At 43.0% G+C, this 288,358-nt stretch overlaps 7 protein-coding genes, 3 long non-coding RNA genes and 1 other non-coding gene across 17 annotated transcripts; 6 read left to right on the top strand and 5 right to left on the bottom strand.

The window, feature by feature from the left end:
- Nucleotides 1–42,863: 42,863 nt before the first annotated feature.
- C17H4orf54 (chromosome 17 C4orf54 homolog) lies at nt 42,864–60,434 on the top strand. Its single transcript, XM_048456975.3, has 2 exons — nt 42,864–48,332; nt 56,357–60,434. Exon 1 carries the CDS (start codon nt 42,879–42,881, stop codon nt 48,294–48,296), a length of 5,418 nt encoding a protein of 1,805 aa, XP_048312932.3. The 5' UTR covers nt 42,864–42,878; the 3' UTR covers nt 48,297–48,332; nt 56,357–60,434.
- Nucleotides 60,435–76,851: 16,417 nt separating this feature from the next.
- On the bottom strand, nt 76,852–115,698 carry Mttp (microsomal triglyceride transfer protein). Its single transcript, XM_048456840.3, has 18 exons — nt 115,535–115,698; nt 109,577–109,764; nt 108,262–108,405; nt 103,443–103,550; nt 101,412–101,528; nt 100,987–101,126; nt 100,155–100,305; nt 98,928–99,085; nt 97,670–97,838; nt 96,886–96,993; nt 93,261–93,473; nt 91,399–91,610; nt 89,458–89,555; nt 89,251–89,372; nt 87,770–87,997; nt 81,919–82,043; nt 79,483–79,653; nt 76,852–78,146 (listed from the first exon to the last, which is right to left on the bottom strand). The coding sequence occupies exons 1-18, from the start codon at nt 115,593–115,595 to the stop codon at nt 77,972–77,974; spliced, it is 2,688 nt and encodes an 895-aa protein (XP_048312797.3). The 5' UTR covers nt 115,596–115,698; the 3' UTR covers nt 76,852–77,971.
- A 12,015-nt stretch (nt 115,699–127,713) lies between these two features.
- On the bottom strand, nt 127,714–129,396 carry LOC148119338 (uncharacterized). The gene is made up of 2 exons (XR_015735302.1): nt 129,303–129,396; nt 127,714–128,877 (listed from the first exon to the last, which is right to left on the bottom strand). It is a non-coding gene; the product is annotated as an uncharacterized LOC148119338 (long non-coding RNA).
- Nucleotides 128,140–143,705, top strand: Trmt10a (tRNA methyltransferase 10A). 4 transcript variants are annotated; one of them, XM_087897537.1, is made up of 8 exons: nt 128,140–128,279; nt 131,678–131,874; nt 132,780–132,942; nt 135,818–135,889; nt 136,831–136,905; nt 138,592–138,741; nt 140,344–140,449; nt 142,170–143,705. In XM_087897537.1, the coding sequence occupies exons 2-8, from the start codon at nt 131,696–131,698 to the stop codon at nt 142,433–142,435; spliced, it is 1,011 nt and encodes a 336-aa protein (XP_087753663.1). In that variant the 5' UTR covers nt 128,140–128,279; nt 131,678–131,695; the 3' UTR covers nt 142,436–143,705. The 4 variants fall into 4 exon arrangements, with proteins under 4 accessions (XP_087753663.1, XP_087753662.1, XP_087753664.1 ...); XM_087897536.1 differs by lacking the exon at nt 128,140–128,279 and adding an exon at nt 128,447–128,781; XM_087897538.1 differs by lacking the exon at nt 128,140–128,279 and adding an exon at nt 128,522–128,675.
- Nucleotides 143,706–146,909: 3,204 nt separating this feature from the next.
- Nucleotides 146,910–176,236, bottom strand: C17H4orf17 (chromosome 17 C4orf17 homolog). Its single transcript, XM_048456855.3, has 9 exons — nt 176,105–176,236; nt 165,616–165,831; nt 164,372–164,575; nt 161,409–161,473; nt 157,604–157,747; nt 155,984–156,065; nt 153,610–153,817; nt 152,252–152,295; nt 146,910–147,252 (listed from the first exon to the last, which is right to left on the bottom strand). Exons 2-9 carry the CDS (start codon nt 165,815–165,817, stop codon nt 147,065–147,067), a joined length of 1,137 nt encoding a protein of 378 aa, XP_048312812.3. The 5' UTR covers nt 165,818–165,831; nt 176,105–176,236; the 3' UTR covers nt 146,910–147,064.
- A 21,378-nt stretch (nt 176,237–197,614) lies between these two features.
- On the top strand, nt 197,615–214,562 carry Adh7 (alcohol dehydrogenase 7 (class IV), mu or sigma polypeptide). Its single transcript, XM_048456845.3, has 9 exons — nt 197,615–197,769; nt 203,078–203,179; nt 205,347–205,485; nt 205,753–205,840; nt 205,932–206,148; nt 207,921–208,181; nt 209,660–209,795; nt 211,512–211,650; nt 213,568–214,562. Exons 1-9 carry the CDS (start codon nt 197,752–197,754, stop codon nt 213,590–213,592), a joined length of 1,125 nt encoding a protein of 374 aa, XP_048312802.2. The 5' UTR covers nt 197,615–197,751; the 3' UTR covers nt 213,593–214,562.
- Nucleotides 197,635–203,084, bottom strand: LOC125414713 (uncharacterized). The gene is made up of 3 exons (XR_015735301.1): nt 201,027–203,084; nt 198,721–198,880; nt 197,635–198,194 (listed from the first exon to the last, which is right to left on the bottom strand). It is a non-coding gene; the product is annotated as an uncharacterized LOC125414713 (long non-coding RNA).
- A 2,198-nt stretch (nt 214,563–216,760) lies between the features above and the next one.
- LOC146891183 (alcohol dehydrogenase 1-like) lies at nt 216,761–261,379 on the top strand. Of its 3 annotated transcripts, none has more exons than XM_085677648.2 (9): nt 216,782–217,071; nt 251,320–251,421; nt 252,698–252,836; nt 254,710–254,794; nt 254,925–255,144; nt 256,995–257,255; nt 258,986–259,121; nt 260,358–260,496; nt 261,224–261,379. In XM_085677648.2, exons 1-9 carry the CDS (start codon nt 216,904–216,906, stop codon nt 261,246–261,248), a joined length of 1,275 nt encoding a protein of 424 aa, XP_085533774.2. In that variant the 5' UTR covers nt 216,782–216,903; the 3' UTR covers nt 261,249–261,379. The 3 variants fall into 3 exon arrangements, 2 of the variants coding, with proteins under 2 accessions (XP_085533774.2, XP_087753657.1); XM_087897531.1 differs by lacking the exon at nt 216,782–217,071 and adding an exon at nt 249,090–249,231; XR_014997531.2 differs by lacking the exon at nt 258,986–259,121 and having other exon boundaries at nt 216,761–217,071.
- Nucleotides 216,762–232,024, bottom strand: LOC146891184 (uncharacterized). 2 transcript variants are annotated; one of them, XR_014997533.2, is made up of 4 exons: nt 231,744–232,024; nt 224,127–224,544; nt 223,909–224,044; nt 216,762–217,317 (listed from the first exon to the last, which is right to left on the bottom strand). It is a non-coding gene; the product is annotated as an uncharacterized LOC146891184 (long non-coding RNA). The 2 variants fall into 2 exon arrangements; XR_014997532.2 differs by having other exon boundaries at nt 223,865–224,044; nt 231,744–232,023.
- Nucleotides 239,687–239,799, top strand: LOC148119337 (small nucleolar RNA SNORA42/SNORA80 family). Its single transcript, XR_015735383.1, has one exon. It is a non-coding gene; the product is annotated as a small nucleolar RNA SNORA42/SNORA80 family (small nucleolar RNA).
- Nucleotides 261,380–273,801: 12,422 nt separating the features above from the next.
- On the top strand, nt 273,802–286,427 carry LOC148119336 (alcohol dehydrogenase 1-like). Its single transcript, XM_087897535.1, has 9 exons — nt 273,802–273,882; nt 275,768–275,869; nt 276,413–276,551; nt 278,776–278,856; nt 279,026–279,249; nt 281,880–282,140; nt 284,025–284,160; nt 285,403–285,541; nt 285,892–286,427. The coding sequence occupies exons 1-9, from the start codon at nt 273,865–273,867 to the stop codon at nt 285,914–285,916; spliced, it is 1,125 nt and encodes a 374-aa protein (XP_087753661.1). The 5' UTR covers nt 273,802–273,864; the 3' UTR covers nt 285,917–286,427.
- The last annotated feature ends 1,931 nt before the right edge of the window (nt 286,428–288,358 follow it).

Raw genomic sequence — 288,358 nt, 5'->3', positions numbered from 1 at the left:
AAATAAATTATCTCAAGATTTAGCAGTTTCAAAAAGCATCTGTTTCTGAAGGGCGGGATTTGGGTATGGCTATTGGTGGGACTCAGCTCTTCAAGGACAACCAGATTGGGAACCTCAGGTTCTCATTGACCATTTGTCAGAAGCCTTCCTCGGCTCATTTCCAGGGAGTCTCCCCACAGTGCAATTTCTCATATGGCATCTGGCCTTGAGCAGACAAGTAAGAAAGTCGAACCTTGTCTTACCTTCTCCTAAAAGTGACATCCCAACCTCATTGCACCTTGTCTATTTCAGTCATTGCAAGTGGGTTTCCATGGTGCTCCATGCTCAAGGAGATGGATTTCCACAAGAGTTAAATAATATCAGGTGGGCATCATTGCAGGTCATTTCAGAGATTAGGTCAACCCATCAGGCTGGAAGCAGTGATGCCTTGCAGTGGGTGGTTGCTTTGGGCAGGGATTTAAGGAGATGCCATGGAAATGAAGACAGCATCAGGGTGACCAGGATGAGCAAAAATGGATGGAGAAGATGAACAGAAGAAATGAGACAAGCCTGGTGGATCGAGATGATTGCCTGGGAAATTATAGGGCAGGAATCATGGTGTGTGTGTGTGTGTGTGTGTGTGTGTGTGTGTCCACTAGAAGGAACAAGAGTTCAACATAAGGACAGAAGGGATGGTTTGTGTGTATGTGTGTGTCTAGATTTTGGAGAATCATCAAATAATAAAAAGAGGTTTTTAGTAGTCTTAATAATACAGAATTTGGGAAGAACTAACTCTTTGGGCTATTACCTTGTGGCAGGTGATAGGAGAGCAAGTATATGCAGACTGGGTTCACACAGACCTGAGTTCAAACAACACCTCTATGCCCTGCAAGCCCTGCTCATGGTCAGTCTACCCTGAGTCTCAGTTACTCTTCTGTGAATATGAAAGCTAATTCATATGTCTCCTAGTGTAGTTTTAGGGTCACACCTGATAACCTAGTTACAAATTTCTTGAGTCCATGCTCTTACATTGTTTCAAAAGCATGAAAATATCCTTGGCCAGTCTCACTTTGTAACCATCCAATAGCCCCAGCTGTCACTGTGTTTACTTCAACAACTGCCATAAAGGTTTCATCTGGTGTCTGTATAGTCAAACTCATTTTATATGCATAAGTTATTGTCTTTATTGTGTCACTCAAATATCCCCCCAAATAAGGGCACCTAAACCTTTAGATATGCATGTTACTAATTTCTCCTCTGTTCAAAATTAATACACTGCTTTCTTCTTTCTCCTGTCTTCCACTCTTTTCTGGCTCCAGTCTCTAGCTAGGGTATTATTTTAGTATTTTCTTTTACTGTCTAGAAAGATAAAGTGGTGTTGAAAGAGGGGCGAAGAACCTCCTACACCAGAATGGTAAGAAAAAGACAGGCTAACTTATATTTGGAGATCTGAGCTTGAATGCTAACTTGCTTTCATTATTTTATAGTTATGAATACTATCCTTTGGCTTCCAGCTTTTTCATTCAGAAAAAGGGGGTACTGACTTCTGCTATATATTCCTACAATAATAATGATAGCAATGAAAGTTGCCTTCATTTTCCTGTAGACAAGGAAAATGCATAGGAGGGGACCATACCTTGTCACTGAGTCTACTGACCTGAGAGCACCAGATCAGGACGCGGCTGTGATAACTCAGCACAGCCCACTGACCAGCAATGAAGGACGAGGAAGATGGATGGAGTACAACCAGCCGTCATTTTCAACATCACCCTCCAGGTGTTGACGGCCAATCTTGTAGATCCAAGTAGATGACTACAGACCTCAAAGACTATTTATTACTGCAGCTTCCTTAGCGCTCCTGAGACAAAATACCAGCGTGCTGGCTAGTTTTATGTCAACTTGACGTAGGCTAGAGTCATCTGAAAAGAAGGAGCCTCAATTAAGAAAATGCCTCAATAAGATACAGCTGAAGGGTGTTTTCTTAATCAGTGATTAATGGAGGGAAGTCTCAGCCCACTGTGAGTGGTACCATCTCTGGGCTGGTGTTCTATGAGAAATTAGACTGAGCAAGCTATGAGAAGCAATTTGGTAAACATCACCTCTCCATGGCCTCTGCATTAGCTCCTACCTCCAAGTTCCTGCTCTGCTTTTGTTCCTGTCCTGACTATCTTCAGTGATGGACAACAGTGTGGAAGTGTAATCCATATAAACCCTTTCCTCCCCAGTTTGCTTTTGGTTAGGGTTTTTCATCACAGCATTAGAAACCCCAACGAAAGCAGAAACTAAGTCATTTACTTTGCAAAGTGAGATAAACGTTCACCGTTGTTATACATTGCTACTTTTAGAAATACATTATCTGACTTCATTTCACACTACAACTGGTCAACTGACCATGAAAGTACAGTCTTAACAGGATGACAGATGTGGGCAAAGTCATGTGAAGGCTATCATGCTGAACAGCATGTTAACTAAACATCATGCATGCATATATGCACATCTAAAGTTGTTCCCCCCATCTCTCATGTCTTCTGCCTGGAACAAATGGTGATCCCTTTAAGAATAATGCATATGACAAAACAAAGTAAAAACCGACTCCAAAAGACACAGACTTTGTTTTCATATACGGCTTTCTAGATGCAATACTAATTCTACATCTCAACCTGGAAGAAAAAGAATGACAGGCAGACATAAGTACGATTATCAAGAAATGTCTACGAGAGGAAAGATAGAATTTTTCAACATGTAGGGTAAGGGTTGAAAGGAAACACAACCACAGTCTTTAATATTCTGTCCAATACGGCCAAGTTAAGATGGAATTCAGCTGATGTCACTGTAAGTGCTATTATCTCTAGCAAATGATGCTTGTGGATGTCTGTTTACATAGTGATTATTAAAAAAAAGTATTCACACCAGAAAATGAGCAGCAGCAGGCATGTTCATTGAAAACCATCAAGCCTAATGACCAGGCCTTGGTTTTGAACTTTCAATCAATAACCACTGTCTGCCTTTGCTATAAACGATAGACATCTGATACACCAAACTCTGCAGACCTGGGTCCTGCTACTTCTGCAACTCCCTTCCTCTCCTCTTTTCTCCAGACAGTCTCCCAGCTCCCCATCTCTCTGGCTTTAGTTTGTAGTCTCTCACCTCCTGGAAAGGACCTTACTGAGAATCCCTTCTAAAGCATCTGACACAAACTGAATGTTCTTCTAGCTTTCTTTGCTGTTTGTGCCATAAAACACTCGAATCAAAGCCAACTTTCAGAAGAAAGGATTTATTTGGTTTTCGGGTCAGAATCCATCCCTGAGGGAAGATAGGGCAGGAGCATAAGGCAGGAGCCTGGAAGCCAAGGCGAGTTAAGAAGCCCTGTTTGCTGACTAAGCTCGGACTCTGCTTTTGCATGCAGCCTGTGGCACTGCCCATAGCCGGCTGCCCTCTTCCACCAGGTCATGATCAAGACAATTCCCTCTCAGACCTGCTCACAGGCCAGTCTGATCCAGGCAGTCTCTCAGTCAAGGCTCTCATGTCAAAAGACACTAGGCTATGTCAACGTGACAATTGAAGCTAGCTAGGACAAATACTAATTTATCAGGTAGTTGATTCCTTTTCAGCAATTATACATTTTCTGAAATGAAGTGCCTTTTCCTTACTTGCTCATTATCTGTTTATACCACTAACCTATACATTATCTGCTTATACCCTAATCATATATTCTCTGTTTATACCACGAATCTATACATTAGATGCTTATACCCTAATCTATACATTCTCTGTTTATATCACCAATCTACACATTATCTGTTTACACCACTAATCCATACATTTCAAACGTCTTGTTCCACACTATACTCCCAACACTTATCATACTACTTGATATTTATTATAATAAGTAGTGGTAGCATCGTTTTGAGTATGTCATAAGAGAACAGACAACTGGATGGCTGGATATTTCTCAGGCAATTTCTATAAACAATAACAACACCATCTTGCCAACTCTTCCCCTTCCTTTCTTTCTTCCTTAGTCCCTCACCCAGTCTGTCTCTTGACTTCTCTGTGGCTTCAGCTATCTAAAGTTGAAGTTTCACGCACAGCTTCAGACGCACGGAGTGAGGCAAGCATATCTTGTTCTCAGCTCCTCACCAAAGGACTGTTTGATGCTAGTTGCAAATATCCCTTCACGGCAGTGAGCATGCCTTTTCTGTTAGGCGCATTTAGCTCCGTGCTCTTCTGCGGAGCATGATTAGTAGACAGCAGGAGTGTTGATTGAGTGAAGCAAAGCGCCCTGCTTGACAGCACTATTTATAGCGCTTTTGAGACCTGAGATGCCCAGGAGTCAGACTCTCCCCACCTGAGGACCTGACACATGTTCTAGCCAGGAGCTTCTGCTAGTGCGGTCAGCACTGTCTCGGGAACACTACTCACTGGCTTGTTTTCTCTTTCAGTTCCCCAAGTACATGTTGGTATGACCCTCACAAACCCCAACACTTTCATCATTGGATTCCCCTGAGTTAGATTTAACTTGCTAAATCATCATTTCATTACTACATACAAGGGGGTAACTCATGAAATTTATCACATGCTTTTACATTAAGAAGGACTTTTAAAAAAATGTGTTCATATTTTGCCCATATACAAATTTCTGCCTGATGATGAGATAATAGAATGAGAGCCTGCCATTGGGGCAGCTTGGACATTTCAGAACCAAGAAAATAAATAATAGGAGTAGGTCTTATCTGTGAGTGAAATTCTACCTTCTAGAGAGTTTGAAAAGTACCCTTGGTTTAATGGACTTCAGATTTTAGTAATAGAGTTTGTTAATCAATTATCAGTGCTGAAATGGAGTAGCTATAACAATGCAATGTCCACAGAGCTGAAGTCTAGGGTCTGAAAGCCAAAAAGATTTTCTGTTTGCCCTTGCAACACCTAAATGTTGTCAACAAAACCCAGCCTCATGATGAAAGGGTGCTAGTAATCCTTATTTTTCTGTCGAAGTGTGAGCAGCTTATGGTATTACTAATGTGTCTGATTTGGGGTTGTTCGGAGTTAGATTGAGGAACACGTGGCATTTACGATCAATAGGTATCACATACGCACACATGAGTATCTCGGTTGGAAGGGACCTAAAGGCAATACAGCCCAACCTCTTCATTTTAGGACTGCAGACTCTGTGCCCAGAAAAATACAGTGACCTGCCAAAGGTCTTACTACTCAGTTAGTAGCAAAGACAGAAATAGACTCAGTCCCACGATACACAAGCTCCACCCCCTCCTCTAAGCCTTTCACGATCCCTGCCTCTTTCCATCCTCCACATCAACTACCCCACACCACCATAAGGTCAGTTACCATCGGACTCTCTTCTGGCTTGTTAGGAACCATTACAAATCTAACAAGGCAGTATCCTTGCCTTCACCTTCCATTCGAATTCATTCTTTGGCCAGTTTCCCTAGACAATGCCTAGAATACATATTAGCTTTCCACAGGAATTGACAGGATTTCTTCTGGGACCTTACTGTGGTGAAAAGACCAAATCATCCATTTTCAGCTGGGGAGCATTGTCCTCCAGGGGAGAATTGGCTGGAGATGAATTCCGATGTCATAGCCTGAAGTGTGGTGCTGGCATATAGTGGGCAGAGGTCAGAAACTCCGTCAAAGATCAGCTATGCCAAAACAAGCCCAGGCCCACATGGTCAATAGTGCTGGCCCAGAAACACCAGGACTCAATACAGACCATTGTCCTCTTCTTCAGAGGCCCTGGACTCTAATTCATGACGTCCAGAAGACATCACTCAGCGGTCTGAAAACTTAGAGTCAAAAGACCAAAGCTCAAGTCCACACTAACGACTTCCATGTGATCTTTGGGAACTCACTTAAGTATCTGGCGCCTCAGCTTGTCTCTGAGGCAGGGTGGTTGATAATTAGCCTGATTCTTCCACCGTGCTTCAGTGAGCGTCAAATGAGGTAGCGAAACACTTTGTGACCTGCAAAGCATTAAATAAATGCGCAGCGACAGCACCACCATCCTTTGTAGCACTGCCCTGTACCAAATTTAGACATTTATCAACATCCTCCCTGACCTTACCAAACAATAGGTCATCCATCGCTTAGGAAGGCCATGTGATCTTTGATTTATTATTATTATTATTTCTCTCACTCTCCACTCATTGAGAGTCTACATCCTCTTTTCAAAAGTGGTTTAAATGCAAGGATAGAAACCCAAAGTAGCATGGTCTCATTCAATAATCAAAAGTCAGACCTGGTGCAGAACCCCAAGCTAAAAATACAGTAATCTTTCATTGTTCTCTGTCATAGTCTAACTCTCTTTCCTCCCTTCCCTTGGATCCCCTTATTCTTGGGGAGGAAATCGCTCCCTTGGACTTTGCTAACAGCTACTGGATTCCTCAGAACCTTCGTGCCTGATGTAAACAGACTCAAAGTCAGATGGGTGTGCGGGTATCAACTGAGGGCCAGTGGAGGAGCTCGGGTGACTGTTTCCCCAGAGTTCCTCTAGTGCCTTAAGTCCCAGCCTAGACTGTGGTCCCTTAGAGAGTTTTTAGATGAAAACATGAGCAGATTGGCTGAATTGGAGATGTCTCCCCTAGATGTGGGGAGCACGGCAGTGCTGGACTTTGTGTGGCTCTTCCTGTTTCATTTCACATCCAGCTATTTATAGCAAAAGATGTGTTATGTTCAATTAGAAGATACTCTGCTTCTAAAATTAATATAGACTACCCCAACACACACGTGTGTGTGACTCCACATGTATTTGAACCTCTCTCTCTTTTTTTTAAAGGGACAAGGTCTTACCACAGAGCCCAAAATGACCTTGAATTCCCAATCCTCCTGCCTCAGCTTCCCAAATGCTGGGAGATCACTCACTAGTGTTTTCTCTTGCCCTTGCCTTCCACGGGAGTGGTTCCGTAGGAGAATCCTGTCAAATACATGTCCCTCTACCTTAGCCTCCCAGCCTCCAGAACTCTAAGAAACAAATCCCTGCCCTTTTAAATGTTTCCAGCCTTAGGCATTCTGTCAGAGCAGTACAAAATGAATGAAGAAATACATATTGAAACAGGAAAAGTAAATGGCTCCTTTGAAAAACCAACCAGTACAAACTAGTTCATAAAAATACATGCAGATTTAAAATTCATAATCTCTTCATTGCTTACAACTGCAGCTCTCTATGATTTAATGAAGTATGTAAATAAATGTGGCAATTTATTTTTATTTTCTTCACATCTGTGTTTTGATCTCTATAATAATATAGTCATGGCATACAATTGTTCTTAAGTAACTTATGTCCTTTATAAATTTCCAGTATTAATCAATGTAATATAAGTAGTTATAATAAAACAGAATTATATTACTGGATGGGTACTAACAAAGACACCATTAATTCTTTCTCTTATGGTATTTTGCAGGCATCATTTTCTCCCACAACACATATATTTTTGTGTACTATTTAACTATCATTTCTGTCTGTCTCTCTTCTTCTCTCTTTCTCTGTCTCTCTCTGTCTCTCTCTCTCTGGTGCTGTGGAAGGAACTCAGGTTCTCAAACACACTAAGTGAGTGTTCTCTACCTCTGAGCTAATCCTCTAGCCCCAGTCTGCATATTTCTATTTTATATTAACCAATGAGAAGAGAGAGGAAGGCTGTGTGCCCTTATAAGGCTCATCTACCATATGCACCTTTGGACAAACCCAGGCTATATAGGTCCAACATTAGTTTGGCTTTCTTTTTACCAGCCATGTGTTTCATTGTTGCGAAAGTCTTCAGCATATGAAAGCGTCTCCTTGTGATGGGAATGATGGAGGGGCAGAAACAAGGAAACGAAGGAGACAGATCTCATTTCATAAATTATATAGACATCTGAGTTGCTCGTACATTCTGAGGACTGACACAAAATAAACTAGACCATCCAAATGGATTTTTCTGTCCATTCCTAGGACTTTATAGCTCACACTTCCAAGTTGTACCTCACTTAAGAGTTAGTGTTTACAGCTCTGTCCTAATAACACAGAGTGGCACGTTTTACTCTGAAAGCACACGCAAGAATGAACTGCACCCCTTTAGCTGTTCCAATAGGCTTTATGTTTTCTAGGAAAATCACTTTCGAATGCACAAAAATCCTGCATCTTCTGTTCTTTCTTTCGTTGAGCTCCATCTAATGGCAACCACAAGCTCTTCCACAGCAGGGGAGATTAACTGCTTCAGGTACCTCCCTGAGGGTGTCAAGGGTGCTGAGCTGAGCTCCTTCTGTAGCAGGAGTGAGCTTGGGATTTATCACTTTTGCTGATTTAGGGTTATACCAGACAGACTGACTTCATGTCTGGGAACAGAGAAAACTCAAAGAGAAGCCCTGTGCTTTGACTTAAACACACTGCTAAGCAACACATCCCTGTCTACCTGCTCCAAGCTGCCTTTGTCAGGACTGGGAGCCCACCGGCTCTCCTCTGTGTCAGTCAGACAAGCAAATAGGCTTGAGAATGATGAGGGTGGAAGACCTGAGGCGGCAGCCCCTTGCTGCATTGCTTTATAACACTGAAGTAATGCAGAAGTGTGCAGAGAAGACACACTGCTGTGGACATGCATTTCCAGAGGGGAATAGCAGGACTGAAGTCATAATGGCTCGTTGGTTACTCCGCTTCTCGGTATAGACAAGCCCGGAGTAGCTGCTTGGAGGCCGTCATTCAGTAGCTGCTGGCTGCACGCTCTGCTGAGTCACTGGCCTTGGCAAGACGCCTTGGCTGAGCCCCGGTAGGCAGGTGATGGACAGAGACAACTCTGCTCTCTCCACCACACAGCTGCTCTTTAACCTGCATCCTTTTCATAAGAGTTGGTTTTTATTTTTGGCCCTCCCGTCAAGGGATGAACAGAGCAAAGCCCTCTAAACCAAGCTGGTCCTTATACTGAGTCCACCTCATAAAACCCAGCTTTCATTTCACTCCGTCTTTCTATTGTTTCTTGATGTATATTTATTTTTACGTTTAGTGTCTGTGTATGTATGGGCACGTGCGTGTGGGTGTGTGCACGCTCACACACTCTTGAGGGTGGGAGTACCGCTTGACACAGTGCGGGCATGCCGGTCAAAGAACAACTGTCAGGAATCGATCCTTTCCATCCAGGGGATGAACTCTGGTTGTCAGCCTGGTGCAGCAAGCGTTCCTATCTACTCAGCAATCTCTCACACCCGCAGTATTGTCTCTTACGTCCGAGCCAGTACCGAAAGTACATTTATTCAGAAATGTCATAACCTCAAAATGGATGCCCTGAAGTCTTATCTTCAGATCTTTTAGGAGGTAATTAAATTAAATGAAGTCACTCGGGTAGATCTAATCTAAAGGGACTTGTGGCCATTTAGCACAGGATTAAGACATAGATGAGGATCTGTAGAAGATACTGCAAAAGAAAAAAAAAAAGCAAATGTGCCCACCTAAACCAGGCAATTGCAAGCAGCAGACGCCAGGGAGGAGAGGCTTTGTTTCTTCCATTCTCCCCCTTTGCCCTGCCTTCTAAACACAAAGACAGTGTGGACGGGGGAAGCACATCCTCCCACACCCACCACAACACTGCCCTCCATCAATACTAATGCTGAAACCTTAATCCAGTACCTAAAATGACATCATTCAAAACAAATGAGCAGGACAGAGCATCGCGGTCGGCTCTCCTTGCACTCCAACGACCTCAGCTGCCAGTTGAGGTGGGCTCTTTCAGGAAGCTTTACCAGCTCCCACCACGCATCTGCACACCAACTTGCCCGATTGCAAAGATCTTCTGTTGTGAGCGAGCTGACAAGTATTTCCGCTGAAAGGCTGTGAAAGGTGGGACTAACTTCCGGAAGCAGCTGTTGGAGCTCCAGAACACCCCTCAGAGCAGCCGGAGGTCCCGTTATTGTCTCTTTGTTCTTCAGCTGGAGTCTCTTCCTATAGAGGAGAGTCTAGCTAGACTTACCCGGGACCCATGCTGGTGACGGCTCTTCTGGGCAAAGGTGAATGATTATCACAATACCTTGAATGCAAAGAGATGCTCTAAGGGCAAGAACACCTCGAGAAAGGGAGCAGAAAGCTGCCATTGTAGGGCTGGAGAAGTGAGAGCCTATGGGAAACCGTGGGTTCAGCCCCCAGCCTTGCATAACTCGAGCGTGTAGGGCTGGAGAAGTGAGAGCCTGTGGGAAACCGTGGGTTCAGCCCCCAGCCTTGCATAACTCGAGCGTGGTGGTGTACTTGTAACCCTAGAGTTCAGGATGCGGAGGTAAGATAGTCAGAAGTTCGAGGTCATCCCTGGCTTCACAGCAAGTTTGAGGTCAGCCTTGTCTACAGAACTCTCTCAAATAAGCAATTGTGTATCTCTATTTCAATTCATTTAGCTTCATCTCCTCTCTGCTTTAAACTGCAGAGATGGTTACCATCTCCCCTACCGACTGTTTTGGCTCTTGTCTAAAATGTGATTCTTATCAAGAAAAATCTTACCCTGGACCACCTCCTCCTCCAGCAGCAGCAGGATGGCAATAGATGTGGCATCCAAAGGAACAAAGCCAGGATCTGTGTTCTCAGGATAGAATTGTGTTGTCTAGCATCTAAGTATCAGGGTGGTATTTAAGATGAGCGTGATGACATCAGGGAAGGAATTCTTAAATGGCCCTCCTGAATCTCTTCACAGAACAGGCTCCAGTCGGATTCCTCAGCACCCAAGCTCTCTCACGGCAGACACCCACACTTCACCTCACACCCAATGGCAATAATATGGGCCCATAATCCTCTTCCTTCCCTGAAACAGAGGAAGGTGTATTTCCTCAATTCTTTCTATTCATCCACCCACTGGTCTAGAAATAAAGACTCAGGATACGATATGTAAGCATTTAAGCCCTGGCATTCCTCTGAGAGATAGAAGCCACGCTTCAACCACGAGTGGGCTTGCCTGTGCCATATTACCAGACAATCATTCAGCTGCAAGCAACAGGGACCTAAATCAACATGGACTAAAATTCATGAACTCTACAGCCCAGAAACCTCCAACTTGTGTTGAATTGCTCGCAGTAGTGTTGGTTTGCAGCAGTGTTAACCAGTGTTAACCCAACCTGGATAGAGTGCAGAAAGTGGTGAGTTCTAGATAAGCTTATTATCATGCTGAATGAAACTAATAAACTAGGGAGAAAATAAATTTGGTTAGCGGTCGAGAAATAGTGCTGATTGCTGCAATGCCAGTTGTTACTGTGCTTAGCCAACAGCAAATGGCAGGCGTCGAATGAGACCCTGCAGTGCTAAGACAGCACACGGTCAACATCAGAGCACTGTTCCTAACATGGCGAGACCCTTTTCCATGTAGCTCATGTATGTGACGGGACATGCAAAGTCAAGGAAAGAACCTGGTCGTGGGGATCAGCCAACTAAGCAAATAACTGCTCTAACCTCGTCCCGCCACCACCACCTTTAATCCTTGTTTTGCTCTATGAAACAGAGGAAGGAGATTCAGGAGAAGGTCTATAACTCTAACAATAGCATTGTAGCTTTCAGAGTTAAAAGACTGTGGCACTGCTCTTTCCTCAATAATGTCCATGAATCTCATAGACAACCAGCCTTATGTTCCACATCTTTCACTATTTCTGTTACTGTGGAGGGGATTATCCTGCAAAGGGTGGTTCAGCAAGCCTTGTCGCTGTGTCTAGGTAGCTTTCTTCAGCACCATGATTGCAGGTCAGTCTTCATATAACGGAGATGCTCAAGAATGCTTTGTCTTCAGTGAAGCTTGAACAGTTTGACTTGGTGAGGATTATCAGACATCAGCTGTTTGGAGTGACCATGTAGGACTCAATACAGATGGCTTCAAGGCTCTGCAGGGATTGGTTCCAAGACTCCCTTCCCAAGTCCTTCAAGGTACAAGACTCTTATGTAAAGTGATATAGGGAGCTGGGAAGGTGCTGTAAACAACCCACACACATCCGTATCCTGTAAGTCATCTCTGCAGGTCTTAAACTATCCAATGCACTATGAATACTTGAAATAGATATGAATACTTTGCATTGGTATAGATCTTGATCTATTGTACAAATTTAAGGTCAATTTTGTTATATGTGTATTTTGACTCTTGATTAAGGTATTGTGTGTGCAGCTTGTTGAAAAATGTAATGTATAACTAAGAAATATAGTTTAATAGATAATCACCTGGAATAGTCAAGTGTGTAGTCAAGTGCAGGGAAAACTAAACTGAATGCTGAGAGAATCAAGGCAGAGTGAAGAGAAGCTATGTAGCCCCACTGGAGACAAACACTGGAACCTTACCCAGTAAACCACAGCCTTGTGGTGATATACAGATTAATGGAGACGGGTTAATTTAAGATATGAGTTAGCCAGAAATACACTTAAGCCATTGGCCAAACAGTATTGCAAATAATATGGTTTCTGAGTGATTATTTCGGGGCTGAGCAGCCAGGAACAAACAAGTGGCCTCCTACTACAGATACTATGAAAGGAATCATGACTGAATTGTGTAAGAGTCAGCATGTGTTCAGTACTGATGTAACCTTCCCCCCACCCCCAGCATTTTTGATTTATGGTTGTTTAAATCTTTGGATGCAAAAGCTTTGGACACAAAAGCTTTGAACACAAAAACCTAACTTTCTAGAGTGGATTCAAAATCATACTGTCAGGGACTGTTTCTATAGTTCTTTATAGAAAGGACTCATATGTGGGGATTCCTACCTCCTAAAGTTTATAATCCAGGACCCAGACACAGTTGTGAGAGAGTAAGTGTTCTCACAGGTGTGTGAGCATGGTGCTGTAGGATGCTTGCAGAACGGACCACCCAGAGAAGCTTTCCAGTGCAGCTAGAGGATCTGGGCTGGAAACAAGAGTTCACCAAGGCAACGAAAGTGGTTGAAATAGCGTCCTTTACACTGTACTTGCATTAAAACAATAACATTAGCACCTGGAAGAAAGAGATCCAGCCAACCAGAAAAGTCCCTATTAGAGAACAGACAGTGAGCTTTAATTGAGAATCCCCCTTTGGAGGAAGTTTCTAAAAGTGGTTGAGTTATAGGTCTCAGATACACGATGCCACCGTGTCTCAAGGAATATTAAAAGAACTGGTAGGGTTCAGAAGATGACACAACTTTGGAAAGTCTAGTTATGTAGGGTCATTTCCCCTTCCTCACCCTTTGGTAGAGAAGGCTGAGATTTCCCCTCTCCACAGGGCTTCACAGAGTAGAGCTCCATTAAAATGATTTCAAAATACCTTTTAAATGAATTTTAAAAATTAAATCAGTAATGTAGGTATCCTCTGCAGTAATGCAAAAGTGTCCAGATGTTTGTGAAATTCAAATTTGCAAAGTTGGAAAGTGGGGAAACCAAAAAGAATGAGTTTTTGAAAAAAATCTTCCAATTGAAATTTTTCCCTCTGGAGGCGACAGCTGTTTCATACAGGGCTAAGAAGCAATTTGTGGGCCGGCAAACCTCCACTTGAATGCCCCTTCTTCCAGTCCGAATCAGAAATGGAGATTATCTCTTTCATGGGTCATGTGGAGGGTGATGTTGCTGAATGGAAATGCGTGTATTCTGTCCAAGCACAAGGTACAGTCTTAGACAAGTGAGTGGGGTCTTAAATGATGGCGCCCGAGGAGCTGGACCTCTCACCTGGATGTTCTGTGCTGCTGTTCACAGGCCAAGCTTCTGTTGATTTCGATATGTCAGTGTTGTCTTTTCTCTTTGTCAGGTCTCTGGTGCGCGGTCCATGTGAAAGGCTCCATTGGCCACCTCTGTTTTAAGAGGCGTGTCTGCCAGCTCACGGCACCTCCGCTGCGAGGTTGCTTTGCTTCAGTCGCAGAGGCAGCTGAGTCTATTTTATATTGATTTTTCTCTGGCAGTGCATTTTGCCTTTTCCCCGGAATGTATACACAAGCCAGGTTGATGACCGATACTCTACAAGCAGAAGCCCAACTCTCCTGAGGATACAGGAACCAGGCGACCTTAGGCTCTCTGAATCCGGCAAGCTTGTGCATGTAGCCTGTGTTCAACCCAAGGACTTGACGGGTACCAAGCTGTAATCGCGGCCTTGACCGTTCCATGGAAATGAGAGATCTGCTGCTCAATTAGTAGTGCTTTATCTAAAACTGATCTGGCACAGATGTGACAGATTCAGGACAGCAGCCTCCCCAGCCCTCATCAGCAGATTCTTTGATGAGGATGCCCGCTTCCTGTGTGGCCACTAATGAGATGGGGCTCAGCACCCAAGGTTTCTAACTGTAGACAAGAGCTATAGTGAGGATGACAGATGTGGAAGCAGAAAGGATTGTGGAAGCAGAAAGGATTGCCCAGTAGACTAATTTCTAAGAGGTGTCTTTCCTGTTTGGCTGCCTAAGAGGCTGTTCTACTTTCTTTCATGGAAGATATGGATAACTTTCTGAAATGTCTCCTTTCTCATTAATTGAAATTAAGAGTTGGATACTTATGAAAAATTAAAATCTTCCCAATGAATGATTTTAAGACTTGAATGTATCAAAACAGTGTGATTTGAAGTCACTTTAGAAATCTAGTTCTGAGACATTCACATATTATATTTCCTCGTTACAAAGAAGGTAATCTTAAAAATAAACATTTTATGCGAATTGTCTTGTTTATATATGAGAAGCAGATATAGATCAGATTAACCCAGCAACTGATGTTTTGTCTCGCATCTATCTGAGGTTGTTTGTTTGTGTTGCTTAGGTTGTTTGGGATGTTTGCATTGTTAGGAGGTACAGTTGCCCTGTAGGATCTGTAGGGGATGGATTTTGAGTACTCTGAATACCAAAACTTGTGGATGCCTAAGTTCCTTATATAAAATGGCTACAAAGGATGTGTATCTAAACTATACACACCCTCCTGTGTGCTTTAAATCATTATCTCCATAACTAGCATATTGTAAATGTTATACTACAGTGTTTAGGAAAAATGGCAAGAAAAAAGTCTACACATATTCAGTACAGATATAGTTTTCTAACCTTGATTGATTGAATATAAGAACATGAGGCTCACTAAACACAGGTCCCAGGATATGTGAGATTGCTGAGACTACAATAATAAAACACCACAGGTATCCGAACAACTAAAGTTCATTATCTCATAGTTCTAAAAGCTGAAAGTCTCAAATCAAGGCCTTGGCCGGGTTTGTTGGTTTTTGGTTTTGTTTTTCTCTTTGTTTTTCCTGTCTTTGTCTTTCTTTTTATTTATTAAATTACAGATAGATGCTGGAGTTTTTTTGCTTATTTGTTTCGTTGTTTGTGACTACCACTTCTCAATAAGGCCCTCAAATTATGAGATCATCAATGGATCATCCCTGGATCAAATCATTACGATCCAACCACTTCCCCAAAGCTCCAGTTCTGACTAAGGCTTCAACACACGAGCTTTGAGAGGTTTCATAATAAGACTACAGCAGATACTAAGATTTGTTTTATTCTCAGGAGAAGTGTGGATTCCTCACCTGCTATTTGGAATTAGTATCAGGACTGGCTCTTATCATTTTTTATTTGGCTTTAACCACAGATCCCCAGCTAGTATTGTTTCAAATCTCTATCCATTTCTTTCTGCAGTAATGAAACTCAGGATCCCCATGTTTTTCTTTGAAAAGAGTGAATCTTGATTCCCTATTTTTCTGTTTCACCCCTTAAAGAGGCCCTTAGTTCATCTTCAGAGCAGAAAGATTCCCATAACTTACAAACTTATTGAAATATCTCCATTATAGTCTTAGGTTCCACAAGACGGTTCACCCCCAGACAGAGCCTGAGATGTTAGCATTGACAGCCCTTACCCCTCCCCCACATTATTTAACATGAACAAAATTCTTCTACACCTTCTATAAACACAGCAGACATGGTTCTCCCAAGGGGAGAGTCAGTGACGGGCATAACTAAAATATCAGTTCCTCCTTAAAACCTTGGAATTATCCCACAGTCTCTATTTTAGAAGTGGCATGCTTGCTCCACAAAACACACTAGCATCAGTTTAAAAACTGTTTACTGTGTCTAAAGTGTAGCTCAGAGGATGAAGACTGTCTAAATCATATCAGCATTTGGAGAATAAGAGGCAGTCACAGAGCAGATCTCATCTGGCACCCAGCATCAATGTTTTTAGACTTTAGAAGTCACTGGGTACAACAGAACTTTTACCTACCATAAGTATGCTAGACACTACTAAATTAGAAAACATATCTATAGTTCCTTATATTTGTGCCTTTTTTTTGATCAAAGAAAGCCCTGTACTGTTGCACTATTTATTAAGGAAGAGGAGAGAATGCTCATTATAATGAAGTCAACACAGCAGGCTGGATGCTCAGAAATCATTCCGTGTTCATCAGTGTCAGACGTGACAACTATTCCTGTCTAAGGGCAGTCATGAGCATTTGTGCAAGCTCAATATTAACCATGCAAGTGGCAAGGACGTGCGTGCCTTCCGATGAATGAGGTCCGTTTGTACGTCTCGGATTTCTACTTTAATATCTTGAAGCTGCTTGGTCACACAACCGGGATATTTTGGTCCGACCATAAAAATTGGTTTCTTTTCTGGGCTGAAGTTGTGAACCTGCTTCTTGAGAAACAGTGTGGTGTGAAGCAGATGACTGAAGATGAAGGAACACACCCCCGAGGCTCCGACGTGATGGAGTTTAGCTGTCTGCTGCCTCTCCTTCTTCAAGAATGGTGGGACGTAGAAGATGAGGTTTAATTTTTCGGCACGTTTATTCAGAAAATCTAGCTCTCTGTATTGAAAAGATTACTTTTCGTTGATTGTAGAAAGTCAACAAATTGTGAATGTATGGGTCTAGTTTCTAATACTTTAATCCACCCTATCCAGTTTTCTCTGCAGGAATGACAGGGCCATTTCTTTTAGTCCCTATACGTTCACACCAAGTCTTTAAGTCATAGAATACATCCGAGTCGTTCAACCTGTGAAGCCATGGACCCAATTATACAAAACTGCCCTAGGGTTTGGCTTAGGACTATGTCCCATAATCCTAATTTAGTCAATTTAGGAAGAGCTGAAAACTAGGTGATTGATATTTGCTGATCTGTAAATATCCCACAATTCTCTTTACATCTGTTCAATTTTATTTTAGTCACCTTTACAGTTTTCAGCATAAAGGTATTACTAGACTTTTATTAAATCTACTTAGAACCATTTTATTTAAAATATTTCCCAAATGTTTTCTGCAAGTCCGTAAACATAAAAATAGAGCCGAGGTGGCAGTTTAGTCATTAAAGTGCTTGCCAGACCAGCGTGAAGACCTCATAACCTAGGTTAAAAAATACAGGAATGGTGGCAGGCACTTGTCACCCCAATGCTGGGGATGTAGAAATGGGCAGATCCCTGGGGCTCACTGGCCAACCTATTTAGTGAGCTCCTATTTAGGCCAGTGAGAGATGCTCTCAACAAAATACGATGGGCACCTGAGAAAGGACCCAGGTCTTCGCAGCTACCTGCACATACTTGGACATATTTGTTCATATGCATGAACATAAAATTAGGTATTTAAAAAATTGTTTTATTTTTGTGTATGTGTGTATGGCATGCGTGTGAAGGTGGATGTGGAGGCCAGAAGAAGGCATCAGATCTTTGGGGACTGGAGTCATGGGTGTCTACCAGCCATTTGGGAGGTGCTCAGAACTGAGCTCAGATCTTCCAGAAGAGTAGCAAGCATTCTTTGTTGTTAGGCCTCTTCGTTTAGCCCTAATAATTGATTTTTTATATATACTCGACTTATAGTCTACAAATTTACATTTATGTGCTAATTTCAGTAGTTCAAAAAGTATATTTTGGGGACTGGAGAGATGGCTCAGCAGTCAAGAGTCCTGGTTGCTCTTCCAGAGGACCTGGGTTTGATTCTCAGCACCCACATGATGGCTTACAACTTCCTGTAACTCCAGTACTGGGGATCTGACTCCCTCTTCTTTTTTTTTCTCATCCTCTAGAGTTTTTTGGAATCCAGACAGAAGGAACATGCCCAGATAATGTGGTATCATTGTTTAATTTTATTTTTTAAAGAGATGAGGTCTCACTCTACTGCTCAGGCAGACCTGGAGGCCCTGGTTCAAGGGAATCCTCCTGCCTCAGCCTCCTGCATGGCTAGGACTATAGGCATGGATTCCTGTGCAGGGCAGGTTGATGGATTTTTGAGATAGGAAGGAAGACCTTTCTCCAGCTAAGAGCCCCAATAAGCTATTTAGCCTTTTCCAATTTTTGTAACATGTTGTGTTCTAGAGAGGTAATAATAATTACAAACAAAACACTGGGCACCTCGTGCTTAATCTATTGGTGTTCAAATAAAGGTATTTGCAAAGTTAATGACCATAACTATTGTAATGGAAACAGCAATCATTGCCAGGCACCAAGACACAAATTCCCACTGTCACTGTGAGGTCTATATTTGGGATTGGATCCCTGCCTCCCTGCAGCACAAAGTTCAGGATACTATGCTCAGTTGCCACCCCTTTGACTGCGTGCCTCTGGCTCTCCCCGTGGTTCTGTCAGAGGCTCTCCTGTGTCAGAAGATGAACTGAGGCTGAACTGTTGTCCCTCTGGTTCTCCAGTACAGCTCTCCTGTGCAGAACTACTGTGCTGTTAAATATAATTCATTTAAAGGCAGAAGAAAACCCCCCTTCCACCCCACAATCACCATAGCACAACCCAACAAGCGAGGGATCGATCACCCATTGTGGCGTAACATACCTGGGGATGCTCTTTTCCACAAGACACCTATCGGGCCAATTTTCAGATGAAGTACTTTTGAAGCCTCGGGATGGAGATCAGCTGGCAAAGTGCTTGCCTGGTGTTTATGAGGAACCGAGTTTAATCCCTTGTACCACATAAAACCAGGCACAGTAATCCCTTCACTCAGGAGGTAGAGGCAGGAGGATCAGAAATTCAGGGTCGTCTTTGGGTACAAAAAGAGTTCCAGACCAGCTTGGGCTACATGAGAAACTGTCTTAAAGAAACAAAACAAAAGCAAACAAACAAACAAAAAGTTTACATGGATTGAGTCTTTTCTTTGGCGTATTTTCTGTGAATATTCACCTTTTATGCAAAGGTTAGTTTATTTATCATTTATTTATTTAACCAAGGATGCCACAAAATAGTAGATTGTTCACTGTGTGCCAAGCACTGAGCTAGAGAGCCCTGAAAAGACACTTGACAGACCAGCCTAGAAACTAAACAGTATGGAAGTGTTGGTGATTGACATATATTTGTATGTATATGCGCACACATGTACACGGTGTTCAAAATCAAAGCCGGTGTGTTTCCAGCCCGATTGCATGACTGCCCACACCATCTGCTCTAGGGCAGAAAGACTATCTAATAGGCAAAGACAACTGCCAGCCGAGGCTTTAATGTACTTGTTTAGTTTCATCCAGCATGACCTGGGGTGACCACCCTTTCTAGGTAAAGAGGATTCTGTCTCCATTGGACAATAAATCCTCAGGCCAAATCTGGATGACTTTAAGTCAGAGGAGGGTGCAATTTTTAGGACTTAATACTACCAAGCAAAGACCAGTGCTGACCAGGCAGGGTGAATCCAGGTGAGTTTGGTCTGGGATCCGATTTCAATCAGTCTTTCGGTATCATTGCACGGAAGGAGCATGTATTTCTGAAATACTAACAAACGTTCATTTCCCCTGATATTTCAAATCCCATTAAAAGCCAGGGACTAATCTCTGGGAAAGGCATGCTGGCAGGGGTGAAGCAGATATCAGCTGGGAATAAAGGAGAAAGAAGTTCATTCCAATTAAGGTTTCAACTATTTTAATGAGGACTTAAAATTAATTTGCAATAGAAACAAAAAAAGCAACGTCTCTTTCTTTCACACTTTTCTGCTGTGGGATAATGTTCTTGTACACTGTAAAGATTTGTTACTTATATTAGTTTAATGAAACACTGATTGGCCAGTAGCCAGGCAGGAAGTATAGGCAGGGTGACCAGACTAGGAGAATTCTGGAAAGAGGAAACGCAGAGAGTCAGTCACCAGTAAGATGCAGAGGAAGCAAGATGAGAATGCCTTACTGAGAAAAGATAACCAAATCATGTGATTAACCATAGATAAGAATTATGGGTTACTTTAAGTTGTAAGAGCTGGTTAATAATAAGCCTGAGCTAATAGGCCAAACAGTTTATAATTAATACAAGCCTCTATGTGTTTCTTTGGGGCTGAATGACAATGGAACTGGGCAGGACAGAAACTTCCATCTACACTTTTCCCTTTCTGTAGTAGGAATTTTATCTGGGAGCTCACACATGCAAGGTAAATGCACTACCACTGACCCAAATCCCAGCCCTCTTTTTCTTCTGAGGCAGGATCTTGTTAAGATGCCCAGGATGAACTTGAACTGACTCTGGAGCCCTTGAAACCCTTAGTTTTGCAATCCTCCCACACCAGTCTCTGTTCTAGATAGCTTTCTGCTGTGATAAATACTGACCAAAAGCAATTTGTTTCATCTTATACTTCCAGGTCACAATTTATCACCAAAGGAAGTCAGGCAGGGCAAGAACTCAAGAAGTAACTGAATTAAGAAACCATGAAGGAATGCTCCCTGATAACTCTCTTTCTACCTCATGTTATCCAACCCAGGACCACCTGTCTAGGGATGGGCTGGGCCTTCCTACATCAGTAGTCAATCAAGGCAGTCTCTCACAGGCACGGCCAAATGCCTGTCTGGCCTAGTTAACTTTTCAGCTGAGGCTCCCTCTTCCCAAGAAACCCTGGGTTGTATCAAAATGTCAGCAAAATCTAATCAGTACAACCTCCAGAATAGTTGGTACTGCAGGCCCGTGCCAGTAAACCCATCTGATATTTGATAGAGTAGGAATGAGAGTTCTAATTGTTTTAGAAAGTTGGGGGAAAATTTGGCCTGAAATGTAAGGAGCCCAATAGTAACTGCTCTGCAGCTGGCAATGCTGGCAAATTGTTTGGTAACAACAGGAAACTCGAGGTCCTTGAAGACACCTGGGAAAGGCAAGGGCCTAGAGAGTTGACTTACGACATTGCATCCATTTCCTGTTCTCTCTCTCCACCTAAAAAACAATCAAAAGTGTCCTTGTCTAAAATTCTTCTACTGCATTTTTTCAGTAATGCTACATATAGAAGAATATCTTATTCTAACGCTAAAATTTCTATGTCTTTAAACAGAAGCAAAATTAGTATATTTAACTGTAAAATTAACCCTTCTTGTTTGAATAAATTTTAGAAATTATAGTTAGGAAAAAAAGAAACCTGACAAACTGATGATAATTGCTGTGAACACAGCTATCCGGGTGAAGCTATTTTACCTCTAAAAGCTTCCTTCCCCTTATCTTTATGATAATTAATAAAAACATATTACTTATAAGGCTGTGACCTATTATTTCAAGTAAGTGTAACACATTTCTCATAGGGTTTTATGAGAAATCAACACCTATTTATAATTTTATACTAATTTTAAACAAAGGAACATCAACTTATATCAATTTTTCTATAACCTGAGAAGTATTCTTCAAGATCATTTTCTATGTGGTTAAGCATAAGTATGTAACACAGTTTAAATATGACAATGTCATGTTTATGAGACATTTAGAATGGAAACATGATTTTTAATGGCTTTATAATATTTCATAATATATATGCATTAAAATTTCTTTAACAATTTAATTTTTCTTTTTATTGAAAATAGATTTCTTGTTGGACAATGATGGCACACGTCTTTAACCCCAGCACTCAGGAGGCAGAGACAGGTGGGTCTCTGTGAGTTCAAGGCCAGCCTGATCTACAAAATCTAGTTCAAGGACAGGCTCCATTACAAAGAAACCCTGTCTGAAAAAGCCAAAAGAGAAAAAAAGAAGAAGAAAATAGATTTCTTTTCTCACATAATGTATCCTGGCTACCATTTCCCTTCCTCTGCTTCTCTCTGGTCCTCCCTGCCTTCCCTCCCACCCAGATCCACTCATTTTCTGTCTCTCATTAGAAAACAAACAGGCTTCTAAGGGATAATTATAAAATATAATAAAATAAAATATAGTAAGATAAAAAGCCTAATGCATCAAAATTGGACAAAACAAACATAAAAAGAAACCCACTTATTTGCAAACTCAGAAATCCCATAAAAACATTAAACTAGAAGCCATAAGCCATACTATACACACAAGGAACCTTGAGGGTAAAGAGAGAGAAGAAATAAATGCATATGTCATATATATTTATGAGACATACATAAGAAATATATATGTAAGCTGATATATGTATATATCATATATCCTAGGTTAGAGGCAGTTTTGTTTTATGGATTTCTTAGGCACAGTAATTAAAACTTAAAACATAACTTTGGTTTCACTCCTTGGAGGAAACTAAAATTTCATTTGCAATACTTTACATTGTTAATTTTAGGCTATTTGCTCTGGCCTCCATATCTGGGAAAAGTGAGACCAGTTGACAGAATTCAAGTGTCTCATTCTTTTCCCACTGTCTTTCACTGGACCTCAAGTTCTCCTTTGAGGCTTCTCATCTCTCAACTCTAGAGGTCCCAAGAGATTCATTAATTCAATAAATAAGCAGTAATTGAGCAAATGTCATGAGCTTACTGGAAATAGTGAGAAAAATCCACCTAGTCATGATACTGAATTATATACTTAAAATTTATAAATAGAATAGATCTTAATAACCACTAGCCAAGCAGTATTTGTATGAGACAATGACTATGTTAATTAGCTTTATTGTGCCAATGATGTCATAATGTGTATAAAATATCACATTGTACATCTTAAATATATACCATTTTATTTGCCAATTATACTCCTGTAAATTGGAGGAAATTTGGATCATTCAAAGGCAGGTACATAAAACAAGTTGCTGAGTTAGAAATCCATCTTGCTGGAGTAGGAATGTTTGCATATTTAACAACTATCTTTTGATCTATAGCTGTGACCACACTGCTGCCGAATATTTATTTACACTGTGAAGGTGTATCTTTGCCAAGGCACCCTCTGATTGGTTTAATAAAGAGCTGAATGACCAATAGCTAGGCAGGAAGAGGTTAGGCGGGACTTCAAGAGACATAGAGGACTCTGGGAAGAAGAAAGGCAGAGTTGTCAGCCAGAGATGGAGAGGAGACAGGAGGTACAAGATGGAGGAGAGGTAATGCCATATGGCAGAACAGAGATTAAAAAATATGGGTAAAATTAAACTATAAGAGCTAGTTGAGATGACCCTAAGCTAAAGCCCAAGTTTTTATAATTAATAATAAGTCCCTGGGTCATTATTTGCAGGCTGATGGCCCAAGTCTGACAAGAAAGATATATGCACTTCAGTTGTCAGCTAAAGGTTGTACTTGAACAAGCCACAGATCCTTCTAATAAAATACACTGATTAGTCTCTCATCAAACTGTTTTCCACACCCAAGATCTCTACTCAGGTCTCAGAATCTACACATGATTGAGCACATCCTCCATGCAGCTAATAGACTTCATTTGCTCCACTGAAGTACATTTCTGTCGATCCCCCGGCAAGGCTGATTTTGCTGTAAACAGTCATACTATCTCAGAGCAATGGTTTAGTGTGGTTGCTGACCTGTCGCTGCCTAGCAAAACAATATAAGTCATCCAGTGACTGGTGGCAGTAGAGAACAGAGTCTCTTTGTCATGTCGGGCTTGCCAAGCAGAGCTCTCTGGCACCGACAGCATGCTGCCCAGCTGGAGATGTCCAGAGCACGCCACTCACTCCACAGCCCCAGCAATCTTCCTGCGCCTCTGCCAACTTTTTTTTTTTCCGTGACCATACTGCAGTCTCTGCTGAAATTTAAGAAAGACTTAAAATCAGGGACACCTGTTGTAGCTGGACATGACCCTGTTGTCTGTGCTACAGTGGCCATTGAGCAGGGGACAGCCGCACGAAGCAAGGCCAGGGAGGCTTCGCGCAAGTCATGGTCTCTCCTGGAAGAGCCCCAGCCCCAAGGTGTTGCAGTAGGTTGGTTGATTTTTGCAGAAAGACAGTTTTGCTGAGTAAACACACATAAACACACACATACACACATGGACGGGGGCGGGGGGAGAGAGAGGCAGAGGACTAGCAGTAACTGAAAGAAAACTTAAACTGAAAGATCCTAAAAATAATATGCATATATTGGAAAATTTCTGTTAAAAGGCAGAAGAATATTTATTTTGCAATGTCTGCAGTAGATTAACCCTTGATTGATTGTGGACACACCAGGCTTGATGAGATTTTCATATGTGTCTATCTGATGAAATAGTACTCCGTCATTCAAAATAGAATTCTTGGGGGTGAGAACGTGAGTCAGTTAATACTGTGCTTGCTTAGTATACACAGAACCCTGAATTTGAGCCCCAACCTCGCATAAACAGAGTATGGCAGCCTGTGACTCCAGAACTTGAGAAGTCGTGGCATCAGAATTAGGAGCTCAAGTTCATCCTGACTACATGGTGAGATCAAGGCCAGAGGAAAATAGATGGGACATTGTCTCAAAGTCAAAATACAGAGTTCTTTTTCTCTATGATTATATAATACGAAACTAAATGAAAAGAACCTAGGTGATAAGAACCACTGATACCGAGTTGCCTGGCGTGTGTGAGGGCAGAACCCAAGCAGCCTGCTGGAGGAGCTGAGGCAGGTCTTTCTTCTAGAGGAAGATGACGGACGGGTGGGTGCCTGGGATCTTTGCCATTTATACCTCTGCTTAGAGAAGTCAAGCACAGCTCGGCAGTGTAGCCCATTCTTCTGATGTCCCTCACCCTGAAGAACTAGAGCGCCACAGAAGTGAAGGTGCTTTTCAAGAGCTATCTTCATCCTCCATCCCCCTGCACTGATCTCTGAAAGTTGCTGGGCGCTCTCGTGTTCATGACAAGCACCATGTGAGAATCTAAGTCCTTTCGCATCGAAATAATAAACCAGGCCTGAAGATAACCATGACCTCATGAACTCAGCCTTCCTCATTCCTAAACTTACTTCTCTCTGCCCCGTTTTCCATCTTTTATTCCTCGTGTGACTTGTGGCTGCCTCTTCTGGGGCACCTTGGCCATTTGATCATCTCAGGTCACAGCAGGTCACAGCCCAGAGTTACTCATGGACACCCATTGTTTGGTATCTGGTGTTGATCCATTGGTTAAGAGGAAAAATAGCAGTTCAGTTCAGTGGCCTCTTGGCCCTGTATAGTTCATTGCATTTGGAACTAGCAATCAGTCCACATGCATCTGGTAGTGCCACAGGCACGACTTTGATCTTTCTTAAGACTGCTACTTTTAGATGCTCAGTGGGTCCCACAAGCATTCTCATTGCTAAATTCAGAGTCTATCGTTTTACTTTCAGGTTGCTTCTAAGCGAAAGCAATATCCAAGCTGGGCTTGGTCAACTCAAGTGGATGTGAAATTAGGGGTGTTCTAGGCACAGGCAGCACCAAGCTCAAAGACATTCACTTGAGGAAGCAAGGTTGGTGGCTTGGAGGCAAAGAAAGTGTAGGAGCCGGTCACGAGCAGCCCTAGATTCTCTTCCACCCCAGCGGAGGAGTTTGGACCTCTTTTCTCAGGCAATGGAAAGTTTCTAAAGGACCAAAAGCAGGAGAATGAAAGTATCAGGTTTGATTTACATGAGTCAGCTTGTCAACACCAAAAAAATGGACAGGGCATGGGAGGGGGCTGAAAGCAAGGAGGCAAGCGAGCAGGCTGTTATCATAATTCAGGGAAAGATGAAAGAACTCTGAACAAAGGCAGTGACAGTCCGGATTGAGGCACTAAGCAGGGCTGGACTTGGACAGAGCTTTGCAATGCTCTCAGTCTGCAGAGCTTGACCAAAGTGGCCAGAGGAGAGCAGAGAATGCACAACTGTAAGCAACCCAGCTTCACATTCCATTTCAAGGAATGTTCCAGACCTGGTAATTTTCCTCAAGGTTATCATGGATGGCTGGATAGGCTGTGTACCGTAAGACTCTAGGACAATGCTCTAAAATAGACTAGACTCCGTTTGGAGAATCCTTGAGCTATACAAGTACAAGTGCAACCACTTTCCTTGTGACTAGGCAAAACCTCATGAGACGGTCTCCATAGCTTCTTGAGTTGGGTAGAAGAGGTATGTAAGACTCCAGGACCTAATGGAAAGCCAGGACAGTTCTTGTCATACATGGGTGTTGGAAATGCAGGGATATCCTCCCAGAGCAGTGGACGCAGGGCATCGGAACAGACTACAAAGGAATGCGGAAGAGTCTCCAGAGTGTTGAGCCCCTGGACAGCATCCACACCCACAAGTCACGAGACACGCTGCTTCTGTTTTGCTTAGAAAGCCCGAGAATGCATAACTGTTTCTTTATATTGTCCAGTTGGGATGGCATGTTATTTAAAGTATATGGTCACAATCCTCATATATCTGAAAGACATGAAATAATATGGGTGATTTTGTAAAAACAAAATTAAAAAAAATAAGTATGAGTCTTTTCTTTCAAATACTATAAAACTTGTTTATGACAAGGAATTCAAATCTTTTTATCTCCTCACCTTGTAGGCATTTTATGCAAATGTTTTTAGTCTCTCCCCCTCTCCCCAAGTAAGACTTTTGTTTACCCAAAAGTCCTGCTGCATTCGCAAATTAAAGTAGCTGGTCCCTTCTCACATCTTCTGTGCTCCAATTCTTTTAATGCGAGTCATTTGAACAAGACTATGAGGCTGCACTCCAGGCAACAGGGAACAGACACAGACAACTCCTGAGTTAGAAAAGACACCAAGTACACTTCTTGTCTTCGCTTCTCCAAGCTCACCCTCTTGAAGAATACCAACGATGTACACTTCTCCATCTGTGGACTTGCTTTTCCAAGCTTACCGTCTTGAAGAATAACAACCACGTACACATCTTGTCTGTGAATTCACTTCTCCAGGCTCACCCTCTTGAAAGTGTGCCTTGTCCAGACACTCCACTGTAGTGATGCTTTCTCTCCCCGTGATTCTGAAATTATTTCTAACAATTTGCCCTTCACCTTAGACAGTGGCTGAATTCCTAAGAAGTTGTGAAACCAAATTTTATTTATTTATTTGCATGTGTGTGTGTGTGTGGTTTTTTGAGACAGGTTTTCTCTGTTTTCTCCAAGACCTTGGTTGTCTTGGTATCTGCTCTGTAGACCAGGCTGGCCTTGAACTCACAAGAGATTCACCTGCCCCTGCCTCCTGAGTGCTAGGAATAAAGGTGTGCACCTCCACCACCTGGACACCAAATTTTATTTTAAAGATGTTTTCATCATTATGATATTCTTAAAATGTACAAGGTAGTTTAGCAAATAAATGCATTAAATTACTACAGGCCTGATAGGATCCAGTATCATGCTGCATTTTAACAAAAGGTAGACATCTCAGAAAAAAACTGCAGTGGAAAGTCCCCATGCTTTGGGGATCACAGTGTCAGCACCAAACCCCTCCGAATCCCAGGACATAATGAGCAATCGCTGGACTGAGAACTGAGTAGGCTGGCAGGACGGAAGTGATCTCACTTGATCCTAAGAAGCCTGCGAAGTAGGTGTTGCTAATTTTGTTTTATAAAAAGGAAACAGAAGTACAAGTCCACTCGAGTGGCCAAGGTCAAAGAGCTAATCAATACTGGGACATTAACTGAAATCTTTTGTTCTTCCTGTGGCATGACACCTATTGGTAAAGGCTTTGTTTGGCATATTCTGTCTTGAAAACATCTACTACAGTTTTCTTGTAAAGAAGAAACCCTAATTTACATTTTGTAAATTAAAGAAAATGGCACAGGACATTTTTCCCTACAATAGGATTGTCCATTTATAAAAGCACAAAATCTTATTACTTAACCTATTTTGAAGAAGGACTGATGGAGCTTATCAAGAACACCCAAATACATGGGACGCAGAAAAAGACAAGATCTCTTGAGTAAATTGGGAGCATGGGGACCATGGGAGAGGGTAGAAGAGGAGGACAGAGTAAGGGAGAGGAGGAAGAAAATATATAGCTCAATAAAAACAACAATAAAAAAGAACACACAAATCACTGATGGTCACCAGAAGAAAAAAATCAAAATGGGAAAATATAAACCTCTGACACAATTTCCGGTTATTTTCACTTGCTTTGTCCTGTGTATTAATCTCTCTCACATTTAACTAACATTACATCATAGCCACATTTTCCCTACTTGTTTTCAGACTAGGATTCTTTTTATAAAATTGTTACTATAAACTCTTTAATTGTTATGCTAATCTAATAACAGAAATTGACTGGACGTGGGCAAATAGTCTCCAAAACCCAACAGATTTTGAAAAATGGTAAATGAGAGGGTTTGATAGTTTTGGAGTGTTGTACATCCTTTGGGGCAACAGTAGACCCAAAGGTGGAGAGGCGTTGTTTCACCATGTGTCACAAAGCACGGGCAGCGGAGGTGATGCACACTGGCGGCTGCTCAGCTTGCGTCTCTCCGTCTCTCCGGCTTGTAGGAGGACCTCTCCAGTTCCAGACTCCTCCAGTCACCGCCTCCTCCACAATCCCGTAGCTCTCACAGTTTCCCCATTCTGAACTCAGGGTGCACTTTGCACACAAGATGGGCTGCCAGTTCTAACGTTTGCTTTTTAGGGGAGGGTAAACAGGAATTGGGAGATCAGGTACTTGCTACAAAAAGAAAGATTTCTGTTGGGCCAAAGCCGAACAAGAGATGGAAAAAAAAAAAAAAAGATTACATCTTCACCATCAGATCCTTTCAGACAGTCAAACAGGGTCCACCTCTTTATCACGGCCCCTGCAACACTCTTCAGGTTCATCTGGGCAGAGCAGTGTCATTTGTCTGACAGTTTTATTAGATGGGTCAAAGTGTCCCATCATGAGCATGGGGACAGTGATCTCAACAGCCTGGCTGACATTTCCCAGCACATGTGGAGACCAGAACCCAATCAGCAGTGAAATGTTATTTATTCATCCAGTTCTGAGTCAGTGGGTTTTTTTCTTCAAATTAATTTATTGACGGCACTGAATACAAACTATTGGGAGACTGAATTTTAAGGTAAAAAGGTGAAGCTGGTGGCAGGCCGGTGAGAAGAAGGGCCCAGCAGCTATAAATGTGTGTGAGGTGTTGGTGGAAGAGGTCATGTGCTTCCCAGCCAGAACGCAGCACATTCACGGCGCTGTTTACTGAAGGGCTCTAAATTTAGAAAAGGCAAGTCTAATGGAGCCTGATCTGAGAGCCAGCCAAGGGCCACCTGATCCTCCCTTCCATGGCTCTGCCAAGGAGAGAACTCTGAGGCCCCCATGGGGGGATCACCACCAGGGCTGCCACCTTTACTCCTGTGACCAAACAGAACCTTGCTGATCAAGAAGTTTGCGTGAAACGGGACTCATCTCCAGTAGCTTCCTCTAGCCCAGCAGGCTCATCCCCAGAGCCAGGCGGGAAAAGACAAAGGGGGAATATCTTTGGGGAGTTCTGGCCGGCTGCCCAGTGCTTCAAGCCTACGGCACAACTGGTTTAATCTGCTTCTCCAGACACCCTGAACAAACCTTCAAGGCTAGAAACTCAGGGTAGAAACGAGAGCCTGAAATTTTAAATGTTAATCTGATTTTTAAAGAGCCGCAAAAGCTGTGACGCTTGAATTCTCATGCATTTGGAATCTTTAAAATTGCAGAAACGGTATCCCCTCACCTGTGTATAAAAAACTCACACTTAAAAATTGCATAACTTCTTTAAGGAAGAGTTTTCCAGCATCTGCTGTTACCAGATGATTAAGTTAAAATCATTTAAGACAAAAAGATACCCCACCTTTTTTTTTTCTTCCTTTTTTTGGTGTTTTGAGACAGGGTTTTTCTGTGTAGCCCTGGCTGTGCTGAAACTCAATCTGTAGACCAGGCTGACTTTCAACTCAAAGAGATCTGCCTGCCTCTGCCTCCTGAGTGCTAGGATTAAAGACATGGGCCACTACAGCCTGGCAAATACACCCTACTTTCACACTGAAATGTATCAAATTTGTTCTAAAATAATTCCCAGTGATTTGCTGACCATTGTCCATGAGTAGACCATAATCTCAGTATAGTTACAAAAAGTAAATATCAATAAAATATATGTGCTGGTCTTGAGGGACTTACTGTGTGTAGTATGTGTGCTGGTCTTGATTGTCTCACCGTGTGTAGTATGTGTGCTGGTCTTGAAGGTCTTACTGTGTGTAATATGTGTGCTGATCTTCAGGGACTCACTGTGTGTAATACGTGTGCTGGTCGTGAGGGACTCCCCATGTGTGACTATGCAAAGATGTGAATGCCAATGTTCAGATACAATGGTGGACATTATGTAAAGGATATTGCCAAAACATGATGTGGCAAAGCATTGTTGATCATGGCTCTTTGTGGGTATGAAGATGAAAACTGGACTTTAGTAGGATGCTGTAAGTAAGATTTGAAAGCCAGGCCAGGGGTGAGTGGGGACAAATCATCAAGCGGTTGCTAAGGATGCATAAGGGTGACTGGGACAGACATGGGAACACTCGGGTCCTCCTGCCTGCTCCAGGTCCCACCATCTCTTACCCAACATCGTGTGTGAGGCTCTCAACTGGTCTTCCTGTTTCAGCTCCGAGCCTCCATAGAAGTTTCTTTTCCATATACCATTATCACTCGTGGCTTTGATGTACATATCGTTTATTTCTAAGTACTTCTATAAAGCTATGCCGGGAATTCTAGGAGACGTGGGATAGCAGTCTATTAAGGAAAGACCAACCTCTATCCTTGGTCAGCTGACTCTCTAGGAGAGGACAGGTCCGCAATGCAGAGAATGATAGGTAAGAGCAAACAAATATACAGAGGATTAGAAAGTGACAAATGCTGCCTGAAACAGCTGAGCATTTAGAGAAGATGGAGAAGAGCGGAGATGGAGCAGAGAGTGGCTAGGGTGGGAATCGTGGACAGAGTGACATTGAAGCGTGGATTTGAAAGAGGAGGAAGGCATTAACTACATGAGTGTGACTGAGGGTAGGTATGTGAAGAAGGAATGGCCACTGTGCCTGCTCTTTCGGAGGAGATTTCAGAATACAGCGGCAGTTTTAAATGATGACAATATGAAAAAACAAAGCAGAAAATTAAGACAGAATGAACAATACTTAATACTTTATACTTAACATATTAAAAGGAAAGAGTCTGGAATGTTCTTGTGTTGGTGATATGTAGCAGGCTTTCTTGGACTGCCAGCTAGCTCCCAAATAAAGACAAGGAGACTTTGTTCATCACAAAGTCTTATCTTCTGCTTGCCCCACTAGCTCATAACTTAATTTAACTTGTTTCTCTTTATCTCCATCTTGCCTCGGTGCTTTTTACCTTCTCTCATTCTGTATGTCCTACTCTGTGCCTAGCTGGCTGGTCCTGGCCGTCTCCCTCTTTTTCTCCCTCTTCCTCTGTTCTCCTCTGGATTCTTCCTTCTACTTATTCTCTTTGCCTGCCTACCCCTCTACTGCCTAGCTATTGGCCATTCAGTTTTTTATTAGACCGATCAGGTACCTTAGGCAGCCTAAGTAACACATCCTTACACAATGAAACAAATGCAGCACTAACAAATGCAACCCACCTTTGCATAGTTAAAGTAATAGTCCACAATGGGAACAGGCTGGAGTTAAACAGAAGCTGAGAGTGTTTGCAAGGCTTTAGTAGTCTAGGAGGAAGACCAGTTATAGTGCAGTGTGGTTATAGTAAGGGGCACTCCTGTAGGACTGGAAAGACCCAAAGCTTTCCTTGGTGTGTTTTGTTGAATTTTATTTTAAGACAGTGTCTTGCTAGGTAGCCTTGGATGGCCTGGGACTTGTTATGTAGACTGGATTGGTCTCAAACTCACAGAGCTCCACCTGCGTCTGCTTCCTGGGGGTTGGGATTAAAGAAATATTTATTCATCTGGAGTTAACAATTGACTCTATCCTTCTAAAACCCTGGGTTTCTTTCTGTCTTGAGTTGACCCCATGGCCAGGTTCCTCTTAGTGGTCTTTTGACTTCCGTAGGAGTCTGATCCTTCAGGAGTCTGTCTTCTCTTTATCCCTTTGATATTAGTTGGTGATTTCTATTCAGAAAAATATTCCACATACATAGCAGCTATTGCTTAATTCTGGTTATCAAGAACAACTTGAATATTGCTTATGCCTCTGTATGCCATACTGTGCTCAGAGCTAGAGACACACAGGCAAGCATGTCAGATATGTTTGCATGTGAAAAAAAACCATGGTGTTCTTTATAGGTGGAGTCTGGCCTTTATGTTTGTTATAGGTTCATTAACACCAACCAGTATGGGGTGGTATCAACAGAATTATGGTGGTGGATCTCTATATATAAACTTCTTTGAAACTTAAGTGGATGAGAATGGAAAGTTTTTGAATAATGACTGTCAAATGACATGAGACACAGGAACAAAGTTTAAGCTAATTTCTTTATGGCTTTAGTCTGCTGTGGGACAATGTCTTTTATCCATTCGCTTGTATTATTTTTAATAAAATGCTGATTAGCCAGTAGCCAGGCAGGAAGTAGAGGCTTGGCAATGAGAATTCTGGGAAGAGGAAAAATCAGTTTGCAGTTGTCATCTAGACACAGAGAAAGCAAGATGTGACTGTGTCACCAAAAAGGGTACCAAGCCACGTGACTAACACAGACAAGAATTATGAGCTAATATAAGTTATTAGAGTTAATAAGAAGCCTGAGCTAATGGGCCAATCAGTATATAACTAACGTAGACCTCTGTGTGATTTCTTTAGGACTAAATGACGGCCAGGCGGGACAGAAAGCTCTGTCAACATTAGTCCAAATGATGTGTGGAAGCTTCCCCAAAATAAACACAATAATGTCTTTGAAAAGTAATATAGAAGGTTAATATAGCCTTGTTTTCAACATAGGTTAGGGTCATTAGGTTTCCATCACTTTAAGATACTCAGATTAGAAAAAAGAGCAAGGCTTATTTTGTCTCCTAGTTTTAAAGAGTCTATGACTAGGTGGTTGGGTCTCTTTGCACCTGTGGGGGCACACAGCAATCTTGATACACGGCAGGGTGAAATCTCTCACTTCATGTCTAGAAGTAAAAGAGAGAGGAGGAAGGTTATATCACAGGACTCTTTAAAGGCCAAACCCCCAGGGATCCAAAGAACTTCCACTTGGCCAGTGCTTTTCCACCTTCCTAACACTGCTGCCCTGAAATACAGTTCCTCATGCTGGGGTGACACCAACCATAAAATTATTTTCATTGCTACTTCATAATTGCAGTTATGCTACTGTTATGAATCGGAATGTGGATATCTGTGCTTTCCGATGAATCCAAAGAGATCATAACCCACGGGTTGAGACTGCTTCCCCAAGTCTGTACCACCTCCCCAAGGCAAACCATTTATGTGTGAGGTGGGGTCAACATTCTCCATGCATGTATAATCGAATCTGTAGCAGGGATTATTTAGTTTTGCAGCAGGCCACTTTTCTCGGATTCCTCAGTCTTTTTATACAGCAGGATGTTGTACATATTCTTATGAAAGAAGCAAATGCAATGGAGTCCAGTGAAGTCTAATTTTAGTCATAAATTTAATTTTAGTCATAAATTTAATTTTAGTTATATTTTGTATTCCTCTTGATCGCTCCATCTGCAGCTAAATGACTCGGTACTTAGGAGGTAATTAAAGTACACAAACGATTCAGTTTGAACCCTTTTAATAAAAAACACTCAACCACATCTCTGACCAAGTATCTATACATTTTTCCAGACAAGATAAATCTCAAGAGAAGGGCTAATTTTTGAATCTATACAGAATTCAACTCCCTTAAGGATGATTGGATTACATGATTTTATTGTTCTTTTCTATAGAATTTGACAAAGAAGGAAAGATCGACTTATCACTAATACACACAAGTCCTTCTGACAGCAGTACTCATGGTAGAGGGATTCAGCTAACTGACCCACAGCATCATTCCTCCTGAGTGTTTCTACTAAGTTTTCAACAAAATCCACAAGCCTGCCTCACCCCTCCTTGAAGACCACAGCAAACCTGGAAAGGCTTGGCTGAATCTGTTTCTAAACACAAATCCAGGACTAGAGGTAAACTCTATGCTTTGGAGTGTCTTGGGTGAGGAAATTAAGATGAGGAAATTAAGAAAAGTGCATTCGATCTAAATTCCTCCTAGGTACCCATTGCCACCAAACCAGCAATAGAAGCAATAGCTGTGAACAGCAGCGGAAGGCACATTGCGTGCTCGGCACTGTTCTAAGCAGCTATGTGTTATCTCCTTTACCAGACCTCTATTTACCAGCAGCTATTCTTAAAACCTTGTCTGGGGTCTCACCAGGTAGGCTTTACACTGGGACAAGTTAGAGCAAAGATCATTTCTACTCTGCCTACAGGAAGTGCAATTAAGTCACCAGCACTATCTTCATGCCAGCAGCAGTGGGAGCTGAGAGCAGTGCAGCCCAACAGTCTAAGGACTAAGATGCCACTTGTCACAGCAAAAGGACAAGAGTGCGGTCCAGAAGGTCATCCTAAGAGGGTTAGTGCTTTGCTTGGAAGCTGTAAAACCTAATGTTTCCTGCCCAAATACGTTCATAAGCAAGGTGCTCATTTCGGCCGCTATATGTAATCTAAATCATACACCACAATATAAGGAAGGGAAAAATCCATTTACTGGCCTTTCAAGAGACTTTTAAATATCACCCCCCACCCCCAAAAATCAACCAGATGAGCAAATCATTTCATAAAAGAAGGGTGGCAAATAACAAATAGGAAATCAAAACAATCAGGCCTCAGAGTGGGAAAGAAAGCCCCACCTGCCTTTGTAGATAAGACACCGGACCCGGATTCTGGTTGTCTAATCAAGGCTGAAGCGGCTCCTTGGAGACGCTGCCTAAGGTGCACAGCTGATTCCAAATGGACTCATTTCTAATGCAGAGTGGGAGCAAAGCTTCAGGACTGAAGTCAGGATCTGAAACATAAACCTGTCTCAGAAGCTGAGATCCTCGTTCAACCTCTGGGCTTCGCACAGGTACAAAGCCAAGCACTGGGGTGGGCTGCTGGGAAGGACACGTTGAGCAATGTTATTTGGCAAATGTGTTGTTTCCCCAGCAGCCATGTACTCTCATGCATTGTGCATAATTATGGCCATTCATCCTCCACAGGGTGACATCTTCAAGATCCTGAAATGGGACTTACAGGTGATTCAAATGGTTTTTCAAAGATGATTTTGGCTCTGCTTGATTTTATGTTGAGCTATGTTTCACAGGCCTGACCAGTGTCCAGCCTGTGACCCACTGAATGAGAAAGCCCATTATACAGATGTTTCCCAAGTACTGACCCAGATCTGATTGTTAATCCAGTGGACTTCTCCAGGAATAGAGACGAGAGGGAAGTCTGAGTGGGCCCAGCATGTGTTCTTCTATCTACTAAGTCTTAGGATTGAGCAGAACTTCTTTAATCACCTAAGACATTCAAGGAAATCCAAGGAAGACCACCAACTAGGAGAGCATATTCCCAAGTTGGAAATAACATGGAAAATCGAGATGTATTAGCCTGGATGAAATGACTTTCCCGCCCGTGCTTCTCGACATTAGTGGCCAGAAGAATCTTCTGTACCAATTTCTCTTCCTAGAGGCTGTGTGGATGGTAAACATACAGACACCAGTTTGAGTCTTACAGAAGGGAACACAAGATTTCAGGACATACTAAAATAGTAGCACATTAAATTCAGACAGGTGTTTGAGTTGGGAATGTGAAACCATCTTCTTAAAGGAGACCCTGGAGGGTTTTATTGAAATGTTTTCGGCCCTATAAAGGGTTACTAGGAAAACACGCTGTAAATACATGAAGGGTCTTTTGGCTGAGTTCTCCTTCCTTTGTAATCCCATTGAGCTCAGCAGCAAAAGTCAGACCTCCTGGCAGCCCTCCCCACTCATGGCTGCCTGCAGAAAGCAGTCAGTGTTCCGAGCGCAGAGCAAAGTCTGTATTGGTTAACGACCCCTGACCTTTCATAGGTGATGTCTTCAGGGATAGTGCTTGACTTGGAAGCCACTACATAATAATACACAGGCTGATCAACGATTGGCAAAGAAATTTGTTGGAGGCAGAGGCTGACTTAATGAAAGGGAAGAATAGCCCGAAGATGTCTAGTCTGGATTTGACTCAACTGCTGAGCTTAATTTAGGATTTAGTGGGCTTGTTTGTTTGGTTTGGTTTTGCTTTTCCTAGATAGTTTCTCTGTATAGTCCTGGCTGTCCTGGAACTCATGCTGTAGACCACATTGCCTTGAACTCACAGAGATCCACCTGCCTCTGCCTCTTTGGTGCAGTGAGTAAAGGAATATACCACCACGGCCTTTCATTGTGATATTTATTTATTTACATTTTTAAATTGATTTTATTGAGCTATACATTTTTCTCTGCTCCACTTCCTACCTCTCCCCTCCCCCTCAACCCTTTCCCATGGTCCCCATGCTCCCAATTTACTCAGGAGATCTTGTCTTTTTCTACTTCCCATGTAGATTAGATCCATGTATGTATCTCTTAGGGGCCTCATTGTTGTCTAGGTTCTCTAGGATTATGAATTGTAGGCTGGTTTTCTTTGCTGTATGTCTAAAAGCCACTTTGAGTGAGTACATATATTTGTCTTCTGGATCTGGGTTACTTCACTCAGTATGACACTTAAGGAAATGCTCAACATCCTTAGCCATCAGAGAAATGCAAATCAAAATAACTCTGAGACTCCATCTTACACCTGTAAGAATGGTCTTTGTGATTTTTAATTTGTATTAATTTTTAGAAGGGAGTTTTCATTTGCATTAATAACAATATTCTCAGAATTTTATTTTATTTTATTTTAAACATTTTATTGTCATTAAGGAAATTTAGAAGGCAGGCAAAATAAAAGGGTGACTTTTGCTAATTTTGAGTCTTGTTTCTAAGGATGTTGAATGTGTCTTTTGAAGCTGCATTGATAGTACACACAGGTCAAAGAGCCTTAATGCTTCACTTGGAACCCATGCTTAGCTATTCAGTTAGTAAGGAGCTCCCTAAAGAATTTTGCTAGTTTGTCTCCAGTTATTTCAAATAGACGTTTTAACCATTGACTGAATGATGTAGGATAAACGAGTGCTTGTTCATTCCCTACTGTTTGGTCCTTTGCAGATTAACAAAGACTTATTTTGTTCCCAAAGTGTGCCGGATCCTGCACTGGGAGGGAGGGAGAGAGAAGTGAATGAAGGGGAAGGGTGACAACAGGGATATATGAACGAAAAGCTTAATTTTTATGAGACTTCCATTATCCTAGATGTTAGGATAAAACCAGCTGGGCGGTGGTGCACGCCTTTGATCCCAGAAACCCTGTCTCAAAAAAAAAAAACCAATAAATAAATAATAAATAAATAAATAAAATAACAATAAACAAATCAGACACAATCCTGCCCAAAAAGGGGTTGAATTCTAATGAGAAAGATGACCAGTGCCAATTTATTTGTAAGGTGTGGTATTTTGAATAAGAATGGTCCTTATAGGTTCATATATTTGAGTCTTATTCTCTAGAGAACAGAACTGTTTGGAAGGATTAGGAGGTACAGCCTTTTTGGAGGAAGTGTGTCACTGAAGGCAGACTTTGAAGCTTCAAAAGCCCATGCCAGGTCTACCCAGTATCCTCTCTCTCTCTCTCTCTCTCTCTCTCTCTCTCTCTCTCTCTCTTTCTCTCTCTCTCTCTCTCTCCCCCTCAGGATGTACCTCTCAGCTGCTTCTCCAGAACCACTCCTGCCTGCCCCCATGCTCTCTGCCATGATGCTATTGAACTAAGCCTCTGTAGGTTTAAGCCAGCCCCCAATTAAATGTTTTCTTTTATAAGAGTTGCCTTGGCCATGGTGTCTCTTCAAAGTAGCAGAACAGTGACTAAGACATTAGGTGATTTGCTAATAATGTAATATACAGGTTGGTGAGATACGGCATGATCATTCTAAGTACCGTTACAGTTAACCCACATTTTCCAAATTAGACAGAACCTAAATAGATAGATAGATAGATAGATAGATAGATAGATAGATAGATAGATAGATAGATAAACAAACAAACAAATAAAAAGCTACAAAGAATCACCAAGAGTTAGGGCTCAAAATTTAAAAGGAAAAAAAAAACCCTGCTTCCTACAAATTACAGAAATACATGACGTATGTGATTACTCAAGTGGCTGACTTGGCTAGTTATATCCTGCTTCTAACTGCTTCTACCTTGTGAAAGGCAAGAGAGACATCTTCCCTGCTCTGGCCTCACAGACTGGGGACATCCTGTGCCACCTCCTCCTCTCTGGATACCCAATATGCAAGTCGGGATGACAGGCAGGTCACGGATGAGATGGGCCAAGATTTAGAGTTAGGCTGGTTTAAGGAGTGTTGCAGAGATTCCACCTGAGGGTGGCCTTCAAGGGAGCATCTTCCTTTCAACAGTCCTATTGGGAACCTGACATCTCCACAGCTCCCTGAGGAGAAAGGCCGGGCAGAGGTAATTGTCTAAGGCAGCATGTCAAAGGCTTAGAGGAATAACAGCCGAGAAGGGAAGAGCAGAAAGCCCAGGAGGGATACAAAGGACAAAGAGCAGAGGCGGCAGCCGGAGAAGATGGACCCCCTGATCTGCCTCCTGGCGTGAGGGACAAAGCAAACAGCCACTTCACATCTGAGCTTATGTGCAGCCTCAAGGGCTGCTTAGTAAGGGTTTATTTCTGGTGGTGAACTGTTCCTTCCTGTCCTTCCAAGTTTTAAGGGCATAGCTAAGGAGTTGCATCTAGCCTGTCTGTAGCTCCATGCTACAATGACGTGGTTCTCTTCCTCATCCACAGCCATCTATGCTGTTTTTCCCTCCACAGAGACAGTCCTCTTCTTCTAAGCCTGCCTCTCCACATCTCTGGATCAGCCAGTCCGGTCCCGTGGGCAGGCAGCTGGCGTGAGGCTGTGGAACAGTTTCATTGGCCTGCAATGGGCACGGCCCTGTGACAGCAGCCACCCCCTCCCCCACAACCTCACAGACTCAGGGCTCAGTTACCCACTTAGCGTAGGCTGGGACCACCTCACATCCAGTTCAAACCAGGTCACCACATTTGTTAATTGGGAAAATGTGTGAAAGCCTTATAAGGCACAAGTTTTATTCAGCCTCCCCTTTTTTTAATCCATAAAGTGGAAATAATAATTTCTTTTTAGTCCTATGATTATGAAGCAGTCATTTCAATAAATACCTTTTGATACTTTCAGGGAAACAAAAATGACGGTTGGATGCTTTCTTTCAGGCACCAATTTTCAAGTGTCCCTACAGGGCCTGGGAGGAAGGGGCTGGCCACACCGGGGGTCTTTGGGGGTCTTTGGCAGTAGCCAGAAGAAAAGCTCTCTTCACCTAAATGTGTGCTGAGAGCTATACCCACCTTTATGGAAAGACCTTCAACTGAATATAAGGCACCACCGCCCTCCCTTCCCATGGCACGCCAGAGGAACTAAGAAGGTTTGGCTAAGCATTTGGCATCTAACCCAAGGCTAAGTTTAACGCAATGCATCTCCTCATTTCTGGCCCATGGCCTACCTTCAGTAAATTGATTTGTTTGTTTGTTTGTTTGTTTGTTTTCTCTTGAATGGCATGCTTAGTTACCATATCATACCATGGCTGGACCCTAAATATAAGAATATCTTTTGATCAACTGGCAAGTGGTCTGGCCATCATTCTTAATTTCCAAAATATTGTTAAGGTTTGTCATGCACTGATCTATCTCAGAGAACCTTTCGAGGAAGCTAAGACACTTTCTCTACAGAGGGAAGAATAAGGACGCCGAGTCATTTCCTTTGCTGCTCTCTGAATTCCCATCTAAAGTTATCGGCACGGCACACCTTGCCTGGCTTCCCAAGCATGCCTGCTTAGCATGGGTTAATGCTGGCAGGATTAGTCACTGCCAATTGCTCAGAACTTGAGGTTGGGTAGGCCATCCCTGACTTCATCTGTAAAAAAGTTCATTGCAGTCATACGAAAGAATAAAAGGCACTGTGGCTGCCAATGACTCCAGACTATGCAGCAGATTTGAGATCATCCCCTTCAGGGTACCATACACTGACCCGGAACTCTAAAAAATGCCCGAAGGTAAACAGTTTGGAGTTCTTAATTATTATCTTTACCCTAAAGTTGGTCATTATTTTTCTATTTATACATTTCTTTACTTTGACTAGTCCATTCTACTGCAGATTTTTAGCTTGCTTGATTTTTAAAAGGAACCCTTGTGGTCTGGCTTAAACAAAACTTTTTGGAAATTGACTTTATATGAAGGAATTTTCCCTTCCCCCCACTTACACTGGCATTGTTTCCCTAGAAGGCCGAGAAGGAGCCACACGGATATCCTGAAGGTGAGTACCTACATTAGAACTAGGCTGTGTCTGAGTCTCAGGGAGGGTTGGCCAGGGTTGTGCTCAAAGACGGAGCAGAACTTGGAAGGGAGATTTTAGGAACTTTGGGTACTAAGAGATTATGCTGGGCAGTTGTGGCGCATGCCTTTAATTCCCACACTCAGGAGGCAGAGGCAGGTGGATCTCTGAGTTCGAGGCTAGCGTGGTCTACAAACCCTGTCTCAAAAAAACAAAGGGACAAAAAAATAAAATAAAAGGAAGGAAGGAAGGAAGAGAAATTAGCAATTAACTTACATGCAATGCTCCTGACTTTCCAGTTTTATATTTTGCCACAGGAAAATCTGTTGTGTTGCCGTGATAGACAGGGCCATAAGAAAGTGCTGGAGCTGTCCCTCCTTAGGTATAACTGCCTGACGAGCAGAGACTCTGCTTCTCGTTCAGCTGTGAAGCACGCCTGTCCCGCAGTACCTGGGCTGTCTTCAGGCTTTACTGGCCAAGGCATGGTCAGCCTCAAAGAAAACTTAAAATGCAGAGCTGAAAACGCTGCCTGCCTGAGAGGTGACTGCCTTTAATTCCATTTTATTAATAGGATCATGGTCCTTAATCCTAGGAGTCCATAACATGTTCTCGGGTTGATTATATGAAATAAAAAAAAAAAGCCAAACTCAGAGAGCTACGTGGCTTCTTTGTGGTCATGCAGATTTAATATCTGGTCATTTGAATTCTGTCCCATCTCTGGGTCTCAGTTTCCCCATCTATAAAATCAGTACAGTAATTGTACTTAACTCATCAGGTTCTAAACAGGATTCTATTATTAATATATGCATAAATTGCACCGCGATGATGGCGCACACATTTAATCCCAGCACCTGGGAGGCAGAGGCAGGCGGATCTCTGTGACTTTGAGGCCAGCCTGGTCTACAGAGAGAGACTGAGGACTGCCAGAGCTACACAGAGAAACACTGTCTCAAAAAAACAGAACGATATATCTAGATATAGATATAGATATAGATATGCACAAATTAAAAATGTCCCTAGCTATTGTACTCATTAATTAAGATACTAAGATTTGAAAGGCATTTCTTTTTTTTCTCCTCACTATGAGATATGACTTTAGATCCATAATTTTATTCTTGATGCTCTCAGGCTCTCCTGTTCATGTTTTAGTGGTAGCGAGGAGGGTGGAGGGCTTGTTCAGGGAGACTATGCGCTGGGATGCCTGCATCCCGATAGGGGAGAAGGTAGAAGCTGCAGTTGTTAGGGGTGCCTACCTCCCACCTACCCGCAAGCCTACTCAGAGGAAGGAACAGTCTTCAGTGTGGGGGTGGCATTCACGTCAAAAGGGGATGCTTGACGGTGTTATTTTCGTTTTCCACAAATGTGCATGTTTAAAATAGGACTTTATCCAATCGGCATAAGTGACACACAGACTATGTATAGCTGAGGAACCGGGCCTGGCAGGTGATGAGGGCCAGATCTCGCCAAAACCAAGTTGTGGTTCTCCATGGACTGCGCCCAGGGAATTGCCCCATAGGTTGCTAGCCCGGACCCCTGGATTGGGTTTCCTCGGCAAATCTGCCTGCACAACACTTGACTTGTTTGGAACGGCTGTATCTCAGAGCTGGTGAACTGGGATCTTGGCTGCTTTTCATGGGGCATGCCAGCGGCTCACATTTCCCCTCTGAACCTCCCTCTGAGCCGCACTGTACTCAGGAAGGGTAAGCATATTCGTTGTTCTTCCCTGCGTTTTGACTCTGTGCCCTGCGGGCCTGGCACACAGCCAGGGGAGCCCAATCACTGAGCTGCAGCTCAGGCTATATTTAACGGGGCTTATTGTCCTGTCGTGGGTTTACAAGTTGAGGAACCATTATTTTGAGCTTGAGTAGATACTATAGCGATTTGAAACAGTGTCCATATTGTCCTCCCCTGCTTCTCCAGAGTGCCGGTAGCTCCAAGTGTATTTAGGGAGGTTTTTAGATCTCAGAAAATTTCCCCTTTCAGCTTTGAATCAACACAGTAAGGATCATAGAAGGATTTCTCCTGCTCCCCCATTTTCAAGCAAGCAGGTCATGTTCCACAGAGTTTAAGTTTGGCCAAAGAAAAGGCAGCTGAAAAAAAAAGATCTTGTCCTGTGAAAACTTTCCTTACTATCACTCATGGGATGTTGCTCTCCACAGAGAGAAAGAGCATGCAAATGAGGCAAATATAAAATTACCATATGCACAAGGGGGACTCAGAATATTTTTGGCGTTTCCTTAATTGATTTGAAGTGTAGTGCAAAATTTGAATTTTGAACAAGGAGAGAAAATTCATTTAATCAGAGGCTGGAGAAAGATGGCAGCCAGTGAAGGGTAATTGTGTACTTGCTAGACGGCTCTAAAACAGATCACAATGAACATTTGGCGGATTTGAATCAGAAGCCACATTCTCTCCTGCCCCACCTCCTCTCCCTCGGCTCTTCACAGCCTCTTCCTTTTACCCTCAAGTATAGTTTTGATATGGCGAGGGAATGGACACTAAAAATATTTCTGGAATGACGTGACCCTCTACCTCCCCATCCAGGAAAGCGACAAAGCTGCACCAGACACAGCACATGCTTTCCGTTCATTTCTGGCAGACCCGGCGTCGACCTCCAGATGCTGCTTCTTCACTGGCTGATGGCATTCAGACCCCCAGCCCCGGACGGTGCCAGACAAGCAACTGGACGAGACCGCTCAGCAGCAGGACCCTGGCCACAATCGCGGCCAGAGCCGCAGCCCCCTGGCTACAGACCTCTTCTGCTGCCCGTCTTGGGAGCCCTCCCACCACAGTCTGGCTTGCCGAGGCCCCACCACAGGGGCTGAAGCACTGGGCGGTGGTGGCAGCTGTAGCAGTGGTACCTACAGCTTTGGGGCCAGCCCCAAAGGCACGTGGGAACCTGTTTCAGGCCACTCTGCGGCCCCTCCAGGACCAGAGTGGGACCCAGGACGGCCCCAGAGCTCACCACTGTCTCTTCTTGTCACTGAAACCTGGGCAAGGGCTCAGAATGGAAGGCGGTACTTCCGACATGAACCCTCAGACCAGGCTGACGCCTGCGGAGGACCAGTTGAGCCGAGCTCAAGACAACCCGGAGCCCAGGCAGCAGCTGCAGCTGCTTTCTGAGCCTTCAGACTCTACCCAGCCTGAAGCCAAGTATGTGGAGATGTGTGCTTCAGCTGAAGTCCGAAGGGAGAGCCCCCAGACCACGAAGCTACTACTGGAACACTGCCCTAAGGAGCAGGCCTCCGGGAGCCCAAAGACAAAAGCCCAGGATGAACCCAAAAGCCGTGCCAAGGAGGCTCCAAACCCTAGGAAGAGTCCTGCTTCTTCCCAATGCTCCAGCTCCCGGACTGGTGAGAATGACTTCTCATCTTCCTCCTCCTCCCCGGTACACGGAGCAGAAGACGCTGGCCTTTCCAAAACGGATGATCCCACCAAGTTACTGGGGGTCCTGGCCACCTCCTCTTCATCTTTAGGCTTTGAGAGTGAGCCGGAAACGAGCTGCCAACAACACAATGGAGAAGAAGCAAGGGAAGGGGTGGGAGCGAGGGAGGAGAGAGGAGGAGGGGTCGGTGATGGGACAGAGTGCAAGGACATTATTGCCAAGTCGCAGGGCAAGAGGGACCCCCTGAAAAACGAGGACGCACACTACATCACCACCCATGAGATCCAGCTGAGTGAGGTAGAGCAGGGCATGGATTTCGACGTGGGGCTGGCTTCTCGCTGGGATTTCGAGGACAACAACGTCATCTACTCGTTCGTGGACTATGCGTCCTTTGGTGGCAGCGATGAGACCCCAGGAGACATCACCACCGAAGAAGAGGATGACAACAGCTGTTACGCCAGCACCACGCCGAGCACCACCACCACTCGGACGCCCAGCCCCATCAGCAGTGACCTGGCTCGCCCCAGTGCAGGCAGCAGTGGTCGTGACACCAGCAGCACAGAAGTGGGCAGCGGCCCCTCTGACAGTGACACTGCTCCCCCACCCACTGGACCTGGCACTGCCACTCCACCTGAGCCTTTATTGGAGCTCCGGGAGGCAGCCTCAGGGGCATCGGCCACTGCAGCAAGCAGCTGTAGGAGTGCAGCAAGCCAGATCCTCCTATCAATCAAGCCAACTTCCCAGGCTATAAATGAGCCTAGCAACGTGCGTGCAAAGCAAAACATTATTTACGCTGCCAAGCATGAAGGCGACATGAGCCTCCGCGTCTCTACGACTGCTGAACACAGTTCAAGTTCACAGCAGCAAAATTCGGCTGCAGCCGTGGCTCAGGACCATGCAAAGAAATTCATTGCAGTCCCAGCTCGACTGCAAACCAGGTGCGGGGCCATTCGGGCCAAGGAGCTGGTGGACTACTCCAGCGGAGCCTCCAGTGCAGTGAGCGAGCTGGACGATGCAGACAAAGAGGTGAGAAACCTAACTTCCAGGGCCTTCCGGAGCCTTGCTTACCCCTACTTTGAGGCTCTGAACATCAGCTCCCGGGAATCCTCCGCCACGCTCTCTGAAGTGGGCTTTGGACGGTGGTCAACTTTCCTGGACTTAAAATGTGGAGGTGTTGGAGCCAGGGTGGAACAGAGCCTGCTGAGAAGCAGTGCCGCCTCTGTGGCTGCAGGTCTGAGGAAGGGTGGTGGCCCCCGAGCAGCTGCAGACCAGATCTACCTCCAGGCCAAGAAGTCCCAGACCAAGGCCTTGGAGTTTGTGGTCAGCAAAGTTGAGGGAGAAATCAAGCATGTGGAGACACCCCTGTGCTTCCAGAAACAGGTCCAAACTGGCTCCCGGGTTGTCACACTTCTGGAGCCCCTCAATCTACGAAGTGAGAGCAAAGCTAGCTCAGCCACTGGGCCCTGCCGAACCAGCAAAGGCTCCAACAAAGGTCCAGGGTCGGTGTACACAGATGATGGGTCAGAGACATCTGAGGGGAGCAAGCCTGCCTCTCGCAGTGACGGCCCCCAGAAGAAGTCCAAATTTGCCTCAAGTCTGCTCAAAAATGTCATTTCCAAGAAGATGCAGCGAGAACACGAGTTCAAAATGGAGAGAGGAGAAGTCACCGATACATCGCGCCGGAAAGCCCCCAGCACCTCTAAGGAGACAGAAGTGACTGACACATCGCGCCGCAACGCCCCCAGCACCTCTAAGGAGACAGAAGGACCTCCTGGGGCCGAGAAGTCCTGGGAGAGGGGTCTGCAGAGGCAGAGCTCGCGTCATTCTGAGGCGAGTTCTGAGTACACCGTGGTCAGCGTGTCTGATGTAGGTGGAGACGGGTCTGTCGTAGGTTCTAAGTCCCCTGTTTTCAAAGCCAGTACTCCTCGAGAGAGCAATGCTGGTCCCGACCGGAATGTCTCTGATGGACACACAGAAGTGTGTGAAATTAAAAAGAGTGCTTCAGAGACCGTGAAGGGCATCTTTCTCCGGAGTCAGAACAGTGCCTTCCGGATGTGGAAGGAGAAAGAGGCACAGAAGTTGGAGGAGAAAGCCCCCATTGGGAAGCTGAAGCTCCCCAAAGGCGGGGACTGGAAGGCTGATCTTGGGGAGATCTCTGCCAGCAAGTCTACTATCATGTCTCGCCTCTTCGTGCCCAACATCCAGCAGACGCCCAAGGACAAACAGCCAGAGAAGCAGGCCACCAAGTACCCTGCTGCTGCCCAGGCCACCTCCATGGCAGTGATCAGGCCCAAGGCTCCTGAAATCAAGATCCGGCTGGGGAGTGTACAACAGCCAAGCTCAGACTTCAACATTGCCAAATTGCTCACGCCCAAACTGGCTAGTGGCAGCTACTCGAACCTCTTTAAGACCATTGAGGACAGCAACAGGACCCAGCAGAAACTCCTCCGGGGTGGGGACAATCTGGAAAAAGTGCCCCAGTTCCAGGTAAGAGATGTTAGAGACAAGTCCAAGGCCCAAGGACCTCTCCACCAGGTGAGAGATGTCAGGAAACTGATCAAAGGGTCAGGGGACAGCAGTGACAAGGGCAGCATCACCCCGGAGCAGGGGTTGACGGGGTCCAAGCCTAGGCAGCTGGCTGCAGCCGCTGGAGGATCTAGGTCCCTGTCCCCCATGGTGATTACGTGCCAGGCGGTTGTGAATCCAAGAGAAGACAGTGTGGACCGAGAGGCCAGGGAAAGTGTGGGCAAAACGGGCGGTGGCAGTCGAGTCTTGAACTCCTCCCCAGAAGGGACTGTCTTGGTTCACAGGGCATCTGGCAGGCTGCCTGTGGCCACCATTGCCCCCAATAAATCCGAGCAGGGCTCTTACCTGCCTGTGCTCAAGATTGTCTCCAAGGCTTCTGCTCAGAGGACCCCAGAGAAAACCAAAGAGGAAGACATCAAGGAGGAAGGGAAAGCACCAAAGCCAGCTCGAAATGCCTTGGAGAAGCTCACGGCTGCCGTCAGGTCCATGGAAGAGCTGTATAGCTTCAACAGGAATGAATGGAAGCGCAAAAGTGACCCTTTGCCCATGATGGCCGACAGCCATGTCCTGTCCCTCATTGCCAGCGAGGAGAGGGAAGGGGTCGCCGGACCTGAAGGAGACCCTGACAAGCTGACCAAGCAGTTGGGGCAGATGGAAGAACGAGACACGGGGCACAGAGGTGGCGTGGTCCTGAGAGGGGGGCCCATAGAACGTCTGCAGAGAAGAAACTCTAACCCCAGCACTGAGAGCGTGTCTGCCCGGGCAGCTGCCTTTGAGAACATGGCCAGAGAAAGGCCCAGGTCTCTCTATATTCCCCCAGTCCACAAGGACGTGGAAAGAACCCAACCTTTGCAACCCCTCCCCCCACTCCCCAGCAACCGGAACGTGTTCACTGTGAGCGCTAGCAGCGCTCAAAAGACTGGGGGCGTTGCGGGCAAATTCCCACAGGGGCCTTCTCCAGAGAGCCTTTCAACAGGCAAGGGCATCAAATCCCAGGGACTCAGATCCCTCAAGATCTCCCCAGCCACCCGAGCGCCTCCTGATGACGTCACCAACAGGAAACCTGCCATCAGTTTGGAGAAGAGCAATAGCGCCTGTGAGAATTACCTGACCATCCCCCTTAAAGGAAGCCCTGCTTCAGGAGAGCTGCTTGGCAGGCCTGGGGCTTCCAGAGACGGGCCTCCCAGCTCCTCAACCGCCACTCTTTGCAGCTTACCTCCCCTGAGTGCCCGCAGTCAGGTCCCCATTAACTCCAAAGGCTCACAAGTCAGCGGAGCCAGTAAGCCAGCTTGGCGTACCAAACCTGACAACCACCGACAAACAGTGGCTGCCCCGACAGGGCCACAGAGCCCTGAGCATACGCCCACGGCCACGGCCGTCTACCACCAGCAAGCGTTGCCCTTCACTCTGCAAGGGTCCCAGCCTCAGGTCCTCTGTTTCTCGCCACCTGGGATGGCAGCCCCAGCCCCTGCAGGCCCAGCCACAGTTCCCACAGACCCCTTTCAGCAGCCACAACCTCAGCAGACCCAGCGCAAGATGCTCCTCGATGTAACCACCGGGCAGTATTATCTGGTGGACACGCCCGTTCAACCCATGACCCGGAGGTTGTTTGACCCCGAGACAGGTCAATATGTGGATGTGCCCATGACCTCCCAGCAACAACCTGTGGCACCCATGTCCCTTCCTGTCCCTCCTCTGGCCCTGAGTCCTGGGGCTTACGGACCCACCTATATGATCTATCCTGGATTTCTGCCCACAGTGCTGCCCCCCAATGCCCTGCAGCCCACACCCATCGCTCACACTGCAGGAGGCGGTGAACTCTCCGTGGCAGCAGAGACCCCCAGCAAAGAGACAGCTGCTGCGTTTACTGAAGCCCCCTACTTCATGGCCTCTGGTCAGTCCCCTGCCTCCTCTTCCTCCTCCGCCCCGGCAGCCACACCCCAGCTTGTGGGGGCCAAGGGCTTTGCCCAGCTCCACGGCAAGCCTGTCATCAGCATCGCCTCACAGCCCTTGGGGCCACGGATCATCGCTCCCCCTTCCTTTGACGGCACCACCATGAGCTTCGTGGTGGAACACAGATGACAAGAGACCCAGGATGGCAGAGCGGAAGAGCTCCTGGTGAGTGATAAATCTTACTCTAAGGGTCCTGATGCAAGAGGAAGGACCATTGGTGTCCTTGTGCTGGGACTGGGAGAGTTACAGTGGCTGTCTGTAGACGTGGGAATTCTGGGAAAAGGAGACTAAACTCCATCTGATTTATGAAGGAACGAATTTATTTTCCATATTGCCTCCTCTCCTTACCCCTCAATCTGCCATTGATAGCTTATTCCCTTCGACCTTTGCAAGTTGTCTGATGTTTGTCCCACTAGAGAATGACAGGAAAATGAACTCCCAAATATCTCTTGGCCTTTGCTTTAGTCACAGTTGGAAGGAGAAAGAAATGAAAGCCTATTCTAGATTTGGTGGAGTAAGGCTATCTCTTTGTTCCTGGCCTCCTGGGGAGACAGATAACCCACTTCAGGTCACCAGAAACAAATTTAACCTGTTTGCTTGCTAGTAAGAAAGAAGAATTTAAAGTGGATGTTTTCTAAAGTCATTAAAAAAATCCCTTTCTTCCTTCTTTCACATCTTCCTCTTGAAATGTCTTACACTAAAACTCTACATTTTTTTAAGTTCTTGTTTTTGAGTTTTCAAATGATCAGAATTCTTTTCTTAAGAATTGTTAATGTGTCTCATGTGTGGGTAGATATACAATATGAACATGTACACACACACACACACACACACACACACACACACACACACACACATACAGTTTGACCTTCACAAGAGGGTGAGATTCTGGAGCCAAAGTCATCCGTTGGATAGAACTGTTACATTTCATGCTGTATTGATTGGACTGAACCCACCCTACTCCAATCCCCATAAGCACCACTAGATCTGCATTGCTCCCTTTGAAAAAGAACAACTTCCGTACTGCAAAGGGAAGCAAAGAGAAGCCGTTTCTGACGCCCAGTCTGATCTGTTCTCTCAGGCGGGGATTTCTGCTGGAAATGCAGGCCCTGGAACTTGATAGGCGGCATGAATGTGGGTGGCTGGAACTAGGACACTTCAGGTCAAACACAGAAAACAGTGAAGACACCTCCCAGCAGGGGCTCACGGTGGGTGTCTGAGCTGCAGGCAGGCTTGTCTGGGATAATCTTTGCCTTTCAGAGCAGGCAGGGTTGAGATTTTTGTGTCCCCAGGATTTTCATTCCTTGGGAAAGTCACATTGAATGAAAAGGACAAAGGGTACTGAGATAAGGGGATGACAGGCTCTCTAAGATTCCAATGTTATCTCAAGAGAGGACACAGCCGTCACTCCCCCAAGCCTCTCTGTGTGTGTGCGCGCACACGTGTGTGTGTGTGTGTGTGTGTGTGTGTGTGTAGGTAAACAGACCATATTACCAGCTTGGGGACATAAATATCTGTCATGCTATGTGTATCAGAATGTCAGTTGCTAGGACAGTGCATTGCTGCAAAGTGTCTTCCAAGATAAGAAAGTACTGCACAGAATCACATTATTGGGACTTCTACTAAGAAGTCAAGCGGAAACACAAACTCTGCTCTGGTTGCAACCTAGAGACAAGAGTGTTTGGGTTGTTCCTCTCTGAGAGGCTGTATAAGGACCACCAAGGAAGAGGGGCGGGTTAGGGAACACAGAGGGAACCCTAGTGGGCCTGCAGAGGAGACTCAGCAAGGAGGATTAGCTTTGCAGATAAGCTATCATATAGGGACAACACTTTGATTCCCTGGACAGACGCTATGTTTACCTAGGGCTGTTTTGGATCAGCCAATCACTGAGGAGTCTGCAGAGCTATGGAGGTGCAGGGTGCCAGGAGGTTGCACAGCAGTTCCTTCCTCTCATGGGGTCCTCTTAGGAGCTACCTTTGGCCTTTCTTTGGTTTAGTGTGGTGCTGTTTCCATCAGACACAGGCAGAAATCTGACTTTTGCATCTCAAGAGCCAAACTGTAGCTTTGAATTTATCCCTACCCTCGCTGAAAACAGAGTCCTAAAGGAAGGAAGAAGGATGTTGGTTTTGATCTAAGCAGAGGAGTTGGGAACCAAGGGTGAGCTTTTTGTGTGTACCAGCCAGAATCTAGCAGACCAAACTTAGATATGAATTAAAGGTCTTCAGAACTCCACATTATACTTGCCAATGAAAAATCAGATTTTTAAAAAGCGGGGGCTAATTCTTTGGACAGTTTGGAAAAACAGTGCTTAAACAGTCCAAAGCCCCAATTGGTTTTCCTGAGTCTCGGAAAGGTGATTTCAGCTCCAAACATAAGGGATTTGATCCAATTGTAGTAGCAAACCCACTAACAGGTAAACTAGACTTAGAGATTTTCGCTGAAATGGTCAAAGGGTGAGAGAGAAGAGTGTAGGGGCCCTTACCTCAAAGGGAGGAGGCAGAGGAGAGCTCTGAGCTTTCGGAGAGAACGTTTGTGGCTAACTGCCTGATGACTTCTGACCCTGAACTACTCATGTCTCTGTTTACTTTTGGGGATGTTTACTAAATACAGATTTTCAGGAAGTCCGTTACACTTTTCAGTCAGTGAGTATGAATTCCATGTGTGCACCCTGCAGTCGCTGTGTGCTGTGGGGTGTCCGGTCACCCTGCAAGATGCTGCACTATGGCCCTCTAAGTCAGGAGCAGATACTCCAACACGACAAGACAGCGCTCCCCTTCTACACTGATGTTCAAGCGTTCCTTAAGGTTCCTTTCAGCTCAAAGACAACCTCATTGTCTATTTTTAGCAGCTTCTGTGCAGCCTGAGTGTAAAACCTACAGTCTTGTTCCTGGGTCTTCCATTACGAGTTTTCTTTTTATTCTTCTTCTAATTTCCTGTGTTTTTTGCTGTGGCGGCTTTCATGGGAGCCCACAAAGCACTGTAAATTGTCAGCACTTTGTTTCTTTAGACGCTGTGTGTGCGTGTGTTTTTGTTTTGTTAAGTTACTTTTCCACAGGATCCTTGAACAAAACTTTAATCAATGTTAAACCTGCCACCTGGGGTCCAACCTTCCAGAATGGCAATGATTTTGTTTTAATTGAATGCCCCTTGTTTTTCTGCAAGGCTTATTTCTTCATTTCTGAGCAAGTTTCATGACCTTTCTTTTCTCCTTACTTCTCGGGGTTTATTTCTACCCCACGAATAGCGAGAGCCTCATATGTGAGCAACTAAAGAGGAAAGAGAAAGCTGGGTTCAGGGGGAGCCGTTTTCAACACCCACTTTCATGGTGTGTTCTGAGACCCTCAAACCCGGATTCATTTGTATCAAAACTGAGAAGTCAGACGACTGTTGCTCAGCTACCGTCCCTTCTGTGGAAGGCTTGGTTTGCAACCTGGACATTCAAATTAGCATCTTTCCCATCTCCATCCTTTCTTTCTCTCTAAGGACACTTTGATAGCTTCCTGGGTGTCTGCCCTAGAGTTTGCTTGCTCTCTGAGAAGTTATTCTGAGCCCTTTGTTAATTGTGTCTTTGTTAGCATTACCTTCCCCACATCGACTCAGTTGACTTTAACAGCCTACCACACACATCTATATATATGTGCCCATGTCCTTACTCTTTTCAGGGTTTTGTTCTTATTACAGAATAAATAGCTTGAAGTGCAGGGCTGGGTGGCCTTGCCAGCTCTCTCACCAGAACACACTTCAAAACACTGAGCATCCCTGGTAGGTCAGAAGTCCAGCTAGCCATCATGTCCTGGTGGACAGAGATGTTCAATTGCAAGGCTGCTGTAAACTCCACGCTTTGTTTTCAGTTAGTCCCATAATTACATCCCACAACCAATAGTTTATTTCTGTTCCCCTCCACAACATGGCTGTGGTTCCCTTTTCCAATTATTGTGTATAGCTAGAGTTTCATTCTATCTTTTGGTGGTATTGTTTTGTTTTTCGGGACAGGGTTTCTCTGTGTAGCCCTGGCTGTCCAGGAACTATCTCCGTAGACCAGGCTGGACTTGAACTCATAGAAATCCACCTGCCTCTGCTTTCCAAGTGCTGAGGTTACAGTGCGCACCACCACCGCCCAACTCTACAATATTCTTAATGTCCTTTATTTTAATTGACTGTTCTCCCTTTTCGTTGAATTAATCTTTCCTCTAGCTTATTCTCGTACCTTTCTCCGAAGTTCCATTGTACATACACACACATATTAGCCAAGGCTGGCCTCAAACTCATCTGAAGCTAACCTCAAATCCCTGTTTCTTCTGCCTCTGCCTCCCAAGCACTGTGCTTACAGGTGTGCTTTGTCTACCTTTATATTTTCTTTCTCACCAAAACATGGTCTCATGTCACTGGATTTCTCAAACAAGTATGTAGGTAGACTATTCCATATAGACTGCCGAGCAGCAATGTCCCACCAGTTGCTCCCCAAATAACCGCAGAGACTTAGTATTAATTATAAATGCTCAGCCAATAGCTTAGGCTCATTTTAAGCTAGCTCGTGTAACTTAAATTAATCCACTTCTAATACTCTATGTGCTGCCCCAGGCTCATTTACCTCACCTGCATACTTCCCGTCCTGCTTACTCAGTGACTCCCGAGACTCCACCCCTCTTCTTCCCAGCATTCTCTCTGCCCCCCAAATCCTGCCTATCCATCAGCCAATCAGGTTTTTATTAACAATGAGAGCCGCACGTCTTCCCAGGGTACAAAAGAATTGTTCCATAGCATAAGTAGATACTTTCTTAACCCCTGTTGGGCAAATGAAGACATCAGTTATCCCAATTCATAGTAAATGAAGTCCAGGCCATCTGAAGCCTAAGCCTGTGCATTACAGAAGATCCTCACTCACTGGTTCTCTTACTTTTTAACCTCCATTTTTCTTTGTTATGAAATATTCCCCTTCCCTTATCTGACCTTTTGTGCAAAGCTTAGCCTATCTGAAAATTTTCAGAATTCTTATTTTGTCTCTTGGCCAGTAAGTTTAGTAAAGAATTAATTATGTGACATTTGTATCCTCCAAGAGGACGGCAGAGCATGGCTAGGCTAGCCACCCTGGTGCTAGTTTTCCTAACTTCAGTTCAGTCAGGTGGGAAATGAAAGTTGTATCCTAGAGAAATTTGAGTCTTCTAGTTATTTCATTAGCATGGAGAGAGAGAGAGAGAGAGAGAGAGAGAGAGAGAGAGAGAGAGAGAGAGAGAGAGACCGTGTGTGTTTGTGTGTGCATGCGTGTGTGTATGCTTGGGTGTGTGTGTAGTGTGTGTGTAGTGTGTGTGTATGTGTAGTATGTGTGAGCGTGTGCATGTGTGTGTGTGTGTGTGTGTGTGTGTGTGTGTGCATGCTGAGTTTGAGAAAAGGGCTAAGAAAGGCAGGAAGAAGTGAATAAGTTGAAATCTGAAAATATCCAATACGTATCAAACTTCTATATGAGTTTTTCTCATGTCAAAAAAATCTATCCAGAACATTCTATGTTGCTAAGAGAACCTGAGCCATATCAGCAATACTAGACTGGAGGTTATGTCCTCAGTGACGAGATAGTTTGGGAGAGGAGAGGTGTGGGCTATACATGTGAGGGGTACCCCCTCCCCATGCAAATGGGTTGGAACACTGCGGTTGAAGGGGAACTATGTGACTGTGACCAGAGCAGAGGTACACATGAAGTCAGACAGCTAGGACCCAGACTGTGGGACCCTTACACTGGTCCAGGCCACTGCTATATACACTTTGAGCCTCATTTCTCTCATCTGTAAAATGGAAATAACCTTGGCAACATTGTAAAGATGGAACTGTCAACTCACCTCAAAGAGCATGGAATGTAGTAAGTGTCAACTTGTTTCTTGAAAATAAGAAGTCATAAATACCTTGGATTTTCCCTCAGATCCTTGACAAAGGAGGAAATCAGTCCTATTGTTTCAGTGGCCCAGGGTGCACAGATAGCTGAAATTTCCCAGTCAGGAGAGTACCCACAGCTCTGCAGTCCCCTCAGAGCTGGCTGTTCTCCAGGCAGGTTGGCTGGGTGCCAGGGCATTCTAGTATCCCTCAGAGCCTTCCAGCATGTTATAAAACTCTGGGTCCAGCCTGCCAACAGTGAGTGGTGATTTTCCTCTCTGTCTGGGCACCAGCCTGGGAGGAGCAAGGGGAAATCCACACTGAATCCCTGCTGAATGCTGTCAGTGTTCCAGGCCTAAACTCCTGCGAAGGCACTTGGGGAGAGCCCTGCTAACGCGGTATAACTAACCCTTCATCTCTTCCCCCAGGATCCCCTTGCAAGGCCTCTGATGGGTTTTATTGGCTGATTATTATTATACCACCCTCAATAAAAATTAGGTCAATACTTTCAAATCTTCAAACAAAATTTTTCTAAAATTAATAGAAGCAGAAAAAATGCCTTATGGATATCCACAAAGTATTATCTAGATTAATGATCCTTGAATATGATCCCAGGAGGTTGTCTCAGTTGGCTACCATTTTGAAGGGGAGTTTCCTCTTCTTCCTCCCTCCCTTCCCCTGCTCCTATTGGCGCCCTTCCTCTCTGCTCACGGAGCCCTTATGAACGTTGCCTTAGGATGGCACCAAGCCAGAACTACTGGAGCACAGATAATAAAAACACAGAGACAGACATTGGGGTCCAACCTGAAGACCAGAAAAGCAAAGCAGCCAGTCAGTGGCTCTTACCTCTACCCCAGTCCGAAATAGTGATCCTGACTCCAGGAAACCTCAGAATGAGACCGAGACTGAGAGCTGTCTCCTCCCATTTTATAATCCTCTCTAGGGCTGGGATTAAAGGCGTGCACCACTACCGCCTGGTTTCTATGGCAAATTAGTGATGCTACCAGCCGGGATTAAAGGCGTGTGTCATTGTGGCTACTGGAATTAAGGGTGTGTGTCGTTACTACATGGTCTGTAAGACTGGCCAGTGTGGCTATTTTAATTTTCTGATCTTCAGGCAAGCTTTATTTATTAAAATACAAAGGAAATGCCTCTACAAACTACTGTCCAGTTCTTTTATGCAGCTGAAATCATTCTTAGGGTCACTCCTCCTTTGCATGTGATTACGTTCAGTTCAGCCAGAATTCTCGCTGTTCAGTGTGAGCTAAGGTAGAAAATCAAGCTTAGCAAATTGTGTATCATTGAGCTCCAGGGGACTGCTAAATTGTGGGCACTGCATACGCCAACATTTTCTTTAGCCGCAATGTATTTGTTCAATATAAGTAGGAAACAAAAAGATACAGTTGAAGTATATTCATATGCACTGCAAAAGCATTATTATTCTAGCTCACTGTCTTAATAATCTTGTGCTTAAGCAGACTTTTGCCCTGGGTCACAGGACTAAAGTATCCCTTGCCTTGCTACTTGATCGCAAGCAGAGAGTTATTATTTGATTCTTCTTCCCCAAGGCAATTTTTCACATGATAGAGACTTCTTCCTCCTCAACAAGTATCACTTGCTGTTCATTTTATTTTTGTCTTTATAATCTTACATTTGCATACCAACTTTTAAGCATTATAAAAGGTTCTTAAGCGAAGTTCTAGTAGATTATACTAAAAATTAATAAATGTAGAAGAAAGGGATAATTTCTCGAATGCTTTTGAACAATGTCAGTGCTGTCTTAAAATGGATTTAATTGAGTTACATGTTATAACCATTATATCTAATCTATATAATAGTGCACTGTGAGAAAGACATTCCACATGATTTAGTTAGCGGTCATTTGCTTTCCAAGAATCCCTCGTGTTTCATTCATCTAATTAGATTACTGACATGGTAAATTACAAAGGATGCCATTTAACTTAAAAATCAGCTCTATATGCGAATTTTAGGGATACATACAATATATTGTTTTATTCTTGTAAATGATTTCAGAGAAACTAAGTAGTTAACAATAAAATCATTTTTGAACAGTTGATGGAATGTGATTCAATTTCCAAAGGCAGGTTCCACGTGGTGGCCCTTTCAGCAATGACTAGTAGCTTCAGAGGCATTGTTTCAAAGCACATTTTAAAATATAAGTTCCAAATTATAGGGAAATGAGCCAAATAATTAAATAGCAGATGGAGGGTGTGTGAGATTTTCTCACGCCTTTACAGGGGAATATTCTTTCAGAATCAACCATCTTTCCTTTGACTGTGTTTTCTTTGCATCTGTTTCTTTTGCAGGAGCCAGGCAGAAATACGGACTGTTCTTTAATCCGAAAGTCACATCGTAACACTGCCAGTTCAGCTGAAAACCTACCAGCTGTGTTACGAACTTTTATTTCCTAGGACCCGTGTGCAAGTTTGTATACTTTCCTGCGCAGCTCCCTTTTGAGGTAGCTGTCGTTATTTCGGTTTCACTAAGATGACTGAATGGTTGTGTTTCTCCCCATAAAATACTTCTTTTTATACTTCAATACAGGATGTATGCTTTCTTATCCCTGCCTTCCCTCCTGCATGTGTGACCAGGCAAACAGTACACTGAGTATTTGAATGGTTCATTCAGAGCAGGCCGTAGAATCTGGTTGATTCTATTGCAAACCAAATCAGCAAATTAATAATAGGATCACAAATGACCTTGGAGTTCCTTGAACTATATTAGCGGCTCTCAAGAATCTGACCTTCGTTGTAAATGTGCAGCACACACACCTGCCCCTTTCGCGACTTCCTTCATGGATTCCTTCCTGCCTCTTACCATTGGCCGCCTGAAGTTCTGGAGAAGGACCTTCGCTTCAGTGTCCCTGGTTCCCTCCAGCCCTCGCCATCCCAAAGGAGAAATCTGTAGTCACGGTGCTTGCTTCTTGCTTCAGGTTTTTAACAGATATTAAGATGCCAACCCCCTGGGATGTTTTACTGACCAGTTGTAACCCAATTGTGACTGAGCAGACACATTCAGCTTGTCCTAATTGGTGTCTCAATTAAATGATGCACTTATGAATTTCTTGATTACTTTCTAATCAGTTAGGTTAGAAACCCTTTAAAGAGCACATATTTTCTCAAGACTTCCGTAAGGAATCTCTCAGTTACTCATTTGTCTAAAGATAAAGCATTCTGATAAAGTCTTTAAATTATCATTTTGATTTTGATGACCTATATTTGGCTTCTACTTAAAAGTGTTGCTTGAAGTGAAGGATTTTATGCTGCCTTATAATACTGAATTTTCTAAGGTTTTTCACAATTTTACTACTTTGTAATTACGCTTTTGTTTTTTAATCCAGACTCAAAACCAAACAGATTCAATGTCACTTCGAGGGCCACCCTTAAAGGGGAAAAACAAGTTCTAAAAATTCAGTTCTTTTAGATAAAGAGCAAGATTTGAGGCAAGAGCAGTGGCTTTGACCCCTCAGTCACTGGCCAACAGCTGTGAAATAAAGCTTCGTCTCCGAGGCATGGTATGAAGCATCATCTCTGGAATGAAAGAAGCCTTTGGGCCATGTTTAGGAAAGCATTGTTTCTTCCTCATAGAAGATTCACCCCCAGAACTTTAGCATTTTTTTTCAAGCCAACTGGCTACCTATCAGGTCACTTAAGATTGGAACAAGAAACTAGAACCCATTTCTTTCAAAGATCTCAACCTGCAGGCCCCAAAGCAGCAGTGTGAAATCTCAAGGGTTTGAGTGGAAAAGATGGAATATACAGGCATATTGCATGGATAGAACCCACACCAGGAAGAATTCTTATGTCCCAGGAGACTTTCAGGAAAGCCCCATGGGTTTGCTTGCCAGCTCCCCACAAAGAAACACTCCTTCTCCTTCAGAAAATGTGTCAGTCCAGAGGTTGGAAGCCCATGGGCTACTATCAGTGTTCACTATCACCAGCAGAACTGAGTCTTCCATTCTCACATGGTAGGAGAGAAACTGAGGCAGGGAAAATTTTATTTGTTGCTTTTATGTAAAAGGCTGAGCCCTCCCACAAGGATGTTTCCAAGGATGTGATGTGTCCAAGTGGTTAAAATACAATTATAGCCTCATGTTGATACCTTTTATACCAGCTATCGGCCATTCACAGTTGCAGCATTGTCTGCTGGACCACTTCCTACCTCGACTGATGGAGAAGAAAACATCTCATAGGCATACATCCCAATCTCTGTTCCTTTTGTTCTGTCATTTCTGGAGCTGGCATGGACATTTGAGTGATGTGGCTATTCCTTCTTCTTTCAACCAATGTGGGAGGAACCAAGAATCTAGAAAGCCTTCTACCCCAAGAAGCGGTAACTCTCAACAAGGCCTCTTAACTACTGAACTACCCGTCATGTTTTATATCATAAAACCCCTAATTAAAAATACCCCAAATAGAGCTCAGTGCTTGAATCTAACAGAACATGGCCTGGCCTTTGTAATTTTTTTCTCAGGTCATGTGTGAGGCTCAGTTTCCAGAATGATCATGAGGAACTCTGTGAAGGAATTGCAACCCATGGATCCTCTCCCCTATTGGTAATGCGGTCAAGTTGACACAGGCCTTGTTTGACCTTTTTCCTGAAAACTAAGCGCCAATGTAGCCAGTATGAAAATTCAGTTGACCAGGATGTCTTTCTTTGAACACTTACTGAAATTGCCCCCATGGGTAAATGAAGCCCAGGATAAAGCATCAGTGCAAATAGGACCATCTCTGAGTAATTAAGCTAAAAATTAATTTTACTCGAACAACTTTATGATATGTTTCAAAAGTTAGTGTGCATTTCACATCCATCTTAAATGACCAGAAAATGCCTCGTGACACAAACACCTTATTCTTTACTCAGTTTTGACCTTTTCACTCTTGCTTCTTAAAAAGATTGGATGTGTTCTGATTCTCTTCTTCCACTGTAGAAACAAGAGTCTGTATTTCTACAAAGCAAATGATCTTAGTCCCCGAACTCTACCTACCTTGGCCTGAAGGACAGAATTGATTCCTAAGTGCATGGCTACACTTCCACAATAAGTGTGTGCGGTGTTGGTGTCTAAGTAGATGGCTCTGATCTCATGATACGTGTGTATGTGCACAGAAAACACATTCAATGATACTCTTTATTTAAGACTATCATGGTATACATTTTTCCTATGTGGTGCTTGAGGAGTTTCTTTCTGCAGTTTACAAGGTGTAATATTTGCACCCGAAAATCTCAGGGTATGCTATTTTACCCAGATACTTGAAAGAAAAAGGTGCCCTGTATCTTATCAGTACTGTTGATGGGGGAAAACTGTGTGTGAGTTTGTTTGAGAAAACTGCTCATAAAAATCAAACCAATAAGCTGTTAGGCTTTTACATAATTTCTAAGGAGATGTATACATAAGTAATATATATCGTCAAGAGACTGCTTATATAGTCCTTAGTTTCTGGCTCTGAGGTTGGTCTCACGGGTACATAAAATCACCGAGCAGCATGTAGCCTTTGCTCAGTAGTACCTTGAACCTGAGTCTGATCTGAATCAAACTTCATTTGTGACGTGTGTGAACACAAGACCCAGAAGAAGGGTTCGAAACCCTGGACTCCCTCTGTCTCTGAGGAGAGCTGAGCATTCACTGCGACACTCGTGAGCTAGTAACACACTCAGCATTTCATGTTGCAAGTGTGTTATTGGATTTATTCCTGTTTAATTCAAAATGGTGCAGAATAAAATACACACGACTAATTTAGTGTTTCTTCAAGTTGCTGAATTGCTGTTTTCAAGCTAGTGTGGTGACCTCGAGTCCTTTCCGGGTTCCCTGAGTTACCTACTAGCCTGTATCTGTTTTCTGGCAGATAGCTCTTCCCACCCCAACACCTTATCTGGATATGTGTTTGTGTATTTACATATAAATTATATTCTTGCCTAGCGATGACAGTAGAGTTGGATGAGAAAGTGAGGACCGTGGAAGTCATGTATGATAGAAGAGTGTATATTGTGTAATACGTAAAGAAGGATTGTTGGAGAATGTTGACCTATGCCCCAGACTATGAATGATGGTATGTGGAAAGAATGTAAAAATTGAAAATTCATCAATGGAGTAACCTTGGTGGAGAAGTTCCTAGCTGAGGTTTGATGTGATTCAATGGTACAATGCTGGGAGTATGGCTAAGGGAACTTTGAGTCCAGCCGACAGCTCCAGGATTTGCCTTTCAAGTGCTCTTGCCCATGCAGAAGACCACTGCCGTGGAACCCGGCATTCAGAGCCGACTTACCTGTAACTGCCAGCGTTTGTAAATGATGGTGCAATCTTGTGGATTGGTTTTCTATATTGACAGCTTTGAAAACAATGTTTGTTGTTGTTGTTATTTTCCAGTAAAAGTAACTATAAAGAAAGCATCTGTAGTTGGTCTTTATTTTAACCCACAAAGCAAGCTTTGGATACTTTTATTTGCTTCTAACTTCTAATTTAAGTTCCTCATTTAAGGAACATACCCTGTAATTACTGTACAACCAGGTACATTCATTCCTATTGGTATGGTAACAAACACAGATTCAGTGACTTAGGGCAGTGACATTCATGACCGCAAAGCTCTGGAGTTTAGAAACCTGGTATGGCTTTTTTGTCTGTACCCAGAAAATATCATCAGGGTAACCCAAGTCAGGCCCATGCATACCTACCGCATTAAGTGGCTTTTGAGGAGTTTCCAACAAAGTGGGCACTGCGTCACTCACATCAAATAGTTACCTTAACAGGTGTTTTTGAGAACACACACAGAAGCCCAACATAGCAGGCTTGTTATTATTCTTAACATTTGAAGATTTCTACACATGAAGCTCAGTGGTGTCACGGTCCTTAAACACAGCACTATTGAGATCATGGTGAACGTGAATGTTCAAGACACCTGGATCTACACTCGAGAAAAACTTCCAGTGCCCTTTGCATTTGAGCAGGAAGGGATTGGGCTACTCAGTACAAGGAAGAAAGCGAGTGCTTCCGTAATAGTTCCACGAGTCACCTCTGGCTTCTGGCTCCTGCTCCTTGGGGAGTTTCGGATTTCTCTATGTCATTTCAAGTTACACCATTTTTCTCTGCATTGTGTTCCCTAGTTGTCCTAGTAATGTGGGAAGAAAAGAGTTATTTCATCTTGCTTTGAGCGGTCCTGGCTTCTCTATTGTGATAAAATACTGACCAAAAACAACTGGGGAAGGAAGCGTTGATTTCAGCCCCCACACACCTCCCCCCACCCCGACTCCCAACCCTCCTCACCCCCCCCCCACTTCCACCCCCCCACCTCCCCGCACCAAAGCCCATCATGGAGGGAAGGCAGACAGGAACTCTAAGAGGAACTGAAGCACAGGTTAAGGAGAAATGACCCTGACTGATGTGCTCCCCAGGCTTGCTTGGCTTGCTTTGTTATACAACCCAGGGAACAGCACCATCCAGAGTGAGCCAGGCCCTCCCCCATCAATCATTAATCAAGAAAATGCCCCAAAGACTTGCCAACAGGCCAACATATGGAAGCATTGTCTCAGTTGAGGCTTCCTCTTCTCAGACAACCAAAGCTTGAGTCAAATGGACAAAAACTAACGAGCATGCTAGTTACATTACAGCCTAACCACACGTAACCCTAAAATTCCCAGGCTCGGGGACTTTGTGTGTGTGACCAGAGTTCTCTGGAGGTCTAGGTTAAAGGCCTGCAAATTGGCAGGGTGCTGCGGGAAGATTAGAGCTAATGCCTACCCGCCTACTAGGGCGTGGCCTCATGGACCATTTACCTTGATGCGGAAGTGAGTCCCGCCCCTCCCTTCCTCTCTCTCTCTCTCTCTCTCTCTCTCTCTCTCTCTCTCTCTCTCTCTCTCTCTCTGCTTGCCCCTGGGCCCCATTTTGGCTGTTTCGTTTGCTTTGGATCTGATCTTCGTCCATCGTCCAAGCAGAACATCCTGACTTTGTAAGTCTAACCCTTAATAAACACCGATCTGTTTTCTTAGTTCTGAGCTAGTGTGAGATTCCTTCTTTGTTAAGCGTCCCATCATTTCTGCCTTCACTAGCAGGCCCTTCACAGGCTGACAGCTGCAGTTAGCAAGCACCTTAACCGTGAACTACTGGCATTCTTGCTCTAAAACAGTTCCTCGCCTCTTCTGATAGGAGGTAACTTTCACTGATTTTTTAGTTCATTTGAATCCAGCCATTGTTCTTAATAATGGAGTTCAGTCCCTCCTTTGACCTCTGCACCCCAGCTTGCTGGCTTCCAACCAATTTCCTTTCATTTTGATAGAGAATTTATTTACCTAACAAGACCCCAATTATTGAAGATCTGCTGCATGTAATATTGTAAACGCTATAGCTTTAGAACAAAGTATGCCCATTCTCCTGGTTAGGCTTTGCTGAGCACTGTTCTGCCGCCACCCCTAGCAGATTCCAACAGGAACCATGTGTTTAGCTCACACATCTGCAAGTTAAGCTGGGCTTGGCACGGAAGGCTCACCTCTATCTCACAGGGCTGAAGACAGTGACCAGAGAGCACTCTCTCCTACTGCTCACTTACAGACTTGTAAGTTGCTGCCTTTAGCTGAGAGCTCTGCTGAGCCACAGACTGAATGACTTCGGGTCCTTTTGGGAGCCTCCCTGCTCAGACATCTTCAAAACGTCCTGGCTATGTTCTGTAACCGAGAATTCCGGGAGGCAGGAAGCAGATGTTACCAGCTGCTTAAGGCCTCGCTCAGATACGGATACGACATCATTTTCACCATCTCCAACCAACAAGTAACTCTAAAACCAAAATGTGGTAGCTAGGAATGCAACCATCACTTCTAGGAGAGGTTTGCCAAAGAACTGGCTATTGAGTTTCATACCCTCATTATCATGAAGGACTGTCTTCAAACATGCTTTTAAGCAACAGGCTCCAAAATCAGTCCTTAGGGGAGTTTAGGCTCAGACAAACATTCTAGAAAATCAAATCTAGAATGACGGGAATCGATAATGGGGTAGGTGTTTGCGTTGGGCAATGCTTTGGACTCAGGGAGGGCATCCATTACAGTTGCCCATCAAGCGTGGAGAGAATCACCATCCTTTGGGGGAAAAATGGACGACTATGACAGCTACGCCAGGCACTCTGCTTCCTGAGAGATGATAAGTTTTCGGGAAGCCTCTAACTATGACGAGAATGCCTGATGTGCTTATAAAGCTTTTCAGTCCAAGCCTTGCCAAAGGCATGGAGACTGAAAGGAAACTGGCCAACAGCCACCAAAAGGAGAGCCATGTCAGCCGCCTCGCCCAGGACTAGAGGGGGGTGGGAGCACTAGGCCTGGACAGGACTGGGAAGATAAAGGCATTGCAAAGGACTGGAAGTGAAGGGCTGTTTAGCTGCTCAGAGAACAGGGCAGTGAGGAAGAGTGCAGACAAGGAGCATGCCCAACATTCTGAGACAGAAGCTACCCAACAGAAGTGGGGGGGGGGGAGTAACTTTTTAAAATTTTTTTTTTTTTTAATTTTTAACACTACAGCTTAACCCACAGAGTGTCCCTCACAGACAATGTTTCTGGAAGGCTTCTAGGCTTTCAATACTACTGCACAGAGGGTAAGAGTGGATGTATCCAAGACAGAAACACCTGGGTGTGGAGTTCTTTTCTATCTTTCCTATTAATCACCTTTATTCCCTAAGTCTGCATCTCTGCTGTAAACTTAGCATAGTCATGGACATCAGAGTATGGCATGCATGCATGCTGTAGGACTGAAGTCCACACACACACACACACACACACACACACACTATAGTAAATATAGAGTATGGCATGCATGCATGCTGTCGTACTGAAGGCCACACACACACACACACACACACTCAATATAAACAAATATGATTAAAAAAAGAAAAAGCAACTGCTATGATATGCCTCTATTTTGTTACTTCTGTCTTTGGAAAATTCAAATCCACACTACACAGATTGTTTAGAAATATTCAATCCTTCAAGGAATAGAACTTCTTTTATTTGAGAAAGTAATGCAAATTCAATGAAGGAAACTTAGAAAATTTTAAATATTCCGAGGTGCATTTGATACTTTACAAATGCAAATTTCCAGCCTTCATTTTTGCTTCATAATATTAAAAGCCTACATCTTTATAAATTTCTTGGTGGATAATCATATGTTGCATGTGTGTGGGTGTAAAAGTGCACCCACACTTTTCTGGGAGCTCCAGAAATCTGCCGGCCTCCATCCTTCAATGCCAAGAGCGTAAGTGAGAGTGGGCATGCCTGGGTTTTATGCATGTGCTAGGGATGTGAACTCGGGTCTTGCTTGCATAGCATGTTCTCTCACCCACTGGGACATTTCCTCAGCCCCGGGAATATCTTTTAATGGCTAAGTCTTATTTCTTCACACGACTCCCTTAGGGTGTGTTTAAGCGGTGGCTCACTAACTTGTCTTCAATGTAATGTTGCGGTTCAAGGCTATGCAGGTAAACGCTGCTCTGAGCGCCTTGAAGCATATCTCTTTGCAAGCATTTCTGGTAATGTCCATGGCACAAAATCCTAGAATTGGAATTACTGGCTAAAAGGCATGAACAGCCTGAATTTTTTTTATCACAAGGGATTTCAAGACAGATCTTGGCTATCCTCAACACAAGCAAGGTATCAGTTTTTAGAGAAACCTTGCACTTTAATGGCAAGCCATCCCATAAATCACTCAGTGAGAAACCTCTATCTTAGCACTCACTTCTTCAAAGCACCCTGAGGGTGGGAGGCTGCGGTTCCTGGTTGTTGTGTGATGTTTTACTCTTTTGGCTTTTTTTTGGGGGGGGGCGCACCACCCAGCTCCCAAATAAATCACAATCTGAGGCTTATTCTTAGTTATGAATGCCTGGCCTTGGCTTGGCTTGCTTCTTGCCAGCTTTTCTAATTTAAATTATCCAGACTGCCTTTGCCTCTGGTCTTTTCCTCTTTTTTACTTCTGTAGATCTTACTTTCACTCTGACTCTGTGGCTGGCTGGGTGGCTGGGTGGCTGGGTGGCTGGGTGACTGGGTGACTGGGTGGACTGGATACCTGGCTGGCTGGCTGGCTGGGTGGGTGGCTGGGTGACTGGATACCTGGCTGGCTGGCTGGCTGGGTGGGTGGCTGGGTGGCTGGGAGACTGGGTGCCTGGGTGCCTGGGTGCCTGGGTGGCTGGGTGGCTGGGAGGCTGGGTGGCTGGGTGGCTGGGTGGCTGGGTGGCTGGGTGGGTGGCTCGGTGACTGGATAGCTGGCTGGGAGGCTGGGTGGCTGGCTGGCTGGGTGGCTGGCTGGCTGGCTGGCTGGCTGGCTCCTGTTGTCCTCATCCACTTGTTCTCTCATTGCTCCTCTCTTCCTCGGTTCTCCTTCTAGTTATACCCTCTGCCCGCCAGCCCCGCCTATCCTTGCTCCTGTCTCTCTAGTGGTCATTCAGCTCTTTGTTAGGACCTTCAGGTGTTTTAGACAGGCAAAGGAATCACAGCTTCACAGAGTTAAACAAATGCAGCATAAACAAAAGTCACACACCTTAAAATAATCTTCTACAATAGCTGGTGTTTGGGGGGAAAGGTCCATTTTAGCACAGAAGGCAGAAGCTCTGACTTTCACAACTGTCCACCCCACCACCCTGGGGTCCAAACATCAGATAAGACTGTCCTGTGAGTCGAAGGGTCTTCCATGTTCTCCATGTCACAGCTCCTTCAAGCAGGGGCTCCCCAACTTGATCCCCATACGGATGACGAGAGCATCACTTGGGAAATGTCACCTGTGTGCAGCACAAACACTAACGTTCTGCCTGTTGCTGAGATGGAGTGACAGGCAGGAAGCAGCCTGTGTTAGGGAGCTACATGTGTTAGGACTACTGGGCCCTGGTCACTGTGGGTGGCCACCTTCTGAGAAAGCAACAAGAGAGTTGCTGAGTGCTGTTTGCCACATCATGTCAATGCAGTAGTGACTAGTAAGTTATTTCTCCATAGTGTACTATTGTCCTCCATAGTGTTTTGTAAGTTGGGGACAGTAAATGCTAGGGATTTGTGAAAACATTTTTTTTAAAGGTTAGTGCTTAAGAAATGCTAATTTTTCCTTTATTTTTACAGAAAGTTAACCTAGTTTCTTTTATATATTTTTCTTTTGTTTCCTGAAGGTAGAGTCTTCTATAGCCCAGGTTGGTCTTGATCTTGCTGTGTAACAGGATAACCTGAATCTTTCTGCCTCTAGCTCCTGTGTGTTGGGATTACATATATATGGGCCACCACATCCATTTTATAGTGTGCTGAGGATCAGACCCAGACCTCCGCACATGCAGGCACTCTGCGAACTGGGCTGCATCTCCAGAGCTAACCTTTGCTTTCTGGTTCTTAGTTATTGCTGTTCTTACAAGGGTAGTCTGGGAGCGCTGTGCTGTGAAAGCAAAATCAACAGTTCAGCTATGGAGACTGTGACAGTGCCCTGTCCTCCTGAAAACACCCTCAGCAACCTGGAGAGCAGATCATGTTGGGGATGTCATGGACACCACATAGGCTTGCATAGTAGGTGGTGAGCATAGACCATCTGCTGCATAGAGGATATTGCAGATGATATGTATGACTCTAGCCGGAGAAGCTGACCTTTCACTTGAGAAAATATTTACATAAGAAAAACAAACTTCTAGTGACTAGGGAGCTGGATCTGTGGTTGTGAGTGCATATTAATCCTGCAAAAGACTCAAGCTGAGTTCTCAGCACCTACACTGGGTTGCTCACAGCCTTCTGTAAGGACAGCTCCAGAGGATCTAAAACTAACTTCTGACTCTAAGGGCACCTGCATTTACACATGGACATAACATGTGCTCGCACACACACACACACACACACACACACACACACACACACACGTGTGTATTTAAAAATAAATATTTAGGGACTACATAAAGAAGCTGGAAAAAAAACCCCACACTAGTGAGTTAACAGAACACTTGAAAGCTTTAGAACAAAAAGAAGCAAACTCACTCAAGAGAACAAGACGGCAGGAAATAGTCAAATTGAGAGCTGAAATCAACAAAATAGAAACAAAGAAAACAATACAAAGAATCAATGAGACAAAGAGTTGGTTCTTTGAGAAAATCAACAAAATAGACAAATCTTTATTCAAGTTAACCAAAAGGCAGAGAGAGAATATCCAAATTAACAAAATCAGAAAAGAAAAAAGGGGACATAACAACAAACATGGAGGAAATACAGAGATTCATCAGTTCATATTTAGAAAACCTGTACTCCACAAAATTGGAAAACTTAAAGGAAATGGAAACTTTCTGGATAAATATCACTTACCAAAATTAAATCAAGACCAGATAAGCAAATTAAACAGACCTATAACTACTGAAGAAATAGAAACAGTTATCAAAAGTCTCCCAACCAAAAAAAGTCTAGGACCAGATGGTTTCAGCTCAGAATTCTACAAGACTTTCAAAGAACTAGCACCTATACTCCTCAAATTAATCCACACAATAGAAACAGAGGGAACATTGCCAAACTCTTTTTATGGGGCTACAATTACCCTGATACCCAAACCACAGAAAGACATTACTAAGAAAGAGAATTATAGACCAATCTCACTCATGAATATTGATGCAAAAATACTAAATAAAATACTGGCAAATTGAACACAAGAACACATCAGAACCATCATCCCCATGATCAAGTCAGCTTCATTCCAGAGATGAAGGAATGGTTCAACATACGAAAATCTGTCAACATAATCCACCATATAAACAAACTGAAAAATAAAAACCATATGATCATCTCATTAGATGCTTAAAAAGCTTTCAACAAAACACAACATCCCTTCATGATAAAGGTCTTAGAGAGAGCAGGGATACAAGGAACATACTTAACATAATCAAGGCAAGCCAACAGCCAACATAAAACTAAATGGAGAGAAACTCAAAGTGATCCCACTGAAATCAGGAACAAGACAAGGCTGTCCATTCTCCATAGCTATTCAATATAGTGCTTGAGGTCCTATCTAGAGCAATAAGACAACAAAAGGATATGAAGGGGATAAAAATCAGAAAAGAAGAAGTCAAACTCTCACTATTTGCTGACAATATGATAGTTTACATAAGTGACCTCAAAAATTCTACCAAAGAACTTCTACAACTCATCAACAGTTTCAGTAATGTAGCAGGATACAAGATGAACTAAAAAAAAAAATCAGTAGCACTCCTGTACACAGATGATAAATGGGCTGAGAAAGAAATCAGAGAAACATTACCCTTCACAATAGCCACAAATAGCATAAAATATCTCAAAGTAATTCTAACCAAAAAGGTAGAAGGCTTGTGTGACAAGAACTTTAAATCTTTGAAGAAAAGAAATTGAAGAAGACACCAGAAAATGGTAAGATCTCCCATGCTCTTGGGTAGGTAGAATTAACATAGTAAAAATGGCAATCTTACCAAAAGCAATTTACAGATTTAACGCAATGCCCATCAAAATCTCAGCAAAATTCTTCATAGACCTTGAAAGAATGTTACTCAAGTTCATACGGAAAGCAAAAAACCCAAGATAGCCAAAACAATTCTGTACAATAAAAGAATTTTTGAAGGCATCACAATCCCTGACTTCAAATTCTACTACAGAGGTACAGTACTGAAAACAGCCTGGTATTGGCATAAAAAACAGACAGGAGGACCAATGGAACCAAATCAATGACCAGATATTAATCCACACACTTTTGAACACCTGATCTTTGACAAAGAAACAAAAAATATCAAATGGAAAAAAGAAAGCATATTTAACAAATGGTGCTGGTGTAACTGAATAGCAACATGAAGAAGAATGAAAATACATCCATATTTATCACCATGTACAAAACTCAAGTCCAAATGGATCAAAGACCTCAACATAAAGCCAGCCACACTGAACCTCATAAAAGAGAAAGTGGGAAGTACACTTGAATGCATTGGCTCAGGAGACCACTTCCTAAATATAACCCCAGCAGCACAGACACTGAGAGAAACAATGAATAACTGGGACCTCCTGAAACTGAAAAGCTTCTGTAAAGCAAAGGACACGGTCAACAAGACAAAATGGCAGCCTACAGAATGGGAAAAGATCTTCACTAACCCCACATCAGACAGAGGTCTGATCTCCAAAATATACAAAGAACTCAAGAAATTGGTCATCAAAAGAACAAATGATTCAAATGATCCAATACAAACAAAATAAAACAAAACCAAAAAAAAAAACAATAAAATAAAAAAAAACCAACGGAGTACAGACCTAAATAGAGAACTCACAACAGAGGAATCTAAAATGTCTGAAAGACACTTACGGAAATGTTCAACATCCTTAGTCATCAGAGAAATGCAAATCAAAACAATTCTGAGATTCCATCTTATACTTGTAAGAATGGTCAAGATCAAAAACACTGATGACAACTTATGTTGGAGAGGATATGGGGTAAAGGGAACACTCCTGTATTGCTGGTGGGAATACAAACAGGTATAGCCCTTTGGATGTCAGTGTGACGATTACTCAGAAAATTAGAAAACAACGTTCCTCAAGACCCATACTTTTGGGTATATATCCAAAGGATGCTCAATCGTGCCACAAGGACATGTGCTCAGCTATGTTCATAGCAGCTTTGTTTGTCATCGTCAGAACCTGGAAACAACCTAAATGCCCCTCGAGCAAAGAATGAATAAGGATAATGTGGTACATTTACACAATGGAGTACTACACAGCAGAAAAAAATAACGACATCTTGAAATTTACAGGCAAATGGATGGAGCTAGAAAACATCATTTTGTGTGAGTTGACCCAAACCCAGAAAGACAATTATCATATGTACTCACTCATAAGTGGTTTTTAAACATAAAGCAAAGAAAAGCAGCCTTCTTTTTAAGTCACAATCCCAGAGAACCTAGACAACAATGAGGACCCTAAGAGAGACATACATGGATCTAATCTCCATGGGAAGTAGAAAAGGACAAGATCTCCTGAGTATATTGGGAGGATGGAGAACTTGGGAGAGGGTTGAAGGCAAGGGGAGAGGAAAGGAGGGGAGCAGAGAAAAATGTAGAACTTAATAAAAATCAATAAAAAATATAAAAAATAAATATTTATAAAAAGGAAAACAAACTTAGAAATCCTAAAGCACAATGGCAGGAGACGACGAAGAAGAACGACCAGTTTTGTCGATGCAGGGAATCCCATCTGGGAACAGCAGAAAGCCCTTGGAAAACAGGTGTCTTTGTTCCGACAGTTTCTGTGAGCAGGGAATGAGACAGGTGGGCCTTGGGAAGGTCCTTTGGATAGGGTTAGAGAAAACGTGAGAGACTAGGAAGGAACAAACTGTAGGAATCACCTGGGGAAAGTGGGCCTCGAAGGAGGTGCTGTTCATGAAGTGTCATGTCCATAAGGCTGGAAAGAGATGCATAAACTCGCTAGCCTTTTCCGTGCTTCCGTTCTAGACGGGTAATAACATAAGTGATAACTGCACCCCGGAAAGGCAGCTCGGAGCAGGGAACGATTGGACATCTGCAACATGTCTAGAGCCGTGCACAGCATGGACGTGTGATTATACCACGTGTGCTACGTAGGAAAGGGGAGGGGAGACTTTGGTTAGCATGGAGAATCTCAGCTTCTGGGAACTGTCTCTCATTCAAGTGCTCTGCATGGATCGCGCCCCGCCCCGTCTCCGATGTCATCACTGAACTAAGACCCGCCTTCCTAGTTGAAGACTATCAGACCACTCAGCCTTTAAGCACCTCCTCTCACACTGGCTCTCACACGGGTGGAGACCTCTGGGACTGTATTCACACAGCTGATTATCAAGCAGAGTGCATGGAACAAGTACAGAAGTGTGGGGATGGATCCCCAGAGCAAGACGGAATTGACGCCCCGAGCAATCAGGTCATTCGACCTTAAGCCTAGGATGAAAAAAGAAGGCCCACACTTTACTGTGGGATCCCGGAGGATGATAGCAGGAATCTTTCTAGTAAAAGTAGAGGGGTGGAAATGGTTTATAGGTTTGTGCGATACTCCAAGTCAACTTTGGATACATTAAAGCCCCATCACCGGAGGGGGGCCGCTGATGTTCTAGAGCCCCTGTGATTCCAGTGGGGAAGAGAAATAATTAGGGAAGCTTGTAAGGAGCCACCTGAAGAAATCACCATTATAAGATGGCACAGGTGGTCCTGCAGCTTGGAGGTAAACAAATCCTTTTGAAGTTGCCGAGTGGGCCTTGGCCTGCATTTGCATAACTGAGCCTTGGTTCCCTAGCCTATCCCAAAGCGGAATGGTATTCACCAATCAGGACAGTGTCCGAGCCTCTCCACCCTAGAAAAGTAGCTGCCACTTGGGCCTCTCTCTCTTTTGCGCTCTCTCTCTCTCTCTCTCTCTCTCTCTCTCTCTCTCTCTCTCTCTCGCCTGCTCTCCCTCTCTCTGTCTTTTCTCTCTCTCTCTCCCTTCAACCGAGAGGCTCCAATAAAGTGTGATCAGAGAAGAATCCTCGATTCGTGGTCGTTCTTCCTTGCTGGTCAAGGAGCGCGCCACAGAAGCTCATTCCAATGGTGGAGAGTTCAGGAATCTGAAATTTTGTGCAGTTTCTAACCTTATCCGACAGCCTGCAACGGTACAGCTAGGCTCTGAGCACAAGCTGCTTACACACTCCAGCTGAAAATAGAGACCTGACTGTGCTCTGGGATCTCAGATGACCCAGACAGTAAGGGAAACTGGGGAACAGCCAAAGCCAGAGGCCAATTCTTGGTGAATAGCGATGAGGGCAGCACTGAAGACACCGTGGGGCCCAGCTCAAGTATCACCTCTTGGTTGTGTTTTTTTCCTCCCTTTACTTAGGATTTTACATGTTTGTAATACATGATATTATTGTAAGTTGTATTGTTTCCTTTAAGGTGTCTTGAGGTCACACAACATAACCTGAGAAAATGTAAGCAATAGAACTTGAAAAACTACTTATTTGTTCTTTGAGAATTTCTGTCCTGGAGCTTGCTCTGTAGACCAGGCTGGCCTCGAACTCAGAGAGATCCGCCTGCCTCTGCCTCCCGAGTGCTGGGATTAAAGGCATATGCCACCACTGCCCAGTTCTTTGAGAGTTTTATACATGGTATATACAATGTATTTTCGTCACATTCATCCCCCATCACCCTCACTAATGCCTGTCCCACACACACCGGGTCCCCCTCTTGCTTCCTTGTTGTTTGTTTGATTGGCTTTTTATTTGTTTGTTTTAATTAACCTACTGGATTTGATTAAGGTTGGCTGTATGAGCATGGGTGAGGGTTTATTACTGGTACTGAAAAACGACTCACACCTCCCTGGAAGCCATTAACTGCCAGTATCTCCTCAGTTAGGGGTGGGGCCTCACCCCTACTCCCATCCCCACTGGAAGACTGACAGGCATGATCATGTATGGGTAACCACAGCTGCCATGAGCATACGAATGCAGCAGCCATGCCATGTCCAGGAGAGGGCATTCCCAGCACTCCTTGTCCTTCACCTTTCACGTCCTTTCTGCCTCTGCCCACTATTTTCCCTGAGGCTTGGGGAAGGAGGCCCTGTAGATGTCGTATTCATAGCTGAGTATTCAAAAGTCACTTATTCTCGACAGTCTGACCTGGAACTGGAGTTACAGATGGTTGTGAATCACCATGGAGGTGTTGGGAACTGAACCCAAGTCCTCTGCAGGAGCAACACATGGTCCTAACCACTAAGCCACCATTTCCATGGTTATAAAAGTGTTAGAGATTCAGATAAGTTTTTATTAGCTTTCGATCTTTTCAAAATTGGTATACAAAGTCTTGGACTTCATTGTTACATTTTCATATGTACACACACACACACACACACACACACACGTATTTGTTCTTACTTATCCACTTGCCACAGCCCCACTATCCTACATTCCCCTGCCTTGCTGGTCCCTTTACCACCTTTTCCACCCTTTTTCCTTTTTGCTTTAATGTCACATATATGGTTACCCTCTCTTGTCTTCCTCTCTTTTTACCTATCCGTTTCCTTTCTACTTTAATATCATATGCACACACACACATAGACACACACTTGCACACGCACACACTGGGGCGTTGGAAGTCTAGGCATCATATGAAAATGAAAATGCACTATTTGTCTGTGTGAGTCTGTCTTATATCACTTAACACAATGACCTCCAGTTCTATCCATTTTCCTGCAAACACCAGGACTGTGTTCTTCCCCAAAACTGGACGTAACTTCACTGTGTATATGTACAATACGCACCTGTTCATCAACTAGTTCAGTTGCTGGCGGACAACAAGCCAGTTCCAGACCTTGGTTATTGAGAACATGTAGTTTCTCTATGGTCTCCTGACTTAGCATCCTTTGAAGAAATACCCAAGAGCATCCTATCTGGATCATACGGTAGCCCTAGTCGTTGTTTTTGAGGAATAATCACGATGATTTCCATAGACTCTGCCAGTTTACATCCCCACACGCAATGAACAGTGAGTGTTGTTCTTTCTCCACACCATTGCCAGCAATTGTGGATTGTTTTCTGGACCTTAGCCAATTTGACTGGAATGAGATAGAATCTTGGTGGAGTTTTAATTTGCAATTCCTCTGATGGCTAAAGACTTTTCCGAGTCCTTACCGGCTTTTTTTCATTTCTTTCTTTGAGAGCTGTCAGTTCAATCGTCTGTTTTCTGATCACGTTCTTTGGGGTTTGGGGTGCTTAATTTTTGCAGGTTGTATGGCTCACGATTTTTGTTACTGTGACCAAGTCCCTGGCAAAATTATTTGACTCATGATTTGAGGGGGACCCAGACTGTCATGGTGGAGAAGATGTGGCGGTAGGAATAAGAAGCACACTGGGTCTGCAGTCAGGAAGCAGTGGACAGGAAATGTGTCTGGGCTATGAAACCTCAAGGCCTGCTATCTGTGACCTACTTTCTCCAGTGAGGCTCAACTTCCTAAAACTTCCACAACTCCATCTCCAAATAAGCACCACCAGCCAGGAACCAAGTGCTCAGACATGAGTCATTAGGAGGTACTGTGTCTTCAAACCACAGCAAAAGCCTTTATAGACTGCGGTTATCACTATCTTGTCTGATGTGTAGTTGGCAAAGAGAGTCTCTTATTTTGTGGGATTTTTTTTTTCCTATTTTGCTGGTTGTTTCATTTGGTGTTCAGAACCCTTTTAATTTTATGCAATTCTATCTATCAGTTGTTCTTAGAATTATCTCGGTGCTCTAAGAGTTTCTTTACAGAAAGTTCTGCCTATGCCTGTCTTGAGATATTTTGTCAAATTTTTCTCTAATGGTTTCAGAGTCCCAAGTCTTACACTGAGGTCTTTGACCCATTTTGCAGAAGCAGGGGCACATGGTCAAAGTGAAAAGTAAGGATCCAATTTCATTCTGTGTCAGCACCGTGTGTTCAACATGCTGTCTTTTTTTCTAATCTGTGCACCTAATACCTTTGTCAAAAGTTAGGTGGCTACGGCTGTGTGGGTTTATTTCTGGGCCCTCTATTCCATCCCGCAGTTGTTCTGTGTTAGTACCTAGCTGGTCTTGTTACAAAGGCTTCGCAGTTCATTTGAGGTCAGGCTCTGCTGCGTCTCCAGCTCTTTCTGCTGCTCTCCCTGCACAGGGTTGCATTTGCTATTCCAGGTCTCTTGTGCTCCCTTAGGAACTTTTGAGTTATTTTTTCTGCCTTTGTGAAGAATGGCATGGGAATTTTGGTGGAGGCGCATGGTAGATTACTCTCCTTGATGTAGCCATTTCATGATATTAATTCCGACAAACCAAGAGCACGGGAGGTCTTTTTAACTGCTACCATCTCCTTTAACTTCTTTTTAGTGTCTAAGTTTTCATTACTGAGATTTGTTAACTCCTTCTGAAGGTTTATTCCTGGGAATTTTTGGAATGTATTATAAACAGAATTTTATGCCTGGGTTCCTTCTAAGAAAGCTTGCTATTGGTGTATAGAGACACTCCTGATTTCATTATGTTAATGGTGTACCATCCTACTTTGCGGAGAGTGTTTATCACATTGCAGTATTTTTCTGGTCATTTTTAAGGGTCCATAGAGCAAAAAGACCATGCCATGCTTCCTTCCATTAATGAATAAGTAAACAAATAATACATCTATGTGATAGAATGCTATTCAACCACAAAAAGGACGAAGTGCTGATAATGCTACAGTGCAGACAAACATTAAGAATGCAAAGCTGAATGAAAGTCCTATATCTTATTCTATTAGTATGAGATCTTCAGATTTTCAGATCTCATACTAGGAAGTCAAAGAGGCTGTTGACTTTCTAGGGATAAGCAATGTAAAGATTGGAAGAAACAGTTAAAAGGGACATATTTCTTTTTGAAACCATGCAAATATTCTAAAAATGATTATGATGACTATGCAACACTGTATATTGACTTCTACATAAGACACAATTGTGCGTGAATTCCAATTCCATAGAGATTTTACCAAACAATGTACATATGCTATTGTCAATTCAAACCTGCCTGTGGGACCAAACACTCTTCAAAAAGAAAGGGACTTTGGGCAAAAGAGAAGGGGAAAAGAAAAGAAAGAGACTGACAACAGAGAGTGGGGAAGGGCTGTAGAGTCATAGCCCAGGATCTACAGAGGAACACAAGAACTCTCGGGACTCTGGATTCCCAAATTTGGTTCCTCAAATCTTTGCAGCTGCTGTTGCTTCTTCACACAGCCTATCACCTGGATCCTCTTAGAAGGAAACATTTGAAATCAAAAGATAAACATAGTGTAGTGGGGCCCGACAGCAGGTGACATTGTTTAGAAATGAGTCCTAATTCTATCATTCTCCAAATCAGAAAATACCCTCTGTGCCTGTTTCCTCACCAAGGAATTAACTGTTCTGTCTAGTAGCCACTAACCCTGCAAGCCTACCAAGCACTTGAAATGTTAATGTGAGAAGCACGTTGTCATGGGCCGTCCTGCAATCAAGGACAAGGGATGGCCATTGCAATCCATGTAAGAGAAACCAGGCAAAGTCCTTGAGGCTTGTAGGCAGGGGCTGGCTGAGCAGGCACTGGAAACCTGCCTTAGGAGGATCCCACAGCTTCCAAACCTCTTCACAACATGAAAGCTTCATCACACTCACAGCAGTAAAATGGCCAGAACTAGAGGGCTCCAAACACCTCATTTCCCATCCTGGCATATAGACCAGTTCTCTTAAGTTCCCATCTTGTTTCTCTGAAAGGAGTTATTGCTTGCCTTGGGTTTACGGATTCTTGTCTCTTTGGAGCACACTGAAGCATGCTAAGTACTACCCATTCTCTAGTGGTGGGGTTCAGTCAGCTAGGTGAAGGGGACACGGCCACACAATCATGTTCAGGGAACTGAGGTCATCCTTTTAAGAGAAATGATTACATTTCACAGGGGGTAGCTGTGGCTTATTCAACAGGCTTAGAAGTAAAATTCCTCAGTCTGTGACCCTTCAGTTTGTGTTCCAGATCAACCTGCCCATCCTGTAGCATCAGGACCGGGTTTCCTATCAATCACCACCTACCACCTCCCCCTCCCCAACTTTATCGACTTTAATTTCTGAGCGCTCCCCTCACGCCTCAGCCCCACAACAACAAATGTGCCGATCTACGTTGCTTTGGTGAAGCTTGAGTTGCATGTTGTTGGCAAGCTACCTGGTCCTGACAAATTGGTGCTCTTTCCTTCAGAGAGCTGATTACCCATCGATAGAGACTCGGGATGTGGGGCTTGCTGCAGAGGCTTAGCTCAGTGCATCCGTCCCTGGGCTCATAAACAGCTAGATCAAAGAACCATGGATTCAAACAACACGGGACAAAAGGAGTTCAGTAAATTACATACATTTATTTCATCATCACACTTCATTTTCTACTTCAGCTAAACTTCCAATTTATGCCTCTGTTTGATGAACAAATGAGCACCTGACTTTTTTGGGGGGGGTTATTACAATAAACATATCTTCCTTATTAATAAATATGTTTAAATGTTTGGTGTGGCCCTTTAACTCACACAAATAAAGTCTTTATTCATTGTCATAGTTTCGAACTACAAATCCATCATTTTCTTGAGGCAACAATCCTTCCAATCTCTATTGGCTGCTGCACAAACTGTAGTCAAAGAGATGGAGCTTCTACCACCAAACAATTGAGGTAGAAAGTGATTCCTACAGGGTGTGCTCTACAAAGACCTGTGTACCATGCTACAGCATCCAAAAGACACATCCTGAGAAAAACTACAGATGCTCTGAGACTCAGTTGTATTTATTCCTGTGTGATAATTCCAAAATTAGGGAGAGTGATTTCCAAGGGGTCTCGCTGCGGGGCTAACAGGGACATGTCAAAGTATGCTTTAATCCTGTTACTTTTAGGCTTATAAAACTAACATAAAACATAAATAGTAATTCCTGAGATTAACTAACAAAAAATTTAAGTCTCTCTGAACCTTTTGGAAAAAAACACACCAAGAAAAAAAAAGAGAGGAAGAAGAAAAAGAAAAAAGGGAGGAAAATAGCTTGCTTGGGGTCCCTCCACTCCTGTCCTTCTTAGGCAACGAGCTTCTTAGTTTAAAGCTTAAAGAGCTCACTCTGGCTGAAAGCTGTTGAATCAAATTCACATTTGCCTAAGCCTTTATGGTTTTGGGGTTTTGTTTTTGTTTTCTTTGCTTATACGGACACTAGCTTCTTCTTAAAACAAGACTAGATTCATTGGACTCATTAGGACTTTTGCAGAGAACAAAAAGTAGGCGTGTTGTTGCACGTGTCATATGGTGACTCAGAGTGACACTGGGGCATCTCCTGAATAGGCTCAAATTTAATTCATTGAAGTTCTCCATGACTCTTCACAAACATCTTAAATACAGGTAAACATGTAAACACTGTGCTCTCAGAGAGCGAAGATTAGGCACATCAAAGTACATAGCTCGCAAAGAAACACCACTCATGGGTTTCAAAACCATCCGCCCGAGCTAGCACTCTCTGGCTGAGGGGGGAACACCACGTTGCACATCTCGGAGTTCTCTTGGTGGAGCGGGAGTTCACATCCAGCCACCAGGCTTTCTTTACTTCTTCGAGAGACATAGCCTCTGCCCGTGGACAGCCTTTCGTACTTTGTCTCAAATGTCCTGTGTAACAAGAGAGGAAGGGCAGAGTTACAAACAGTCAAGCCACCCTCGCTGGTCCCAGGGTGCTTCTGTCCTGCTCTGGAAACTCTGTAGAGGAGCTGCAGGTGCTGCCCTGCAGCATGATCCCGTTGTTCTTCTCTTCTGGTACCAATAAGCACACTTCCACAGGCTGGAAGCAGGAGGTCCTGCTACACTGTGTTCTGGAATAAAACGCTGAATTCCTGGGATGCTGTTGAACCGCACAGGTCTTGCTGCCTCTCACCACTCATTCCAGAAGCCCCACCCCAAGAGCACACCCCTTCGGAGCATCCAACAGGATTTAAGAGTAGAATGTTGAGAGGGAACTATTCCCAGCAATATGACCCAAGCAAAATGGTGAACCAGGCTAGCTAGTCATATGGCTGGGCTTATGGTCACCACATGTATTTATAAGGAATTATTCCAGACATAAACATAAGTTAAATGTTAGCGAACATTTAATGTTCTGAGTGTAAGCCACTGTTGCTTGTTCTAGGAAAATGTGACTTATTGGTACTTGTTCTTGAATTACTGATGCATTTTTTTATATGGGTCATGAAATACCGGTAAAATAAGGTACTTAGCATTGACCTGGTTATCATAAAAGATAATACAAATTGTGACTTGCTATTTTAAATGTACAAATGATTCCTTATGGTATAAGTCCTAGGAAACATTTATAAACTACTATGGAGGAGTTGGGTGTTACCTAGACTCAAATCATCCTAGCTCCACAGGATAGCTCTGTTACAAAGAATGACAACTAGACCCAGGGACACGGTGTTAAGGGAAGTTGGGCCCAGGATGGAAGAGGAGTGGTGAAGAGACACGGGAATTGTACAACAGGATTTTAAGGGCCTAAGCTTTGAAACACATGTTTTCTAAATTCAGAAGGCCGAATTCTCAAGACTGGGTCCACACTTAAACAAGGTCAGGTGGCCATTGTACAGACAACTGTGGTTCTCTTGGGTCATGAGAAATGGATGGCCAGATGTACTTCGTCCAGGAAGCAAATGTGAAGATACCAGACAGAAATTGCACGTGTGGTATTTTTTTCTAAAAGTATGTGGTAGCTCCTATAGTAAACTGAGTCTCTTTGTTTCCTTAAAAAGTTATTTTTAGATTAGATATGATTCAATTCCATTAGCTTTTTGTTTGTTTATTTGTTTTATCCATTGTTCTCTTACTTCTTTAAAGCTACCCTGCTGCTTACTTGGTTTCTTCCGTGTTCTTTGAATTCTCAAACTGAATGTGAAGGACTGAATGCAAGCTCCTGGTGGGCTAGGAATGGCTGGGGATTCTGCATGTATTCGCTCACCTGAACGGAGCTTCAGCCCTGTCCATCTGCATGCAGACCAGGAACGGATACTGCGAGAACTGCACCGTGGAGATGAACTCCAGGCCCGCCTCTGTCTCTGCCCTGCTCTCCAGGCCAGCTTTCACAAAAGAAGAGTCCACTGTGACGTCGCTCGTTATGACCACTGCCACCCTGGAGGTTTTGAAAAACATCTCTTATTGTCACATTCACTGAGCAGGGCTAACAGAATGTCCCCCAAGTCTCCACTCACTGCACCAGTAGACTGGGAGGAAACACTTAACAATGGAGAGGTAACCTCAATACGCATGAAGTTTTGTTGGAACCAGGACGTGATGGTGCCAGAGATTGACCACAGAAGGTTGCTCTTTCCCTGGGCATCCCTTGCCTCAAATTCTGGGTGTTGGCGCTAAGCGCATATCACATATAATGCTGTTTGGGAAGTGCGCACCACGGACCACGATGAAGCACACATGAGACCTAGTCCTTTCTCAGTCCCAGAAACACCCACATTTTCTGAAAGGGAAGCATGAACACATCAAGGAGAAAGCTGACATTTATGATAATTTTCTTGTTAACTATCTCTGTTCCTTCACGTTAGCTATTTCCGTTCCATTTCATTTCTTCTCAAAGGTTCCCTAGAGGCATGTATATGGTTGCCAGGATACCTGAGAGAGCACTGTGTGACAGCCATTCTTGAATTAGGATATGTACAGGCAGATAGGACGGGTTCAGCAGTGGTCACTGAGCGCCAGACAGAGAGGCTGACGACTGGGGCGTATGGCTTGGATGACAATGAAGAAGTTTAAAAATAAATAAATAAATAAACCAAGCTCAAAATCCAAAAACCAAAACTAGCACAAGTTTGGACTTCTTTGAGCAACTGTAAACTTCAGGTAAATGGTGAGAAATTATGCTCACAATGAAATCAAATTTACAAGTCCATGCATTTAAAAAAAGAGAGACTCTAATTTTTGTCTGCCAAATTCTAAAAGAATTTCTGCGCTATTGTTCTCAGTATACAACAGGCCAAAGGGTTTTGCTAACCCTTAGTCATTGAACAGAACCTTCTCCTGCCTTATACTCAAGCAAATGTTTAAGGGGTATTACTAAAGTGAATGAGTGAGCCAATGAAAGACAGATGACGGCAAAGTGACAATACGGACTCTGGAAGAAGGGGGGGGGGTGAAGGTGACAGGCCTCAATATACAGTGTATACTTATTTGAAAGCGTGCTTATGTACAATGAATATATACACCAAAAATGTTAGGCCTCAAACCTGGGACAAATGGCTAACTGAGGTGCCCATTTAACATATCAAAACCTGGCCGCCAGTTCTCCCAGCATCCTTCAGTCCCTACTTGTTAACTTATCCAGCCCAGGGACTGGGCTGCCCTCCCTGAGCTACCCTTCCCTATATAATCTGGACATTTTAGCTACTGGGTCCCGTTTATCTACGCTTTACTCTCCTGGCTCCTCCTCCCCTCCCAGCTCTCCTCTCTGGGCCACACTCAGGGTCACTGCATTCTGTACTCTCCGCAATGCCCCTGCCTCTGGCTATGCTCTCCCTTTTGTCTACAATAAACTTTCTCTTCCACCACACTTAGGAGCAGTCCTGTCCTTCCTTGTATTTCCTATTTTCAACCTCCCAAAAGGTTTAAATTTGGTTACAAATGAGATTATCATTTTATTTAGCCCAGGAGAATTAGTAAATGAAGAGAGATTCTAATGCCAGCAACAGAGATAAGCTTTAAACTAATATTTTCTATTGTAATATTAATATGAGATCTTGGGGATGAAGAGGAAAGGGAAGGTTATAGTTTAGCAGTAATGTGTTTGTTCATCAAGCTGAGAAAGGAATCAACGGTGCTGGCCAGCTTGACGTCAGCTTAACACAAGTTAAAGTCCTTTGGGAAGAGGGAGTGTCAATGCAGGCATGCCTGTAGGGTGTTTTCTTAACTAGTAATTGAAGTGGGAAGGTCCAGCCCCTTGTAGGTGTTGCCACCCAGAGGGTGATGGCCCTGGGGGCCATTTTAAAAAGCAGGCTGAGCAAATCCGTATGCAGCACTCCTTTTGCCTTGTTCCTGCTGTGAGCTCCTTCCTCAACTTCCCTTGAGGACCGACTACAAGATGCAATAAACCCTTTCCTCCTCAACTTGTTTCTGGCTATGGTGTTTTATTACAGCAATAGAGACCCCGAGGCAGACAACTGTAAAATATGAATTAGCTTTCATCCAGACGTGCGTTGTCTGTGGATGTCTTCAGAAGCAGAAAGACCCTCAATGCTCCTACAGACCTGTTTCTAAGACACTACTGATGTAATGAATTCCCACAATCATTTCCAACTGCATGTTTACAACCGCAAACAAAAAGCACAGATTTGGAAACGGCTAGGCAGCACCCCAGACAAAGCCCTGCATTTCTCTGTATTGTGCTTACCGATTTTTCACCCGGGTTTTGGACTCACGATACCACAGACTGAATTCCATTGAACCTGAAATATCAATAGCCAGACCACCCTGGATCTCCATATTAGCCTTTAGTCCAGACTGTAGCTGAATGTCCTAGAAGCAGAAAATACAGCAATAAGCAGAGATTAGCTAATGCCTCTATAGATACACACTGACTTCCTGCTGTATGATGAACACAGCCTGGGAGGCTGAGGGGCTTTTGGAGCAAGGTTCATTTGTTTGTTTTAGTGCAAGCCCAGAGCCTCTCACCGACTAGACCAGGGTTCTGCCACCAAACCATTCCCCAGTGAAGAAGACTTAGAAATATGTTATCCTAATCTTAGTCACTAAAAGAAGGCATTGCTCATTTGCTAAATAAATCAATGAAAATAGCAGAGGATTGGAGTATCAATTGATAAGGCTGTTTCCTTCAATCCTTGCCTCTCTTTGGGAGGGGCGATTCATTTCCACTGTGTGACTTCAGGCAGAGAGTCAGTACTACCTAGCAACATTTTCAAAATGCAATTTCTCAGGTACCCCACATTTCTGATTTAGAAACTCCGAAGGTGGGGCCCAGCAACCTCCTTCTCATATGCCTTCACGGGATTCTGACACAGCTGAATTTGAGAACCACTGGACCAGGAAGATGAAGGTATTTTCAGCAAAAGCCCAGCCGTGGCTTTTTTTTTTTTTTTGCAACTATGAAGATTGGACAAATGATCTCTTCAAGTCCTTAAGTACACCTCTGGTTTTATGTTGGGGCAAACATAAGCAATGACATCTTCTGGCAAACAAAAATGCAGGATGAAAATTCCCAGTACAGCATCCAAGTTTCCAGAACTGCCTGGGCTGAGCTAGAACAGGAAGGGATGGCAACTGAACTAAGCTTCTGCGCCCTGCTGTTTGACATCGGAAATGACTCCAAACAGTGGTCCAGCCAAGCCCAAACTCCACTGTATTTCCCAAAGGCACAACGGTCACTGAAAAAGAAAGCCCATCCCAGATGGTTTTCTTACTGTCTGAAGGCCACTGCTTTGTGCTGTTCGCCTGTTTATACTTTAACTCCCATGCTTCTCTTTAAATGGGGTGATGCTGGCTGAAGATACTTTGTGCTGAACTGAAACCGGGTGCTCTGAGGCAGGGCCGTATCTGAGCAGGATTCTGGGAATGCAACTCTGTATCCTTCACTTGGGTATTCCTCCAGAGATGTGAAGAGGTCCTGGCAGCTAAGAGCATGCCTTACTTCCTAGTGTAGCTGCCATGAGCAGACCAGAAAAGTCATGCATTTGCCAGGTACAAAATACCATGACTGCACTTTTGAGAAGGGGCTGCGCTGTTTGTGCTAAACTGCAGACAAACATGGCAGGAAACCTCAGAGAACTGGCTCACACCCAAGTGGAATAAGAAAGTTTGACCTTGATATGAAAATGCTTTCGTTCTGAAGGACGCGCCTGAGTGCTCTGTACCAGGGTTGGGGCGCATGAGGTGACATCCCTAAGGATGCTTAAAGCTCTATTTACTCTAGGACAAAAATGTGGCTGCCCAAAGATACAGGGGCTATGTCGTCCTTTCTAGCAAATATAAAAAACCACAACCTGTCCTGGAAAACTCACAACAATCATCCTCCAAATGTGTACTTAAATCTCTGAAAAACATGGATGCCACCAGACATCTGCTGCATGCCATGCCCATGCCTGTGGCCAAGTAACTCCTATAACATCCTGCCTCAGGAATACGCCTTGCATTGCGTCATCATGCTTTCTTGATTGGGAATCTGGAGACTTGTTAATCCATCTAGTCCAGTAGGACCCTAAGAGGTAGATCCCGACCTTCACACTGACTCCACCTTAGCTGGATGTGAAAGCATCCAGGCCACAGAAAAGAGCATTCCACAGTTAGCAGTCAAAATGCCTGTGTGAGAAGGGCATTTTCACTGCAAGTGGTTTGGAGAAACACTTAGGCTTTCTCAAAGATTTCCTTTTCTGCCCTGCAAAGGATGAGCTCTTATATGTAGTCACATAGAATTCTACCGAATCTGCTTATGAGAGCAAACCAACATGCCCACTCCACCCCCACCTCTGTGAAAGGGACTCAACCATACAGTGCAGTGTTTCTTTAAGATAATTAAATGTGTGGAACTAACAGATTTTGAGCACCTGTATGCCTAAAGCTTTACACGTGAGAATTCACTTAAACATCATGCTGATCTACACTGGAGCCATTTTATTTCTTCACTGACAGGAAAATGATGGCTGAGAGGCTGCACCCAGATGGTGTCTAAGGATGGGACTTTTCAGCTGCTCTTCACAGCAGTCACATAGTTCCAACTCTGTGTCTCACTGTAAGAAAGCCTGTTCTGAGGAAACATAGTTACAACTCTGTATCTCACCGTAAGAAAGCCTGTTCTGAGGAAACATAGTTACAACTCTTTGTCTCACTGTGAGAAAGTCTGTTCTGAGGAAACATAGTTACAACTCTGTGTCTCACTGTAAGAAAGTCTGTCCTGAGGAAACATAGTTACAACTCTGTGTCTCACTGTAAGAAAGTCTGTCCTGAGGAAACATAGTTACAACTCTGTGTCTCACTGTAAGAAAGTCTGTCCTGAGGAAACATAGTTACAACTCTTTGTCTCTCCGTAAGAAAGTCTGTTCTGAGGAAACATAGTTACAACTCTGTGTCTCTCCGTAAGAAAGTCTGTTTTGAGGAAACATAGTTACAACTCTGTGTCTCAATGTAAGAAAGTCTGTCCTGAGGAAACATAGTTACAACTCTGTGTCTCACTGTAAGGAAGTCTGTTCTGAGGAAACATAGTTACAACTCTGTGTCTCACCATAAGAAAGTCTGTCCTGAGGAACACTGCAAAGAATACAGAGCATAAACGTACATCCTCAACTGGCCCAGAAGACATTTATTTAACATTTTGCCTAAGGACTGGAAGAATAAGGTGCCAGAACTTTGAATTTGAGGTTGATGTGATCCCTTTGCCTTTTAACTATGATCTGCAAGGTGTTTCTTATAGAATAGACACTGACATTTTGACAGTTCATCTCATTGCTTCTTCTATTTAGGAAAATATGTTATTTCCTGGCTAACGAGGTTCCTTGTTCTCAGACACCCATCTGTGAAATGTAATACAGTGAGAGACAGTGAGACAGAGACACACACAGAGAGAGAGAGAGAGAGAGACGAGACACACACAGACAGAAACAGACAGACACATACACAGAGACAGGTAAACATACACACACACAGAGACAGAGAGACAGAGACAGACACACTGAGAGACACAGACACACAGAGAGACAGCCAGGCATACATGTAGAAAGAGACAGAGACAAACAGACATATATACACACAGACAGATAGAAACACACACACAGACACACAGAGAGACAGAAACAGAGACAGAGAGATATACACAGAAAAACAGACACAGAAAGGGAGAGGTAGAGGGGCAGGGAGAGGGAGAGAGAGAGAGATAGAAATTCTATCTGCCCTGGTGGCTGTGACAGGCTGCCAGCTGCCAATGTTTCCTTCAATGTCAGCACTTGACCTGGAGTGGTATGTGCTTCTCAAGCTAGACTGGCATCGCTGGCGTGTTCTGCAGAACCCGGGGCCTTGGCACCTTATTTGTGAAATAACCTCAGCTTTGCCGAATACTTCAGCCTGCCACACGCAGACGCTGGTTACGTAGTATAGTGAAAGGGCAATCGCTCACAGACCACACCTTGCCTAGGGTGAAGTATCTTAATGAATAGGAAAGCCATACGAGAAAATTTAAGTCCGAGATTAACAAACTATAGCCTGCAGGAAATTCTGCTCACTGGCGGCTGTTGTAAATAAAATTTTCTTGGAACACAGCTGTCCTCGCTTACTATCCTGCTGATGGCTGTTTTCCCCCTGGAATCATAAGGCTGAATAGGTGCATCAAGAGCATTTGGCTCTCAAGCCTGAAATAGTCACTCTCTGTCCTTTACGGGTCTGCTGGCACTGAAGGTTAGCTTTGCATGACTAGAGGGTTGGAGAGTACGAACAGCACCCCTAGTTTTCCCTCTTCATTCACACGGGGAGAAACATGCTTTTCTTCAAAGTGCATCTCCACCCAGTGCAAAGCTGTGAAACCTGACTTCCCTTGCAGCTACAGATAGCTACGTGACGCCACTTTGGTCAGTGACATTCTACCAGGGCTTCTGGATGGCCGTCCAGCTCTGTGCCCTCCTCTTCCTTCCTTGGGGGGACTGGGTGTTGTGCCAGATGGGGCGTGGTCAGCACAGACTCACAAGGTGACAAGGGTGTGATTAAAAATCATAGTAAAGCTGGGCATGGTGGCACACTCCCTTGATCCCAGCACTCGGAGGGCAGAGGCAGGCAGATCTCTGTGAGTTTGAGACCAGACTGGACTACACAGTGTGTTAGTCAGGCTGAGCTGAAGTGCACAGATTCCGGTCCCTGAGGATTTCTTTGTTAACCCTGGACTGCCTACTTCCAAATGCTTATTACATCATAAAAACCAAACTACCTTTTTTTTTTTTTTTGCCTACTTTAAATTTACACAAGGAGCGATAAAGACAGAGACAAATATTTAATCCCAGCCATTGATGCTTTGGGGCTAGTCTTAACAAAATGTGATACTTAAAGTTGCCTCAGCTCTTAAATCCTATGACTTCATAAACAGAACCTAAAAACCAGAACCCTCTACTGCCTTGATGAAGGATGATACAGCGGATAAGACCTCCACAAAAGAGGCCAGTCCCACAGCATGTCAATTTTAAGTGAAAAAAAAAATCTCTGTAAACGCTCAATATGATAAATATGAATGAGTACATACCGATGACCCATAAGATGTTACCTAGCAATTTTCCATTTTAAATATTATTTTACTAAGGCATAAACCTTAAAGAAAAAAATGTAAGCCTCAGACACTCATCTCGAAGCTGTTCCAATGAACCCTCCTGTGTTTCTCAGAAGGTCCAATGGGGCAAGTCACCCGAATCCCAGAGGGTGCTAGTCACTGAAACTCTCCCACATAAAAAGGGCTATTATAGGATTAGAGCCAAGGAGCACTGCAGGCAAACCTGAAGAACAAAGCCGAGGAACTGAAAGCACTTCTGTTCTCTGGATGAGCAAGCCTCTCTTAGAATGAACCTGAAACACCGGCTGGTGTCAGTCATGGCTCAGGGCTTCACTAGTATGATGTCATGAAAATGATGCAGCATACTGATTTTCATAATCATTGTCATCACAATGCCAGCTAACTCAGCTCCTGCATTCTGGATAAAAATGCCAAGAGCCAAGTATGCGGCCATCTCTGCTCTGTCCCACCCAGGCAGCCTCCACTAAGCAATAAATAACAGAGAAACACGTGTTACTTATGTACAGCAATGGAGACAGGGCGACAATAGCAAGAGGACTGAATGCTTAGAGGGTGGACTCCAAGACCCATGGAGCTCTAACTTGTATTGTGTCTGGAGGGCTGAGAGGTCCAACTGGGTAGTGTCTGCTGCACAAGCCTACAACCTGATTTCAATTCCCACCACTCACATAAAACCAAGGCACATTAGTCTACACCCATAACCCCAGTGCTGGGGCAGCAGAGACACGGGCAGCCCTGGGGCTTGCTGTCCAGCCATCACAGCATAGTTGAGCATGCTCCAGAGTCAGTGAGAGACTGCCTCAAAGAATAAGCAGGGAAGCAATTAGGGAAGACATCCGAGACTGACCTCTGGCTTCCACATGATCTGACTGTGCAAAGACGTGCTTACTGTGCACAAACATGTACACACACACACACACACACACACACACTAAACACTTGCAGGCTGAGAGAGGTAGAGAGTTACCTGAGAATGATCTATCAGTAGAATGAGCCCTTTCACCACACTGACAGGGTCTCCAGATGCTGACAGCATTTTGGACATCAAATCACTGTATCCACTGAAAAAAGTGACAGGTCTGAGCTGAACATCAAACAGGATGGCTGACATGCCCGCATAGGAGTCAAGGTTTTCCTCTCCTTCATCGGGAGTGGCTGCAATTAAGCTTTCCAGCCCCTGTGCTTCAATGACCACCTGGGGAGAAAGGGATACGAGGTTGAACCACTGCTCCCCACCTGCTCCATAATGATGGAGATGCCTCCGAGCATTTTCAGGACCCAAACCTAAATATCTTCTGTAACTAGGCAAGAATTAAAACTAAACCTCTGTGTCTGAACATAATGAAAATTAGTTTTGGCCATGTAATCTTCTCAACTACCATTGGCTTTATGGGAGATTTGATTCACTTAGATGGGGTGAAGACAGGTGAATATTCACTGGTGTGAGGCAGAGGCCGGACTCAGATGCCTCATCTGTGACTACGAAGGCCACAAGCGTTCTGGTGGTGGGCACCATCCGAGATGCTTATCTCCTGGCTCTGTCTCATAGTGTGGGCCTGCCATCTTTGTGAGCCTCTGCAAGGAGATGGAGAGGCAAGGGCAGTGCTACCCAGTCTGCTGCTCTGAGAAGCCACGTTCACATCCCAATTTCATCCCTCCCCATGAGCTGAGGTCACACTATGAGGAGGTTCACACCCTGATGACCAGTAGGTAAGGAATCCTGCATATTTTCCATCCTGCATAGTCAGGTGCTACCCACTGTGTGTCTGGCATTCCCAGGGCATATCAGAGAGCAGATGGCAATGCCTCAGCAGGGAGGGTATGGGATTCTGACCAGGATGCTGTTGAAGGGTGTGGACATTTCATATTGATGAGCAATCAAGTTTTCATAGCTATGGATCATTTTTGAAGCTTGAATAGCTTCAATCAGAAGGTTACAATCTGATATTCCTTAAATCAAAATGATGGCATAATTCATAATAACGATAAATCATCATTTAATTTTGGATTAAAATTCAACAGTTCTCAACTGCCCACACTTGATTCTTTCCTCTACTGGTAGCAAAGGAGAAATAGAAATGAACTCTTTAAGAGCTGTACACCGTGATATGAAGTTACTTGCAGGGGGAAGTCAGTCTCTGCAGAGATGAACAAACAGGCAAACACAGTATACGTTAAATACCCAGAACCCACGGGACATATCTGTGAGTGACGCTTGACTAGCAAATCCTGGCTCAACTTAGTTCTACCGATGCAGGTGTGTTTGGAGCTACAGACAGACGTCTGGGAAGTGAAACCAACCAACTACGTCAGTTTCAACTTCGGATTTGGAACTTTACGACAGAAGTCACCACCAGCGTACAGACACATCCCGTAATGCTGCTCTCCAAGGGTGTCACTTCCCTCAGAGCAGTTTCTACCACTGACAACTCAGGGGCCATGGGGTACCTGACTGCCGTGAAGGTCTGCTTTCCCGATGTACTGGAAGACGTTCAGGTTACTTCTCCTGAGAATACCAGAACCAGAGTAGAGGATGTCAAGGCTGTATGTGGATGCCGCATGGGGACCACCTAGTGACAAAACACAGGGCTCAGCGACGGCTCGGCAGTGCTAACGAGAGGGGTGGGTGGGGGGAGCTCTCCGGGTGTCACCTACGTTGTATGTAGCCAGTATAGGTGGAGGAGGACCCACTCTTGGAGAAACGGTCATAATTGTGAGCAACCATCTCCTTGAGGACCCGACGGATCATTTTGCTGCAACACAGAAGAGAAGACTTCTCATTCATGGCAATGTCTGGTTCAGAAATCAAATTGGGAATGCAACCAAATCCTCAGTGTTATAAAAAGAAGGCCACATTTTCCTCATGCCACAAGACTGGAAGAAGTGCCAGCTGGGCATCAGTGGCAAGATGAGGGCTGTCCCCTTCATTCCTCAAATAGCCGAAACAGTTTGGTGTCAAAAGGACAAAGGGTAAGGATTCCCAGTTAAGAGATGTCTTCAGCTGACTGAGAGATGTTTTGGGCAGAACACACATCTTTGAATCATCATAGTCGTGTTGTTAAAATAGTATATAAATTTAAGGAAGCTGCGCTACACAGGAGGCTGGACACCTTTTCTCTACTTTTTCTATACCTTCTAAAATCACCATTGGCAGATGATGCAGAACAGTAAATTTCCAGGATTGCTAGCTTTGTATTTTCTACCACAGGAAAAGCTCAATAAAGCCTGCAGGACAACTCTCTCCTCTAAAGCGTTCACTCTTACTTTGGACTTGTTCATGTTTACGGAATCAGCACTGAGATCTTTTCATTTCTCACTGATCATACTAATTTATCAGTAATAGTAAAATTACAACATATCACACCCCCCCCAATAGGTCTGAGGCAGAAGCATGTTGCAAGAAGGAGTCAAACTACATATCTCCCTATGCACCAGTATCAGCAGCTCACTAGATTCTTAGCTTAGAACTGAAAAGGTCATGCCGTCAAATATTCAGAGGGTTTCCTTGTGGATGAACACTACACACATTCTGCTGTGCTCCAGAGACAAGACCAGAGCCAATGAGGGCATCAGTGTGCAGGAAGACACAATAATGAAGTCCCAACAGTGGCACAGGGTTGCCAAATGGCAGTGAGCTTCCTCACAAGTCAAGTGGAGTCTGGTAACCACTTGCCAGGAAAAGAAAGAAAAAAAAAAAAGAAACACACCCCTACACTGGAAAGAGGTTCATATCAAGCAAGGCGGACCTCAACATCCCTTCCAGCTTTACAGTTTATGTGTGTGTGTGTGTGTGTGTGTGTGTGTGTGTGTGTGTGTATGTGTGTGTGTGTGTTTTCTGAGACTGATGTAAACATTTACAATGGCTTCTTTCCATTTCCTAGGCTGCTCTCTGCCCACTACCTCCTTCTTCCTGTCTCCAGATTACCAGGTTTAGAGAGCAGAGGCATCAAATACGACAGGGCCTCCTCCAAGGGGTGTCACAGAATAACAAAGAAACACAAGAATCCAAGCCACACAGGCCAGAAAGGCCCGGCCTCCTTCCTGCTCCTGCCCCACTCCCCTCCCCCTCTGACTGCCCTGCTCCTCCCTCCATTCTTACTCTACTCCTTGTCCCTCCTTCCTTCTAGTCTCTCCTTCCTCTTATCCTGGTTTCCTTGTCCTTCCACTCCCACCAATCCTAGTCCTGTGTCCCCTGCTCTAAGGAACAGCCACTCTGGGTCATTGATAGAAATTTTCAAAATTCCCCACATCTGAAAAGTTAAGATGAGAGAGCGTTTGTTGAGGACATGCTTTGTCTCATTGTGCTACTTACGAAAATAGTCCTGCTGAAAGTGCAACCAGACTTTAAAATATTCCCAACATTTGGTTACATATATACATAATTTACCAATCCACCCCAAGTTCCAAATCTCGGCCAGTGAAAGGCACACTGTTTTATCTGACTCACTTAAGAGTTTCTTTGAGGAAGTTTGATATTCATTGGATTTATGTAACACTACCCTGTGCAATGACCAGGTCATGATTATTAACTATGTGTGCACCATATCAATATACAAATCTACTTGAGTAGCAAGAGGCATACAGAACTCATCATACCTTGAGGGCATTTCAAAATTCAGGATGTCTCGCACAAAGGTGAGCATGTACTTATTCATTTCTTTGGGAAGTTCCCCAATAGACAGCAGAATGTTCTTCACATCCATGTAGGATGGGTTGTTCTTTAAGATGACAGCAGCGGCAGCCGTGCGCACGGTCTTTTCATGGACCTTACGATTCTGGTGGTATATCCTGTTCAAGGTCTTCTTCACCTATTAGAAGATGCTTAATCTCAGCACACCCATGGAGTTTTAAGGTTGATATTGGAGGGACAGTGAGGTGGGTCATCAGGTAAAGGTGTCTGTGGCCAAGCCTGACGACATGAGTTCAAACCTCTGGACCCACATGATGGAGGGGAGAACTGACTTCTAAAGGTAGCTCTCTGAGCTCTCCATGTGCGCCATGGTGAACTCTTTCTCTCTCAATAAATTAATATAATTTAAAAATTGATATTGCCGTGAAAATAGCAAGTGTTTATTTAGATATATATGTGCTATTACATTTGCTGGATTCCTTTGCAATTAGGCTGATTCCATGTGACTAGGCTAGCGTGGACCATGAACAGAACTGATGTGAATGGCTCTCAGGCAGAGGCAGTTAAGACCTGCCATACCTTCTGCTTCTCTTTCTTGACTGCTGTGAACACAGAGGCACATATCCTCCTACCCATGTTAGACACAACACGAGGAGCAAACCGTGGGTCAACTGTGAGGGTTTTCAGTTCCTGTGTTATTGTGACAGTGCTTGGCATTACCTACTATAGTCCCCAAGGCTCCTGCTGTGGCGATGGGAATTGGGGGGGAGAAGGCAATAGGAACTGGTATTTTCTAACAGTACAGTACCTCAGATTCTGTTCCTCTCTTTTTCAATGGAAAATTTAATGTACCCATTTCCAAAAGCAGTTTTATGTGCACACTAAAGGTAGAAATAGCTGCTAAACATCCCCAGGCCCAACTCATGTGCAATTCCCCAATTCAGTATTCTGTACCAGTCGCTATGGGTTGAATGTGTCTCCCCAAAGTTTACATGTGGTCATCAGTGTGGTGCTGGTACGGTGGTAGGACCCTAGACAGGTAGGGTCTAGTGGACCAGAATTAGGTCACAGAAGCATTGCCTCCAGGAGGAATGAATACAGGTTTCACAGGGCTACTTTAGTTCCTTCAAGAATTGCTTTCTATAAGGGATTGCAACACCTCCTTTGAATCTTTATTCTACACGTCCCAGGCCATTTTCTTCGGTTCTCCTTGCCTCTTGCCTTTTTCTGTCTCCTCAATCTTGCCCTTGCTCTCAGACTTGTAGGAGTTCAATAACTCACCCGAGAACAAGCAACTGGGGGAGAACCACCCAGAATGACAGCGAGGTTGGTCTTTCTTAAAAGCCCACACCTCATGCTTCACAGCCAACTGTCTTTCATACAGAAGCGGCAAGAGGACACTCAGCTGCAGAGAGCATCCTCAGCGGAAAACACTCTGCACTGAAGCACTCCCAGCTCTAACCAGATCACAATGCTGGCTGCTTCTAGAACACCATGCGTGAGCAGGTGAGACCACACAATCCAGTCAGCTGAAAACGTTACCAATGTTCCAAAATGTACAAAAGCAAAGATATTTCCAAGGAGGATTTAGCTACCTGAAACTACTAGAATTTGTTTCTTAAAATAAGAAGATGTGTTTCAGGATACAGGAACTATCTGTTCAAAATGTGAGGCTGATTTCGAACAGCCTTAAATTCAATTTAAGAGTTATTTCTAAGCAAAGGTGGGGGTGGAGAAAAACCAAAATCAAAAACAGAGAGACTTGAGAGGAGATGGCATTTGGTTTACCAGAAGTGTTTTTCCTCCCTCCTTCTGCTAAGGTGTTTACCTCGTCTGTGATGAAGGAAACATCGTATCTCTGGAGCACAGTGGTAGCCAGGTGGCTGACAGGACCTTCTCCAGCCTCGGCATACTTCAAAAGGAGCGGGATGCCTTCGGGAAGCAAGGCGTTCTTCAGAGCCAACAGGTACATCACGGTGTCCTCCTTTTTCTCTGGCTTTTCAAGTCCTCCCAGGATTAGCTTCTTAGCTTCCACCACTGCCTACAACACCACAGACCTCAGACAAAAGCCCAACTACACACTCAGACAAGAAAACATCAACTTTTAGGAACCTTGCTTTGGCTGCCAAGTACAGTTTGCTAAAGGTACTAAGTCTTCTCAAATGCATGCTTATGTGTTCTAGAGAAGCAGAGCACAATTAATAATGGGCATTTAGTGTTTAACACACTCCAAACATATAAAGTCAACATACTTCCAGACGAAGCTAAGTTATTCTTCTGGAGGAAACTTCCTCCACACCTCAAATAAAAGACAACTGTGGTTCCATATCCCCATAATTCTTTGATCACGGTTTAATACTACAGTATCCAAGTGGTTGGCTCCTGAACCTCCTGGTAAATACCACAATTCATGGGTGTTGGGATCCTTAGACAAAATCAAACAATATTTGCATGTAATCTATGTGCACCCTCCTGCTTACTTGAGCCATCTCTAGAATATGTTGTTTTCCGTATATCATGGCTATTGGATGAGTGGCTATGCTGTGTTGGGCACATGGCCATTGCATATGTATTTCCCCTCCCTGTTTTCAACCTACGGCTGGTTAAGTCTCAAATGGAGAATCCCCATTGGCAGGGGGCTCACTGTATTGATACTTTGTAGGTGATAAACTGACAAGGAATTCTTTGGGGGTGGGATGATATTCTGTGCATCTTTATATTAAAGGGTTGATATCATGTCTAGTATAAAGTCAATGCTCAGAGAGTAATGCTGACTGGGTGCTTTTATGTATGGATTTTTTTTTAGTCACAAAGTTCAACACAGAAATCGATTTTAAAAATCAGCTGTTTAATAACTATTGAAGTTGAAAATATAAAGATCTTTCATTTTTTAATATCTTAGATGCAACACTAAATTTGATTTCTGTCAAATCTCATAATCATGTTCAGTATTCTTGTTGTTGTTGGTCCTTTCTTGGATGCCTATCCTGCATTCTATCTTCAGCTGCTTCCTGTGGAACCATTTGGTCTCAAGAATGATCCTCCATATGGTTTTTAACAGGAAGCATTTAGAAGGAAAAAGCAGTGCTGTCTTTCTTTAGCAGAAGAAAATAGGGACTGACGCTAGCTCATAATAAGAATAGAGAGGAAGGGCTGTATATATTCAGCATTTTAACCTTGTGAAATAGAAAAACAGGCTTTTAAGGGATAGTTGAAGTGGGATTCCTCTCTGAATGCTGTGAATATGTTTTATTACCATTGGTTAATAAGAAGCTGCTTTGGCCTATGGCAAGGCAGAATAGAGCTAGGAAGGAAAACTAAACTGAATGCTGGGAGAAAGAAGGTTAAGTAAGAGATGCCATTTGGTTGCCAAAGGAGAGAAACACAGTAACCTTACTGGTAGGCCACAGCCTCATGGTGATACATAGATTAATAGAGGTGGGCTAATTTAAGATATAAAAGCTAGCTAAGAATATGTGTAAGCCATTGGTCAAACAGTGTTGTAATTAATATAATTTCTGTGTGATTATTCGGATCCAGGAAACAAGCACACAGGTTCTATCTATGGATATTTCTAGATTTTAATCCGCTTGGTTTTCCATACTCAGTTATGTTCATGAAGTGAATTCTTTTCTCTTTTTTAATGGAACAGATGAGAGATTTGAAAGCCTACTCAGGCAAGCAAAGACACTTTAGCAAATATGACTAAGATACGAAGTTCTAGGTGATCAGCAGCAAGTATATTCATATCACCAAAACTCACATTTGAAGACTGTACTAATCACAGAAAAAGTTCCAATCAAGGAGGAAGCTGTAGAGTACCACAACTTCTAAGGACAAGAACTATACTATACACATCACTCAAAAGAGACAAAGAAGATCATTTGATTGTGGTAAAGGATTGAGCCATCAAGAGAACAGTAAGAACTGTAGACATACACACATGCAACAACAGAACATCTGAGATATGAAAGGGGACCCACTACAACCCAAGAAACACAGAGGACTTTACACGTCACCCAAAGTCAACAAGGAGACACCTGACTTTCTTTTAAATGCATGCTCTTGAAACCCAAGCTCCACTTGGGGCAAGGATGTGTATCTGAGCCATATGCCTAATAACACATTGGATATATTCTGAGATATGCAAACCAACAAATGCAACCAACCATATCAGCAGAGTGAAGGCCAAAACAATATGGCCATCTCAACAGATGCAGAAGAGACACGAGACAAAATGGGACCTCCGGTTCTGATAGCGCTCTACAAATTAGGTGTAAAAAAAGTGTCCCACATGATAAAAGCCATAGGTGGTGAATTCATAGCTAGCACACTACACAGTGAAAAGCTGAAGGCTTCTCAGGAACAAGACAAGAATGTTCAGTGGGCACTATTATTCATCAGTGTACGTAGTGCTAACCAGAATAACTAGCCGAGAAATAGAAATAACAGTCATTAAGTAGGGAAATAAGTATGTTTCATGGCCAGGTGACTTTAAACCCAGGGAAGCCTACAGAGTCCACCATCTCACTGTTGGCACTGATAAATGGACCTGGTAAAGTGGCAGGACACAATGTCAACCAACAACAGTAGTGTTTCCAAATATCAGCAATGTAATGTCTGAGAAGGAAGTTAAGAAAGCAGCCCTTTTATAACAGCATCAAAAATACTGAAGAGTATTTATAACCCAGGAAGGGAGACACTGTATACAAAACACTAAGAAATGGTGATTTAAACAATAGAAGATATCACTGATAGGTAAAGAATATTCCATATTGGAAGAATTGATATCATTAAATGTGTATGTGATCCAAAGCCATCTGCAGACTCAATGCAATCCATATAAACATATCAATGACATTCTTCATAGAACTAAAAGATAGAATTCTAAAATCTGTACAGGATAAAAAAGACACTGAATGGCCAAAGTAATAAAAAGAACAAAGCTAGAAACATCACCTTACTGTATTTTAAAATACAGTACTAAGCCACAGTCATAAAAATGGCACACTGTTGGTATAAATTTATAGAAACAACAGCCCATGGTATTAGTCTGGAATAAATAAGTCTACACAGCAATGGTCAAATGAGTTTTTCCACAAAAAAAATGTCAAGAATATGCAATAGGGGAAAATAGTGTCTTCAATAATGGCTTGGAGAAAAATGTACATTCATATACAGAAGAATGAAAGTGAACTCTTAACTAAGTCCTGTACAAGAATTAGCTCAAAATCAAAGAAGGATTTAAACTTGAGATCTGAAACGATGTGGAGCTTACACTCCAGTGGGAGACAGAAATAGACGAGAAAGCTAATGAGCAGCTCAACTGTAAGGTACGGGGGATGGAAATGATTGATAGGCATGAAGGAAACGGGAAGTTGGGGGCTGGGGAGTGGCTGTGCGGCATTGCATTGGGCAGTCTGGACAGCAGGACACGGGACAGTGGCACTTACTTTGAGCTTGCAGCCTTCATTCTGGCACAGCTTCCTGACAAGGGCTCCGATGATGATCATAACTGTTTCTCTGATGTCATTGCTCGCAAACGAGCCTTTGAACTTACTCTGTGGGCAAGCAGGGATCGAACAGGCCATCAGAACACTTCAGCATTCCAAAGGGACACTTTCAGTTAATCAAGTAACATGCATCTAGGGAAATGATTCAGTGTTTCTAGACAACAAATTCAGATTTTTTTTGAGACACTGCTGAGACATTTTTAGAAACATGCTGTCTAGTTTTGCATGAAGGATTATTAGAATGCCCGACCTTATAAGGGGATCTTATTTCCAGTCTGTGAACCCTCAGGCTTCAGGGGTTGGATTAATTGGGTTAGTCTAGTCTTTATATGAACCAGGGACATCAATGTGTATGTAGAAACAGATGAAGATTTCTGAAGTGAAAGTAATTTAACTGTTTATGGAAGGGTCACATAGATTCTCCGCTCCAGTGTTCTCTTCTTTGCCACATGTAAAATAGGTGGCCATAATTGTCAGACTGTCATAAAGCATAGGCTGTGATGGTCACTAGGCCTGCTAACTGAGGAGGTTTGCTGTGCTGCTGCTGGCTGATGCACAGAAAGGAGCCCAGCGACCTCAGAATGTGAGTGCTGGGAGGGCGCACTCTCTGGCCCCGGCTCTGACTGGATCCACTTTAAGGCCTCCCTACACCCCAGGAGCTTGCGTTTATCGTTTTTTATTTTAGCAGTCCAGGGTCACTGTCGTTCCAGGATCCCTGACTTACAAGGAGGGCTCGAAGGAGTTCTTCGTCGGGGTGGGAGGCAAATCCGCAGGCATAGAGGAACCTCTCCTGGAGAACAATGCTGCTGTCACTTTTGAAATCCAGGAAGTCCAGGATGGCTTCCAGCGCGTCTGGAGTCTGAGCGGAGGTGACAGCATCCACCAGCTGAGGCCTGTAAAGCAGGCGTCTCCTCAGGTACCAGTGCTTACAACGGAATTGCTACAGATCTGCCACCCATTAACCCGAACTTCCTAAAGAAGTACATTTTTCCTTTGAACGAAAAGTATGAATAATACATTCTTCAAAGAACCTCTTAATTCTACTTAAGCTTCTCTGATTCTCTTTCTCTTTTCTCAGAACATACAAATGCTACACTATGCTTGCCTAAGCAAACTACAACTTGGAGATTTGTAGGTTAAAATTATGTGCATAAAACCATAAATTAGGCTCAAAATGTTCTCTATGTGAGTAACACATAGGCGCTGAAGTGCCAGATTGAATACTTTTCTCTAATTAGATTTGTAAATATACACATTTCTCAAACTCCTAGTTCAACCAAAGCACAATTACTGATAGAAAACGGATAACTATTTCAAATTCATACATAAGAGAGAAGTGTTTTCCCTTTAGAAATAAAGATGCCATGGTATAGCTCTATTTTATCCACAACAAATGTGTTATTGTCTTCCACAGAAAGATTCTAGTTAAAAACTAGCCATGAAAAATATCTTTGGTTACTTGAGTCTGGGCATGATAAAATTTGTAACTGATTTTTCATGCTACTGAGCATATGACTGAATGTGAATATGAATAATGAATATAATTACTACATACTGAGCTCCTGCTCATAGTGGCTCAGTTTTGTAATTCTAGCACTAAGGAGGCTGAGGCAGAAGGATCAACCCAGGTCCAAGGCTAGTCTGGGCTACATAGTAAGTTTCAGGATAGCCTGGACTACAGAGCAAAACCAACAGGACTGGAGACACGGCTCAGTGATTTAGGGTGCTGCTGCTCTTGCAGAAGAACCAGGTTTAATTCCCAGCACCCGTATGGCAGCTCATAACAGCCCATGATCCCAGTTCCAGAGGACCCAATACCCTCTTCTGACCTCCAGGGACAACTGGCATGCATGGTGTACATACATACATGTAGCAGTGTTCAAACACATAAAGTAAATTAATTTTTTTAGAAAAATAAAAAGACAGTAAGAGTGTAAAACCATTTTCCTGACAGACAACCCTGAGCAATGATGTGGGCTTACAGCACTTCCTTCTTCTCTGCCTTCAGAATCTGCAGGATCTCTTCTCTCTTTGCAGTCCTGAGGTGCTGAATGAAGGCCAGGAAGCTGCTGACGGCCTCGGCCTTGGACAGGTGGTCGGGCTCCAGGTGTTTTCTGATAGACTGCCAGAGCTCTGCCAGCTGCAAAACACAGGCACGGGGCAGCCCCTTCATTCTGAGCTCCCGATTTACAAAGGTAGCATTCACCGCAGAGACACAGTGGTCACCCGGATCATTTCGTATAATGTATGAGGCTAGAAGCAAATACAGTGGGCTGCTTCCCCTGGGGGCCATGCCTCCACAGGTTTTTTTTTTTTTGTTTGGTTTTGTTTTGTAGTTTTCAGTTAGTGCTGAACTTGCAGGACCTTGGACAAGAGCCAAGGGATGGTTGGATGTGTTGGTCCCAATGACTGGCGTGATAACAACATCTGAGGCCAGACTTGGAGCGTGTTACTGAAAGTGTGCAGACTTTTAATTGACAGCAGGGCGCCTGGTATTTGGGAAGGGCAAAGTGAGATCTGCTGCAGAGCTGTACCCCTTTTCTAACTTACTTGAACCTCGCTGAAAATTAAATTTTCAAATACTTTGAGCTCCCTACTCGCCTCACAGTGGAATTCAGTGTCACGCTGTTGTTGGGATCTGCACTGTTCAGAGACCGTATCTATGCTTAGGGGGCAGCAGAATTGGGTAAAAGGTCATTTCTCACACGCTACAGCTATCGGACAATGGTTTTGAAAATAGTAGTAATTCTAATCAGTAGCATCTTTCAGTTTTGAAACAAGCCAACAATTTAACTTCCTCACATCTATACTTTTTTTTTTAACCTCATGCATAGAATGCTAGATTCTATCCATGACTGCTGTGTGGTAAATCACCATACTATCTGTATTAAAACGATTGATTCCTTTATAGAATGAGATGATATTTTTGCTGCAGAAAGAAAGGAAGGACAAAAGAAAGGAAGGAGGGATGGAATGAAGGAAGGAAAAGAAGGAGATCGAGAAGAAAGGAAGTAAGGCAGGGAGTGAGTGAGGGAGGGAGAAAGGAAGGAAGGAAGGAAGGAAGGGAGTGAGTGAGGGAGGGAGAAAGGAAGGAAGGAAGGAAGGAAGGGAGGGAGGGAGGGAGGGAGGGAGGAAGGATGGGAAGGAGGCGGGGGGGGGGGAGGGGAGCAATTCTCATCCAGCGTTAGTCCGGGTTTGCTCATACTTACAGAAGGGCAGCCCTTGCAGGTCTTAGGGAGGACCTGCCCCACTATGGGAATGGCTGTGTACTTGGAGTCAAGTGCTTTGATTACACCTGCAACTTGTTTCCCGGGTACCAGCCGCGGACCTGCTTCAGTCGTCTTCAGCTCCAAATTCTGCCTGTGCAGCACCAGGTGGAAACAGCAGAAGATAAGATTTTATGTGTATGAGAGAGGGGGGAATACCAAAACTAAAGTTCTTTAAAAAACACAAAACCAACTAATCTACTCCATTTACACTTGCGCTACACCATCTCCAGCGACACCTTAAACCTCAGAAAATTAAAAAATTTTTCTGGTATAACTGTTTTATTCAAAGACTTGGGAGTTTAAGTCTAGACTTTCAAAATATCTGAAATTCTGCCTTGATGCTGGACAAGACACGATGTCAGCCCTTTTGAGTTTGGACCTGCTTTCTGAAAGCCGTGTTCAAGGCAATCACGTGCCATCTACTAACCAAGCCAGTCAGCAAAGCTTATTCCAAAAAAATGGTCTCAACAGTGATCCTTTTCTGATGTACTCTTCTAGAATTTAATCTTTCTGTCATCAAAAGACAGAAAAAACTAGTATTTCACATGTGTTACTTTAGATTATGTGAAAAATGAAGGTGAACAAATTGAACTCAATTTTTTCAAGGAATTTACAGTCGAAATAAAGAAGCCCGGTGGGCCTGCACATGCGGACACACACACATACACACACTCACACACACCTATTTACAAATCAAATACAATAACGGATACAAGAAAAAGTTAAATACAATAATATATGGAGGAAAATAAAAATTTTGGCATTGTCTTACTTTGATACTATTTTTCCTGCAATGGTCTGTAGGAAGTTCAAGGAAAATGCCCTTGTCTCTTCTGCAAAGACAGCCGTGACAAAGCTGTCCTCTATCTTATAGGTGGTGACGGAGGTGGCTTTTGAACTGACACCCAACACCTGCATAAGTAAACAAATAAGTGAATAAGTAGAAAGTAATTATTCTTAATCTTTAATGGAATCAAATGGCATCTGTCTTTCAACTTTCAAGGGTGCCTCTTTTGCACCACTGGCCACCACCCACGCTCACAACACACTGAAATATCTATTCATTTGGCACATGTGAAAACCTAACCGGAAAAGGAGAAATACCTTCAAGCTATATTGCTCTGTTCTTCTCTACTACTTTAAGTCTCTGCAGAATGTCACTAATGAACGCCTCAAGGAAAGGAATAGCTGTCATACCTGATTTACGGTTGTAAATCCAGACCTCTCGATTTTGCATGTATCCAGGGCTTTAGTCTTGACCACTTTGTCTTGCTGAGCCTGGTAGGTCACTTTACAGTCCCCAGAGATGTCTACCTGGAACAGAAAGTTAAGAGCGTCGTCCCTGGGACGCTGTGTGGAGCATCATCTTCCTTCTCACAGAAAGAGGCTTGATTCCTGGGCTCCTGACATCCATGGCAGAACCCCACCTTACCGCAGGATGTCCAAACAAAAAGCAGAAGTGCTTGAAGGCTCCTACAGGATGCTGATTCTTTCTTTTGTTGAGTCTTTTTTTTTTATTTATTATGTATACAATATTCTGTCTATGTGTATGCCTGCAGGCCAGAAGAGGGCACCAGACCCCATTACAGATGGTTGTGAGCCACCATGTGGTTGCTGGGAATTGAACTCAGGACCTTTGGAAGAGCAGGCAATGCTCTTAACCTCTGAGCCATCTCTCCAGCCCCTCTTTTGTTGAGTCTTAAAGTATGTCCTCAGCTTGACCCCGGAATCATGAGCAATTCCTACTTCTCTCTGAGCTTAGGATTTGGACAAATTGCCTGACCATAACTGAAATCTCTGGTCATGTGGGTAATTATCAGGGGAATGGGAGATGTTTTTAAAGGCTGTATCAAGATGGGATTAACTAAATTCATTGCCATTCATAATAAAAATTTGACTGTAGACAAAACATCCAACTCTAGACCCTGTTTAACCCCTCAAGCTTTCCCCCTTGGCCCCTGCTGCCACTGGAGCACGCTGACCACATTCCCTTGGTCCGCCACTCACAGACTGGATGAACTAAGGGCAGAAAAACTGGTGTACAGCGTGACTCAAATCTGATAGCTGGAGATTTACTTAACTCTCTAACTCCTTTCTATTTCCTCACTGAATTAGGGGACTTGGGGTAAAGTAGTGATTCTGCCCACTGACACTGCATTCCAAATAGCTGAGATAATTAAAATGCGGTGGTGGCCCTCACCTTTAATCCCAGTATTCGGGAAGCAGAGGCAGGCGGATCTCTGTGAGTCCAAGGCCAGTCTGGACTACAGAGCTAGTTCCAGGACAGCCAGGGCTGTTATACAGAGAAACCCTGTCTTAAAAAAAAAAATAGAAAAAAAAGATACTCAGCTTTTTGCTTATGTATAATTTCAGCATCCTTGGGATAAATCCATGAATGGATTTTTAATATGCTACCCACAAGGCAGCAGGATAGAGACACCTAACAACCATTGCATTTCCAAAGTTTTCTGCATATACAACAATTATCTAAAGTCCCTTTAATATAATTGATTCCAATTCCTTAACTTTGTATTTAATCAATAAATAATTTTATATGTAAACGAGATCTGACTGTCCAACCTAAGACAACTTTTCTAAAACAGTACCGCGGTTATAATTTTCTGTGGAATTTAAATAGTCAAAAATTCTTTCAAACAATTTGGATACACCTATTGACAAGATGCTGACTGATTTATTTATTGGCCTGTTTATTTATTTTGTAGTACTGAGGCTTGAACTGGGCCTCATGCATGCTCAACGAGCTCTCTACTGCTGATCCATATCCCCTGCCCTTTTTATATTTTATTATTGCTTGGGAGGCATGGGTTATGCATGTGTGTGCATGTGGTAACTGCATGTATGTATTTCGTGTGTATGTGTGTACACATTCATATGCATGCATGTACACTACAGAAGACCAAAGGTGTTTTCCTCTATCTCTTTTTGCCTTATTCCCTTGAGACAGGGCTGGCCCGTGAACTTTCAGAATTCGCCTGTCTCTGCCTGTTGCACTGGGTACTAGTACACAAGTGGCCGTATGCAGCTTTTATAAGGGTGTTGGAGATCTGGTGGGTTTCCTGAAGTTACCCAGGCTGTCTTAAAGTTACTATATGGTCTGGGCAGACCTCTGCTTAACATCTGGCTTTAGCTCCCAGGTTGCTGGGATTGCAGGCGAGCACCCCTTACCCTTTACCAAGATCCAGATTTCTTAGAATTCTCGCTAAGTACCTCATTGGTGGTTCCAGAGCTTAACTGCATCTGGAATAAGCTGGCCAAGCCTCTCTTGAGATTTTCTATGCCCACCGGTTCATTTTCATATGAGTAGAATTCTTTGACCTAAAGTGAAAAAGAAATAAAAGCAAAGCAATGACACATTGTTTATCAGATCTGGTTAAATATGGGGCCGGAGGGGCTGGGTTCTCACCCCAACTGATTATGTGAGATATTGTTAGCACAAAGCTGTGATTTCTCTCTTGTGAAAAGAAGCAGGTTTTATTTCTGAGAAGCTGGGTCATCAGGAAATGGGACACAGGCGCTGAAAATGAACGTTCTGAACATGGCAGTAATTACAGAGAGTCAGGGTTTCTGTGAAAACCAGGCTCGTGCAAGAAAGAGAAACTGGGAGCATTCCCCTCGTTCATATCACACGCGCGTCTCTTACAATTCTGTTTGAAACACAAAATAAACAAGGACTAAGAGGTTCTCAGAAGAGCGTGACAACGGCCACAAATGGCAGTTAAGATTCCAGAATGGCCTGATGTCTGTAGGCTATGACAGGGCCAGGTTTGCCCATGAGTAGAACCCAGGGGGCCAAAGGGCTCCAGAGCACAGACGCCCCTGAGCACAGAAGACTCTGCAGAGGCTGGAGGACTGGCGGGGTTGTCTCTGCTGCACAGCGTGCCTGTGGCTACTGTTTAGGCTCTCACCAGGAGGTAGAGAAAGGTGGAAATGAGAAGATTGGTTGGGCAGGAGTAGGAAGGAAGTGACTTGGCTCTGTTTTATCACTGACATTCATTGGCACCATAGCTCTTATCATTTTAATAAGTCAGCCTATCATTAAGAAGCAGCACAAAAAAGCAAAGAGGTTTTAGAAGGCAGCCTGCTGTTTTCACGCTGGACTGACTTCAAACACTTCCGGCAGTTTAGAAGCAGAGGACAGATGCGCCTTCTCTGTAAAAAAAAATCACTATGGTCTACAGAGGCAATGGCAGAGAATCTCAAATGAAATACAAAGTTCAATAATGTGCTGAATTTCATTAATACCAATCCGAATAATTCAGCCTACCTAAAAATTCTCTGTGTCTTAGGAGACAATATTGTGCCTGAATTAACCTCCCAAGTGCCTCAACTCTCTGTCTTTACTTCCTAGACACACCCTGCTAGGGACGGGTTTTCTGGCTACTGTATCTGTGATCAGTGTTAGGCGGTCCGCTGTGTTGTCCTTCAGTGTTGGAATAGTGCTGTTTGTACTGGTTAAAAGGGAACTGTGACAGTGACCTCACTGTCTGAAAATCCAGGGATCATATTCTCAAACCACAGGCAATTTCTCAGATCCAAGCTGGCTTTCTGATGCTCTATACTGTAAACTGGATTTCCTTTCTTTAGCAATAACGGTACGGAATCTGAACAGCAGAAACTCAGAGACAACCAAAACGTTTTGATTTTTCTTGTTAGTAGTTGTTTTTCCACAGCCAGAAAAGTGGACAAGCCTTTTTTTTTTCTGTCCTTTATATGGCTGTTGTTTCAAAAGTTAAAAGCGTTCACTTTTAGAATAGACCAATCTGACCCAAAGTAAAGATGACATCCTCAAAGGTCAAATTACTTAACCATGACCAAATTAATAAGCTGGACCACTGAAGTTTGACCCATGTGGCTGTCACAGCAGTAATCTTAAATTTGCTGTTTCATAAGAGGAACTGAGTGTGTTTTATGGTGTTCAGGCCATAAAGCTGATAACTTCATTTCGTTCTGAAATGAATTCTAAATACCCAAGTGTTCAGGCCTCCGACCTGCATCCGCAGTCACCAGAGTCCAGAGGACAGCAGGCTGAGTGTTCCACTCAAGGAGCTCGAACTGAGAGCGAGGCTAGGCAGACTGCGGGAAACGCCTAGAGTCATGTGATCAAATCTGGGGCCAGCTTCCTTAGGGGGAAGAAGATGCCCCTGTAATTCAAGGACTCAGTACAGAAGGCAATTTTACATCCTTTTCTAAACAGCAAAAATAAGGAGACCAGATCCCGGCAAACAGGGACTCACCATTTTATCATTAATATCTAACTAAGAAATATGGGAGAGAAGCAAGGGAAGACATGGGTGATTTTGACAGACCACTCACGGCTCTTTTGCAGGGTCAGTGTGAGCAGGAGCTACAAAGCCAGGTGTAGATAGCAGATCCACACCAGGACACAATGCAAGGTAAGAGGCAAATTTAATTCTAGCAGTACGGACAACCAAAACTAAACAGGCACCTTTTACTTGTCAGTGTTAATGAATTAACAGGTAACTGCCATGTTCCCAACTTAGTTTGTTGGAACCACTCGGAACCACTTACACATGATCAACCAGTGACCCTGGGAGAAAGAAAATAGGCAATGAATATGTATCTAAGTATTTTGTTAGACTCTTTCAAAATGTAACTATGGGAGTGCTAAATGGGGAGAGGAAAAAGAGGGGCTCTAACAAAAGGGTTTTCTGGAGATCCCAGGATTTTGTGTAGAACTTAATGTTGGCCTAGGGCAGAAATGTCCTCCACGAAAGCTGCCCAGCAGCTGTTTCCCCGCCTTTGCAGTTTCTCTCCTTGTAATCTGAGATGACAATGACCTTTCTAACATCGATGTGGCCGGAAATTCCTGTTGACTTCTTAGTCTACAGGGTCGAGCCTCTTCCAAGTACTTTATTGTACAATTGCGAGATAGATAATGATGCACTTTAACCTATGGCTGCGGCGAATCACCACAAACCACAGCTCCCACTGGGCTGGCCCAACGGTGTCCCTGAAATAGTGATGTGGCAGCTCCATCCAGCCTTTGGACAGTGGGGCCACTGAGTCCTCGTGTGTGCGTCCTACAAGACTTTGCACTCAGCTTCTGGCAAAGGAGCTGTAAAACGTTAGGCTGTGGGGAAGATCATAAATGCATTTAATATTTAATGAACTCAAGAAGCTTGCCACTTTAGAGGTCCAGAGAAGAAAAGAACTGTGTTTTGTGTTAATAAAGTTAAGCCATATGCATATCAAGTAAGTGAATACATGCTGGGGGGGGGGACATAAAATAGAGAATCCCCCAAGTCAGCCCAGGAGGACAATGAGAGGACAGTGGGACACCGAAGTTAGGGCAGAGACTGCGCTTCAAATGTCAACTTCGTGACCAGCCACTTCTGTGCCCTTTGGAAATTTTCTTAACTTCTCAGAACTCTAGTTCCTCCCAGGTCTGTGACTAGCAGAGGGGGACAACGTCCATGGTGTCTTCAGGCAGAGCTCAGCACGTGGTAAGCACTGCTGTCCCCTTACTTAGCACGAGTTAACCGAATCATAAACCAGGACTGGCCCACTTAGGCTCGCGTCAACTTACTCCACAAACACTCAGGAATTTTCACTATACAACTCAAGTTGCTGGAAGCAGGAGGAGAAAGACATGATTGCTGCTCCCGAGAAACTCGCGGCTGCTATGGACAGGAGACAGGATAGAACGCACTTGACACACTTGAATAGACGGGATCTCAAGGGGTGGTGGGCCTGGAGGACGTTAGGAAAAGCTTTATGGCCGCTCCAGTCAGCACAAGGTGGAGATACGTTGGGAAAGGAGAAGAGAGACATGGAGCCGGGAGTGGAAGGTCTGGGGTACAAGCGGATGGGGCATTTTCTCTGCTGAACAGTATAACTTTCAATGAATATGGCTAAAGGAGAAATGGGGGGCCAGGAGTGGGTTCCAAAGCACCAAGAAGTCTGGAAAGTCAAGCGGTTGTGACCAGCTGGCTTAGAGGGGTGTGAATGTCACCAGAGAAAGAAGGACATGGGGACCAAACTTGAATGGAGGTCAAGACTCTGACAGTTGGAGAAAGGGAAAGGCACTCTGAGAGGCTGGGGTTCGGATCCCATGTGACTACAGCACACGCCAGCCTCTGCCCCCCCTTTCAGTACTTCATAACAGATGTGCATCCTGGTTAGAAATCCAGGTTTGCCATCTTCGTGTTAAAGCACTTCTCAGCGTTATTTTGAGGTCGAGGGCTGAAGTCTGGAGGCACGCAAACCAACAACTGTAACTCCCCATCCCCCTATGTGTTTCTGCCTCGTGACTGAACTTGCACACCCAGCTTCCTATGTGAATAAAAGAGCCACAACTTTCCTAACAGAATGTGGAACGCCGATGATTTGCTGTTCACAATTGCTTCTCGGTTCCAGCATATTAGGAGCATAAGATAGGTTAGATTTCAATCATACGTAAAACTTCTGAGCATTTACACAATTTCCTTACTGGGCTTCTAGATAGATATTACAATATTCACTCATTTTTCTATGCTTAATGCTTTCCCAAGTATATTTATAAAGAAGGTCTAAATATTTTGAAAGCTGCTGTGTCTTAAAGGTGACACAGCAAGATGTCAGTCTTGAGCTTCGTCTAGACAGACATCCTCACGAATTAACATTATTTACCTAAGCTCCGACCTTTCATTTTCATCTGCCTGCTTTCCTGAATGCAGCTAACACGCTGTGGTGATTGTCTCCGTTATGCTGGATCTGGAATCCTTCCTAATTTAATAGTTCATGAGAGGTGCGCTTTAAAAGCAGTGTTTCTCATCCATAAGTCAGTACTTCATTCTGTTACAAAGACTTTAATGAGGAAGGGGTGGGGAAGAGAGAAGCAGGGTAGGAAATAGAACTCAGAGCATGATTTGATTTAGTTCAGAGACGTTTAGTCAGCAGCCTTTGCCCTCAGTTCTTGAAATGATTCCATGAGAACAAAGGTAGCAATAATGATTCTCTTAGAGCCCTACCTGTGGAAAGGAAGCCAACAGGGAGGAGGGAGAAACACCCCCCCCCCAGCCCTTACCTTTCCCCGGACTAGATGAAGCAGCATGGGTCTCTGCAGAGCCTCCAGGTTGTCCTTTCCTATGATCTTAGCTGTGTTTTTGCCTTTGAAGATGCTCTTCTCTCCTCTCTGTTGGTTCACATTTTCAACATTGACAGCTGTTATCTATGGTCAAGAAAGAAAAGTTATCAGGAAAAAGTTCCCACATCTGCCTCTTAAAAATAAAGTGGTGAAGGAGACCTCTTGAGGTCGCCATTTTTTTTTCAAATGTTGATCCCTAGGACTTGTCACTCACACCACGTGACAAGTGCCTTCACCAAGCTGTGAAGCTTCACCTTGACATTCACTTTAAAAAGGAGAAAGTATTCAACGTTAGCTATTTTCCCGAGTCAAAAGTGACAATGCTCAACTCTGGGCTCTTGAGTTATGTGCGACTTGAGTTTGACTCTTTTGTGCCATTGCCACTTTTCTAACTGGTGTTGAGCAGCTGCTGTCCACCTCATCGCCCCCCTGTCTGTAATGTGTCTGAAAGCATTCCTGCCCATTCTGCTGCCTTGTTTATGAAATGAAAGGGGAGCCGCCGAGTTACAGAAGAAGGATGCAGGCAATGTTTTCTGCAAGGAAGCTTTGCTGTCCTAGCAATAATGACTCAGAGGAATGGACGGTGATGTCTTGGTCCAATTTTGAAAATACAACAACCACTAAAAACATCCAAAGAAATAGCAACAAATTGTCAGATACGTTGCAATAACTCTTACTATAAAAAGCTATTTGTTTCAAGTATTTGGTCCAGTGCACCTATCTGACAGTAACTAACTTTAAAAGAAATCCATAGGATTACAATGTATCAACATTAGAAAAAGTCTTACCAACCTAAACCATCATGGCTGACCAAACACTGTCATTCTGTGGAGTACTTGGCTCAGTCCATAAAAGGATCTGTCCCTCATTAGTAACTCTACCCTTCTACCCGTTAAATGAGGCCTCCCCTAATGCATCTCCATGGCTCCTTGCATGACATGCATAGCAAATTCCTTCCTCCCAGGACATTCTGAATGGGTTCCAATACAATTTCCCTATTCATATTAAGATGCTACACAGGACTGGAGGTCAGACCTCAGTTACTCAGGAGCCTGGAGAAGCCTGCTTCAAGGATTTGGAGAAAACTCACTAATGATTAGCAACAACTTCAAACCTGTGAATGCTTCGCTTGTTTTTGGGAAAGATAGCAAGCCAAGTATAACCAACAGCACAAACCAAGTGCTGCTGGATGATTTGTTTCTGACAGCTAGTCTTAGTGTGGTATTGTTTCTTCACTCTGACAGAAAATGCCCACCGTGACTTGGATCAGCTGGTCATCGTCACCGTCAGGATTCCTCCACAGTAACACAACGTCTACATCGGATGAGATCCGGTAGCCCACGCTGTCTTGCAGCTTTCCTTTGCCCCCGTCAAGAAACACTTCAGTGGAGTACGTGAGCTTGTATAGCCGCTCATTATTTAACGAGAGACCAGTTGTGTGACCTGCATTAAAGAGGGGCACGGGTCAAGTTTCGATCGTCAGGCACCTGTCAGGCCTGAGGATATACTGTCTCACCACCATTCCACTCTCCCAGTTCACTGAGGCTCAGTGGAGCTTAACAAGCACCTGCTGAACCAGAGATGCTGTGCTTCTCCATCTACTGAAGCCATCAGCTTAAAACCCACATGGAAGTAAATTAACTGATGAACATGCAAACAAGCTTCCATTTCAGAAAACCACATAATTGAGTCATCTTCACATTGCCCTGGTTGAACCTAAGATGGTTTATAAAGCAACCATCACGCTGCTTTGAATCACTTGACTGTAAGTTCAAGCAGAGGTTTTGACAAGAATTGCTTTACAAACTCATTAAGATCATTTAACATTTTATGTGTAATGAGTGTTTTGCCTGCATGTATGTATACCAAATGTGTACAGTACCCAAGGAAGCCAGAAGAGGGCATTGGATTTCCTGCACTGGAGCTGCATAGCTCATGTTGTAACTACCATGCGGACACAGGGAACCAATCCCAGGTCCTCTGGAAAAGTACCAAGTGGTTTTGTCCAAACCACAGATCCATCATTACAGACCCATAGTTGGTAAGATTTTAGTTTCAATGGCTGAGTGTCAAAAAAAGTGTTAGTCATCAGAGAGACAGTTCTTCTTTGGCATGCTTGCCACACCTAGAGGATGATTTCTCTTTGTAGTTTTCTCTATAGATTAATTAACAAACTTGTCCAAAGACCATTTCAGGGTGGTGGTGGTGGTTCATACCTAAAATCCCAGCACTTTGAAGGCTGAGAAAGGAAGATGTCTATGAGTTTGAGGGTAGCCTGGGCTATATAATAATTCTAGGCGAGCCTGAAGTATATAGTGAGTGCCATGCTAACCTAGGATAAAATGTGAGACCATGCTCAAAAACCCAAAAGTAATAAATGAATAAATGAAATAAATCTGCACCCAGGCATATTATCTTCTAATAATATACATTTTTTTTCCCAAGACAGGGTTTCTCTGTGTATCTTTGGCTGTCCTGGAACTCACTTGTAGACCAGGCTGGCTTCAAACTCACAGAGATCCTCCTGCCTCTACCTCCCAAGTGCTGGGATTAAGGGTATGTGCCACCACACTTGGCTTGTGTAATAATATTTTTAAGAAAATTGGAACATTTAAGAGCTACCTATCAATAAGTTTAAATTAACTGTGCCTTTAAAAAAAGACAACTAACTACATAAAATCTTAAGATGGCTTAAATTTGAACAGAGGGATTTAATATCAAACAGCACAGAAATCAGTACTAGGAGCCAAAACAAAAACCCCATAAAGAAGTTCACAGTTCCCAACTCAGGTTGGAAACATACACAGTGGAAGGATTAAAATTTTCTCAGGCACAAAAAGTTTATGTCACATAAGCTGGCTTTGTTTATTTTCTGTGTTTGTACTCTCAGATGCAGCCAAGAAGGGTTCAGTACGTATTTTCTTCTTTAGAGCCACTGGGGCTGCTTTGCCAGTGAGCTCTAACAGGAAGTCATAACTTACTTTCCCTTTAAAAAGTACGTATATAGCCAGGTGTAGGGATACATGCCTTTAATTCCAGCACTTGGGAAACAGAAGCAGGCAGATCTCTGTGAGTTCTAGGCCAGCCTGGTCTACATCAGCTTCTGCCCACCCATTCATTGCAATGACTGCATAGTCTCCAGGAAAAAGAGACGAACATTTGTTGCCTCAAGATTATGTATGCTGACAGTCATAAAAATCTAATTAGCTCAGCCTTGGTCTGCTGTTGTTTGTTTTGAGACAGGGTCTCACTATGTAGCTTAGGCTGGCCTGGAACTCTTCTTTCTTTTGCTCTTTGCTCCAGGTGCTCCGTTTACAATTTACTGCATCTGGCTCTGCGATGGGCATTACTATTCCTCATTAGATGAGAAAGCTAAAGGGCGGTGAGATTACACCATTGACCAGGGCTACTCAGGGGATTAATAATGGCGACATGATGGGAACTGTAGCTATCTGGTCCTAAAGATCATGGTTGTTGTTTTTTTTCCCACAAACCCCTAAGATTCTAGATTGATTTCTCTTTCATTCCTAGGGAAGGCACCTCCAACAACGATGCTCTGAGAAACTCTTAGGACATGGGCAGTTTTCTCCAGTCACCTGCTATGCCTACAAACAAGGAGATAAATTTTCTAACCTTATGGAGCTGATATTTATGTGATGAGGAGCTAGAACATAAAATATAAATAAGTGTATGTGCAAACATCGTAGGATGACAGTCATGCTATTGGAGACACGTCTAATCGGAAAGGGAATGGGTGGACCTCGGTGAGGCAAGGTCAGTTTTAGGCTGGTCACGTGCACATCTGTAGGAGAGCTACACTCTGCTCCTCCCACTCCATTCTCACAGAGAGAGCAAGTGCAAAGGCCCCAAAGAGGGCTTGTGCAGACACAAGGGCAGCAAGAAAGGGAACTGACTAAACAACACCGCAGAAGAAGAGGAGGTTAAACAGGGGCCTCTGGGCATCAGGGAGACGGGGACAAGGCCATAGCCTTGGAATTTGAGACTGGAAGCTGAAAGAGGTTTCTGACCCAATTCTACATTCCATGATCTGACAAAGGTTCAAAGGGAGGACAAGGGCTTCAGTAGGAACACAGAAGAGGCAGGCGACAGATGAGTGAGAGCTGGCATCACCAAAACAAAGTGCAAACACAGGTCAGCCAAGTTTGAGGCGTGACATATAGAAGGAAGGCGGAGTTAAAAAGACCAGGAAGGAGACAGTCTGTAACTGTCTCAGCTTCTGGACGTGTGTGTGTGTGTGTGTGTGTGTGTGTGTGTGTGTGTGTGAGAGAGAGAGAGAGAGAGAGAGAGAGACAGACAGACAGACAGACAGAGACAGAGAGAGACAGAGAGAGAGAGAGACAGAGAGAGAGAGCTATAAAATCCCATTTAGGGCGTAAAAGCATTGCATGCCATCTTATCAAACCCCCACAGCAACTGTGAAAGATAAGCAGGAACAGGAGAGCTGACAAAGACTGACTCTAAGTCCAACCCACACCCACAGTGTAGGCTCTGAAGTTTAGGATTTATGAAATCGGAGTTTGTGGACTCCATGAAGGAGCCTTCTGATGAAAAACATAATGGAAGAATGTGTAGGACGGAGTAGTTCTCAAAACTATTACACTGATGTTTTCTAGCTTTTTCTTTAGCGGTAACAAGGAGCACATGACCCATCAGTTCCTACTGCTGCGACAATGAAGCCCAGAGCAGGAAGGGCCCTGTTCTCCCTTGGCTTTTCCTACCTCTGTCAACAGGCCTTCAGTGCCTGCCTGTCCTTTCCATCAAATGCTCAGAGTTTAAGACGGTCCAAATGGCTAGATTATGCTCCAGTGTTACTTTGTCAGCCTTCCTCTGGTCTTTCTCTATATGTGGTCCAGGTTGTGGCAACACTGGGCATCCAATCTATGAGCCACTTAGCTTCCTTCTTAGGCTGTTGCTCTTTAAGAGTAGACATACGGCATTTTTGTTCCGAAGGTTGAGGCAGAGTAACAACACTGCTAATTGGCTGAAGCCAAGAGGCAAAGCCGAGGTGAGTGTGAGTGAGACTCCAGGAGATGTGTTCTGGAGGTAAGGGAAGAGGTAACAGAGTTTAAGGATCTGCCAGGAAAGTGTAAGGCAGAGGAGAGATGGGATGAGACTGAGGCAGATGGCCTACAAACAAGGTGGAGCAGGGGCTGAGGGAAGACCAGAAATGAAGAAGCCAGTATGAAGTAGAGGTGGCAAAACAAGCAGGAAGGGAAAGCCCTACATTTAACAAACAAACAAACAAAAACCATCAAGTCAGCATTGAGAGCAGATCCATTATTACCAGCTATGGTCAATAACAGCCAGGAAAAACTTGGGCCTTTGAAGTTCACACTCGAAAAACAGACTGCCCTCCATATTACCCTGCACCCTAAGGTTAGTAGGAGGGTAGAGCCATCTCATGTCATTTGCTGGCTATATGTCAATCATTGTGGGGGCAAAGAATCTTTCATCAAATCGTTGTCCTCTAATACCAAAGGCTACTCCATGTAGATGGAGAGAACTGAGTCCTGTATTGCATGCTTGTGTTATGTAGTCTAAGAAAGTCTTTGAAATGAAATGAAGAAACTCATGTAAAGAAGCATAAGCCCTGGGCCCCTCACTTGCCCAGGGTCCTCGGAAGACTTTGGAAGAGGGCCCTTGTAACCTGTACAGGTTCCTTATCTTTTCTCAGTAACCTTTGTAAGCATAAGATATTTTTGCACTGTCTTATCAAGGACAGTCTCACAGTTGCACAAGCTTTGGGCTCTGAAAACCTGGATTTGTCATTGAGCTTGTACACAGCAAACTGTCATGTTCTAAGCCACCTTTTCCCCATGCGCAGGTGGCATGCCTTCGTGCTGCTGGTGTGTGTGTGCGTGTGAGCCCGTGTGTGCTTGCTGTTTTTCATTTACAGAATGGGAATTTGAAAAGAATCCATGGTAACCACTATATCTTCATTTTTTTTCAGAATAATCATGATATTGGGTTCTATAGTATACTGTGTACATATTAGACAAACAATAAAACAACCTTCTAACAATTCCAAGTCAAATAGATTTACAAGTTTTTGTTTGTACCTAAGGAAGGGTTATCTCTTAAACACTATGATTTTTGAAAGTGCTGAAAATATTCCCTCTACTTTAAGAATTTATTTTCTCAGATGAAATAATTGAATTACAGTCCTCTGTAACTTGCTGTAATAACAGCTATTCCTTTTTCCATATAGAAATTTCACACACACAAAAATCTTGAGACAAACTTCACTTTATGATCAAAAGTCGCATTAATCCCAAACAAATTTTAAAAGTTTATGTGTGATTACTTTATGTCACTCAGAGTATGTAGCGCTAGAAATTACCCCCACCATAAAAGACTGCCTTTAGATCAATTGGTTTTAATGTTATATCTTTTTATGAACTATAAAAAGTGATATATTTATACAAGGCAACAATCTGAAGGCCAAAGAGTTTATAAGCTGGTGGATTCATAGGAGATTTCATATCAACACATTTGAAACCATTCCTTGTGAAAATGCTTTCATTCTTTTTTTCTGACATTATCAATTTATATCAATTTTAATGTGATTTTCATCTTAAAGCAGAAACTGTTAACTAGTAACACTATTTTTAAATATGTCTTATTTCTTAAACCCATATACACAGCTTTATTTTCTTTAATTTACTGACTTGGTTTGTTCTATTCCTTTGGAATGCCAACAGAATTCCATACATGGTTTCCCATTTCATTCATAACTCTTTGGCAATCAAACTACCCCCCACCCCCACCCCTTTCAGTTGGGTCTGATTCTTCTTGCTGTCCCATTGCTAAGCAACTAGAAGTAAATTTCAGGACTGGGTTTTTAAAATCCTATTCTACAATTCAAATGAAGGCACTGCCTTCTGTGTGTCTGTCAGCAGCAGGTAACAATAGCTCAAATCTTTTTCCAGGAGTGACAAACTGAAGCTAGAGACATACTGGCCTGGGGATGGCGGGCTGAAACCAAAAGGGACCTCCACTCTAGTAAAATAGAGCCAGAAATTAATTCTTTTTCATCATTTCGACTTTGTCACTTACCCCCAGATATTCCAACCCTATATATTTTAAAAAACTGTGTAGTTAGGAACTCTTTCAACACAACACACATGCGCACACATACAGACACACACGCACGACTGAGATTCAAGCTTAGGAAAAGGCAGCACGCTCTTACCTTTCACAGAGGCAGAGTATGAAGAGAAGAAACAGAGAAAAAGTACAGCTAGGAGGATCATGCTGCCCGGCTATCCTCTGCCGCATCCACTTCCCAGGAGCCTCTGAGAAGTGGACTCCTCTGGTGACAGCCAGCAAGGAAGTGATCCTCCTCAGAATCTGCGACAACAGTGTTTATCTATAGGGGAAAGGTCAGACTCCAAACTCCAAAATCAGGACCTAAGTTCATGGAAGGGCTCACTATTAATGATTAAACCTAGGTGGGCTATCGTTGTTAGTCTTTCACTTTTAAGAAGTGTGTTTCACTCAAGAAGGAAAACCAAGAAAGTTCACATCTTGAGAGCCAAACTAAACCAGTCCACAGTCCTACAAATGTGTAAATGCAGAAGCATCAAGGAGCCATGACGAAACAAAACTAACAAACAAAAACAAAAGAAAAAAAACCCAAAAGAACTGGTTATGATACTTTTCTGCTCAAATACAAAATCATCAGCAAAGCTAGAACATTAACTGGCTCTTAGAATACTTCCCTAGTTTATAATGAAAACATGGTGTGGTTCAATTACCCCAACCCCCAATGAACCTGATTGAATAGTGTTTCTCTGTGTAGCCCTAGCTGTCCTGGAATTCACTTGGTAGACCAGGTTGACCTCAAACTCACAGAGATCCACCTGCCTCTGACTTCTCCATGCTGGAATGAAGTCGTGTGCCACCACCGCCAGACTTATTTTTGAATTTTATACTATTCATAAACCATTATAGAAATTACTTAGTTTTATAATTTAAACTGTCATACCACCATTGACAAAGATAATATTGTGTTAGACGGGCATTCCTGCAATGTGGCTGACTGTTCTTATTATGTGAAACTGCAGAGGTTGAAGCAAACCAGGAAGGCCACCATTAAGGTGTTAACATGCCAGCCGAGGCCACCAGAGCAGACCTCTGCTTGTACCAACAAGGAACAGCTGTTTGGGTCGCTGGACCAGAGTCCTGACTTTTCTGAGCTGCATTCCTAAGAGGCGATTCGGATAATGAGTCCCAGTCTTCACCAGTTTTGCAACAGAGTATTAGTTAGGAAACCTCGTCAAAGTGAATGCCCTTGTACGGCTAAAGCCACGCTAGCTGATCCAGCCAACGCTAGTCACCGGAAACTTCCACCAGAGTCCTGATAGAAACATAGGAGAAGTGGCATGGTGTGAGGGTGTGGAGGGGAGGTAGGAGAAACTTTGGTGGCAAGCGCTATTGGAATGTCTATGAAGACACTCATGGCCATGTTTTACGTTTAAAGTGGGTTCTCCTCTAACCTGGAGCTTAACTCTTTTAGACAACTTAAGTAAAAGATAGCAAGCAATAAGACTGCCAAAGGAAATGTAAAATTGAAAAATCTCCAAACTGAAGCATTTCCTTTGAAGTGTGTTTTCATATGCAAAATTGAGAGGTGAAAATTATTTTAATCTCCTCTTGAGAGTTGAACTTCATTTGTTGTTACCACTTTTTCTGGGGCCAGACAGACAAGCTCATTCTCTCTCTGTCTCTCTCTCTCTCTCTCTGTCTCTCTCTCTCTCTGTCTCTCTCTCTCTCTCTCTCTCTCTCACACACACACACACACACACACACACACACACACACACAGAGCTTTACCGGGAAAAATCTGTGCCCATACACAATGTAAGGCGAAAGTCCTTGCATTTCCTTTCTGCTTAGCTGATGCTATCACTACTTTAGTTTTTTTTTTTTTTTTTTTTTTTTAAGATGGTGCTTTACTATGCAGCCCTGGCTGACCTGGAACTCCAGGTGTAAAGCAGGATGACTTTTCACTCACAGTGATCCTCCCGTCTCTACCTCCCAAGTGCTGGGATTAAACACACGCGCCACAAGGTCTTTCTAGCTTTGCTTTAATTAATAGATCCCCAAATGCGCCCACAGCATTCGATGGGTAGACATGGAAAGTCAGTCCTTTTAGTCGTTTGTGCTTACATACATATTTCTGTCAATCAAGACCTATTTTGAATCTTACTCTAGTGTTTGAGAACAGTCTTGTATTTTCACCTCCGAGTCACAATCATATACATTTAGAGCTGTCGCTAGACTGTGTGGTGTATGATACGTGTCTCTTTGGGTAAAGTTCTAGTCGATGTCAGGCATTTGGATCAGAGTCCAACCAATAAAAGGCATATCAGTATTACCTAATCAGGGGAGAGCTGTTTCATTTGAGCATCTGATTTCCACTAGAACACACGACATTCAGGAATCGTTTCAACACAAGGCATACAAAATAGGCCGCTTCTGTTGGTCCTAACACCATCCTTTTAGAGTTGGCTTATATGGTTCTCTTTTTACAAAGGCATTGGAGAAGACGTCTCAAGACCGCTCCGCTGAGATGAACTGAGAATGGTACAAAGCCCGTCTTTGTTGCACTAGCACACAAAGCAAACTGTGTACAGTATACATGAGTGCTGTCTCCTGAACTCACCAGCATTTCGCGTGGCGCATGACGGAGGAAAGAACGACAGCATGGCGTAAAATACCAAAAGCTGGCATCTACCACAGTTTACATTTGGTCACCACAGCAACCATTTCCTCTTGGTTCATGTTCATTGATTAAAACTTCTTTGAGAAACATAGGAAAATGAACCTTAAAATGCTAGATATAATATCTTTGAATTTTTTTGTACTTGGAATGAAATTGATAATGTTGTTAATTAATTAAAGGGGATGTCCTTGCATAAGACTATATGATTTAATATGGAAGGGTACTCCAAGCTAAATTTCAAGGAGAAACCCATCTGTACTAGTCAGCATGGAAGCAAATTATATACTTGGTTTTTTGGTTTTGTTTCTTGTTTGTTTTCATTTTTTGGGTTTGTTTCTTTGGTTGGTTTGGTTTTTTTAAGACTGAGTTTCTTTGTGTAACAGTCCTGACTGGCCTGGAACTAGCTTTTGTAGACCAGGGTGGCTCAAACTCACTGAGAACCACCTGTCTCTGCCTCCCAAGTGCTGGGATTAAAGGTGAGTCCCCCCGCCCCAACGCCTGGCTCAGATAATACGTTTCAAAACAACATTTTTGCTACAAACCCCTTTGGTGGTACCCAGCCCTGACACACTACCATGTTGCCTTCACAAAGGAGGAAAATTTGAAATTAAAGATGGCTTACTAATTTCAAAGTACAGCTGTGTTCTGTTGAGTATCATAGGTTGTTAGGAGTTAACTTATTTTCCTAGATTAGAAGATAAATGAACTTTAACACACTAAAGGTTAAAGGAAATGAGTTACCCTATTAGATATAGATGTGGCAAGTCAGGATGTACGATAGCCCTAAGAAGAAAAGTCTACCTGTGTCATCAGAACACTTTGATCTGCTCTTGGGAAGAGTGTGGCACTGTGGGGAGGGAGGGAGGGAGGGAGGGAGGGGAGGAAAGGGAGGGCGGGAGGAAAAGGAAAGAAAACTCAGGACACACTGAATCACTCTGAAAAGTTCATCCTGTTTGAAAATGTGAAGGCATTTTTAATGTAGTAAGGGACTTAGCATTTTGGTGGAATCCTGAGGCACATACTCTGTTAAGAACATTCTTATAGTTTGGTGACAAGGTATGCTTGAATATATATACTATTTTAACAAATATTTAAAGATTTTCTTTGTTAAAATAAAGAAATATTAAATTACTAACTTTAATGAAAGTAGAATTGAGGTTTAAGTATGAGAGATTTGAAATCTAAGATAAAAACAGTCATTTTTTTCAAAACAGAATTAAGCAAACATACATAAACACATATACGCATACTTGTCAATAATCTGGAAAACCTTGTGCATTGTACTAACCTAAAAGGACTCTAATACTATGTCTGGTCACTCAACTGGGTTGACAGACTGAAGAGAACTAGTAAAAGTGATTTCAACAGACGCAAATAAAGAAAATAAAAATTTAATTTTGATAAAATGATAAAGAATGAATAACAAAATAATTTTATTGCACTTTTAAAATGGAAATTTCAAATCTAACATAAAATGTTGAGTAGAAGCACCAATTTCTCTTAAAGGTGTATGTAATATAACTCAATTACGTTTACAGACCAATTATTTATAGGAATAAACAAATAAATTAATTTACAGTAGAAACAAAGCCAATAGTTCTAAAGCAAGTGTTAAAATAAAAAGTTATAAGATATTTAAGATTGGTCAAGAGATGAGGGATCTAGTGCAGAAGATGGTATTTGGGGACAGTGCTTGAAAAGTTTCCCAGAACTTTTGGAGAGCACTGTGCTAACTCTGTAGCTGTGCAAATTACTGGCTTAGAACAACAGGATTTATTCTCCAGCCCTGGAAGTCAGAACCTCTACAAGAGTATCATTCGGCTGAAATCAAGATGTGGGAGCCTGGCACACTGCTTTCTAAATATTTGAGGGGAGAATTCATTTCCTTGTGGCTTCCAGCTTTCGGGAGCTGCCTGAGTTCATTGTCTCAGGGACACTTTCTACACCTTCAAAATTAGCACGAGTGAGCGGAATCCTCCAGCCGCAGGTCACCCGCCGGCCTCTGTGTCTGCCTTCTCCATTGTGTAAGCATAGTTGATTCTATCAGGCCTATGGAGATAACCCAACACAGTCTTTTTCCGTGGGGTCGTTCAATTAGTGACCTAAATTAATCTACATTGTTAACATGATGTTCACTGTGGATTAAGACGAGCACTTTGGGGGATTGGGGAGCTGTTTTTCTTCCTATCATAGATACAGACATCAAACAGATTTAAGAGGCTCTACGAACTTCAAGCAGAATCACACACACACACACACACACACACACACACACACACACAAACGCACGCCCACACACACACACACACACACACACACACACACACACACACACACACGCACACTGGCCCAGGAACATCATAATCAAAGTTCAGACTAACAAATTGGAAAGGTGACATGTGAAGAACCAAATAAGAAGATAGATCACCTTAAAAGGTAAGAAAAACAGCTACATAATTATTAACACTACCAATAAAAACCACCCCTTTGAGGGTCGAACGGCCCTTTCACAGGGGTCACATATCAGATATTCTGCACGTGAGATATTTACATTACCATTCATAACAGTAGCAAAATTACATCCTGAAGCTGCAACAAAAGAATTTCATGGCTGAGGGGGTGTCACAACACAAGGAACTGTATTAAAGGTTCACACCATTAGGAAGGCTGAGAACCACTGTCTTAGAATGATGCCCTCAATGTGCAGAGTAAATAATATTAATTTGTAGTTGGCACCTATCACAATTATCAGTTATCAATTATTAATTAGCATAGTATTCTCTTCACAATTATCAATTATTAATTAGCATAGTATTCTCTTCTATGTAAATAAGGGTTTTAATCCAAAAACAGAAGGAAACACATTTCCAGGGGGAAAAAAATACAACTAAAATATCCCTCTAAAAGTTATATTTAAAAATCTACTTTAGTTAAGGTGTGGGAGCACCCCACTTTTAATCCCACTTCCCTGGAGGCAGAGGCGGGGAATTCTCTGTGAGTTGGAGGCCAGCTCTGTCTTCAGTAAATGGTATGTATAGTAAAACCCTGTCTGAAAAGAAAACAAATCTACTTTAGCAAAAAATAGTGACCCTAACCCAAAGTTGGAAACTGGGATGAAGAACAAGGAAGTGGCCTCTATTTGAGGAAACATGCTCTTTAAATGCTAATATTTTGTGGAATTGGACTGAACTTAAAATAGACAAAAATAACATAAAATGTGTCACATCATTTTGTGGCATAGGAAAATTTTAGATGCTTATTCAATGACAAGAGTCAGCTCAATAAATTAAGGTTCATTAATTCAATATGAAGCCATTTAAAATATTATGTAAATATGTTTATTCATAGGTCTACTGTATTTTGGAAGCAGACTACTAAACAGCTAATAAAGATATTTTATGATAATTTCTTGTTTAAATATAGATATAGATGTGAGCACAAAAGGGCTAAAGGGATATTCACCAAAATCAATAATTATTACTACTATAATTATTCATATTTTGTTTTTATCTTATATCTTCTTACATTCTGTATATTCTACTACTTTAAAAAACTTTGTTTAGATTCACAAAACATAACTACAATAATACAAAGATTTCTCATATAGCCTGTATCTAATTACACCTAAGGCTAATGCTTTATATCCATATGGTTGATTTAATATTAATAATTAAGTTGTTAACTAAAAACCATACTTATTCAGATTATGTTTGCTGTTTTACATATTTATTTTATGTATATATGTCTGTGCCTGAGTATAATTACGTGTACCATGTATGCAGGAGCCCTCAGAAGTAAGTAGAATCACAGACAGTCATGAACTACCATGTCAGTGCTGGGAACTAAAACTGGGTCCTCTGCAAGAGCAGAAAGTGCTCTTAACTGCGGAGCATCTCTCCAAAGCCCTAGACTACGCCTGCCTTTGACTAATCCTTTCCCCTGTCCGAATGTCCTATCCAGGACCCATTACATTTGATTGTCATGTCCCCTTGGGCTCTCCTTAACTGTGGCAATATTGAGGAATCCTGTTTGGTATTTTGTAAAATTTCTTCAATTCAAAACTTTCAAATATTAACTGCAGTTATTCCAGCAGAGGGCCACAGAGCTTATTTTTATCACAGTTTGTGATGATCAATGTGTTCTATTAGTGGTATGGTTACTTTAAGTCCCTGACTGATCAAAGTTGTCAGAATTCTCCACATACAGTTATTCTTATTTTTTATTCTCATTCTTTACTCTAGACTGTTTGGAAGAAAGTACTATGTTCAACCGCCCTCTTTAAAAAGGGAGCCACATTCATCTTTAGCATGGAGCAGTGACATGAATTGATAGTATTTCTTTGGTACATTTCTCGTCTTCTCTTGCCCAATTACTTACTTAATCCTTTGCATTAGAACTCACAGATACTTTATACTTTGAGCCATAGCTGAACATTACCTTATTTAATCTTGCTATAATTGCTAATTTTTATTCATTCAGAGTTTTTTCAGGGATTTAGGGAGACGGCTTAGTCTCTAATGCATGAAAACCTGAATTCACATCCCCAGTACCCACGTAAAAGGTCAGGCATGGCTGTGCTCAGCTGCAAACCAGTATGGGAAGGGAGAGGAGGGAGGATCCTGCGGACCTGCTGGCCAACCCGTCTAGTCAATAGCTGCTCTCCAGATTCAGTGAGAGACTCCGCCTCAAAAAAGTAAGGTGGTGAGCCATCGAGGAACATACCTAGTGTTGACCTCTGACTCACACACACACACACACAGACAAAGTGTGCTTGTGAACTCACAAACATCCACACCCACATATACAAGTGAATACTCACACATACCCTCCCCCCATACACACACTCACGAGTCCTTTCGGTTTTTGCTGTTGTGTTACAGCAGTCTACCCCCACATTGGCCGGTGTTTGAGTTTTCAGTGTTCACAGACTACTGGCTCACCCTCTGTGCTTTCCTACAATTCCTAGAGTCAGGTATTTTCCCAGTGCTTTCTGGTTTCTTTTATATATGAAAATCATAAAAACCTAAGTATGGATAGCAGGTACCCATGTTCTTAAGGTTTTGAATTTCTAGTACCCGAGAACATCTCTGAATTTACTTAGATCCTGGGTTTCCCACCAGCCTTTCAGATTTCTCCTTTAGGCTCTTTACAAATCTATTAGCTTTCTAGCTAAGTCACAGGCGGGGTAAGCATTTTAATTTCAAGATCAGACCGTACATTGCCAGCACACAGACCAACTGGATTTTGTGTGTTAACTTTTTGTCCTAAAATTCTACTCTGCTAATTCTTGTGAATTAGCGAAATGAAGATTTAGGAAACCTTTAGTTGTTTATATAGAGAGACAAACATGTCATCTGAATTTTCCTTTTTTCTTTCCCTGTTTATTTCACTGGCTAGATCTTTGGACATGTCTTCTGCATACAAGCACTTTTTAATACTTACTTTTCTCAATTATTACTTTCTTTTTTGTTGTTTGTTTTGTTCATATTTTACCACTTAAAAATATCTCCATGTTTAGTGTGAAATACCGGTTATAGTTGTCTCTTGCCTCTATCTGCCTCATTGTTAATTTTGTATTTCTGCACCTTTAACTGGAATCCAACCATAATCCGGTGCGGTATTCTTAAAAACATTTACTGTGAGTGTGCCTAGGCCATGGAGCTTGTGTGGAGGTCAGAAGACAACTTTCAGGAGTCAAGTTACCATCCACTTACTTGATTATCTGGGCATTATCTGTACTTTTAAGGAGAGGGTAAAACTGCTTTTCTATTCTCACAACTATAAACACCTTTCTGTCACTTTGGTAAAATGGCACACAAGGACCTGTGTCATGACCTTCATCTCTGCTCTTCCTTCACTTGCATCTGGACTTGCTTTTTTCTCTTCCTGTCGTCTGGTCCTGTTCAATTTAGACCCAAGCAGTTTCTCCAAAGTGCTGGGCTTAGCCCCAAAGCGGTGACCCCATACACAGGTTTTACAAATTCCACAGTGGCAACTTCAGAGCTTCCTGCTCAGTCTTCTACACTCACCCTGGACTGGAGTCGGCTAGACCACCTGCCACATTTCCTGTTGGTGTCACGAAGCATCCTTACACTGCAGCAAATGCTCGGCAGTGGCCCTCCTGTTGTTGGGGCTCTCGGGTTCTTTTGTGCCTAGTTACAGCAGTCCGAGGCGTTGGCCACACTGGCTGCTCCACTTGTTTCTGCGTGGACATTCAGGGGGTTCACAGACGTTCCTCCCTAAGGCGCTTTCCTAGCATCTTCAATATTCATGAATTACAAGGTGCTTTAAGATATCTTCTAAAATTTTCTGTATTTTCTAAGTCAACCAAAATGCCAGCTGAAATAATATAGTTGAGAAGTTGTTTCTTCTTTTTAGATAATTTTCAGGTCATGCTTTAGATTTGATTCCATTTGGACTCTCTAGTCTAAAATTAAAGTAGTCACAAGTGTTACTCTGAACCCCACCTACCATTCCCAACTTGTGAAGAGTACTCAGACTTAAAGTCATAACTAGATTGACAAAACTGGAGTTTTTAGTGACTGTCCAATGTGGCCAAACATATGGAGAAGCTCACAATTGCATTTATTACCATGTTTTGTGTCCTAAAACTCAGCTCTATCTGGAGCTTTCGTCTTACTTTACAATCTGGGCTCCAACTTAAACTGGCTGCCAATTGTCTGAAATCGGTACACAGATATGATTTATTTAGGCTACTCAATATTTATTTGTAGTTAAATCACATAAACTCTATTTTCTCCATAAATGTCATTGCAAGGCATACAACACAATGCTATGGGCTAGATATGAATAGTAAAGAGGTTGCTATGGTGAAGCAAATTAACATATCCATCATTTCAGTCAACCAACTTGTCTGCTTCCTTTGCAAAGAGAGTGGTTAGAACCACTTCATTAGTATGAGAACATCAGCAGAACAACTCTGTGGCCTACAGTCCTCAGGTTTTGCATTCACTCTCAACTTGTTTATCTCAGACACGTTACTTCGACCCACATCTTCCTCCCCTCCCCTGCGTGTCCCCTTCCTCATAACTGCTGCTTTATTCTGTTTCTGCATACTTGAATAGTATTTTCCACACATAAGTGAGAACACAAAGAACGTTAGCTTATTTCACAGCAGTGTCTTCTAAGCTCATTCATACTTGGGCAGAGAGCAAGGTCTCGTTTTTCACGACTAACAGCTCGTTGTACATATTTAGTAGTTTCTTAATCCATTCATTTGCTGACACAGACAGATACTAGATTCCCCATCTTGGTGACGAGGCATGCTACAATGAACGTAGTAGAGCAGATATCTACCAGGCAGTGATATCATTTTCTTAGATTTGTGTATGTGGTTTTATTTTCAACTTCTCTAGAAACCTTTGTACTATTTTCTATAATGGCCTCTCAATATTTTAAAAAGCAAAGCAATGTCAATACCTAGAAACCAGATTTCATACAAATTCAACTTCTGGCTTCTCTTTCAAAACTTAAAGTTTGCTATCATTGGGGCCACGCTGCCACTTGGAGCTTGTACTCTGACTAAAAAGGAGACGCCCTCTCAGGCTTCCCTGCAGGTAACATCTCTCCTTGGTTACATTCCTGAATCCACAGATACAACTGACCTGTGACCCACAGAAACCTCTTTCATTGGCTCAAAGTACAAGCACATATGTTGGGTTTTAAGTCTGTCTCTATTTAGAAGCCTGCAGATCCCTCAGATTCCACACATATTCAAATCCAAACTTGCTAATTTTTGCTAATTTTCCTTCTAGTGCTCTCTACATGGCCCAGTCAATGGAATTGTATTTCTACCATTGTTCAAAGAAGAAACCTCTTATTTTTTTTAATTTTATTGATATTTATTGAGCTCTACACTTTTCTCTGCTCCCCTCCCTGCCTCTCCCCTCCCCTTCAACCCTCTCCCAAGGTCCCCATGCTCCCAATTTACTCAAGAGATCTTGTCTTTTTCTACTTCCCATGCAAATTAGATCTATGTAAGTCTCTCTTAGTGTCTTCATTGTTGTCTAAGTTCTCTGGGATGGTGATTTGTGGGCTGACTTTCTTTGCTTTATGTTTAAAAATCACTTATGAGTGAGTACATGTGATAATTGTCTTTCTGGGTCTGGGTTACCTCACTCAAAATAATGTTTTCTAACTCCATCAATTTGCCTGCAAAATTCAAGATGTCGTTATTTTTTTTCTGCTGTGTAGTACTCCATGTGTAAATGTACCACATTTTCCTTATCCATTCTTAGGTTGAGGAGCATTTAGGTTGTTTCCAGGTTCTGACGATGACAAACAAAGCTGCTATGAACATAGTTGAGCACACGTCCTTGTGGCACAATTGAGCATCCTTTGGATATATACCCAAAAGTGGTATTGCTGGGTCTTGAGGAAGGTTGTTTCCTAATTTAAGAAGAAACGTCTTTAGAGCTATTCTTTCTCCTTCCTTCCTTGTTCTACCCACTGTTATTTCAGCCATTGGATGAAACAATCACATTTTGGTCTTTGCTTTCACTGATCCCAGGGTTGCAAATTCTTTTTCTTTCTTTACATTTGGAAACTGCTTATTTTTCAAGATGGAGCAAAATCACAAGATCTCTGAAACTATGTGCTCATGAAACATTCACTTATTCTTTTATATCTATAAGCATCTTAAGTATACACTCACTTATGGAGCCTTTAGGACAAAAATAACATTTAGTCATTGTAGAAAATCCTAAGACAAACTCTATGGCTGTTAAATAAACATGAGTCTTATAAATCAATGACTGCTTCATATCACATGACCTTACCTTACACTTTTTATATGCTTCTGTGTTTCTGCAGTTTTTGCTGGTACTTTTTTTTTTTACATACTTCAGATTGATTCTGCAACTACACAATCAAATAACTAAGTCAAATTTTGCTAACATCATTAAACTGAGGATTTTCCTCCTAACTTAAAGATGTTTTTAAATACCCAGGATGCTAGGCATTACCTCTAAAAATGTATCATTATTTATAAAACAGATCCCACGGGGGCAACTGAACAGCTGCTCAAAGATTTGGCACACTGCGATGCCAGCCTGAATCTAACGACCTACATGTGAAGGGCTCCATATCCAATTACTAATCCTTCCTCAGCTACTCCCTGCCCTGATATGGAGGCAGCTGAAAAAAGATGTCCTACTAACAGATCACAAACGGATCCAGATTTCATGCCATGGTCAGTTAACAGAAATCTTTTAGATTTGAGAGATCCAACCCAGAATCCTGGCTCACATCCCAAATAAAACTCGAGATTTTAAAGAAAGGCTTCACTTTTGTCACTAAATTCAGAGACATTTCAGTTTTATCTAAGAGCATGTAACCATGTTCAAAGGGCAAGGATCAAGAATAACGTACATCATCGTTCTTTCAATATTGAAAGGGCAGTCTACTTAAGTTTGAAAATTGTTTTTATCTCCAAATTCTACCATAGGCATCAATCAAAAAGGCCAATTTTTTTTTTTTTTAAAACGGGGGTCAATCTGCATAACTGCTTTTTCTTCTTGGTTGACTTGGTCTATATTTAGCAAAAAGATTATATAAGGTCAAATGTTACAAACGATGAAATATCACTAGTGTTTCACAAAATAGCATAGGAAAACCTCAAAGAATGGAGTGTAATGTGTTTGTTTTTAATAAGGATAAAAAAAAACCCTTAAAATTTCCAATTTGAATGCTTTTTTACTAAGAACTTCTCTTTCAATTTTTTTCCAGTTAGGAAAACTTATGTGATACTGGCAACTGCTTCTTACATAAATTAGAAATTATTTGGGCAATAGATCATCTTCTCAACACCAAAAAAAAAAAATTTCGTCTGCTTCGTATTTTAATTTTTAAAAGTGGGGCTTTCCTCCTCTCGCGACCCGAGCTTCTACAAGAACAAAACGCGAACGAGTACCAATACAGCGCCTGCCAACAGAAAAACACCTCGTTCTGGCTACACGCTATTCAACAAAACCCAGGCCTTGACCCCGCCCTCTAGAAGCACCGCCCCTTCCCCAACTTAAGTATGTAATTGGCGCAGGCCGATGACGTAACGCGTAAGTGCGTAACCAGGCGTGCAGCCACCGCCTCTGGGAGTTGAAGTTTCTGGAGGAGGACTGCGGCGTGGAGCAGCGGGCACTTCAGAAAGGCTGTTTGACCGCACCGTGGCGTTTCCCAGCGGCCCCGCGGCTTGGTAATTATGGCGCTGCGGCTGTGGCGCGGCTGCTCTTTGGTAGCCTTTCGGATGCCAAAGGAACGCGAACCACGCTGCCCTCCGCTGCAGTCACGGCTTCCGGGGGAGAGGGCAGGAGCCTGGGAAGTAGTTGCCTGCTCCGAGGAAGTGACGTCAGGTGGCGCGTCTCACGCCGGTCCCCCCGCGGCCTTCATGATTGGTCGGCTGCGTGCGTCCGCGCGCTCACGGCCCTCCGGGGGCGCGCACGCGGGCCTGTGTCTGCGCGCGCCCTGGGCCCGGGAGTATCTGGGTGTCTGTTGTTCGTGGGGGTCCGCGCCGGAAGTGAGACAGGAAAGGAAATGTGGCGTCTGCGGGCCGCCTGTCGCCGCGCTGCTTTGTCGTTAGAGAGCGGGCCAGGTGCCGTCCCTGCCGCTCCTCTTTCCTCTCCCCTGCGCCCTATGCGCCCGGCGGTCGGATGTAGGGAGCCGAGGGCCGGTTGCTGCAGATGCGGCCGAGCCTCGTGGTGAGCCGAGGATGAGATTAAGATCCACGAGTTGCCTGATGTCACTGAAATACTTCGTGTTTGAAATGTGGCTATTTGTGCAGAGCTGTAAAGAGACTAGTAGGAGATTATCACTTAAAATAACGAAACAAAACTGTCTTTTAAGATTTCCTCCCAAGCCAACCTCTGGCAAAGGGATTTGACAACTGAACAAAGGGCTGTTTTTACTGCGAAACTGACCAACATGTTAAAAAACAAAACAGAATAAAACCTGTTACCGGCAGGTCGTTGATTCCATTCTGCCGGTATTGCAACTTGGCAGTTCCCGAAAACAAAACTTAAAAGCTACGAGGGTTTTGTTTTAGCGATGATGAATGCTTTCCTCATACCAAATACCCTTAGTCATCGTTCAGTTCTAAATTTTATAATCCCATCTATAACCAATATCCATGAATTAGCCATCCATTTTTTTTAAAAAAAATTGTGCTTCATTAAAATTTCACACTTTGCTTCTATAGTTCCTCTAAAATGTTCTTAAATACTTGATTAACTTGTCTTTGTGGATGAAAATGTACCGTGAGCATCACTGCTGGTCAAGGAGGATTCCCAGGCTCTGCCATAGAGACTTACGTCATAACCCCAACTGAAACAAAGTATGCTCAAAAATGTCATGTTTTGCATAACAGATAATTGCAGCAGATTCGTACACAATGTGTTTATTGTGTGGTAGACAGTCGGAGCGGAAGCTATCTTGGTAAAGTCTAGCCGAAATAAGATAGCCGGCTAGTGTTTTATTTGTGTTTCACGAATATGTGTTTCAGTGCGTCTGGCTCAGGAAACTCACCCAGCACAACGTTTCGAGAATCGCTAAAATCAATTAATATTAGTTAGGACTAGTTCATGTTTCTTTATTTTTCGATAGGCTGTTCAAAAAACGTCACCATTCTGTGATAGGTCAAATTAAATTTAACTTGAGACATTTTAGATGTGAAAGACAAAGGCGCCCCCTGGTGTCGGGGAGTGAGAAAACATGCCTTTTTCTCAGTATAGCTCAGCACTTCAGGTTTCTGAACAACATAGAGAGAGAACTACTGAAAAATATTGCCATGGATAAACAGAAATTAGACATTTGTTTCATAAAATGTTTTCCTGTGAATTTTAGTTTTGCTTTTTTTTTCGAGACAGGGTTTCTCTGTGTAGCTTTGGTGTCTGTCCTAGTTTTGCTTTTAAGTTTGCATGTTTAATGAGTCTTGCTTTTTCCTTCTTCCTGTACATTTTTGAGTTCAATAGCTTCAGCACCATCTGTCAACAGCGTGCAGTCAGCATGGTCCCCTCAGAACCCCCACCCCCAAGGTTTTAAGTTACTGGAAAGTGCTGGGTTTGAGTCATAAGGCCCCCCCCTCTCTCTCTTGTGTTTAACTAGGGTTCCTTTCAGTAGCATGGTATGTCCAGAAACATGGGCATCTTTGTACTAATTCTGTAACACCACTAAAGAAAGTCTCTCTCCCTTTTCCCCTCGGCAACCATTAACTGCAGATAGTTGTAGGGTCTCATGTTGCCCTCCTCCTGCCAACTGTTAACTGGGTAGAGATCTCTGAGAGGGCTGGGGCCTTCCTCCCACTCCATGTAAGAGTACTGATGACCCAGTGTTGTGCAGATCTCACATCGACTGTGATTCAAGAGCATCAGTGATGTCATTCCTGGTGGACATCATTCCACAGCCTGCTTCCCTCCCTCCCTCCCTCCCTCCCTCCCTCCCTCCCTCCTTCCCTCCCTCCCTCTCTCCCTCTCTTCCTGTCTCCTTCCCTCCCTCCCTCCCTCTCTCTCTCTCTTCCTCTCTTTGCTTTTCTGAGACAGTTTCTCTGTGTAGCCCTGGCTATCCTAGAACTCGCTTTATAGACCAGGCTGGTCTCGAACTCACAGAGATCTGCCTGCCTCTGCTTCCTGAGTGCTGGGATTAAAGGTGTGCGCCACCACTGTCAGGCTCATTTGTCGCTCTAATCAACCAAGTATTTTGAGTATATTCTGTATGCTAGATTTGTTTATGATGACTTGTTTCATAGGAATGATTTAATACCTTTTCAATTCCGAATAAATCATCTCATGATGGCTTATTTTTAAAGTAAATGTAATTACAGTCAGCTCTCATGAGGTTGAGTATTAAGTTAGGCGATAGATACACTATCAAACACAGGAACTGTTTGATAATACTTTCATTTCCATATCTACTCATTTTTCCTGTCAGTATGAAATAAGAATCAGCTAAATCTCAACTAATGTCCCACCGTACTTTCAAAGAATGTGAGAAGGGTGTCTCTGGCTTACTGTAGATCATAGTTCATCATTGTGGGAAGTCATGGCAGAATCTCCAGCAGAAACCAGAGTATGCTGCATGCCGCCTGACTCCATTGCTCATGCTTAGTTAGCTTTTTTATGTGGCCAGGACCAAGCTTAGGGATGGGGCTCCCCACAGTGGGCTGGCCCCTCCCCCATCAATAAACAGTAAGACAATTTCTCACATATCTGGCCACAGACAGTTGTCATCTGGGCAGTCTCCCCATTGGTCCTTCCTCCCATAACCCTGGGCTATGTCAGCTTGACAGCTGAAGCTAGCTAGGACAGTATCGGTGGATTACAGCTCTGAAAACCTAACCTGCCCTCTGGAAAGACCATATGCTGACCTCAGTAGTAAACACCACTTCTTCAGCCCGCTGCCAGTACTGCCAACAAATGGCATTTAACTCATGTTTAACGTAGTAAAAGATCCTTGCCAGTGAATGGAATTTTGCTATTTAAATTGTTATTTTTTTTTTATTACTGATAGAGTTCGACATTTGTTGGCATCTATTGGCCGTTTGGGTGATTTTGCTTTGTGTTTGTAAATTATTTGTTCATGTAAAAAATGTTGCTTTCCCAGTTTTCAGAAACAACAAATATGTCATCTGAAATGCTGCCAGCAGTTCTCGAGACTCCTAACATGGAGAAAAAGTTAGGTGTGAACGAAGAGGAGGGGCAGAAGCCAAGACTAGACACGGGGACTGAGCCAATATCTAAACGACAGATGAAGAAGCTGATGAAGCAGAAGCAATGGGAAGAGCAGCGAGAACTGCGCAAGTACGTACTTCTGAACAGACTGCTTCTCATTCAGCAGCGGGAACTGCGCAAGTGCACTGCGCAAGTGCGTACTTCCGAGCAGGCTGCATCTCATTCAGCAGCGGGGTGTCACTCTTGTCGGTAGCTGTCTTCATTAAAACTGAAGCCATGAAAAACTAAGGTTATGCGCGCTATTAGCCAACACTGAGTTGCTGTTAAAACTGCACATGCTTTGAATTGTGACTTCATTTTTTGCAATACTGATAATGTCAGGCTCAGCGTCTCTCCTTAAACTGCCTGAACAGCAGGACACCTGTTGGAATAGCTGAGACAAGGGAGCCCGTATCAGTGTCCTAGATATGGGTTAAAACAACAACACAGGAAGGTCAAACATTGGCCCGACATAGATGTGGCTAAAACAGGTTTGCATGAAAGCATCTAGGCTATGGCCATTGTCTAATGCCAAAACTTATAAGAGACTAGAAAAACGTTAGACTTTTAGTTTTGTTCATTTAGTAAAGTTAGTGAAATTTTCTTTTAGTATTCCCAATTATTGAACAAGATAATGGGGATGAGTTATAAAAGTAAAAGTCTTCATAAATCTTTAAGTTTTTAATTTTTTTGTTTTTTAACTCTTAAGTTTTTCTTAGGCATAGCATAGTCCCAGTAATGAAACTGTTGAATGATATATTGAGTTATTCATTAGAGAAAGCTTTATATTGTCTTTACAAAGTCACTTCCTCCATGTGTAGTTATTGCAGGCAGTAAATAAAGAAAATAAAGCCGCTATCTGATTCTTCTACCCACAGAAGAGGTCTTTCCTACAACCATGGCTCTTTACAGACATAATCAGTCTTTTGTTTAATTAGAAGTCTTGTGAATGTCTAAATACACAAATAACAAAATGTTTTGTTTACAAATTTTAGGGAAAAACGAAAGGAAAGGCGGAAGAGAAAGAAACTAGAGCGGCAGTGTCAGCTGGAATCTGGCTCAGATGGAAGTGACAGGAAGCGCATTCGAAGAGACGTCGTTCACAGCAGCCTCCGCCTTATCATTGACTGTAGCTTTGATGATTTGATGGTGTTAAAGGTATCACAGGGCTCCTTTATGTGAACTAGGCTAAATCACTCTTACTCTCATATGTAATATTACAGATAGTACTTATGTATTAAACTGCATCTTAAGTTTTTCAAAATTTCTTATTCCTAAATTAAGAGCTTTGATATGTATATGCATATTTATGTATATGTTTGTGTATGCATAGGTACACACTTACCCATAATTAGATAGTAAAACATTATTACTATATTTTAGTTATAAAAATCTATGAAATTACTGTAATGGCACTTGTCTGTAATCACTTGGGAAACTGAGGCAGGAGGATCTCTGAGAGTTTTAGGCCAGCCTAGGGTATATAGCACATTTGAAACAAGCCTGAACTAGTGAGATGCTGTTTCAAAATTTGTTTTAAAAAAGTCTGTAGCATGACTGGAGATATGGCTCAGTTTTGTTGACAGAGGTTTCTGTCCCATCTGGTCCTGCAGCTGTTCAGTCCCAAAGAAACACACAGAGGCCTGCATTAATTATAAATTGGTTGGCCTATTACCTTAGGCTTTTTTAATAAGTTAATAATAAAAATTAATAATAAAAATTAGTTAATAACTAATTCTTTTTTAATTGATTTTATTGATTTCTACATTTTTCTCTGCTCCCCTCAGTGCTTCTCCCCTCCCCTTCAACCCTCTCCCAAAGTTCCCATTTATTAACTAATTCTTACATCTTGCATTAACCCATAATTCTTGTCTGTGCTAGTCATGTGGCTTGATACGTTTTATCAGTGAAGCAGTCTCATCTTGCGTCCTGTGTCTGGGTGACAACTACAGACTGATTCTTTCCTCTTCCCAGAATTCTCCTACTCTGGTTGTACTTTCTGCTTGGCTACTGGCCAATCAGTGTTTTATTAAACCAATACAAGTGACAAATCTTAACAGGGTACAAGATCATTGTCCCACAGAACTCCCCCTCCCACTTTTTTTTTTTTCAGAACAAGAACTCTGAATCTAATCTCCTTTGTTTAACTTTTTCTGATCATTATCCATAACAACTTGAAACCAAAACACTCTAAACAAAGACAAACATCCATAATTCATTTTTTGGGAATGTGGGCATAGTTTTCTAGCTACTTCCTGCTGATTCGAAGCATTGATAATCTTATTCGGACCTAAAGGAAATTTAGGATTATGGTCAAGTCCTGACTGAATAAATGAATCCACAGCCTCTCGTTTCCAGTGGGAACAAAAGGAAATCCTCTTCTCCAAAGTAACATATCTTTTGACTTAAATTTTGAAGTCAAAACATTTTCAAAATATATATGTTGTATTAATCCAGCAGCATTTATAATCAGATGTCTTTTAGCAGCTGTTGTTCTTTCCCCAGCCATCAAACAATTCAAAGAGAACATAATAACATACAGTATCCAGACTTTCTGTGTATTTTCCATCTTTTCATGCCTTTATTTCTAAACTCTGTTTCTTTTATTTTTTATTTTTAATTTTTGTTTTTTTGAGACAGGGTTTCTCTGTGTATTTTTGGCTATCCTGGAACTCACTCTGTAGACCAGGCTGTTCTTGAACTGACAGAGATCCCCCTCCCTCTGTCTTCCAAGTGCTGAGATTTAAGTTGTATGCCACCACACCCAACTACTCTCTTTCATCTTTCTTTGTCTTTCTTCCTTCCTTCCTTCCTTTCTTTCTTTCTTTCTTCCTTTCTTCCTTTTTTAAAGGATTTTATCCTTTTTCTTTTTTCTCCCAAGCCTATTTATATTTTTAAACACACTGTAAACTATTTAGAGGGTTTTTTTTTCTGCCTGAATCTATCTTTACTATATACCTCTCTTTTTCTGACCACATGAGTCTTTAATTTGCTAAGCAATATGGCTAGGATTAAAACCATGGCTTTGACTGCTGGATCCACCCCATTCCTTAGCTTTCTAAGAGTCTAGCTTTATAGCAGAGGTACTTTATTGCCACAACTCTAGAGTTTAAAGGTTTCTGCCGCTACTAAGAAGGATGCTGTCGGCTCTTCATAAACATTATTGTTGTGTTTGGTGGCGGGGCCTCTTCAAAGGGCTGCAGGATTTTTTTTCAGCTAAAGCTGAGTCAGGAAGCCTCTCTTAAATGAGACGCACTTGCCTCTAACAAATAGAGCCCACCTGAGAAAATGCTGGTGCTTAACTCTGTTCTCTTTGTGTCTTGACTTCCTTCCCAAACTCTCTCATGTTTTCAGTGGATTTGGTTGTCCATGTTGGTGCTGTTTTGCTGGTGTTGCAGAGGACCCAGGTTTGGTTCCCAGCATCCATGTGGTGGCTCACAGTCATGTGGAACTTCAGTTTCAAGGAATCTGACCCTCTTCTTCTGGCCTCCAGAGGCACCGCATGTATGTGGTGCACATACATATACCCAAGCGTGCAAACAGGCACACATTTTGTTTTAAATCTTGAATTTTACCAGTGATACTGGGGTAAAGTGTGGAAATAGCATGATTCTAGAAAGAAGGTATTTTAGTTGTCTATTAAGACAGCGTCAACAGCATTTTGAATAGATAGAGACTTTAAAGAACAGGAAACGTGAATTATGGAGCATTAACTTATAGTAATTTTATCAGTATGTAGAAAAAGCAAATGAAAACTATCACAACAGTGGTACTTTGAGGCAGTTTTTCTGTGTTGCCCTAGCTGTCCTGGAACTAGCTTTATAGACCAGTCTGGCCTCAAATTCACAGAGATTTGCCTGCCTCTGCTTCCCAAGTGCTGACATTAAAGGCATGGGCCACCACCTCTGCGGCTACCTTTACATTTAAAAAAAAAAAAAAGAATTTTGCCTACCTAGCCGTTCCTCCTGCTTATTCTATTCCTGTGATACCACAGAGTAGCCTTAGGTGATTTTTAAATTGTGCTATTTTATAGGATATTAAGAAGCTTCATAAGCAGATTCAACGTTGCTATGCAGAAAACCGACGTGCATCACATCCTGTGCAGGTGTGTGTGAAAGGTGAAAAGCACTCAGTTTTCTTTCCCATCTCCCATGACAAGAGGCATGGATTGTTCCAGCTGCCCTTATCTGAGAGTATTAGAGGTTTCTTGTATCATACTTAGTTCATCATTTTTTTCTACAAAAATATTTTGAAAATGAGTCACCAGTCTTGTACATTTTCAGTCTGCTCACTGCTATGTAGTTGGGTGTCTTTGTTGTAGGGCATGTGTGTATTTTCACACCAGTTTCTCGGCTTTGGATCCCCCAGCCATGGGGAGTGTGAAAGGAGGGGAGATAGGCTGCCCCTGTACTGATGTGTACAACTGGACCTCTTAGCAGTGTGTCTGTTTTACATTCCCTTTTGAGTCACTGACCGTTCTGAAAAGGATTTCTTAGACTTAGTTCAAGTGATTGTGGAGACTTTTTGATTACTGTTGTGACTGCTGCCTCAGAGAAGTGACGAGCCAAAGAGCTGCCCAAAATGCTGTGCTCAGATGTGCGTCTCACCACAAGGGAGCAGTGTGGACTGTGTTGTCCTATCTCAGTGACAGTCTTTACCTTTTTTTTCCTTCACAAGGCCCTCAGCATCCTTGATTCAGCTGTAAAATGGGTGTCAGGGAAGGCTTTACAGCAGCAAAACTAACAACTATAATAGCGGCAGCAGCACCTTCCCCCAGGGAGGTGGGTGAGAACCTGATCAAGGCAGGGAGTTTGCAGCGTGGTCCTCAGTGGCAGAGAGGGATGAAGATGTGCTGGGATGCTGCAGCCAGTGGGTTAGCACATGTCCTCTCTACCACCTAGTCCAGGGTTGATCACAAGTTCTTTTTTTCTAAATCAGTGAAAAATATTTTACCTTCCACTGGTGATCAGATGAGTGATGATGGAAGTAAAATATTGAACTAATCTCATCATTTTCCTTCTTTTTCTCTTACCAATTGCTCATCAGTTTTATTTGACAAGCCATGGAGGTCAACTGAAGAAGAACATGAATGAAAATGACAAAGGATGGGTCAACTGGAAGGTAGTGGAACAGTCCTCTCTCATGTGATTTCAAGTACCGCTACGCTGCTGGAAGGCCTCTGTTTTATCTCAGTAAATGCCGTGCTTCAAACCTGTGTGCCATTACGTCTGTGTCTAGAGTTACACAGGGGAGAAGCGGAGAGACAATGACATGTCTGCTCATTAGTAATCAGTCTCATAAGTCATCTCTGCTAGTTTAGAGCTACTTCCTTATAAAAGAAATATCTCAAAACCTTACTCTAAAATTTGAGTGTCTCTACATCTAAATCCAGTCACCAAACGTGGCTGTAAACTCCTCAGATGTGAGCATCTGGCTTGTGAGTTGGCGTGTGCTGTAACAGGTGTGAGAAACCTGCTGGATCAGGAAGGGGGGCGGGGATAGGACATGGGCATAGTGCGTGAAGATATGTTGAAGTTAATTTATCTATTTTTTATTTTTTAACTTTTACTTTTTACTTTTCTAGCAGATTTAAATGTTATTTGTGATGTATAATTTCCCTGTTCTAGGTATTTATGAAAATGTGGTCAGCTTGGCTCGGTACCAGTGCGGCTAGCTTTGCTAGGTGCAGATGTGGCAGCTTGGCTGGATGCTCTTCTGTTGAGAGGAGTGCTGTGCTATGCCTGTACATGTTTGCTTACTGTCGGTTTTCTGCTATCAGGGTCCAGCTTTCCCTCCTAGTGCCTACTAATCTAATAGCTGCATTCATTAAAAGCATACAATATGGACATATGCAAGATTATCCTTAGCAAGTCTTTTAGATGCATATCCCTTTTTCTATGAAATAATGAATACATTAGACGGGCATACTTTATAGTATATGTCTTGCCAGCTTATATTTACCTCCTTACTTTTCTAGAGAAATACAGATTCCGTTGCATCTAGTTACTCAGATGCTTCTTGAGGCCACTGTTAAGTGTAGGAGTCAGATTCATTGCATACTGTTTTCCAGAAAAGGAATTATATTAATCAGTAGCATATAATTTAAATGTCTGTGTCAGACATTTTCTGTGGATTTTCTTTAAGATTACTGTATAAAAGTCAGGGTCTGGTAACATATCGTTCAGGCAATTCATGTGACTTGAAAAATCCAGGCTGGCTTCTCTTACTCAGTCTTGTATCTCTGAAGTGACAGTTTTGGTCAAGAAGCTTTCAAGTTTGTCTCCTTATAGAAACAGACACATTCAGTTGATTAAGCTGGCGTTTCCTTCTTTTGATTCACATAGGAGATGTAATCGGAAAAATCATTTCTTGTCTGGAGAACACTGTGATCAAGAAAGCAGGAAAATGCATTTTTATTGTTTACTATTGGAACAGAGATAAAATGAGATAAATAGGTTGGTGCCAGATTCAGGAAAGAGTTCCTAAGTTAAGGAGTTTGGAGCTGACCCTCCAGGAAAGGACTGAATAGTGGCATGTGACATTTAAGGACCTTAGGTTGCTGTCAGTGTGTGGAGTTAGTTAGGGACCGAGGCCCCAACCAAAGAAATAAGGTTAGTAGAATATGTCAGTGACCAAGCTATGAGGTGAGGAATTGGTTATGAATTTTAAATGCTGTTCTAGCAATAGCCTCTCAGACTCTCAGATGCTTTTGGACAGGTTTCTCATGGGAAAAGAGGATAATTATTTTTGTCAGCTTTCATCATATCCTGCTAATATTATACACTCATTCTCTTTTTCTTTTCGAAGGATATCCACATCAAACCAGAGCACTATAGTGAACTCATAAAGAAAGAAGACCTGGTTTATCTGACGTCAGACTCTCCTAATGTCCTGAAGGACTTAGATGAGTCAAAGGCCTATGTGATTGGGGGGTTAGTGGACCACAACCACCACAAGGTACTGTGCTCTGCTCCCGCCTCCATCTGTTTCACCGTGAGAGCCCTAGTGCCGAGCGGGCTTTCTGGAGCACCTGTCACCTAAGCGAAGCAAAGGGCTTCATGTTACCTTCTTGACCCCACCCTGCAGCTCAGGGAGCTCAGCGCAGTTGCTTTCTACATTTCACACGTGTAGGAGCAAGGAAGTTAAGCCTAACGTCAGCCGTGCTAGGTGGCAGAGCAGATTATTGGAGATGACGGATTGCTGCCGAGCCTGCGTGTGTAGGCTGTGCTGTGTTGCTAGTGACTCTGGTGCTGATGAAGTGCTAAGCCATTGAAGTTTTTATCAATTTTTTAAAAAGTAGTTTTTATCTTATGTATATGAATGTTTTGCCTGCGTGTGTGTCTGCACCATGTGCTTGCCTGATGTCCTTGAAGGTCAGAAAATGTCATGACCTCTGGAGCCGGACTTGCAGACAGCCGTGAGTCACCATGTGGCTCCACCATGTGGCTGGAGAGAGAGTTATCTCTCCAGCTCTATAGTAGTTTTTAAATAAATATATGATTTTCCAATTTTTTTTCTCTCCTATCCTCCTTTCCTCACCTCATGTTTTTATAGAGATAAAAAGTTGCACATCTCCGCTTTCTGACGAGAGCATTATTGTGTACTGCTCAGTTCATTCTTTCTTCCTAAAGAAATATTGTCAGCACAGTATATGAAGAAACTGTGTATTCTTCGGCAGCAGTGTGTATATCCACTTTCTGCTGTGTCTAGGTGACCACATCTGCCTGTCCAGCAGTGGCTGCACAGCTGTGGAGCGCCAGGGTGTAATATGGCAGAGAAACTGGAATTTTTAAAATTGTAATCTTGAGGTTGCCAGATGTGACTTGTCATTGTGTGAGCAGCTCTAGAACATCGAAGGAGCCCTGTCTCCAACCTGTCTGTTCTCAGTGGAACGTCCTAGCTTATAATTTATGCAGATTCTCTGCTCACATTGTAATAAGTTAGTTTCTTCCAAAAACTCCTGGTTCCTCTCATCTTTAACCCTGCCCCCAATATGCTAAGTACTTGTTGAGAAGATTCAGCTTACACTTCCTGCATGGCCTTCTGGGAATTTTCATCTGGCATAGACATAGACTTCAAGCATTTTATGTTTGAGAAATACAAATTTCCTGCCTGTTTTTTAGTTGATGGAAAGGGAAAATAAACTACAAGGACAGTTGAAATGCTTTTCAGTCAGGATTTCATTTCACTGCCATTCTCGTGCCTCAGTGTGTGATTGAAACTGAACTTCCTTTATACGTTTTACTCTCACGGAAAGAATGATGGTATTTCCCTCTGAATTCAGCTGGAGAGTTTAACTCTGTGAGGAATGGGGCTGGGGCTGGGAAAGATGAGAAAACAGACCCGCTGGCATTCCTTGTTCTGCCACTGAGAGGCTTCTAACTGCTGGGAATGCCGTTTCTTCTCCTCCGAGAAGTGAGGTGGTTAGACCTGGGTCCTCTTACTGTCAGGACTAAAACGCACACGCTCTTCAGATAATGTTTTCTACACTGAAGTCCTGCAGAATGCCTACACTCTTATAGACCATACAGCATCTAAGTCCCAGTGTCTGTATTTCAGGGACTCACATTTAAACAAGCGTCCAGTTACGGGATTGAACATGCCCAGCTCCCTCTGGCTGACTTTGTGAAGATGAACAGTCGGAAGGTCCTGGCAGTCAATCACGGTAAGCCGCAGAGGTGGCTGGAGGTGGAGCTGAGGGAGCTGGGAAGGAGACTCTGTGTCTCCCATTGCAACAGCAGAAAAGGGAGTCAGTTTATTAGAAACAGAGTCAGGACTTCAGGGATATTTGAATATACCAAAGTGTAAAAACAACAAGCTCTAATCTCGTGATGCGCAGATACTTGTTGTTAGCTTATGGGTGCTTCCTCCCAGATCTTTTCCTGTGCCGGCTTTCTCAGCATCGCTAATCCAGGGGCCTGTCCTTCTGTCCCTCACTTGATCATAGTTTTGATGAAGCGATTGATCGTTAGTGATCATGTGATATTCCAACCACTAAATAGATAATCATGTAATCATCCTCCCATTGTTGAGTATTTTAAACTTGGATTGATTTTTTTGGATAACACTGTGATATACCACTGCTTAGATATAATTCATCGCCTTAAGTTTTATTTAAATTATAATTAAAATTTTTTTGAGGCAGGGTTTTATTAAGTTGACCAGGTTGGTCTTGAACTCAGAGAAATCTGCCTGCCTCTCCTTCCATCTTGGATGTTGAGATAAAAGGCATGTGCCACCATGATACCCAGCTTCAATGATTTTTTTTAAGATTTATTTTTATTCTCTGTGTATGAGTGTTTTGCCTACATGTATGTATGTGCACCAAGTGCATGTTTGGTGCCTTTAGCGGATAGAAGAGGGAATTGGATCACCTGGAACTGGAGTTATAGGTAATTGTAAGCAACTATGTGGGTGATAGAAAATGAACCCCAGTCCCTTGTAAGAGCAGCCAGTGCTCTTAACCACTGAGCAATCTCTCTAGACACAATTTTAGTCAATACGCAACAATTTATATAATCTTAAATACTTTTTATGTATTAGGCTTTATGGGATTAGAAAAATGAAATTACTTATTCAAGGAACAAATTTCTTTGAAAACCTTTGATATTTAGTGGAAATTACTTTTCTATAAAATTATCTAGAGAGCCCTCTCATAGTGTGGTGAACTTAGGGACAGCATAGTTTCCCTTCTACAAATGTGAAAGCAAAAGACTCATTGGAGTGATTCTCTCTAGGGAAGACAGAGGAAATGCAGCTGAAAGCCCAGCATCTGTCTTTGAATTGTCTGTTAGTACATAAGAGATGGAGAATAATAGGACCTCAGAAGGCCCTCTCTTGATTGTAATGGGCAGCCAACCTAGTAAGTTTCTGGAGCTTAAGAACTGACTGAGGAAAGTTGGAAAGAACATAAAGACTAGAGAACCGTGCAACTTGTCCCTGGTAGCCAAAAGGAGGAAGGAGGTGGCACAATTAATAAAAACCCAGAGACAAATATTGGGTGTTAACCTGAAGATCAGAAAAGCAAAGCAGCCAGCCACTGACTCTTAACTCTACCTCAGAAATGGCGGTCCTGCCTCCAGGAATCTCAGAATGAGATTGAGCCTTATATTCCTTTTTAGGGCTGGAATTAAAGGTATCACCCAGTTTCTGTGGCAAACTAGTGTGGCTACTGGGATTAAAGGTGTGTGTTACCACTGCCTGGTCTGTAAGACTGACCAGTGGGGCTATTTTACTTTCTGATCTTCAGGCAAGCATTATTTATTAAAATACAAATGAAAAATCTGTAAAGGAGGAGGGGAGAACTTGGCAGTAACTGGGACAAATCACGCAGCACATTGTAGAGTCTGCAGCATCGCGGTGACCGCGATTTGTCCTTGTTGCAGTGTTTGAAATTATCCTGGAGTTCTTGGAAACAAGAGACTGGCAAGAGGCATTTTTTACAATCTTACCCCAGCGGAAAGGAGCTGTTCCTGCACACAAAGTCTGTGAAAGCTCTCCTCAGGACCAGCAGCCCCGGCCAGAAGGATGGGACAGTTCCAGCGAGGGAGAGCATTGCGGGAATGACCCTGACTCACCACAGAAAGAAGAGAAGGGCCAGCAGGGCCAGCAGAGCAGCCCAGTGTCCTCAGTGAGTCCTGTCCCACAGTGACCAGCCTTCCCTTGCTGTCCTACACTATAGGAGAACCCAGAGAGGGTGGTACCACCAAATTCTCCGACTATAAGAAAATTCATTTTCTCTCATCGCTGTTGTGGAATTTGAAATCTTGTCAAGAGTCAACAATAATGGAAACTCTTTAAACACCAAGAAAGGATTGTTTGGTTTTCTGTGAGAAAACTTAAAGGTATCATTTCAAAGTTGTTTTAAGCCTCAAATCAGAGTCATGGAGAATGTTACCGTAGTCTTAGGCCTTTATTCTCCTTCATTCCCTGGAGCATATTCTTCAGAACGTGCCTTCTGACTGTGTTTGTTTATGTTCCCATCGGTGACTTTTCTGTCTGATTCTACTGGAGCAGATTTCATGAGTGTTCTGTGTGTCTACTACAATGTTGAACTCGGAAGGCTGCCCTTCTGTCTGTAACTTTTGTGTTCAGTACAGTTCTTTCTAAGAAATAAGTTAATTCTAGGAGAAATACCAGTTGTTTGCTAGTATCAGTAATGCATTCATTTTGGATAGTGGAACCCATTCTTGTGCCTCCCTGTGATGCCTTCTCATACTTCCGAAATAATCACAAGAATAATCTTAAATCCATTAATGACAGTAATTAATTCAGTTACAAAATTAAATTTTTTCTGACTAGATTATTTTACAATATTATTTTTGAAGGATCAATTTGTCTTTACTCCAGTTTAAAGCAAAAAGTAATATCTTTTCCTTCTATATACTTTTCATGTAAATAACATATATCTACATATATGTTAGCTTTTAATGTGAATATTGTTCATCTGCCTCCTACTATACTATACCAACTAATGTAAATGTGTGTTTGTATAAACAACATAAGCATACAGGAGAATGCGCACGTTTAGCTCTCACGTTCTAGTCCACGATTACAGAATGTCCTGTAATCAATGTATCGCCATGGAATGGTTGTATTGAATGCACTAATGCCCAAATCCAAAATTAAACAGTAGTTTGGAAACTGCCAAGGGAGGAGGGAGCAGAGGGGAGCTGCCCAGCTTCTGCATGGCAATTCCAGAGGAGTGTATGCAGATCTAATGTCCTTGCAGTTTATTATATAACATGTATGTGTGCTGACATCACACTTAGGTGGAAGCCTGTTAGATTCCGTAGTGATGCTCACTGTCTGCTGCTTTTCTTAGTTCTCTGTTGTAGCTAGTTATTTCACAGTCTATAAACAATGGATGGATGTAAATATCCACACTACAGTTCTGAAAGAATAAAGTTCATGTTACTGTATTGTCTGAGGTTTATATTTTTGTAAGAGTTCCCTGTGCCCATGTTTGAACATTTGGTCTCCCCTGATAACATTGTTTTGTGAGCGTCACCTGTGCCCGTGTTTGAACACTTGGTCTCCCCTGATGGCACTGTTTTTGGCCATTGTGGGAGCTTTGGGAGGTGAAGCCTTGCTGGAGGAAGCCTGTCACTGGGGGTGGGCTTTGAGGGTTTATAGCCAGTTCTATTTTTGTTCCGTTCAGAATTCTTTGTTCAGGTAAAATGTGACAGGTGCTTCCTAGGTGGCAGGCCAGTTAGGTCTGCTGCCTGGCCTGCCCTTCCCCTGCTTTTGTCCAGGTGTTCTGTCATGCATCCAGAGAGGAGTGCCTACTGCAGTGCCTCCCACGGGTTCTATGTGGAATAGAATCCTATTAATTATGGAAGTTATTAATGAGGAAATTATCTCAATTACCACATGGTTTAGTTCTTATTAATTGCAAAAGCTCTGTATAGGTTTCTGAGGTGTACTGTAAGGAATCAGCACAGGCTGAGTGAGCTAAAATAACCACAACTTATTCTCTACAGCTTCAGAGGCTGCATCTTCAGAATCAAGCATGGTAGGGCCACACCCCTGCCTACCAGTATTGTAAGGGCACCTGCACACAAGTGGCACACACACACATTTAAAACAGCATATCTTCTTTCAGCATCGGCCAGAAGACAATAATCAGTACTCATTTTCAAATAACCAATTTCTGAATTATTTAAAGATTGGCTCTAAAAATAGAACTTAAAGACCTTTTATAAAAATCTTAATGTGTCCCTTTCTCTCACTTTTTTTTTTTTTTTTTTGTACAGCAACAGGTAAGCAATAAAGTGAGCAAAGAACAGGTAGAGATGACTTGAACTAGTGGGCACAGAGGGCTAAAGTAGTCAGGGAGGTATTTCTCCCTCTTTCTCCAGCTCACTGGGAGCATGTGCAGTGGGTTAACATATTTCCAGGAGTCAGTGGCAGGCTCAAGAGTCGGGATTGTTTCTGGGAAGATTAGGGAACTGGATGAAGTCTCAGCCTTGGCATTCATGTTTTCACTGTAAAACACCCACGCCACCAAACTCAGTGTCCTTATTTGTGTGACTGTTAGCACATTTATCCCGTCGGGATGAACCAACAGTTGTGGGAACGTGGTGATGCCTTCTCAGGCTGGCTTTCTCTCGCGGTTTTTATCTCCCTCGTTTCTCACTCTTCTCCCTTGACGTCGCCTGCTCTGAAAGAGCAATAGACCAGCTGCAGGCTCGTCCCTTTAGAGTGCAAGCCTTGACAAGATTTTTAAAATGTACTTTCTGGCAGAACAAATAAATATTCGCAGGGCAAAAAAAATATGTATCATTTATTAAAACAGTAAAAACACTGCTAACATAAAACACAGTCATGCGAGATCAAACCTTTATGTGTCTTTGTCCCAACCAGCACTGCTGTACCTCACAGCACAATCTGAGAGATGACTTGGAGGGTCACATGAAGTAGAACTACATCACTATAAGGAAACTTTAAGTCCTGTTCCCTGTGCCAGGGCAGTGCAAATGTCTAAGGGTAAATATGTGAGAAATCAGAACACCATGTGTAATTAATAACTGGTGTATTAGATCAAGATCATATGTTGAAAATAAAAAGAACTTAACTTGCTTCCCATCATCTGTAGGACATTTCTAAAAGTCATTATATTGGACTATCATGGAAAATACTTAAAGGTATCAGGTTCTCTGATTATAGCAATGCGTCAAAACTTGAAGTCTGGAAAGACGAATCAGTGAGTAAAAGTGCTTGTCATGCAAGCATGAGGACCTGAGTTCAAATCCCCAGAAACCACATGAGTAAATCAAGGCACATTAGTGTGAACACCTATGTGCCAGTGTCCATACTCGGAGATGTGAAATGGAAACAGAGTCCCCAGGAGCTTGCAGGGCAGCTAGTCTGGCACACAAAGGAGACAATTCACAGATACCCATCTCACAAAGGTAGAATAGGAGGACTATTAACCAAGGTCATCCTTTCCTTTCAACTACATGTGCAGAAGGTGCCTGTAGAATGTGCATACATGAGTGCATACACACATATGCTGTGTATACAAGTACATGCACATGTGTGTATGCACACATGTAAAGAGAACTTTTGAGATAAAAGCCTCACTACCAAAAAAAAAAAAAAAAAAGCTAAGCAATTGGAAAGAGGAAATCAGACCTGAAAGTAATCACTTTCCCCATGGAGCCATCTCCGCAGACCCCAGTGAGATGATCTGTGTTCGTCTGGAGAACAGGCCTAGTGTGATCTTTAAAAGAAGCAGGCCAAAAAGTGTCCGACTGATCCGTTATAAGAAGTGAACTACTTGTTTAACTATGGTTCTATTTCAAGATAGAGGAAAGCCGTGAATGAAGGGGTGTGGATCGCCTGTAGAAGACAGAAAGCCAGACTCTTCCTAGCGCCTCCCAAAGGAAAATTTCTTCATTTCCATAATAGCCCATTCCACATCTCTGCCTCCAGAATTATGGTAAAATAAAATCGTGTGGCATTGATCACAAAGTTTGTAAGGCTTTGTTACAGCAAGAATAGAAAATTTAGCACTTTCCTTTGGTCTAATTTTCTTCGGCCTGCTGGGTACAATTGGCAGTGATACCCTAGATGATTATTGAGCCACAAGGTGGAAGGATCCTGGGCCTCTCAATCAACAAGCAATGCAAAGGGATCCACTGTATATGAACATTAGCCCTGATCTCTTAAGTAAGAAACAAACCCTGTTATGGTTGAACCATAGCACGTTACAAACTTTTACTAATAGAATAATAGCTGTGGGCCCAAAATAGTTAATTTACAAAACACAAAAACCTATATTGATTATTACCATCCACCATTAACACTGAGTGGAAATAAACTTTCTGACTTATGAATTAAGGCTAATTTTTATACTTTTTTCTTTTCGGAGAGGAGATGAGAATTTTTCCATAACAATTTCCAAACATAGAAAAGTTATAAGTTGCCAAAACTGGCTCAAATGTTAAAATTCTTGAACAATTTCCCCCCACTCTGGATTGAGATTCAGCGCTCAATTCTGATTATGGATGGCTTTCTGGTATTGGCTCTATGCTTAGGTGCTACTATTAGTACAGGACAGGAAGTGGCATTTAAATAAGAATGTTTCTTTTATGTGTATTAAAAGTAAATACAAATAGAAATAATGTCTTCATTAATATTTATTTCTAGCATTATATACACATGTTTTTGAGACTTACATGTGCCATATGGAGGACCGTTTAGTTATTTTTAAAACTGTTTCAGATGTTTTGTCAGTGTGAAACTCATCATTGTGAAGGAACTGGCCAGTGCTCATCTACCTTTGGTGTGGTAAAGGGTAGATTGCTATTTGAGAGCTGTGTCCTCGCATACTTCTCGCTGACACTGGTTTTGCTAATCCACTGTCCTGAGTAGTGGGCCTGAGAGAAGACTTTGGGTTGCTGAAATACTCTGTAACAGGTAGTTTTGTCTTGTTTCTTCTTAGAAACAACTGGGTCTCAGCCCCTGAAATAGGAAAAAAAAATAAGACTGTAATTGAGAGACTGAATGTAGCTTCTACCTTGTTTTGTTAGTGAGTGGTGTGGAGTTAAAAATAGAAGGAACATGAAGGTTAGAGATTCAAAAACACTCAAGTCATAACAGAATCGATCATTTTTACCACATTCACCTTCAATGAGAGATTTGTGCTAACATACATGATCTGTTTTCTCTCTCTTAGAGGTTATGGTGAGTGTTGTAGACTTTAGTTAAAGGTGTGTTTATTTATGCTGGGGAACATTTGTTTAATGATACAAAGATGTGTTGTATTCTTTTATGTTGCATTTATTTAACTCTGTGAACTGTGTTACTTTGCCTGTCTAAAACATCTGATTCATCTAATAAAGAGCTGAACAGCCAAGAGCAAGGCAGGAGAAAGCAAAGGCAGGGCTGGCAAACAGAAATAATAAATAGGGGGAGATCTAGGAGTGGGAGAAAGGGAATGAGAGGTAGACTCCAGGGAGCAGTCACCTAGCTGAACAGCAAGTCACAGAGTAAGAAGTTAAAAAAGGTATACAGAAGTAGAAAAAGATAAAAGTCCAGAGGGAAAAGGTAGACAGAATAATCCGAGTTAAGGAAAGTTGGCTAGAAACAAGCCAAGCTAAAGTTGCGCATTCATAAGAAAGAATAAGACTGTGTGTGATTTATTTGGGAGCTGGATGGTAGGTCCTCAAGAGCCAAAGAGCAATGAGTAAAAACAATCAACTACATTTTGGCGTACCAATGTGAGGCTCATATTTCTTATAGGGCCTGAAAAGCTAGAAAATAAAAATAAAAAGATGATACGACTCCTTTAGGAGTTTCTGCCAGACAGTGAGCCCTTGAGCACATTAAGTAGGAACCAAAAAACTAAATAGAAACACCTGCCACAGTACAGGACAATAGCATTCTAGAGTTGGGAGGTCACATGCCTCCAGCCAGACCAGGAGCTTCAGACATGGCTCTCAGGAGCCTAGAAGTGAGCACAGCCAGCCAATAAGCTGTAGCTTAGCAGTTTAAAGTTTGGCAGTCAAAAAAGACTAGGGATACGCCGTAAAAGAGGCCCAGACGGAAAAGTCCTCTAAACTGGTTCCAGCGTGTTTTACAATGTGTCTAGGCTTAAGAGAGATAAAGGGTATGGAAAGTCATAAAAAGAAATGGATAGTTTAAACATAAGAAAGTAAAGTCTTTAAAGAGAGAGTAAAAAGTAATATAAGCAAAAACAAAAAGCCAAGTAAGATGGGAAATACACAGGGAGTCTAGATCCTGTATGTCGCTATATTGATTTTGAATTTTTTGACTGCTGATGGACAGAAGACAGTGCTGGGAGACATGAGGATTGTATACAGAACTGCAAAATTGAACCTAGATACTGTAGGGCTATCTTAACTTTAAAAAAGTAGTCAAAAATGTATTTGTCAAATGTAAATAAAAAATGCTCTGGGAAAGAGGTTTTGCTTTTGTTTCCACAAGAAACAAGAGGCTGTGGATTTGTTCCAGGTTAGTTTGGATCAGGTTTGATCAAGGGAGACCTTCTGAATCTTTTGTTTTGTTTTGTTTGAGAAAGAATTTCTCTGTGTAACAGTCCTAGCTGTCCTGGAACTAGCTCTTGTAGACCAAGCTATCTTTGAATTTACAGAAATCCACCTGCTTCTGCCTTCTGAGTGCTGGAATTAAAGGTATGTGCCACCACCATCTGGCTTAAGACCTCCTGAATATTTTTTGTTTGTTTGTTTGTTTTTTGTTTTATTTATTTATTTATTTTGCTTTTGTTTTTGTTTTTTGAGACTAGGTTTCTCTGTGTAGCTTTGGACTCTGTCCTAGCACTTGCTTTGTAGACCAGGCTGGCCTTGAACTCACAGAGATCCTCCTGCCTCTGCCTCCCAAATGCTGGGATTATAGGCATGTACTATCATAGCCCTGCTGACCTCCTGAATCTTGACAGATATCTATAAACAAAGGTTACTGCTGATCTTCACATGACTTGGCATTATCTCAAATTTTCTCAGGGACCCCTAAAGATGTCTTCACTCACAGACAACAGGAAGCAGTCTGAAGAACACAACACCCACATTCCCAAGAGATGGGATGGGTGGTCTTTGGTTATTTGGTGGGTTATGAATATTCATTATCATTTAGGGGAACACAGTATATTGATACAAGTTTAAAGTTATTTTTGTTACACTATATATATATTTCTTCTCTTGTTTAAGGTATTGTACCTTTGCAGTTCATTTAAAAATGTAAGGTAAAATTCTAGTTTTTGAAAGCTATTATTATAGACTATTTAGGATAATCAAGAAACATAGGTTAGTAGGTAGTCATCTGTAACAATCAAATTTGTAAATATGTTAGGTATGTTTTCATGATTAATATAGCCATATATTTTAGATATATGGTCTTCAAACACTGCAAAGACATATAGACTATGGCATTTAAAATGTTTTGTTAACTTAGGGCTTTTCATGACAGTGAGACTCATCTGCTCCTGGCAGTACCAGTTTACTTCAAATAAGGTTGATGGGCATTGAAGAAACTCCATATGGAATTTGCTTTCAATGTGGCAAGGCCAGCCATCTGGGCAAGAAACTGCTTTTGCCTTGACTACTTGACTGTATATTGTATTAACTGGACCTGCAGGACCCACAAAAAAGTGACTGCTGAACTTTGCCAAAACAAGGTAGGACAGTCAAGATCCCTGCTTCACAGAAGAGTCTGTCGCACATTCTGCAGGACACAGAAGAAAGCACCCGATGAAGTTTGCCAATACAAGGCAGGACAGTTCCTCAAATTTCCTACTTCTCTGAAAAGTCTGCCAGGTATTCTAGGCCTTTAGGTAGAAGATGGATGCTCCAACTTTGCATAGGAACTTTGGATGACTGTCTAGGCAGACAGATGTCTCTGTATCAGGTAATATTACCTCTGTATCAGGTAATCCTTCTGTGTGGGCTTTGATGAAGTTAAAGACAAAATAGAGATTTAGTTTTCCTTAGTTATTATAGAGTAAATTAGGCATGAAACTTTGGGATCATTAAGATAAGCTAGATAATGGAATTTTTTCTCTGAATTTGTTAAATACAGATGGACTTAATATTGTAAATGTAATTCTTACTTGCTAACTGTTTTACTGTATATATTTTTACATGTTAAAGTTACATTTTTATTTAGACAAAAGGAGGAAATATTGTAGTATATTATTTAAAGATGTGTTACATTTATTTATGCTGTGGAATGTTTGTTTAATGATGCAAAGATGTGTTGCATTCTTTTATGTTGCATTTGTTTATATGTGAAGCTGTGTTACGTTGCCTACCTAAAACACCCAATTGGTCTAATAAAGATCTGAACAGCCAATAGCAAGGCAGGAGAAAGAATAGGTGGTGGTGGCAGGCAGAGAGAATAAATAGGAGAAATCTGGGAAGAAGAGGATGGATTGAAGAGCAAGAGAAGGAGAGAGGACACTAGGAGCCAGCCACCCAGCTAAACAGCAAGCCACAGAGTAAGAAGTTAAAGGAAGGTATACAGAAATAGAAAAAGGTAACAGCCCAGAGATAAAAGGTAAACAGAATAATTTAAGTTAAGAAAAGCTGGCTGGAAATAAGCCAAACTAAGATCAGGCATTTATAAGAAAGAATAAGACTCTATGTGATTTATTTAGGAGTTGGGTAGCCACCTCTAAGAGCCAAAGAGCAAAGAGTAAAAACAATCAACTACTGGTGGGGATGGTTTGGAGTTGGTGATGTGTGAGGGTGTTGGGCCAAGGACTGGATCAGTAGGATAAGGGTCTACTATCCTGACAGGTAAAACAAGAGAACAGACAAGCATCTTAGACCTACAGATCTTTCCAAAGACTACATGGTCACCCCTAGCCAGGATCAGGTTTTGAGATGCTAAATGTCAGCTGTCAAGAGAAGCAGCGAGATCTGGAGCTTCCTGTTTAAAAGTCTATGCATCTAGGCAGGGTAAATCTATGTGAGGGCCATCAGTGAAACTCAAGGGTGAATCGAGCTATCATGTAATAACTGCCATTCTAGAGTGAGGAACCTGGTGGGAGAAGCCAGGTGGGAAGGGTCATCCTTGGAGCAGGAGGCAAGTCATGCCTTCCGATCTCAGCTATACTTACTACTTGTTAACAGACAGAGCCCCTTGGGGCTTGGTGAACTCCACGGGGAACATGACAAAGTCTAGAGGGACCCTGAGGAATTTTACTTGATGAATCTCTCACTTCTGCTTAAGGGGAACTTGGAGAAACAAGACAGATTTTGTATTTGAGATCTGTAGCTATACATGACAATTGCTCTGTAATCATTAGTGCAGTTCTTGTTCTAATGCTGGGAGCTACAAACCTCCAGGGAGGCCCCTGTTGGACTACTCAGGACCAACGTAGGCTTTCTATGATGACTGAGTCTCTCTGGTGTAAACTGCAGGCTGGTACTGAGCTTCTGATTGGGCCACACTGGTTGTCAGCTGCCTCACAGGATACCTGTTTGTGACTGCTGCAATCATATTTTTTTCTGATTGTCATTCTTTATGGTAAAATCATTTAGGTCCATGACAGTGAAGCTGAGCAGAGTAAACCAGGGGAGTTGCTGTCTCTGTGTGGGTCAGCGACCCTTTTCAGTGAATGGGTGTGACTACCTGCAGCCCCTATTGTCGAGCTGTGTTGCTTTTCAGTGCTTGGTCCCAAAGACAATGCTTTTTTTTTCTTTGTCAGATTTATCTTATGCAAAATCGAGCAGAAGGGCTTTAGAAGAGTGGGACTGAACACCCTCACAGCTTCCCTTGACTTGGCTCTAGGGGCACCTGATGCCCTCTTCTGGCCTAGCAGTTGCAAGAGAAAACAAGAAAGTGTGAAGTCTGGGACTGAAAGCCACTCCTAAGCCTCACGGATTGTCCTTTGAAAACCAAGCATTAACACCCGTGTCCCTAAGTAGTCAGTACTACTGATTTCCTTATACCGTCTGCAGTCACCGCATACTGTACTTACCTTGTGAGACTGCCCTATTGCCTTCGGATCCTTGACTTGACGTTCTAAATCAATTGGAGAAAGAAAAAGAATTTGAGAGATAGCAATAGACTCTAGTGTTAGCAAGCTATTGGTGTCTGTCTTAAACACACTGCTCCAACCTTGGTTTAAATTACATACCAATGACTACTTACTATGGACAAATAGCTAGCGGAACTATACAAAGCCTCTAACTGAAGAGGAAGTTGTCAGCTCTTACCAGGCCCTACTGTCTGACTTCAGGGAAACTTAACGGGGCAGACAGTTAAAATGTATACCTTTAAAAGTGACATTGTTTTTTTATTATATTATTTCTGTGACTTGACATTTAACCCAACCTTTTATTTTAAACCAACAGAATTTTCTCCCCCAGCCTAACACACATTCCTGCAACATGTTATACATAAATATACATGTGTTTCTTTTGTTTGTTTGTTTTGCTTTGGAGATAGGCTTTTGCTATCTTGTTCAGGCTAGCTTTATATTTTAACTTTTAAACTCTTGCTTTAGTCTCCTCGGCACTGAGAGTACAGATGTTTACCACCACACCCAGCTGTTTCTTCTTTTGTTCAAACTGCATGGTTTAAGAAATGCTGCTCCTAAAACAATTCCCAAATGGCTTAGTGATTATTTTCTCTCTGAAACTTTCCAGGAATATATCAGTGAAAATTAGTTGAAGTGATTTATTTTTATCTTCATTGCTGTGCATGTAAATCTATGTCTATATAATACTAGCATTTAACAAAATATACAAAATATGTGCAACACTAATAGTAGTTTCAGACTCTTTTATGGTTTGCATGCTTAAAGGTTTTTTTTCAAAGCCCTTGGAGCTAGAAAGATTGTTCAGTGGTTAAGAAAACTTACAGTTTTGTAGAGGACCCTAGTTTAGCTCTCAACACTGAGAGGCTCACAACTTCCTTTGACTTGGCTATAGGGGCATCTGATGCCTTTTCTGGCCTCTCTGGGTACTGCACTTGTACGCACACACACACACACGCACACGCACACACACACACACACACACAATTTTAAAATAACCTTTAATAATCCATTTAAATCTTTATACTTTTTTAGATCTCTAAATATACTTTACCATTAGTATGGTAAAGTAGAAAGGTTATTTATTGGCTATAGAACATACCCTCTGCCAAAACGGAACTGAGAACAACTTTGTTATTATGTATGAAAATGAAAGAAAACAATTACATATGTGTGGTCACTTAGTAGGTAGAGTTGAGACTTAAAACCTCAGCATGGTTAGCAGCTGAAAGAGAAAACAAGAAAGTACGATGTCTTTCCATACAGAGGCAGCCTGGGTGACCTCCACATTTAATCACCTGGATGGCTGGTGGCTGTCTCTAGGCCTGGTCAGCACCTTCAGTTTCGCAGGTGTATTTTGCGTCGATTTGGCTGTGGTGGGTGTTGCAGTTATGCCTTGCTTCCTGGGCTCTGCCGTTGGTTCTGCTGGGGTATTTCTTCTGTTCTGATTCAGCACGTTAATCTCAGATAGTTCAGAATGAACCAACGCTGATACCCACTCCTTTTCTGATGGGGGGGACAGAGGTTGGAGAGCGTGAGAGCTGCTACTGTTGTATTGACCAGAAGTGCAGGCTTGTCCCTTTTTAGGTTAGTAATGGTTCACTATCGCATTGTTGTACATTTCTGTCATTTCAATTCGTTCTTTTTCACTCCCCTTTCCCCTCCCATCTCTCCTGCCTACCTCTTGCTGGTTCACTGTGTACTATGCATGGATGCACTTGCTTCCACCCCCCCACCCCAACATAAATATACACACTTACCCAAGTATAACATCTTCTTTTGTAAATGTGTGTAATTTATTAAATGTCACATTCTTTTAAAAGCCCCCGCCATAGAAAATTGCCCCTAAGCACTTGATAATTAAAAAGTACTTTTGAACTCTATGACAAGGTGCTATTTTTCTAAAATGCTTCCCTTTCTCAGAGAGAGCTCCACACAACGACATCACCCATCAGCATCCCCTGGGAACATGTTACAAAAGCAGATTCTTGGGGCCTGTGAGGCGGTTTTCGCTCAGTCTGATGATCAGCTAGTTTGAGAAGAGCTGCTGTATGCTGTATGGATTGCCCTGCCATGGTATTGGTATTTTCATGACACATACCAAGGACAGCCCAAGAGATAACAGGTATTAGCTAAGATTAAATCACTATAGTTATTAGGAGTTTGAACCATGGAAGGCCATGCTGCCACCATTTTCACCAAAGGAAAGAAGCAAGTCTATGTTCAGATTTCACAATAGTCCAGAAGTGTTCATGGAGAGTCCTGGGGTATGAATCATGGAGGAGATGCAGAAACCAGCCTTAGCTGAGAACACATGTGCTGTGGGATAATGCTCTTGTTCACAGTAAAAATTTGTCACTCATATTGATTTAATAAAATGTTGATTGACCAGTAACCAGGCAGGAAGTGTAGGTGGGGCAACTGAACAAAGAATTCTGGGAAGAGGAAAGGCAGAGAGTCTGTCACCAGCCAGACACAGAGGAAGTAAGATAGGAATGACTTACTGAGAAAAGATACCAAGCCATGTGGTTAAACATAGACAAGAATTATGGGTTAATTTAGGATGTAAAAGATAGTTAAGAATAATCCTGAGCTAATAGGCCAAACAGTTTATAATTAATACAAGCCTCAGTGTGTTTCTTTGGGACTGAATGACGGTGGGACCAGTTAGGACAGAGTGCCATCAAAGCTGTGGACAGGAAGGCTGCTGGAGCTGGCAAGGTCACCAAGTCTGCCCAGAAAGCTCCGAAGGCTAAATGAATATTATCCCTAACACCTGCCACCCCAGGCTTAATCAGTGGTGGAAGAACGGTCTCAGAACTGTTTGTCTCAATTGGCCATTTAAGTTTAATAGTAAAAGACTGGTTAATGCTAACAATACATCGTAAAACCTTCAGAAGGAAAGGAGAATGTTTTGTGGACAATTTTCTTTGTGTGTGGCAGTTTTAAGTTATTAGTTTTCAAAATCAGTACTTTTTAATGGAAACAACTTGACCAAAAATCTGTCACAGAATTTTGAGACCCATTAAATTCAGAGAATCATTAGATCTTACTACGAAAGTTTATATGCCACAAAGTTGGAAAATGTAAAAGAAATGGACATTTTTTAAGATAAGTATCATATACCAAAGTTGAACCAAGAACAGGTGAACAATATAAATAGACCTGTTAGTCGCAAAGAATTAGAAGCTGTTATCAAGAATCTCCCTACCAAAAAAAGCCCATGACCAGATGATTTCAATGCAGAATTCTACCAGAACTTCCAGGAAGAGCTAATACCTATACTCCTTAATGTATTCCACAATATAGAAACAGAAGAGTCATTGCCAAACTCCTTTTATGAAGGTACAGTTACTCTGATACCAAAACCACACAAAGACACAACCAAGAAAGAGAATTACAGGCCAATCTCACTCATGAACATCAACGCGAAAATTCTCAATAAAATACTGGCAAACCGAATCCAAGAACACATTAGAAAAACTTCTACATTCATGTTTCCTACTTCTGTGATAAGTTTAGTTTGAGATACACGAATTGTTTGATTATCTGAATGACCAACATAAATGCAGGTAGGTATACAGGTTTACACGGACTCTGGGCAAATAATTTTGCCCTATTTACTTGCAAACCTCAGGTACGAATCTTCAGTTTGGCTCATTTTCACCTCACCTTTGGCACTTGCATGAAGCAACCACTGCAGAACTTCTGCCAGGGAATCAGTATGCAAAATGTCACAGAGCTTTGCCAGGATCTGCCAGGGAACACAAAGTGGGGAAATAAATGGCACCAGGCTCGTAAGGTTTCCTCCTCTTTATTTAGAATTTCATCTCCCCAAATGTCACTCTAGGTACATGATACTTGGGTCTGTTGGGCTCTAGTTTGAGAACTCCATTTCCAACGCACAAAGGGGTGTCTGTGAAAACATTACCGGTTCCAGTGATGTTTGCTGGTGGTCATGTCATGCCTGTTTCATTCTAACATCTGGTAGGAACAGCTCACTTCAGAAAATGGACCTCTTATGCAGGTTTTGGGGGCTCTACGAGGAATCTGCTAGTTACAGAAAGTCATCCATCTGGCTGCTTCTCTCCTTAGGCTGAGAAGAATGTCACTTGAGCTGAATGGTGACTCAATTCTTTGAAAACCATGTTGGGCCCCACTGAGACAGTGAGACAGGAACCTAAATCCCTTCAGTCAGTGAGACTTCATACTAAGAAGTCAGCAGTCCTCGTAGCAAGGTGTGTGCTGTGTCTTCTTTCTCTGGTCAGCTGGATCTTGATGCTTAGAAGCAATTTACACTGAGTTTAATCTTTCTCAGGTTTAAGTTTCTGTCAGCTTTAGGAGAACATTAGCTACAAACTCTCCCCATAATTTGTATGTTCTAATCTTTATGACTTCTGAGACCCCAGTTAACAAAAATTAGAACACTCAACATATTCTTATAGTACAATTGGCTTATTTATGTTTTTATATCTAGTTTAGATAGTTTTATTGCTGTGGATTTAAATTTGTTAATATTGATGTATGTGGTGTGTGGTGTGTGTGTGTGTGTGTGTGTGTATGCAAGCATGTGTGCACATATATGCTCCTGTTTATGGAAGCCAGAAGTTGAGATTGGGTATTTTCTTGAGTCACTCTCCCCAGCTGTAGGATTAAAATGACTCCATTCTTCAGGGGTGAAATGCCTAGGTCTCGGCTGAACTATTGGTGTATTAAGCAGCTCTCTGCAGTCTGAAATGTGTGAATGACAGCCAGCAGCTCCCAAGAGTTGTTCTTTTACTCTGTCTTTTCTCCAGAACCTCTTCAGTTAGCTTTGTGCATGCAAAGGTTAACACTGGACCAAAGACTCAGTGGGCCCTGTGCATATTTTCGAAGCTTGTTCTCGCCATAGATTTTTCTTCTTCAGTATCTTACTTTAGAGATCCCAGCCACCTCCGCATCCTCAAACTCTAACCATTTTCCCGGAGTGAAGCCCACTGCCCTGTGATGAGGAATGTGCCCTAGCAGAAGTCTGAATGTAGTAATCATCCAGTGTCATGGCCACGGAGCTGTACTGTCTGTAGCCAGTACCTAAAACCAGCTCGTTCACAAATTCTTCCTCTTTCTGGGACGGCTTCCGAGGGAGGCTAAGTCCTGAGTGAATCTACCATTTTTATCATCTGTTATCCATCAGCATCACATACTCGTGACATTGCTGCTCACTATCCTCCGTGTGTGTGTGTGTGTGTGTGTGTGTGTGTGTGTGTGTTTGCTGTTTCCAAGCTGTGGTTTTTTAACAAACCATTCTCTTACTTTTATCTCCTGGTCCAGATAGTTTGGTATGCACACAGTGTTTTTATTCCCATCCATCTTGGTGCTCATCACTGCTGAGGACGGTGAGCCAGCAGCAGAGTGCATCCGTGGAGCCAGTAGTGGCTTTTTGGCTTTTAATTCATCCTATATCAAAGAGACAGTATGATTGGCATGCATTTTTGCACTTGTAATTTCTATATAAATGAACGAGAAACACGTAACTTTGCTGACATTTTAAAATTACATTTATTTGGCTCTCTCTTTGTGAGTGTGTGTGTGTGTGTGTGTATGTGTGTGTGTGCAGAAAAGCAAAAATGATGTTAATAATTTTGAGTGTCCTTTAAACTCTACCAAACATTTGTGTCTAGATACAAAGCCTATAGTGACATATTATTGACTTTGGTTGAAATCATTAAAGTCCTTGATGAAACTCAAGATAATAATTTAAACAGTGAACATGAAACGTTTTTGCTTATGGTTGTTCCAGGCAGCAGTCAGCTCCGACCACGTGAAACTTGTACTGCACTGGGAAAAGTCATTTTAGCACCAGGAAGGCAGTGAGAAGATTCATGCTTTGTCTGTAAAGAGGCTTTATTACTATGAGCTGTACAATGTTCTTCTCTTAATTAGCTGAATAGGATATAAAAGGGTTTGTTGTGGCTGGAAACACAGTCTACAGTTTAAGCAATGGTAACCACCACAAGAAAAAAGTATGGGAACTTTGAGTCCAGAGTGCTACAAACAGCCTTGGGTCTCAGCGCTTGCTCCGGGAGAGGCTTTCTAACTGCCCTCAGCTGTGGCCAGCATTGACCAACACACCAAGCTAGTGAGGAAACGAGTCGGCTGAACTTGGCCAGAGCGACAGAAGAGCACTTAGCTGCTGGCAGTCGTGAAAGCAAGGCTGTGTCACGTTCAGACCCATTCTTTATGGAAACTTCTCATGTGCACACGACTGCTTCCCTCCAGTTCTCTCACCAAACATAACTGAACAATCTGGTGGGAATTTTAAAGAATGAAAGACTCAGAATGTATAGCACAGCAAGGAATTGACAGGTCAAAAGTAAACAGGAAGTAAGAAACATAAGCTCATTAAATGTAGTAGAGATTTTTGCCTTCAGATCATTGTATGATAATGAAAAATAAGAACTTTTCTTTTTGACTACCTGAAACTGTCTGAAAGACAGATCTCAAAGCTCAGAGCACAAGGGCAGCTGGCTAAGAACCATGTCGCCAAGATTAAGGTGACCTAGTCATGTAACAGTCCTTGAATAAGATCAATGAGATAGGAAAAAAAAACCAAAACACTGATGATAACTTATGAAGTTAAACATTTATTCTTGCGGAAGATAAACAGAACTTGTAAGTCATTGTGCGAGCTGGTTTTTGTCAACTTGACACAAGCTATGGTTATCCAAAGGGGGGATCTCAACTGAGCAAATGCCTCCATAATATCCAGCTATAAGACATTTTCTTAATAAGTGATACATGGGAGAGGGCTCAGCTCTCCCTAGGCGGGTAATTCTGAGTTCTATTAGAAAGCAGGCCGAGCAAGCCATGAGAGCAAGTTAGTAGGCAACACTCCTCCATGGCCTCGGCATCAGCTCCTGCCTCCAGGTTCCTGCCCTGTTTGAGTTCCTGCCCTCACTGCTTTTAATGATGAACTGTTCTATGTAGTTGGAGGTGAAATCAACCCTTTCCTCCCCAAGTTGCTTTGCTTTCGGTCATGGTGTGTCATTGCAATAATGATAACTCACTATGACACACAGCAAGAATGAAGGAGCATGGATTACCATTATTAGGGACCAGAAGGCAAACAATTATGCAGGTATTAAATAATGAAAAAATATTTTTTGAACAAATGTCAGTAACTCTTAAAAGTTAAATGAAATAGATCAATCTCTTGAAAAAAATACAAGCTGCCTGTGCCCACAAAAGAAGAAACAAACAACACATAAAGCAAACTTCCATCTATGAAAAAATAAATTGAATTCTTATTTTAAAATTTTTAACTGGAGGGAAACATCAAGTCTAGATGACTTAAAGATTCTAGTCATTAACTTTGTGTAAAATCCCTCAGAATATTAGAGTTCCCAACTTTTATATTGCTCACATTTTATATTATAGTGCTCACATTGTCCTGAAAGTAAATCAGAAAAAGATACTATAAGAAAATGTTTTATAATATAAATAATATATTTGAATATATTATATTTAATATTTAACATTGTAACAATAAATGTATTTATATCATTAATATAATGTGATGAGTATATTCATTTTATAACAAATATTTCTTATAAATTTTATACAAATAGTTGTTGTAAACAAACTTTACAGCAAATGTTTCTCTCAAACAAAAACATACAAATATTAAACAATATTTATAAAATGTAGTACTGAGAACAATAACACACCTTACTAAGTAGCATCTTGAACCAAGAATGCAAGGATGGTTTAATATCAGAAAATGAACCTATGTAATTCACTATGTTAACAACCTGAAAACATCTGTAAAAGACTTGTAGCAAAGGATCTACATAGACTGTAGGAAGCTTTCATATCACAATCACAAAGAGGTCAAGAACTCAACTTCAAAGACAGGCAAGAGATCTGAACATCCACACCCCATAAAAGGTTATCTAAATGACCGGGAAGAAGATGGAACTGGTCATCTTCATCAGTTATGAGAAAAAGTCAAAACTAAATCCATGCAAGGAAAACACTATTACACCCCGACCAACCTTGTGTGTCTGTGTTTGTTTGTTTTTCTTTTTTTTCCCCTAATTTTTAAATTGTTTATATGTGTGTGTGTTTGAAGGCAGCAGTCAGGATTCAGCCTCCTTCACACTAGCATGACAAAACACGAGTACACTTCACTTCTATTAGCTAAGAATGAAAACCAATCATTTGCTTTCCAGGAGGAAGTGGAGAATGGAAGCTCAGCCAGGTCCTAAGGAAATGAAAAGAAGAAAACAACTTGGCCATTCCTTTAAAATGTTGACACCAAACACTGTTAAGAGTCAGTTATTGTATTTGTAGGGACTGACCAGGAAGGATGCACAGAAGTACATGAAGACTTGTGTGTTCATCTTCGCTTTGTGAAAATGTGGACGTGGCCCAGATGCCCTCCAACATGAGCCTGGGTTCACGGCTGTGAGACGAGCAAGCCCTGAGTCACTTGGCATGAAGAAGAATCAGCATAGCAAAGAAGTGGATCTTAGGATAATCTTGCTGAATGAATCCAGAGTTTGAAAGAAACTTGCATGTGGTCTCATTTACATAAAAGTCAAAAGTCTGTGCCACATTAGTGACATGAAGCCCATCATCATTTGTCTTTGGTAGGGCGAGGCTCCCAAGGAAACTCATGGAGCTGATAGACGCATGCTTACACCTGACTTGGCTCTACTTTGCCAGTGGGTGTAGATGTCCTTGTCAAAAATCTATCTAGTTGTGCCTTTGGGATATAAACATTCTGTATCATAAAGCTATACTTTAATAAAGCTGTAGAAATATTGTGAAAGAGACTTCTCAGAAGGGTTGTAAAGCAGAGCAAACACTAGAAGTCAGTCAGCTAGCTGCAGACACCATTGATTAAAAGTCATTTAGTTAGCTGTTAGACACCACTGATAAAAGTCAATTAGTTAGCTGCAGACACCATTGATTAAAAGTCATTTAGTTAGCTGCAGACACCATTGATTAAAAGTCAGTTAGTTAGCTGCAGACACCATTGATAAAAGTCAGTTAGTTAGCTGAAGGCAGCGTTGATTAGAAGTCAGTCAGCTAGCTGCAGACACCGTTTGTTTACCTTCTTAATCACTAAGGGATTGTCGCTGGAGGTTTTGAAGCATTCATTGATAGTTTTACATGGCTCTGAAAGAAATTAGGGAAATATATTTAAATAGCAAAGGAATTTCAATACATGCTTTAAGTATTAGTTGCTGAAATAAACTAGTCTTTTCAAACCTAAATTAAGGTCATCTCCGATCTATGTGTATATAGGAGGACCCTTGTGATAGAAAACTGTACTATAATAACGTTATATAAGTGCATTTATGTTTTGAGAAAACTCTGGCTCTATTCCCAGTATGATAAGATGAAGACATATTGCAATCTAGCCTGCCTGCCTGCCTTCCTCCATTTCTTCCCCCTCTCCCGTCTCAGGCTCACACCACTACCCAGGCTGGCCTGTGATCCCCTTGACTCGGCTTCTCAAGTGAGTAAGACTGCGGGTCTCTTTCAGCAGCCTTGGCTAACCAGTTTAATTAATGCAATTAAACTGATTATAAAAGTAGACTCTTACGGTATGTTTCTTGTCCATGTGTCTGTCACTTCTGTCTAATAGACAGTTTGTGTGTTTTGTCTGCCCTAAACACAGAAGACATGCACTGGGTTGTAATTGTATTTTTTATTTTATTTGTTTCTCAGCCTTAAACCCCTCTTGGCTTGTTGTAGTGGCATTTCATTTGTGTTTTATTAAGTAAAGCTCGCTTGAATTTCAGAGAGTAAAACAGCCTCACTGGTCAGCTTTACAGACCAGGCAGTGGTAACACACACTTTTAATCCCAGTAGCTACACTTGTTGCCATAGAAACTGGGCTGTGCACACCTTTAATCCCAGTACTAGAGAGGATTATAAAACAGGAGGAGACAGCTCTCAGGCTCAGTCTCATTTTGAGATTCCTGGAGGCAGGATCACCATTGTCAGACTGAAGTCGAGGTAAGAAGAAGAGGTAAGGTTGGCTATTTGGCTTTTCTGGTCTTCAGGCTGAACCCCAGTATCTGTCTCTGAGTTTTTATTAATCCTGCTTCAGTTTGACACCAACCACAGCTTTGCTTGGCTTCCTCTCTGCTTAGTGTGTGTGTCCTTGTGAAGCCATGCTCCTTCACCAAAGCCTCAGCTGTGCATCACTTCTTCAGTACACAACCCCTGTAGTAGCTAAATCCATCAGTTCTGTCTGAAGGAAGATTGTTACCTTCTGATAATGAATACAGTGTTCTGGCTGGTGACCATGTTCAGGTAATGAACCCAGTATCATGACTGGGGACCACATTCGGTTAGTGCTCCCTAGATGGGAACAGAAACTAAGAAAAAAATGAGTGGTCTAGGGGACTGAGCAAGGGGAAACTGGGGTGTAAACATTAGTCTCAAGGTCTAGAAATCAGTGACAGCCTGACTCAACCTAGAGTCCCTCAGGAAGAGGCTCTTAATGAGGAATTGTCTGAATTAGGTTGACCTGTGGACGGGTCCATGAAGGAGACTAACTTCGTTGGTGTAGGAAGACCCAGCCTGGAAGTGGGAAGAACCCCTCCCTGGCTGGGTCACTGAACTCTCTTACAGTGAAAAAGGCAAGCTGAGTGCTGTACGTTCTGTTTGCTCTTGACTATGGATATCATGTGACCATGTCTCAAGCCCTTGCTGCCATGATTTCCCCGCAGTGATGGACTGCAACCAAGAATTGTGACCTAAAAAAACCCTTTCTTTCCTACGATGCTTTTTATCAGAGTATTTCATCATAGCAATAAAATGAAACTAGGACAGGAATTGGGACCAAAGGAGTGAGGTCATCACTTTCATAAAGCCCTGGGGTCTGGAGAGATGACAGCCAGGGTAAGAGACCTAGGTACCCCTACAGAGGACCTGGGCTCAGTTCCAGCAGGCACGTGGTGGTTTACAACCATCTGTAATTCCAGTTCCAGAGGATTCGATGTTCTCTTTTAACCCCTTGTGGCACCAGGCACACATATGGTACCCATGATGTGCATACAGGCCAAACATTCATACATAAAAAACAAATATGAGAACAAAAGCTTAAACAGAGTGTGCTGCTTTTATACTTTTGGACTATTTTGTTGGAAGAATGTGGAAGATTTTGATATATTGATCTAGAAAAGCCACTGTATGCTGGAAACAGTTTGATGGGCCAATCTAATGGAATCTTGGACGACAGTAAGTACCTATTTATTTAATCAACTACTAAAGACCAGACATTGCATGCGGTGTGGACGGGAGGGAAAAATAAGAGGGTCACGAGCACAGAAGCCAGTGCCATCAGGGCATGAACTTATGGAGATGACAGTCCTGTGGGAAAGGGGAACACACATTCCCATCCCCATTGTGCTTACTGGACCCCCCTTTTGTCTGTTTCCTGCCAGTGTTGGCTAGTCACTCACGGCTGATATCTCTTAGCAAGCTTGTTAGTAATTTTTCTCACCACAAATACCCGACAGAAGCGTATTAGAGGAGGACAGACTCATTCTGGCTCATGGTTTGAGGGTCTACGGTCCGTCTTTGTAGGGAAGGCTTGGCACTGGAGTGTGAGTTAGCTGGAAATCAGGAGGCAGAGAGGATGGCTGTCTGTGCTCAGCTGGCTTCTTTCTTCTTTTCCTCTTTTTGTTCAGTCTGGCACCTCTAGTAGGTGACGCGATGCCACCCACATTCCCTGCTCACCCACATTCTCCAGAAACAGCTTCCTCAACAGACCCCCAGGTGTCTCCATGTTGTTTTAAAGCCAGTCAGGAGTTGACATTTGAAATCAGTTATCACACATACCTTTCTAAGGATTGGACACTACACCAAATACATCAAATAATAATAGTATTTGCTAGCCGTGTCTTACTGAATTGGGGTTAAGGGAACATAAATTGTCCATAGTGAATAACCTATCTTATCAGTCACTGCAGCTATTTAAGCAATCGGAGTTTTTTTTTTTTTTCTCCAATTATTTGCAAGAGGCCAAAGAACATATTCCATTTCTTTATAGGGACTCACCAGACTGAGGTCTTGCAAGACCTTTGTTTCGGACTGGTAACAGTCCTTGGGCGGGACTCTCCAGGGCTGCGGTGTTGGGAGGATTACCGCATTTGACTAAAGGCATCTCGTTCCTCTCTAAGTGGCTAGCCTGGCCAGGGCTCCACAGCATTCTAAATGGGATCTCATCGTCATTCACAGTGCAGATTGGGATGTTGTTCAAACCTGGAGGAATAAGGATAACCATTTATTCATTTGCCGACAAGCCTGTCTGGACCACACCCCACCGCTCGCTCCTAAAGCCCTTACCACTAGTTTTACTAAATCTGTGTGCAGCTGCTTGGCGGAGCTGCACTAGAATGTGAGCCTCGTGGATGGGCGTCTTGCCCCTTTGTTTACTGCTTCTTGCTAGTACCTACTCCAGTGCCTGGCAGAAAGCTGGTGAGCTCTGATGGTTGAGTGAATGGTTGGCTAACACAACCAAACATAAGACTTTTATTTGGTTAAACCCTTCATACTTTTCTAACAGTAACTTCCCAGATTTAAATGAGAATTCTTTAAGACACTATCAGATGTCATCATTATATTTGAAACACTGGAATGGTGATTGGCTCAGGTACATAGTAAAGAATTACATAGCAAATTAAATATAGGCAACCTTTCACACAAATATGTGTATTGAAACTCTAATTTATCTTTTAATTAGGATTTTTTGAAAGAAAGTGCGGTATATGTATTGTGTATGTCAGAGGACTTCACAGGGGAACAGACGTCTCCTTTCTACCCTGTTTCCTTCTTATTGTTGCTTCACACTTTTCCATATTCACATACAAATGGGCACACCTGGTAATCTTGTACCAGATAGAAATAAAAGGGAAGAATTCAGATTCCATCCATCTGAGAGTTAGGTAAGAGTTAGCTAATAAGAAGCTAGAGCTAATGGGCCAGGCAGTGATTTAATTAATATAGTTTCTATGTGGTTATTTTGGGTCTGAGCTGCCGAGTGGCCGGAAGGACCAAGTGGACCACCTTACAACACACCTTAAGCTCCCTAAATGACTTCCCAGGTTCTAAGTACCCTCCTGGCCCAACACAAGCAATCTATGGGCTAATGTCTGGCAAAGAAGGTACCCACGAATGTCTACAGGCACTAGGATCTGACTTCTTGTATCTTAGACCCTGCTCTTACCAGTGACCAAATACTTCAAGTAAATATTAGGTGTGTACAGGGGATAAAATTATTTGAGTAGCTGAAGTCCCATCACCTTTGATGTGGCAAACTCGTCTGGGATGAGGCGTGTGCCTGACTAGGAAGCAGTTTTCGTTTCTCGCCCTCATGTGGCTGCCCTTGCCCTCTGAGTGCTGAGAAGATGCTGGGGATTTGAGTGCCAGGTTCATGGCCTGTTGGTCTCCCTCTCCATAGGTGCCGCAGAATTCTTGTGATCTGACTTGATTGACTTCACTCATAGATGGGCCAAAACCTTGAAATCACAGAGCGGTAATCATCCTGAGAAGACATGCTAGACATTCGCTTGTCTATCAAATATGTTTCCATTTTTGTATTAAAATAACAAACAAATGAAGAACAACAATGGAGGGATCTGTTCTGCTGACAAATCAAACTTTTATAAACTTTCCAGGCCTGAATAGAACAGAAGTTCCCTGGGGGGGGGGGGAATCAAAGTACTTGTGAAAATGACCTATATTTTAATTTAATTTTATTGTATTTAAGATCATTGTTGTTTTATGAGCAAATATTTACATGGTTGTTGTTTCTTTTAATGAAGGAAATTTAAATTAGACTTTTAAAACACTATATCTACAAAAGTACTTTACATTAAATTAGGTTTATGTAAGGAACTTTCATATTGTACTTTTAAGAAACTTAAATTTTCAAATTTATATCATCCTCCAAACATATAATACCACCTACGAAAGTAAATATGAGGAAATGACACTCTACATCCAGCTGGCAGACTGCATGGCATTTGCTAAATTGTTTGCAACACCCAGTATATTAAATATTCTTTTGATCATTAATTAACACCAATTCCATACCACAGGTCTAGCACTTTAAAATGTTATAGTTCTTGATTAACTCACAACCAGATAAAGGGAAAAATCTGGATCCAGAATATATAAAAGAATTATTTAAACCTTCTGAAAATGACATACTATTCTTGGAGCTGGAGAGAGGGCTCAGAGGTTAAAAGCACCGGCACCTTTTTCAGAGGACCAGGATTTGATTCCCAGCACCCACTCAGTGGCTCAAAAGCACCTCCAACTCCAGTCCCTGGGGTTCTGATGCCCCCTTCTGGACCCTTCAGGCACTGCATGCACATGGCACACAGACATAAACCCAAGGAAAACACCCACACACATAAAATAAATAAATAAATTAACACACTTTAAGTGACATGCTGCTCTTGAAATATAAGAAAAACATTTTTGATAGCTATAGTATATTTTCTATGCTCTGTGTAAACCTTATTCATCACATGGCAAAGAAACACTTCTATTCCCATTTTTTTTTTTCTGGTCAGAATTACATGTAGTACCACACATGTTCAACTAACGGGACTTGAGTGCAGGATGTTGTTGAGTGTCTCTAGTTTATTGACATCTTTTATTTATTCATTTACTTAGTAATAGTAGTGTGTATGTGTATATAAGAGTGAGCTCATGCATGCTGCAGTACATTGGTGCACATCAGAGTATGACTTTCACAAGTGGGTTCTTTCCTTCCACCTTGGGTTGGGGGACCGATCTCAGATCTTTAGGCTCATAGAGCAAGTACTTTTACTCAGTGAGCCATCTCACCAGTCCGTTTTATACCATAGCAGTCTGTTCAAGTTATTCAGGGAGTATTTTTAGAGTGCACGGTGTATAAATTATCAGCCCTGTTACCAGAAAACATATGACTTTTCGGAATTTCATTTTGGTGTGTGTGTGTGTGTGTGAGTCTGTATGTGCATATATGTGTCTATGTTTGTATGTGTGTGTGTGTGTGTGTGTGTGTGTGTGTGTATGTGTTTGTGTGTTTTAGTTAGCCTTAATGGTCATCATAGAGTCACCTGAGCCAGGCTGTCTTAGATGAGGGCTTTCCCAGTCCCAGATGGCCTATTTGGGCGTATCTATGGGAGATGGTCACGACTGCTAATGTCGTAGAAAGACTCGGCTCTATGGATGCTACCAGTCCCTGGAAACTGGTCCTGGGTTGTATGAAAAAAACCTAATAAAACGTGTCTTTGGGTTTCTATCATTGCGAAAAGACACCATGACTAAAAACAATGTGTGGAGGAAAGGGTTTATTTTAATTTACAACTCTCTGGTCATATTCCAGTCTTTATCTGTGCTGGGCCCATTTGGGCCCATTTGGGGTCCTTCCCCCTCCATCTCTGTGTCAGACTGTGAGGCAGAAGACCCGTGCTAGTCCATCCTTAATAAAGGAAACCTTGCTTTTGCATTCCGAAGTGTGGCTCCGTGGTGGTCTTCTTGGGGGTCCTAGGTCTCAGGCACAACTGGTGCGGGAGAATTGTCTGTATTCTGTCAATCATATTTTAATAAAACGCTGATTGGCCAGGCAGGCAGTATAGGCGGGAAAGCCAGACAGGAAGTAGGAGTGGAGTAAAGAGACTGGGAGTATTCTGGGACACAGAAAGCCATCAGCCACTCCTGCACAGATCACTGAAGAAGCAACATGTAAGCTGCCCCCGCTGGAAAAGGTACTGAGCCATTATGGCTAACATAGATGAGAATAATGGGTTAATATATGTTTTAAGAGTTAACAAGAAGCCTGACCTAATGAGCCAATCAGTTTATAACCTTATGGAGTCCTGTGTGTAATTTCTCTTTGGGATTTGCCAGTTGTTGGGGTACCGGGCAGGACAGAAGCCCCAACAAGCCGGCCCCTCATGTTACATATGGCGCCCAGACGTGGATAACTGAATCCACAGAAAGCTTGAGAAAGCTTGGGATCGAATAGAGTAAAGCATGTTTTGTTGATAGCAGCAATTTCTCAGGTCTACTTTGCTTGCTAGAGGCAAGCAAGGCTCCCATATAAGAGAGGCTTCCTGACTCAGCTTTAGCTGCAAAACCCTGTAGCTCTTTTAAGAGGTCCTGCCACAAAACACTTAAACTGTGTTGAGGAAAAGCTGAACGCATGCTTTTCGGTTTTCAGCCATAGCAGGAAAAAAGCTGCGCTGTTTTAAAATGCTGGCTGTCCTGCCAGAGCAAACTCTGACTCTTTCAGGCAGGCAGTCCGACTGAGTGTGGTCTGTGAGCAGAATGCTGCAGCTTGCTTGCTGGCAAGGACCTTGAAACGCCATAGAGTTGTGGCAGTGAACACAGCTCTGGCTGGTACCTCAGCCTTGAGGCTGAAAAGCTAAGGAATGAGCTGGATCTAGCCATCAAAGCCACAGCTCTCCATATTGCTTAATAAATTAAAGACTCATATGGTCAGAAAAAGAAAAATGTACAGTAAAGAGAGATTCAAAGAGGAAGAAAACCTCTAAATGGTTTACAGTGTGTATATGCAGGCTAAAAGTTAAAGTTCTTAAAGTTAAAAGGAAAGAAAGAGAGTAGTTGGGTGTGGTGGTACACACCTTTAATCCCAATGCCTGGGAGGCAGAGGCATATTGACCTCTGTGACTTCAAGGGGTAGAGGTAGATTGACCTCTGTGACCTCAAGGTGTGGTAGTACACACCTTTAATCCCAATGCCTGGGAGGCAGAGACAGATCTCTGTGAGTTCGAGGTGTGGTAGCATACACCTTTAATCCCAGCACTGGGGAGGCAGAGACAGGAGGATCTCTGTGAGTTCAAAGACAGCCTGGTCTACAGTGTTATTCCAGGACAAAGATATACAAAGATCCTGTCTCAAAAAGTAAAAGTAAAAATAAAAGAAACAGAGGTTAAAATAAAGCCACATAAAGATGGGAAATGCACGGAGAATCTTCAAACTGTATGCTATTATGCTCTCTTTAAATTGTTTGATTGCTGAGGAAGGAGCAACAACTGCTAAAAGACTTTTGTTTATAAATGCTGCAGAATTAATCCAAGATAGACATTTTGAAAATACCTTGGCTTCAAAACTGAAGTCAAAAGGTTTGTTACTTTGGAGAAGAGATTTTGTTTGTGTTTCCACAGAAAATGAGAGCCTCTGGATTTATTCAGAGTTAAGAAAATTCATCTTTGGCCAAGGGAGACCACCTGAGCAATCTCCGGTAGGAATAGATGGCCCAGATGTCTGAGTTCTACATCCAGAACGGATTCAAGGCGCTGCCTGAGATGATCAGGTCTCACAGGATACTCCAGTCAGGACTTGATTATAACTCTAAATTTTCTTTAGGTCCCCATAAGATCATCAGCGCCCCCAACCAGCAGGAAGTAGCCTGAAATACTACGCCCACATTCCCAACAAATGGACTATGGGTATTTTCTTTTGTTTAAAAAAAAAAAGAGGGAAATGGTGCGGGAGAATTGTCTGTATTCTGTCAATCATATTTTAATAAAACGCTGATTGGCCAGGCAGGCAGTATAGGCGGGAAAGCCAGACAGGAAGTAGGAGTGGAGTAAAGAGACTGGGAGTATTCGGGGACACAGGAAGCCATCAGCCACTCCTGCACAGATCACTGAAGAAGCAACATGTAAGCTGCCCCCGCTGGAAAAGGTACTGAGCCATTATGGCTAACATAGATGAGAATAATGGGTTAATATATGTTTTAAGAGTTAACAAGAAGCCTGACCTAATGAGCCAATCAGTTTATAACCTTATGGAGTCCTGTGTGTAATTTCTCTTTGGGATTTGCCAGTTGTTGGGGTACCGGGCAGGACAGAAGCCCCAACAAGCCGGCCCCTCATGTTACACACAACATTCCTTTTTGAGGATAGTTGTAGGTACCAAAGTCTTTTTCCCTTCTCCTGGCGATTCGCAGGGCCGTGTGACCTCCGGCTCGCTGGAGATTCTGCACTAGCACTGGCTTGAGGGGATAGCTTAGGAAGAACCTGGCTCTCTTTGTTATGGTGATTCCACCTGTATTCAAGGTTTTAGCAATGGGCTCCACATGCCTGGCCTACCCCAGCTGGTTCTGCCTGAGGTGCCGGGGCCTTTATTCTCCTTCCTGCTCTGTTGGGAGGAGGCCTTGCCCTTTTTGATCCCGCTTGCCCACTTCTATAAATACCCGACTTGAGTTTAATAAAGTTGCCATTTACTCTTGGTAAATGAGCAAGGTCCTTTTTGTGTGTGTGTCTGTTTTAAACCCTCAGGACAGTCATCCATTCCCGTGGGCCTGAGTTCGGGAAGGCGCGCGCCTGGATCGGGTGTGGGTATCCACAGGAAGGCGGGGTCTAACAGATAGTCAGGGCAGTAACTCAAGAAGGGGTTGAAACTGGAGGCAGAAACAGAGACCCACAGAGGAGCGTGCCTGATAGACTTGCCCTGCCAGTCTTTCCCAGCCTGCTTTTAGATACATCCCAGGACCGCCTGCCCAGGAGTGGCAGCACCCACAAAATCACTTAAGAACACACCCTTTAGGCTTGCCTATAGCCCTACCTGACTGAGGCATTTTCTCAATCAAGGGTTCCTTCTCTCAGATGACTCTAGCATGTGTCAAGTCGACATAAAACTGTCTAGCATGATACGTCTGTGAGCAAGCCAGTAAGCAACATCCTCCATGGTTTCTGCTATGCTTATCTTGTCTATGAAGAGAGTGCCTTGAACGGAGGTAATGCTGTCTGTAAGGCAAGCAGGCCTGCCTCCAAGTTCCTGCTTGAGTTCTTGACCTGGGTTCCTGCGATGATAGACTCTGAGCTAAAGGCTGAAACAAACCTTCCCTTCTGCTAAGTTGCTTTTAGCCATGGATCTGTAGCAGCCATAGAATGAAATCAGAACGGCATTCTAAAGTTATTCTAGGCTAGATAAATTATACTTAATATTAGATTTAGAAAGTATCATTAATTAACAGCAAATGGTATATCTTATTATTAGCCTATAGGAGAGTTAATTCTAATCTTTTTGTATAGTCAAACTGTAATATTACTTTACTGACTGATTAAGTTTTGAGACAGAGCCTCACTTAAAGTTCAGGTTGGCCTGGAACTCACAAACCTCCTGAACCCTCTGAGTGCTGGGATTGTGTTGACCACACCAGGTCTAAAACAAAACTTTACACTTAGTGTGGCAGGTTTTCTTTTAGGCCACCAACCAGCTCCCGAATCATGACACGAAGACTTATTAGTTATGAATATTTGGCTTCATCTTATGCTTCTCCACTAGTTCTTATAATTTAGCTTGTTTCTCTTCATCTACATTTTGCCTCAGGGCTTTTTACCTTCTCTCTCTCTCTCTCTCTCTCTCTCTCTCTCTCTCTCTCTCTCTCCTCTATATATCTTACTTTCCTGCTGTCCCCTTGTCTGGATGTCTGGTGGCTGCTTGGATTCAGGCCCTGAGCAAGTCCCTCTCTTTCTCCCTTGTTCTCTTCTCTTGAGCTTAGATTTCTCCTCCTACTTACTCTCTTTACCCGCCAGCCCCACCCACACCTCCCCTGCCTCGCTATTGACTGTTCAGCACTTAATAGACCAATCAGGTGTCTTAGCCAGGCAAGGTGAAACAAAGGTAACACACCTTTATATAGTTAAAGTAATATTCCATCGCATGAACAAATGTAACACATCTTTGCCTAGTTAAAATGATATTCCACAACAGTGTAGTCTTCCTGTGTGGGTGCTTTGCTTCAGACAAGCAAATAAGTTCATGTTGGATTTACAAGACAGACGAGGAAGACAAGCTGGGAAACAGAAAGGGCAGTAGCCTGGACTGACAACCGGCATCAACTCAGACTACTTGGTAGAGTTCCTAGGTTCTCATTTGTTTGTCTAGAATCTACTGGAACTGATCTAAATGTCAGCTGGAATATTCAGTTTCTCTCTTGTATTCATCTGGTCCACAGGAGTGCTCTTAGGTAAGTCTGAAGGGACGTGATCCAGGACAGTTAGGGCACCACCAGTAATCTGAGGGCAGTGTAGCCGCCTCTCTTCTCCTCAGAAGAGCCTCGGGAGGGCCTGGGACTCATCTCGCTCATTCTAAAGAGATGTGCGCTTGGTTTAAGAAAGTTTGACCAGATATCCTGTTATGTGTGATGAATGTTTAGAGAGTGAAGACAGTGTGGAAATATTTTGTTCAGATACATCACTAAAATTTTGCAAAATCTAAGCTACCTATGGACCTTTTGTACCCCACAAAATTATTCTGTTGCTGTCTAGTCATTACAGTGGTGATATTAGGAGGTGGAACCTTCAGGAGGCATTTAGGTCAAGAAGGTGGAATTCTTAAAGAATGAGATTAGTGCCCTATACTTATCATGTGAGGGTACTTTGAGAAGCCGGGCCTGTTAGCCGGGAGTTGGCTCTCACCTGTGTGTGAATCTGCAGCTACTCTCATGGTAGACTTTGCTACCTCCAGAACCCCTAGGAAATTATTTTCAGCTGTTTAGAACAGTCCTTGCTTATGGAATTTTGTTGCATCAACGTAAATGGTTTAGGACCGTGTTCTTTGAAATTCAATTTAAATTTAAGTTTTTAGCAATGCAGCTGATTGAGAAATCACCTGAAGCGGAACTTTAGATCATTTTAGCCAGTGAACTGATGAAAACAAATCGAAGAAGCTTAAACCAGAAGCAAAGCCAAACCATGCCTATTGGCCCTAATCATGACCTCCACTTTTCTCTTTCCCTTCGCGCTCACGCTGACGTCCACAAGGGCAGCTCACTCGTGGCCTGCTGCGGTGATTAAATCTCTTCCCAGAGTCTGGGAATTGGTTTGGAGCAGTGTTTTCCTTTCACAGTCTGGCAGATAAGGGGTTTGAATGGTAACATTCTAAGAATTATAAACTCAGTAGAAATGAAAGTATTGTTTACCCTCATATCTACATACATGTAAAAGACAAGATTAAAATAAAAAGAGCATACTTAAATTGAAAACAATTATTATTTTATGTGTACAGGTGTTTTTCTTCCATGTATGTATGTGTACCATGTGCATGCAGTGCCTCAGAGGCCAGGAGAAGATGTCAGATGCTTTGGGATTGGACTTCCAGGCAGTTGTGAGCCACCATGTCTGGTTCGGAACTGAACCTGGGGCCTCTGGAGAAAGCCCTTGTTCCAGCCCCAAGCATACTTTTTAAAATAAAAGGTTAATAGAAGTGGAGACCAAGAAATAAGTTTTTTTACTTATAAATACCTTTACTGGAGAGTCAGAAATGACATTTATTTCCAATAAAAGAACTAAATCTTTTTGCTGAACTCAGTATTGGAGGTATTTGTTAGTACTAAATTGATGAGTATCAGAGATGAATTCCATTAGCCAAGCAATGAGCACTTACACATGTAAGCCATGAGTTGGTAACTAGTAACATAGAGACTCTTGAGATGCATAAGGAGGAACCGCAGGAGCCACGTGCTCTGTCCCAATGATTCATGGGTATTTGCGGCATGCTGTAGAAAACAATTCCCAGCCTGCTTTACCCACCGTGATGCCAGACGGTCATACACAAGCTGTGTTCCCATCACAGGCGCAAACATCTCAGATCACGGGGAAGCAAAATACCGAAAACTACCAACTCAACTGCGGTGCCAGTGACTGAGACTTGCCAAAGCGGCACCCATGGGCTGTAGCTCCTGTCAGTTCAATCAAGTTGGCGCTAGCAATAGGGAATGTTCTGGAACTTAACCTCCTTTGAAATACTTTCTATTAAAATAAGGAAATTTATTAACACCAAACTTCTAGTTATTTTTGTCGAACATCCCAGCTCTTGCCTTACTACTTATGTTATAAAATCTGCCTAAGGCTTCTTCATTTAGTGGACGTGGAGGTTTTAAAAAAAAGTGGCCCCCACAGGGAGTGGCACTGTTAGGAGGTGTGGCTTTGTTGAAGTGGGTGTGGCCTTGCTGGAGGAAGTGTCACTGCGGAGGCGGGCTTTGACGTCTCAGGTATGCTCCAGCCACACCCAGTATCTTGGAGCACTTCCTGTCGCCTGTGCAAGACGTAGAACTCTCAGCTCCTTCTCCAGCACCACGTCTACTTGCATGCTGCCGTGTCCCACCATGGCGATAATGGGCTGAACCTCTGAACTGGAAGCCCATAGCCATGATGTCTCTTCGCAGCAATAGGAAGCATGGCTAAGACAGTGACTGTCCCCAAGGGGTTTCCTGAGAGAAGATAGCCCCGTTCTGTCTGTGCTCTACTCTGTGACGCTCATGCTGATGTCACTTTGAAAAGGCAATGTGCGGAGTACGGGCGAGACATTTAATAGCACGTTGCTTTGATCATTCCAAAAGCCACAGCTGGGGAGCGGACTCCGAGACTCGCGCTGAGGACACAGGCTCCATGCCCAGCACCCGCATTTGGCAGCTCAAAATTGTCTATAGCTCTAACTGCCTGCTGTCTAAAGCCGCCTGACTTCCACAGGGCTGCACGTACGTGATGCATACCCCGAAATTTGGGCAAAACTCATATGTGTTAGATACATAAAGAAAAAGACATTTCAAAGACACAGAGGAAAAGGTCGTTTCCTTTCTTGTAGGCTCTCAGATCTAGCTATTTACTAGCAAATCATTGAAATTTATTTGGAATAAGGGAAATACAGTCCTCCAAAGAGATGGGCAGAAAAGAATAGTTAATGTTACTCAGAAAACTGCCGTGCCAATTTCCATAAAATATTGATAGCCTTAAGTTCAAAATTGTACATACATGAAACATGGGCTCCCAAAGAGCACACACCGAATAAAGCAGCTGAAAGATGTCTGAGGCGGTCAGCCATCTTGTGCTGGGTGTTATTGGGTCGGGAACATCACACTCCCATTCCTCTACCAGGAACTCACGCCACGGCTGCCCCATGGCCCCTTCCCTTGCTGGATTAATTTCTCCAGTACACACATTCTCCCAAAGGTGTCCTAACTCCTTGCTTGTAGTGGTTCTCATGGTCACTCCAGCCTCGGTCACTTTCTCCTTTGCTTCTTCAGAGCCCCACCCCCTCCCTGTTTTTTTGTTGTAATGTCCCCACCTCCCTGCTCCTTTCAATAGAATGTCTTGTTTTCCCCACCATGATTTAAATGCCGGATGGTCACACAAGAAGATATGTTCCCACCACAGGAGCACACCTCTCAAATCATGAGAAAGCAAACTAACTAGAAAACTTCCAAATGAACTGCGGTGAGGCTTGCCAAAACGGCACCCGTGGGCCCTAAGTCAGTTCAATCAAATTAGCACCAGCAATGCAGAATGTTCTGGAGCTTAACCTCCTTTTAAATAATTTATTTTGAAATGAGATAATTTGTAAACATAAGAACATAAGCAAGTCTGATGGCGTGCCTTGATCTAAACCTGGTTTCTCATCTTTGTTTTCCCACCGTGTGCACGCACCTGCTACATGGTATAAACTCCGTAACTGCCATTCATTTTCCCACAGAATAACTGTCTCTAGTCTACGACCAGGGACGTGCTATTAGTGTGAGCTCCTTAAAGATAAGTGGCTAACTTTGAAAGATGGCATCCTTTTCCTCAAAACGACTTACTTAGTTTTTGTATGCCTTAAAACTATATTTGAAGGTTTTAAGTAAAGCGTACCTAAAATGTTAGCGAATTATTCTAATAATGAATACACAATTATACCTGAGGACAGTTTTTAAAGTAGGTAAATCAGGTCTGCTGACGCCCCTCCAACCTCTTATCGGAACTAGACTGAATATTTGTTACTTACCTAAATCTCAGGACTTAAGCTAAGGAGGTTTTACTGGCAGAAACAGCCAACTAATGCCTTCCAAAGAGCCCGGCTGTGTCCCCCAAGTTTCTCCTACTCTCTCTCCAAAGCGCCCAGGCACCTGCCTGGTTGTTAGGTGACAACAAACAGCTTGGCAACTGGATAACATTCTGGGAAAGTTGGAGTTCCAGAACCTTGCACCCACGGTTGCTCCTGGGCCTCTAGTTTCCACAGGTTCGTTAGCATAGCCCAGAACGTCTCTTCCAGATTTAGACGTCTGATAGAGGTGCTATAGATGGAAGAAAAGAGAAAGAGAAGGGGAGAAGGAATGACAGCAACACTGCTCAGCACGTCTCACGGTTCTGTTTAGTGGACGTACGCTATATGACAGGGGATGCTGGGAAACCTCCCCATCATTGGCATAAAGAATCCTGGTGATATTCCGGGGAAGAGGATGTCTTAAGGGACGACAAGGCAAAGGGGAGGAAATGAGGAGGAGGACTAGCTGAGGAAGGAAAGGGGACAGAAATGGAAGATGGTGGGGGGAGATGGTGGGCAGGGGACGGTGGAAAATGTACATAAAAACAAGGTTTGTATAAAAACTCTATAATGAAGTTTATTGCTTTGTGTGTATAATTAAAAATAATTGAGGAGAGAATCAGATGGAGAAACTGGGTATGGCGACTCATGCCTCTAGTCCCAGCATTTGGGAGACTCACAGGGATTGCTGTGAGTTCAAAGCCAGCCTGGACTACAGAATAGGGTTTTTGACCCTATCTCAAAAACCAAACAACAGCACAAACGGGTAGAGTTCCCAGAATGCTAATAAGTTTATCAGTGCTGAGCAGAGGATTTAAAACCTTATCTGGGCCAATTAAAGGCAAGAAGCACAGCTCTGACTTCCCGGCTTCTTCAGGAGCTGGGCTTCCCTCTCTCTGCCGTTTACCAACTGGCAGTTTGCTCGTTCCCTCTCACCCCTCCCACCGGCTTCACCCTCCCACCTGCCCACCATCATTTTAATGGCATCCGCCATGAGGAGGTCTTCATAGAGTTGGCAACATACTGTTGCAAGTCAACCTCCGAAACCGTGAGCTGAATACACCTCTTTTCGAGTTAGCTGGTCTCTTACATTTTTTATACAGCCACAGGAAAATGATGCAGAAAATACATTAAGTACGTTTATGCACGTCACATAAACAACCCAGTCGTGGGGCATTCACCAGAGAAGACTGATCCAATACAGGTTTAAGCTGAGAGAAACTCTTTGCCAGTAAGGCGTCAGCTCCACTGGGTGTTTGGGAGTCCAGTGTCGCCTAGAGCCTTTCTCGGGGTAACCTTTTAAGCACAAAAACCAAAACCAAACCACCACAACAAAACAAAACAAAAACAAATAAACCATGTCCTGGGTTGACATACTTTAGTTAACAAGAACAACCAGAAGCGGAACTACAGAAGCCAGAAAGCAGGGTTAGTACATTTAGAGACTTCCCCAGAACTATGGGCTTTGATGGATTAGGCCTTTGTTTTAGTTCTGGCAAATGGTGCCGCCTATGGGCTGAGTTTTCCAGTCTGAGCGCTGCTTTCATCATGGAGTCAGCTGTGCTAACCAAGGTCTGGGCCCGCTGAGGTCTGGGGCCCGCTGAGGTCTGGGGCCCGCTGAGGTCTGGGGCCCGCTGAGGTCTGGGGCCCGCTGAGGTCTGGGGCCCGCTGAGGTCTGGGGCCCGCTGAGGTCTGGGGCCCACTAAGGTCTGGGGCCCACTGAGGTCTGGCACCCCGTTACAACAAGAAAACAGCTAAAAGTTGTGACTAGGGGTCTTACAGCAGCAAAGCCATGGAGATGCATGACACACAGGTCTTCATCGGTGACTAGCAGCAGGCAGCCTGAAACCATCCAAGAACACCAAGAATTCAGGAGCGTATGTAGATCCCGGGACTCACATCTACCATCATTAGAACTGTAAATTGGTGCGGTCACTTCTAAATCCAACCTGACACTCCAGATATAGTTGAAAGCCCAGAAACACCACCTCAGCTCTAACATTTACACACATACACCATCATTTCTGGACGAAAATGTCATAGACACAATCTTTTCCTAACAGGCAAATCTGTCGTAGAACCCGTAGCCATAAGGCACTATGAAGCTACATCAGTGACATGCTTACTATGAATGCATTTGAAAAAAAAAATTATGTGGAAAAGAAGTTGAAGTGCTTATGAAAATTTAAAAAGAACCACAATTCTCTGTAAAATTGTTTGCAAACACATACGTATATAGTGAATCTACTGAGAAAAACATAAAATTTAAGGAAATAATTCCCTGGGAGGGGAGAGAGAAAGCGGTGGGGGAGGGGTACAGAGCTCTAAGATGGGACATTGAGAACCAGCCAAACAAAGCAAAATCTACATAAAAACATATTTTCTCATAGATTTTGCCACAAAATATTTTGGCGGAAGTTCTTATATTTAAACTATCCCATTTGTATTAATATTTTAGTTGACATAATTTATATCTTTCTAGGACACATGGTGCTGCTTTGATCCATTGTAAAAACTGATCAACGGTCTCTGGGCAATCAACATACCCACCAGCTCAAATTTGTTATTACGTTTATTTGATTATTCGATGTGCGAAAGTGAGTGTGTGTGTGTAGCTGGAAAACAAGTGAAGGAGTCAGCTCTTGCTTTCTCCCAGGTGGGACCAGGGATCAAACTCAGGTCGTCAGGCTTGGTGGCAAGCCTACTTAACAGTTAAGCCATCCGTCTATTCACCACGCGTGCATGTGTGCCGTGTGCGTGTGTGTGTGTGTGTGTGTGTGTGTGTGTGTGTGTGCGAGTGTATGTATGTGTCGAGACCATCTGATTTTTTCTTTGAGACTGTCTCCATCACTAGCCTTGGCTGGCATGAACTTTGCTCTATTGATCTGAGTGGCCTCAAACTGTCAATGACCCTCCTGCATGCCGTGCCTACAGGTGCACCACCACACCTGGCGAGAAACACATGTACCTTATTTTAAGCACACGGAAGGCAAGACCCTCTTTCTCTTCTAATCTGCCCCCACTGAGTTTAGGTCATCTTCTAATCATTTGCTGTCCGTTTTGCTGTGTCCCGTTGTGTCCTGTTTTGTTTTGTTTGTGGTTCTGGGGCTCAAACACAGGTCCTTGCACAAGCTGGGAAAGTGCCCTACACTTGGGCTGCATCTGCAGCCAACACAAGCATCTTTGACCTTCTGGGGCTTGCACGCTGGACCTTGCACACTCTAGGCAGGTCCTCTATCAGTCATATCCCATAAAAGGTATATAAAATAGACACTTCAACAATTCAAAAACAGAAAATAAAAGTTTGGTGTGTATTTGTTTCCTGTGGTTCCTTAACAAATCTCTTCTAGTTAGTAACTTAAGCTCACAGAAATGTACTGCCTGAGTGTTCTGCAGGCTATGCTCCCCCAGGCGCCCGTAGGGCCACACTTGCCCCACAGGCTTGGCCTGCAGTTCACTCTGGGTGTGTCTTGCCTTGCTCAGCTGATGACATTGCTGCCTCTGCTGCTCTTTACTGTTGCCTGTTTCTGTCAGATGTCCCCTGTGTCCCCATGGGCAGCTTCTTTGTATGTCAAACTAGGACTCTTGTCCCTGGATTTGGGGTTTAGCTGGTAAGATTGGGTGATCTGATCACAAGGTTCCTAATTGCATCTGTAGACACCATTTTCCAAGTAAGCCCACAATTCATAGGTTCCAGGGAATCGAAGCATATCTGCTGGAGAGGGAGTAACACTTAGCAATAAGGTGTGTGTGTGCATGCGTGCACACATGCCACACACACGGCAATGTGCGCAAGTGCAAGCGTGCATGTGTACACAATAGGGATCATCTTCGAATCTCTTTTCAGTGTCCCTAATCTAATCCCAGAAAGCACTAGCAGGTCCTCTAGGGTCATGGAGTCAGGACCTGGCTTGTGTTTGAGCCGAGGGGCAGGGTGCATTGCTAACCTGAGGACTCTAATGACCTCTCGAAATCCAGACTGGCTGAGTGATCATGGTTCTCACCTGAGCAAAAGGAGTCACGTTTGTGGAGTATCAGTGAGCAAAGGTAGGATGGGCAGCCTTGCTATGGGTTAGGACCCACCAACACTGGGAAAGGGAGAGGGTGCATCTCCAGGCCTGCAGTCCAACTTATCCATCCAATGGCTACTGACTCCCTTCACCCATTCTCTCTCTCTCTCTCTCTCTCTCTCTCTCTCTCTCTCTCTCTCTCTCTCTCTCTCTGTCTTGACATGTTTTTAGGCAATCTCTTCCCTCACCCCCCCTGAGGGCAGGCTTCCAGTCTGTTTGTTAGGACTCAGTACAGATTGTTTTGCATGGCTCTTCTCATGCTAAGCAGGGCTTTTCCCGGGAAGGAGAGTTGATGTGCACTTGTTGGTTCAATCACCTTTCTCTCCCACTGCGCATCCACACAAGACACTGGACAGACGCTGAGGAGTTAAGCGTCTCCTTAAATATATATAAAAAACATATATATTTTTTTCTTATGTAAGCTGTGGCTAGAGAGGGTTGGGGAGATATCTCTGTTGTTACACTGCTTGCCACACAAGTGTGAGGTCACGAGTTCAGGTCCGCCCTGCCCCCAGCACCCGCATAAAAAGCCAGGTGTGAGAGAGCCTTCCTGTACCCCAGTGCTCGCTGTAGAAGGGAGGAACTGGGGCTTGCTGGCCAGACAATCTAGACAACCTGTGAGACCTTGTGTCAAAAAATAAAGAGGAGACCCGTCAGACTGCATTCTTTCATGCCTGCTGCAACCCACCACCCAGCATAGCAGGTCCAACCCCAGACTACACAGCCTGGGCAAGGACCAGGGGCTGGTGACTGTACACACACTGGCCGTGGTCTTCTGGTTGACCCCTCTGTCTTTAGACTCATGTCTGGAGCAAGTACACACATTTGTAGATTCGCTACAGATGTGCTGTGTCAATCTACTATCTGAAGAAGGGAAAAACATAGCCCGGACCAAAAGTAGAGTGATTCCCTGTCCCCGATTTTGCAGGGAATTTAGGAAGAGCTGACTTAGAGGAATCTTTTCATTTGATTTCTTTTTTTTCTTTTTTGTGTTTAGCAACTTATAAGTGATTTAAAAATTTAAAGTGGAGAGTGATTGAGGAAGATAGCCAACATTGACCTCAGGACTCAACACATGTGAGCACACCTCCCCGTACACATGCCCCCCCCACCCGTGCACACACAGAAGTGCACACGCGTGCATGGAGGAATTATGTGACCAGAGAAAAGAAGGAAAGGGGTCCTGCCATTCCCTGCTTTCAAAACTGTTGCCCATCTTAGCTTCATGACTGTAAGTGTCAAATATACCACTAGGTGGCGCCAAGGGGCTGTAGTATGACACACTACTGTCTAAAACTAGGGCAGAGAAAAGGGTACTTTCGGAGGCGGATCTTGGTGTGGCCGTTCAGTTCCATAAATAATGCACCTCTCAGAGACAAAGGTGTCAACGAGAGGTTATGGACAGGCCTTGCATCAACCAGAGTTGTTGGTGGACACGTGCACAGACGTTTGCATGGATGACCTTTTCTTGGAATGTTCCTCCGCGCTGTTTGGCTCCCTCTTCGTTGAGATTGAGATGCAAATGTTCACTTGCAGCGGTTCAAGTGAACCATTAGCAGAGTGAACAATTAGTTCCCACGAAAATGCCTTACAGACCCAGAAGTGCTAGAGAAATCTGAGCTGACCATTGACTCATGTGATTACTTCTGAATGAGAACCCTGGGAAGGGAGATTCTGGTATAACAAGGGGTCACTTAGGGACTTTTTTTTTAAAAAAAAAAATAGGAGATTTCACAGACATATGGGTGGAATTCCCTCTCTGTGATAGTTCCGTGTTTACTGAATGAGTGAATGGATGGATGGATGGATGGATGGATGGATGGATGGATGGATGGGTGGATAGATAGAAAGATAGATAGATAGATAGATAGATAGATAGATAGATAGATAGATAGATAGATAGATAGAAAGATGATAGATAGATAGATAGATGAGTGAATGAATCACAGGACAAGGGTGGAACTGTGAGATGGAGTCAGAGTCTTCTAGCTGGAAGGCTGACAGAAGGCAGGAGAGACAAGGGCCACAGGGAATTGGGCTTTGACAGACACTTCACATCCAGCTCACATGGGGCCCAGCTCCTGTAGCAGCCCAGAAATGCCTGACACTACAGACCACGTGCGGAGCCAGTACATGGAGCACTTCCCAGGGAGATGGGTTATTCTCACCTGGAGGAAGACTTGAGAGCAAGAGGAGGACACGGTGCCCACTTCCAGTCTATGCCAACAGCCCTGCCTTGGTGACGAATGTGAGTTTACTGATCCCAACTATGTGCTTTCTGTGAAGGTTGATATGATTGATCCTTTTCTGTCCATGGAGGAGAGTTACAGGGCTCCCTCTGCCCAGGGTGGTTCCAGTGCTTGGTCTAATGCCTGACCCAGGCTGAATAGCAACAGTAAATACTCAAGAAGTTTCACAAACCATCCATGGACTCTAAAGGCCAAGCCTGGAGTCCATCTGGGGGCACAGAAAAACAACTACAGCACTGGCCTCCAGCAGAGACTCACTTCCCAGGTAAACGGCTCTGAGCCCTCTATGTGCAGCCAGCCCGGGCCCTTCTCATGTTGGCCTCCTACGACGTCTGATCTTTCATGTCTCCACCACGGCCTGATACACTGTGCTGTGAAGACAGATTCCACAACCAAGCCGTCCATGCATGGTCAGCTGGGTGGAGATTGTTTTCTGTCTCTTGGTGTAACAATATTGTGTTCATGCTTGTGTGTGTGTGTGTACCCATGCACACGCTCTCATGCATATAGAAACCAGAAGTCAACTCTGTGTGTGTGTGTGTGTGTGTGTGTGTGTGTGTGTGTGTGTGTTGTGTCTCTCACACTATCCACCTTATTTTATTTTATCTCTGAGATAAGGTCTGTCACTGGCTTGGGACTCACCAGTTTGCCTAGATTGGCATGCCAGTGGGCCCCAGGGGCTCACCTGCCCATCTCCTCAGAACTGATATTACAAGCACACACTACCTTGCTTAGATTTTAATGCAGGCACTGGGGCATCAAACCCAAGTCCTTAGGCTCTCTCAGTAAGCATTTTATCTAGAGTCTTTTTTTTTTTATTTTGAAAAAGGTTTATTTATTTATTATCTATACAGTGTTCTGCCTACATATACAGTGTTCTTCCTGCATGTATGCCTGCAGGCCAGGAGAGGGCGCCACATCTCATTACAGATGGTTGTGAGCCACCATGTGGTTACTGTGAATTGAACTCAGGACCCTTGGGAGAGCAGCCAGTGCTCTTAACCGCTGAGCCATCTCTAGAGTCTTCCTTTAAGCTCCTTGTCATAACATTGCTATAAATGGCAACGTAATTTGAACAGTTCCTGTGATCTAGACTGAACAGCTTGCATGCATGCAGTCCCCTTTACCTATGCCAACCATCACAGGACTAGGGACTACTGTAGCCTTCTTTTACAGGTAAGGAGTTTGCATGCAGAATCACAGAACTTAGGTGATTGCAGTTAGGACCCAAACCCAGCGCTGTTTCAAGTCAAGGGTCCTGTGTAGCCATATCTTCTCCAGAATCCACGATCATGGTGGCTCTGGTGGAAAGTTCATGGGCGAATTTGATTAATAATAAGATCCTTAATCTACAAATCAAAGCAAATGGAAGCAAATTTAGGAACCAGTGTGGAAACTCAATGATTTTGTCATGTTTAGTTTAAGCTGGAAATAAATGGTATCTTTAAGTTAGGAATTGATAAATTATTAACAGATCTCTGGACAGGACTTTAGGGGCCAGAGCAGGTGGGCAGTGGGGCAGTGGCCTTAGAGAGTCAAAGGTGAAGGAAAACGGGATTCATGTTTTTTACTAAACTGTTAATTTTATAGCATGATAATTCAAATATTAAAAATGTTTATATATTCAACCTTCTCTTGTTTTCTCCTATAAAGAACTATGTACGGGATGTGGTCCTGCTCACAGACTGCCCACCGGCGGGGCATTTTCTGCCCATGTCCTCCATCCTCTGTAACTGCGTGTGGCCGTTGGCTACTGAACAGGAAGTGGACGTCTCACACAAGCGGCGGTCTAGGGCTGCACAGGTAGCCCCGTTCTCGTGGACTTTCCTTTATGGAAAGTCATAAAGGGACTTGACTAGGATGCTCTCTGGGAGACTGTTTCCCCTAAATAGAAAGCAGGGGATGCGTTAGGCTACTCTGTCTGTCTGGATTCGTGTGCTGGGGCGATACGGTAGCATCACATTGGCAGCCATCTTACTCGCGGAAAGCTGGGCAATCGTAACCCCACCCCTTGCCCATGCTGGGGCCCGGGGCCGAGGCTCTGCTCACCAGCCTCTGCAAGCTCTGCCTTAAGGGATTAAAACAACCATTCTCATTTCAAATATCCTGTTCCTGGCAGGAAAACAGCATTCTGCCTGTCATAAAGGACTTACTGTAGGTCGGTCTGAGCTGTGTGCTTGAGGGATTAGAGGCTAATGTACCCAGCTGTCACTCTGTGCCCGCACAGTGTCCTGAGCACCTTTTGTAACCTCATCTTTTCCCCGCTGGGTCCCTCAGGGAATCTCTTTCACAGAAGCTTAGCTAGAAATCACTAGCTTGCTATGGTCAGCCAGAATCCAACTCACACCTGTTAGACTGTATGCCAGACTTCTTAGGACTCACATCCCTGGCCTAACCCAGTACTAACTTCCCAGGACTAACCTAGGACTAACTTCCCATTACTAACTTTCCAGGACTAACCCAGTACTAACTTCCCAGGACTAACCCAATACTAACTTTCCAGGACTAACCCAGTACTAACTTCCCAGGCCTAACCTGGGACTAAATTCCCAGGAATTACTTCCCAGACCTAACCCAGGACTAACCCAGGATTTATTTCCCAGAACTAATCCAGGACTAACTTCTCAGGCATAACCTGAATGAAAACATCACGTGGTTCAAATGAGAGTATGGAGTTAGTAGCTCCCTTTCATGCCTGCCTTTATCTCTGGGTTTCCATTTCCCCATGCCTATCCATGGTCTGAAAATGTTAATGAGGTGCTTTCTACAATGAGCCAGTGAGTGACTTCTCTGCCCTTTGCCTCCTGCCAGCTGCTGGGGGAGGTAAACTCACGCCAGAGAGGCTTCACACTTTCCCACCTGCTGCTGAGGGAGGTAAACCCACGCCACAGTGGCTTCACACTTTCCCACCAGTTGCTGGGGGAGGTAAACCCACGCCAGAGAGGCTTCACACTTTCCTGCCAGCTACTGAGGGAGGTAAACCCATGCCAGAGTAGCTTCACACTTTCCTGCCAACTGCTGAGGGAGGTAAACCCACGCCAGAGTAGCTTCACACTTTCCTGCCAGCTGCTGAGGGACGTAAACCCACACCAGAGTGGCTTCACACTTTCCACTGCATGTTTGATTTGCTGTCTGTTGAATACAGCTGTTTGAATTTGGTAAGAAAATTTTCTCAGAAAATGCTAACTTGAGGTCTTGGTAGGGCATCCTAGGCAAATTTAAACAAATGAAAAATGTCATAAAAAATGAACAAAGGAATTTTGCACTGTAGGCTATGCCTTGGTAAAAACCGTAAGGATTCAAGGCTGGTGCAGCAGAGAACACCTTTAGTGTTAACGCTCGGGATGAAGAGGCTGGAAGACTGAAAATACAAGGTTAGAGATCCTGTCTTCAAACAAACAAGGCGTTAGACTTAACGCTGGCTGATACACTCTCATGTAAAACTGCCACTAAAACCGGGTTGTCTTTAGACTATAATGTGATAAACAGCGTTTGGCCACATGCTTAAAAGGCTTTGTGAGTGTCGCTTGGGGAGTCCAGTCCCTAAATCTGTCATGGATACCTCTTGAAGGACTTTGACAGCCAAGTCTCTAATGATTCAGTGTGACTGTAGTTCAGGGCACCAATGTATGGCCTTGGCCACCCACTCCTGACATTATAGGATGCCAGACACCTGCTCTCTTGCTGTATCCTGGAAAGTAAATCCTGAGGGTTTTATCTGGACTCTTTTGGTACCCACACATGGACACATTAGTGGGTCTTCTGCACTAAGGGTCCTCGATGCTTGGCTTAGTTCTTGTTCAAGCATTTCTCTCTCACCTCTGCCTTCGTGAATCACCCCAGCATTACCCTTGTGGATGTTTTAGGTTCTCCCCCTTTCTCTCTTCAGGGCGGATTCTCCTTTGTCCTGTTCTGACTTTCTCCTTCACTGAGTCACATGGGTGCAGCGCGTAGTCTGCCGCTGCACCTGCATGTTCTCAGGCAGCATGCTTACAAAGACACTGATTGTTGACTTTAGGTCCAACCTTGATCAAACACGACTCCACCTTCATGTCTTACATAATGTCTTCCATTGTATGTACAAGATATTTTCTAGCAATATCCCAGTCTGGCAGTTGGCTGAATATGAACTTGAAGGTTGACTTTATTCTACTCAGTTCACCCCTTTTCTTTCTAGAGAGTTCTCAAAACCAAACCAGAAGACAGTCATAAGATAGCATTCAACCTTGGGTTTTCCTTTTTGTTTTGTTTTTAATTTTTTTTTGTTTTGTTTTGAAATTTAGCCCATACTCTCAGCCTTTACTTCTGTGTGCCGCAGCCTCTAGAGAGAAGAGAAGGACAAGTTAATTTTGCGTCACTGGTAAACACAATTAAAATGAGCAGTTCGAGAAGAGTCATGTGAATGGAAATCACTCAGTGCACCAGGCGATGCTCAGTAACGGTAGCTGCCACCTGCTCAGAAGCTACCCGAGTCACCAACCGTAATAAAGCTAACACCTGTTGCTCAGTCGCCACCTCTCAGAGGGTCTGCCACGTGTCCCCTAGGTTCTGTCTCTTCAGTTCTTCTCACAACGCTATGATCGATGCGCTATTACCTTCTTTTCATATATGAAGAAAACGAGGCTCGCAGAAATCGGGTAATACATCAAAAATTACAGCATGTTTAAAAGTGGGTCAGAGTCCCGAGGCTGCACTCTGAAGTGCTACTGAGTATTCTCTGGATATCAGAGGAATCTTCTCCATTTGCAGATGAAAAAATTGATGCAGAGAGCAAGAAATCGTTTGCCTGGTCTCACATCCGGTGAATCTGAAATGCGAAACCTGGTTTGATTTCTTGTGAACCTCGATTTCTGTTGCAGCACCTTTTGGGTTGACTCAGCAGGGCCCCAGATGATGACAGATATGAGGGCAAGAGGATGGTTGACCCTTTGAAGGTACAGCAGCTCACAAGAGGAGGGGAGGAGGAGGAGGAAGAGGAGGAGGAGGGGGGGGAAGAGAGGGAGGAGAAGGAGGAGGAACAACTGTGGAGAAAGGCATGCCCTTTTGTCCATGCTTGTCAAACCCCTGTCAGCCTCACTGTACCTAGTTGTGCAGGACTCTTCACGGGGCAACTGGGAGAGAAAGCACACGGATGAGCAGGAAGACACCGGCTTCACACTTATGTTCCTTGTATGTGAGGTCTCCAGGCTTTTCATCAGGGGCTTTGTTTTCCCTGATATAAAATCTCCTATGCTATTTTCCCAGAAAGTATTGAAATGTCTCAGAAATCACTACAGATGAATGCCCAAATTAATATTTCCAAGACTAGGTCTCAACTGTAAAAATGAAGCCCCCACCATCAAACCTAACCTCATCAGACTGTACAGAGGCTTGCTTTTGTCTCGTTCCTTCATTCTTCCATCCATTCTGTTTGTAGCCCTTGCTAGCCCAGAACCGCGATAAAACAGGCTAGCCTCGAACTTTAGGCCCTTCTGCCTTTGCCTCTCTAGGAGGTAGGTGAGCAGCACCATGCCAGGCACACTTCTAATGACAAAACCAGATTTAACACAGCTTGGGCATAGTTAAAGTGTTTATGCCTGAACTTGAAGGTTTTCTATTTTGAAATAATCCAGAGCAGACCGCGGACTTGTCCTCAACTAATAGGATTATACTTCAGGTCCCAACTTGCCTCCAGCTTGCTCTCGTTAGGTAAAAGCAGGTCCCGCTCTCAGTGAAAACGGTTGTGCCATTTACAGCAAGCTTGGAGGTCACCTCCATCCTTTGGTAAGGTGACTATTTAAGTTAGAGGACTTTCCTAAACACAAAGTCAACATTAGAGAAATGGGTATAAGATTTTGGTAAAATAAAATTTCAGCAAGTGGATAGTATAGCTTGCTGAGCGAAACGAAGAGAGACTAGAAAGATGTGATTACTCTGAGTCTTTGACTACTTAGGATTTTATTAAAAGTTAAGGTGGATCAGGCTGTTCCAACTTCTGAATTTGAAAAATCCACCCATCAGGACCTGGGGGAGATGGTTTAGGCAGCAAATCATTTGCCTTGCAAGCTTGACTTGAATATGGGAGTTTATATTGTCAGTACCCACATAAAGACTTAGAGGACAGGGTGACCCCCAGAGTGCAGAAGGTAGAGACGGGAGAGCCCTGGAGCCAGCTCACAGGTAGCCCATATATGAGCTCCAAGGGTTTTGACAAGGGGCCTCATCTCAACATGTAGCTGGAGAGTGATCATGGAAGACAGCCTCCACATGGGTGTGTACACTCATGTGCCCTGAAGAGAAAGAGCCCCCCACAGTTGAGTTTTCTTCCCATCCTTTCGTTGTAACCTGAGGTGTCCTACATAGGCCATTAGCCCATCTAACCCCTTCAAAGAGGGATGTTGGGGATACAAACAAGTCTTTTCTATTTTTCTCCGAGCCAGTCTCCAGAAAATTCATTTCTCTTCTCTTCATTTCTGTCTCCCAGCTTTTTGGCAGAGAGCCCCCACAAACCTTAGTCTGTGGTTACAGCACTCTCAGACTGGAGTAGTATTGCTTGCAACGGCTCATGGCGGTGTATACTAGAAAAGCCAGGACAGCAGTTAGAACACACAAAACCAGCTCTCACATAACCTCTTTTCAGTTAAAGGCGAATTATGGGAAAACTTTCCAATTGATTCCATGAGAAATCACGAAGCTGGGCAAAACACATGAAGCCGCTGGGTAGACCAGCAAGAGCAGGAAGAGCTGACTCATGGTGACAGCAGAGTTCTTGCTCTTGGAAGGTCCAGAGAGCAACGGAGCTTGGATGAGATAAAAGAAAACAAACGGTTCGATAGTGTTGTGGGGTTTGTGCATTTTATAAAGTATGGGGAAATCTGTGCTTCTCCCCCTCTCTGTCTCCATATTCACGGTCCTTGCAAACTGTCTTCTATTTCAGCATATATTCGATATGATTATTTTTAAAAAGTTGGACCCCCAGGGACCTTCTGCTTTATCTTCTGCGATATTTCAGGCTTCACGGGCATCCCCAAACAGCCAGGTGTGGCAGCGCTGGTGAAAGTCACAATGACCTCTGTAGGCGTAAGTCTACGTGGGCGCCGTCCTTGCTACCTTCATCATTTCCAGGAACCAGTTCGTGTGCGGGTAATAGTGACATCAGTCCTCCCTCCCCCAGTGTTGAAGGAGTTTAGCAGAGTCGCTGTATGTAGGGCAGAAGTTAGAATGGGCAGTTGTTTTCTATAAGTACATTTGTGAAGAATTGTGGAAAACGGTAAAGAATCTTTGTGGGAAACAGTCATTGTTTTCCATGACTGTACAATTGCTTTTCTGAAAGGGCGTTGCAGTCTTCGCATGACTTTGGTCACAAGAAGCCTCTAAGGTGTTAGGAATATTTTAAGGCGAACTCTCTGCCGAAGCAAAAATCCCAATTAAGCCAAAGCACAACAAGTCAAATTAAAGAATATCCAGGTTTAAAGGCATTGCTTCGCTCTCGGGTGGTCCCGGGGAGGGGGACTGGGAGGCTGCAAATGCCACGACCACGGGGCGGGGGGCACAAAGGGACTTTCCAGAGAACAGTTTAAATAGACTGGGGGAGTGGTCAAGGTTTTGGCGGGCTACCTTGCCCCTCCTCGGGGGAGGGGTCAAGGCTTGACAGGCACAGGGGTGGGGCCTCCAAAGTTGGAGGCCAGAGACCGGGACTTACACAAGGCTCTTGGATTATTGTGTATAGCAAACGATACACAATAAAGAACTAGAGTCATGTTGGCATGTGAAGCTTTCCTGTAGAGAGACACATAGATTAGATTTGGGACCTTGGTATGAGGGATTACTTCACCTGCAAAACAACTTTGCAAAACAATCAATAAATTTACCTTTGTGCGATTGTTCGGGGTTCAGTTTGTCAGAGGCTGGACCTTTCTGCTACCACACAAGCCTTAAAATTTCACCTTGGAGTGACCTCTTTCTTCGTTCAACCCACAGCAGCACAGAATACCCCAAAGTGCAGGACTTTGCTCTGAGCTGTTACTTGCAAAAATGACAATTCCTTGAAATTATCTGGAGATGAGGCCTGAAAATTTCTTCTCTATTTCAAGAGAAAGCCCATCTCAAGAGTTCACACACATTTCTGTGTCCATGATTCAGAGAGCAAATGAAGTACTTCCCTTTTCTTCTGGATGTCAAAGGAACCTCTTCTAAAGGAAAGAAAGACTTGTCTACATAAAACAGGTTAAAACAGAAGTGAGAACTTTAATGAGGGGTATTGACTGCTGTCATCCTTGCTCACCATCCACCATATAATTGCGGCCCTAGGTACTGCAGGAAAGGACTCTGAATAGGAACTGAGCCTCTACAATGAAGACGTCTGCAGATGCTCTGTCAACACTCTGGGCTCCTACTTGGAATTTTATTGAGACGAGCCCCGAGGGAGCAGTAGAAACAGGTGGAAAGAGAGAACACATCATGAACTTGCCTTGTTGCCCTGATAGACACTCCCCAGGGCTACCAATGTCCTTTTTCCTGGGCTGTATCTCCTGCTTTTGGGTTCTTAGAGGGCTTCTTTTCTTGTTTTTTAGGTGTATTAATCGACACCTGTTTTTCTCGGCACGGAGCAGCTTCTAGGCTCAGTCTCTGAAATAACAGGTAGATCTAGGTAACTAGAAGCTATTTAGCATGCTTTAGCCAGACACGTAGAAACGTTTACCACCGACTATGCCCACCCCCATGTATGTGTGCATGCATATTTAAAGAACAGAAAACAACTTTGATTTACTTTTCTCCTCAATTCTCGATCTCCTCAGATTGGAGTTCTCATCAAGTAACAGGTAGTTGGTAAATGAGGCGTCAACTCAAAGCAGATGAGACACCCCTTTCTTGCTTTGAAAGAAAAACCCTCATTGAAATTCTTTTCTAGAGTGGGGCGTGCACGTAAAAGCGAAGATGTTGGACCTGCCAAGCGCGATCTCCACAGCAGCCCTGGGAGCTGGCATCCAACACCCAGCAGAGGATAAGCCTCCCACATCAGAGCAGGGATGGGATGCTTCCACTGCCCCGCCCCTGGCGTGCCTCATCCCCACAGGGCCTGCCACAGCTGAAGAGGGTAGGGGAGGATGAGTTTCAGCTTGCAACTGATTGCTTACAGCCTGTGTTTTCATCATCGGACTGAGAAAATGTGAGAAACAAAGTCTAGAAGAAAACCCCACCCTCAAGGTTTGGTGTCTGATAAGGTGGATCAGAATCCGGCAGTGTTCCCTGTGACTCTGGGTGACAAGGTGTGCCCTTCAGTAACTACAGTGCCACAGCTCTTTCTGCTATGAAGACGAGCTCAACAGGATATTGTTTTCCATTTCCATGTTCCTGCAATGGCTTCCCCCTCTTGGGAACCCTAGAAATAAGACTATTTTCATTTCTATGTGCCTCTACACGTCGGTTTCGCTGACACCTCTCAAGAAGCCCCAGATGGAAACGTTTGCTTCTCTTGGTGTTTCCCAAGTACACAGTGTGTCCCCTTACTGGCCACCACTGGAGCGGATGTTAGCTAGCTCTTCTGACTTCAAAGGTCCTTCTCTATTCCTGCTGTCCCTGTGGGACATGGAGACCAGAGTCTTCGATGAGCTGATGGAAAGGAAAGGAACAGTGTCCTGAGTAACAAGAGCCAGTGACCCCATGCTAACACGGCCCAGTAGAGCTCATACTCCAGGCAAGGCAGCTTGCAACAGTGGCGATCAACTGGTTTCCATGTGTCTGGGGCTCTCCTGGTCAGGGCACAGACAGTTCTGCATTCTGGAATCTTCCTGCTGCTGGACAATCTGATGGGTGATCAATTTGTGTGAGGATCACAGTGTTCTCCTTTCGTTCTGATTCTCAATAGAAATTCTCTGTTCAGAGGGGTCTTGGTGCCCAAATTTCTGGAAAATCCTGGAGGCTTCTAGAACCTCGCAGCTAAGTGATGTAAGCACATTTTCTCCAAAGTAATTATATCTCAACTATTTAAAAAATCCAAGTACTAAATCAGAATAATAATTGCTATAACTAGAATCAGGTTAACCACTGGCATTTGTTCCTGGCTACGAGTGAAACAGTGGAGGAGTTGGGTGTCCCCAAACCGAATCCTCAGGACACTTGAGCATCATAGCTACTGTCTCTCCCACTCACACGTGTGCTACATGAGGTCACACAAGTGAGAAGCCAGGCCCTGAACCAAAAACCCTGAGTCCCAAACCTTTACTCTTGTACCAGTCTGGATTACACAGGTCCTTCAAGATAAGCCCTTTTCATGACAGACCCTCATTAACTCTGGGATGGTTATGATCTCCTCTGAACCTACTTATACACTGTGCTCTACTTATTGATCTGCATATGTTGAGCCTTCCTTTCATTCCTCAGAGGCACCAATTTGTTCACGCTGTGTGACATTTTCAGTATATTCTTAAATTCAGTCTGCAATCATTTTATTAAAGATCTTTGCATCTGCCCCCATCAGGGAAATTGATCCATATTGGTTTTGTTGTTATTACATCCTTATCTGGTATCGGTATCAGGATAGCAGCCTTCATGGGATGAGTTTGGTGTGTGGTTTTTGATTTTATGTAATCGTTTGAGAACTACTTCTGTCAGCTCTTTTTTCCCCTAAGGGTGGTGGAATTCAACATGGAATCCTCCTGTCCTATGAATTTCCTTATTGGAGAAATATTATTATTTCAATATTTTTGCTCATTACAGATCTGTTTAAATTGTTCGTATCTACTCAGTGTAAATCGTATAGGTCAGAGGTGTCTCTGAACTTATTCATTTCTTCTAGACTTTCTAGCTCTTTGAATTTAGGCTTCCCACGTATTTTTCCAAGATTCTCTTGTGTCTGTTGTAATGTCTCTCTTTTCATTTCATTAAATTGGTCTTCTCTTTCATTTGGCTAATTTGGCTAAGGGCTATTTGGTCTTTGTCTTTTCAAAGATTCAAAGTTTTATTCAATCCATTGTTTCTATTGTTGCTTTAGTTTCTATTTCATTGATTTGTCTGCTTCCTCTGGGTTTGACTTGTACTTGCTCTCTAACGCTTGAGGTGAATCATTAGTTTAGTTATTCAAGATTTTTTTCTTGTGCACATTCTCAGCTCTAGACTTTTTTTGTTTTTTTAATTAGTTTATTTTCATTTGTTTTACGTACCAACCACAGCTTCCCCTGCCTCCTCTTCTCACATTCTCTTCCCCTTCCTCCGACCTATGTCCCCCATCTATTGCTTCTCCATGCTGAAAGGGTGAGGCCTCCCATGGGAGTCAACAAAACGTGGCATATCAAGTTGAGGCAGGACCGAGCTCCACTCTTTCTGCATCAAGGTTAGGCATGACATCCAAGCATGGGGAACAGGTTCCCACAAGTCAGCTCAAGTGCCAGGGACAGGGACAGGTCCTGATCCCACTGCTAGGTGCCCCACAAAAACACCAAGCTACACAACTGTCATCCACGTGCAGAGGGCTCATACAATCCGTCCACCCTCTCTTCAACAGAGTTTCCGGATCTTGGCCAAGTGCTTGGCTGTGGATCTCTGCATCTGCTTCCATCATTTACTGAATAAAGGCTCTGTGATGACAATTATGGTAGTCACCAAACTGACCACAAGAGAAGGTCAGTTCAGGCCCCCTCTCCACTGTTGCTAGGAATCTTAGCTGGGGTCGTCCTTGTGGATTCCTGGAGTTTCCCAGGTACCAGGTTTCTCCCTAACCCCCATTATGGCCCCCTCTATCAAGATACCTCTTTCATTGCTCCACCTCTGTGTCCCTCCCCCAATTCAACCATCTGGATCCCTCATGTTCCTAATTCCCATGCCCCCTCCCCACTTCACATCCTGTTTACCTAGGAGATCTCATCTATTTCCACCTTCCCAGGAAAATTCTTGTGTCCCTCTTTGAGTTATCATTGTTGTCTAGCTTCTCCAGGACTGTGGATTGTAGTATGATTATCCGTTATTTTGCAGCTAATATTCACTTATGAATGGGTACATATTATATTTGTCTTTTTGGGTCTGGGGTTATCTCACTCAGGATGATTTTTTTCTAGTTCCATCCATTTGCCTTCAAATTTCATGATGTCATTATTTTTTTTAACCACTGAGTTAAACTCCATTTTGTATAAGCTACCACATATTCTTTATCCATTCTTCAGTTGAGGAGCGTCTAGGTTGTTTCCAGGTTCCGACCACTATGAATAATGCTGCTATGGACGTAGCTGAGCAAGTGTCCTTTTGGTATGATTTGGCATCGTTTGACTGTATGCCCAAGATTGGTATAGCTATGTTTTGAGGTTAATTGATTCCCAATTTTCTGAGAAACTGCCAAACTGATTCCCAAAGTGTCGGTAGCAGTTTGCATTCCCACCATCAGTGGGGGAGTGTTCCCCTTACACTACGTTCTTTTCAACATAGGCTGTTATTAGTGTTTTTGACCTTAGTCATTCTGACATCTTCAGCAAATGGCGCAGGCATAACTGGATGCCCTTATATATAGAAGAATGCAAATAGATCCATACCAATTGCTCTGCACAATACTCAAGTCCAAGTGGATCAAAAACCTCAACATAAATCCAGTTACACTGAACATGACAGAAGAGAAAGTGGAAAGTAGCCTTGAACGCATTGGCTCAGGAAACCATTTCCTGACTATAACACCAGTAGTGCAGACACTGAGATTGACAATAAATGGACAAAACAACAGCCTACAGAATGGGAAAAGATCTTCACCAACCCCACATCTGACCGAGGGCTGATCTCCAAAATATTGAAAGAACTCAAACTAGGCATCAAAATACCAAATAATCCAATTAAAAAATGGGGTACAGCTCTAAACAGAGAATGCTCAACAGAAAAACCCTGAAATGGCCCAAAGATATTTAAGGAATTGCTCAACATTTTAGCCATCAGGGAAATGCAAATCAAAGACTCTGAGATACCATCTTAAGCTTACTTCTTAAGCTTAACTCTCAAGATGGCACCTGGCCACTGCTCTCTAAGATACTGGGTGTGGCAAAGTGGAATCTCTCTGCACAGCTGCCCAGCAAGCAGGAGTCACTGCCTGGACAGAATCCCCTACCAGATTCAGGCCTGTGGCAACTGCTGGGCTGTCCCCTGGGTAGGACCATCGGTCACTTTTCCGTCACTTTTTTTTTTTTTTTTTTTTGGATGAGGAGTCTGCGTCATCAGAGCGCCACATTTTAGCCATGTGCTGCACATTCCTTTGCAGTGCTCTGCTAGTTCCCTACTGTTTGGTTTCCTGGTACAGTCTTTGGGATAGCCAGAGCTCGCCTGTCTCTCTCTGTTCGCAATGTAGTCTACCCTTCGCTAATTGACTCTTCTCGTTCATTGCACTCCATGGAGGAAGTGTCTAACCTGATGCCTCACCCTGGAGACCACAAGCCGTGCACTTTAAGTCTAATTTTTAATATAATGTTCTTATTTATTCTTTGAGAATTTCACACATATGTGCAATGACTTTTGACTGTATTCATCCCCCTGTTCCTTCCCTTCACTTCCTGGATTCCACCCCTGCCCCCACCCCAGCACAATCATTTTTATTGGGTACTTTCCAATGTTCTGCTTTTGATGTTTTTTAGCCAATCAATTCTGAGTAAAATGGAGTGGGAGCATAAAAACTTATTTAGCTATCAAACATCGCCTGGTATATTAACTTGAGAATATTTTACTTTTCAGATGAATATGTTATATAGCTTGGCAAAACCCTTAAGGGGGTTATCAACTGAGCAGCTTTGCCTTTGTGCAGGGTACCACCCTTGTTTCTTTTCTGCTGCCTTTGTGTAGGCACCGCCCATGTTATTACTCTTCTGCCTTTGTTCAGAAGTAAACAAACTTTTGTGGCTGAGCTGGGGCTTGCTCTTTGTTTTCTTTGACAACTGAGACTCCGCATGTCTGTCCGTGTCCATACCTGCCTAACTCTTTCCTACTGTGCCTACAACAGAGGCTGAGTTCTCCACCCTTGCTGCTGAATCAATGACACTTACACCCAAGCCTGGTTCATTGATAATGTTTTCCCTGCTGGGTTTAATTTGACCAATGCATCAGAATTACTGATCGTGATCACTACCTCTGTATTTAGAGAAATGTGTTAGATGGGACTTACCGCATGTATTGCATTGCACTGAGAGCTTTGTGAGCAGGTTTTCAGTTTGTCAGAGGAAAGGGTTTTGTTGACACAAAAGTAGCTGAACAACAAACTCTGCCAAATGTCTTCTGGGTTGGTAAGAGCCTGCATTCTCTATTTCAGGACTGAAGAGTTTTGTCTAATGATGAAAGCCTGACCCGCCATGCCATTTCACAGCAGTGATAGCTTACTGGCAAGTGGAGAGTTCACTGGAGACTGTGGTGGCTCAGTGTGACAACCAACCACTGCCAAAGATGGGACATACCTTGGACTCCCTCCTATCAAAGGGGAAAATAGGTTGAAGAGGGTCTGGTGTGACTGTACATTAGAAAATAGTGGTTTAGAATAGGGAAATGGCTAAATGTTTGCCCAAATGATTTGGGGGGAGGGAGTGGAGGAATGCAATGGCCTTTGTGTATAGTAGGATTCTAACTCCCCGGTAGTCTGGATACCTATGTGTATGAGCAATTCTGGGAAGATACAGATTTTGAAGATTTCCTTGTGTTGATTGCATACATATATTCATACATACATACATACATATCATTATAATTGTGTGTGGGGAAGTGTGTGGGGTGTGTGGTGTGTGTGGTATGCTTGTGTATTTGTGTCTAAGGAATGAACCCAGGAAAGGACATGGGCTCTACCACAGAGTCATACCCGTAGCCCTCATTTATATTTAACCATGCGATCCACAAGCTATATCAAGTCTGCAGGACGGAGTGCAAAACCAAATGCTTAAACGCATCCCTAAAATCAGCTGCCTTACATAATAGCTTACACTTAGGAGCACTCAATTCATTCTTTATCAATTGCACTGAGCTGAACTAATCTGACCTCTTTTTATATGCTCCAAAATAAAATAGGTAAAAAGTGCTTTCTCAACCATCACAGTGGAGTTGACTATCCAGTTTCTGTTAGGGGCTTATTCTTTGTCTAATCCTAACAGTTATTTTATTTGTTTTCACCACTTGATTTGCAGGAGGGTGGAGCTTCTTGGGGATGGAAAAGTTTCAAGGTTATGAATCATGTCGCTGAAGGCAGGCAGAACTTCCAAGTCACGCTATTTATTAAAGGCAGCAGATGCTGTTATTCATGGCAGAGTGAACTGAGCATCACTAGAAAGCAACCCAGTTTGCAGACCCCAAACCCAAGAGAGCCAGAATGGGCACTGCTGGAAAAGTAAGTGAAGCATTTCAGCTTTCTTATTCTCTTGAGCTAATAAGGGTGGGGGGGCTACTTCTGTGACCTTTGAATCCAGCAGAGTAACTAGATGTTCAAGGCTGTTCCTTGAAAAAGGCGAGGCTGTTGTGTGGGCATAGATGGGGGAAACATGGGGAAATTGTGTCAGAAGGCCAATAGCAAGCAGCAGGATTTGATTGAAAACCACATGCAGAAAGTTCTAGAAGGCAGCAAAGGGAAAAAGAAAACTATGGTTTATATGGACATATTCATGATTTAACTTCAAGCCAGTCATTCATTTGCTCTAGAGAGCAAACGGTTTCCACAAGGAGACATCCATAGGATCAGCCGCATGTACTCAACTCATTTCTGGAGTCTAATGGGTCCAGGATCTCTTGTGCAGCTGCAGGATAAAATGTGGCCCACTGTTGAGGACAGGAAAGGCTAATTATGGAATGCAAAGTCAACAGCTAAGTAACCATACTTTTCAAGTCTCTGAGGACATGTTTTGTCTAAAGATGTAAGAGTAGGCATTCTTAGAAATAGGACTACGCTGGAGCTAAAGCATGCCTATTCCTTCAGAAGGTAACAGCCCCTGAACGGTGACAGAAATTGAAGAAATAAGACTATTTTTCTTCCCACTCGAAGACTGGGATAGATTGGCCCTTGTCTTAAATGGATACAGAACGACTTAAGATGTTGGGCATCTATATTTGTATTACTTTTAAGCAACTTTGCAATTAGTCAACTGAAAATTTTAGGAAGATGGAGATGACGTTTAAAGTTCGGGTAACACAAGTGTCTCTGAGACAGTACTAAGGATGTTAGAATATGAAAAAGCTTTCTCCCCAGAACTGAAGAGAGATAGAGCAAAAACATCTTAGGTTGAGTCAGAAATCTCATAAAAACTGATAATCACGAGAATTAGTTTTGTGCTACGGAAGTCAGTACCTTTTCTCATAGAAATAAATAGAACTTAGAGTTGAAACGAATCTTCAGTTAGTGGCAACTCCATACAACCAGCTCTGTGGCCTTCATAGTGTGACTCACAGCCACTATTATAACATCCCCAGTCACGAAGAATTCAGGGACTCCAGGCAGCATCTCCTAACTATAATTAAGAATACAGCACATAAAATAAATAGCACGATGGATTTAGAATTTTCATTTGGCAATGTTATACAGTAGGGTCATTCACAGTGGGGTTATGTGCTCCACAAAACTGTTCTGGTATTTCCACACATCTCAGAAAGAGAGGTTTATAGTAGGAAGGCTGCTAGTTCCTTCCCAGCTGCCCAGACCTGAAATAACCACACATTTTATTAAACACAGGTTTAATTAAAACCTGTATTAATTAAATTATTTCTTGGCCTATTAGCTCTAGCTTTTTATTGGTTAGCTCATATATATTAATTTAACCTATTTCTATTAATCTGTGTATTGCCATGTGGCTGTGGCTTACCGGCAAGGTTCCGTCTGGTATTTGTCTCTGGTGGGGTTTCATGGCTTCTCCTAACTCCACCTTCTTTCTCCCAGCCTTCAGTTTAGTTTTCCCCACCTAGCTCTACTCTACCCTATCACAGGCCAAAACAGGTTTATTCATTAACCAATAAAAGCAACACTTTCCACACCAAAGGTTCCCTTATAGCAGTCCTCCTCTTTTAATTTTTTGCCATTTCAATTTTTTAAAAGATGATCATATTAATTTGCTAAAGATGCCACAACAAATACCAGGGACTATGTCACTTAAAGAGCAGAGATTCATTTCATTGGAACTTTTTTACTTTTCAATCTTTCTGTATATCTTACCTTCACTGCTTCTTGTATCTGGGTGACTGGTGGCTGCACAGTTTCTAGTCCTGAGTGTGTCCCTCAAATCCCCCTCCTCCTCCTTCTCTCCTGAGCCTAGATTTCTCCTATTTATTCTCCCTGCCTGCCAGCCCCGTCAATCCTTTCTTCTGCCTAGCTATTTGTCATTCAACCTTTTATTAGACCAATCAGGTGCCTTAGACAGGCAAGGTGGAACAAATACAACATATCGTTACATAACTAAGCACACCTCCTTACATCATTAAACAAATGCAGCAGAAACAAATGACACACACCTTTACACAGTTACAGTAATATTCTGTAGCATAAACAAGTGTAACGCATCTTTACCTAGTTAAAATAATATTCCATAACAGTGTTGAATCGGAGCAAATGAAAATTTTATATTTTATTTGAATCTGTAAGCTCTCCCTCTCTCTCCCTCCCATTCCATTCTCCCCTCTCTTTCCTCCTCTCTTTCTTTCTCCCTGTGTTTACACATACATGCATGTGACTATAGATACCTGTGTGCCATGGCTTACACGTAGAAGTCATGTCCTCTATTTCTACCTTTTTTTTTAACGCAAGGTCTCCTGTGGCTGTTTCATATCGAGGTTAGGAAATCAGAAAACTTACAGGCAAATCTCTCTCTCTCTCTCTCTCTCTCTCTCTCTCTCTCTCTCTCTCTCTATCTCTCTTGTCAGAATTTGATATTCTTACCAAACCAGTTAGCTGATTAGCTCTAGCAAAACCACATGAGTATCTGTGCTCAGTTCCTGGGTATGTCCTATTTAAACAAGGTAAGATGCTTTGACTTGGGTTAAGTACAAAAAAGGGACGTGGAGATGCAAAGATATGGATCCAGAAACATAGTCACAATTCATGTGCTTCATGATGATTACAATCAGCTCTATATCTGTCTTAGTTAGGGTTTCTATTGCTGTGAACAGATACTATGACCACAACAACTCTTATTAAGGAAAACATCTAATGGAGGGGCTTACAATTTCAGAGGTTTAGTCCATTACCTTCATGGCAGGACCTGACAGTGTGCAGGCAGATATGATGCTGGAGAAGGAGCTAAGAGTTCTATATCTTGATCCATGGGCAACAAGAAGTAACTATGTGCCTCACTGTGAGCAGCTTGAGCATAGCAGACCACAAAGCCCACCCCTCACAGTGACACACTTCCTCCAACAGTGCCACTCTCTTTGGGAAACATTTTATTTCAAACCGCCACATTTCACTTCATGTCCCCAAAGACTTATAGCCATATCATAATGCAAAAGTTCATTCAGTTCAACTCTAGATGTCCCCATAGCATGTAAGTCTCAAACTTATTTAAAAGTCTAAGGTTCAAAGTCTCTTTGAGACTCATACAATCTCTTAACTGTAGTCTCCTGTAGAATTGAAATAAAAAAGCATGTACATAATACCTCCAGCATTACCATTCCAAAGTGTAGTACATTCCAAAATGTAGTAAAGGGAGAATAGTGAGGAGATACTGGACCAAAGCATCGCTGTGTCTGATGTCAAAACACTCTTCAGATCTCCAACTCCTTTTAGCTTTGTTGACAGCAACACAGTTCTTTCTCTTGGGCTGTTCCCACTACCTGTTAGCAAGTTTCCTCAACAGATATCCTATGGCTCTGGCACCTCCAACATCTTGAAGTCTGCAAAGCAATTCAGGTTTCAATTTTACAATTTTATGCAATGGCCTCTTTGGGCCTCCATTCAGGGACATCCCTGACTCATACCTGGTTGATGTGGGATTCTCCTCTGTGTGCTATGAATATGCCTTATTCCCACTGGTTAATAAAGAAGCTGCTTTGGCCCGTGGCTGGGCAGAATATAGCAGGTAGGTGGGAAAACTAAACTGAATGCAGGGAGAAAGCGGGCAGAGTCAGGCAGATGCTATGTAGCCGCTCAAGAAGCAAGAGGGAACAAACCACGAACCTCATGACAAAATGTAAAATAATAGAAATGGGTTAATTTAAGATGTAAGAGTTGGTTAATAAGAAGCTTACTCTAATAGGCCAAAGAATATGTAATTAACATTAAGCCTCAGAGTGGTTATTTTGTAAGTGGCTACATTAGCTACGGAGTGGAACCAGGTTGATGGAGAGAAACCTGTCCAGGAGGACCAGTGTAATGGAGAATATTTGTAGCTACACCTGTTCTCAGTGGCTTTCCTTAGTCTTGGGAGGAAGATTCTATAACCCCTTTCTTCTATCATTGACTCTAAAGCCAGAAATATGTGGCTGAAATGGTCAAGTTCTGCTGCTTGGTAGAGCTGAGTCAAGGGCTCCTTGCTCAGTTATGTATTTACCAGCCTTCTGCTTTCCATGGTTTCCTCCGCTGCCTAATCTTGACTATCCTGGAACTCAGTCTGTCAACTACGCTGGTCTTGAACTTAGAGACCTGCTTGCTTAAATTCCCAGAGCACTGGGATTGAAGGCGTGTACCATCCCACCAGCTCGAAGTTTTATTTTGATATCTTTCCACAGATTGGAAACTTAGCTGTGTGGGATCTCGCCATGAAGTCACCACACCCTTTATTCTATTTCTTAATCCATTTATCTCCTTGAACACACGTCTTTGCTCCATTCTAATTCCTAGGGTTCCTTTTGTCCTCAAATTGTACATTTTGTATTTTTCGTTGCTCAACTAGCTCCTTTTCATTTTAAATCTTTGCTAGAGTTAGCAATAGTAACCACACAACAGGGTCTATACTAAGCTGTCTTGAGATTTTCTTGGTCAATACAACTAATCCAAAACTTTTCACTTTAGCTTCAGGCAGACTTTTCAGACAAGAAAGCAGCCACATTCTTCACCAAAACATCCAAAGAATGATAAATAGGCAACATACTAGAATTCTTCTCCTCTGAATCCTCTTGAACCAGGCCCCTACAGTTCATATTATCCTCAGCTGTCTTCCATGTTCCTCCTTTCATGACCCATTAAGCAGTGCTTAAAGTGTCCCACTGTTTTCCTAACCCAAATTCCAAAAGTCCACATGCCTTCAAGCAAAAGCATGGTCAGGTCTATTAAAGCAATACCTTGTCCCTGGTACCAACTTTTGTCTTAATCAGGGTTTCTATTGTTGTGAAGAAACACCATGATCACAACAATTCTTATAAAAGAAAACATTTAATTGGGGGTATGGAGACTTACAGTTTCAGTCCATTATCTTCATGGCAGGATGTGACAATGTGTGGGCAGACATGTTGCTGGAGAAGGAACTGAGAATCTTGAATTCCTGCCCTGACCTTATGTGCTGTGTGTTAAGGGCCTGTCATTCCACGTCTCCAGCCTGCATTTTTCAGGCCATTACATCAGACAAAGGTCTACACAAGATGATCTGGAAGACTTCAAATTCTGTCTTTGAAGGAAAGCATTCATTAGAAAATCAGAGTGTTAGATGTGATCTTCCGTGATACTTCTGACTCAGGGAGTCTGTGTGTATGATTAACACCTGTTATGACTCTTGACTTCTTAGGTTATTAAGTGCAAAGCAGCCGTACTGTGGGGAATGAACCAGCCCTTCTCTATCGAGGAAATAGAAGTGGCCCCACCAAAGGCTAAGGAAGTTCGTGTTAAGGTAAGAACAGGATTTGGGACACATAAACCTGAAACATGATCTCATTTACATATAGAAAGTCACTGTTGTGAGGCTGGCTGCCTGTTAGACTGTTATGTATTTACTATTTTATGTGTGGAGGGCTATAGAGGTTTACATTGGGGTGCCAGCCCCCTTAAACATCTCAGGATTCAGAAGGAAAGCTATAACAAGTGAAAACGGACTAGAAGAGGCCTGAGGGTCAACAAATCAACTCACATACGTCGTTTTTTCATGTCCCAGCTTTTTCCCTATGTTCTCCCAATGCTTTTTATTGTCTCCCAATGATCTCTCTTGATTTTCCCCAATCCCCACAGTTTATATATCCACACAGACATAACCAACAATTCCTAATTAAGCATGGAACTTTTAATCAGTACAGAATTCTAAGAGGAAAGAGTGGTTTATGCACTAATTACATTTCTTAAGTGTGACTAATTATGCAATGAGTTTGTAATTAGAAATGTAGAGAAGAAGGAAAGAAAATACTACAGTGTTGTGCACTCTCTAAGTACTTCTGTTCCAGTGATGGCTGGGAACACAGCATTTCCGGTAGCCATGGCAACCAGTATAAGCTTCAGAAGGAAAATGGATGGTCAAATGATAGCTGATTAAGGGGAATGGAATCTCTCAGCCCCAGAGACAACAGCTAAGGTGGCTAGATCAAAGGGGAAACTCTGGTAGTATAAGATCCAGAGCCTGGCATTTTCAACCTCCAGGCCAAGCCATGGCTTTGTTTCTTTTGATGCCTGAATGAGACATATTTGCTTTCTCCGAGGCCTTTTCCAGAATCCAAGGTACCCAGTGCCTATTTTATATATCAAGATTATAAGGCCAAATGAAAAGTCATCCAGTTGCCAGTACAGAAAGAAGTTATGCTCAATGAATAATTTATACACTGCAGGGATATTTTGGGATGAATCCCACTATGGAAACAGAGGGGCGCTATGGCTCCATAAGGGTTTACAGAAGTGACAGAAGCTTCTCAAAAGACAGATGTTCCTGAAGCTCTGCAAACCGGGTTCTCATTAGATTATACTCTATTGATAGTGAGTTAGTCTACTGATCTGTCAGCTATACTTCACAGTATAATGCTTGTGGCCCACATCTGCATGTATGTCTGTACACCACATGTGTTCTTAGTGCTGGAGAAGGCCAGCAAAGGGCATTGGATTCCTTGGAACTGAAGTTACAGAGATGCCATTGTGAGAAGCCATGTAGGTACTGGGAATCAAACCCAGGTCCTCTGGAAGAGCAACCAGTGCTCTTAACTAACCCAGAGGTTGGATTCTTAAAAATATGTTTGCCAACTAATCCTCCAACCAATTCATGCATATTGTTAGGGAAGCGACCAAGCTGGCTGTGAAATTCACCAATTTATTATCCATTAAGAACAACAATGCTCATCTAGCTTATTAAAGAGAAAAATCTGTTGAATTTTTACTGATGTAGTGTTTGATAGAACATCAATAGAACGACCAAAGATTGTTTGTTTTACAATCTTCTGGGATTCATAGTGTACTGGGACACGTATTTATGCATGTATGTGTGTATTTGTTAATGTGGTACAAGAAACAGAACCTTGGGCATCATGCATGCCAGACAAACTCTCTGGCAAGGAACTATATCTCTAGCCAAGTTTTTACCTCTTGCTTGGAGACAGGGTCTAAGTCACATGGACTGACCTTGAACTCACTTTGTAGCAGCCTGGCCAGGATGTGAACTTTGTGCTCCTCTTGTCTCTGTCTCCCAAATAGCTGGGATTGCAGGCTTGTGTCACCAGGCCTACCTAGAGGATTTTCACCAGGGACTCATTTGTGCCTGAGAAACAATAACTTCCTACAGGAACCCCCACTTTTGGACAACCCTTTGGTTCAGATGCTTCTGTTGAGCAGGCTTGGGTGCTAATCTGACCTCTTCCCTGTAGAAAAGAACCAAGATCCAAGCAGGAAGGGAAGCAGCAATGTTGTACGTCCCCGAAGCAAGAGAAATTAGCCTGATGCTTATTTAGGCTCAGACTGTCTTAGCATCAACACTCTGATGTGGGAAAATGATACAGAGTTAAAGAACGCAAGTTAAATAACATCCCATTGTAAAATGACCCGCTTGCTGACTGGGCAATGCTTATTGTTATTGTTTGTTTGAACAGATTTTGGCCACAGGCATCTGTCGCACAGATGACCATGTGATAAAAGGAGCAATGGTGTCCAAGTTTCCAGTGATTGTGGGCCATGAAGCCGTTGGGGTTGTAGAGAGTGTGGGAGAAGGCGTCACTACAGTGAGACCAGGTACGGAGGCCTGGGTTATGCTATGGAAGGGGCACATCCTCACTGGGGGGCAGTAGAGACGCAACCCAGCTTACGGAGACACAAGGAGAGTGGCCTTAATGTTTCCAAGGCTGGCCTGAAACTCACCACAGAGCCCAGACTGGCTTGGCAATCTTCCCGGGTCAGTCACCACTGTTCTAGGATTTTAGGCATGAGCCCCCACACTGCCTTACTTCGTAGCTTAAAGCAAACAAATGACATCTCCCATCGCGCTACTTTTCCTTCTAGGTGATCAAATCATCCCCCTCTTCCTACCACAGTGTAGAGAATGCAATGCCTGCCGTAACCCCGAGGGCAATCTCTGCATTAGGAGCGAGTAGGTGCCATTTTTCACTCTTGTCACTCGGTTTCCCCGCGATAGCTTCTGAGTTGACTTAAGTAATGTGTGCGTTTGCTGTATGGAACAGTCTGACAGGCCGTGGAGTACTGGCCGATGGCACCACCAGGTTCACGTGCAAGGGCAAACCGGTGCAGCACTTCATGAACACTAGCACCTTCTCGGAGTACACGGTGCTGGACGAGTCTTCGGTAGCTAAGATCGACGGCGCGGCTCCTCCCGAGAGAGCCTGCCTCATTGGCTGTGGGTTTTCGACGGGCTATGGGGCTGCCGTTAAAACCGCCAAGGTAAGAGTCGGGGCTGACTAGGGTAGCTTCTGCCTTCCTTCCTGTCAGCCTTCCAGAGGGTGGTTTTCTCCGAACACTGAACAATCTGAGTGAAACATTGTGAAAACATACACGCTGCCAGATGAACTGGAAGAAAAAGTGGGGGTGGGAGGGTGTGTGTGTCAAAGTAGAAATTTTATTTCTAAATATATGGAGCTACAATTTCTGGATTTTACTTTCTGTTTCTGCAACATCTCCAGCAAGTTATATCACAAAAATTTGTATTCAGTCCTGAAAGAACCTCTCTTTTCCCACTGAAGGCAGGCTGGTGTTGGTATGTTAGTTTAACCCAGGAGATAGTAACAAGGGCTGCAGACTCCATGGCTTAAACAACAAAGGTTTATTGTCCAAGTTCTGGAGATCTGAAGTCCACAGTCAAAGTGCTGGCAGGGTTGCTTCCTTCTGAGGGCCGCTGTGGGAGGATCTGCTTCAGGCTGCTCTTCTTGCTATATCCATGGCTATCAATCTCCCAGTTTTTTCATATCGTCTTCTTACTGCATCATTATAGCTAAATTTCAATTTTTGGAAAATAAGAACACCAGTCACATTGGATTGGGGATGTGCTAGTTGGTTTTATATTGCTGTAACGACATGCCTGAACATAGGTATGTAAAAAAACAACAAATCATCAACAACAAAACAAATATTTGAGGACCAAAAGGTCTAGCTCACATGGCTCCATCTCTTCAGCCTCTGGCTAGGGACCTCTACCAGCTACTTCACATCATAAGAAAACAACCGGAGACAGCAACGTAGAGCAGAGACCAAGTGTGCCCTGTGACCTCACACAGCCCACTCTCCAGGGAACTAACCAAGGTTCCCCACGAATTAATCCCTGCTGAGGACAGCCCCCTGAAGGACCTACTCACTCATCATGAGGTCACACGGGTTTCACAGCCACTTGCTTGGTCACACCGGACGCAGAGTCCCCAGCACATAGACCCTGAGCCATAGCTCTAACTACATGTAAGCCACAGCAAGGCGTTTCCTGATGACCTCATTGTAACTCGATGACCCCTAAATAAGACCAGTTGCTGAGGTACAAAAAGCTACCATTTTCACACACGGGTTGGAGGGCACAGGGAAGACCAGAACAGCTTTCGTGTAGCCGCAAAGACTAGTGAGTTTCTAAGCGATCACTTGGATCCAATCTTTGTTCTTATTCTAGTAGGAAGGTGGCTAGGGACTGAACCCTTCTTTAATCTAGCAGAGTACTAGGTAAAAATCCCAAAGGTGATTTAAGAAGAATTTCTTCCTTGAGTTACCCATCAACCATTGAATCACATATCACAAGGAGGCTGGACTTAGCTGGGGCAAAATAAGACAATAGATCTCTAAATGACTCAGAGTCACGGCTATTCAGACACTACCAGTCAGACCAAATCTAAAACAAATCCACATGGCTTTGTGGAAAGACAACAGAGAGAACTCAGGGCTTGTCTAATCCTCTTGTGAGGGCAGAGGGGGTTATGGGTAGAGCTCTACCGGCTACAAAGCCTGCTGGCCTCTGGGTAAGTCTTTAGCAAGAGCTGCAGATGTTGTATTCGCTTTGGCAAATCCTTCTTTTCTCAGACATTCTTCTTCTCCTAATTCTTTTGGTGCCAGTGCCATCTGAGTAAGTCACCTGGAGTCCTGGCCCAAGTCTTGGCCATCCTCTGAATTTTGTGTTCCTGACATGGAGACTCCTTGCCAGGTTTCACTGTTAACCCCTGGAGGAACTTTCCTCTCCACAGGTCAGCCCAGGCTCCACCTGTGCTGTGTTCGGCCTGGGAGGAGTTGGCCTGTCCGTCATCATGGGCTGCAAGGCAGCTGGCGCCTCCAGGATCATTGGAATTGACATCAACAAAGACAAATTCCAGAAGGCCCTGGCTGTAGGCGCCACTGAGTGTATCAGTCCCAAGGACTCCACCAAGCCCATCAGCGAGGTGCTGTCAGACATGACGGGGAACACCGTACAGTACACTTTTGAAGTTATTGGCCGTCTTGAAACCATGGTAAGGAGTCACAAAGTACCCAAGCTACAAGATGTATTCAGGCTAAAATTCATTTCATGTCGCATTATTAATAATCAACTACGGAACACCCGAAACTCAGGCCAGGAAACAGGACTGGTGAGATGGCAAAGTGGGCGAAGGTGCTTGTCTCCAAGCCTGACGACCTCAGCTTGATTTTCATTGCTTACCTGTAGAAAAGAGAACCAGCTCCCACAAGTGTGTCCTCTGATCTCCACACCCACTCCATGGCAAGCCCTTGCCCACACCCACAAACAAATGAATGCATAAAAATCCGATGAAAAATACAATGATAAACACATAACAATTTTGCCTAAAAGCCACAATCTTAAGATCGGTTTTACCTGATCATGGAAGTATCATGTCATGCCATTTTCATGTCATTAGATCCAACCTATGGCCTATTATTTTCCTTGTGTGCCTGGGGGTCTTGGCAAAAGCAGTGCCCTGTCTTGAATTTGTTTTGTGATGAGAACTGAAGAGAGCTAAGGAGGGAAGGTATTGTCTACACATGGCTACCTTCCTCCAAACCTCCCCTTGCTTCACCCAGCTCAGCCATCCTGCCTCTCAGTCCCCACTACACACAAACCACAGCACTCTGAACAACACCTCCTCTGAGGCACCCCTCAGCTGACAGCACAGAGTTTCTGGAATTACAAAGCCATGACCTTGTGTAGAATTAGGAGTCCTGGAAACTGGACAAAGCCAGTCTCGCTCACAGTCGCTTAACAGGTGAAATTTGCTCTAAGGCATTTGGTAATTGAGATGAAACCTCCAGTTCATCATCACAGACACAACCTTTTTGGTGTCACCTGGAACATGTTCTATAGTGACTGTGGCATTCTAGGTTGCACACCACAGAGCAGTGAGCCAGAGAGATACATTTGAGGTCTGCTGATGCTGAGGTGGAAGCCTGAGGAAGTGCCGTGTGCAGCACACTGTTGGGTGTTGCAATCTACTGATATTCAAAAGTGTTATTAATGAATAACCGGAAGGGCGAATGAACAAAAACGTGGACCTAGCCCCAGAGATGTTGCCAAGAAAAGAACCTCCATTGCCTCATTATTTTAGGATTTGTGCTTAATTTTCAAATGAAAATTTCAAACTTCAAACATTCTAATTGATTTAATTTATCTAAATTGATTTAGCTCAAATAACAACTAAGGTTTATCTGAAGTCTTCATGTTGGTATGAATGTTAGTCACTGAAGGTCGACTAAAAGTACTAAAAATATGACACTGACAATGGCCACGGTAAAGGCTACTTGATATCTTAAGAGGTACATCTTGGTAGGGATTAGTAAGGACTAAAGTTCCATTGAGAAGTTTTAAATCAAATAGAAACCTTAAGCCTAGATTTAGTAGTTGGAAACGATGTTAACAGCTGGGACTCTGACCTCCTGTTGTCATTTCTGAGCCCATGCTCTCCATAAGCAACGATCTCCTTCATTTTGAACTCAGGTTGATGCCCTCTCATCTTGCCACATGAACTATGGAACCAGTGTGGTGGTTGGTGCTCCTCCATCGGCCAAGATGCTCAGTTATGACCCAATGCTGCTCTTCACTGGGCGGACGTGGAAGGGCTGCGTCTTTGGAGGTGAGAGCAGCTGGGCCCCTGCCCAGCGAGTAGTAACCTTCCTTCTGCCTATCAAGTGAGAGAGGTGTGTGTTCTCATCTCCTCACCCTGGAAGCAACTTCTTCCAAGGATGAGTGGTAAATGACCCCAAGTGGAGCTGCCATAGCAATCACACAAAAGACAACTCCTATCTGTTTCTTAAGTGACTCAGGGCTAGCACCAGGGGGCACACTTTAGATCAGTATCTGCAACTCCTGTGACCCAAAAGCCTAAATAAAAGGCATCAGACCTGTCTCCACCAGGATGACTTCCGTGGCAGAAAATTCTGACAGCCTCCACTGTTTCCCCCACACACAAGAACACTCACTTAGGACAGAGAGACTGCCCTGCTCATGAAGACTTTGGCAAAAGTTCTGTGCCCAGAGCCCAAATAAATAAAGAGCTGGAATGCCCCATTCCATAGGGACAGTTCAACTTCCCACCAAAACAACAAAGAAGCTGCAGTAGGCAGTATAATGACACTTTCAATCCCTTCCCACGATGTCTCGTTCTCTGGTACCTTCATGCAGCCCTAGGAACTTAGGTGGCACTCCTCATATTAGACTCTGCCTTACACAGAGTGAGAGAATATTAACCATTTGAGTACCTGATGAGAGCGTAAGAAGGAGAAAGATGATTGTTCTTGAATTAGAGAAGTACATAATTTGTTGGAAAATACAAACAAAATATGAATGGAATAATAAAAAAATTAATGTTGCAATTAAATTGATGATGGCTCATGTTCAGATTTCCAGACTGCAGAAGGAGCAAGTTGGGGACTAGTGGGAAGGGGGTGGAAATCAAGAGTGGTCAGGTGACATTTGTACGGCTAGCGTTTACCACTGGTACTCTACTCCTTTCTAGGGTTATTTAGTGTTGATCCTGCAGTGACAGCGACACTCTTAGTCGCACGTTTACAGTACAGAATCCAATGCTGGATATAGTGTTAGGCCTTCTGATTTTCAGATACTTTGAGGAATACATGCTGTAGTTAGGCTGCTGGCTATGAGTCTACAGCTCAAGGAAAAGCCTCACTAGAGACAGACACAGAAATGCTGTAAATACAGTTTCTTTGAAGTCTTTAGAATAGAGGAGATCACCCTGAGAGGCACAAAGAGGAGAAAAGGTAGAGAACGAAGCCCTGGGACACAGTAAAAGTCTGGGAGATGTGGAGGTTTCTATCTTACAGAACCATCCTTTCCTAGCTGAGGTAGGAGAATGAGGAATGAGGGTGTTAACAGGAAACAAGTGAGCAGAGTTGGGCAGGGGGACTTCAACCACCAAGACTCCCCAGAGTGCGCATTAATATAGGAATCCTAGTCGACCTTTGTATCAAAATGACGGCGGGGGAAAGCTTGGCTAGAGTTCAAAGAGCGGTGTGCTAGAGTATAAATCCTTGTAGGGTGAACTCACGAGAGAATCGAAGGGACTGGAAGCAGAAAGAGTGCAGGGGAGAACGTTCTCTCTGTGGTTCTGTGTGACACAGAGGTGTGGGACAACAGGAAGGAGACACAGGAATCAAGAAGGGGTTTGTGAACTGTAGTTTCTTAAAATGAGAGAAATACAGCTCCTTTGTATGTTGGGAATAACTCAGCTGGAGGTGTCGAGAATGCATAGGAGAAATGACACAAATTTAATGCCATAAAATGTGAGGCTTGCTTAGCGATGTACGCAGAACAAGCCCGAGTTTACTCACAGGTTGGAAGAGCAGAGATGATGTCCCCAAACTGGTGACTGAACTCCTGGAGAAGAAGTTTGACCTGGACCAGTTGGTAACCCACACTTTGCCTTTCAAAAACATCAATGAAGGATTTGAATTGCTTTATTCAGGGCAAAGGTATGTTTCTTAAGGCGTCTTTTGACTCCCACTTTAAAAAATTAGTATTTATAAATATACCCATCTCCTTCCCTTCTTCATTTGGATTATTTAAGCTAGTCAGGGGAACATAGCTACTCTCTTAGAAGGTCAGTCCTATATGAGCTCTTTAAAATATCCCAGGCTTTAGTTTTTCACAGAAGATGGATTTCACTGACCTATTTTTTAAAACATAAAGCTGCTAGAATTCTCCAGCAGTACCGCAACGAACATCCTTTTAGTTCCCAAAAACTCTTTTGTAACTTGTTTGCTGTCTGAATTTTGTCTCTCAGATGTTATTCTTGCCATGTCCAGCTGATAAAGCTAAGGTTACAAAAAAGCAAATAAATAATATCTGGTCTCACGGGAGCATTGCCAGGGTGCACTCACCCGAAGTGTTGTAAGCCACATAAACAGTGGGTGTTTCTGTCACCCTCTTCCCCCTCTTGAGCACTGGGCAAGAGCAAAGTGGAGTGGGAAGGAGTCAAAGTTGAGCTACCCTTTTCGTATGGAGTCTGGGACCTGCCTGTGAGAACAGAATAGACGATATTCATGGGTTGTGTAAATATGGAGAGTCCACAGCATGCAGTGGGTTTGGATTCTGCTATAACAGGAACTAATGTTTCTTTTCTGTGTTCTCTCCCTGCCTGATGCAGTCAACAGAGTCATAACATTATGTACATATGTTCAAATTTTAATCTTTAAACAAGTCAACAATGAATGGGTTTCTACCCGGAGAAAAGTCGAAATTTATTTATTTACATACACAGAACTAATATTTTAGTGGTTCAAAAAATAGTTGCTAGTTGTTTTCCAAATAAACAAAACTGCTTTTGGAAATCTTACTTCTCCTATATCCCAAATGCAGAAACTTCCCAAATGACATTTGCAAGCCTGAGCCCTTCAATTTCCATGACCTCGTGCACAGGACCCGCGGAGTGGTCCATTTCTGTCTAATTCACCAAGCAACTCTTGCTTTTCTGCATCTAAGCAGAGAATGACTTTTGTTCTGCTTTTCCAGAGTAGAAGCCACAGCTCTGCATCTTTATTCTGACTCCTGCCCAGTGTGTCCAAAGAGATGCTGAGACCTGCAGACAGGACCCCACACACTCACCCCTGCCACCTCCTCCCCTCCAGTGTCTCTCCTCTTCCCTGCCTGTGATCATCGTTTTGGCCCAGTCTGATCCTTTCTCCTCTGGGCATGTTGACAGTAACTTAGTGGGCCTTCTTCTTTCTGTTTTCCAATCCCAGTCAGTCAGCCTTCTCCAATATCAATGTGCCAGAGTGGCCTTATTACTGAACTAAAGCCCCCTTTCATTTGTTAAGCAATCTAATATTCAGTAAGTAGGAACACAACACCCATTCTCCTCCAGTTCCTGTATCTGGGGTACAGGGAAGGTACCATCTCTTAGGCATTGAGGAGCCTACACCCTCTTGGATTGTCTTTCCTGTTCTCCCCATCATGGCCTCGGTCCTTCTGTTGCAGGACAAACCCTTTCTTGTTGACAATTGCAATTTAAGCAGGTACTCCCAGAGTCAATTCTTTATCCACTCGGCTTTCCTCAGCAGAAGGCACAGAAGGTGTGGACCTCAAACCCAGATGACTTTCCCTTAACAAAATGAATCATATAACTTCTATAATAAGAAGGAAAGTTTTTCTTCTTTGAAAAACTATACATATACATATACACACGCACACATTCCCATACATACACACACATGCATAATACATACATACATACACACATATGTATACATACACACATATGCATGTATATACACACATACACATATATGTATGCATATATACATATACACATGCATACATACTCATACAAACACACATATGCATTACATATTATGCACAAATGACTAAAGGCTGTTCATTATCCATTTCAGCATTCGCACGGTCCTGACCTTCTAAGATCTGGAGAGGTGGGTGTTCTGTGCTGGGTGACGGTGACCTGAAACCTTCTTCCTGACAGTGCCCCCTGAGATCACAAGTCTGTCTCAGAAACACATGCAGAAGTAGATTCGGTGAAGATATAGAAGCACTGTTGAGTTTGACAAACCTTTGTAATTTTAGTTTACCAAGTGCCGAGGATTAGTAGGGAACTCAATAGTAACATTAAGTATTTTGTGTTTTCTAAGGCTATAATTCTATATTTTTATAAACTTATACTTGGATTTCTATTTGTTAGAAAAGGGATTGTTTGCAGAATTCTGCCTGGTTGTTGGAACTTAAGGTAGACGCAATGTGGAGAGATGCAGTAAATGCATTCTTAGAGAAAAACCCATCAAAGACACCACAACTCCTCATTCTGTTTTTTTTTCTTTCTGACAGAAATGTTTTTAAAATGTGTTATAAATTAACTTGAATTAGATTGTGAAATTGCACGCCCTACTTGATTAGATGAAGAAAGAAATTGGGAAACTTAAGGGAAGAGCACATTTTTCAATGATTAACCTTAAGAATTATCATTATGAAATCTTGTGACATTCGAAAGGCACAGCAGAGTCTGGGGCTATTTGTTGGTGTACATTAATAGCCTTAAGATAGAAAAATTTAGAATAGCAATTAAATATAAATTATGGCTATAATCACTTTGTGGTGTCTAGCACAATATTCAGTTTAATAAAGTAGAATTACAAGTCCTTAAGACCCTAGTCACATGATAATAGCTACATGAAGATGTTTCTATTTCACTGTAATGACACCAGCATGTATTTATCTGCATCTGTCTGTGGAATGTACATACATGTAATATGTATTGAATTTTCATTGCGATATGTATCAGACTGGCCTAGTATGTGGTCTGAGACAACTTCAAGCTAGAATTGCCAGCATGTACATCTGACTGAAAGCTCTTAATAAAATCAAAAGTTGTACAAAATGATTTGTGGTGACAAGTTTGTTGGCGAGGTGCAGTTTTATTTAATTGTTGAGATTTTAATCATTATAGAGTATTGAAGTATCTGGAAACAAAAGGATGTGTAAGAAAAAGAAGTTGAGTAGAAACAGCAGAAATTTGGGACTTTCATATAAGAACATAGTATAGTTTGGAAACTCCAGGTAGTTATGAGCCAAGTCCATAATGAATATTTCCCAATAAAGAGTGACTTGAACCCATGGGGCAACCATGCTCCTTTCTGGGAGAGAATTCTTCTGAACCCATTTTAGGAATCCCATGTTACTCTGGTAACAAAAACACACAAGGACACGTCCAAACTAAGATTGCCTAAGAACAGTATATACCTCACAACACAGAAGAAAAAAATCTCAGTGAGGCGCCAGAGGGCCCAGAGGTTAAGTTACCTGACTTTGGAATAACACATTTGAAGAACCATAAAGGTAGTGTTTTAACATTGCTAGCACAAGCCTCAATGCAAGTGCTGGCAGAGAATCACAGCCTTATACAACTAGCTGGCATGCATCAAATGCAGTTAGTCATCCAGTAAGACCTCTTATATAACCAGCTTTCCCATATAGCAAACAAGCACGGAGTCAGGCGAACACTGTAGATGATGACCCGGCTATGACCTCACGCAAGGGGGGATCCAGGGAGCCCAGTCTGATCCCAGCTCCACCTCCAATGGAAGCCCTCAACACCTATTTCCTGTACACACCCCACAACCCTTCGCATGTAGTCTCAGCTCTCAAAGGTTCTGATGAAGATCTGGGGGAGAGGGGAGGTTGGGGGGTGGTGGCTGGGAAGGGTGGAGGAGGAGAGGCTTCTAGTCATTATGAACTGTGTGAAAGAAGAATAATTTTTTTAAAAAAAGAATTAAACTTTTAATCCCTTATTTCTAGTCTAGTACCTTAGTGTGGGAAAGAGAATCAGAAATAGGCTCTCCCAAGGGAGCCACTGAGAGCTCTGGGAAGCACCTGTCCAAATCCAAAAGGAATGCTCAAGAGGATTAGTGTGACAGAGGACTAGGGTGTTAGGGTGCTGGTTCTGACACCATCTGGAAGCCCCTTTGTATTCCTGTTATCTGCTCAGCCTGGCGGAATCCCCATCGTCCCTTTCAAAAAAGCATGTGCATACATGTACATATTCACGCACACCATGGCACGCGTGTGTAAAGGTCAGAGGGCAACTGCTGCTGTCAGTTCTCACTTTCCATCTCCTTTGAGACAGGGCTCACTACCAGCTGTGTGCCCTGTAACTGGGATTTTAGCCATGACGGCCACACCCAGGTTTACACACCCAGCTTTGTGTGCATTCTAGTGGTCTGAATTTAGGTTCCCAAGATTGCATGCCAAACGGTTTGCCCATGAGCCACCTCTGTAGCCCTGTCATCCCTTTGTGGGGGTGGGGAGTATCAACTCATCTTTAAAGCTAATTTTCCCACAATCAAGGCTCTGTCTTGTTTGAAGAACACTCTTTCTCGGCTCTTTCGATAAAGTACTTCCGAGTTGCTAACCTGCAAGGAATAGCTGATGGCTCTAATAGCAGTTGGTGGGGGGCACTGTATCCAAGGATCAGTTTGCCCTTGTCTAGAACACTGAGGACTTTTATAGGGGGGAGACTTGTTTCTTTGGTGTCAGTACCTTAGACAGTATTTCCAGAAGAGGAGGAGACTAACGGGGAGGACAGTCAGTCAGTCATCCCCTAAAATCTTCCCCCTCAACTCAGGATACCTTCAATGCGTGGTCTCTTTGAACTTTAATCTAGCCCCCCCCCCCCCATTTCCAAAATTTGCACGATGGAGTGTCACTGAGGGTCCATGTCCAGCACTTTGCCAGAGGATGGTGTGACACCATCACCTCACCTTTATGGTAGAAACAACAACATAAATGATCAAGGGTAACTCAACGGGGTCCTCCAATCTCTCCGTGGTCTCCTCCCTCAGACGGAAAACCTGGACACCATGTAGCTCTTCCCTGGTTGCCCATTTACACATCTCATGGTTCCCCAGAGAATGTGCAGCAATTGATCCCCTCTTCTTCTCCCCCTTCCTCTCCCTTCACCTTTCACCCAGATTTGTGCCATCCAGAACACGTGCCTCCTGTAGAGCAGATTTGGAGGAGGTGCTTCTCTCTCTCTCTCTCTCTCTCTCTCTCTCGTTGTTCTTACAAATACTAAAGGGGATCTTTCTTTCTTTCTTTCTTTCTTTCTTTCTTTCTTTCTTTCTTTCTTTCTTTCTTTCTTTCTTTCTTTCTTTCTTTCTTTCTGCGTAAAGGAAGAGCAAACCCAAGCCTTTGCGAGCATCTTTCCCCTGGAGACTCAGCGCATGTCCTGTCATGGACAGGATGTGGTACTCGGGAGGCGGTGTCCTGGCCACGGTGCTCAACCCTACTTCAGCACCGCTGATGTCTGTTCACGTGAGAGTAGAAGAACAGGAGTCCCCCTGAAAGGGCAGCAGTACCTCCACCACAGAGGGAGAATGCCACTGCAGATGGTATGTAGTGCCACCAAGGGTGTGTAATGCCGCCACGGGTGTGTAACGCCGCCACGGGTGTGTGGTGCCGCCACGGGTGTGTAACGCCGCCATGGGTGTGTAATGCCGCCACGGGTGTGTGGTGCCGCCACGGGTGTGTGGTGCCGCCACGGGTGTGCTCAGAGCCCCTCTTCCTCTCCTCCCTGTTCTCAGAGAAGGAACTCTTTCTTCCTCATCTCTGGATGTTCACTCTTTCCCTGTGTAAGGCTAAAACAGAAGACAACAATGTGAATTAGCAAACTGGCATGCACACTTTAAGCTCCCCAGAAACTGGTTCTGGAGCCCCAATTACAGGCGCAGGCATGATTATCTTAGTGTGTTCTCCAAGATTCCTTGTCAATGATGCGCTGGCCCCTGACCCTCTGAGAAAGGGAGCAGAAAATGGCAAAAGGATCCAAGGTGAAGACACCACGTTCTTAAGAGCAGAAGGAAGGCGTGTCATTAGAGAGGATGTTGGCCTTGAACACAGCTGGGGGTGCACATTTCCAGGCCCCTCCCAGAGCCAAAGATTCAGCCATTCAGTTTCTCTCATGACATCAGAATGCCTGTGGTCGGGGGCTGGAGAGACGGCGCAATGGCTAAGAGTGAGTGTTCCCTGCTCTGGCAGAGGGTCTGTGTTCAGTCCCCGGGACCCATGCTAGGTGGCTCACAACTGCCTGTAACTCCAGCTTTGGGGATTTTGCTGTTCTCTTCTCGTCTCCAAGAGGACCCCCACACACTACAGAAACACACACCTATACACACATAAAAAATAAAAAATACAATCTTCCAGAAGATGTGAAGAACTTCCCGTGGTGAGAACGGCTAATTAGAAGTCTCCCCCAGCAGAACACGGTTGCTGGGGACCCTCTATTTGTCAGTCACAGCTGCCGACTGTCTTGGTGCCTGGGGCTTCCCTTGTTGGGTTCTGCTCTTCCCTGTTTTAGTCCACCCCGCCCCTCCCCCCCCGTTTGCTGTAGATTTAGTAAATTCACTTCTTCATTCTATGTTATCCAAGAGTCAGGCTTTAATTGCCATGGACTTTGTTCAGCCTTATCATTCATTACAGACAAGATTAATGATACTCTGAGGGTCATCATTTTTTAATGGCACAGGGTCTCATACAGTCTGGGTTAGTCTGGAACTCACTATGTTGCCAAGGATGACTTCTAACGTCCGACTCTCCTGCCTGGAGTGCTGGGGTTAGAGGTGCTTCACGAGATGCTGGGAATCAAATCCAGGATTTTGTTCACATGAGGCAAGCAATCTACTAACCCAGCTACTTCCCTACCCCCCTATCATGGTATTAGATTTCTTGAGTTTTAAAAAATAACTTAGTATTCACCAAAACTAAAGAGGAAACCCACCCAGAACCATAGCCTATGTGACTTACAGTTTTTGTGCTGTAATGTTCACTCCCCTTGGAGAAATTGCCAGTATCAGTATACATTTTGCTATCCTGTTATTTTCATCCGATTTAGGGTCAGTGAGAACTTGGGAAAACGCCATGGGCTGACTTTTGCTTCCTTGCTGAGATGAATCTCTCGGGCTAGATATCTGAGAGGCAACCCATGCACAGGGTTCCTTTGCTTAGAAGACATTCGGGGACTGCACTTGACCCCTGGGCTTCCTAGCAGAATTGGAGTGCCTTGTACCAGCAGATACATCTCACTGCCTCTGCACCATCCTGGAACATTCAGGGTGCATTAAATTAGATGATTGTGGCTGCCGCACTAACCCCTTCGGGACATCTTCTTCCCTGATTGTGGCTGCCACACTAACCCCTCCGGGACATCTTCTTCCCTGATTGTGGCTGCCGCACCAACCCCTCCGGGACATCTTCTTCCCTGGGTCCTTTCTATAGGCCCTCCTCCCATGATCGCCTCTCGTCCCACATCTGTCTTCACTAATCTCTGCTCATTCTTCAGGATCCACTTTAGTCCTCTATAGTACATCTGCTCTGACCCCCGTCACCGGCACCCATGTGCTCTCCAGAACCTGGGCGTGACTCCGTCATTGTGTGAACCATGTCCTGCTTTATTTTTAAGTTTGAATGTCTGTTCCTCCATGAGTCTATTCAGCTATCACCTGCTGCTGGCATAAGAACTGACATCCAACAGTTTCTGAAGTACACGTGAAGAACTGGTTTCTTCTGCAGGATCTCTAAAAGACCAGAAGGTGGCAGTATGGAGCTAAGGGGAAAAGGGAGCTGGAAACTGGCCAGTCAATTAATCTAGGAAGAACTATTCTCTCTCTCTCTTTCCCTCTCCCTCTCTCAATCTCTGTCTCTCTGTCTCTGTCTCTCTCTTCCACACACCTCTCTCTCTCTTTCTCTCTCTCTCACACACACCTCCTCTCTCTCTCTCTCTCTCTCTCTCTCTCTCTCACACACACACACACACTTCTCTCTCTCATACACACACACACACACATCTCTCTCTCTCACACACACATCTCTCTCTCTCTCTCTCACATACACATACACACACACACACACACACACACACACACCTTGCATACTCACACGCATACATGCTGCAGGATAAACTTTCAGTTGAGTTTTGTTTCTCTTTTCCAGTAGAATTTAGGAAAATGAAGCCATAGGAAAAAAAAATTGTGCTCAACAGAAACACCACACCCTAAAATACTGGACTAATGGAGCACCCTATGAAACACATGCCCTTCCATTTTATTCATGTAAGTGCCTGGAAACTGCTTCCCAAACGGTCCGTTCAGCCCATAAACCACTGTCCAGTTTATAGACGATTGCACCGACTGTGAGGGGGTTATTGCAGGAAAACGTTTACTCCTCTACTGTGATCCCACACCCGTCTCTTAGTGTGTTGCGTTTACTCTTGTTCAATTCCCCCCTCCTCCCTCCTCACACATCAACATTCTCATCAGCCTAGGACTCACTCACGTCCAGGTTCTAAATGATTCCAGGCTGAGAAACTGGCCTTTACTTCAGCGATGCCAGGGCATGCGCTTCATGGTTCCTTGTCATTTTATATTCTCCCTGCCCACCTGCGCCTTCACCAGCACCACCTCCCCCCGGTGGACTTCTCTGAGGACAGGCCAGAAACCTGAGTGTTCATTAGGTAACGGCCTACAGTCTGCGCCAAGGATTAGCAGCTCCAAGGCAGGAACTCTGGGTCAGGGACCGAGCAGGGCTGCCAGAGTAAATTAGAGTTCAAACGAAAGTAGATTAGTGAAGATTTTTTCCATGTGTAGTCAAGGTCAGTCACCCCACCTGGGTAATAAAGGACCCAGGGTCCTGTGATAAGAGGACACTGTTACTACCCCCAGGTCGAAGGGCAAGGGGAAAGAAGAGAGTTAGCAACATGTGGTAAGTGCCAGAGTCATAAACGAGGTCTGCCAACTAGTAGCAGAAGCCAGAACGGGAGAGAATTGCTCTTCAAATCACTCACCAATAAAAACCAAACCTACTTCATAAAACCTGACTGGGTCTCCTTTCAATGAGGAGAAATGAGGTTGTGTTTTCAGGCATCATTTCTATTGTCTGTCGATTGTGAGGGCTTCACCTCGACCCCTCCTCTTGTTGGAAGAGCCCACAAGAACTTCATGTTGTCAGGTTGACGAAACGGCCATTTTCCTCATGATCAAAAATACGAACTGGGCATTTTCCCCCCACTCTGGTCGGCAAAATACAACTGTTACTAGGCCGAGTTCACGCTGCCCAACCCAAAGCAGCTTAATCTCTTTACCACCCTGGGGAGTGTTAGTGTGAAGAACACACAGGCTTCCTTAATCTCAAAACTAGTTCGCAGCCCCTTTTCTCAAAGCTGCCACACAGACTCACCCTCGATGATGATGAGCAAGAACTAATGGAGCAAGCTTTTGGATTTGATAAGCTGCATGCTACGGGGAAATTAGAGTAAATGTGAAATCAGCAAAGCGCTTGCTCTACCGTCCCTCCTACAAGCACATCAGGCATCTGTATTTGAACAAGTCTGGAATCTTGACGAGGCAGATGACCAGGACAAGACACTCCGTTTCCTCTGCAAGGACACACACTATGGATGAAGCACTCTTGGGACCCTTACCCAGCAGGCACTGGGTTTTACATCATCTCAGGTCACACCTACCCTCCATGGTGTAGCATCAATCCTGTTTCTTCATCCAGCACCCAGCTTCTTTCTCTGAAAGGTGGAGATGAACGGTCTTGCTCTTTGACAAACAGGGCTGGAGCCTAACACGCTGAGGGGGTGGGGCACACTCCCGTGTAGGCATGTGGGCTCCAGAGGGGAAGTTAGATCTAACACGCCGAGGGGTGGGACACATACCTGTGTAGGCATGTGGGCTCCAGAGGGGGATGTTAAATCTAACATGCTGAGGGGTGGGACACATGCCCATGTGGACATGTAGGCTCCAGAGGGGCATGTTAGAGCTCTCTTCTATCATTGGACACCTGTGCTTTTGAAACAGGGTCTCTCAGTGAACTTGAAGCTTACTGTGTTGTCTAGGCCAGATGGCCAGCAAGCACCTAGGCTCTGCATTTTGCTACTCCCAGTGCTGGGGTTATAGTAAGATGCAGCCATGCCTTTTGTGGCTTTTGTGGGGAGGACTGGGAATCTGAAGTTGGGTCTCCTTGCTTTCACAGCCAGCACCCTTATCCACAGAACATCTCTTCAGCCCTGGAACCTGACATGTTTTTATGGCAATCACTTCGAATGTTTGTTTTGAGATAAGTGTTTTATACAACACCTTTCAGGTTCTTGGACTGCACATGAATGGCTATGTTCCATTTTTAAAGATTTATAGCTATTACAGGCTCCATGCTGATTGACATTGAGGTCTATTTGGGATCTAGTACTGGCTGGTTTTTTTTTCCTCTTGAAACTAATATTCACCACCTGTCTTAGAGAAAGTCAAGAACAAAGTGCTTTGTGTCACTAACCGTCAGTTTTTAAGGTGCACTGAACTCTGTGAATGATTAACTCAGTTTTTAGCTACCAGAGATTTAAAAACAGAAGACAAACCACCATGGCTTGCTTTTCTCCACTCCGGCAAGTATTCCCAAACTGAGGGTTTGTGCCTGAGTTAGGAACCCTTGTAGGAAAGCGTGAGTTCTCTCAGGTAAAGCAAGTGGACGTAGGATTTAAGGTCCCCTTGCCAGCCTTTTTATCCCATTCTGGAACAAAGTCACACGTCAGTTAAGGAGTCGTGAAAGGAATATTTGAAAATGGTACAAAGTTCTCAATTAACTCAGAAAGTGGCACAGGTTCTCAATTAATTCGGGACTCACCTTGGGCAAGCCAAACGAGCTCTTTGCCTTGGTCCCAATGGAATGAAACTGTTGCCTGTGTAGGGCAGTGGCTGTCTTTGCCCTTTGGCCTCAGTGACTTAACTACACAGCAAAAGGGACGGTAGGAGAAGTGTGAGGAGATTTTCTTCCGTTGGGCTTTGTGTACAGCAAGAGAACTCGCCTTCTTCTCCCAGGTGGAATGTGGGTTTGGCTAAGAAAGGAGACATTTCTTATGACCAGAAATTGGGACTTATGAAGGCAATGCCTTCTCTGAAAGGACGGTGACGTGTGAGGCATGCGCTCGCAGCTCTCCATTGGGGTGAGGGGCTTCCTTCTGCTCTGAATCCTAAATGTCTGCTGTGTGCCGCTCTGTTGCATCCTGGACAGAGAAGGTGACTGCCACGCAGGCTCAGTGCTACTCAGCCTCCTTTCCACTAAAAGGATTGGAGTGGGGTTTCTCAGGGAGTCCTGGGGCCCCGGGCAGGCTCAGTGCTCCTCAGCCTCCCTTCCACTAGGAGAATTGGAGTGGTGTTTCTCAGGGGTCCTGGGGTCTGCTGCAGGGTAAAGTGAAGTTAATGCTCAGCGACCAGAGCACTGAAAACGAGAGTCTACTTTTGGGAGGTGCCGACTGCTCCAGCTTCTCCATCCTCCACCCACATTATGTCCAGTGGCTGCACACATGCCAACTCAAGCCAAGTTATAAATGTCCAGGAGCACTATTATTATTGTTTTGTTTTGCATTGTTTCTGTTTTTTTTTTGCTGTTGTTGATTTGTTTTTGTGTGTTTGCTTGCTTTGACAACATCTTATTTTGTGACTCTGGCTAGCCTAGAACTATGTAGCTCAGACTGGCTTCAAACTCATGGCAATCCTCCTGCCTCTGCCTCCCTGCTATTGGGATTATAGACATGTATCTCTATGGCTGGTACTGTGGTAGTCCATGGGGTACCCAGATCCCAGGAAGGTCCTTTTGGAAGGATAAATATCTCAATATGCCTTATTTCTGTTTGTGAAAAAGTTCCTATGTTCAGAATACTTGTTTCCCCTTAAATTTCATATTTGAAATCTTAATCCCCAAAATAATGGTGTTAGGAGAGAGATGTTATCTTAGGGAGATGACTGGTCCATGAAGATGGGCACTCCGGAAGGGGGTCAGTGTTGTCATGAAGAAGCCTGAGGAGTCCCACGCACCTCTCCCTTTCCCAGCATATAAAAGTGTCTATGTACAACCAGGAAGAGACTTGTCGCCAGCCGCTGAGCGTACCCATCTCCTGATACACGACTTCCCAGACCCTAGGGTATGAGAAACCACTTTCTGCTGTCTATGAACCAACAGTGTTCCCAGTACTATTCCACACAGCGCCTGTCACCTGGACAGCGCATACTGAGAGGAGAAAGTTCTCAGGTGTGTCCATGCATTTCTCTTTACTATTACACTTCTAGAGTCAGAAAGCGGGGAGATAGGGGAGTTCAGACCACTCTGAAACCTGGGGATCTTACGAGGGCTTACCATAACTGCAGCTGCCATTCTCTTGGTGAGGCCCAATGACTCACCCAGTGTCTCCTACTTAGAACTTGATGGCTGCTTTGCAAAGAATCTTTTCATGGGTGGTGGTCCGGAGTGTGGTCTGTTTGCCTAGGACGGCACTAGCTCAGGGCTGAGATTCCAGAATTAGCACTTTCCATGCTCCTGGGAACACAGAATAAGCAGGATACCACATTTAAAGATCTCACCAGCATCACCACGCTCTTCCCTTTGGGTAGATACTTACAATTCCACGCTCCATCCCCTTGTTTGGTAAAGTGTGGAAAGCGGTAGAATCGAAGGGCTAACTGGACTCCTGGTGGCACCAGTAGGCTCTCACACTGTCTTGTGGTGAAGCCACACAATAGTTCTCCGAGAGGCTGAAGGATAACCTCAGCACAGCGTGCGGAGGGTGTGAGGAATGAGGAATTGCTCCGTGAAGAAGGGCAATCCCTTGCTCAGCTTTGCTTTCAGAGCCTTGTTCCTCGCACAATGGGACCTCTGATTTTTCCACAGTCCCAGTTCAGATTGACAGCAGGAGGAGTCTGTTGTGAAGAAGGGGGAACAAAAAGCCAGGGACAGCCACACGAGGGCTCACTGTCTTGTCAGTGTTAACTGTGTATATGTGCGGAGCAGAGCAGGGATTTGATACCTGGGTGCAGCGCCTAAGGATGGAACAAAGGCAGTTACCATTTTCATTTGCGAAAGTGTGTTTCTACCAAGGATATCTTCACGCTTAATTTACACAAAACAACTCTCTGCTGTGCTCAATTTGTGTGAAAGGGCAATCCCTTGCCACTTGTCATTTTACCTCTGCATCCACTAACCCTCTCAGCACATTCCAGTGGCCAGCCTTCTCTGTCCCTTATAGCCACACAAAACATCGAGCCAGCCAGGGCGTGTGCCAGGCTCGAAGAGATTCAATCTTAAAGCAAAGCAGACCAAAGGAAGCTGAAGTCTGCACTGCAAAGCTGATATCAAACTGCTAAAGAAAACATTTTGAAGCTATAATTATACAGAGATAGAAATGACCTCAAATTTATTCAAATTCAACCTCCTTGTTTATAGATGGGGTGGGTGCAGGTCAGTGAAAGACTGGTGGACTCAAAGCAGAGAGAGAAACCCACGGCTGCTTCTTAAAATGCAGTTTCTTCTCAGCCTTCCAGTGGTCATTCCGCTTTCCAGAAGTCAGTGTGTCTTGTCCTTGTCAGCCTTTGGAACAGAAGGAGCTGTTCCCAGCTGATGTCAAAAGGCCAGAGAACAGTGTGTCCTCTGCAGCTCCCCAAACAAATTAAAGTCTCTGCCTAGGAGTCCCCTAGAAGTTGTCCATTGAGACCACCCCTCCCATCCGGTGCTGGACTTCACCCCACTGCGGTCTGCAAAGGCATTGTGCAATTTCTTCTCGAGCATCTCCAAGTCAGATAAATCATAGTTCTTCCCATAGTGACACGCAACAGCTGAGATGAAAGTGAAGAAAGGACACACATTGGCATGAATGAAATGGTGATGTAGAAATGAATTCACCCATTGAAGAATGATCAGTATCGCTTCAACAGAGAAGGAAGGTTCTACGCGGTTTGGAAGCTGATCCTGACATTAGACGCTGTCTCCCAACTGTGGATTACAGACAGGCTGCCACGACCACCCAACTTTCACTAGAGTTCTGGTCTTTAGAACTTGCATAGCAAGTGCTCTCACCAGTAAGTCACTCCAGAGCCCTTCATTGCTTCCTCAAGACAATGTTTAACTATATCTTCTTCTTCCCGTCATTTAGTCACTTTAATTCAATGTAATCCAATTTTAATTTGGTTTTCAGAGCATACGACTCATAATTTTTGCCTTTTGGAGATGGGAGTTTTGGATCCATGACCCAGTTTTTCACTTTGTAAGCCTTTCATAAATATTCAAAACAGAGAAGAATATTTGTATAGAGCATATGCAGTAATTTAACTTTTACCTTATTAATTCAAAATATTCTTTGAATATCCAGCATGTACATGCTTATGAAGAGCATTCATGAGTTACTTGGGGCTCTTGTTAGAAAGTATATTGAACTTCACTAGATCTTCTGGGTTTCCTACTCTTTTCCAACTCTAGTAGGTTTGAGGGTGATGGCCAACTGTTGCTCTGAGACCCTCACGTAGAGTAACAAGGGCATACCTGAGCCATTATTAGCTGTATCCTATTCTCATGAATGGCAGCCTTCTTGTATCCACTCCTCTCCCATAGGTTAGACCAGCACTTCTTAAACCCTGCTGTTTCTCCCATTTCTCTATGATTCTAATGTTTCAAGACAGCATTGTTTAATGCTAGGAGATCCCATTTGCAAATTTTCTTTAGTCTGGCTCTCTCTGTCAGGTTTCATTCTTCCTTAAATTCTCTATAGGGTGAAATGGTTCTGATTGTTCTTGTTTGACTTTGTTCAATATGTGACCCTATCATAACAGGGCTAAATAGATATCAATCGAATGGAGTTTTCCTCTCTTTTTGCTTTTGACTTTTGTCGTTTCGTTTTCAACAAGTCCCCCACCCCCTGACTTTGGCTCCAGAATTTTTTTTTTGATGTCTTTAGTTTGTCCCCAGATGGATGATAGAAGAGGTGTCAGTTCTATTTCTACAGTTTGCTTTCTTATCACAGAATATTTTAGCCATGATTTTGTTGTCGTTGCCGTTTTGTTTGCTTTCGTCAACTTGACACAGTTTGGGAAGAAGAACCTCAGTGAGAAAACGCTTCCATCAGATTGACATCTAGGAGAGTCTGTGGGACATTTTCTTGATTGATAATTGATGTGAGAGGGCCCGGGTCACTGTGGGTAGTGCCACCCCTGGGCAGCTGGTCCTGGGCTCTATACAAGAGCAGACCCAGGAAGACATAGGACCAAGCCAGTAAGCAGCACTCTATAGTCCTTGCTTCATTTCTTGCCTCCAGGTCTCCAGTTTGAGTTCCTGTCCTAACTTCCCCCAAGGGCGGAGTGTGACCTGACTGTCTATTTCAGAGTAAACTGAAATAAATACTTCTCTCCCCAAGCTGCTTTTGGTCACGTTTTTTTTCTTTTCTTTTCTTCTTCTTCTTCTTCTTTTTTATAACAGCAATAGAAACTCTAACTAAGAAAATGGCATACACATTTTCCCAATGTCTTTTATGCAAAATATTACGTTCATGGAAAATCGTGGATGGAGAAAGGAAAGCAGTGATACTGGGGTCTGGCTAGGAAGAGCAAAGTACTTCTAAAGGGCTGGGAGGACCACTCATTGCCAGTTGAGAGAGGGCCAGATTTCTCAGTCGCCAATTGTGTCCTCCACTTTGAAGAGACATACAGAGAGTGGAAGGATAAAGGAAATAAAATACTTCCCTATTTCTTTTGGCACCGTAAAGGTGATATGATTCAAAGGTGGAGTGGACATGGTATACCTCAAACAATGTGTTTCTCAATACAGATGGGAAATCCACCCTGCCTGTGGTCTTCACTCTGCAGGCCCCTTGTGCAGTGATTCTGGCTTTATTGTGAGGAGGCGGTGGCTCTCCTACAAGGATAACCTAATAACATGCCTCCCGGAGGCTCTATGCTGCAGATTACGACACTTCTGATCAAGACGCCCAGATCAGCACGTGCATTCCAAAGTGCAGCTCCCTCTCTAGCTACCTCGTCGACTGTGGTTGTCTGTCCCGCAGAGACGGCACACTCTCAGGAGACCTTTGCTTTTCTCAACTTAAGATAATTTACTCTATATGATCTCACCGAGCCACAGAAGCTTTGTAAAGAAAATGGACAAAAGGACCCTCAAAGTGCAGTAGGAATGGTTTATTCTTCCAGTACAGTTTGAGATTCAGAAAGCCTCACAGAGCAAAGACCCTCACATTTTCAGAAGGCACAGTTCTTAAAATTTGTGATAGAGTTTATGAAATATTTTGCCTCATTCTTTGTCTTTTGCCTCGGTCCAGTTAGCTGGTAGTGCTCCAAGGACACTTTAATGCCGTGGAAGAAGGATTATGTGAACCCCCTTCCTTCCTGACCCCCTCTTCTCCTTTCGCTCTTTCTCTCTCCCTTCACTGTCTCTTCCTATTCTCCTTTTTTAAGATGAAACCTTTGGAACTCAACCTGTGTATACGGTGAGGTTTTGCCTGGACTGTGACCACATGGAAGGATAAATACCATTTTTCTTTTCTTTTGAGAGGAAGGGCACATAGGGCGAATGTGTAAACACAGCTACACACGGATGGCTGTGTGTTTTAGCAGCGTACAACTTGTCTAGACGGCTAGAGATCAGGATCTCTTCATTTGCTCTTCACACACAGCTATGTGGGCAGTGTGGGCTACTCAGCAAGGCCTCACCGGTACAACTGGATTCGAAGATGACAAGCGTAGCGTACAGAAGGAGAGGAAGCAGATGTTTGTATTCATCAGCAAAATGCCCTTCCGCTCTGGGCAAGGCAAAGAGAGAGATCTGAAAAAAACTCAAATTTTCTATCCACTCTAGTGAATCGAAGACCCAGATATTAATCCACACACCTACGGACACCTGATTTTTGACAAAGAAGCAAAAAAGAATATAAAATGGAAAAAAGAAAACATATTTAACAAACGATTCTGGCATAACTGAATGCAAATAGATCCATGTTTATCACCATGCACAAAACTCAAGTCCAAATGGATCAAAGACCTCAACATAAAGCCAACCACACTGAACCTCACAGAAGAGAAAGTGGGAAGTACACTTGAATGCATTGGCACAGGAGACCACTTCCTATTTATAACCCTAGTAGCACAGACACTGAGAGTAACAATTAATAAATGGGAACTCCTGAAATTGAAAAACTTCTGTAAAGCAAAGGACACAGTCAACAAGCCCAAACGGCAGTCTACAGAATGGGAAAATATCTTCACCAACCCCATATCGGACAGAGGGCTGATCTCCAAAATATGCAAAGAATTCAAGAAATTGGTCATCGGAAAAACAACTAATCCAATAATAAAAATGGAGTACAAACCTAAACAGAACTCTCAACAGAGGGATCTAAAATGGCTTAAAGACACTTAAGGAAATTTTCAACATCCTTAGTCATCAGAGAAGTGAAAATCAAAACAACTCTGAGATTCCATCTTATACCCAGATCGAAAACACTGATGACAACTTATGCTGGAGAGGTTGTGGGGTAAAGGGAACACTCCTTCCTGCATAGCTGGTGGGAGTGCAAGCTGGTACAGCTGCTTTGGATGCCAGTGTAGCAACTTTTCAGAAAATTAGGAAAATCTTCTCAATTGTCCGGAATTAACCATATGACTGGCGACCAAATAAATACGGCCCAAGATTGTGTCTACTCACTGCCTGACACTCTGAAATGAGGTAAAAAATTTTAAACGTAGGGCTTTTAAGAAAGGGAAATTTTCTTTCTTCCTTTTTTTCTTCCTCCCCTCCTCTTATTTTGTTTTTGTTTGTTTGTTTGGAGAACGTAATTTCGGCCAGAATAGGGGAGAGTTTTTCTCACTTCTGCCATGACAAATGGGGCTTGTTACATGATGGAAAGACAGACAAGATACAGACTATGAAAGGAAGCCAGTGACTCTGGAGTTAGGGTCTCTGGGATGGAAACAAGAGAGAGAGAAGATTCACGCACGAGTCCAACCTGAACTTCTTAGCCTCCCAGGACTGGGTGCCAGGAGAAGGAAGGGCACTGTGGGAAGAAAAGGCTGTTGGGTCCTGTTTGCTTCTCTGCGAAGTAACCATTTGCCCAAGCTGGAGCGGAGCCAAGGCACAACTTAATTTGTCAACCAAGCGTGACGAGTCAGAAATTACCCTAGAATTTTGCTTTTCAGGGTAGTGGCTGTCCCTGCGTGACGAGAGACTCTGGAGGTTCCTTCATCTCTGGATTAGGAGACAGAAGCAGGGAGGAGGTGAGGTGTGGTGAAGAGATCAGGTGATTTGCAGTTACAGGTCTGCCCATGGGGCTGGGATGGAGGAGCTGAAACTGGACTCCTAGTCTTGGCTCGGAATGGGTTATCAGATGAGGAGGCCCGCACGAAGGTCATGGCATTTGTTTTATTGGCTAAGTTAGAGAAATAACACCAGGCCTTTTGGTAGCCCTGAGCCCACCAGGAAGGGCTCTCGGCAGCAAGAGAAGACAGCACCATGAACATGGAGACACAGGAGAGGAAAGCAGCTTTGCTCAGATGTGCCCAAGTGTGCCTTTGTCTGATGCCCTGGGAGACGTTCAAGGCGACCCCAGGAAACTGAGCACTTCATTTCACCAAAAGATAAAGAGCCCGACATAAAATGTACATTTAGTGTGTTCATTGTCATTGATTTACTTGTTTGTGTGTGCAAGGTCTAACCCACACACTTGCTTGCCACCTTCCTGTTTCAGACTTCCCCCCTGCTGAGATTGTGTGTGTGCGTGACATGCCAGGCCTAGAATAATCATAGGAATCATTGTAGTGATATACTTCTGAGACCTCATTCGGAAGACACACCGGACTGCACACCTTGGATGCTGTGTACGCATGTACGTACATTTCTAATACAAACACTTACAAAATGGTATATACACGCATAACAATGGAGTCGGGGGGGGGATAACAGGTAAAATACTTGCAACACCATCTCCATCAGCAGTAGGGATCCTTTGCTAGGGAGAAACTACCAGACCACAGCTTTAGTACTGGGCTCATGCTTCCCTCTGAAAGCACAATCGCAGGTAAGACAACTATTCCTGATACCTTGCTCTCAGGGGAAACTTGATCCTAATCATGTACCTCAGAGTGCACTTATTGATGCTAAGGTGCTAAATACTGAAAGAGCTAGTACTTTTAAAGCTGCGTCTTTGCTAGCTTTAAAATGTATAGTTGTGACCACTATGTCAAAGACCAGAGGAGCTAACTGGGATGGAGGCCGACCTTCAACCCTCCACCGAGGCACAAGTTGGGCACTTCTCCTCAGTGCCTTATAGCATGACTGGGTGGGGGGGTGAGCTAAAAGTCCACCTTGAAGGACCACGGTCACAGAACTTGCAGACAATGCCTGCCAAAATGGAAGTAAATGGGGCAGGGGCCAGAGAGATGGCCCAGAGCTTAAGGGCACTTACTGCTCTTTCAAAGGTCCTGAGTTCAATTCCCAGCAACCACATGCAACCATCTAGAATGAGATCTGGTGCCCACTTCTGGTGTGCAGACATGTATGCAGGCAGAACACTGTGTACATGATAAATAAATAAATGTTTCTTAAAAATAAAATGTAAGTGGGGAACAAGGTCTGGATTGGAAGGCAGAGGTGACAGAGCATGACATAATATTTCAAGGGACTGGGGAAGTATTTAAAAGCCCAACTAAGGCCACAGTCGAAGGTGAAAGGAAGAGGCTGTAACTGAGCAAGGTCAGAGTGCCTAGCTTCAACTTTTGCCAGTTTCCAAATCCTCACCCTTCAAATGTTCACTTCTATTTGTGATAGCAGAGGTGCTGACTTTTTGTTGATCATGGCAGTCATCTGAGAAATCTGAGACAACATCTTTGTGGTGCCAGCTGAGCCCATTGTCATATAAAACCCGTGCAATCGCCGTGACAGCGGGTTAGCGCATATCTCGGTTTGACAGTGGCAGTTGTCCCAAAGCCATCACTAGTCACCAGCCGTCCACTCTCGCCTGTCCTGGTTGAGATGTCTCGCTGCAGGATCACCCTGGTTAGACATCTGTCAGGCATAGGGACGTCGAAGGCAGATGGACAGGCTCTAATACAAAGCAGAACAAACCCGTTGCTGCGTCTTCCTTGACAGAAAGCTCTGAGCTTACAGAACTGCTGAACTGCCAGCGGCTCTACGGCTGGGGCCTATTTTAGTACCATCACCTACAAGCATAACTCAATAAAATACTTACTACATCCTCGCGACTTTGTGGCTCTGCAAGCCCTGGAGTGAGAAGTGCCAAGGTCGGCGACAGTTGGTAGAACGGGGCGGAAATGACTGCCTGTAGCTTCCACAGAGGGGATCAAAGCCTGTGCCACACAGCTGCGGCACACACAAGCACTTACTGTTGACAATTCCATTAAGCGCTCGCTGTAAGACTTGAAAGGGGCGATCGCATGGAGTCCTATTTGAATAAAGTTGCACTAATGTGGGAGTTGGCAGCTGCAGAAAAGCAGGTGAAATCATTTGTGTAAAAAGCCTGAAAGATATCATAATACTGACTTTACAGCTTTCTGTCAAATTGCTAAGTAGGAGTATACATAGGAATTTCTTTTATTGTTGTGGCTTGTTTTTAACTTAGGCACTCACTGGGAAACATCAGACATGAGCAGAACTTGTTTAATACCCTGAATTACGTGCTAAATGGAAATATTACAATCCTGATTTACAGCTCTGTAAGAGTGCATCCAAACAAGCAGTTCTTAAAGTAGTCACTCTGCCAACAAATGTTGAGAAATTTCCCTTTCAGTGAAAGCAAAACAGAGAAAACGAAGGATCATGCTTATCTGAGCTTTGGTTCTGATTTACCCCACACCTGAATTGTACAGCCCCACGGCTAGGGATCGTAGCTACCTTGACAGCATCTAGTAGTGTTAAACCAGATCACTCCAGTCTTGATTTAAATGTGTTGTCTACTCCTGTGTTAAAAGTAAATATCCTCCCAGGATGCCTTATCTGGGGGTCTGAGTAGAAGGAGAGGAAAGCAGGGGATAAAGAATGAATGAATAATGAATGAATGAACAATCAGGTTCAAGGCTCTGCATTTCTTTTGCATAGACTCACCCCTTGTGAAAGCAAATGTGAATAGAATGGCAGTGAGGTATTACGTTGCACATAAAAAGTTCAAGTGTATTTTCCCTAAAATAAGTTCAAGTAAGTGTAAATAAGAGAAAATGATGGCACCAGGGGCTCTTCATAGTACCATGTCACTCTTTCTCCCATAGCTTGGACATTTCAAGGAATGCAACACTGAATGATGGGTAAATTCCAAGCCTGGAGTCTCTGAGGCTTTGTATCTCTATGATGACAGATAATGTTAATTTTTAATTTACTACTCACATCAACTATCCACATAAATATATTCATTTCATTCCCATTTTTTTTTTGTACAACTCCTTGAGCCTTGGCCTCTATACTATTTGCTGTCCACAAACAAGATACAAGATTCCACTTCCCTCAAAGTTCCCTGGTAGCTCCTTGTGGTTCATCAACCTCCATAGGCTTCCCAAGACAATCTAGATCTGCCTTCTCCTCTCAGGTTGCTTTATGTAAACTATAATGTTATTGATTAATTGAAGTGTGTGTGTGTGTGTGTGTGTGTGTGTGTGTGTGTGTGTGTGTGTATCAGAGAACAACTTGAGGAGGTCTGGTCTCTCCCTTCTCCATGTGGGATCTCAGGGACTGAACTCAGGTTGTCAAACTTGGCAGCAAGCTCTTTTACCCACTCATCCAACTTACCAGCCCTCTTCTATAATTTTATATGAAACCCTCCTACCCTAACCCCTGCTGCCTAACCCTGGGTTTTGCCTTCCATAGCTTTAGTTACATAGGATCAATAATATTTTAACAATATTACATGAAAAATTCTAAAAATAACCCTAAGCTCTTCATTGTGCATGAATATTTTTGAGATATAAAGTGTTTCCTATTTTTTTACTAGATGGCAGCCCACTGATTTTATTTTTAAAAAATGACGTCATCTGCTAGAAAGGCAACTTCATACCCTCAGCACATCGTAATGATGTCATCTGTTAGAAAGGCATCCTTAGTCTTCCTATCTAACATTGTTTTGGTTTCATCAGCTGTTCTCGCTCTATTGTACTCATGTGAATGCCTTCCCTGAGTAAATGCCAAATTTCTGAGAGTGGAATTACTCGTTTTGGTGCCAAACACAGGCACTGAATCATTTAATATAAAATTTGTTGATACTATTAGGTTTTGATAAATCTGCATGGAAATTAGATTTTTTTTATCATAAGCCTACTTTCATCTGTGAGGATGATAATATGCATATTGCCTCTGTTTGTCAGTGTTTTCATGCATTCTGTGTTGAGCTGCATTAACACTTGAGCACGAAATAAGTTTTGCATTCCCCATGTAGATTCTACTCAGTCATAAATAAATTATTTTTATATATCGTTGTTGATACATTGTATGAGTTGTCAATACATTGTTAAAGATTTTTATTTCCATGTTCATGAAATCCTAAGTTTTCCTGTGACGTATATGAGTTAGGTTTAGCTGCCAATACCAGCTTTATCAAATAAATTAGAAAATGTAAATAATCTCTCTGTTTTCTGAAAGTGATAAAATAACTTTATTTCTTCTTTGAGAGATTTCTAGAATAATGACTCATGTACCCGGGCAAGTAGTTGACTTTGTGTGAAGTTTTAAAATAAGCTTCTAATGTTTTAATTAACCACAGGACTTAACAGATTTTGTTTTGTTTCACTTTTGATCCCATGACAACTTTTAGCTGTTGATAAATTTGTTCATTTCATTTAAATTGGCAAATTCATCAGTATAAAACTGTTTGTAAATGTCACTGATATTTTAGCATCTCTAGTGCATGTTTGGCTCACTTCCTTCTCTTTCAAGACTGAATCTGGTATTTGTGTATGTTAATAAACCAGACTGACTGGCAAGAGATCTATCCATTAGAATAATCATCTATAAGAACTGCCTTTGCTTTTATTGATTTCTTTATTTCCTGTTTGTTTCTATGGATCTCCATTTTCATTTATATTAAATTCTGTTGTGGGATAATGCTTTTTTTGTACACTGTAAAGATTTGTCACTTGCATATTGGTTTAATAAAGCACTGTTTGGCTGGTAGCCAGGCAGGAAGAATAGGTAGGAAAACCAGACCAAGAGAACTCTAGGAAGAGGAAAGGAGAGACACAGTTGCCGCCCAGATAAAGAGGAAGCAAGATGAGAATGCTGCTCTGATAAAAGGTACCAAGCCACGTGGCTAAAAATAGACAAGAATTAAGGGTTACTTTAAGTTGTAAGAACTAGTTAATAATAAGCCTGAACTAATAGGCCAAGCAGTTTGTAATTAATAAAAGCCTCTGTGTGTTTCTTTGGGACTGAATGACTGTGGGACCAGGTAGGACAGAAACTTGTCTATAAATGGAATCCAAATATTTGACATGAATTTCTACATAAAACCTGAGAAAGATTAAAAAAAAGAAAAAGGATTCTAGAAAGACAAGAACAGAGTCAAGTGTAGCTTTTTGGTTACTGTCTTTTTGGTTACTTGTCTGGTAGGCTCTGTTTGCTGGTGGTGAGCAGAGAAGAGGCTCCTTTGAGAGAGGCTTCCTGACTCAGCATTAGCAGCAAAAACTGTACAGCTCTTTGTACTGCTACCAAACACTTAAAATGTTGTTATGAGCTGGCATGCTTCTTGGTGGTAGCATGGACCTAGAAACTCCACAGAATAGTGGTTAAAAAAACAAAAAACAAAACAAAACAAAACAACAAAAAAAACCTCAAAACAAAACATGACTTCCACCAGTACCTCCAACATGAAGCTAATCTCTCAAGAAGCCAAAGAGTGGGGTGGATGCAGTTGCCAAAGCTGTATCTTTAATCCTAGTCACGTCACTTAGCAGACTAAAGATTCATGTGGTCAGAAAAAGAGAGTACCGTAAACACAGATTCAGATGAAGAAAAAAACCTCTAAATGGTTTACAGCATGTTTAAAAATATACATAGGTTTTTCAGCATATTTGTTCTGTGACTTGTGTATTTTCTGATAATGCAATACCTTCAGTACTTTACCCTCATCTTTAATATTCATTGAGCCTAAGTACAGCATGCCTGGAGCATGTCCACGTGTATGTATGCTTTCAGATCACATGTGCATGGGAAGTTATCAGAATTCTTGTATATTATGTCAATTTTCCTTCAGGAACATTGGAAAAATTCTTTTTTTAAAATTATCTCTTAAATATTTCCTATCCTTTTTAATACTGCTTTTCTTCTGAAACTCTTTTTTTTTTAAAAAAAAAATCTTTTCTTATTTTTGAGATTATAATTACATCATTCTCCCTCTTCCCTTTCCTCTTTCAAACCCCTTCCATATCCCATGGCTCTTTTGCAAATTCATGGCCACTTTTTTCATTAATTGTAGTTACATGCAAATATATATACACATTCATAGCTGTATGCGCATACACACATGCACACATACACACACATACACAAACTGCAGTTGGCATTTTCTTTTGGCTACCAACCAGCTCCCAAATAAAGACATGAAGACTTATTATTTATTATGAATGCTCAGCCTTAATTTAGCATTGTTCCACTAGCTCTTTTAACCTAATTTAACCTGTCTCTATTCATCTACATTTTTGCATCGGGTACTTTCACCCTTTTCTCATTCTGCATGTCCTACTTTCTTGCTTCCTCCACATCTGACTGGCTGGCCCCTGACATCTCCCTGTCATCTCTTTTTCTTTCTTTCCTGAGCCTAAATTTCTCCTCCTACTTACTTTCCCTGACTGTAAGATCTGCCTATGCCTCCTCCTTTGCTATTGGCCATTCAGCTTTTGGTTAGAACAATCATGTGCCTTAGACAGGTCAGGAAAAACAGCCATACATCTTTACATAATTAAACAAATGCAACACATCTTTGCATAGTTAAATAAATATTCTGTAACACACACAGCTGTTTTCCTAAATATAACCTGCTGAATCCATATAATGTTACTTTTAGGTATATTTTCAGTACTGGCCATTGGGTATTGAATAATCAATCAGTGTGCTCTTTCTTGGGAAGACTTCTTTCTCCCTCTCTCAGCATTCTTTAATTGCCTGTAGTCCCTTGTGTAGATCTGAGCCTGCACGGTCTTTGCTCCCATCCCCTTAGCCTGTCTACTGTTGTCATTGTCCGGCTCATGTCCAGACAGTCACATCAGTGACACTTTATGGGCAATATCTTCTGACATCAGTAGGCAGCACAGCCTCACGGAAAGCTCTCTGATCGTCTGGCTCTTACAAACTTTCTGCCTTCTTTCCCACAATGTTCTCTGAGCTTAAGGTGCAGGAGTTGTATTGTACACGCATCCGTGAGAGCTGGGCTCTGTAGTTCTGCATTCAGATTGGCTGGGACTCTTTTGGGACTCGTTGTTTCTTAGATATTAGACCATTTGATGTCCTTTCACTCATGATACTGTGATATTTTCCTATTTATTTTCTTTTTGTCATTCATTTTGTAAAATTTCTATATTTCAATTTCTTTTTTACTTTCCTTTGGTGTGCTCAGTGTTTTCATAGAATCGCCAAAGGAATGATTCATCTGCAGTACAGTGAATTAAAATTCTTACTACTCTCCCATTTGACGGCTTTATATCTCCGCTGTGATAATGAATTTCCCCAATATGGTCCTGTGTGTTCTTTGCTTTTCCTACTTTTTAACATAACATTAATGATTATTTTCAAGTCTTTGTCAAATCTTGCAATATATGGATCATATATAGCTATTTGGATTGATTTATCTATTATAAAGGATAACATTTTCTTATTACTTTTTGTTGGATGCCTGACATCTTGCTCAGGATACCAGAAATTAAGCTATATATTAGTTAAGTCAAGAAATGAGTGTTGCTTCTCTCATCCTGTTGGAGGTTTCAGGAATTTATTCAATTCTCCAGCTGGTTTTGGATTTAAGTTTTATTGCTATTTTCCTCTGTGTCAGTTGGAATTCTCTGAGTGAATAGAATAATGTGATCTGGCTAGCTAGTTTTGGTACACGGATGGACAGACAGATCATTACTTTACCCATTTAATTACCCAGGCTCAAGCACATCTGCTTCATCATATTTTCATAATTTACTAAGTACACTACTGTTTAATTCTGCCTTTGGGCCTTGTTTCCTTTATTAATGCCCTAGTGCCACATAAGACTTACGTAAATGTGATTATCTCCTTTCCCAGTTTTCCTATTTCATATCATTATTTTCTCAGATATCAACCACAGTAAAATTTCGCATACATATATATATATATATATATATATATACCCAAAACACATTTTTTAACAGATATAAGCAGAATGCTCTAAAAGTTTCTAAGGACAGGTTGGAAAGGAGGCGGAGGAGGAAAGGGACAAGGAGGAGCAGGGCACAATTGGTGTGCTGTAACAACCACCTAAGCAGTGCAAGCAACTGTAGAATATGGGAAGGGCTCAAAAAGTTTCCTTGCTCTAGACTGGAGAGAGTGCCACTCAGCCACACTCTCTAACCCAGTGATAGAGAATTCAGACGTCTGGCTTCCCAAAGAGCAAGAAAACAAATGCCTGCAATGTTTACCAATGTGTTAACACACTCATGAGACAGCAACACAGCAGGTGTGGCGCCGATGCAAACACACAGGCTTATTGAGCCAGTCGAGACACCAGCAGAGACTTCTCGGTGGACAAATTGGCAGGCTAGTTGGCACATCTGTCTTTCCTGAAAGGACACTCAGACGCTGATGATGCTTTGGAAATTAAGTTATTAATAGTTATTAAGCAAACCTGAGCTAAAGCTTTAAGTAAATACTTGATTATCGGGGGAAGGCATGGTAAATGGCAAGGTTGGTTTGCAACATCATTTTCATGGTTGCAACCACGTGCTCTATTGCTCAGTTGGGAAATGGAAGGGCGACAGGGTCTGTCCCTAAAGTCACAAGTCCAGCTCCTCCAAGATGACATTAGAAATGCCAAAGGGAAATCAAAGTTTTAATGGACACATTGTACTTAGAGATGCGAGATAAGCATCAAGGTAATGGGGTTGAACATTGACAGCACTGGCTTTGGGGGAAAGCCAGGAAGAATTGAGAAATCAAATGTCACTGTCCTTCAGTAAGAAGCCAAGGAGAACACCATGCATATGTGTGCTTGCACAGTGCCAACGAAGTGAAAGCTGGAAGGGTTGAAAAATAGGGGAAAAAAGATAAAGACAATAAAAGTGCTTGAGGACTTGAAAAATAAAGTAATAAAGCTGGGTGGTGGTGGCGCACACCTTTAATCCCAGTACTCAAGAGCCAGAGGCAGGAGGATCTCTGTGAGTTTGAGGCCAGCCTGGTGTACAAGAGCTAGTTCTAGGACAGGCTCCACAGCTATATAGAGAAACCCTGTCTGAGAGAGAGAGAGAGAGAGAGAGAGAGAGAGAGAGAGAGAGAGAGAGAGAGAGAGAGGCAGGGGGGAGGGAGGGAGAGATTTAAACATAAGTTTCATAGCTCTATGTGAGTGAGTGTGTGTGTGTGTAATAACATTTTTGGTGACTGTGTCATACACCAGTTTGAAAGAAGCTACTATGTTTCAAAAACCATTGAAGTGCTCTCGGAATCTCTACATGAACAGAAATGGGGAGCAAAACTCTTCAGAGTCAAGCTCTCTCACACCAGTAATGGAGCAGGGAGACAGGGCTCGGCCGCTCATCTCCATTGGCTTCTCCTCTGCTGGTCCTTCTAGATTCTTTCCTGTCTTCTCAAGCCATATCAACAGGCTCACTACAGTGCCAGTTTGGCAAATAATAACCATTATTAAGTCAATATTTCCATCTGTGTAAACACATGTGTTTACTTGAAAGTCTGTTTCTGTGAGGGCTACCAGTGCCAAGAACCATCAATATGTCAATGTTCAGTAAGAAAATTCTGCAATCAAAATAAAGTAGATTGAATTCAAAATTCTGAGTATCTTAGAGGGCCAAAATGCCACATGATGAAGTCACTCAGAACACTGCGAACATTAAGTCCCTTGAAAATTGGGGGGAAAAAACAGAATGTGGTGGAGATTTCCAGAGAAAGGCCACAGGGATTTGGGGTGAAGACTGTTGGCAAAATAGGCTAGCCTGTGGTTACTTAGCAAGCAAATTTCCTCATAACGTCCCGTCCCGTGCTGGAACAAACTGAGGCTCCTAACCATTGTCCAGCCTCTGAGCCCGTGGGCTGCTGACCCTGAAGTGGGTCACACAGTGGGAGGGGGCACATCTCATATTTATTCTATCAAGAGAATGAGAATTGTAACCCAGATGCTGTGCATCTCTCTCAGGGTAGAGGGCAAGGTTAGCATCTGCAGGGCTCAAAGTAGTTGTGTCCAGAAAAGTTAGCACTGAAAAATGGGAAAAACATTCCCTCCCTCTCCTGATATCTTCAGATTTCGCTAATGTTGCTTACCGGTAGAACTGTTAGGGAAGCCAGGTCTCAGTTGTTCTACTCACACATGTTTTTCAGTTAGCCATTTTAAAGGTAGGGCTGTTGGTATCTTTGAAAGGTCAAGAGTTGTTGTACATTGTTCATGTTTAGATATGTTGCTTGTATCCCTGCTCTCTCCAAGACCTTTATCATGAAGGGATATTGTATTTTGTCAAAGGCTTTATCACCATCAAATGAGATGATCATGTGTGGTTTCTTTTTCAGTTTGCTTATATGGTGGATTACATTGACAGATTTTTGTATGTTGAACCATCCCTGCATCTCTGGGATGAAGCTGACTTGATCATGGTGGATGATTTTTCTGATGTGTTCTTAGATTCGATTTGTCAGTATTTTATTGACTATTTTTGCATCAATGTTCATGAGTGAGACTGGTCTGTAATTTTCTTTCTTAGTAATGTCTTTGTGTAGTTTGGGTGTCAGTGTAATTGTAGCTTCATAAAAAGAGTTTGGCAATGTTCCTTCTATTTCTATTGTGTAGAACAATTTAAGGAGTATTGGTACTAGTTCTTTGAAAGTCTTGTAGAATTCTGAGCTGAAGCCATCTGGCCCTGTGCTTTATTTAATTGGGAGACTTTTGATGACTGTTTCTATTTCTTTAGCAATTAAAGGTCTATTTAATTTGTTTAATTCATCTTAATTTAATTTTGATAAGTGATATTTATCTAGAAAATTGTCCATTTCCTTTAAGTTTTCCAATTTTGTGGAGTACAGGTTTTTGAAATGTGACCTAATGATTCTCTGACTTTCCTCTGTGCCTGTTGTTATGTCCCCTTTTCTTTTCTGGTTTTGTTAATTTATGTATTCTCTCTCTGCCTTTTGGTTAGCTTTGACAAATTTGCCTATTTTGTTGATTTTCTTGAAGAACCAACTCTTTGTCTCATTATTTCTTGTATTGTTTTCTTTGTTTCTATTTTGTTGATTTCAGCTCTCAATTTGCTTATTTCCTGCCATCTAGTCCTCCTGGGTGAGTTTGCTTCTTTTTGTTCTAGATTTTCAAATGTTCTGTGAACTCACTAGTGTGTGTGATTTTTCCAGTTTCTTTATGTAGGCCTTTAGTGCTATGAACTTTTCTCTTAACTTTGCTTTCATTGTGTCCTATAAATTTGGGTATGTTGTGTGATCAGTTTCGTTGAATTTTAGGAAGTCTTTATTTTCTTCCTTTATTTACTCCTTGACCCATTGATAATTCAGGTGAACATTCTTTCATTTCCATGTGTTTGTGGGCTTTCTGAAATTAGTGTTGCTGTTGAATTCTAATTGTAAGCCATGGTGATTGTGAAGATACATGGGACTATTCCAGTTTTTTTTTTATTATTATTATTTGTTATCTGTTGATATTTACTTTGTTACCTGGTTTGTGACCAGTTTTTGAGATGGTTACATGAAGTGCTGAGAAGAAGTTATATTATTTCATGTTTGGATGGAATGGTCTATAGATGTCTGTTAACTTCATTTGAGTCATAACATGTTAGTTCCCTTATTTCTCTGTTAATTTTCTGTCTGACAAACCTGTCCAGTGGTGGAAGTGGGGTGTTGAAGTCTCCCCCTATAAGTGTGTAGGGTTTAATGTGTGAATTAAGCTTTAGTAGTATTTCTTTTATATATGAGGGTGTCCTTGTATTTAGGGCATCTCATTCAACATTGAGATTTCTTCTTGATGGAATTTTCCTGTGACTAATATAAAATGTCCTTCTTTGTCCCTTTTGATTGATTTTAGTTTGAATCTATTTGGTTAGATATTAAGATAGCTACACCAGTTTGTTTCTTAGGTTCATTTGACTGGAAATTTTTTTCCCAATTCTTTACTTTGAGGTGATGTCTGTCTTTGAGGTTGAGGTGTGTTTCTTGTATGCAGCAGAAGGATGAATTCTGTTTTCATATCCAATCAGTTAGCCTGTATCTTTTTATAGGTGAGTTGAATCCATTTATATTGAGGAATATTAATGATCAGTGATTGCTATCTCTTGTTATTTTAGTTTTTGTTGGTGGTGATGTTATTGTGTGTATTTTTCCCTTCTTTGGGATTTGCTGTTTTGAGATCATATTGTCTGTGGTCTCTTACTGTCTGCGTAATGCTTGACCAGGACTTTCTGGCTTTCGTTGTTTCCATTGAGAAGTCTGGTGTAATTTTGGTAGGTCTGCCTTTATGTTACTTGACCTTTTTCCTTTGCAGCTCTTAATATTCTTTCTTTCTTCTGTATGTTTAGTGTTTTGATTATTATGTGGCTAGGGGGTGGTTTGTTTTCGTTTTTTGTTTTTTTTTTTTTTTTGATCCAGTCTATTTGGTGTTCTGTAAGCTTCTTGTATCTTCATATGCATATCTTTCTTTAGGTTGGGAAAGTTTTCTTCTACTATTTTGTCAAATATATTTTCTGTGGTTTTTAGTTGGACTTCTATCCCTATTATTCTTAAGTTGGGTATTTTCATGATGTACCATATTTCCTCAATATTTTATGTTAAGCTTTTGTTAGATTTAATGTTTTCTTTGACTGGTGAGACTATTTCCTCTATTGTGTATATTCAGCACTTGCAATTTTCTCTTCCATCTTCATTATTCTGCTGTTTATGGTGTCATTTGTGGTTCCTTTGATCATTTTTTCATATTTTCTGTTTCCAGAATTCCCTCAGCTTGCGTTTTCTTTATTGTCTCTATTTCAGTTATCAGGTCTTGAATTGTTTCTTTCATCTGTTTGATTTCTTTTTCTTGGTTTTCTTTAAGGGATTTGTTGATTTATTCCATTTTTTTATTTGTCTTTTCCTCCATTTCTTTGAGGGAATTTTTAATTTCCTCTTTAAGGGCCTTAAACATTCTCCTCAAGTTATTTTTAGGTCGCTCCCTTCTGCCTCATCTATATTTAGGTGTTCAAGTATTACTAAGCCACAGTTTTTTGTTGGTGTGGTATTGCTATATATTTGTGGTGTTGAGTGTGTTCTTATCTTGTCTACCCATCTTTTCCTTGATGTTGTTGGAGCTGTGTCTCTGGTAATCAGTCTTCCAGGTGCCAGTGGATCCAAGGCTCAGATGGTTGCTCCTTGCGGTGCTGTCTGGCCCATGGTTCCAGTCACCCAGAGGTCACTGGGTGTTCCTGGAGGTCACTAGGCATTCCTGTATGTTACTCTGCAATCCTGGAGGCTCTTTGAGACTGCTCCCATGGAGGTTGCTTGCTTGGTGCTGCTCCTGCTGAGGTGATTGCCTTGGGCCGGCTCTGGCAGTGATTGCTGGCTCAGGCCTGCTCTGGCAGAGGTCACTGGCTTGGGCTTGCTCTCTCAGAGGTCCCTGACTAACACCCAACACGTCCCACAGAGGTTTCTTGATCAGACTTGCTCCCTTGTACCTGCTCCTGTTGAGGATGCTGTCTCAGGTCTGCTCTGGAGGAGTCTGCTGACTCAGACCTGCACTAGCAGAGGTCAGAGGTCACTAACTCAGGCCTGTTCCCGCATATGTCCCTGACTTTGGCCTTCTCCCGTGGAGGTCCCTGACTCACACCAGGTCCTACAAAGGTCTCTTGCTGGGTCCTAATCCATTAGTGGTCACTCCCTTGTAGCTGCTACTGTGGAGGTCGCTCCAGGCAAATTTTTTAAGGCTTACAATATAAACATACTACTAAAGGCCCATATAGTGCATCTCCATCGTAAATGTACATGCGATTCCAGCTACAGTCAGTAGCAAAATAATTGAATCTTAACATTAGCAGTGCATTTGGACTTGTCCTCAGTGAGCCAAACTCTGGTGGAACCTGACAGGGAGACACCCATGCAGCCCTGCATGACCCCCAGTCCACCTTATTTTATCTTCGAAAGCTGTTCCGTCATCCAGGGCAGTATGGTTTTTTATCATTATCATTAGGTCCTTTAATTTGTCTGTGGAGGAGTTTCCCCCACGGTGACAGATAATGATTGAACCAATTTTACATGCGGGCCTGTGAGAGCCCCTCCGCCAAGTTATTTCCCAATGGCAAAATGTTATCTAGTCTGTCCCTTGTTGAACTCCATTCATTGGCCCAGTGTCAGTCTTTGCTACACTTATCCACAGTCCAGAAGGCAAGATCATTCTGTTTGAACTATTGGTAGAAAAAAAAAAACAAAATAGTTTTCTAGGAATGCCCTGCCTACAATCCCTTTTTAGGTAACCATGTTTATCGCAATTAAAACATAGATATTTCGAGTTTTCTTCAAGCCTTTGGAAATCACCACTGCCATCCAAGTACCATCATGGTTTTGAGTGTTGACATCGACTGTATCTCAGATCCATTACTCTGTGGATGCTGATTACCCGTTTTTGTTTGTTTGTTTGTTTTTTATTTTCTAAATATTTGTATTTATTATTTGAACACTTCATCCAGTTTTTTTTCCCGTTAGACTTGTTTATTTAAGTATCCGAAAATACTCTTTCCACTTCCTCCCCTCCTCCCAATACCCTCCCGCTCCCCCCACTCCCCCGACTCCCTCTTCTCCTCCCTCACCATTTCCCAGAGCAGTCAGGGTTTCCTGCCCTGTGGAAAATCCAAGTTCCTCCCCCCTCCCTCCAGGTCCAGGAAGGTGAGCATCCTGACAGGCCAGGATCCCAAAAAGCTAGTCCATGCAGACGAAACAAGACCCAGTGCCATTGTCAATGGTTTCTTAGTCTTCATTTGAACCTTGGATCAGTCAGCCCCCATGTCAACAACATTCAGAGAGTCCGGTTTGATCTCATGCTCGTTCAGTCCCAGTCCAGCTGGCCTTGGTGAGCTCTCATTCGATCAGACCCCTTGTATCAGTGGGTGAACGCACCCTTCGCGGTCCTGACTTCCAGTGCTCCAATGTGGGTCTCCGTCTCTATCTCCATCCATTGTCAGATGAAGGTCCCCTCTGATTTTGCTTTCCTTGCTCACGATCTCCCTCCCTCTGCTTCTCATTTGGGCGTCAGGAGTTAAGTCCAGTGTTCCAATATGTGTCTCTGTCTCTATCTCCATCCATCGCCATATGAAGGTTCTGTGGTGATATGCAAAATATTCATCAGTATGGTTATGGGCCAAGGCCAGATCAGGCACCCTCTCCTCTGCTGCCCAGAGTACAATCTGGGGACCTCTCCTTGGACTTGGGAACCCCTCCAGAATTAAGTCTCTTGCATACCCTAAAATGGCTCCCTTAGTTGAGATATAAACTTCCCTGCTCCCATAACCATCCTTCCTCCCTCCCCCCTCCCATTCCCCCAATCCATCCCCATCCTCCCCCTCTCCCCTCTCCCTAACCATCTCCCCGTACTTCCACCCCCCCCCCCCGTGCACCCAAGTTTGCCTGACAATCTTGCCTACTTCTAATATCCAGGAGGATAACTATATGATTTTCTTCGGGTTCACCTTCTTATTCAGCTTCTCTAGGATCACAAATTATAGACTCAAAGACCTTTAACTATGGCTAGAAACCACTTATGAGTGAGTACATACCATATTCCTCTTTTTGGGTCTGGGTTACATCACTCAGTAAAGCATTTTCTATTTCCATCCATTTACATGCAAAAATTCAAGATGTCATTGTTTTTTACCGCTGAGTAAAACTCTAATGTGCATATGTTCCACACCTTTTTTAACCATTCTTCTATTGAGGGGCACCTAGGTTGTTTCGCATGAATCCCAGGTAAGTTAATTATCCCCTCATTTAATTGTTCTATTTCCAAATCATCCTTTGTGGAATCATACAGAGTCCCTTCACGGTAATATTGTTCCACATTTTTTAGCTTGGGAAAAAATTCTCTCTCTTTCTCTCTCTCTTTAGCTAATTCAGCCCTTTTAGAATTCCAAGTTGTCTCACCAAATCTGCTGACGATGACATTGAAGTGGAAGACTGACTGTCATCATGTAGCAGGGCCTGGGCTGAGAACACAGGCAATTCACAACACAAAGGACAGGCGCTGCTGAATAGACATAGCTGTGAGCTGAGAGTATGTGACAGTTGCCTGAGCCGGTGTCTAGGTGGCTCCCCTAGTGGGACAGCAGCCTGAGGAGGGGGTTCATGAGAAGCACACAATCCACAGTGTAAAGGATCCCAGGAGCCAGAGAGCCATCCATCTGAGAGGCAGACATAGCGGAATGTGTAAAAGCAGCATTGTGCTAGGCAAGAAGTAAGAGCACAGAGCTGCCTGCAGGCCTGAAGGCAGAGCTGGCCAGTGGTGAGGGGCTAACTATGGTAGTGCGTGGCAACAGATGTCTGTGGAGCTTGTGGGGACTGCAGCAGAGAGGCTGCAACAGGAAACCCTCATGAGGGGAGATCTTTCGTTTTTGTTCGTTTGTTTGTTTTTTACAGTTACTTGGATATACCGAACTGAATTTTAACAAAGGCGCTGAAAACATACACTGGAAAGCAAAACAAAATGAAAATCAGTCTCCAAGAGTTGTTTTGAGGAGAACCATAAAGTCATATGCAGAATCAGACTACCGTCCTCATCTTCTTCCCTACAGAAAAATCAATTTAGAGTGGGCCCAAGGTCTTAATCTGAGACTGAAAACTTTGAAAGTCCTGGAAGAAACCATGGGAAAACACTGTAAACTACAGACCCAGTCAAGGCCTCTCTGCACAGCACACCATTCACCCAGGAACTGAGTAGCTGAGTAAAACAGCCACACAGCCTCCTGGTAAACTTTGGTTGTGAGCTGGGTGGTGGTGGTGCATGCCTTAAATTCCAGCACTCAGGAGGCAGAGGCAGGTAGATATATGTGAGTTTGAGGCCAGCCTGGTTTACAAGAGCTAGTTCCAGGACAAGCTACAAAGCTTCAGAGAAATCCTTTCTCAAAAATTGAAAAAAAAAAAAAAAACTTTGGTTGCAATTTTAATATACTATGATAGTTAACAGAAATAGAACTATGATATAAAAATTACCATTAATTCTTATATATTGATTTTCAAAATATTTCTGTATTTTACAATGTTCTGATTCTGTATTACTAAGTCTGTGGGATTTCTGTCATCTGCAGCATAGTAACTGTATTGTATCGTGCTTCTGTTTCTGCACCACCTGAAGGAGGCTGGTATTCATAAGCCTTTGCTGATGATCTACAGAATTCCGCTCCACATGTCAATCTTCTTAGCTGGTACTCAGAACACTGCAGAGGATTCCTGCCTGCCTCTGCCTTTTAACATCTATTACATTATTTCTAAGACCCTGAACAGCGACATTTGGAGACAAATATTGCCAACACTCTCTTCATGTTCTTTACATCAAAATCAGTATCCAAGTTGGTGATACATTCTAAGCTTGGGAAAGAAAGATCACCGTCACTCTCTGACAAGCTGTGGCTTCAGTGTCAAAGTAAAATATTATGTAAATTCTCAATGTCTGGTGTTGGGTTCATCTTCATTAAGACCGTTAACCCAGGAAGTAGAAATTTTGCTGCTAGCAGCAGTTGAAGGGTACTAGATTCTTTACACACACACTCACAAAGTCTAAATGCATTACCTTTTCTTTCCTAAATTACTTTCAAGTAAATATTAACCACAGATACTTTGCCAAAATCTTTGGCCTACAGAAGTCTGTAATTGAAAAGAGTACTTTCTGAGTTTCGGGCCATCTGTAGAGTCCCCCCCCCCCCCCCACTTAGGCTTTACAAAATATGGAGGATACCTTTGTGGGTACAGAGCTGAATAAACTTTGGACTGCCCCACACCCTCTTGGCAGTACAGAGAGCATGTGTCTCTTAATCAGGGAGCTGTGGGTGAAGGTTCTGGCAGTACCGATTACCAGCTTATGGCACCTTGCAAGACAGTGTGGATGTCCACCCTTGAGAAATCTCAGTTCTCTTGATATACTTGAAGGTGTCAGTACTAGACACCAAACCCAAACTGGACACCTGGTCCACATGAGTGACAGACTCTAGTCAAAAGACAGTAGAATTGCCAACAATGCTCTTCAGAGGTATGAGGAGGGGCAGAGGAAAGTAGGGAGGGAGAGAGGGACAGACAGAGAGGGTGGGAATATGAATCATATTCCCAAAGATCAATTGTTTAAAATTCAAGGTCCACTTCCTTTGATGTTAAGTGATCTGCCTACGTGTCCACACCATAAAACTCCGTAACACCAGCCTGCCCGCCCACAGTTCCCTCCTTGCTGTCTTAGGAAGGGCATTAGGGAATTCCCATACTTCTCTGACCTCACCTGTAAAATTGATGGAGAAAACCTTACTTGTAATGTTACTCTTATTATTACAGAATAATGTAGGAAGGATTTCTACTCAAGTTTGGGAAGATAGTAGATATCCATTAGCTTCTTACCAGTCTGTGCCTCATAGGAAAACTGTGCACGTCCATTACTGTGTAATCCATAGTAATGTGGGGGCTCTTAAAGGCAATGGAAGTGCACGCATGCCAGTTGTAGCTGTAACTCACTGAGCTGCCTCTACCCATGTGGCTGCATGATCAGCACATGTGTGCACTGTTCTACTTGTTCCCCACAGTCATTGATGTGACGTCTAACTCATCCTTATCTTACAGAGAAGGAGACCACTGCAAAGAGCAAGGAGATATGTCCAAGCTCTCTCAGGAGAAGGGGTAGGGCATGCTGTGGGCACTGTCTCCTGGAAGGAGTGGAGTCTGTCTCTTACTAATGACTGCCACCCCCTGGACCAGCTCCATGCCTGTCTCAGGTCCTTGGTCAATGCTGACCAGTAGTGTGTGCTGCAGAGATACCAGGGATTTCAGAACTTTTGCTGTGGCTGAGAGTGTTTCTCTGCTTTGAAGAGGAATGGAAGCCAAACCTTCTTCCCCTGAGGCTCTGTCCGTCCTCTCCATCTGTCCTGCATTGTCTCCTGTCCTCCTTACTGTGCTCCATGTAGACTTTAAGTTACTGCTTTTCCCAGCAAAGGAAAACAGACCTCTAACCTGTCTGAGAAAGGGGAAAGTGCAGCAGAGACAGGGGAAGAGAGAACCGGGAGAGGGGAGACAGATGAAAAAGGAAGTGTGTAACCTAATGAAAGCAGAATGTCCCCAACATCACATCCCCACAAGTTTCCTAGACCGGACAGTGCCTCCACTTAACATGCAGTCAGAATAAACTAATGGGTGTGTCATAAATGGCCAGATCACGTGTGGTATCAGCTGACACTCTAGAGAGCAGTATGTGTGCAACCTTGGCCCAGTGCACTGCAGGAGGGAAGAGTCTACAGGGACCCATCAATCTCCTGTTAGCAGCGAGGACAGACACCATGAGCACAGCTGGAAAAGTAAGAAAAAGATCTTATGATTGGGAATATATTCTCATTAACATGCTAAAAGATGCTGACTTCTAACTTAGACATGACATGCACTGAAAGGCAATGTGTAATGTGTACTATAGCACAGGGCGTGCACTGGACGACAGTGCAGCCCGGCTGCTGCTAAATATCTTTAACAAGAGCACACAGACTCTAGATCTGGGGCGTCCTCACTTCCTCACTAACTGCAGCACAGGGATTTCATTCTGCGCCAACTGTGACTACCTTGTAAACAGAAAGTTTTAAAGTGATCTTAATCAGAGTAGTCTTTACTCATATCACAATTCCATAGCCTGCTATTCTTTGTAATCATAGCTTCCTTATGAAAACAGAAAAGTCTGTCAAACGTTTCATAAGAGGAATTTGACTCGGGAACATAGTAAAACTGTCCCAATCACCGTTAGATAAAATTTCTGATAAGAGGTGGATTGATTTCTAAACTGTAGGATCATCCACAGTGATTTACATTACCATACACGTCGTGATTTGGAGGGGTCCATTACTGTACAACTCATAAAATCTCTAGAAGCTCTATAGAACTGTCTCTTCTCTCTTAAAAAAATCATGTAGCTTTTATACAAAATTAGTTCTAAGAAGAACTGAATCACTCGTAAACAGCAAGAATACATACACATGGTACTACGTTTACAAAAAAGTCATCTCCCTTCTTCAGTCTGTGTGTGGTATGGAATCATGCAGCAGTCATTCAGCATAATTAACTGATTCGTGCTATCCAACTGCCTAATTATTAAGCCGGTGTTTCTGTTGGCACAGGGACTGTTTTAGGCGTGGGTCAAAAGTCCAACAGCTCATAGTGAGAACTGGGGTTGGAGACTTCTGCATCCACGGTGTGACACGATTCTGTATAGAAAAGATGGGTGAAGAATCGGCACAGAAGGGGCAGTCGCCATTAGTTTTGTTCCAATTCACTTTATTTTCTTTCACTCCTGGTCATGTTTAGGATGGCAATCACATTTCAAGGAAAAGTAGTTAGGATAAAGAATGACTGAAAAAATTAAAAGAAAAACTGAATTCATGCAGCATAAGTGGAAATCCAATCCTATCAACCAAACAAGAATTGAGGAACTAGGGAATCCAGGATCTTAGGTGCAGGGTCAGTAACAGCAATATTGTGGTCATTGGTTTGAGTTTATACTGCCTACAACAGAGAACAACAATGTAGCCAGGTATGATAGACCATCCCTGAAATCTCAGTACTAGGAAGGCCAAGACAGAAAGGTTCCTAGTTCAAGGGCAGCCTGGGAAGCTCATTAGAATATTGTCTCAGAAATCCAAAGCCTGGGAGTTCTCTGTGACAGTGTACTTACCTAGAATGCACAAAGTAGCACTTCAAAAATATATTAATAATTCTAATTTAAAATTAAACATTTATCCAATGTAAGCGGAGGCTGTTGGTTCGTTTCCTGGCTGCCAGACCTGAATAACCTCGCGGAAACTTTATTGATTACAACACTGTTTGGCCAATGGCACAGATGTATTCCTAGTTATCTCTTATATCTTTAATTATCCATTTCTATTAATCTATATATTGATAAAAATAGCTATGGTAGGCTGTGGCCTACCTGTAGGGTTCTGTTGGTCGTCTTTCTTCTTTGGCATCTACATGACATCTCCCTGATTCCACCAACTCTCTCTCTATCTTCCAGCCTGGCTATATTCTGCCCTGCTATAGGCCAAGACAACTTCTTTATTAACCAATGGTAATAAAACATATTCACAGCATATAGAAGGTAATTCCACATTAATCCAAAGATTTCAGTCACACAACCTCTTTCAGAGCAGTACCAGTGACTTCAAGAAAAAATCCTATAGTGCAAGCATGGCCTGAAAGAACATCCTGGTGTATGCCCTTTCTTTTCCTGACCTTCTACTATGGGGTCACACATTTTTCAGGGTGCTTTGACTCCTTGTAAATGAGAAGTGTCCATTTCTAAGTAACAATGGGTGGCAGACCTGAGGACAGACGCTGTACAAAGGAAATAGAGAGACACAATTGCGGTGACCCCCTTCTAGCTGCAGTAACCCTTCATCTTCCAGGTGATCAAGTGCAAAGCCGCCGTGCTATGGGAGACCCACAAGCCCTTCTCCATCGAGGACATAGAAGTCGCACCCCCCAAGGCCCATGAAGTCCGCATTAAGGTAACGCCCCTTTCCACCGTCTAAAATGTTAGGTTTGAAAAACTCAGAAAATGCTCCATAGATGCGTCCAAAAATCCACTAGCATCCCATTTCATATGCTCACCCAGACAATGAATGAGCCTGTTGCTGAGCCGAGCTGTTGGCATCAGCTGTTGAAAGTTTGAAGTTTAACATAATCCGTGAAAACTTTTTTATGTTTATGTGTTTGTAGAGTGCTAAACATCTTGAGTTCAAAAGCAACTAATATTAGGTAATATTGAAAGACCCTAATTTCTAGGGTTCAGGTGGGATCCCCCAGACTCAATAAGCCACGCCAATGGATGCAAACAGCAAGAGGATTCTTTATTGTTGAAGGCGCCAACGGGAGACTCAGTACTCCAGTGAGACTGAGCCCCCCTTGTCTTTTTCCAGTCAGTATTTATAGTGTCTCAGGGGTTACATAGCAACTGCAACATCATTGGTCAACTCAAATTAAATTAGCATATGAGGTGGATCAACATCAGGACAAAAACAAGTCTACAAAAACAAGTCTAAATTAAGCTAGTTTCAGCCAGTTTCTGCCCCGTTGGTATTCGATACACAAAGGACTGGATGTTCTTCTCAAGACTGCTTCTGCCGCCCACAGATAATCCAGTTTTGCCCTGGTCTAGTTGATCAAACATCTTAAGATGGAGACTAGGGTTGGGGTCTTTCAATATTAGGTGATTTCTTGGTACTCATTTCCTAGCTATAACTCCATAACAATGTATACAATTTTTTTTTGTATGTTGTTCTTTTCTGATGGTCTTTTCTGATGTTCTTTTCTGATGTTTGAAAGAAAACCACGAGGTACAAACGAACCCACGTGTATAACTATTACAGGGAGGGGCGTGTGGGACCGTGAAGGTGGGGAACAGGAAGGAAAGAGAGAGCAAAAATACCCTGCTTTGCCTTTTAAAGACCACCCCAGCCTATGCGCATCAGATGCTGTTTTCTGCGTTTGTGCAGGGGGGGAGGGGCTAAGGGGGGTGGCCTCCTGGGAAATGTAGTTCTCCAGGAGAATAACATTGTATAAACTACATTTTTTTTTTAGGGTCCTTTATTCCAAAGGATGATCCTTGATGCTTAAACTGTTTAACTGGGAAAAGATACAAAAGCACGGGAAAACTTGGACCTAAATCGAATCAGAAGCTATAGGAATTATTAGCAAGCTACTCAGAAGCACAGTTTCAGAATAGGTGTGCTAAACCTTCTCAATCGCTATCATGGTTCACCAAACTCTATCTCTCATCTATAGATGGTGGCCACGAGCGTCTGCCGCTCAGATGATCATGCGGTTACCGGAAGACATCCTATGCCACTTCCTGCAGTTCTAGGCCACGAGGGAGCTGGTATTGTGGAGAGCATTGGAGAAGGGGTGACTTCTGTCAAACCAGGTACAGAATTCTTTACCTTCAGGGTTTGTGCTTTGTCTCTGACTGATCCATACACATCCGTCCCGAAAGAGGAGCCCAGGCAGTAGGAGACTTAAAATCTAGCACAGGTTACAGGATTTCCATCTCTTCCTCCCTGCATGCCTCAGTCCTGTGACATCCAATCATGTCTTTTATCTTTTTATATCTATTTATTATCGACAATATGTCAGGTGCCAAGTTAGAGTCTCAGTGTGACGTTCAGAGTTCATAATCTGCTAACTTCCACTTCAGTGTCGCTGAGCACCGGGGACTTTTCAGGATCCGAACAGATCTACAAATGGGGCAAAGGAAAGACCTGCAGGTCCAGGTTCTGGGTGTCTAGATGTAGGGAAGCTGCTCTGTGCTGAGTTCAGAGACCCGACTGCTCGCCTGGCTTCAGGATGTCTCTCCTGTAGGATGCTGTAGGTTTAACTGCATTGCATCCACAAGATGGCTTCCTCTTCACTATATGCTCTTTCTTCTTCAATATAGAAACATAATACAAGATAAGAGGAAGCCACAGGGGAAAATTCAGACAAAGTCCTGCAAACACAAACACCATTTTATTATCACTGGTTGGGCTGAAGGTTGTAGGTTGTACATTGCCTTTTACTTTATTCATGTTTCTATTTTAACTTTCTTTGTTTTTGGATGTAAAGGTTGATTAAAAATATATTTTCTGTGTTCTCATCACACGTTCATTTTCTCTGTGAAGCAGAGTATTGATCAGGTATTGATTTGTACAATAACATAGGTAGCACATGTGATTTTAAAAGAAAATTATGTTCATCTCCAAAAGGATCACTTTTGCCAGTAGTATCAGACATTTCTAGCATTCCATATAACCAGAAAATAAGAAAAGAACTCATCTGCCTTGAGTTAAGTATTGGTGTTTCCTTTATTTGGAAACAAAATTAGAGTAAAATGATTCCTTTACTTCTCAGGATGCTTTGTCTATAGCATAAAAATCGATAATTCACAAACATTTATCTAAAAAAAGTCGCCTTTCCTTTCTCAGGGGAAATCTCTAACTCACTGTTGAGGACTGAGATGTCCAAAGCAAGTCATCACTTCTCTGACACATTTCAGGGTCTTCAAAAATAACAAGATTATTGTTAAAACATTCGTTTCATAATAAGAGAAGCACAATCACTTTGAAAAACCAAAACCTGGTGATGGAGAAACTACTCAGTGGGTGAGGCCATCCTGTTAGGCAGTCGACAACTACCTGTAACTCCAGCTGCTCGGGACCCAGCGCCCTCTGCTGGCCTTCAAGGGCACCCACACACAGTGCATACACACATATATACTCGGACATGCACATGAAAACAGGACAAATCTTTTTAAGAAGTAAAAAACTAGCTATCAAAATTCTCATTTGAATTTTATGATCAAGCTTAGTTTCTCTTATTTTTATTATGAAATGTTTCCTTTATTGTGTATGGTCTTATTTTAGTTTCATTTTAACTATTATAAAAAATTTCAGAATTGTCCAACATCTCATTGGAAGCTAGTAACTCATGGCAACTAAAATATATATTTATACTTAGCAGTGAGTATATCTAAGGGTTGACCAGTCCTAATACGTGGAAAGCACCCAAGAGCAACTGAGGCACACATTGAAAGTTAGCTGCTCATCAGTAGATGTAGCTGTTATTACATTTCCCTTTTGTTTCAGGAACCTTCCGGCAATAGCAACATGGATAAAGAGCAATGACCCATGCATGACATAGTGCAGTTGAGCTCTATTTCTTAGAAACCTTTCAAGGACACATATCTCTACATGTAGTCTTCATATTCCTGCCTACTTATTCTTGGGTAGACATTTAAGCCATTTTTCTTGTTCCCCTTCCAGGCGATAAAGTCATCCCGCTCTTTACTCCCCAGTGTGGAAATTGCAGAATCTGCAAGCACCCAGAAGGCAACTTATGTGTAAAGAGGTAGGTTTCTCATTGTCTTCTTTCACAATTAGGTTACACACTGTTTTTTTTTATTGTCTCTTGAACAATTCGATAACACACTTATTTTCCCTTGTTTCATGTCTTTTATTTACTGCGTTTCACTGGCCAGTAAAGGACAGTCTCAGGGAACTATGCTTGATGGCACAAGCAGGTTCACCTGCAAGGGAAAGTCAGTCTACAATTTCATCAGCACCAGCACCTTCTCCGAGTACACCGTGGTAGATGAGATGTCAGTGGCTAAGATCGATGGGGCTTCACCCCTGGACAAAGTCTGCCTCATCGGCTGCGGGTTCTCAACTGGCTATGGCTCTGCTGTCAAAGTTGCCAAGGTAGGATGGACCATGGACGAAGCTATATGCATATTGTTGGGACCAAAGGGAAGAAATTGCTCACAGGTGTCAGAGATAGTTTTTGTAGAAAAGATAAAAGATAAGTCTGTGCAACTCCAGCGAGAATTCCCTCCACACACTCATGAAAAGCTCTATAATATGCATCCAGTTCTGCCTGTTCCCAAAGGAAACTGGCCTCTCATAGAAATTGTTTGAAACTTACGTAGATCTGGAGCTGTAACACTTTGCATTTGCTGTTGTCTGCAAAGTTCTGTTATGTCCCAGTCCCAAGATACACTTGAGCAATAAAACATGATTTAAAGAGTCAGAAACTGGCAAGCTTGGCCATTTGGGACCAATGGCAGATTTTAAAGTGGAGACATCATCACTGTCTCACTCCCCATCTCTAAAGTGGGGAGATCCACATGGCACAAATGCTGTCACCAGTGTTTTTAAAATAAAGCCCAGCACTGCTACCTAGCACCAACCTGCCTGCATGGTTCTTTCCTGAAAAGAAAACCGAGGCTTAGTGACGAACCAGGACTTAACGGCACTGGACCAGTGCAGCCCCTCTGAGCTGCCTGATGTTCTTTGAAAGAGCATCATGGTGAACGTGAGCTTTCATAACGGCCAGGTGCGGGCCAGGGTTGTCTCCTTTCGTTAATGGGGATTGAGAACAAACCCTAACAGCAACATTTTCCTAGCAAACCCTAACTTTGATTGTGTTAGAGGTCTCCCTTTCCTACAGTTTCTGTCTCTTAGTGTGTGCACATTGCATGAGAGACAGCGCTCCTTTAGCTACCCTCAACTGTGTGTGACCTAGTATATCCTGAGCAAGTTTGTTAACAGATCTTTAAAACATCAGTCTATGACTCTAGGATTGGCTTACATCATTTTCACAGGTTGATAGTGTTGATTAAAATATTGATAGAAAAATGAGGCCAGAAGGAATCTGAATGCTGGAGAAAATTCATGTCTTTATTATAGATGAAAATGATAGTGACCCTGAGTTATGAGAAAGTAAATGATAAGGAAAGAGATCCATTCTGTATTTTTCTGTGATTTTAGCACTAAATCTAGTTACTCATTGTTTCAACAGGAGCACTGAGTGAGCTTCAGAAGCCATAGGTACTTGTGATCAAGGATTTTAATCAACAGATCAGCTATTGTTTCAGTATTTTTCATTGACATCCTTTTTTTTTAAAAAAAGTAAGGCTTAAAGTCTCACAAAAACAACATTGGTCTCTTGATGTATTTTCTTAAAGTTTCCTGTCCACTTTCCTGTTAATCCAGGGATGACTTGTCAATGTTTCCCAGATGACTTCTGCTCCAGTTACCCTGGTTGTGACTACTGAACGATAGTGAACCAAGGGGTTAATGATTGAAAGGTGTTTGGATTGCAGTGCAGTCTCCTGGAGTAACCATGATTATTTGTTTCACTTATACAAATTTGTTGTGTGTATGGGGAAGATGTTATTGTGTGATCATTGAAGATTAAAGTGATTTTTATGTTCAGTTCAAAGATAAGCCAGTACAGCTGGTCTCACAGGGGATTCCCATTGGATTAGAATGGAATGCCACCTACAGAGATTCCAATTAACTGGTAGAGGCTGTTTTTGGATCCTGAGATGAACAAAAATAATAACTCTCCAGATAAATCTAATATAGAGCAAACTTTGAGAACCACTGTTGTACCCCTTTGGGCAGCTATAGCCAGAAGAGGTTTTGGAAGCAGGTAGAATGAAATCTGAGAAGCCATGACAGAGGACAAAGCAAACAGCCTTGTGCATCATGGAACACTTCCTAGCGATCACTCTTTGGTCCATCTTCTGTATTTTCTGCAAACACAGGTGACCCCAGGCTCCACCTGTGCTGTGTTTGGCCTTGGAGGTGTCGGTCTGTCTGTCATCATTGGCTGTAAAACAGCTGGAGCGGCCAGGATCATCGCTGTGGACATCAACAAAGACAAGTTTGCGAAGGCCAAAGAATTGGGTGCAACTGAGTGCATCAACCCTCTAGACTACAGCAAACCCATCCACGAAGTAATCCAGGAGATGACCGATGGAGGGGTGGACTTCTCCTTTGAAGTAATCGGTCGCCTTGACACCATGGTAGGTACTGTGGCATGCCCTCAGATCTCTCCTTCTGCCATCCATAATGTGCTCCAGACAGCAAAGTAGAAATCTCATGCAGAAAGCTATTTTAGATGGTAATTTTCCATCTCCTTTTTCCTACTCATGTTTATTAATTCAGTGTTCTGACAAACCTTTCGTTTTGTAAGTTCTACAAATTTGTCTCAAGTAATAATCCTCCATTAAGACAGGAATGCTTTTTTCTTTGAGTTTTTTTTTTAACTAAAAATCAATTCATCAAGGGAACTTAAAAACAATTTCTGGACCTAAACGGGTAAATAGATTTTCTTCCACATCTTAATATCATATAATATGTGAACTTAACTATTCTGAAAAGCATTTTCAAGTCTCATCATGTGGCCCCAAAAGAACAATAAGTAATATGGGGCCAAGTATTATTTCATTAGCATCAAACATGTACAGGATTGACTCCTTTAATGGATCACCATGGTTTCATTTTAGAGACGGCAGAGTGCCGGGCGACAAAAACACCCAGATCTACATGTTGGAGTAAAAACATTTTAAAATAGGATTCACAGATTTGGCCATACCCCATAAATTTAAGAGACATGCATTTTGTGGGGTTGTATATGATACACATTATATAGTGAATATAAAATACTTACCATGGAGCCAGCTGCCTTGTTGTAAGCACTCAATTAAAGTCAGCAGGGGATAATGATAAGAAAGGCTATTGCCAAGCTTACAGTGCCTATGTGTATGAAATACATGTGATATTACTTTCAAATAGTTGCACACACCATACATGGCTAAAGAACACTTCTCCAGTTACATATCAGCCAACCTAAGACCTCTGGCCTTCTAGAGAAGCATCTCCAGAGACCTAAACAATCACCATTACTGAGGTCCTCCAGAAGCCTTGGCAGAGTTGCTGATAAGAATGGGAATGGGGCCCTGAGAGTGACATTCTTCTCAGCCTGGAACTGAGACAAGATGTCCAGAGAGGCTGGCGTCTCCTCTGTGGATGGGGAGTCCTTCCACATTCAGGGTTCTGGTTTCCCCATGGTCATACTCTTCTGTGATTCACTAGACGATCTCCCTGTTTGTTCATCTGAGATCCAAAAGTCTGATACCCACATATTCTCAGGACATCTGGTTTTCTAAATGTCAAGTTTCAAAATCAAAAGACCGGGTACCATCGATCTTTGAGAACTGTAAATCATTTTTTACTATATATTTTCTAAAATAACCAATTGAAAGGTGAGAACTTCCTGGATTTCTACAGATAATAATGTAAAACCCATGCACACATTGGATGCACAGCCACTGAAAACATGCCCGTTCTTGATCTAAGCCCCACAGTAGGACGTGTTATAAAGGGAGTTTGACAAATGGATAAGAGACAACTTTTGATGCTGCCATCGTTACATCTTCACCATCAAAATTCTGTCTTAGAGTGCAAACTTCAAAACTGTAATTAATAGACAATGGCTGTGAGTGAATCTACGCATAGCCAGCCTGAGAGTCACATGATGAGGAAACAATATTCTCCGTGGAGGACCCAGACTGCTCAGGCTCCCAATGAGAGTTTCTTATTTATTAGTTGATAAGGAAGAATTGAACATAAATTCATTCATTCACTCTGTCTCTCAAAAAATTTCTCTGCACATATCTTCATATGACATGAAATTGTGTATCATGAGTAGAAACCTCCAGAATATCCATTTTAATTATTATTTATACTCCAGATGTCTTCCCTGTTAAGCAGCCATGCATCGTGTGGTGTAAGTGTCGTTGTTGGGGTGCCTCCTCATTCTCAAAGCCTCTCTGTGAACCCCTTGTTGCTGCTGCTGGGACGCACCTGGAAAGGAGCAATATTTGGTGGTATGTATTCACAGCTGAGGATCAAGTTCTGTATGTGTTCTTGTGTGCCAAGGTGGACGTGTGGATGTGTGTGGAGCCAGAGAACATTTGATGTAGCTGCACAGGAGCAATCAGCCTTGTTCATTTTCACCGGGGTTCACAGTAGCCTACAGCTCATGGTCAGACTATCCCAGGAATCTCCCAACTTTCTCCCTCCAGGCCTAGAGTTACAGGCTCCCCCAGCACTGAATCCACTGTTTAATGTTACTGGGTTTTGTTTGTTTGTTTGTTTTTTATTCTTAAGATCAACTCAGCTTCAGTGACACCCTCTACCCCTACCTGCATCCCTACCCCTAAGAGAAACAGTCCAGACAGGAAGCCATTGAATAGAATTCCTAAAAGTTGTGACAGGAATGCTCAAGTGTGACTCTCCACGGTTAGTGCATTCTGATGGGGTGGGGTGAGGAAGGACTTAGTTTTCTTTAAGAAGCTGGCTACTGGGAGTTTGGCCATGCTACAGTGAGAACATAGGCAACACAAATTGAAGTTGCTATATTTTTTTTCCTTGGGAGAAATCACACGGTTGCAGGATGGACCTGGGAGGACTGGGAAGTGAGTGTGATCAGGGGCATTGTGTGAAATTCCCAGATAATCAATAAAAATCTAATGTCAGAAAAACAAAACCATAAAGAACTTTATTGCCTGAATTATCTCCCCAACTTTGAGGATCTAATTCCTAACTTTTTTCAGAATTTCTTCCCTTTGGTAACAGAAGAGTTCTTAGAAGGCAACATGAAAGTCACTGTTCTCTCTATAGCAAGAACTGATGCAGGAAATCCCAAGACAGGCTGTTCTGCTCCCCATAAACGAACCAGAGCTTTCCTGGCTCCTTCTACTTGTGTCTCTGTAAGGCCCAAAAATGCCTCATAGGACACAGAAAGCCCACAGCAGTAATGTTTGCCTACACTCATTACCGAAGTTTGGAACGTTCCCTTCCTTTGGCTATAAACATCTGCAATATGATTTCTCTAGGAAAGATCTACTAAGCCGCCATCATCAGCCAGGGACCCTGTTCATCAGGTGGCATGTCATAAGACATTAATGCGATACAGAGGGTGTTTGAGTCCCGCGTCTGCCACTCAGGTGGCAGCCTGTCACTACTGCACGGTTAGGAACTTGGTTTCTTTGGAAGATCTCTTGTCTAATTCTCCTGCCTGCCCCCTGCCTGGATCTCACAGAGCTGCTCTCTCCTTTCAGGCTTTAAGAGTAAAGATTCTGTCCCCAAGCTTGTGGATGATTTCATGGCTAAGAAGTTTCCACTGGAGCCATTAATTACCCACGTTTTACCTTTTGAGAAAATAAATGAAGCATTTGAGCTGCTTCGCTCTGGAAAGAGGTAGGCCTTAAGATTCTTTTTATGGTGTGAGTGAGGAAAAGATTGTTTTTACAGTAAGGGAAACAACCAACAGAAATGAAGGAGAAATGGGAGAGGAGCAAAAATGAGCTGTGATGGTTCAGGCTTTGCACGCACATGTACGACCCAGGGCATTTATAACACTGAGCCCCATATCGGCGAATCAATCCCACACCAGTTATGTTTTAAGGGGTTATTTATTTTTGGGGGTAAAACTTACACACACCATAAACCGTCAGGAAGGGAGCCTAGTCGCTGGAGCAGGAGCCGGGAGCAGGAGCTGGGAGCAGGAGCTGGGAGCAGGATCCGGTACAAAGCACCGGAACCAAGAGCCGGAACCAAGAGGGCCTGATTCGGATCTGCTTCTCTTTTTAAAAGAGAAATATACCACGCCCCAGTGGGCTGGTATTTCAGCAACTATTGGCTGACGGAGCGGAAGTCGCTCCCCGCTGCACTGTGGGCTCGTATTTCAGCGACTATTGGTTGAGGCAGCGAAAGTTACTCCCACAACAGCCCCAGTTTTCATAGTCTCTAAAATGGAGAAAATATGATAATCGACCTTATAGTGCCACTGCTTAGGATGAAGTTTAAATGAGACAGTGCCTAAAAAGCTTCTACAAAGTGTATGGCAAATAGCCAGTATGAAATGTCTGTTATGGCACTGTGAGTTCTGGAAATGTGAAACAACATCTTATATTTTATATTTCAGTATCCGAACTGTCCTGATGTTCTGAGACCATATTGATGCCTTCCTACTCCTGACCCCTGCACCCCACTGAATCACGGCACCAGCCACATCACAGCGCTTATGTTGTTCCTTAGAGACACTGCCAATAAAGTACTCATGTAAGCTTTCCACGAGAAACTGGATTTTCTATGATTCTGTTGTCAACCCCAAGTGAAAGCTACCACACCTCAGATGGGGAGCTGGAGGGTGCCTAGCCTTCCTTCTGATTTGATTGACCTCTGTCATCTTTGCTACTGGGGACAATGTCTCTTGTGACTTCTGGTATTCTTTTTTTCTCTGGAATCCACAGAATGTCTTCTTTCATCAACATAATCTGCCTCTCCCAGAAGCTGGTCTTGGGAAATCAGCACCTCTAGCCCTACTTCATTGTTCAATGGTCTAGCCTCATCTTTTCACCAGAGCCTCGACTGTAATTGAGTATCAGGTTCCACTACTGCTTAACCAAGTCTTCCCAGACTTGTAGGATAATCTATTAATAGTTGCTTATGAATTTAACATCTCCCTCACAAAAGGTGAATGTATATCATACAAGATTATCATTTCTTCAATCTCCTCAAATCTAATATTTTTACAGGAACCCAGTGAGCTCTTCCATAGCCTTGGGGATGTCTGGCATTTGGTGGTTGTTCATGTTGGTGACTGGATAAATTAAGGCTGGTTATTTGATAACCTTGGAAATTTTCTCTTTAATTTCATAATGTTTTTGTGGGTTGGTTCTCCTTAAATTTCTCTGTGCATATCTGAGTATCTGTATTATCTGTTTCAATAAGTTTTTCAAGGCCTAGACTTAGTAGTAAAGGTGTCTCATTTGGCACTGCTATCAACCAATGTTTTTAGGAATAAAACAAGAATTACCAAACCAATAATGATTATAATAGACCTCACGTTAATCCCAGCTAAGTTAATTATCCTCTCATTTAAGTGTTCCATTTTCAAACCACCCATAGTAGGATCATACAAAGACCTAATTCCTTCCACCATAATATTGTTTCCCATTTTTTTAAATCTTGGTAAAAAGTCTGTCTTTCTCTTTCTCTCGTTTTGGCTAATTCCCCCTTTTAAGAATTCGAAGTGGCCTCATCACGTCTGTTGATGATGGCATTGAAGTGGCTGGCTGGCTGTCACTTTGTGGCGGGGTCAGGGCTAAGAATACAGTCAATGCACAGCCTGGTTTAGGACAGCTACTGTGGCTTATGCATACTTGTGAGCTGAGAGTATGTGACAGTTGCCTAAGCAGGTGTCAAGGCAGCTCCCCTAGTGTGGCAGCAGCCAGATGCAGCGGTCCAGGTGAACTTCACAATCCACAGAGAAGAGCATCCAAATTCAAGTCATCTGAAAAGTGGATACAGAAGAATGTGTCCATGCAGCACTATGATGGGCAGGAAGTAAGAGTGCAGAGCTGGCCAGTGGTGAAGTATTTGGAGACTAGGTGTGGTGTAGGAGGTTCTTCTGTTAAAGTGTTGCTTTCATTGGTTAATGAATAAAGAGACTGCTTTGGGCCTGATAGGGCAGAACTATTGTAGGCGGAGAAGACAGAACTGAATGCTGGGAAGAAGGACAGAGTGGGAGATGCCATGGATCTTCTGCCTGACACAGATGCTGGTTAGAATCTTGCCGGTAAACCACAGTCACGTGGCGATATACAGATTAATAAATATGGTTTAAGATATTTACTTCCCTGCTCCCATATCCACCCTTCCTCCATCCCACCCATCCCATTACCCCAAGCTCTCCTGAATCTTCCCCTCTCCCTTCTCTTTACCCATCTCCCCTTAATCCACCCCCCACTCCCGTGCACCCAACTTTTAGCTGGACTGGGAGTGATAGAGCATGTGATCAAACTGGACCCTCTGAATATGGCTGTCAATGAGTGCTGACTGAGAAGCCAAGGATAATGGCACTAGGTTTTGATCCTACTGCATGGACTGACTTTGTGGGAGTCTGGTTTGTTTGGATGCTCACCTTTATATACCTGGATGGAGGGGGGAGGACCCTGGACTTCCCACAGGGCAGGGAACTCTGACTGCTCTTAGGACTAGAGAGGGAGGGGGAGTTGGGGAGGAGGTGGAAATTTTTAATAAATAAATAAATAAATAAATAAAATAAGGGTTAAATTAAGATGTAAAAATTAGCCAGTAAGAAACTAGAGCTAATGGGCCAGGCAGTGTTTTAATGAATACAGTTTCTGTGTGGTTATTTTGGGTGTAAGCTAGCTGGGCAAATGGGACAATCAAGGAGCAGTTTCTCCTTGTAACATAGGTGCCTTTGGATTTGGGGCTTGTGGAGGCTCCTATAGAAAGGCTGTAACAAGAAAATCCAAACTCACTCAGAGTGCTTGGGGAAGAAAAGGAAAAGCCAGTCTGCAGTGCTGTGACTCCAACCAATGCAGTTCCTGCCTGCAGCTCCAGTGGGTGCTGGAAGCTGCTAAGCCACAGGCAAGCAGCTATCTCATGAAAACATGCCCTAAAAGTTGGATGCCTTAAAGGTGAAATGTTAATCTAATTAATCTTTCTCAGTAAAAGCTTGGGAGTCAGATATCAGGGAAAGAGCATGAAAGATCAGAGAAGCAGGGAGAAGTCACCAGTTGCCTCCTACTTCTTCCCTTCCTTCATCCAAAAGGACCTACACACTCTCTCTGCCCAGCCTTACTACTTCCTGTCTCCTCTCTGTCTACAGTCCTCCAAACCTCTATGGTTAATTTAGGTCAACTAGTGCCTAGCTCCAACCTCTGACTCAAAGCAAGCTTTATTAGTCAGAATACGATCAAAGTGTCATGCAACACTGAAGTGTAGCTCTTCACAGTTGATGGCTTCAGGCAGAGCTTGTCGGGGAGGGTAATGGGGGAAAATGCAGTCATCTTTAACAGGCAGGCCACTGGGAGTTTGTCCATGATCCAGTGAGTATAAGGACAACACAAATTTGACCTTATTTTTTAATTTCATTTTGGGAGGATAACACAGGGATGGAAAGGTAGACCAGGGAGAAATGTGAATGAATGTGATCTGGTGGCATTGTATAAATGCCCAATAAAAAATATTATTTTGGAAAAATTTCAAAGATATAATTAAAATGGAATCAATGACTTCCAGAATTGTACAAATAAACAGGCAGATAAATTAAGGAATACAGTTTAGGATGTGAAAGAATTCGGTGAGGCACTAGAGTTTCTAAAGAGAAGTACCACAAAAATCTTGTAAATGAAATGATCAGTAAATTCAATTTTACAAACACAGTGAGATGGCTCAGCGAGCAAAGATGCTGTTGTGAAAGCCTAGGAACCACACAGAAAGGAGAAGAAAGGCTCGCCCCAGAGAGGTCCTGTGACCTCCATGTGTGTATTGTTTAAAATATCAGTTGAGAGTATTCACAGAGCAAGCAGAGGGAAGAACATCACAGCCGGAGGATTAACTTTGTGGGTCATCACAGTCAGGCAACAAAAAAGAGAAAAAATAAGAAATAACAGCCAGAAATTTCAATGACCTGGAGACAAATTAAAATAGCTATGTGCAGTCTCCAGCTCACCAGCAAACCCATCGAGATTCTATGGCATTCTTCACATAACTGGAAAACTGTCTCTAAAACTAATGAGCAAGCACAAACCATCCTGCATTACCAGAGTCCTGGGTGAGGAGAATGCTCAAGGCACAGCCACACTTGGTTTTCAGACAGGCCCCAGAGCCCTAGTAACAAAACAACATGGTGGTAGCACAGAACAGACCCTAGACCAGCAGAATAGAAAACAAGATTGTAAATCAAACTAGGCGGGTGGGAACCGTACCTACACTGAGTATTCTACAGAAGCTAGTTAACTGATTCTGATTTTAGTGATCGTGGAGATGCTGGAACACTTCAGGTCCAGAGGCAAAGTATCCTGGGCTATCTTAGTCCTTTAGACGTTCATTTATTGCCCACTTGACTCTGCAACATCACTGTGACTAGTAGGTAAATCCCTTTGGAAAGTTCAATCAGACCCTCTCCTCCATCAACCCAAAACCTTAGAACTTGATAAACTCACACCTGAGGCCTAGACATTCCAACACCCAGTTTTAGCCCCACCTGACTGAGCCACCCCCACCAATGTATTTAAACATGTTTTGATTTACACTAACTTCACAAAAGTCCTACTATGTTGGGACACAGCATTTGGGGTAACCTTTATTTGTACTCCCAGGCTATGCTAATACTAATACTTGGCTCCAGAATGAACTATTACTTCCATTGAGGTGAGATCTGTGTGTCTTTTTACAGCGACTTGGTTACAATGAACGGAATTTTAAGAAAGGTACTGAAAAAAAAACATTGGAAAACAAAACAAAATGAAAAGCCAGCCTCCAAGAAGTGTTTCTGGGAGAACCATAAGTCCTTATGCAGAATCAAACCACAGCCTACATCTTTCCTACAAAAAAGATCAATTCTAGTTGGGTCGAAGGGCTTGATAAATAATTTGAAATACATTGAAAATAGTGGAAGAAACTATGGGAAAACACTGTAAACTACAGACCCCGGCATGGCCTCTCTGCACAGCACACCGTTCGCCCAGGAACTGCGTAGCTGAGTGAAACAGCCACAGCATCCTGGTAAACTTCGGCTGTGACTGGGGATATACTATGACAGTCAACAGAAACAGCACTACGTTATGAAAAAAATTACCATTTATTCTTAAGTTACTATGTCTGTATTTTACAGTGTTCTGATTCTGTATTACTAATTTCGTGGGGTCTTTGTCGTCTGCAGTATAGTAACCGTATCCAATTCTGCTTCTGTTTCTGCACCACCTTAAGGAGGAGGGTGTGCGTAAAGCTTTGCTGCATGATCAATAGAACTCCACTCCGCATGAGCTAAACATGTCAGTCTTTTTAGTTGGTGCTCAGAACACTGCAGAGGATCCCTGACTGCCTCTGCTTTTTGCATCTAAGAGATTATTTCTAAGACCCCGAACAGTGATTTCTGGGGACAAATATTGTCAACAATCTCTTCATGTTCTATTTTTGCACATAAAATATATATATATACATATATATACATATATATATATACATGGGAATATTGGTTAATAGATTACATTTGTTAAATAGAATTACATAGCTGTATGTCTTTGAAACAAAATGGTGGAAGATGTGTGTCCACTGTGACTCCCAAATAGAGTAGAACACATGAAGCATTTAAGCAACTGATTGCTGGATTTTAATGCCAATAGATGGTTAACTTAACAATAAAATATCAAGATGTCCTCTTCTAAATTTAATAGAAAACAATAGCACCAGGAAGTGAATAACAATCAAAACAACAACAGCAGCACCAGAGTAACTGTACCTTTGGCATCTTCAGGGGGATATGCAGTACTGGTGTGTCACTTTTTCAGCCTCACAGGTTGGTGTTCAACCATCCAGTTCAGGGCACTAAGCTTGGGACCACTCCATTTTTCGTATTCTGATGGATGCCCCGAAGGGTGACGACTGTTTTCCAGCCTCTCCTTGCTGCTGGTGAGCTGTGAGACTTCAAACCTTGTGCAGTGGAGGAAGTACTCCTCACAGTTTAAAAGATTCCCATCTTCAGGCACGTTGTGGTAGACCTGTCAGCAATCTGAGCATCACCCATCCGTCATGATTGACAGTCTCAGGCTCGAAGTCCCTATGAAACTTATCATCAGCTACATTGGTGTGCATGAAGGATGGAACCTCTTCACTTTGGTGACAATAATGAAGGACAGATGACCTAATTCTCAGGCTCCTGGGTGGTCTGAGAATGGTTTGGTTCAGCATCATTTGCTTCCAACTGTTCTTCCAAGCTCCTATGATCCATATATCACATGGACTTATTCAGTGAGGGGAAAGTCCGTAACTGCACTTCAACTTCCAACTCTTTAGGATTTCCACATCTTGTGTTGAGTCTCAAAGAGCTCAGGCAGCAACCTGAGCCTTCTTCATCGAGTTTGGATGACTGTCCCTGGTTAGGTTGCCTGTTTTTCTTTTCAGGATGTCTTTATAGTCCATATATGGGCAACTATGGTAGGACCAGTTGGTTTCCTGTGTGAAATCTTTGAGAGTCTAAGGCAAATCTCACAACAATTTTCCAACAGGCTAAGGGATTATGCAAACATTGATGTTTCCTCAAGGTTGCGTTCAGCTGTACATATCTTTTGGGAAGATCATGGATGTTTGATACTAGTTTTGCAGGGTGGTGTCATGCATTCTTGGTCTGAAACCCCTTATACAATGGAGAAAGTTCCCAGCACTGATCATGAGCTTCTAACTCTTGTTCACACTTTTTGTCCATTCTTATCAAGTCCAAACATCCTCACACTACAGAATACCCAGGTAGTTTTGGACTCTGAGGCTTGATTGCCAGCAATCAGAATATTTTTCTTACAGCTCTGTGTCCTCCACAGCCTTTCATCAACAGCACAGGCATAGGAGACAAAATGAGACCAATACATTTCTGGTGAGGATCTTCTAACTCTTCTTGATGGTTTAAGATGTCCATATCTTTAGCTGAATCTTCTCTGGAGGAGGGGGTCCAGGCACTCCCTAGTCAGTCCCCAATCCTTCAATGAACTCTAGAAAATCCTTATCTCTGAGGACTCCTTTTGAGGTCTGACAGCAATCAGAGGGTTCTTCTGACAAGTTGAATCATAGTCCCTGGGCCTGTTTTCTACTTAAACTTTGAATAAGCAGCACAGGTGTAGACATGGAGGACAGGCACCTTTCTGCTCTGTAGCTTGAAAATAGATGATCTTGGATCCAGGGTAAAGTTTTTATTCTTCTGCCATGAAACTTCAATCTAGAGTTTCATAAGCTTCCTTTGGGGGTCAAAAGTGGATTTCCTCACCACTCAGCTCTGAGAGAGAAGCTCTAGTCTCTCTTAGTTGTTTGGTAGACCTGAGCTGGACAGGAACACAAAGAGAAGCGCCTATGTTTTCCTGGTAATAGGGACTCAGTCTCAAGCACCTGTTAGCCTAGCCTGAATATTTGAGACGCATTCTTCAGGCACAGGGCCAGTTTTGTAGTTTGCTTCATCAAAGGCACATGTCTCAAACCCCTCAAGTAGAGACAGAGGAAGACAATGTTCTCTTGTTCAAAGCCAGCATGTTACAGAAGCCCCCCCCCTTTGGCAAAGTATGAAAGTCTGGGTCTATTAGAGTTGAAGGAAATAATTTTAAAGCCCTCTTCAGAAGATAGTCATCTGAGGTGAACTTACACTGAGGTGTTAGCTCCCTTAATTAGTGAATTCATTTACTTTTGAGGGGGATATCTAAGACCTGACGGAGTTGTGAGCTGGAGGCCTGAATTGCCCTGGTTCTAAAATGATAAGTCTGAAGCCCCATTGTAACTTTGCAGTAATTCTTTGGTTGATTGATTATAAAGGGCTTGTATTTGTGGCTTTCTTGGGGCATTGGAGAAGTCTGAGACCTCTTTGCTTCTCAAGTTATATGTCTCAAGCTCTCTTCAGTCATGGAGGATATGTATGACACCCTTGTTCTGAAATTGTAAGTGTGAGATCCATTTGGCAATTGGTGAATATCTAAGTTCTTTTAGTACTCAAAGGAAAGGTGTGTCAATGTTCCCTCGAACACTGGCAAATGACTGAAGCTTTTGATGTTGAGGGGTATTAGTTTGAAACCCCCTTGAGTTACTGCAAAAGTTGAGAGTTTCCTTGATTCTATATAGAAAAGATTGAGGCCATCTGGGTCGTTGGGGAAGATCTGAGAGTCCCTGGTTCTGAAGGACAGGTCAGAAGCTCCCTTCACTCATATATCAGGTTGGAAGATCTGTAGTTCTGTAGCGATCAGGCTATAGCCTGCTTGAGAACAATGGAGTGCATTCTGCTTCCTGGTTCAGAAGAGATGTGCTTGAGTGCCCTGTGCATCCTTGACAAGATACGGATACTAATACACACACCTATGAATACCTGATTTTTGACATAGAAGCTAAAATTATACAACAGAAAAAGAAAGCATCTTCAACAAATGGTGTTGGCATAACTGAATGTCAACATGTAGCAGAATGAAAATAGATCCATTTCTATCCTCATGCACAAAACTCAAGTCCAAATGGATTAAAGACATCAATATAAATCTGACCACACTAAACCTGATAGAAGAGAAAGTGGGAAGCAGCCTTCAGTGCATAGGCACTGGTGACCACTTCCTAAATATAACCTCAGAAGCACAGACACTAAGAGCAACAATAAAAAATGGGACCTCCTAAAACTAAGCAGCTTCTGTAAAGCAAAGGACACATTCAATAAGACAAAAAGGCAGCCTGATGAATGGGAAAAGATCTTCACCAACCCCACATCAAAAAAGGACTGATCTCCAAATTTTATAAAAAACTCAAGAAATTAGATATCAAAATTCTAAATAACCCAATTTAAAAATGGGGAACAAAACTAAACAGAGAACTCTCAACAGAAGAATCTCAAATGGCCAAAAGAAATATTCAACATCCTTAACCATCAGGGAAATGCAAATCAAAACAACTCTAAGATACCATCTTAACACCTGTCAGAATGACTAAGACCAAAAACATCAATGATAGCTTATGCTGGAGAGGATGTGGAGTAAGGGGAACACTCATCCATTGCTGGCGGGAATGCAAACTTGTACAACCACTCTGGAAATCAGTATGGCAGTTTCTCAGAAAACTGGGATTCAACCTACCTCTGGATCCAACAATATCACCCTTGGGCATATACCCAAAAGATGCTCAATCATATTACAAAGACATTTGTTCAACTATGCTCATATTTATTTGTCAAATTTGTTCAGCATTATTTGTCATAGTCAGAATCTGGAAACAACCTAGATGCCCCGCAAGCAAAGAATGAATAAGGAAAATGTGGCACATTTACACATTACAGTACTGCTCACCAGTGAAAAAACAATGACATCTTGAATTTTGAATGCAAATGGATTGAACTAGAAAACACCAACCTGAGTGAGGTAACCCAGACCCAAAAAGATGAATATGGTATGTACTCACTCATAAGTGGATACTAGCCATAAACAAAAGATAGTGAGCCTGTAGTTTACGATCCCAGAGAAGTTAGTAACAAAATGAACCCTAAGAAAAACATATATAGATGACCTAGAAAGTTGAGATAGACAAATTACCTGATAAAATTAGGAGTTTAGGGGTGGGAGAAGAAGGGAGGGCAGAAGGAGAAGAGAAGGGGAGAAGGGGAGGGGCGAAGAGAACTGACTTTGCCCTGTAGTCAGACTGATGAATATCTCAACTATCGCCATAGAACCTTCGTCCAGCAACTGATGGAAACAGAGGCAGAGACAGACTTCGGAGCATTGGACTGAGCTTCCATAGTCCAGTTGAAGAGTGGGAGGAATGAGAATACGAACAAAGAGATCAAGATCATGATGGGTAGATAACCTGAAACAGTCTGCCTGTGTTAATGGGAGTTCACCAACACCAGCCGGACTGGGAAGGAACCAGCATAGGACCACACTAGTCCCTCTGAAGTTGATTGACAGTTGCATGCCTAGGGCAGACTGAGGGGCCACTGGTAGTGACACCAGGATTTATCCCTACTGCTTGAACTGGCTTTTTGGAAACCTATCTCTTTGGATGGATATTTTGCTCAGCCTAGATATGGTAGGGAGTGCCTTGGACCTTCCACAAAGCAATTTGCCTTACACCCTCTGAAAAGTGGATAGGGGTAGGGTGGGGGGTATGTGAAGGGAATGGAAAGAAGAGAGGGAGTGGGAACTTGGATGGGTATGTAAAATGAAAAAAAGATACTTTCTTTTCTAAAAAAATAACTTTGATTTTTATATTTCCATTCTGGCTATCACAGATGCACACTAAGGCATTGGATAGGGCCATCTGCCTATAATAAAGGCAGGTATTTTCCTTCTGATAAGAATGGGCCACAATTTCTACCTAGAACATGATATACAATTTATTATCAACTGAGAATAACATAGTCTCCTTCTGACTAATGTGGCCCTAGAATTACTTCATATGGACTAATGGATGTTTCTTATTCTAATCATCTGACTTCAAGGCCTTTGCCCAAAAATAAAAGGACCCTGGTGCCCGAAGTCCAGAGCATTAGAGCACCCAGCAGTGCCCTAACCCAGGACAAATATGCCTTTTATTTGGTCATTAGAAATAAAGAAGCCACGTCCTTCTTGTTTAGAAGGTAGTTGAATTGGTCAGGAGACCTAGCTGAGAACTGCCCCCTAGCATGTTGGAGACTGATCACACTGCTGCCTGCCCTGCCTGATGTGGATGTTCTAGAGCCCCATAAAGATCAGATAAGGAAATGCTCAGGGTTCCTTAATTCCCAAACTGACTCTTGATATCCCCAGAATCCCCACAAGACTCTTTGAACTATCTACATTCCCCGACATAGCATGACACTTTTTTTCTCTGAAGACCAGTGTCCTCAAAATTCCCTGTTTGTCTGTGGATGCTTTGTTGGCATTCTATTTAAGGGTTCTCCAAATTTTCTTCTGACAAGAAGCCTCAGACTTATTCCTTCATACCCAGGAGGACTGAAGTGGAGCTCAAATTGTTGTCAAGGTCTCTTCGTGCTCTTTACATCAAAATAAGGATCCAGGTTGGTGATGCACTCTAAGCTTCAGAAAGAAAATGCAATCACTCTCTCACCAGCTTTGGCTTTAGTGTCAAAGTGAAATGTTAAGCAAATTCTCATTGTCTGGTGTTGGTTTCTTCTTGGTTAAGAACATTAATCCAGGAATGTTTTCCTGCTGGCAGCAGTTGAAGGCTCCTTGATTCTTTACAAACACACACAAAGTGTAAATACATGACCTTCTCGTTCCCAAATAACTTTTAAGTAAATATTAACCACAGTTACTTTGCCAAAACCTTTGGCCTACAAAAGTCTGAAGTTGAATAGGATGACGTATGGATTTCACGTCGTCTGTATGCTTTTTCCCCTTAGGTTTTACAACATATGGAGGCTACCTTTGTGGGTATAGAGCTGAATGAACTTTGGACTGTCCACGTCCTCTTGGCAGCACAAGGAGCATGTGTCTCTTAATCTGGGAGCTGTGGGTGAAGGTCCTGGCAGTACCGATTACCAGCTTATGGCACCTTGCAAGACAGTGTGGCTGTCCACCCTCGAGACATCTCAGTCCTCTTATTATACTTGAAGGTGTCAGAACTAGACACCAAACCCAAACAGGACACCTGGTCCAATGAGTGACAGACTCTAGCCAAAAGGCAGAAGAATTAAAAACAATATTCATTCAGAGATGGGGAGAGGGAAGGAGTAAGGGAGGTAGGGAGAGAGAAAGAAAAGGAGACAGTGAGGGGGAGAGAGGGAGGGAAGGAAGGAAATAGGAGGGAGGGAATATGAATGATCCCTAAGATAAGTTGTTCAGAATACAAGTTCAAAATCCACTGTCCTTTAGTGATATAGTGATCTGCCTGCGTGGCCACACCATAAAACTCCATAACACCAGCCTGCCCGCCCACAGTTCCATTCTTTTCCATTCTTGCTGTCTTAGAAAGGGCATTAGGGACTCTCCATACTTCAAATGTGTATTCTCGCACCCAAATTATCACATTAAGCAAAGGACAATGGACATGTCTTAAGGGACTTTTGGCCCATTTGACAAAACATTCATTGTTTAGACTAACTCAAGTGCAAGCTCTCTACAGTCTCCTGAGTCCTCTGTGAGAATAGTTTTGTCCTAGAGCTTACTGCATAGCTGAGGTGCACACACTCTGCCTTTCTCCTCCAGTGTATTCTGAGCCTATGTTCACGCATGCCAGTTGTAGCTGAAACTCACTGAGCTGCCCCTACCCATGTGGCTGCATGATCAGCACATGTGTGCACTGTTCTGCTTGTTCCCCACAGTCATTGATGTGACGTCTAACTCATCCTTATCTTACAGAGAAGGAGACCACGGCAAAGAGCAAGGAGATATGTCCACGTTCTCTCAGGAGAAGGGATAGGGCATGCTGTGGGCACTGTCTCCTGGAAGGAGTGGAGTCTGTCTCTTACTAATGACTGTCATCCCCTGGACCAGCTCCATGCCTGCCTCAGGTCCTTGGTCAATGCTGACCAGTAGTGTGTGCTGCAGAGATACCAGGGATTTCAGAACTTTTCTGTGGCTGAGGGTGTTTCTCTGCTTTGAAGAGGAATGGAAGCCAAACCTTCCTCCCCTGAGGCTCTGTCCGTCCTCTCCATCTGTCCTGCTTTGTCTCCTGTCCTCCTTACTATGCTCCGTGTAGACTAAGCTACTGCTTTTCCTAGCAAAGGAAAGCAGACCTCTAACCTGTCTGAGAAAGGGGAAAGTGCTGCTGAAACAGGGGAAGAGAGAACCGAGAGAGGGGAGATAGATGAAAAAGGAAGTGTGGAACCTAATGAAAGCAGAATGTCCCCAACATCACTTCCCCAGAATGAGTTTTCCTTGACAGGGCAGACAGTGCCCTTTGTATTCACTTAATGTGCAGTAAGGATAAACTAATGGGTGTGTCATAAATGGCCAGATCACGTGTGGCATCAGCTGACACCCCAGCCAACAAAATCTGTGTGCAACCTTGGCCCAGTGCACTGCAGGAGGGAAGAGCCTACAGGGACCCATCAAGCTCCTGCCAGCAGCGAGGACAGACACCATGAGCACAGCTGGAAAAGTAAGAAAAAGACCTCGCTGTTGGGAATATATTCTCATTAACATGCTAAAAGATGCTGACTTCTAACTTAGACATGACATGCTCTGAAAGGCGATGTGTAATGTGTGCTATAGCACAGGGCGTGCACTGGACGACAGTGCAGCCCGGCTGCTGCTAAATATCTTTAACAAGAGCACACAGACTCTAGATCCGGGGCATCCTCACTTTCTCACTAACTCTGCAGCACAGGGATTTCATTCTGAGCCAACTGTGATTACCTTGTAAACAGAAAGTTTTAAAGAGATCCACAGAGAAGACTGTGTTTATATTGAGATACTTTAGTGGGCTGTTCTTTGAAATCACAGGTTTCTTTCTATTTTTTGTTTGTTTGTTTGTTTAGTTTGTCTATACTCGGTTTCTCTGTAACAGCCTTGCATGTCCTGAAAATCACTCTGTAGACCAGGTTGGCCTCAAACTAACAGTGATCCACCTGCCCCTGCCTCCCAAGTGATAGGATTAAAGGCGTGTACTACCACAGTTCAGCATGTAATCATAGATTTCTTATAAAAAACAATAAAGTTAAATCTGTCAATAGTTTCATAAGAGGAATTTGACTCGGGAACATAGTAGAACTGTTCCAATCACCTTTAGATAAAATTTCTGAAAAGAGGTGGATTGATTTCTAAACTTTAGAATCATCCACAGTACATTACCATGCATGCTATGACTTGGAGGGGTCCATTACTGCACAACTCATAAAATCTCTAGAAGCTCTATAGAACTGTCTCTTCTCTCTTAAAAAAAATCTTCCAACTTTTACATCAATTAATTCTAAGAACAACTGAATCACTTGCTAACACTGAGAATACACACATGTGGTACTAAGATTTCCACAAAGCCCCTTTACTTGTTCAATCTGTATATGGTATCGAATCATGCAATCAGTCATTCATCATAATTAACTGATTCGTGCTATCCAACTGCCTAATTATAATGCCTCTGTTTCTGTTGTCACAAGGGCTGTTTTAGGCGTGGGTCAAAAGTCCAACAGCTCACAGTGAGAGCTGGGGTTGGAGACTTCTGCATCCACGGTGTGACACGATTCTGTATAGAAAAGATGGGTGGAGAATCGGCACAGAAGGGGCAGTCGCCATTAGTTTTGTTCCAATCCACTTTATTATTTCTTTCACTCCTGGTCATGTTTAGGATGGCAATCACATTTCAAAGAAAAGTAGTTAGGATAAATAATGACTGAAAAAGTTAAAAGAAAGACTGAATTCATGCAGAATAAGTGGAAACCCAATCCTATCAACCAAGAGAGAATTGAGGGACTAGGGAATTCAGGCTCTTGGGTGCAGGGTCAGTAACAACACAATGGTGATCATTGGCTTGAGTTTATACTTCATAAAACAGCAAAATGACAAGATAGCCAGGTATGAGAGACCATCCCTGAAATCTCAGTGCTAGGAAGGCCAAGACAGAAAGGTTCCTAGTTCAAGGCCAGCCTGGGCTACTTCTCAGACTATGTCTCAGAAGTCCAAAGCCTAGGATTTAACTCTGTGACTGTGTACTTGCCCAGAATGCACAAAGTTCCAGGTTCTGCTCTCAAGCACTTCAAAAATATATTAATAATCATAATTCAGAATTAAACATATACCCAATGATTTTAGTACCAATGAGTACAAGAATAAAAGATAATGTTAGAGTGCCCTGAAAGAGCACACACCCATGCATACCGGTGTATGGCCTTTCTTTTCCTGACCTTCTACTATGGTGTCATAGATTTTTCACTGTGTTTTGACTCCTTATAAATGAGAAGTATCCATTTCTAAGTAACAGTGGGTGGAAGACCTGGGACACAATTGCGGTGACCCCCTTCTAGCTGCAGTCACCCTTCATCTTCCAGGTGATCAAGTGCAAAGCCGCTGTGCTATGGGAGACCAAAAAGCCCTTCTCCATCGAGGACATAGAAGTCGCACCCCCCAAGGCCCATGAAGTCCGCATTAAGGTAGCGCCCCTTTCCACCGTCTAAAATGTTAGGTTTGAAAAACTCAGGAAATACTCCATAGATATGTCCAACTGTCCATTAACATCTCATTTTATGTGCTCATCCCGACAATGAATGAACCTATTGCTAAGCCGAGCTGTAGACATCAGCTGTTGAAAGCTCGAAGTTTAACATAATTTGTGAAAACTTTTTAAAATGTTTATGAGTTTGTAAAGCGCTAAACATTTTGAGTCCAAAAGCAGCTATTATTAGGTAATTTCTTGGTGTTCACTTCCTGTCTCTATTTCCATAACCTAGCATCCATTTTTATATATTGCATAAACTACATTTTGTGGGGGTGTGGCTTAATTCAGATTGTTCATTACCACTTAAGCTGTTTAATTGGGAGAAGAGATGAAAGCACACAAAAAAACCTTGGCCCTCAATTGAATCTGGAAGCAATAGAGATTGTTAGCAAGATCCTGAGAAGCCCCAGTTCAGAATGGGTGTGCTAAACCTTCACAGTCACTATTTGGCTGAGTGAAATCGATCTTTCAACTATAGATGGTGGCCACGGGGGTCTGTCGCTCAGATGATCACGCAATTAGCGGAAGCATAACCACGCCTTTACCTGTAATTCTTGGCCACGAGGGAGCTGGTATCGTGGAGAGCGTTGGAGAAGGGGTGACTTCTGTCAAACCAGGTACAGAATTCTTTACCATCAGGGCTTATGTTTTGGTTCTGGTCCCAACAGCAACCCTCCCAAAATAGGAAGTCCAGGCAGTTGGAGACTTAAAAGATGGCCCAAGGTCACAGGGTTTCCACCCCTTCCTCCCTGCATGCCTGTGTCCTGTGGTATCCAATCATGTCTTTTCTCTATCAACATCTATTTATCATCTACTCGATATCAGGTGCCAAGTTTGATTCTTCGGTGTGACGTCCAATGTTCATAATCTGCTAACTTCTGCTTCAGTGTCGCTGAGCACCAGGGACTAGTCAGGATCCACGCAGAAATGGGGCAAAGGCAAGACCTGTAGGTCCAGGTTCTGAGTGCCTAGATGTAGGGAAGCTGTTCTGTGCTGAGTTCAGAGACCCGACTGATCGCCTGGCCTCAGGATGCCTCTCCTGTAGGATGCTGTAGGGTTAACCGCATTGCATCCACAAGATGGCTTCCTCTTCATTATATGCTCTTCCTTCTTTAATATAGAAACATAATACAAGATAAGAGGAAACGCCAGCAGGAAAAACATGGCCAAAGTCCTGCAAACACAAACACCATTTTATGATCACTACTTGGGGCTGGAGGTGGTGGGTGGCACATTGCTTATTACTTTATCCATGTTTTTATTTTAACTCTCCCGTTTGTATTCATAGGTAAAGGTTGAGTAAAAATAAATTTTCCGTGGTGTCATCACACATTCATTTTATCTATGAAACATATGATCAAGTCATGATTTGGTTCAATAACATAGGTAGCACACATGATTTAAAAACAAAAATTTTGTTCACCTCCAAAAAGATCACTTTAGCCAGTAGAGTCAGACATTTATGCATTCCAAATAACCTGAAAATAAGAAAACAACTCCTCTGGCTGGAGTTAAGTTTGCTGTTTACTTTATTTGGAAACAAACTTAGAGTAAAACGATACCTTTACTTCTCAGGATGCTTTGTCTATAGCAGAAAAGAAAATAATAGTTCATAAACATATATCTAAAAAAACAAAAGTCGCCTTTCCTTTCTCAGGGGAAATCTCTAACTCACTGTTGAGGACTGAGATGTCCAGAGGAAGTTGTCACTTCTCTGTCACATTTCAATCTGCGTACTCAAAAACAACTAAGATTATTGTTAAAGCATTCGTTTCATAATAAGAGGAGCACAATCACTTTGAAAGCCAAAACCTGGTGATGGAGAAATGACTCAGTGGGTGAGGTCATCCTGTTAGACAGTTGACAGCCACCTGTAACTCCAGCTGCTCAGGACCCAGCACCCTCTGCTGGCCTTCAAGGGCACCCACACACAAATGCATGCACACATGGATGCTCGGACATACACATGAAAACAGGACAAATCTTTTTAAAAAGTAAAAAATTAGCTATTAAAAGTCTCATATTAATTTATTATAAAATGTTTCCTCTATTATGTTCCTTTTTAATTTTAGTTTTATTGTAACTATTATGGAAAATATCAGATTTCTCCAACATCAAATAGGAAGTTAACAACTCATGACAACTAAAGTATATATTTATACTTAGCAGTGAGTATATCTAAGGTTTGACTAGGCTAATATGTGCAAAGCCCCCAGAGAATGAGGAACACAATGAGAATTAACTGCTGATCAGTGGAAATGGATGTTTTGACATTTCCCTTTTCTTTTGGGAAACTTTAGGCGTATATAAACTTGGATGAATAGCAAGGCAGCAAGGCAAGGGCCCATGCATGAATGTACAGGAAGTTCTTTTATGTGTTAATATAAAGCTAACCTGAAGATCAGAAAAGCAAAACAGCCAGTCACTGGCTCTTACCTCTACCTCAGTCCGAAATGGGGATCCTGCCTCCAGGAATCACAGAAAGAGACTGAGAGCTGTCTCCTCCCGTTTTATATTCCTATCTAGTTCTGGGACTAAGGGCGTGCACCACAACTGCCCGGTTTCTATGGCAAACTAGAGTGTCTCTTGAGATTAAAGGTGCATGTCACCATTGCCTGGTCTGTACGGCTGGCTGGCCAGTGTAGCTGTTTTACTCTTCTGATCTTCAGGCAAGCTTTATTTATTAAAATACAAATAAAATACCACTACACATGACATAGTGCCGAGGGGCCATATCTCTGGGAAACCTCTCTAAGTCACACATCTCTACATGAAAGCTTCATGTTCTCGCCTTGTTAAATCCTGGGTAAATATTAAGTCATTTTCTTGTTTCCCCTTCAGGCGATAAAGTCATTCCGCTCTTTTCTCCCCAGTGTGGAAAATGCAGAATCTGCAAGCACCCAGAGAGCAACTTCTGTATGAAGAATGAGTAGGTTTTTTATTGTCTTCTTACACAATTAGGGTGCACACTGGTTTCTTGTTGTCTTCTTGAGCAATTAGGGTACACACTCGCTTCTTATGTCTTCTTGTACAATTAGGTTGCACCCTGGTTTTCCCTTGTTTCATGTCCTTTCTTTGCTTGTTTCACTGGCCAGTTTGTCAAAGCCTCGGGGGACCTTGCTTGATGGAACCAGCAGGTTCACCTGCAAGGGGAAGTCAATCTACAACTTCACCAGCACCAGCACCTTCTCCCAGTACACTGTGGTAGATGAGATGGCAGTGGCTAAGATCGATGGGGCTTCACCCCTGGACAAAGTCTGCCTCATCGGCTGCGGTTTCTCAACTGGCTATGGCTCTGCTGTCAAAGTCGCCAAGGTAGGATGGACAGTGAGTGGCCCATGGACCAAGCTACGTGCATATTGTTGGGACCAAAGGGAAGAAATTGCTCACAGGGGTCAGAGAATTTTTGTAGAAAAGAAATAAGATTGTCCAACTCCAGTGAGAATTCACTCCACAGACTCATGAAAAGCTCTATAATATTATGCATGCAGGTCTGCCTAGTTCCCAAAAGAAACTGGCCTCTCGTAGAAATTGTTTGAAACTTATGTAGATCTGGAGCTGTAACACTTTGCATTTGCTGTTGTCTGCAAAGCTCTGTTATGTCCCAGTCCCAAGATACACTTGAGCAATAAAACATGTTTTAAAGAGTCAGAAACTGGCAAGCTTGGCCATTTGGGACAAATGGCAGATTTTAAAGTGGAGACGTCATCACTGTTATCTCTAAAGTAAGCCAAAGTGGGGAAATACACATGGCACAAATGCTGTCACCAGTGTTTTTAAAATAAAGACCAGCACTGCTACCGGGTGCCCACCTGCCTGCATGGTGGAAATTTCCTGAAAAGAAAACCGAGGCTTAGTGACGAACCAGAACTTAATGGCACTGGGAGCAGTGGAGCCCCTCTGAGCTGCCTGATGGTCCTTGAAAGAGCATCACGGTGAATGTGAGCTTTGATAAAGGCCAGGTGTGGGCAAGTGTGGCTCCTTTAGTTATGGGAATTGAGAACAAACCTTAACAGAGACATTTTCCCAGCAAACCCTAACTTTGGTTGTGTTAGAGGTCTCCCTTTGCTAGAGTTTCTATCTCTTCGTGTGTGCACATCGCATGAGAGACAACACTCCTTTAGCTACCCTCAACTGTGTGTGACCTAGTATATCCTGAGCAAGTTTGCTGGTAGATCCTTTAAAACGTCAGTCTATGGCTCTAGGATTCTCCCACATCATTTTCACAGGTTGATGGTGTTGATTAAAATATTAATAGGAAAATAAGCCCAGGAGAAATTTGAATGCTGGAGAAAATTCATGTCTTCATTATAGATGAAAATAATGCTGATTCTGAGTTATGAGAAAGTAAATGTTTTATGTTCAATAATTACATTCTGTATTTATTTTGTGGCTTCCACCCCAAGTGTTTAAAACTCCTTGTTTCAACAGGAGGACTGAGTGAGCTTCACAAGCCATGGGTGCTTGTGATCAAGGATTTCAATCATTATTATTAAAATACAGATCAGCTATTGTTTCAGTATTTTTTTCATTTGCTTCTTTAAAAAGTCAAGCTTAAAGTCTCACAAAGACAATATTGGTCTCTTGATGTATTTTCTTAAAGTTTCCTGTCCACTTTCCTGTTAAGCCAGGGATGACTTGTCAATGCTTCCCAGATGACTTCTGCTCCAGTTTCCCTGGTTGTGACTACTGAACGATAGTGAACCAAGGAGTTAATGATTAAAGGGTGTTTTGATTGCAGTGCAGTCTCCTGGAGTAACCATGGTCATTTGTTTCTGTTTGGGTACAAACTTCACTCCAGTCCCTGGGATCCATATATCAAAAGGGTCTGAGATATTTTAGTGGAAGCTCCATCCCAGGCCCCCTCTCCCATATCTCTCTCCAAACCCTGCTGCATCTCAGAAAACCCACCAAATGGTGGCCCCTGTTGTAAGGAGGCTGCTTGTTTGTTCCCGGCTGCCCATAACCCAAATAATCACACAGAAACTGTATTAATTACACTACTGCTTCGTCTATTTGTATATGCATATTTTTAGTTCACTCTTATCTCTTAAATTAACCCATTTTTGTTATTTTATATTTTACCATAAGGCTTGTGGCCTACCAGCAAGGTTTCACCTGGCTGCTTGTGTATTTCTCCTCTGGCGGTTCCATGTCAGCTCCTGACTCTGTCTTCTTTCTCCCAGCATTCAGTTTAGTTTTCCCCACCTAGCTCTGTTATGCCCTGTTCTAGGTCTAAAACAGTATATTTACCAATCAATAGTAATCACAGCATACAGTGTGGGATACAACATCAGGCCCATCCCCCAGTGATGCTCAAAGCCACTCCCACAGGGTATATACACTGTTCTCCCCCCCCCCCCCCAGTAAACAGACACATGGTTTTCTCCTCTCTGGGGTTAGGGCTGGGAGGCTATTCAAGAGTACTGAATCCATAAAATCTGGGCATTTTCTAATTCGGTGTGACTTGGTCTGATTTGGATGGCTGAATCAGCTGAGAGGCTTACTGGGTTACAGAAATTTTTCTGTTTCATGTATACAAACTGCTTTTGTGTATGTGTAAGAGGTTATTGTATGGCCTGGGAAGAGGAAAGTCAATGCCATGTTGAGTTCAAAGATCATCCAGTACAGCTGGTCTCACAGGGCATTTTTATTGGATTAGAATGAAGTTTCACATGCAGAGATTCCAAGTAACTAATAGAGGCTGTTACTGGATCCTGAGATAAAGAAAAAATGGTAACTCTCCAGATACATCTAATATAGAGCAAACTTTGAGAACCACTGTTGTACCCCTTTGGGCAGCTATAGTCAGAAGAGGTTTTGGAAGCAGGTAGAATGAAATCTGAGAGGCCATGACAGGGGACAAAGCAAACAGCCTTGTGCATCATGGAACACTTCCTAGCGATCACTCTTTGGTCCATCTTCTGTATTTTCTGCAAACACAGGTGACCCCAGGCTCCACCTGTGCTGTGTTTGGCCTTGGAGGTGTCGGGCTGTCCGTCATCATTGGCTGTAAAACAGCTGGAGCGGCCAGGATCATCGCTGTGGACATCAACAAAGACAAGTTTGCGAAGGCCAAAGAATTGGGTGCAACTGAGTGCATCAACCCTCTAGACTACAGCAAACCCATCCACGAAGTAATCCAGGAGATGACCGATGGAGGGGTGGACTTCTCCTTTGAAGTAATCGGTCGCCTTGACACCATGGTAGGTACTGTGGCATGCCCTCAGATCTCTCCTTCTGCCATCCATAATGTGCTCCAGACAACAAAATAGAAATCTCATGCAGAAAACTATTTTAGATGGTAATTTTCCATCTCCAGTTTCCTTCACCTATTGATTAATCCAGCACTGTGATAAACAGTTCACCCTCTCAGTTCTACGAATTTGTCTCAAGTAATGATGCTTCATTAATCATTAACACAAAAAAGTTTTTCATTGAGTTTTTTCCTTAAAAATCAATTCATCAAGGGATTTTTAAAACAAATTCTGGACCAAAAAGGATGAATAGATTTTCTTCCACATTCTTAATATTATATAATATTTGAAATTAACTATTCTGAAAAGCATTTTCAAGTCTCATCATGTGGCCCAAAGGAACAATAAGTGATACGGGGGCAAGTATTATTTCATTAGCATCAAACATGTACAGGATTGACTCCTTTAATGGATCACCATGTTTTCATCTCAGAGACGTCAGAGTGCCGGGTGACAAAAACACCCAATTCTACATGTTGGAGTAAATACCTTTCAAAATAAAATTCATAGATTCTGTCATACCCTCTAAATTTTGTCTCTCTCTCTCTGTCTCTCTCTCTCTCTCTCCCTCCCTCCCACCACTCTCGCACCCAGGGCTTGGACTCAACCCCACTCTGCCCCTTCTATCTCATCTTCAATAAACAGAAAAACAAAAAAAGAAGAAGAAAAGAGATGCACATTTTATAGGGTTATTCATGATCTACACGACACAGTGCATGTAAAATACTTAGCATGCAGCCAGCTGCCATGTGGTAAGCACTGAATTAAGTCAGCTGCGGATAATGATAAGAAAGGCTATTGCCAAGCCTACAGTGCTTAAACTTTTGAAATGAAAATTATCCATATAGTTGCAAACGCCATACATTGCTAAGTATGTAACTTCTCCAGTACATATCAGCCAACCTAAGACCTCTGGCGTTCTAGAGAAGCATCCCCAGAGACCTAAAGAATCACCATTACTGAGGTCCTCCAGAAGCCTTGACAGAGTTGGGAATAGAGAATGGGAATGGGGCCCTGGGAGTGACATACTTCTCAGCCTCAAACTGAGACAAGATGTCCAGAGAGGCTGGTGTCTCCTCTGTGGATGGGGAGTCCTTCCACGCTCAGGCTTCTGGTTTATCCCGACGGACATAGCTCTTCTGTGATTCACTAGACAGTCTCCCTGTTTGCTCATCTGAGCCTGGGTAATTGGTGGATTTGAAGATCCAAAAGTCTGATACCCACATGTTCTCAGGACATCTGGTTTTCTAAATGTCATGTTTCAAAATCAAAAGACCGGGCATCATGTATCTTTGGGGATTATAAATCATCTTTTACTACAGGATTTTAGATGAAACAATTGATAGGTGACAACTTTCAAGATGTCTACATTTAACAGAATAATGTAAAACCTGTGCTCACATTGGAGGCACAGCCACTGAAAACATGCCCATTCTTGATCTAAGCCCCACAGTAGGACGTGTTAAAAAGGGAGTTTGACAACTAAATAAGAGACAACTTTTCATGATGTCATCATTACATCTTCAACATCAAAATTCTGTCTTAGAGTGCAAACTTCAAAACTGTAATTAATAGACAATGGCAGTGAGTGAACCTATGCATACGCAGCCTGAGAGTCACGTGATGAGGAAACAATATTCTCCTTGGAGGATCCAGACTGCTCAGGCTCACAATGAGACTTGCCTCTTTATTAGTTTATAAGGAAGATTGACCATAAATTTATTCATTCACTCTCTCTTTCAAAAAATTTCTCTGCACATATCTTCATATGACATGAAACTGTGTATCGAGAGTAGACCACGAGAATCTCCACTTTAAATATTTTTATTCCAGATGTCTTCCCTATTAAGCAGCCATGCATCGTGTGGTGTAAGTGTCGTTGTTGGGGTGCCTCCTAATTCCCAAAGCCTCTCTGTGAACCCCATGTTGTTGTTGCTGGGACGCACGTGGAAAGGAGCAATATTTGGTGGTATGTATTCACAGCTGAGGATCAAGTTCTGTATGTGTTCTTGTGTGTCAAGGTGGACGTGTGGATGTGTGTGGAGCCAGAGAACATTTGATGTAGCTGCACAGGAGCAATCAGCCTTGGTCATTGACTCTGGGGGTCTCAGTGGCCTGCAGCTCATGGTCAGGCTAGACTTCCTGGCCAACCAGTTCCAGGAATGTCCCAATTTCCTCTCTCCAGGCCTGAAGTTGCAGACTTCCCCAGCACTCAATCCACTTTTAATGTTGCTGGGTTTGTTTATTTGTTTTGTTTTTATTCTTAAGATCAACACAGCAGCCGTGACAACCCCTGCCTGCACCCCTACCCCTAAAACAAGCAGTTCAGAAAGAAAGCCATTGAATAGAATTCTTAAAAATTGTGACAAGGGTTCTCAAGCGTGGGTCTCCACAGTTAGCGGCTTCGTGAGGGGTGGTGGTGAGGAAGGACTCAGTTGTATTTAGGGAGCTCAGTTTTATTTGTTGGGAGTTTGGCCTTGTTCTAGTGAGAACATAGGCAACACAAGTTGGAAATGTTATATTTTTTTCCTTGATAGAGGTCAGAGGGTGGTCCTGAGAGGACTGGTAAGTGGGTGTGATCAGGGACATTGTGTGAAATTCCCAGATAATCAATAAAAATCTGTCATAAAAAAACAAACAAAAAGAACTTTATTGACAGAATTATCTCCCAAGCTTTGAGGATCTAATTCCTAACTTTTTTTTAAAGAATTTCTTCCCTTTGGTAACAGAAGAGTTCTTAGAAGGCAACATAAAAATCACTGTTCTCTCTATAGCAAGAACTGATGCAGGAAATCCTAAGATAGGCTGCTCTGCTCCCCATAAACGAGCCAGGAATTTCCTGGCTCCTTCTACTTGTGTCTCTGTAAGTCCCAAAAATGCCTCATAGGACACAGAAAGTCCAAGGCAGTAATGTTTGCTTACACACATTACCAAAGTTTGGAACACTCCCTTCCATGGGCTATAAACATCTGTCATATGATATCTCTAGGGAAGATCTACTAAGCCGTCATCAGCCAGGGACCCTGTTCATTTGGTGGCATGTCATAAGACGTTAACGCCATACAGAGGGTGTTTGAGTCCCGCATCTGCCACTCAGGTGGCAGCCTGTCACTACTGCACGGTTAGGAACTTGGTTTCTTTGGAAGATCTCTTGTCTAATTCTCCTGCCTGCCCCCTGCCTGGATCTCACGGTGCTGCTCTCTCCTTTCAGGCTTTAAGAGTAAAGATTCTGTCCCCAAGCTTGTGGCTGATTTCATGGCTAAGAAGTTTCCACTGGAGCCACTGATTACCCATGTGTTACCTTTTGAGAAAATAAATGAAGCATTTGAGCTGCTTCGCTCTGGAAAGAGGTGAGCCTTAAGATTCTTTTTATGGGGTGGGTGGGGGAAAGATTGTTTTTATGGTAGGGGAAACGACCAACAGAAATGAAGGAGAAATGGGAGAGGAGCACAAATGGGCCTTCTGTGACTGTTCAGGCTCTGCACGCAAATATAATAATCCGCCTTATAGTGCTGCTGCTTAGGATGAAGTTTAAATGAGACAGTGCCTGAAAAGCTTCTACAAAGTGTATGGCAAAAAGCCAGTATGAAATGTCTGTTATGGATGGTTTTCACTGAAACTCATAACGCATGCTTTATTTACCCTCTGGGCACCGTGAGTTCTGGAAATGTGAAACAACATCTTATATTTCATATTTCAGTATCCGGACTGTCCTGACGTTCTGAAACCATATTGATGCCTTCCTACTCCTGACCACTACACCACATTGAATCACGGCACCATCCACATACAGCGTTAATGTTGTTCCTTAGAGACACTGCCAATAAAGTAATCATGTAAGCTTTCTGCAAGAAACTGAATTTTCTGTGACTCTGTTTTCAACCCCAAGTGAGAGCTACGACACCTCAGATGGGGAGCTGGAGTGTACCCAGCCTTCCTTCTGATTTGATTGACCTCTGTCATCTTTCCTACTGGGGACAATGTGTCATGTGACATCTGGTATTCTTTTCTCTCTGGAATTCACAGAATGTCTTCATACGTCAAAATAATCTGCCTCTTCCAGAAGTTGGACTTGAGAAATCAGTACCTCTAACCCTACTTCATTGTTCAATGCTCTGAGTGTCATCTTTTCACCGGGTTCTCCGCTGTAACTGTGTTTCCGGTTCCAATACAGCTGCAACCTAGTCTTTCCCTGTCATGTGGGATAATTCTATTAAAAGTTGCCCATAAATTTAACATCTGCCTCACAAAAGGTGAATGCATATCAAATGAGAATATCACTTCCTTAGGCTATGGAAGAACTCACTGGATTCCTGTGGATATATTAGATTTGAGGAGATTTAAGGAATTGATATTTCCACAAGTGTTTAGTGAACTCTTCCATAGATTTGGGGATACCTGTCATGTGGTGGTTGTTCTTGTTGGTGACTGGATAAATTAAGGCTGGTTATTTGATAACCTTGGAATCTACTCTCTAATTTCATAGAATAATTGCTTGGCTCTCCTTTAAACTCCTCTGTGTGTATCTGAATCTCTCTCTCATCTGTTTCAGTAAGTTTTTTGAAAGCTTGTACTGATCAGTCAATTTCTCACATTTGGCACTGCTATCAACCAATGATTTTAGAAATAAAACAAAAATTACCAAACCAATAATGATTATAATAGATGTCCGTGAATCCCAGGTAACTACCCTATCATTTAATTGTTTGATTTTCAAACCATCCATTGTAGAATCATGCCGATATCTAACTCCCTTTATCATAATATTGTTTCCCAATTTTTAACTGTGAAAAAAAAGTCTCTCTCTATATATATCTCTTTGGCTGATTCCCCCCTTTAAGAATTCCAAGTTTCTCACCAACTCTGCTGATGATGACATTGACGTGGAAGGCTGGCTGTCATCATGTGGCAGGGTCTGGGCTGAGAACACAGGTACTGCACAGCCTGGCTGAGGACAGGTGCTGCAGATGATGTGTAACTGTGAGCTGAGAGTATGTGAGAGTTGCCTGAGCAGGTGCCCAGGGGGCTCCCCTAGTGTGGCGGCAGCCTGAGGAGGGGGTATCTAGGGGAAGCACACAATCCACAGGGAGAAGGAGACCATCTGAAAGGTGGATACAGGGAAACAGGCATCGGCAGCACTGTGTTGGGCAGGGAGCATGAGCGCAGATGGTACTGAAGGCAGAGCCGGCCCTGGGTGAGGGGAAAACTCCGGGGGTATTCAGAGCCCAGGCGCTGTGGTGTTTGGGGTTTGTGGAGACCACTGCAGAAGGGCTGCTACAGGGAACACTAAACTCACTCAGCGGGTTCAGGGGAGAGAAGGAAAATTCAGGGGACTCAGTTCCCACATGGATCTCCAGTGGGTGCTGGTGGCAGCAAACAGGCAAGCAGCTATCCTGGGTAATCATGCCCTAAGGTTGGATTCCAGATGACATGTAAATCTAATTAATCTTTAGCAATAAAAACTCAGAGTCAGATATCAGAAAGAATATGAACGATCAGAGATGCAGGGAGAAGTCACCAGTTGCCTCCTACTTCTTCTTTTCCTCCATCCAAAAGGACGTACATACTCTCTTTGCCCCACCTTACTACTTCCTGTGTCCTCTCTGGCTCCAGTCCTCCAAACCTTTATGGTTAATTTAGGTCAGCTAGTGTCTAGCTCCAACCTCTGACTCCAAGCAAGTTTTATTTGTCAGAATACAGTCAAAGTATCACATAAATTTGACTTGGTGTTTTGTTTCGTTTTGTTTTGTTTTGGGGAAGCTAACACAGGGTGAGATGATTGTGAATGAGTGTGATTTGGGTGCATTATATAAATTCCCAATAAAAATACTATTTTAGAGAAAATTCAAAGACAAAATTGAAAAAGGAACCAATGACTTCAGGGACTGTACAAATAATCAGGTGGACAAATTAAAGAATACAATTCAGGATATGAAAGAATGTGATAAGGCGCTAGATTTCTAAAAAGAGGAACAACCAAAAATTTTGGAAATGAAATAATCAATAAACTCAGTTTCAGTGAACAAAAATGCAGCTGTGAAAACCGGGTACCTTTACAGAAAGGAGGAGAGGGGCTTGCCCCAGAGTGGTCCTCTGGCCTCCATGTGTGTACTCTAAAACATCAATTGAGACCACCCACAGAACAAGCAGTGGGGAGGACGTCAGCG

Source organism: Myodes glareolus, chromosome 17 (assembly GCF_982192425.1).
Source record: "Myodes glareolus chromosome 17, mMyoGla1.1, whole genome shotgun sequence".
Classification (NCBI taxonomy): Eukaryota; Metazoa; Chordata; class Mammalia; order Rodentia; family Cricetidae; genus Myodes; species Myodes glareolus.
This window is presented reverse-complemented; position numbering and strand designations above follow the sequence as displayed.

What these genes read in the sequence shown, in the direction of transcription:
- Adh7 (XM_048456845.3), top strand. An exon ending in CTAAGGAAGTTCGTGTTAAG is followed by an intron (nt 203,180 to 205,346) that starts GTAAGAACAGGA and finishes TTGTTTGAACAG; the next exon opens with ATTTTGGCCACAGGCATCTG. An exon ending in CTGCCGTTAAAACCGCCAAG is followed by an intron (nt 206,149 to 207,920) that starts GTAAGAGTCGGG and finishes TCCTCTCCACAG; the next exon opens with GTCAGCCCAGGCTCCACCTG.
- LOC146891183 (XM_085677648.2), top strand. Translation starts at nt 216,904, where the DNA reads ATGTCCTGTCATGGACAGGATGTGGTACTCGGGAGGCGGTGTCCTGGC. An exon ending in TCGGTCGCCTTGACACCATG is followed by an intron (nt 257,256 to 258,985) that starts GTAGGTACTGTG and finishes TTTATACTCCAG; the next exon opens with ATGTCTTCCCTGTTAAGCAG. An exon ending in GAAAGGAGCAATATTTGGTG is followed by an intron (nt 259,122 to 260,357) that starts GTATGTATTCAC and finishes CTCTCCTTTCAG; the next exon opens with GCTTTAAGAGTAAAGATTCT.
- LOC148119336 (XM_087897535.1), top strand. An exon ending in GGTGACTTCTGTCAAACCAG is followed by an intron (nt 276,552 to 278,775) that starts GTACAGAATTCT and finishes TTTCCCCTTCAG; the next exon opens with GCGATAAAGTCATTCCGCTC. An exon ending in CTGCTGTCAAAGTCGCCAAG is followed by an intron (nt 279,250 to 281,879) that starts GTAGGATGGACA and finishes CTGCAAACACAG; the next exon opens with GTGACCCCAGGCTCCACCTG.
- C17H4orf17 (XM_048456855.3), bottom strand. Translation starts at nt 165,817, where the DNA reads ATGAGTGAAGTCAATCAAGTCAGATCACAAGAATTCTGCGGCACCTAT. An exon ending in ATCTGGACCAGGAGATAAAA is followed by an intron (nt 156,066 to 157,603) that starts GTAAGAGAATGG and finishes GTTCCCTGGCAG; the next exon opens with ATCCTGGCAAAGCTCTGTGA. An exon ending in GACAGCCACCAGCCATCCAG is followed by an intron (nt 152,296 to 153,609) that starts GTGATTAAATGT and finishes CAATTGATTTAG; the next exon opens with AACGTCAAGTCAAGGATCCG.
- Trmt10a (XM_087897536.1), top strand. An exon ending in TGGACCACAACCACCACAAG is followed by an intron (nt 138,742 to 140,343) that starts GTACTGTGCTCT and finishes TCTGTATTTCAG; the next exon opens with GGACTCACATTTAAACAAGC. An exon ending in GGTCCTGGCAGTCAATCACG is followed by an intron (nt 140,450 to 142,169) that starts GTAAGCCGCAGA and finishes TCCTTGTTGCAG; the next exon opens with TGTTTGAAATTATCCTGGAG.
- C17H4orf54 (XM_048456975.3), top strand. Translation starts at nt 42,879, where the DNA reads ATGCTTTCCGTTCATTTCTGGCAGACCCGGCGTCGACCTCCAGATGCT.
- Mttp (XM_048456840.3), bottom strand. Translation starts at nt 115,595, where the DNA reads ATGATCCTCCTAGCTGTACTTTTTCTCTGTTTCTTCTCTTCATACTCT. An exon ending in GCTCTGGAACCACCAATGAG is followed by an intron (nt 101,529 to 103,442) that starts GTACTTAGCGAG and finishes TTTCTGTTCCAG; the next exon opens with GTAGACATCTCTGGGGACTG. An exon ending in CTATACTGGCTACATACAAC is followed by an intron (nt 89,373 to 89,457) that starts GTAGGTGACACC and finishes TTTTGTCACTAG; the next exon opens with GTGGTCCCCATGCGGCATCC.